The sequence below is a fragment of the Polypterus senegalus genome, chromosome 1 (assembly GCF_016835505.1).
Source record: "Polypterus senegalus isolate Bchr_013 chromosome 1, ASM1683550v1, whole genome shotgun sequence".
Taxonomy (NCBI): Eukaryota; Metazoa; Chordata; class Cladistia; order Polypteriformes; family Polypteridae; genus Polypterus; species Polypterus senegalus.
In genome coordinates, this window is record NC_053154.1 from 127,976,091 (window position 1) to 128,251,846 (window position 275,756).

General features: G+C 37.3%; 2 protein-coding genes across 3 annotated transcripts; one reads left to right on the forward strand and one right to left on the reverse strand.

Annotated features, from left to right (window-relative positions):
• Nucleotides 1-3,565: 3,565 nt before the first annotated feature.
• dhx36 (DEAH (Asp-Glu-Ala-His) box polypeptide 36) lies at nucleotides 3,566-111,603 on the forward strand. Of its 2 annotated transcripts, XM_039757508.1 has the most exons (25): nucleotides 3,567-4,074; nucleotides 5,252-5,382; nucleotides 7,561-7,726; nucleotides 8,432-8,470; nucleotides 20,168-20,338; nucleotides 20,669-20,748; nucleotides 41,451-41,525; nucleotides 42,104-42,270; nucleotides 43,485-43,566; nucleotides 43,671-43,811; nucleotides 54,655-54,760; nucleotides 59,950-60,037; nucleotides 62,433-62,488; nucleotides 62,627-62,691; nucleotides 77,110-77,253; nucleotides 78,201-78,318; nucleotides 78,772-78,870; nucleotides 81,487-81,660; nucleotides 89,988-90,074; nucleotides 91,428-91,511; nucleotides 92,878-92,977; nucleotides 93,094-93,184; nucleotides 96,103-96,223; nucleotides 106,701-106,853; nucleotides 110,309-111,603. In XM_039757508.1, the coding sequence occupies exons 1-25, from the start codon at nucleotides 3,820-3,822 to the stop codon at nucleotides 110,492-110,494; spliced, it is 2,979 nt and encodes a 992-aa protein (XP_039613442.1). In that variant the 5' UTR covers nucleotides 3,567-3,819; the 3' UTR covers nucleotides 110,495-111,603. The 2 variants fall into 2 exon arrangements, with proteins under 2 accessions (XP_039613452.1, XP_039613442.1); XM_039757518.1 differs by lacking the exons at nucleotides 91,428-91,511; nucleotides 92,878-92,977; nucleotides 93,094-93,184; ... (1 more) ...; nucleotides 106,701-106,853; nucleotides 110,309-111,603 and adding an exon at nucleotides 90,214-90,872 and having other exon boundaries at nucleotides 3,566-4,074.
• Nucleotides 111,604-112,825: 1,222 nt separating this feature from the next.
• LOC120531789 (rho guanine nucleotide exchange factor 26-like) lies at nucleotides 112,826-229,813 on the reverse strand. Its single transcript, XM_039757533.1, has 15 exons — nucleotides 229,449-229,813; nucleotides 225,576-226,748; nucleotides 213,672-213,711; nucleotides 211,491-211,636; nucleotides 201,649-201,705; nucleotides 199,901-200,061; nucleotides 172,291-172,443; nucleotides 171,210-171,339; nucleotides 167,545-167,619; nucleotides 166,224-166,313; nucleotides 162,630-162,784; nucleotides 143,335-143,544; nucleotides 120,103-120,173; nucleotides 119,849-119,953; nucleotides 112,826-115,033 (listed from the first exon to the last, which is right to left on the reverse strand). The coding sequence occupies exons 2-15, from the start codon at nucleotides 226,659-226,661 to the stop codon at nucleotides 114,891-114,893; spliced, it is 2,622 nt and encodes an 873-aa protein (XP_039613467.1). The 5' UTR covers nucleotides 226,662-226,748; nucleotides 229,449-229,813; the 3' UTR covers nucleotides 112,826-114,890.
• Nucleotides 229,814-275,756: the final 45,943 nt, after the last annotated feature.

Below are 275,756 nucleotides of genomic sequence, written 5' to 3' on the forward strand. Positions count from 1 at the left end.
TCATGCCAACAGTAAAGCATCCTGGGACCATTCAGGTGTGGGGTTGCTTATAAGCCAAGGGAATGGGCTTACTCACAATTTTGCCTAAGAACACAGCCATGAATAAAGATTGGTACCAAAACATTCTCCAAGATCAACTTCTCCAACCATTCAAGAACAGTTTGGTAATGAACAATGCCTTTTCCAGCATGATGGAGCACTATGCCATAAGGCAAAAGTGATAACTAAGTGGCTTGGGGAACAAAACATCGAAATTTTGGGTCCATGGCCAGGAAACTCCCCAGACCTTAATCCCATTGAGAACTTGTGGTCATTCCTCAAGAAGCAGGTGAATAAACAAAACCCCATAAATTCTGAGAAACTCCAAGCATTGTCTACGCAAGAATGGGCTGCCATCAGTCAGGATTTGGCCCAGAAGTTGACTGACATCATGCCAGGGCAAATTGCAGAGGTCTTGAAAAAGAAATATTGTAAATATCGACTCTTTGTATAAACTTAATTTAATTGCCAATAAAAGCCTTTGAAACTTATGAAATGCTTGCAATTATACTTATACCATAGAAACATCTGACAAAAAGATCTAAAAACAATGAAGCAGCAAATTTTGTGAAAACCATTATTTGTGGATTTCTCAAAACTTTTGGCCACAGCTGTAGTGGTAGTTAATGCTTTAGATTTTGTTTTATTCATATTGACATAAGTTGAGTTGTACATAAATGAATTGTAGTCAGTGGTAGATTCTGCTCCCTGTCGTTAGTGTTTTTTTTAACAGTGGTATCATGCAAGCTTTTCTCTTAAGCAATAAACCAAGGACATACTTGTGTAAAATTTAAATTTACCCACATTTAGTTTACAACTATAAATAATTTTTTGCTTTGAACCATTAAAGTGAGTTTTCATTCAAAAACTATCATCATAAATTTTGTCTTAATCAGCCATCATTAAAGGAATACTTTAGATCAAGAGTTCCCAAACTGTAAGTTAAAATGCCCCCAAAATATTGTATCATCTGTTCAGGGCACCCACTAATATAAAGCCAATAGTATGAAGTGGAGCATGACCTTGGACCTCTGTTACTGCTAACAACAGTCATACTGCATGATTTTGTAGAATGCAAGTAGTAAACCCCTCAATTAAAGCACATGCTTAATTGGAGCAGACTTTGACATATATGTGACTAGCTGTACCCCATGGCTACGCCCACAAAGTAATGAAACAGGACAAACTTTTAAAATCAATAAACATTGGCAGTATATCTAATCGTGTTCAACTCTGACTGGTTCATTGTCACTTCTATTTACAGATCCAATGCCTGCTTATAGATGACATCCAGCCAGAGTTCCGTTAGCAGTTATACAGTAAGTCTAAAATGAATGTCCATCTAGGCGCCATTTTGTCTAAAGGAGTCTCTGCAGAGGTGTCAACTCAACATTGATTTATACCTTTGCTTCCAGATAAAGAACAGAGTTGATCAAAGTGATGGTAAAGCTGCAGATTAGCCATTCACTGATTTTCAACATGTTTGTTAAATATGCTGTCTTAGCAGGACTTGTGTGCCACTAAAAACCTAGTAAAATGAGCAATGCCTACTTTGCCCTACACCTGACACTCTCTCTTTCACAGAAATCCATCAGTCTTGGCATGTGCTTTCTGAGCAGTCTCTACCCTGGCATGGATCAGATCAAAGAGGTATGGAAGCGAGAAGTAGCTGTTCCTTTGTAGCCAATTTAAGCACTGGAAGACTTTGAGTTAGAGGCGAACAAGGAAAAGAACGGGAATGAGTGAGACATTAGTGAAGCAGCAGAAGCAGGGTCAGGGTCGGCTGCTGGGTAATCAACAGTTCTTAAGTGTCAGTTTTTTTTTTTTGTTACCTCACACACCATCTGACATCTGTTTGTGTACTGCACAGGTTGAGGATTGCTGTTTTGTACATAACTATATTGATACATGACTACATTTATGTAACAATTGAAGAACGTTTCAGTTACCTATATGTTTATTTAAAAACTAGAACATTTAAATACAATCCTTAAAATTGGAATTGATTTTTTTTAATAATGTTAAACTTGCCGGGACTTTGGCCCCAATTTTGAAAAACATTGGCTTAGACAGCAATAGATGGTAAACAACACCTGTATTGATTTAACTTGCACAAGTAAGATCATTAAGAGATCAGAACTTCAAAAGTGCATAATCCCCTAAGGTACAGTTGTGTTTTTAGAGGGATTTGAAAAAAATGTTTAAAGATTTCACATTGCTAGAAAAGGATAACTAGACAGGAAACATACCCATACTCACACACACCAGGCCAATTTAAAATCTTTAATCCAGCAAACACTGCTCTAAAACATAAGAGCCATGCATGCCCAAGCCATCACACTCTTCACCATGGAAATGATTCTGCCATCATCCACCACTGTTGTCTTCCGTGGACGTCCACGTCTTTTTGCGTTGCTGAGTTCACTAGTGCTTGCTTTTTTTCTCAGGATGTACCAAACTGTAGATTCTGCCACTCGTAATATTGTAGCAATTTCTCGGATGGGTTTTTTCTGTTTTTGCAGCTTAAGGATGGCTTCTTTCACCTGCATGGAGAGCTCCTTTGACCACATGTTGTCTGTTCACAGCAAAATCTTCCACATGCAAGCACCACACCTCAAATCAACTCCAGGCCTTTTATCTGCTTAATTGATAATGACATAACGACGGACTTGCCCACATCTGCCCATGAAATAGCCTTTGAGTCAATTGTCCAATTACTTTTGAGCCCCTGAAATGAAGGGATTGTGTTAAGAAAATGCTTTAGTTGCCTCACATTTTTATGCAATCTTTTTGTTCAACCCACTGAATTAAAGCTGAAAGTCTGAACTTCAACTGCATCTCAGTTGTTTCATTTAAAATTCATTGTGGTAACGTACAGAACCAAAATTAGAAAAAAGTTGTCTCTGTCCAAATATTTATGGACCTAACTGTATCTTCGGCCTGATGACCGTGTATAAAATTAAGTGAATTTGAGAATATTGCATTGTTATTCAGAAAACCTTTTCAGAGTCGAACCAATCCACCAATACAAGTTAAATTAGACTTATTTAAAGTTCGACATTTTATTTATATACAATCATACCAATAAAAATTCATTTATTTCTTGAGTTCCAGCTTTTTACTAATTGTTCGTGCACTTTGCCTGTTTCTGGGAGATAATGCTTTTAAGGTTTAACAGAATTTATTTTACGGAATTCCGTGAAATAATTTTTGTATGGTGCGTAATCAGTCTTGTCCAGCTTATTGATACATAATTCCTACACGTTGTGTTACAGCTATAGCCGAAGTGGGTAATGTTGAAAGCGGCTTTGCTATGCATGTTAAAATAGGCACGGGAATGTTAATATTTAATTTTATAGAGGAAGACATCCGTTCAATATTAATCAAACACATCCACATTCAAGCAAATTTCCGTAAACAACATAACCTAGTGGAAATGCTCATGAAGGGAGCGAGAGAGAACACGAACTCGACGTGAATGACGTAGAGGGTGAAGCGCGGCACCGCTTGCTGACGCAGTTTTAACGCGACGCGCCTGCTTATTCTCGTCTTCAGGAGAGTTTTAACAGCTCTGCCGTACTACACACGATAACTCATAGTTAAATTATTGTTGATGTGGTACACTAGCAACAATGTCATGTTGTGATTTTTGTCATGTTAGCTACCATTAGTGTTCGGTTGTATTCATTATTTTGTAATTATTTGAGCAAAAAAAGCATATATATTTATATATGTAAAAACACATCAGAAGAGTATAGAGGATTGGTAGTCCTTTAGAATATGAGTTATGGGTACGGAAACAGACGAGGCCGAGGTGGCGGTCGAGGTGGCTTTAATGATGGCAACCGGTGGGACAGAGGAGGCAGTTCGAATACCAGTGACTCTTGGGATGAGCAAGCAAGTAGTGGAGGAGGAGGAGGAGGTGGTGGTGGTCGCGGACGCGGACGGCATCCCGCACATCTGAAAGGAAAAGAAATTGGTTTATGGTACGCTAAAAGAGGGGGAGCGAAAAGAAAAGAAGAAGAGAGAAAATCGGTAAGTTCAGATATTTTCTGTTGACAGTATCATCGCCAGGAGATGGACGTGCTACTTTATGATTCCGTTAATTGGATTAGCTCACAAACCCACCAATTATGTGGAATGTACAGTATATTGTGAATTTGCTGTCATCAGTCTACCCATTACACATCATACTTGGTCTGTTTCTCTGTGTCGCATGGGCCAGAACTTATCCTGGCATCACTGGTGAAAAAAGGTGCCAATCCATCATAGGACACATGCAATACACACCCACATTTGCTCATACAGTAACAGTGAGTGTTCACCAGCTAACATTCATAACATTATTATAATGGAGGATAATACCCAGTGAAAACACACATAGGCACAGGGAGAATATGTGTCTTATTTGAAGAATAACATTGGGGAATCAGCCTTACAGAGTTCTGAGTCCTAGGTGTGATTCCAGTGCCTGGTTGAAGTATATGTGGAGTATTCACATTCTTTTGGGGTTTTTCTGCTGGTACTCCAGTTTTCCTTCCACATTGCAAAGACACCTGTGTTAGGTTAATTTGCAAATGTAAATATGTACCGTGTGTGAGAGAGAGTGAGCAGGTGATGCAACAGACTGGCACACTGTCCATGGTTGTTTTTTTTCTTTTGTCCAGCTCTGTGTGCATAGAGTTGGATCCCCAAATGATTCTGAATTGAACTAAGAGAGTTTGAGCTTGAGAATGTTCACGTATTAAATGTAGTAAACAAATACGTGAACACTGACATGTTTAATACAGTTAAGGGTTGCAGGAAGCCAGGAGCATAAACTTGTCAGTATGAGGCATTGGCAAGGATCACAAGAAACATATCCATTTCAAAGTCACTAGTTATTTTGTTTTAACAACAGGAAAATTTATGGAAAAAAACAAAGTGAATATGGAGACATTACACAGAGTTTTTTGAAGCATTAGCAATAATTGGTGTTGTCTGCTTTAATGGAAGACAAGTTCCATTAATTGCAGTCATTTTAAAGTAATCACAATGTAAATCACTCAATGCAATAAAACTAAAACTCACTCAATGCAATAAAACTAAAACTGTTATTTTAATACCAATCCAAAATTATCATCTCGGCTGTACAAACAAAAGTTTGTGACTGTATCAGAAATGTATTATATGGACAGACTTGTATGTAAACACTTTTGTGTTTTTTAACTAGAGGGCTGTAGTGCAGATGGATGAATCCAGAGAACAGCATATTACAAACCTTCTTAGTTCCGTTCAATCAAAAAAAGTGGAGAAAGAGCTGCCTTGTTCATCCAGGCCTTCAGCTTCAACAGGAGGCCAAAGGTAAGAACCTTTTTTTAAAGTTGTTACTTTATATAAATAGTTTGTGAATTATGGTAATTAAGTAATATTTTACATTACAGTTTAGTTGGTTGATGTTTCTTTAAGGTGTTTTACTAGTTTTTTAGTCAGAATTGAAGCATGTTCTTTTGTGAATCTTTTAAATTTTTATTGGAGTTTCTGTTTTTTCCAAGAAGTATTTGAAGAATTGATGTCCTATTTGACTTTATTGAATTCTAAATAAAAATAGTAATAATACAGGGTTAATGAAAAGCACTTGGGAGATTTCAGTGTTAAACGTATCAAAGAATAATTTGCATTTTATTGAATTAAAAAATGCAGATTTTTATTCTTGCCTTTTGAGCCAGTGTTGCACTGGCAGATTATTGATTTGCTTCCATTGTTTTCGCAGTGGTGTTCAGATAACATCAACTCTTGGTGAGGTATGGTTTCATTAACAAAAAGCTGAATGTTTGATTTGGTGTCTTTGTGCTAAGAATTTTACAAAAAGTTTCCAAATTATTATATTGGAACAGTTAAACCAATATCAAACATTTTGTTTCATTAGCTAAACAGAGCATTTTGTAAAAATGTATACAGAGTGGCTTAGCTAAAGAATGTGAGTGCTTTTAAGCAAACAGTAAAAATGAAAAATAGATGATGGAAAAAACTCTTCTCTAAAATGATTTATGTCAATGGGAATGAGCAGACAATACAGATTCAAACTATTCTCCTCCAGCATATTGTGATATACAAAACAATTTATAATTATTAATTATAATTGTTATTGAAGGGAGTTAGATTCTCTCCTACCTATCCACTAATATTGTGATTTAATCCTACCTACTATGCTTGCAGAGTCAATAATCATGATGACAGTATGAAATTACAGTTTTTCCAAGAAGGACAAGTTATCGATAGTTTTAAATTCCATAAATATTTCTCAGTTACATGTTCAAAGTTGTTTATTGTGTAAAATTTTCACAAAGCTAAACAAAATCAGAATGAGTATTAACAAGAAAATATAGTTTCTTGTAGAATGCGGTGTTGCTAAATTTAAACTAGATCATAAATACACAAGAAATTAGTTTTACTATCAACAAATTTTACATTGCAATTTAGTTGGTTGGCTCTTCTTTGAGGGTGGTGCAGTGGTAGCGCTGCTGCCTCGCAGTAAGGAGACCTGGGTTCACTTCCCGGGTCCTCCCTGCGTGGAGTTTGCATGTTCACCCCACGTCTGTGTGGGTTTCCTCCAGGTGTTCCGGTTTCCGCCCACAGTCCAATGACATGCAGGTTAGGTGCATTGGTGAGCCTAAATTGTCCCTTGTGTGTGTGTGTGTGTGCTGGCACCCTGCCCAGGGTTTGTTCCTGCCTTGCGCCCTGTGTTGGCTGGGATTGGCTCCAACAGACCCCTGTGACCCTGTGTTAGGACATAGCGGGTTGGAAAATGACTAATGGACTGACTAACTGGTTCTTCTTTGAGATGTCAATCAGAATTGCATTCTTTTGTGTTTTTTTTATGGAATTTTATTTTTTGCCCAAAATAAAGAATATTACTGAAGCTGCATAAGAATTCATTTTTATTGTGTACATACAGTACAGGCCGAAAGTTTGGACACACCTCCTCATTCAATGTGTTTTATTTATTTTCATGACCATTTACATTGGTAGATTCTCACTGAAGGCATCAAAACTATGAATGAACACATGTGGAGTTATGTACTTAACAAAAAAAGGTGAAATAACTGAAAACATGTTTTATATTCTAGTTTCTTCAAAATAGCCACCCTTTGCTCTGATTACTCCTTTGCACACTCTTGGCATTCTCTCGATGAGCTTCAACAGGTAGTCACCTCAGGTGAATATAAAACATGTTTTCAGTTATTTCACCTTTTTTTGTTAAGTACATAACTCTACATGTGTTCATTCATAGTTTTGATGCCTTCAGTGAGAATCTACCAATGTAAATGGTCATGAAAATAAAGAAAACACATTGAAATGAGCAGGTGTGTCCAAACTTTTCGCCTGTACTGTATATAGGAAGCATTTTCAGTAGTAGGCAAATAAGCCAGTAATATTAATTATTAGCGTGGTTTCAATACAATATACCTTGTTCATATATGCACTGGTCTTTCATATGTTCTTTTTTATAAAGCAGTCATTTTTCCTTTCACAATATAGATTAATTCATTCTGCCAGTCCTGAGGTGAAGAACTGTACACAACAAGATGATAAGCAAGATTTAGAGTATTTGTTTCAAGATATTATTCAAAATTCAACTCTTGATCAAGAATTTAAAAATGATCTTCAGAAAAAAAAATCAGATTATCAGTATTTGGATATGAAGGTAAGGCTGTTCTGTAGTTTTCATTTAAACTGCAGTTTTAATTTATGGTAAGTTGCCAAGCAACTGTTTTTATTGTAACTATGATATGTTATGATTAATCTAATAATTTGGTAATTAAATACAACAGTTTCTGTTTTTCTTACCTGTATTTCTAAAAATGCAGTTAATACTAGATTTGTTTTTTAATGTAGAAAGTATTTCATATAAAAGCAAAAACTTGATGAATGACATAATGTGATTACTTTTTTAGGGTGCTGGTTTTGTTTATTTCATTTTGTTTTGAAATTTGCATTGTTTGTACATGTATAAGGACTTGCTTTAAACTTCTTAGAAAAATTGTTGAGTGTTCTCTCTTATTTACTGTTCAATAATTGTACTGTATAGTTTAGCTGTATTCTAGTAATAATTAAGAAAACATGACTACATATTTCAGTGATGCCTTTTTAACAAAGTAAAAATGTTTTTTCACTTTAGGTTTTAATAGGTTCCTGTAATGAATCTTTAGATGTAAACAGGTAATATTTTATCATATGAATAATTAGGTCAGATATTTAAAAAGTAAATTACTATAAAGTAATCAGTTGTCTGTCCCTTGAGTTTGATGTTTACAGATGTATACAGATAACTAATTTGTAATTGTTATGTCTTAACAATTTATTTATCATGAGGCTAGATGCTATTCAGAATTGTGTTATTCTCTTACAGAGATTCAGGGAGAAGCTACCATCTTATGAAATGAGAAAGGTAAAGTATTTGATATTTTTAAATTTGCAAACAGCTTGAAGCAATTATTTTTATATTTATTTTATTTATTTAGCCCAAAACTGACCCAGGGTCTACATGTCACAAGGTTTATGCACTACGCTGCCGTATTGCACTATGTAGAAATTTTTGATTAGTACACTTTAGTATAGTCACATTTTAGTCTAATTTTACATTTACTTCTTTGTTTATTGTGTTAGCATAGTTGAAAGAGCAATCAAGAAGACATTAAATTCTCCATGCAAGACCTGTTAATATACATTCTAAATGACCTGACTGGTGCAAATGGTGTGTTGTGGTGATTCTTGACAATTATTACCATAATATATCTTTATTACTATCCCTGTGTGATTTTGAATAGTAAATGGTAGAAAAGGATTATGATGAGTACAGAAAGTAACTAACATATGGTTTGTTTTGTTGTCATGTAAGATTGTGCACTTCATATTTGACATTCAACAACTGGGTTTTTTATGGCCAGTTATGATCACAATTTTATTTTTAAAGCAGATCAGCACTTCTGAATCAACTAAACAATTTCAGGACACGACCCATCATCAATTAATGTGAATAATTAATTTGTGAGCCTTTAAATCTTTCAAAAAATAATGTACAAAGTCTGACCAATATGTTGTGAAACTGTACAGTATATTTAAGTAAGATGATTTTGGCATTTGCAAAATTAATGAGTATTGCATACTTAAAACTGAACAATATAACACTGACTTTGAACGTTTGCAGTTTTCTGTTCAGTTTATGTATTTAAATTGGAATATCCAGTCATACATATACTAGATAAAGCTGAAATATGAATGAGACAGCTACTGTACAATTTGTAGTTTGTTGAAGACCTTAATTTTCATTTGGTAGTACCTGCATTATATGTTTTATTCCAAAAATTTTCTTTCCTGTAATATTTAAAAAATGAACAACCATAATTTATTAAAAATGTGGACAGAGCATTTTATGTCTCAATTTATGCAGCCATGCAGATATTAATGTTTGCCAGCACTCTTGTAATACAAATAATTAAAAATATGGTCTCAGACTTTTTTTTTTCTCTTAAGAGAGAGGAAAATGTTCCTTGCATCATCTGAAGGTTGTTAGAAGCTGTGCATTTTGTTGTACACATGTCAACATGTATAAAACTATACAAAATCTTAGGAAGAAGCACATAAGTATTAGTCCTCAGTGTAATTGTGATATGTTAAAATATTTTGTTGCTATATGGTATTGATTTTCATTCCTCCACCGCTAGTGTTGTCGTAATTTTGAGTCACAGTACAACAGCTGTTGATGGTAGGTATGCTTAACATGTGCCAAGTTCTTTAATTGCAATATGGGTGTTCCTTGGGAACATGGTATGAATTCAGGAGCAGGATGGCAGATATCTTATTTCTTGGCTGCAGCATGAGCACAGCCTCTTTTGTAGCCTGCTCTGACTGACTTTGCCTTTAGAGATAATTCTTGTTTTAGTTAAGGAACCAGCAGCATTATTATTTGATTTGTGATAATTATATTATGGACATCAAGTGATCATAATTATACTAAGTAAATAAATATTACATCTGTTGGAGGATTAGTAATAACATTTTTATTTGCTTTGGTAGAATTTTGTGCCAAAATAACTAAGTCTCTTGCTCTTTTATTAAAATATCTTAGATTTTTTTGGATGAGAAAAATTACATGTTCCTCGATTTAACCAGATTTAATCTGAAGTTAAAAATAGTATTGTTTTTTATAACAATCTGTACAGAATGTGAGAGTAAGGTTTTTGTTAGCAAAACATAAACTTTGCAAAGCCCAGTTAACTTCTTTTTGTGGCAGCAACTCAAGCGTGCAAATAATTAATACTAGCAAAATACCCGCACTTCGCAGTGGAGAAGTAGTGTATTAAAGAAGTTATGAAAAAGAAAAGGAAACATTTTAAAAATAACATAACATGATTGTCAAAATAATTGTTTTGTCATTGTTATGAGTGTTGCGGTCATCAAGGATTTAAGTTATCATTATTTCTTTCAATCAGGTTCGTATTTGGAGGACTTGTTGTGTTAAAGTTATATTCTGTGTTTGTCAACCATTGTAAAGGTAACAGGTTTCTTTAATCGAAGTTTTTACTGCCCAAACCGCTACTCGTGAATCTAAGATGTTTAACAGGCATTCCCGGTAATAACTTGTGGATTTGCCTGCGAATATTTAGCGGAAGCTTGTCTATGAACTTGTGGAATTGCCTGCGAGTATTTAGCGGCAGCGTCTCTATTAACTTGTGCATTTTTCTGCGAGTATTTAGCTGCAGCGTCACGAAGTTGTTTCCGTCTAGCTGTATCAGAAAATGTACCACGACGTCTGACGCCTCCTTTTTACTGGTTTGTCACAGCTTGAATTGCTGCTGTCATAATCGGTTTGAGTTTCATGGTTTGTTTCAATTATGTTAGTATTTGCAGGACTTGTGTTGAAGTGACATTCGGCATCTGTCAAGCGTTGTAAGCATTCAACCGGCTTCATCAATAACTTCACATCCAGCTTTTGAGAGTTTAAACATTCATAAACATCAAAATGTCCACTACTGAAATCGTCACCTGTGAATCTAAGATGTTTAAGAGGCATTGGCGGTTGTCCAAAGGTGTAAAATATTTGGCTATTTTGGTACACTTGAAAGCAACAACCGAACAATTCTGCAGCAGCCATCAACTCACATGCGGAACCATAGGTGAAGGGCTTAAGCATTTCACTCTTTTATAGTGCTCCTGTGTAGTATAATTATAATTATAATAATTATAATTATAATACCTGTACCGTCATCAGTCCACACCTTGAACCTGTCCCAGTCATTCAATACATAAGACACAATGTTCCTCTGGATATCAAGAGTGAGCCTGATCTGGCTGTGCAATATGTAACAAAGAGAATGGAAAAGGCAGGTGTCATCTATGTACATGGAAACCACTCGGTGAGTGACAGTTTGATCGATGGTGATCACCTCGATAGACATGTTAATAGGGGTATGGTTGGAATGATAAAGGAAATGGGTACCTGAACAATGTAAAGGAAGTGCAAAATACCTACACAATAACTATAATCGTAATAAACGAACAATAAAACAGCGGAGAAGCCGTGGACTAAATAAAAAGGCTGTAGTTATCAGCAGGGAGACGTGAATGCCATGGCGAAGCAAGGAAGGGAATGTAGAGACCGGAGCGAGGGACGGCCTTATATAGGCAGGTAGCCAACAACGTGGGAGGAGTTGGGATGGAGGACCCAACGCCGCCTCACACGGTGACCGAGCTGCAGGCTATAGACATATATATACTGTACGTAAGTAGGATTCAGTTAGCGCTGGGAACCTGCATACCAAATTTCTTGAAGATGGGCCCATAAGTAACAAAGACCATTGGAAAGTTCAATATGGTGGCCGACAGTGGCGTCATACCACCGAAATAAGTACATACATTGGTTTCGGTTAGCGCAGGGAAGCTGCCTACCAAATTTCATGAAGATGGGGTCAGCCTTCTACCTACACGGGAAGTTGGAGAATTAGTGACGCTGGAAAGTTCAGTATGGCGGCCGACAGTGGTGTCATACCACCAAAATAAGTACATACATCAGGGAAGCCGCCTACCAAATTTTGTGAAGATGGGGCCATAAATAAGAATGTTCAACATGGCGGACGTTGTCGACCGTTATGACCATTACGTGTAGAATTTCGAAATGAAACCTGCTTAATGTTTGTAAGTAAGCTGTAAGGAATAAGCCTGCCAAATTTCAGCCTTCTACCTACATGGGAAGTTGGAGAATTAGTGAGTGAGTCAGTCAGTCAGTTAGTCAGTGAGGGCTTTGCCTTTTATTAGTATAGATACACATATTATGAACAACATATGCATAATTATTTAATAATATGTTTTATTGCACTTCTTTGTAAAAGAAATCATGCATAAATTTTAATCTTCCTTTTTCAAAGCTGGATTATGATTTCACTTGTTAGATGTAAACTTGTCCTTGAAGGTAAAATATAAAGTTCTCCATGAGACATAAATGAAAAAAAATAATAAGATCTTACCCAACATATGCAAAGGCTTTCTTTGGTTTTGCAAAGGAAGGAATTGATGTGATTTATCTAATCTACAGAAGGAAATGTTGAACACTAAAGTAATGGTAGTCCAGGTGAGGCAGATTTTAGAGCAAGTTTCAAATACCTGTGCAGCTCAAATCCTAGACATATGTACCTGTTCCAGTGCTACCTTACGTAGACCTCAGTACTTCCAACCTCTCTTTTCCTTGCTGATGTTAGTTATCAAGTGTTTCTTTAGATATTTGCGACTTGTAGTCTCTGTGAAGGTTTGTTGTACCAATGGTTAGTTACTGAAGCATTGTGGAGCACAGTGTTTCTGGCTAAAGTTCAGCAGTGTAATTATACCGATACAGTTTTAGTACTTAATAAACATGCATTGTGGAAATTACATTTTTACTAATGGCAGTGGACTTAACATTCATTTTGTTTAATAGTGCAAGTTATTTCTGGAGACCAAAGGCAAAGAAAAGTGGGCTTTTTATGCATTGTATGATATGTTCATATTCTCTCCTTTTAAAATATTTTCTTTATTATTTTTATTATCTATACTAATAAAAGGCAAAGCCCTCACTCACTCACTCACTCACTCACTAACTCACTCACTGACTCATCACTAATTCTCCAACTTCCCGTGTGGGTGGAAGGCTGAAATTTTGCAGGTTGATTCCTTACAGCTTCCTTACAAAAGTTGGGCAGGTTTTATATCGAAATTCTACGCGTAATGGTCATAACTGGAAGCAGTTTTTCTCCATTTACTGTAATGGAGATGAGCTTCAACGCCGTGGGGGCGGAGTTTCGTGTGACATCATCACGCCTCCCACGTAATCACGCAGTACATAGAACACCGGGAAGACCTCAAAAGAGCGCTCAAGAAAACATGCATTATATAATTGAGAAGGCAGCGAAACCATAAGAAGTGAATTCTGCTACTTCGGAAACAAAGCACGATGTAAACCTACACTTTAAATTAAGTTCATAGACAGGCTGCCGCTGGCGTTTGTAATTTAGTGCCTGCCCATAGAAGGCCGTCCGTCAGCGGCAATCCAATAGCAAACTGCCACGGGTAAATATTCACGGGTGAAGGACTGTGCTTATGGAGAGGAAGATGAGATGGTCAGGGTGGTGTTTGACACAAACTCAGCGAAACTGCGAGAGAAAGTTTTAAGTGCCAGGACTAAGGTAACATTAAATAAAGCTATGGACATAGCACGAGATGGCACCAGCACAGCTGGGAACCTTCGATACAAGTACACCGAGCGGCTCACGTGAACTGGCGAGTGCACAGATAAAAGCAACAGTTCCAAAGAGCTGAACAAAACCGAATTACACAATTGAAAAAGCAGCAAAAAATATGAAGCGTCTGATAAGCATATTCATGAATGCAGCTACTGTGGAAACAAAGCACACGGTGGAAAAAGTCAATGTCCGCTAAAGGAAGACAATGTAAAAAAACCCGTGCATGCAGTGTGTCAGGTCTCAGATAAAGAAGAAGACGAGCTGTTTATTGATGCAGTAAGAAACGAATCTATGAATGAAACCTGTCATCTTTACAACGATTGACAAACACGGAATGTAACTTGAACACAACACATCCTACAAATACGAACCTGATTGAAAGAAATAATGATAATCAAATCCTTGATGACAGCAACACTCAGTAACACTCACAAAACAAATACTGTATATTGACAGTCATGTTACGTTATTTTTAAAATGTTCCCTTTTCTTTTCTAGCTTTTTAACACACTACTTCTCCTGCGATCGCGGGTATATATATATATGTATATATATATATATCCCGCTCTACATACTCGAATAATGGATACTTTATTCGCCATCAATGATTGTTTTGGTAAAGCCATACACAGTGTATTCATTAGATGAACGGTAAAAAGTAAAAGCGAGGGGAGGATGACTCATTGAGGCATGCAGGCTGTAGTCTTGCGTCAACTCTATCTTGCGCGATCACATTTGAAAAATATATCTTTTCAAGTTCTATTTAGTCCATATGTGTCAAACTCAAGGGCTGCGGGCCACATCCGGCCCGGCGTGTAATTATATCCGCCCCGAGATCATTTTATATACTGTATTATTGTTATTAAAGCCGGGTATATGGAGCGCTGGTAACACAATAAACTACAGATCCCATAATGCAGCGCTTCAGCTGCCTTGCCGAACACTTACTGCGTTAATCAAGTCTACCTTATGAAGCGGCAAGTTATTGCGAAGCTAGAGTTATTGCGCACTGAGTTTGCACGGCGCTTTGGTGACTTTGAAGAACAAAAAAAGTCCGTCTACATGCGGCTTGAACCTTGTGCATGTTTGGTAGCACATATCTGTGTGAGAAGCTCTTCTCAGTGATAAAGACTTAACAAAACAGCACACAGGAGTCGCCTTACTGATGAGCACCTGCAATCCATCCTGAGAATCTCCACAACACAGAACCTCACACCAAACAGAAACGAACTTGTGGCCAAAAAAAGATGCCAGGCGTCCAGCTCTAAAATGACATATGAGCAAAGACAACTGAATGATTTGATTTGTTATTGCACGTAAGAGCGGAGTCAACCGTTTTAACAAACAGCGTATTGCACTGATACGAAATAGCTGTGTGTGTATATATGTAGATATGTATGTATATGTATATATATGTTTATATATGTGTGTGGTTATGTATGTGTGTATATATATATATATATATATATATATATATATATATATATATATATATATATATATATATATATATATATATATATATATATATATATATATATATATATGTGTGTTTATGTGTGTGTGTATATATATATATATATATATATATATATATATATATGACAACAACACTCATCACTCACAACAGTGACAAAACAATTACATTGACAATCAGGTTACGTTATTTTCAAAATGTTTCCTTTTCTTTTCATTGCTTCTTTAACACACTACTTCTCCGCTGCGAAGCGGGTATTTTGCTAGTATATATATATATATATATATATATATATATACACACTGTGTGCACAATTATTAGACAAGTTGTATTTTTGAGGATTAATTTTAATATGGAACAAACACAGTGCTATCAGTCAATCCAAAATGTTAATAAACCTGAATGTTTCACAACGGAAATGTGAGTGTGAACATCATCAGGGGAATACATATGTGCACAATTATTAGGCAACTATTAGTGTGCAGATTTATTATGCAACTAAAGGAAAAATTAAAATTTTCCCATCTCACTTGTTTATTTTCATCTGTTATAGTGAGAATAATAAACAAACACCTCAAAATTTACAAATAAACATCTCTGACATTTAAAAAAAAATAAATCAATCAATCAATGACCAATATAGCCACCCTTCTTTCCAATAACAGTCATAAGCCTTTCCATTCATGGAGTCTTGTCAGTTTCTTGATCTGTTGACGATCAGCTTTTTGTGGAGCAGTGACTACAGCCTCCCAGACACTCTTCTGAGAGTTGTATTGTTTTTCTCCCCCGTAAATCTAGCGTTTAAGAAGTGCCCACAAGTTCTCGATAGGGTTTAGGTCAGATGAGGAAGGGGTTCCATGTCATTATTCCTTCATCTTTAAGGCCTTTACTGGCTGGCCACGCAGTGGAGAACTTCGATGCAAGTGATGGAGCATTGGCCTGCATAAAATCATGGTCTTTTTCCTGTATCACTGTTTGAAGAAAGTGTCTTCGAAAAACTGGCAGTAGGTTTGGGAGTTGATTTTGAGCTCATCTTCAATGCAAAAAGGTCCAATTAGCTCATCTTTAAAAATACCAGCTCATACCAGTACCCCACCTCCACGTTGGAGTGGAGCTCTGTGCCCATTACTGATCCACAGGTCCATCCATCTGGTCCATCAAGAGTCACTCTCATCTCATCGGTCCATAAAACCTTTGAAAAAATCTGTCTTCAGATATTTCTTGGCCCAGTTTTGACGTTTCAACTCATGTTTCTTGTTCAGTGGTGGTTGGGTTTCAGCCCTCCTTACCTTGGCCGTGTCTTTGAGCACTGAACACCTTGTACTTCTGGGCACTCCAGGTAGGTTGCAGCTCTGGAATATGAAAGTACTGGAGGATAATGGGTTCCTGGTAGCTTCACATTTGATTCTTCTCAAATCTTTGGCAGCTAATTTCGTCTTTTGTTCTCAACACGTTTCTTGCGACCCTGTTGACTATTTGCAACAAAATGTTTGATGGTTCTGTGATCACACACCAATATCTTAGCAATTCCAAAAGTGCTGCATCCCTCTGAAAGACTTTTTACAATTTTGACTTTTCAGAGTCAGTTAAATCTCGTTTTTGGCCCATTTTGCCTGAGGAAAACTAGCTGCCTAATAATTCTGCACACCTTGATATAGGGTGTTAATCTCCTTAGGCCGCACCCTCCCTCATTACACAAATACACATCACCTGACGTGCTTAAATCCAATAAGCATTCAAGTTAATACAGCTTGGAGTTGGAATATACGCATTAAAAATGATGATATGGTCAAAATACTCACTTGCCTAATAATTGTGCACACAGTATATATATATATATATATATATATATATATATATATATATATATATATATATATATATATATATATATATATATATATATATATATATATATATATATATATATAGAGTCTATGTAAGTCCACAATTCTTCTCTCCACAATACTCCTACCACCACACTGCCCTCCTCTCGTTGAGTTGCCTTCCTTCCTCCCAGCTCCAACTCACCTGGACAAGGGAGTGCAGTCCCTTTTATTGAGGACCCAGGATTATTTCCGGTGCCAGGGCGACTGCCTGATGGATGTACTTCCGGAACATATGGAAGTCCTATTGTAGAGAGCGCATCTCCCTGCAGCGCCCCCTTGTGGCACTCAAGGGATCCCAACAGGGCTGTATTAGTCGACTACACTTCCCAGCATGCCATGTTGGTTCCATACTGGGCAACGATATCCTAGGGGGGAATAAAGAGTCCCTAACGATGTGTTCTTCTGGTGGGCTGTTCGTCCATCTTCTCTGGCCATTACTTCTGGGTCTGGCTTCTTCCCCTCTCCTGGTTGTGATGCTCATCTGCCTCTTCAGAGCCTCCACTCCAGGAAAGGAACCATCCCCTCCTTTGGTGGGATGTCTATCCAACCCCTGTGGCATTTAAAGGTTGTATTGGATGTTTGAGACACAGCTGTATTTTTGAGGCATTCTTGGAAATCATGGGTCAAACAATTATCATGAAAACAGTTGAAAAATTTCAGGATCGAAATGCCATTAACTTGAATGTAAAACTTGAAGTGATAAGTATAGGTAAACAGATTTATAAAACAATATTTTTAAATTAAGAAAAAATATTTTGCTGTCCTATACATCTTGTTGTGTTACACTCATCACCTGCATGTCCTCTCTCACAACATCCGTATACCCAGCATCTCTCCTCTGCACTTATCCAAAAAAAACTGCAATCTTGCCTCTCTGACTTTGTCTCCAAACCATCCAACCTGAGCTGACCTTCTAATGTACTAATTTCTAATCATGTCCATCCTCGTCACACACAGTGCAAATGATGACCCAGTGACAACCCAATGATGACTAATGTTGTTAAACTATGCTCAATTTTCATGTTTTTTGGTGCTTTTTGAGCAGAAATGAGGGGCATCTTTTGGTGCTTTAGAACACTTACATTTGTTTCCATTTACATTCATTGTAATCATACAGTTGTATTTCAAATCATTCACATTACAACAAGGTCTTCAGAAGTAGATTAGCTTTGTAAAGCTGAAGCAGAAGCCTGTAGTTACTCATTTGTAATACAGAATTTTTCAAGATTAATTTGCTTAGAATTCTGATTATGTTCTTCTAAAAACACTTGTGAAAATAAAATCTTGGTACAGTATATTAAAACTTACATGTGGGTTTTAAAAGGCTATATTACTTTAGATTGCCAAGTCTTTTGTCATTGATGTCATAACTAACATTTAGTAAAAGTTATTTAGTAAAGTATACCTTTAAAAGAAAATGCTGACCCTGAGAACACTAAATAGTTATAATCGTGATGTTTACAAACTGATGCCAAGCTCCTGTAGTCACATTTTTGGGTACACCAGAGGATTAATGACTTTACTTTAACCGTAGCTTACGGAGAGTTTATTTTCTCTTATCATTTAGCAGAAGATTAATAAATACATTCTTTAATAATTTAAAAGCATTTTAGGAGTTTTAAATAATAACAACTTTTGCCTTTACATGGACATAGTGTGATAAATTTGCAGCATTGTTTTGAAAACGTATGAATAGGAAGATTGGGCAAATAAACACTGGTGCTTTGATAAATCCATGAGCAATAAAAAGGCAAGGCAAAAGTGTTTTTTAAAAGACACAGGAAAAGCTTAAGAATAGGAAAGGAACTAGATATTCAAAAAACAAGATACAAAGAATGTTACAATGAAATAATCGTCAAAGTATGTAGTTTACTTAAATGTACTGCTTAGTGATAATATGAACTTCTGATGAGCATTATTAAAAAAGATATCAGAAAGGGATTGACAATGTTTTTAATAGTTTCAACCAGTAAAGTGCATCCTTAAAGGATAGTACTGAATCGAAGGGAGAGATACGTCTTGCTTTTAATTAAAGTATCAATTTTACGACATGTTTTTGATTGTAGTCTTCTATTTTTAAGGTTGAGATGTAGGTTACAATTATCCCATATACCCTTGCCCATTCCTGAAACTGCACATTCAAATTAACAAAAGGTTTTGCAATAGTCACCTCAGTGCATCTGAGTATTGTCAAGTGTGGTGGGTGCTTTCGGTTCCTACTTTTGTTTAAATATATAGTTTTATTTAATCTAACGATGTTAAATTGCTTCTGTTTGGTACAGTATTTGATCTCTAAGGGAAGTTCATCTTTGTGAAAAGGTTGGTCATAGCTGTGGTGAGTACATATTTAAGAAGAAGGAGGAACACATGGTGATGTACAAGAGTGGAGGAAGATACACACAGATGGACTTTATCCTAAGCAGGAGGGTCAGTCTAAAGAAGTTTGGAGACTGCAAAGTGGGGGCAGGGGAAAGAGTAGTTAGGTAGCATACAATGGTGTTCAATAGGATGTCTTTGGAGATCAAGAAGAAGAGGAGGAGAGTGAGGGCAGAGCCAAGGATCAAATGGTGGAAATCAAAAAAGAAAGACTGTAAGTTGGAGTTCAGGAAGGATGCAAGACAGGAACTATGTGGCAATGAAGAGTTACCAGATAGCTGGAAGTTATGGAAACAGATGATACACTGTGGCGACGCCTAACTGAAGCAGCCAGAAGGAGAAGAAAATATACCTCCCATTATGTAATTTTCAAAAGCGTACAAATACTTGATAATATGTAATCTATTTTATGTTTTGTTTGTAATTTTTAATGTAATAATTTAAATTTTTGTATTGTCATAATTTTAACCTTAAATTTGTCAATATAGCTTACTATATAACTTATAAATTCTAAATATAGTTTCACTCATACAACTAGTTTGAAGCCTGTGATTTGGATCATTGTATACACTCTCAGAAACCTTGCCTAGTTTAATGATGGCTGTAATTTGTTTAATTTGCTTTTCTTGTAGGAAATTGTTCAGCTGATTAAGAACAATCAAGTTGTGGTAATTAGTGGAGAGACTGGGTGTGGGAAGACAACACAAGTTACTCAATTTATTCTTGATGACTACATTGAAAGAAATATGGGATCATTATGCAGAATAGTTTGCACACAGCCACGCAGAATAAGTGCTATTTCCGTAAGTCTTGCTTGAAGTTAAGTTTTACTATTTAGTAATATTTCATAGTTTTGCCTTATTTGTTGCAGAGGTAAGTTTCTGAATTAATCTTACTGTGGATATTGGTATGCTGCCTTCTTATCAGAATTTTTTTTGCTAGTTAACATTTTGATTAAAAGTTATATTTTCAGAGTAATTCAGTTAATTGTAATGTTTTCTTTTGTAAGATTAGATCATATTAAACCAAAAGAAAAATAAAAATGTATTTGAACTGAATAGTTCTGCATGATATTATAACTATAAAAACGTGCATTTTCTTTGTCAACAGGTTATTAATATTTTTCTTCTTAGGTTGCAGAAAGAGTAGCAGCAGAACGAGCAGAGTCATGTGGAGATGGGAATAGCTGTGGATATCAGATCCGACTTCAGTGGTGAGTCAATATATTAAAGTTAAGGCTATGGATAACAGTTTGAACCCTGTGCATACTTTGTTAAGGCATTTTCAAAGCTAAAATTTTACAAAGCTTTGAACAAAATTTCTTGGTTTAACTTTTTTGACTTCCCATTGATCTCCAAAAGGCCTTATAACTATGTTTACAAATGAAGTAACTATGTGAAACCAAGTGGCCTTTTATATGATTGTTGTATTAATGTAAAACTTTTTTTATTGATTTTAATTAAAAGCAAATAACAATTAATACTATTGAGTCAAACTTAACAAACCTAAATTCAACCCCCACTCGGAAGAAAGAGAAGAGAGATACTAGGGGTGGGCGGTATGACCAAAATTCTATATCACGGTATTTTTCTAAATTATCCAGGTTTCATGGTATTCAACAGTATTTTTTTTCCCCATGCATGAGTGGATGTTAACCACATTTTCCACTGCAATTACTGGCTAAGAATAACCTATTCCACTGTCAAGAGTATTGTACATTGTACAAAAAAAAAATTTTAATGTGCACACAAGTATTAATACAGTTTTGCATTGCCCCATAAAGTGATAGTTTTCAAGGGGGTGCCACTAATGAAGAAGGTATCACATTGCATGACAGATCCAGTCAAAACATAGAACCTTTTTATTGAACACATTTTGCAAAAACAAACTATAATTTTGACACATATTTTCAACCATACAAAGAGGCATTTAGACTTAGTAAAATATCCAGAAGTGCTTGTCAAAAATTGTATTGCACCGAATATGTCTTAGAAAAGGAAAAAATAGTAAATATTTTTTGTAAACCAACTACACTTTCTGTTAATGTTAACAATCTCTGTCCACTGACACGTTAAAGTGACTTTTTAAACAACTTCATCATCATTAAACTGCATAATATTTAAACTAATAAATAATAACAATAAAATAAATAATAGTATTATTACTGATAGTTGCACTATTACTTCAAGACTTCAAGCCCAGGTGCATTACACAGTATTTACCAAATTAAAATAAAATAAAACAAGTGCAACTTGGTGATGACATCTTTACCAACTGAACCATCATTTAGGCAAACTGCATTAATATGGACCTTGCTTCAAGCTAAGCTATACTGGGAAGAAAAAACAAACTATATGCGAGAACAAAGTCAACATTTCCACTTTATTCTCGTTTATGTTGAGATTAAAGTCGACATTTCCACTTTATTCTCATAGTTTACTTCATAATTAAAGTAGAATGTTGTAAACTAAACTTCTTCCTAAAATCAATGTTTAATCAATTACTTAATTTACCCTGTCATAAATTAATGCAGCACATTAAATGCTTTGTGTTACGTTCCCCGACCCAGTGGTTAATCACTACGCTTCTTAAACTGACTTCTTCTGCACTAAGAGAAGACAGCAATCATCATACAGAATCCATTCACTTCATGATATTCCTGCTTTCTGAAAATTTAGAATGCTAAGATAAATACTTGATATCATTTTCATGATGAAATGCATTAAAGCAGGTATTACACATGCACGGTAGTGAGGTGGTAGTGCTGCTCCCTCGCAGTAAGGGTTCCCCTGGTGTATGTTCAGTGTAGAGAACTTTATGGCAGGTGTGACGAGGGTCCAAAAAACTGGATGTATGAATAGCTATCGCACAGGTTTAACTTAAATATTGTGCAAATGTTGGGTTTCTGATCTGCTGGTCGGAGACACAAACACAGAATTCAATGCATGTTCTTCTGAGCGGGCTATCTTTATTGCATGCATGCTGTCTCTATCTGACGTACCAAAACCCCAGTTCCTTTTTCCTTCCTTCCTTCCTTCCTTTTTCTTTCACCACATAACCAATCACCACACGATAAACGTCTTTGTGAAATTAAAACTAGTTATAAACTTAGCCCACGGAGTGTTCAGAACTTTTAAAATATCTTCGTTATACATGTTTAATTATGCCATCCATTCAGAGTTGCGCCCATCTCTGAACGAGTCGCCAGCACATCGCAGGATGAATACAAGCAAAACATACACTAGCAGGGTCAATATAGCACAACAAAACCCCACAAAACCTACATGACTTTGAAAGGAAACTGAAGCACGCCTAGTAAACCCACCAGAAAAACATGCAAATGCAAGGCAGGCACGCCGCCGTGCCCCCATATGATTAATGCATGCTTTAATGCATTTCACCATGAAAATTATATTAAGTATTTATCTGAGCATTCTAAATGTTCAGAGAGCAGGAAGATCATGAAGTGAATGTATTCTGTGCGGCGATCGCTGTCGGCGCCTCCTCTTAGTGCAAGAAGAAGTCAGTTTAAGAATCACTTAACGCAAAGCATTTAATGTGCTATATAACTTATGACAGGGTCTGAGAAAATCTAGTAAATTAAATATTCATTTTACGATGAAGTTTAGTTTATGATGGTCTACTTTAATGACAAATTACGAGAATAAAGTCAACATGTCGTCACACTATTACACAGTACCCAGGTACATTACACTGTATTGAAAACAAGTACAACTTGGCTTGCAGTATTATCCAGTAGTATAGACACAGTATTTACACATCTGACCTTTTAAAACTAAAGTTATCTCCAGGCCACGGACGTGACTCCTTTTTTTCTGCAAAAGTTCTTCTGTTCATCATGTTCAACTTTACTTTTAGGTCAGTTTCGGAATGCTCTCTGTCCATTGTCACCGTGCGGTGCTACCGCCCACTATTTCGTGGTGTAGCAGTGAAAAAGAGCCCTAATGCAACAAATCAGTGTTTAGCGGTGTAGCAGTGAAAAAGGTCCCCACTTGAACAGTTTCCCGCTGCGCCACGTTCCGAACATCGTTTAGGCAATTTAAACCGATGTTGCGGTATAAGAAAAATCCATATCATAAAAAAAAAAAAATAAAAAACGGTTTTTGGTATGAACCGGTATATCACCCAGCACTAAGAGATACCCAATAAAGCAAATCTTTAAAAGCAGCAAGGAAGGAAGAGTATCCTTTTTCCCAATGGAGAAATGTATTCTGAAACTTTATTGATTATCTCCTGCTGTATTTTAAAAGTTTTGAACAGATCCTCTAAGTGAAAATTTGATTTTTTTTCCAATTTCAAATAGTACAGGACTTCAGTTACCCACTGACTTAAAAGTGGTGTGGTGGGATTCTTCCAGTTGAGCAAGATAAGCCTACATGCCAATACGTGAGGTAAAGGCAATTACAGTTTGTTTGTCCTTCTCCACTTTAAGCCCGTCTGGGAGTTCACCAAACACAGCTGTTAATGGGTTAGGAGTGATTGTGACACCAAGGCTCTCTGATAGGCATTCAATGATTTTTGTCCAAAATACATGTTCAAAATATGTGGTCCAGTGAGGCTGGAGCTGAATTGCAACATTAACAGGTTAAATCTTGCCCTGAAAAGTTTTTGGATAATGAGATAAATGTGCTCAGTAGAAGATTTTAAGTTGGATGAGTGCTTTGCACATATGGAGCTATAGTGTGCATGGCTGTTTTCCACTTCTTTTCTGAAATATTAAGTGAAAGATCCTTTCTCATTGTACCCTGGGGTCTTTGAAAGGAAGGGACTTTAAATGTTTATGTAAATTGTAGAGACGCTATCTGAATCTTCAAGACTGATCAGTATTTCTTCTGGAATAGAAATGAGTAGAAGTTGAGGAAAATTAGGCAGGTTCAGTTTTACAGTTTCTAGCCTGAAAGTTGTGGAGAAAATTTGTTGATGAGAACTTACATTTGAAGCTTAATTGCTCGTAGGATGCAACATTATCTACACTTACTTAAAGGATTACTAGGAACACCATACTAATACAGTGTTTGACCCCCTTTCGCCTTCAGAACTGCCTTAATTCTACGTGGCATTGATTCAACAAGGTGCTGAAAGCATTCTTTAGAAATGATGGCCCATATTGATAGGATAGCATCTTGCAGTTGATGGAGATTTGTGGGATGCACATCCAGGGCACGAAGCTCCCGTTCCACCACATCCCAAAGATGCTTTATTGGGTTGAGATCTGGTGACTGTGGGGGCCATTTTAGTACAGTGAACTCATTGTCATGTTCAAGAAACCAATTTGAAATGATTCGAGCTTTGTGACATGGTGCATTATCCTGCTGAAAGTAGCCATCAGAGGATGGGTACATAGTGGTCATGAAGGGATGGACATGGTCATAAACAATGCCCAGTTGGCACTAAGGGGCCTAAAGTGTGCCAAGAAAACATCCCCCACACCATTACACCACCACCACCAGCCTGCATAGTGGTAACATGGCATGATGGATCCATGTTCTCATTCTGTTTACGCCAAAGTCAACAGAAATCGAGACTTATCAGACCAGGCAACATTTTTCCAGTCTTCAACTGTCCAATTTTGGTGAGCTCGTGCAAATTGTAGCCTCTTTTTCCTATTTGTAGTGGAGATGAGAGGTACCCGGTGGGGTCTTCTGCTGTTGTAGCCCATCCGTCTCAAGGTTGTGCGTGTTGTGGCTTCACAAATGCTTTGCTGCATACCTCGGTTGTAAAGAGTGGTTATTTCAGTCAAAGTTGCTCTTCTATCAGCTTGAATCAGTCGGCCCATTCTCTTCTGACCTCTAGCATCAACAAGGCATTTTGTCCCACAGGACTGCCGCATACTGGATGTTTTTCCCTTTTCACACCATTCTTTGTAAACCCTAGAAATGGTTGTGCGTGAAAATCCCAGTAACTGAGCAGATTGTGAAATACTCAGACCGGCCCGTCTGGCACCAACAACCATGCCACACTCAAAATTGCTTAAATCACCTTTCTTTCCCATTCTGACATTCAGTTTGGAGTTCAGGAGATTGTCTTGACCAGGACCACACCCCTAAATGCATTGAAGCAACTGCCATGTGATTGGTTGATTAGATAATTGCATTAATGAGAAATTGAACAGGTGTTCCTAATAATCCTTTAGGTGAGTGTATATTCAAATATGTAAATGTTTTAAGACATTTTTCAAACATTAAATACTGTGTATATTTGAGAGGGTGGAAAAAAGTGGTTGTCATGTGCTTGAAGTGCTTTTTACATTGGTTCCATATTCTAAGTGAATGGAGGGCAATTGGATTATTAATATTTTGACATTAGTTTGTATTAACTGTAGCATAGAGCAGGGAATATAGAGAAGTACTGCAAGATTTTAATTCTGTTGCAGACCAGGCTTGTGTATGTTCATCGATTTGTGTCAGTGTCGATATCTATATGGCCTTTATATTTGTTGGCCAGTAATATATTTGAATGTTAAGTAGTGCCATGCCCTCTTCTGCTTTAGGTCGCTGTAGAGTTGCGCTTTGGATGCGTGGATGTTTTCAAATTCAAAATAAATGTGTGGTGTTATGGGTCCACAGCTCGTGGAGAAAAGGCCATTGATTTTAAATAAATAATCACCGCACCCGAGGCGGCTTCGTGAGGGGGGCGTTGTTGTAGCGAGCCGCGGGGCAGTCGTCGATGTGGGCGTTTCTCACCGTGTGCACAGGTGAGGAACTGCCCACATTCGTGATTGCTCCCGTGGCTAATGCTGCAGCTGTGATGGCCCCTCACGTTTTTAAAAGAAGCGCAAGTCGGTTGGGGAGAAAGAGGGAGAATCGATTGGAGAGAAAGGAAAGGAGAGGACGGAGGTTACAGGGAGCGTGGAAGCAAGCGGTGCAGGAGAGAGACGGACACGCTGAGCGTGTGGTGAGCGCGATCGAGCCGTGGGCAGCTGCGAGGAAGCTGGGTGTTAGGCCGACACCCAGGTGTTTGTGTAGATGTCGCCCGCTGAGCGATCTGGTAGCGGGAGTGACAAGGTGAAAGCGACGGGCGCAGAGAGGCCATGGAAAAGGCAGCGGAAGTCGGGAGACTTGGTGATGGAATCCCCAACGTGGGCGACCTGGCCGTTGAGGGTAATCAAGTCTCGGGGACTGGGATGAGTGCCAGACCGAAGCCAGGGATCGGGAGGTCTCCAGTCTCGAGCGTGTGATGTAGGAGGGCAGCTGCAGAGAGCGTCTTGCCTGCTGCTAAGCCCGTACGGGATAAGCAGGTGAGACGCATACAGAAAATAGGCACCGGATTGTGTTAGTGTTTTAAGATTGATTCTATAAGAAGATTTAACCTCCGATTTTAAGGATTGTTTTTTCTATTGAGTTTTAACCCCCACGTGTTCTTTTAATGGATTATTTATTTTATTGAAGATCTGCACTATTTATTGGAACACTGTTTTTGATTTGATGGACAATTATAAATAAAAGCACTTTTGCACTTTTTACCTTCCCCTTGCTCAGATGCTTAATTTGCCTCCATTGACTAGCTCACTCGGCAACATTATCGACGGTGTTGGGTTCATGTGCTTCCAATATCAAAGGGAGTGTGGAGCCTGAACCCACATCGTCACAAAATGATGTTATGATTTAGTCTAAATTTTTAAAAAAAGGTTTGTTAATGTATATGGGAAAAAGAAAAAGTGTTCTCCCAGCTAATGTGGACCTGTTTAACTTTTGCATTGCAGACAGCAAAATTTTGTTGAAAAAGAGCCTTATGTTGTGATATTTAAACTGATCTGCTAAGATAAATGGGAAGGTGTCCAGTCTAATATTGTGTGCTAGAGAGTTCATTAGAAAAAGCACACTTTTATTCAAATAGATTTTGGCTCCAGATATCTTTTGAAAATCTGCTAGTGCTTTTAGGACTGCTAGCATGAAATTTTGTCAGTCAGATATATACAGTACCATATCATCTGTATATAGTGATATTTTCTGTTCAAACCCTCCATGTTTCACAGATGGGGTAAAGTTCTTATGCTGGAATGCAGTGTTTTCCTTTCTCCAAACAAAACACTTTTCATTTAAACCAAAAGGTTCTATTTTGGTCTCATCCGTCCACAGAACATTCTTTCATTAACCTTCTGGTTTGTCCAAATGATCGTTAGCAAACTGCAGATGAGCAGCAATGTTTATTTTGGAGAGCAGTGGCTTTCTCCTTGCAACCTTGCCATGCACACCATTGTTGTTCAGTGTTCTCCTGATGGTGGACTCATGAACATGAACATTAGCCAATGTTACAGACGCCTTCCGTTGCTTAGAAGTTACCCTGGGGTCCTTTGTGACCTCACCGACTATTACATGCCTTGCTCTTGGAGTGATCTTTGTTGGTTTACCAATCCTGGGGAGGGTAACAATTGTCTTGAATTTCCTCCATTTGTACACAATCTGTCTGACTGTGGATTGGTGGAGTCCAAACTCTTTAGAGATGGTTTTGTAACCTTTTCCAGCCTGATGAGCATCAACAACTCTTTTTCTGAGGTTCTCAGAAATCTCCTTTGTTCGTGCCATGATACACTTCCACAAATATGTTGTGAAGAGCAGACTGTGATATATCCTTGTTCTTTAAATAATACAGGGTGCCCACTCACACCTGATTGTCATCTCATTGACTGAAAACACCTGACTCTAATTTCACCTTCAAACTAACTGCTAATCCTAGAGGTTCAAATACTTTTGCCACTTACAAATATGTAATATTCGATCATTTTCCTCAATAAGTAAATGACCAAGTATAATATTTTTGTCTCATTTGTTTAACTGGGTTCTCGTTATCTACTTTTAGGACTTTTTAGTGAAAATCTGATGATGTTTTAGGTCATATTTATGCAGAAATATAGAAAATTCTAAAGGGTTCACAAACTTTCAAGCACAACTGTAGCTGTTATTGCATTCTGGACTTCCTGCTTGTGGATTTGTTGAGCTAAAATCTTGTTGGTCTTCTCTCTGTGCTCGTAATAATAATGTCACAATTTAAAGATTCTTTATTAGTCAAGAGTTTAAATTCTGATTGCAAAACCTCTCTTTTCCTATAAAGTGCCTCATTTGGAAACCTGACATATTCTAGATCTATTCTGGTAATTTTGCTGATTAACTCAGACACCTTCTTGGTTTCCAATTTATTTTTGTGAGAAAAATATTAAAATATCTGCCCTCTTAAAAATGCCTTCAGAGTTTCCCAGAGTATTCCTGCATAGACCTCTGAGGATGTATTTGCTTTTCAGAAAATAATAAATTCTGTACAGTTCTCATCAGCTAATGACAGGAGGTTAAGACTCCAGCTACGAGATGAGTATGTACGGCATAGTGATTTAAGCTTCATGATCAGAGTGTTGTGGTCAGAGATAACAATATTGTTGTACTTACAAGATTTGATAATGGGCAAAAAATTATTGTCTATGAAGAAATTATCCATTCTTGAGAAACAAAGATGAACTTGTGAGAAGAAGGAATATGCTCTTAGGTTAGGATTTAAAAACCTCCATGGGTGTGATAAGTTCTGATCCTTTAAAGAATATGTAATTATTTTTATAGTATTCGATATTATCTCCGCTGCAGCTGAAGACCTGCCCAGGTCTGGATTTAAAACGCAATCAAAGTCTTTGGCCCTTATAATCTTTTGAGTGTTCTCATTAGGAATAGATGACATATCACCCTTCAAGATCAGATATTACAATTGATGCTACAAATGGAATAGTTCTGTGTAATAAGATTCCCCCACCCCTAGATTTCTTTGTGCCTTAAGACTGAAACTGGTCCTTACTTATTAAGTGAGTCTCCTGTAAAATTCTATCTTAGTATTTAAACCTATTAAGTGAGATAATACTTTTTCTCTTAATTCATTATTGAGACCTTTGACATTCCAGCTCACAAAGTTCAGTGTTTGATCATATAAACATTGCTTTTGAAATTTTTTTGGCATATTTTATTCTTAAGGTAGTACATTGTTACAAATGATAGCTTTGACCTAAATTTCATACTGTTGCCAGGTATTATGGCTATGACGCCTACTGTTGTGTTAGCACTTAGGTAATTGGGGTAGAAAGGATAAATAAATTACATTGCTCTCTTTCTCTACCCTCCAACCCCGCTCCTCCATTTGCTTCCCTGAGTGAGGCAGACCACACTTAACGATGTCCAGGTCCTCTGACATGCCAAGAGACAGAGCACGTTTAGAACAAAATGAACTGCCAGCAGCGGTGTAGAAATGTTAAAATTTAGATAATTTTTGAAAGTACCGTCCAATTACAATAAACCTAGGATATGATCTTCAATAGTCCCAATACAATAAACCTAGTTTTCAATATAGGCATGAGCAACACTTGAAAACCCCAAGGAAGTGTCCTGTCTACTTTCCTCTTGACCTTGTACACTTTCAAATATAAATTTAACACAAGGGGCCACTTGTAATAAACCTTGCTTAGATTCCATACTAAAATTATGCTTGCGCTCAAAAAGCAAAAACAGAACACACACAGAAGTCTCCTTTGTAAAACTGTACATTTGCCATGTGCCACACCATGTCTTCTTACAAATTTCAGATCAACTTAGACGAAATCTAGACGAGACAGGTCATTCAGCCCAACAAAGCTTGCGAGTCCTATCCACTTAATTTTTCTAAAAACATCAAGTCTAGTTTTAAAAGCCCCTAAAGTACTGCTGTCTACCACACTATTTGGTATCTTATTCAACATGTCTGTGGTTCTCTTTGTAAAGAAAAACTTACTAATGTTTGTGCTGAATTTACTCTTAACAAGTTTCCAATTTTGTCCCTGCATTCTTGAGGAACTCAGTTTAAAATAACAGTCTCAATCCATGGTACTAATTCCTTTCATAATGTTAAAACACTTCAATCATATCTCCTCTGAAACTTCTTTTGGTTAAACTGTAAAGGCTCAGCTCTTTTCATCTTTCCTTATAATTCATCCTGATCATTTCCTCATAATTCAAAGGATCATTGCACCATAACCATCTTCTTCATGTGTCTGAGCCAATTTTGCACCCTTCTTCAAACAACACCCTTAACTTCCATTTCTTTTAGTTTGATGCCCAACCTCATGTGGGACCTTATCCAATTCTTTCTGAAAGTCAAAATAAATAATATATGCTCCATGATCATAGCTTGTATGTTGCTTACTCATAGAATTAAAACAGGTTTATTAAAACATGACCTCCTTCTTCTGGACCCATGCTGACTGTTCTGTAAACTTCTATTCTTGCCATATGTTGCTCAATTTTATCCTTAACAATTCCTTCCATTCATTTATCTGTGATGCATGTTAAGCTTACTAGCCTCTAATTGCTTAGATGTGCCTGGTCACCCTTTTTATATAAAGGAATTATATGTGTCATTTTCTAGTCCTTCGGAATTTCGTCAGTATGCAGCCACTTCCTAAAAATACAGTGGTGTGAAAAACTATTTGCCCCCTTCCTGATTTCTTATTCTTTTGCATGTTTGTCACACAAAATGTTTCTGATCATCAAACACATTTAACCATTAGTCAAATATAACACAAGTAAACACAAAATGCAGTTTTTAAATGATGGTTTTTATTATTTAGGGAGAAAAAAAATCCAAACCTACATGGCCCTGTGTGAAAAAGTAATAATAATAATAATAAATTTTATTTATATTGCACTTCATATTTTAGAAATCTCAAAGTGCTACATAGTAAAAACAAAAAAAAATAAAACAAGAAAATCTATGTATGCTTTAACAAAATAGCTTTCTAAAAAGATGAGTTTTTAGATTCCGTTTAAAAACATTAGTCGACTGTGGGGCTCTCAGGTAGTCAGGGAGGGTGTTCCACAGTCTCGGCGCCACAGATGAAAAAGCCCTATCACCCATACTGCGAAGCTTGGTTCTAGGGACTTGGAGAGTGTTAGTGTGTACAGAGCGGAGAGTGCGTGAGGAGGTATGAGGGGTAAGGAGTTCCTGTAAGTAAAGGGGGGCATGTCCATAGATGCACTGATGGGTGAGGAGAACGACCTTGAACTCAATTCTGAGTGGAACAGGGAGCCAGTGAAGAGTTTTCAGGATTGGGGTTATATGGTCATGCTTTCGCACCCTCATCAGGATCCTGGCAGCGCAATTCTGAATATACTGGAGTCTCTGAATACTCTTGCCAGGAATCCCGATGAGGAGCACATTACAGTAATCCAACCTGGAGGAGACAAAGGCATGGACGAGCTTCTCTGCATCTTCCAGGGTGAGAGTTGGTCGGAGTTTAGCAATATTCTTGAGGTGGTAGAAGGAAGACTTACAGAGGTGTTTGATGTGGGCATCAAAGGTGAGTTGAGGGTCAATTTTAACACCCAGATTGGTGACAGATGTGGAAAGGGGAATGTTTTGGCCAGCGAAAGTTGGAATGACGGTGCTCTGATGACGCGTCAAACGTGCGACAGGTGACCAGAAAGATGGAATATTGGGAGCAGACCACTTTGGCAGGTTATGGAAAATGAACTTTCGACCGGAGCCTCTATGAGTGTATTGAGGACGGCGAAGGAGTCCAAGTTCTTTGATGATGGAGATGTTAATTTCAGGAGTGGTTGCGGGATTAAGTCGGCGGAGTTGTGAGCTGGAATAACTGAACGCCATTCTAACCGAGGAAGAAAGGAGAGATGCTATCCAGACAGCGCCGTAAAATCCAAAGCAGACAATAAAAACAGAAAATCCCGGCATCAGGGCATCCGGACATCCGGACATCAGGTGAGTAGACAGCAAAATTGATAAAATCCGTAAAATCCACGGCAGACGGTAAAACAGTATATCCGGGCAACAAGTGAGTAGTCAGCTAAAACTTAATAAAACTCGGTAAAATCCGTAAAAACCCACGGCAGACGATGAAACAGTACAAAAAAGTACGAAACTTTTTAACTAAAAACTAAAGTAAAAGTAAAATAATAAATTAGTAATATAAAACTCATAAAGCTCAAAGGGAGAAGCGGCGAACATTCAACGCCAGCGTCCTCTCCTCGAGACTTTCGTCAGGTAATTGCCCCCTGAACCTAATAACTGGTTGGGCCACCCTTAGCAGCAATAACTGCAATCAAGCGTTTGCGATAACTTGCAATGAGTCTTTTACAGCGCTCTGGAGGAATTTTGGCCCACTCATCTTTGCAGAATTGTTGTAATTCAGCTTTATTTGAGGGTTTTCTAGCATGAACCTCCTTTTTAAGGTCATGCCATAGCATCTCAATTGGATTCAGGTCAGGACTTTGACTAGGCCACTCCAAAGTCTTCATTTTGTTTTTCTTCAGCCATTCAGAGGTGGATTTGCTGGTGTGTTTTGGGTCATTGTCCTGTTGCAGCACCCAAGATCGCTTCAGCTTGAGTTGACGAACAGATGGCCGGACGTTCTCCTTCAGGATTTTTTGGTAGACAGTAGAATTTGTGGTTTAATCTATCACAGCAAGCCTTCCAGGTCCTGAAGCAGCAAAACAACCCCAGACCATCACACTACCACCACCATATTTTACTGTTGGTATGATGTTCTTTTTCTGAAATGCTGTGTTCCTTTTACGCCAGATGTAACGGGACATTTGCCTTCCAAAAAGTTCAACTTTTGTCTCATCAGTCCACAAGGTATTTTCCCAAAAGTCTTGGCAATCATTGAGACGAAGCCCTCAAAAATTGAGACGAGCCCTAATGTTCTTTTTTCTTAACAGTGGTTTGCGTCTTGGAAATCTGCCATACAAGCCGTTTTTGCCCAGTCTCTTTCTTATGGTGGAGTCGTGAACATTGACCTTAATTGAGGCAAGTGAGGCCTGCAGTTCTTTAGACATTGTCCTGGGGTCTTTTGTGACCTCTCGGATGAGTCGTCTCTGCGCTCTTGGGGTAATTTTGGTCGGCCGGCCACTCCTGGGAAGGTTCACCACTGTTCCATGTTTTTGCCATTTGTGGATAATGGCTCTCACTGTGGTTCGCTGGAGTCCCAAAGCTTTAGAAATGGCTTTATAACCTTTACCAGACTGATAGATCTCAATTACTTCTGTTCTCATTTGTTCCTGAATTTCTTTGGATCTTGGCATGATGTCTAGCTTTTGAGGTGCTTTTGGTCTACTTCTCTGTGTCAGGCAGCTCCTATTTAAGTGATTTCTTGATTGAAACAGGTGTGGCAGTAATCAGGCCTGGGGGTGGCTACGGAAATTGAACTCAGGTGTGATATACCACGGTTAGGTTATTTTTTTAACAAGGGGGCAATTACTTTTTCACACAGGGCCATGTAGGTTTGGATTTTTTTTCTCCCTAAATAATAAAAACCATCATTTAAAAACTGCATTTTGTATTTACTTGTGTTATATTTGACTAATGGTTAAATTTGTTTGATGAGCAGAAACATTTTGTGTGACAAACATGCAAAAGAATAAGAAATCAGGAAGGGGGCAAATAGTTTTTCACACCACCGTATGTATCATGAGTTTACTTAAGGGTAAATATTATCTGGTCCTGGTGATTTGTTTGATTTCAACCCTATTTAATCTGAGAAGTACTTTTCCCTCTACAATTTCCAAATCACTCAGTACCTCCTTAGTAGTCTCTTTTACTGCTGGGAGGTTATTTACTTATTTACATGTGAAGGCCTAATAAAAATGTGAGTTTAGAGCATTTGCTATTTCACGGACTGTATTTTTTTTTTTTTTAATTTTCGTTTGCTATTCCTGAAGCAATTCACCTCCTCTTTGACTGTTCTTTTACTACTAAAATACTAAAAGCATTCCTTTGGGTCATCTTTCATCTGCCTTATTCCTTTCTGACTACCTTTTAGCCTCCCTTAATATTCTTCTTAATCGTTGCCCTCATGTTCTCATATGCTCTATGATTCACGACGGAGTTATTAATGTTTTAAACCTTATACAGTTGTTTTTTCCTTTGCATCTTTTTTCATCTCTTTATTAACCCACTGCAGAGTTTTTTATAATTTCTTACTAATTCCAAACTTACACGTGTACCTGTCCTCCATTATATGTAAAACGTTTTTAAACAGGTTCCACTGCTCCCCAACTGTCTCCACACTTAAAAGCACATATCAGTATATTCTCCTTAGACTTTGCTACATCTGCTCAAAATTTGCCCAACCAAAGTTACATTTGACCCTAATGGTTCAATCACCTCTAAACCCTCAATTCTATCCTAAATATTACAAAATACTAAATACAGACAGACTTCTCCCTACAATGATGCTTTAACATACTATGTTAAGTAATGGTCATTGATTACTTCTAACAGCTTCTGCACTTGTGCCCCCCTCTTTGCAAGGTTATTCCAGTTAATATTCAGGTAATTATAGTCCCCAAGACTGTAGTAACCCTCTATAAACATGCCTTTTTAATACTACTAGAAAGATGTGCATTGAAATTACTGTCTGCATTGGGCAGTCAATAACACACTTCTAAAATAAGGCCTCTTTCCCAAATGCTTTCTCGACGACGCCACATGTCTTCACTAAGATGGGGTTCATTGTCCAACTGAAGAGGACTTGCGTTTAAATTCTCTTTGACATAAACAGCAGCCCCACCACCTTTTCCTTACTGTTTGTTCCTTGTAAAAAATCCGTTTCCCTCTATGTTATACTCATCCGTATCTTTGGTAGCCAGGTTTGTTATTGCTATAATATTATAGTAATGCTCCGCTACATACAACTGCAGTTCACTTGATTTATTAGTGAAACGTCTAGCATTAAAGCAAACTATTCACATTTGCATGCACTTTTATTCACTCTCCATCACCTCCTGTCAGTAACCATACAGTTGGCATAAAAATGCCTTTTTGAATATTAGTGATCTTATTAATCATCATAGATTAGTAAATCCACCACAGAGTGTCAGAGCTGCTAATAAAACGTAGAAGAAGATAAAGTGACTACTAACCATAGGAGAATACAGACAAAGAAACTTAAGTGAATGTGAACTTGTAGTATCAATGACTGAAGTGGAGTTTCGCAAAAACATTCTTGGTGGTGGTCTCTCAGTGTGAGTCACAAATAATGCAGAAAACCCAGAGTTGGGAGCAAGTGACAGCAGCTGATTGAAGAGAGCAGTAACAGTGTGCCGTCATGCAGTGCCCAAACCGCCGCCAGTACATAGCGTGAATTGAAGCAGGTGGTACACGCAGAACTGTGAGATATTTTGAACATTCTTAATAAACTTGTTATATGTGTCAATACTGCAATACTTAAGTCTCTTTACATTCTATCTACAACATCTAAATGAGCCGTCACAATGCTGCAAACCTTTGCAGGGTTGTACAGCAGTGTTGGTGCCCGGTGAGTCCAATTGCTGCCATTTACCTTTTAATGAACTAGTGTTCAATTCTGTCACTGACCTTGTTTCAGGAGTGCCTATCATTATATCGAGTCTCTTGTGATGTTCCCAGTTTCATCTGAAAGAAAGGTTATACAAGTTGTTTGTAATGTACCAAACATACAGGTGCTGGTCATAAAATTAGAATATCATGACAAAGTTGATTTATTTCAGTAACTCCATTCAAAAAATTAAACTTGTATATTAGATTCATTCATTACACACAGACTGATGTATTTCAAATGTTTATTTCTTTAAATTTTGATGATTATAACTGACAACTAATGAAAGACCCAAATTCAGTATCTCAGAAAATTAGAATTTTGTGAAAAGGGTCAATATTGAAGACACCTGGTGCCACACTCTAATCCGCTAATTAATTCAAAACACCTGCAAAAGCCTTTAAATGGTCTCTCAGTCTAGTTCTGTAGGCTACACAATCATGGAGAAGACTGCTGACTTGACAGTTGTCCAAAAGACGACCATTGACACCTTGCACAAGGAGGGCAAGACACGAAAGGTCATTGCTAAAGAGGCTGGCTGTTCACAGAGCTCTGTGTCCAAGCACATTACTAGAGAGCCGAAGGGAAGGACAAGATGTGGTAGAAAAAAGTGTACAAGCAATAGGGATAACCACACCCTAGAGAGGATTGTGAAACAAAACCCATTCAAAACTGTGAGGGAGATTCACAAAGAGTGAACTGCAGCTGGAGTCAGTGCTTCAAGAACCACCACGCACAGACGTATTCAAGACATGGGTTTCAGCTGTCGCATTCCTTGTGTCAAGCCACTCTTGAACAAGAGACAGTTTCAGAAGCGTCTCACCTGGGCTAAAGACAAAAAGGACTGGACTGCTGCTGAGTGGTCCAAAGTTATGTTCTCTGATGAAAGTAAATTTTGCATTTCCTTTGGAAATCAAGGTCCCAGAATCTGGAGGAAGAGAGGAGAGGAACAGAATCCATGTTGGTTGAGGTCCAGTGTAAAGTTTCCACAGTCGGTGATGGTTTGGGGTGCCATGTCCTCTGCTGGTGTTGGTCCATTGTATTTTCTGATGTCCAAGGTCAACGCAGCCGTCTACCAGGAAGTTTTAGAGCACTTTATGCTTCCTGCTGCTGACGAACTTTATGGAGATGCAGATTTCATTTTCCAACAGGACCTGGCACCTGCACACAGTGCCAAAGCTACCAGTACCTGGTTTAAGGACCATGGTAACCCTGTTCTTGATTGGCCAGCAAACTCGCCTGACCTTAACCCCACAGACAATCTATGGGGTATTGTGAAGAGGAAGATGCAATACACCAGACCCAACAGTTCAGAAGAGCTGAAGGCCACTATCAGAGCAACATGGGCTCTCATAACACCTGAGTAGTGCCACAGGCTGATTGACTCCATGCCAAGCCTCATTGCTGCAGTAATCCAGGCCAAAGGAGCACCAACTAAATATTGAGTGCTGTACATGCTCATACTTTTCATGTTCATATCTTTCAGTAGGCCAACATTTCTAAAAATCCTTTTTTTGCATTGGTCTTAATTGATTTTCTAATTTTCCGAGATACTGAATTTGGGACTTTCATTAGTTGTCAGTTATAATCATCAAAATTAAAAGAAATAAACATCTGAAATACACCAGTCTGTGTTTAATGAATGAATTTAATATACAAGTTTCACTTTTTGAATTGAATTACTGAAATAAATCAACTTTGTCATGATATTCTAATTTTATGACCAGCACCTTTACTTGCAATCTTAACAATTATGGTTACTTACCAAGAAGCTGACCATTAAACACAGCATGACCCTGTTTCCCACACTATTATTTAATAAAATAAAGGAATTGTGGATTAAACCCAGCCATTTTGCAACAACATTAGTTGAACACATTTGAGGATCACAAATAAATTTTATTTTGGTTGAATGAAAGTGTTTTCTGTTTACAAAAGAAAATTAATTCTCTGACAATGCCATTTTTGCAACATGTGTATAGTCAATTTCACCAAATTACATTAGGAGAATCAGCAGTTCCTGCAAATTACCTTTTAATCTCTGCCTGCTCACCCTAACCATAAGGAAATTGAATGTACCAGGGTAGCATCTTAATTATACCTGCCATAAAGGTATCATGACACTGTCCTAGGATGACTGCGTGATTCCTGACCTGTTAGCCAGCACATGTAGAAAAGCTCTTGTCGCCATATACCCAATGGTTGTTAAAACCCGTAATGAAATGGGTTGTGTGATTTCTGTGTGTCTTTTAAAAGACTAAATCGGCTTATGAGCCAGTCCTACTCATGAGCCAAAAAATACTTACAATCCCTGAAAATGTACTCTTTTGTTTGTCATTGGCGATATCCACCAAAAGAGCTAACACTGCCATTGCCAGTTATAGTGTCTTTTGAAAGTATTTATCACCCTCAGTGTCTGTTCTGTTTTGTTGTATTACAACCTGTAATTAAAATAGATTTTTGGGAGGGTTATCACCATTTGATTAACATAGCTTGCCCACCACTTTGAAGGTGTAAAATATTTTTTATTGTGACACAAACAATAATTAACACAAAAAAACAGAAATTATAAATGTGCATAGGTATTCACCCTCCAAAGGCAATACTTTTGTGAGAATGGTGTTCCTGGAGTGATGGGAAGTATTGGGTTTGTGCCACACATAGTGTTTTCCATAATGACCAAAAAGTTCATCTTTGGTCTCATCTGACCACAGAACATTCTTTGATTTGTCTGGGGAGTCTGCCACATGCTGTGTTGCAAACTCCAAGAGTGTTTTAATTTTTTTCTTTAAGCAGTTTTTTTTTTCTTTTTCTGGCCACTCTTCCATAAAGCTCTGTGAAGTGTAAGGCTTAAAGTGATCTTGTTGATCTCCCATTTCCTTGTGGATCTTTGTAGCTCCTTCAGTGTTATCCAATGTGTCTTTGTTGCATTAATACCTTCCTTCCCTGGTAGTGAGTTTTGGTGGGCTGCCTTCTCAGGTATGTAGTGGTGCCATAGCCTTCCCATTTTGTTATAGTTGGATATAATGGTGCTCCTTGGGATATTCAAAGTTTGGGGATTTTTTTTTGGTTTTTTTTTTATAAAATAACTCAACCCTGGTCTATACTTATCTACACTGTCTCGGATTTATTTATTTTTTAATAACCCAACACAGGTCTATGCTTCTCCACACTGTCTCAGACCTCTTTGGAGTGCTCTTTAGTCTTCATGTTGCTTAATTAGTGGCGTTGCAGAGTCATGGGTCTTTCAGGACAGGTCTCTTTATACAGATGACATGTGACAGATCATGTGACAGTTTAAATGCACACAGGTGGACCCTAATCAGCTAATTGTGTGACTTACGAAGTTAATTGGTTGGACCTGGTCTTATTACGGGTTTCTTAGTAAAGGGGATTAATATATATGCACTAACAACGTTTACATTTTTACTTGTTATATTTATGCACATAGGCAGCTATTTTAACAATTTGGACTACATGACATGCCGGTTAGGTGGATTGGCGATTCTAAATTGGCCCTAGTGTGTGCTTGGTGTGTGGGTGTGTTTGTGTGTGTCCTGCGGTGGGTTGGCACCCTGCCCAGGATTGGTTCCTGCCTTGTGCCCTGTGTTGGCTGGGATTGGCTCCGGCAGACCCCCGTGACCCTGTGTTCGGATTCAGCGGGTTAGAAAATGGATGGATGGATGTTAAGTCCATTACTGTACATGAAATCCAAATTAAAAATCATTTAAATTCCACTTTGTAATGTGACAGAACAGCACAAACCCCGAAAATACTTTTACAAGGCACTGTATGTCATGCAATGCACAGCACATTAAGCATATGCATTCGCTGTTATTACCAATTTTGACAAAGGCTGTATTGAAAGAACTTGTCAGTTAACTAATACAATTAATTTAAAACCATCAAAATGTAACTGACACATCACTGAAATGTGCAATGAAATGAATTTTTCTGTTCACTTGCTGCCTGAAGTTACTAAAATGCCAACCCCAAAATAATCTGTGTTGGAATTACAAATGGTCGAAACTTGCTGTAGCTCTATTAAGCCAATTTTTGTGTTATATAAATTTTCGAGTATGAAATGGCTTATACAGGTTCCTGAATCTAAGCACTTTTTATACATGAGGCCCCAGGTCATGTCACAAATTCTCAGGTGATTCTGCAGTAATGGGATGTATTAATGATGGGGATGAGACAGGGTATAGGAGGCAAATGAAGAACTTTATGTCTTTCTGGAGAAACAATTGCATGCAACTTCAGCAAAACCAAGGAACTGACTTTGCCAAACCAAAGAGCCTCTGTGTCTGGTCACTATTCAGGATAATTATTTAAGGGTCCACATCAGTGACAGACTTGAGTGGTCTTGTTTATGATTCTGGTGTGTATTTGTGTATTTAAGGGTTTTGTTGCTTTTTGTTATAATATTTATTTTTAAGCTTTTGTAAACAGCTAATTTTCCCCCCTCGGACAAATAAACTATCCATCTATCCACCCATCTTCAAATTTTCATAGTCCAGTTCCGGGTCATTGGGGCTATAGCTTTCTCTACCATGTAAGACTTCAAAAGAGAAACCAGTGCCAGACCGTGGTTCAGTCATTCACATGGCACATTCTCCCATATGTTGGGCCTGTTCAGAATTAGCATTAAACCTAACAAAGCCCCCAAGTATTATGTGGCAAAAAAACAAAACAAAAACACAGCAACAGCAGGGACATACAAATTCCACACAATGAAGGACTGGGTTGGGATTTAACCCTAGTCTAATTAAAAAAAAAAAAAATGTATAGCCTTCCAGTTACTCAGATATCTATATATTTTAATGGACACAGCCTAGTAGAAGAGAAAGAGAAAAATATCAATAAAAACCTGTCTGAAAGCAAGATATTCTTTGCACTGTCAGTACACTAAATACAGGAAGTGCAATATGAATTCCTAATAAATGAGCTGTGGCAGTTGTGTTGTGATTCAAATATTTTGCAGCAAATTACAACTATAGTTTCTACAAGCTTTGTAAAGTGTTTTATTGTCCCAGATAAGGACAGTAGTAAAAAGATTTTTTGTTAGACAAACAAACAAACAAACAAAATTAAATTCTCTGATTTTGCTATTATCTTTCAGTTTGCCCTAGTCTCATAATTTTGTTCCTTATTTTGCACAACAAACTTTCTGCTTTTCAGGACTAATTTCAGTCCTTGTGTTCATATATTCTGATTCCTGCTTAAAATAGAAAATGGCACATTGTTTTTGGGTATATAATTTGCTGATTACTTTTTCTTTTTGCATTCACTTCTTCTTAGCAGTTTCAATTTCAACCCAACACAAAATTCACATATTGATTTGTTAGCCTTGCAATAACACAAAATGTTTTATAATATGTGGCTGTTGCTTTCTATTCTGTAGAGAGGTTTCAATGTGCATGTAAACCTTACATAAATATTAATGAACAATAAACAGCTAAGTAACAGTAGTTGAGCTATGCCTAAATTATCATTCTATGTTATTCCTGACACATTGGATTTAACAGCATAGTTTTACATAACATTGTTCCTAAAATTATATATATTTTTTTTAGCCGCTTACCAAGAAAACAAGGTTCAATCTTGTACTGTACAACAGGTATCATCTTACAGTGGCTCCAGTCAGATCCGTAAGTATTTATTTATACATCTATTCTTTATTTAAGGAGCAAGATCCAGGTGATATGAATAAAAGCAGTGTATTCCTATTTAAATCTAATGTCCTCATCATAATCTGTATGAAAATATACTCATTTTAAACTACTGTATATATAGGGAACTTAAAAATGTTGAATTCTTCTTGTTTTTTGTTATTTAGATTACTTGGTGTTTTACAGTACATTTGCAGTTAGTCTATTGAAATAATACTCTATTTACATAAAATATTTTTGTATAGTCCTATAAACTAGTTAAATTCTTTGTTAGTTCTGAGACTATTGTCACTATGGTCTATGTTCCTTTTTTCTTCATGTAGAGTGAATAGTTTTTAAAGGGTCATCTTCCTGAGAATTCAGTTTGCTCCTACAGTCCAAAGACTTTAGTAAATCAATGTCTCATCAAGATGTAATGGCTGCCTTTTGCCTGTTGCTGTGTCCCCCCAACCTAATTTGGGGAAAAAACACATTTAGAAACTGGATACATGCATGTCTTGTACAAAAATGCAATGCAGTATTGAGTGAACAGTAATTTTTTTTTCTTCCCCAACCAGACACTTATCTTCCATCAGCCATATTGTACTAGATGAAATTCATGAGAGGAGTCTTCAGTCAGATGTACTAATAACAATAGTGAAAGATCTGCTGAAATTCCGAGATGACTTGAAAATTATCTTAATGAGTGCAACTTTAAATGCAAGCAAGTTTTCAAAATACTTTGGTAAGTAAACATATTGGTTTTATTTTAGTCACTTAAAGGGAGTGTTGAGTCAAAATTAGCAAAACTGAACACTGGTGCAATCTATGCTCTATAATCTAAAGAATGTTGTTTATTAGCTAAGTGTATAAACTTTAATAGAAGTTTGTTATGAATTAAGGAATGTTTTAATAAAAAAAATCATTTGCGTTATTAATATTGCTTTAATCCTACAAATTACAGCATGGATTTAGAGAGAAACTGAATAGAATACATTCTGACTGTCTTCCTTAATCTGTTAAAGTGGGTAATGATGTTCCTAGAGTAAATTCCTGCTTCTGAGAATCTAGTGTAATGAAAGTGTCATCCTAAAGTAGAACAAATTTAAAATATAAGAATTTTCTTGTTTGAACTTGCACAGAGAATAATCAAAAGAATGAGACAAATTAACACCATCTAAAATACAGTGCAACCAGCATGAAAATTGTCTCCTTTAATTTCTGAATTCGATTCTCTCTTTCCCTCCCTACTTTGGAAGACAACTGCAGTTACCTCTGGCTTAATTCTATGTTGTAATATGTACCAATGCTTTTCCTTGTAAAGACACTAGTTCTTGTGCACTATGAATCAATTTTTTCCTGATATTGAAATCACAGACTCCCAAAAGTGCCACAAAAAACAGGGCTTGTACAGAAATAAACAGTCAGGCCTAGTTTTCAGAAGTAAGAGAGAGCGTTTTGTACATGTGCTTCTGGTTACCCATCCTGATTCCACCCTCAGCAGTCACCTCTTGGATCTCCCCATCATTGACAAGCATAAACACTCAGCATTGAAATACTCCTTCTTTTGTGATTTACAGCTGCCATCACCTGCATAGTCTCTATAGTCTGCCTTTTGCAATGCAACACCTGCTGTGTTACCTATCTGCAAAGATTGTACATTTGTATGAGATAGTAGTAACATTAGTGCATTCAAGAGTTTAAATATGCACATTCAGTATTAGGCAGTGACAGACATAGCTGGGCTTTTTATATGTTTTATTTGGAGAGAGAGGTTTATTTTAGTTCAATTTTAGTGTTTTTAGACCTAGTATAGATGGTAGTGCACTCTGTGTTTTTTTTTGCCTTCTTATTTTAGGAAAGGGTATTATAGTAATAGTTAAAGTAATGTCAAATAAAAGTGCTAAAATGCATGGAAGCTGTTAAATTAGTGCTTTATTTGTTCTTTTTTTATCTTAGGTAACTGTCCAATGTTGCACATTCCTGGTTTTACTTTTCCTGTTAAGGAATATTTCCTTGAAGATGTCATTGACATTTTAAGGTGGGTTGTATGGTCTGAAGTTTCCTTTTTTGAGGGCATAATGTGACATATTTTTCAGTTTGCGTAGATTATTTAATTTTGAGGTAAAATCTCACTTTAAACAGGTACTATCCAGAAAACCATGATACACGGCCACGGTGGAAAAAACGTTTTATGCAAGGTCAAATGTCTCGTCCAGATAAAGAACAAAAAGAACAGGAATACAGAGAAAGCTGGCCTAGTTATGTGAGAAATCTACGTGACAGGTATATTTATTGAATGTATTTTTTGTACTTGTGTTATTTACATCCATAGATCTTCATCTTAAAAAAAAAAAAAGTTAGAGTAAACAAATTGCTTATGAATAGGTAATGATCTATCTATCTGAATGTCTACATGTTATTTCCTAGTTATTAATGTTGAATGATAACTTGGCAGTTAATAGAGAGAAAAATAGCAAAATTATAAAATTAGTAAATTATATTCATCTTAGAATGTTTAATGATAAAAATAAGCTCTGCCATGCACTAATATAAATTGGTTCCAAGCTTACATATAGAATCCCTCTTCTTTTTCTGGCTGCTCCCATTAGGGGTTGCCACAGTAGATCACTTTTTCCATATCTTCCTGTCCTGTGCATCTTACTTTGTTATGCCCACTACCTGCTTGTCCCCTCTCACCATATCCATAAACGTCCTCTCAGGCCATCCTCTTTTCCTTATACCTGGCAACTCCATCCTTAACACCCATCTCCCAATATACCCAGCATTTCTCCTCAGCACATTTCCAAACCAACGCATTCTTGCCTCTCTGACTTTGTCTCCCAACCATCCAACCTGAGCTGACCCTCTAATGTACTCCGTTCTAATTCTGCTTCTAGTACTGTTTCCCATAACTTCATGCTGTGGTTCATAAGGTTTACCCCTCTGTAGTTACTACAGCACTACACATCCCCCTTATTCTTAAAAATCAGAACTAGTACACTTCTTCACTTTGCAGGCATCCTCTCACTTTCCAAGATTGCATTAAACAATCCGGTAAAAATCTCCACTGCCATCTTTCCTAAACATTTCCATGCTTCCACAGGTATGTCATCAGGACCAACAGACTTCCCATTCTTCACCCTCTTTATAGCCATCCTTATTTCCTCCTTGCTAATTCATTGCGCTTTCTGATTTACTATCTCTGCATTATCCAACATTCACTCTCTCTCTCATTCTGTTCATTCATTAGCGTCTCAAAGTGCTCTTTCCATTTGCTCAGCACACTCTCCTTGCATGTGAGTACATGTCCATCTTTATCCTATATCACCCTAATCTGCTGCACATCTTTCCCAGCTTGGTCCCTCTGTCTAGCCAATAGATACAGGTAATTTTCCTCCCTTCTTAGTGTCCAACCTCTAATACAATTCCATATGCCTTTTCTTTAGCCTTCACCACCTCTCTCTTCACCTTACGCCTTATTTCCTTGTACTCTTGTCTACTTTCTGCATTTCTCCGACTATCCCACTTTTTCGCCAACCTCTTCTTCTGTATACTCTCCTGTACTTCCCAGTTCCACCACCAGGATTCATTTTCCTCCTTCCTCTGTACAGATGTTACACCAAACACCTTTATAGCCTACCTTACCACCTCTACTGTAGTTCCCCAGCTATCTGGTAACTAGTGCTGGGCGATATGACCAAAATTCTATATCACGGTATTTTTTTAAATTATACCGGTTTCATGGTATTCGGCAGTATTTTTTCCCATGCATGAGTGGATGTTAACCACATTTTCCACTGCAATTACTGCAGTAGACTGGCTAAGAATAACCTGTTCCTCTGTCATGAGAATTGTACATTGTACAAAAAAACATTTTAATGTGCACACAAGTATTAATACAGGTTTGCCTGGCCCCATAAAGTGATAGTTTTAAAAGGGATGGTACTAATGAAGAGAAGGAATCACATTGCATGACAGTTGTAGTCAAAATATAGAACCTTTTTATTGAACAAATTTTGCAAACAACTTAAACTAAAATTTTGACAACATATTTTCAACAATCCAAAGAGGTATTTAGACTTAGTAAAATATCCAGAGGTGTTTGTCAAAAGTTGTATTGCACTGAACATGTGTTAGAAAAGGAATAAATAGTAAATATTTTTTGTAATACTTTCTGTTAATGTTAACAATCTCTGTCCACTGACACGTTAAAGTGACTTTTTAAACAACTTTGCCATCATTAAACCGCATAATATTTAAACTAATAAATAATAACAATAAAATAAATAATAGTGCAACTTCCAGTAATAATACTATTATTTTAAGACTTCAAGCCCAGGTGCATTACACAGTATTAACCAAATAAAAATAAAATAAAACAAGTGCAACTTGGTGATGACATCTTTACAAACTGAACCATCATTTAGGAAAATTGCATTAATATGGACCTTGCTTCAAGCTTAGCTATATACATAAATAATAAAACTGCAACTTGCATTTATAATGCTATTTGCAGTGTAGCCCTACGGAATCGTATTAGGGCCACGGTGAAGAAAAAAAAAATATGGACACAGGGAAGAAAGAAAAAAACTATATGTCGAGAGTACAGTCGATATTTTTTGACTTTATTCTCGACATTTCAACTTTATTCTTGCCATTTATGTCGAGATTAAAGTCGACATTTCCACTTTATTCTCATAGTTTATTTTGTCAGTAAAGTAGAATGTCGTAAACTAAACATCATCCTAAAATCAATGTTGAATTTACTAGATTTTTTCAAACCCCGTCATAAGTTAATGTAGCACATTAAATGCTTTGTGTTTAGTGTTCCCCGACCCAGCTGTTAATCACTACGTGCTTCTTAAACTGACCTCCTCTACACTAAGAGGTGGTGCAGGCAGCGATCACCACACAGAATACATTCAATTCATGATATTCCTGTTCTCTGAAAATTTAGAATGCTAAGATATATGCTTGATATCATTTTCAGAATAAAATGCATTAAAGCAGGTGTTAAACATGCATGGTAGTGTGGCGGTAGTGCTGCTCCTTCGCATTAAGGGGTTCCCAGGTGTATGTTCAGTGTAGAGAACTTTATGGCAGCTGTGACAAGGCTCCAAAAAACTGGATGTATGAATTGGTATCGCACAGGTTTAACTTAAATATTGTGTAAATGTTGGGTTCGTGATCTGGTGGTTGGAGACACCCAACACAGAATTCAATGGTTGTTTTTCTTAGCAGGCTTTCTTTATTGCATGCGTGCTGTCTCTGTCTGACGTACCAAACCCTCAGTTCCTATCCTTCCTTTTTCTTTCTCCACATAACCAATCACCACACGATCAATGTCTTTGTGAAATTAAAACAAGTTATAATCTTAAAGACCACGGAGTGTTCAGAAATCTTTGTTATATATGTTTTAATTATGCCATCCATTCAGGGTTGCGCCCATCCCAGCAAGCATTGTGTGCGAGGCAGGAGCAAATCCTGAATGCCAGCACATCGCAGGGTCAATAAGAGCAATACATATGTTGCAGGGTCAATATAGCATAACAAAACCCCACATCCTACATGACTTTAAAAGCAAATTCAAGGCAGGGTGCACCCGAGACGCCCTTGCTGCAAAGCAGCAGTGCAACCTCCACGCCACCATGCCCCCATGTGTTTAATACATGCTTTAATGCATTTCATCATGAAAATTATAATTAAGTATTTATCTTCGCATTCTAAATGTTCAGGGAGCAGGAATATCATGAAATTAATGTATTCTGTGTGCTGCCTGCTCCTCCTCTTAGTGCAAGAGGAAGTCAGTTTAAGAAGCACGTAGCGATTAACATGGCTCGGGGATTACTTAACACAAAGCATTTAATGTGCTACATAACTTCTGATGGGGATTGAGAAAATCTAGTAAATTAAATATTATTTAAGATGAAGTTTAGTTCACGATGTTGTACTTTAGTGACAGATTACGAGATTAAAGTCAACATGTCATCACACTATTACACAGTACCCAGGTTCATTACACAGTATTGAAAAGAAATAAAACAAGTACAACTTGTAGTATAGAAACAGTATTCACAGATTTGAACATAATGGTCCACACATCCAACCTTTTAAAACCAAAGTATCTCCAGGCAATGGACGCGACCCCTTTTTTTCGGCAAACGTTCTTCTGTGTCATCATGTTCAACTTTATTGTCTGCTACAGCTTCAGATTCGGAATGTTCTCTATCCATTTTCCACATGCAATAACTCCACTACCACATGTACTCCGTTGCATACTTGTTTAGCGGTGTAGCAGTGAAAAAGGGTCCCTGTGCAATACCTCCACTCACGCACGTACCCCGTTGGATGCATGTTTAGTGGTGTAGCAGTGATAAAGGTCCCCCCTTAAACAGTGTCCCGCTGCGCCATGTTCCGAACGTTGTTTAGGCAATTTATACTGATGTTGCAGTATAAGAAAAACCCATATCATAAAAAAAATAAAAAAACTGTTTTCGGTATGAACCGGTATACCGCCCAGCACTACTGATAACTCTTAACTGCCACCCAGTGCCTTGTCTTTCCTCCTCCCTGAACTCAACATTGCAGTCTTCCTTTTCAACTTTAACTATTTGATCCTTGGCTCTGCCCTAACTCTCCATCAATTCTTGATAACCACTGTCATCCTACAGACTTCCATGCTATGTTGCATAACTACACTTTCCCCTGCCACCAGTTTGCCATCCTCAGTCTCCTTTAAACTGACCTTCCTGCATAGGATATAATCTACCTGTGTGCATCTTCCTCCACTCTTGTACATCACTCTGTATTCCTCCCTTTTCTTAAAATACGTATTCACCACAGCCATATCCATCTTTTTTGCAAAATCTGCTATCATCTAACCTTCTTCATTCCTCTCCTTGACACCATACCTACCCATCACCTTCACAGTCTCTCAATTCCCTTCACTAACATATCCACTGAAATACACTCCAATCACCATTCTCTCTCCCTTGGGTGCACTGTCCATCACTTCATCCAACTCACTCTGGAAATCTTCTTTCTCATCCATTGCACACCCAACTTGGGGCATATGAAGTAACAACATGCATCATCACACCTTTAATTCCAGCTTCATAATCACTACTCTGTCCGACACACTCTTCACCTTCAAAACACTCTTGACATACTGTTCCTTCAGGATAACCCCAACCCAATTTTTCCTCATATCCACACCATGTTAGAACAATTTTAACCCACCTCTGATACACCTGGCCTTACTCCCGATCCATCTGGTCTCTTGCACCCACAATATATCAGCTATCAGCTCTCCCCTTACCAGTAATACTGCCAACATTCAAAGTTCCTACCCTCACTTCCACTCTCTTTACCTTCTTCTCCCCCTGTTTCTGGACATGCCTTCCCCCTCTTCTTCTTCGGCCAGCAGTAGCCCAATTTCTGCCAGCACCCTGGTGGCTAACAGTATTGGTGGCGGTCGTTGTTAACCCAGGGCTCGACCGATCCGGTATGGAAATCTGTGTTATTGTTGTTCGCATATTGATCTGGCAAAATTTTACACAAGATGACCTTCCTGATGTAAATTTCCCCATTTATCCAGCTTTGGGACCGGCACAAACAAAACACACAGTTTTGTGCATCCCGTGTGGGTGGGTTCCAAGCTTAGATACAAAATCCATATGCAAGTAATTTTATGGACCTCAAATGAGGAAGATAAAAATATTATGCAGCAGTTCTTATGCTTTTGAAAATGGTCCATCTACAGTGGTGTGAAAAACTATTTGCCCCCTTCCTGATTTCTTATTCTTTTGCATGTTTGTCACACAAAATGTTTCTGATCATCAAACACATTTAACCATTATTCAAATATAACACAAGTAAACACAAAATGCAGTTTTTAAATGATGGTTTTATTATTTAGGAGACAAAATCCAAACCTACATGGCCCTGTGTGAAAAAGTAATTGCCCCCTTGTTAAAAAATAACCTAACTGTGGTGTATCACACCAGAGTTCAATTTCCGTAACCACCCCCAGGCCTGATTACTGCCACGCCTGTTTCAATCAAGAAATCACTTAAATAGGAGCTGCCTGACACAGAGAAGTAGACCAAAAGCACCTCAAAAGCTAGACATCATGCCAAGATCCAAAGAAATTCAGGAACAAATGAGAACAGAAGTAATTGAGATCTATCAGTCTGGTAAAGGTTATAAAGCCATTTCTAAAGCTTTGGGACTCCAGCGAACCACAGTGAGAGCCATTATCCACAAATGGCAAAAACATGGAACAGTGGTGAACCTTCCCAGGAGTGGCGGCCGACCAAAATTACCCCAAGAGCGCAGAGACGACTCATCCGAGAGGTCACAAAAGACCCCAGGACAACGTCTAAAGAACTGCAGGCCTCACTTGCCTCAATTAAGGTCAGTGTTCACAACTCCACCATAAGAAAGAGACTGGGCAAAAACGGCCTGCATGGCAGATTTCCAAGACGCAAACCATTGTTAAGCAAAAAGAACATTAGGGCTCGTCACAATTTTGCTAAGAAACATCTCAATGATTGCCAAGACTTTTGGGAAAATACTTTGTGGACTGATGAGACAAAAGTTGAACTTTTTGGAAGGCAAATGTCCCGTTACATCTGGCGTAAAAGGAACACAGCATTTCAGAAAAAGAACATCATACCAACAGTAAAATATGGTGGTGGTAGTGTGATGGTCTGGGGTTGTTTTGCTGCTTCAGGACCTGGAAGGCTTGCTGTGATAGATGGAACCATGAATTCTACTGTCTACCAAAAATCCTGAAGGAGAATGTCCGGCCATCTGTTCGTCAACTCAAGCTGAAGCGATCTTGGGTGCTGCAACAGGACAATGACCCAAAACACACCAGCAAATCCACCTCTGAATGGCTGAAGAAAAACAAAATGAAGACTTTGGAGTGGCCTAGTCAAAGTCCTGACCTGAATCCAATTGAGATGCTATGGCATGACCTTAAAAAGGCGGTTCATGCTAGAAAACCCTCAAATAAAGCTGAATTACAACAATTCTGCAAAGATGAGTGGGCCAAAATTCCTCCAGAGCGCTGTAAAAGACTCATTGCAAGTTATCGCAAACGCTTGATTGCAGTTATTGCTGCTAAGGGTGGCCCAACCAGTTATTAGGTTCAGGGGGCAATTACTTTTTCACACAGGGCCATGTAGGTTTGGATTCTTTTTTCTCCCTAAATAATAAAAAACATCATTTAAAAACTACATTTTGTGTTTACTTTTGTTATATTTGACTAATGGTTAAATGTGTTTGATGATCAGAAACATTTTGTGTGACAAACATGCAAAAGAATAAGAAATCAGGAAGGGGGCAAATAGGTTTTCACACCACTGTATCTCCATCATTCTGTTCTCTTTAAAATTTTTAACTTCTACATTTTGTTCTCAGATTTGATGGATGTGCTGCATTTTCTTATGCTTTCATCACATAATCAGTAATGGTGCTGTAACATTTTCTAATAGTAAGAATTATAAAACACACGGTTAGTTATTGTTTCTGCTTAAAGGTTTTATTGAAATGGTGTGTTTTATGCTTTTATTTTAGTGAAATGTATTGTACCAATCGTAATTGTACAACAAACAATGTAATGAGTTGCATATTTTTGGTATAAGAATTCTCACAGCTGCATGCTTTATAATTTGCAATTTATGTACAACTTTTTTGGAAATCCAGTATACTGAACAAAGCAGTAATCTATTTATCTATCTATTCAGACAGCATCAAAAACAATGTGAGATCCAACTACTTTAAAAACATGAAATTAAACAATACATCAGCTTATCAGCCCCTTTCAAAAAACATAGGTTTTAGGAGCCATGTTTTTCAAGTGAGAAAAGGCAAATATTGTTGTTCACATAGTTTAGTTTACATTAAAGAAACAAAAAGTTTCCAGTGTCATAGATAATGCCATTTTAGCAAGGTAATATCATAAAATGTTTGTTTTCCCTTACTGAAGACAGACTATGATCATGTGCCCTGATTTAAAAATGCAAACAATTAAAAAAAATACAAAAAAAACTAAATAACCATGAAAATTGTACAAATATGAGCACATATATTTAACTTAATTGTTATTGAGAGATCTTTAAATGTTAATGAACATGTAATAGAAATAAGATATACAGTTAGAGAAAATTTAATCACTGTCAAAGGAGGAGAGGAAAAGGAAACCTCCAATACCAAAATTTCTGGAGAAAATAAAACTTTTTTTACAATGCTTTGCAATAATCAAAATCAAATCTAGATTGATCTGAGGCCGTCTTTTCAGTCTTTTTTTGATTTTTCATCTTTATGTATAATACGCTACCGTGGCTGTCCGTTTGTCTGTCCAGGATTTTAAATCACCTGTAGCTCACAAACCATTTAAACTATTGACCTGAAATTTGGTCAATTGAAATTTGAAATTTACTATTCACTTTCAGGGTGATGATTGACCTCCAAGATTATTCCTCTTTTTGTTTTTATATTATTTTATTATAGAATCAACTCTCAGCAGCAGCCAGCAGGGCAGCTGTGCTGCGCATGCGTATGGGCACCATTCTCATTTCCAACCACCTTCGCTGTCACTTCCTCTAACTTTTCATATCTTAAATCATTCTTGTGGCAGATTGAAGACTTAAATGCCAGCTTAAGTGAAAAATTAAGGAAAATGTACTAAGTAATTGCAACACAAACACTGACTTAATCAGTTTTAATGTGAAAAGATGCAGACGAAAGAAGAGAAGAAGCGGGCCGCAAGGGTGGAGAAAAGAAGAGCTGCTCAGGAAGCATCAAGCACATCAACCTCTGAGCAAACGAAAGCTAAACGTACAAAGAAAGAGTACATAAGATTGTAGCAAAACCTGCATGTTAACTTCCATCACTGCTAAATTATCATGTGATGTTCTGGCATTTGTCACTGTTCCAATGGTTCAATGCCATCAATACAGTATGTCTTGTTAAGTGGCCCAGATTAGCAGCTTGGTCAAAGTAACTAACTAGTTGCTAATTGTTTCTTGGTTTATAAGTCAGAAATCTTTTTGTAGCTTATTCAGGGATAGTGTAAATACACTGGTGAAGACAAAATAAGTTGTGGCTCCTTTATAGAACTTTTTTCTCCCTTCTTATATTTTCACAAAATGTTGCAAAAGTGCTTTTAGAGCAGAGAGATGGAAACTATAATAAAGTTATTAAAGATTTAAGTGGTATAAGCATATATACTGTACAAAGTGAAGGGACACATTTAAAAATTTTTTTTTAAACTGAAAATCATGACGAATGAGACAAGAAGATATGCAGAGGTGATTTAACCTTTTGAGAAACTTTATTAGCATAAATTTTTTTTTGATGTCCAGATTATACAAATAATACTATGTAGTTACTGTGCTGTTGTCATTTCATTTTATGGCAGTCACCATTTGATGTGTTTGATCATATGAGTAGCTCCATTTTGTGTGTCTGGCTGCTGTCATGTGATGTATTTGCTAGGTATACAGTATAATGCAGATGTCACATGTTATCAATTCTGAATGTGGTGTTCCTTTAAATTAGGTGAATAACTAACATTGGCCATGTGATTTCGTAGTGTAGCTTCCTTAAAAAAAAATTTTGCTGCTCAATTTAAAATAAGGTCTACCTGGGCTCTTTATGAAAACTCTCAGCAGTAACAAAGCCTGTTTTATGCTGCTCACTTAGGTGTTTGCCTTATTTCTTAATTACTTCGACTATATTTTCTCTTAACCAAACGAAACTTTACAGGAATTAAAAGTTGATGATTTTTTTTAATTAAATAGCAAAGTTATTAGAACAAATAACCCACCTTTTGAAATATTCCATTTACTGTTGTCACCTTAGTGTTATATGAATAAATAGCTTATGATATAATTCAAGGATAGAATGAAAATTATAGCAAAGTAATTACTGGAATAATTGTAAAGTGTTCATATAAAAGGTATGGTATGAGTTACATTTTGAGACCTCTACAAATGAATCTCAAATTGTCATCTTTAATACATAGATCTATGGAAACTCCCTTGTTTAATATCTCAGGAATTTATTGGGAATTGCTCATTGACTTATGTTAGGGCTGAGTTCCTTTTCACATTAATAGCATCTGTCTTTCTACTATATAATAAAACAAAGGTCTGTGTGTCCAGTCCCTCAGAGCAAAGTCAGTTTGGCTTTGGTGAGATTGGTCAGTTTGGCCTTGGTGATATGACGAAAGACAAAGTGTTAGTGTGAGATGCACATGGAGTAAAAGCACACACTGAGAGAGTTGCCTTTAAAGATGAAAAGTCTCTATGAGAGTATGCATGAAAAGGGAGTGCCGGTGAAGAGAGGGTCAGACTCATGTGAATACAGAGGAAAGGTCCTGAAAGTACACATAGGGCAAGAGATAGCAGATATTTTTAAATTATTCTATTACCTGTCTTTTACAGGTACTGTAGCTAGTCCACATCTAAAACTCTCCAAAACAGGACTGGGGAGCCTAAAAGGTCCCTGATAATATGAGTAAAAAATGAAGTAAGAAAGATCCCAAGAAGTATGCTGCTTTTTATTGTTTTCATATGTTTCACAAGATTCAGATTTTCATATCCTCAGTTTTATGGCTATTTACTGCTGCCTAATATTTCATAATCTATGCAACTTTAAGAATTTTTTTCAAACTCTTTGAAATCATACACATTTCTAAGAAACACTCAAATTAGATAACAGATATTTGTTTATTTTTATCCAAATGTCTTATGATTGAGTCACATTTGTATGTTTTATGTGCAATCAATGCAAGGTTTTGCATGCTTGACCAGGTCATTTTGTCCACACATAAGCAAACCCAATAAATTCCCAGAAATTATACTAGCTCTTGACCATAAAGGCTAAGTTTCCCAGAATTTTAATGCACTTGCAATTTACCAGTACATTTTTTGGGTTAGGCTGCATGTGCAAAGGGGGCTATTGAGACATTATAAGGTATAATATCATTTTTTTAGGGTTTTCACTAATTTTCTAAAACCTGAATAAGCTTTGCTTAGTTGTTTGTGGTATGTAATTTGTAAATTGCAAATCCCCCCCCCTTTTAAGAGAAATACCTATGTCTGTATCCTAACAGTTATTCAGAGAGTACGATAGAAGCCTTAGAGGTGATGGACAACGATGACAAAATTGACCTTGCTTTGATCGTAGCTCTCATTAAACATATTGTTTTAAAAGAAGAGGTGAGTCATATTGTTTTATCTGATATTTGCTAATGAGTATAACATTACCTGACTCATATATTTTAATTGTGTTTCTCCATTGCCACATAACAGCTAAGTTTCATAAATAGAGTAATTTTTCTTACATTGTTAATTTTAGCTAGTTCTTAGCATGTTGTTGTTTGTTTTTCAAATTTTTTTTTTATCATATTCAACTTACATGGTGCTTTTTCTTAGTGGTCTTATGATTTGTATCATTAATAATAATAATACATTTTATTTATATAGCGCCTTTCCCATGCTCAAGGCACTTACAGAATATAAGAAAGAACGGCAGGGTATACAGTATATAGCATTGTACAAACCAAACAAATAAATAAAGAAGATTAAGACAGTAAATTCAGAGAAAGCCTAACAGATAACAGAATTGATGGTCTAGCACACACACAGGTTACATGAGCATCTTGACAGAGAGGTAAACTGAGAGAAGGGGAATGAAGTCAAATAGAGCTAAAAGCCTTCCTGAACAGATGAGTTTTAAGTTGTTTTTTAAAAGAATTCATGGAGTCAGCTGACCTGATTAATTTCGGTAGGTCATTCCAGAGTCTGGGCGCTATACAGCTGAAGGCCCTGTCACCCATGGAGTGTAGGTTAGTGTGGGGCACAACAAGATTGCCAGAATCAGAGGACCTTAGTGGACGGGCAGGCACATAGTGATGGAGAAGGTCACTGATGTAGTTTGGCGCGAGGTTATTTAAGGCTTTGTAGGTTATTAGTAGGATTTTATATTCGATTCTGTAAGACACAGGGAGCCAGTGAAGACGGAGCAGGATGGGTGTGATGTGCTCGCTGCTGCTGGTTCGAGTAAGGACTCTTGCAGCTGAGTTTTGAATAAGCTGGAGCTGTGATATAAGATTAGAAGGGGCACCTGCCAGCAGCGAGTTACAATAATCTATGCGGGATGTGATAAAAGCATGGACAAGTTTCTCAGCATTAGAAAAGGAAAGGAAGGAGCGTACACGGGATATGTTACGGAGGTGAAAGTAGGAAAGTTTCTTAATGTGATTTATGTGAGTGGAGTAAGAAAGGGAGGAATCAAAAATGACACCAAGATTCTTTGCAGTAGAGGCAGGTCTGATGAGATCACCACCAAGATGGACTGGGAAGGAGCTCATTTTATTAAGCTGCATTTTAGTCCCAATTTGCAGGAGTTCAGTTTTGTTGCAGTTTAATTTCAAAGAGTTCTGCTCCATCCAGGTTTTAATTTCACTAAGGCAGGTTGTGAGCTGAGAAAGCTCTGAGGAAGTTCCACTTTTAACATTGAAGTAGAGTTGAGTATCATCTGCATAAAAATGATAGCCCAGTCCATAGCTACGAATAATATGGCCAAGGGGGAGCATATAAATACAGAAGAGAAGAGGGCCAAGGACAGAGCCCTGAGGAACTCCTTGTGTGACTGGCGCCGAGCTGGACCTGCTGTTACCAAGACTAACAAACTCTTGCCTATCAGTCAGATAGGACTTGAACCACTGGAGGGCAGTGCCAGAGATACCCAGCATGTTCTCCATTCTAGACAGTAGAATTTCATGTCTGACAGTGTCAAATGCTGCACTGAGGTCTAACAGAATTAATATGCTGGTTTGTCCAGAGTCTGCTGCCATAAGCAGATCATTGGTTACCCGTAGGAGAGCAGTTTCACAGCTGTGCTGCACCCTGAAACCAGGCTGAAAGGGTTCCATCAAATTATTAGACGATAAGTAATTGGTGAGCTGGGAAGCTACAACCTCACCATCTAGGGTGGCATGACACTGTTAAACAGTTTTTAATTTTCTTCTTGTGCTGTTGCTTCACTCCACATTTTAAATACATTCTTGTTATATGCAATTTACGTGGCACAAATAATTTTTTTGGGTTGTGTGAATGTTCTCTTTGATTGCTATATAAAATAAATTTTAAATTGTTTCTCTAAGTACAGTTTTTGCAATGACTGGAGTTCTGGCAGTCCATTGTTTACTTATTATACACACACATACAAGTATAAGCATATATAACTGGAATGGGTGATATGGACTTATATTGATATTGCATATTTGATATTTCTCAATACATTCTCAAAACACATTAACGATTGTAGATCAGCAACAAATAGATGTGTGTAAGTACATTTTTTCTCACAATAATATAATATACTAGCCAACCCGCGGCGTACCATACGCCGCATAATCAGGCCGGTTTTTTAATCATTTTTAAGCACAGGGAGAAAATTTAACATTTGCAAAATCGGTAATGTAATAAATCAGCAAGAAAAGCAACATTGTAACAATGCACGGAACGAACCAACACACAATCGTCCGTGCGGCGTAGCGAGGTGGGAGGGGGGTGTGTACAAAGTGCAGGAGCATCTAAGAAGACGCATGTTTGTTGCGGATGCTATGCTGCTGTAGCGTCCTCGTCGAAACCGAAAACTCATTTTTTAAAGACTGCTCACTTCATTGTTTTTTAACCTCAGTTGTAAAGGAATGTTTTAATGATCCCATGGGATACCCCTCGAAAACAGTTTTACACGCTGCATATGGCGATTAAGCCTCCCAGAAACATGCCTCTATTAACAGTCAACGTGTGGGAGGGGGGTGTGTACAAAGGGTAGGGACGAAAACAGTGGGAGCGTATGAATCGCACTTAGTGGCAATTCCACGCTTTGCAGCCCGAATGGGGTTCAACGGCTTACCCACGCCTAGACACACGCTCAATCTCATGCATAATTATTTATTGAATGGTTAAAACAGGTTAGTGTGAGAATACAACAGTAAGTGAATGAAAAGATGGAACTCTGGAGAGAGCAAAATACAACACAATAGTGAACCCGCGACATAACTAACGCCGCATAATTATTTATTGATGGTTGAACACTCCTGGAAAGACACAGGGACACCCCTCGCAAACTGTTCTACACGCCACATACAGCGATTCACATCTGCGACAAACAAAATGTTTTACACACTGCATACAGCGAATCACATCCGCAACATGATTTTTCCTAGATGGTCCTGTCGCGTCCACCCTCGCACTCATAGCATACACACTGCCTGCTCATGTGCCCGGTCGCAAGCCACGTCCAGCATCGTTCTCGAAGCATACACATCGCCTGGTTATGTGTCTCGCAAGAGAAACTCATGGAGAGCCGCCCACCCGCTGCCTGTGTGTGTGCCTCTGTCTGTCTCTGGCGCGGCTTTCTCTTGCGCTGCCTCTGTGTGAACCGGTCAGACACAGAGAAGGTCAGCTGCTGACAGAGCGTCTCGACTCTTGCAGGGCCTGCATTGGTGAAGCAGGTGAGACGGTAATGAAACAGAGGCACAGGGCTTATTTGTTTTTAAAGACTGATTCCTTCATTGTGCTTTAACCACAGTTTTAAAGGATTGTTTTAAGGATCCCATGGGATACCCCTCGCAAACCGTTTCACACGCTGCATATGACGATTCACCTCCGCGAGAAACATGCCTCTATGAACAGTCAACGTAGCTCGGAGGTACATGACAAACACATGACATTAACCTGACCTGCACTGCATGTGGCCTCTACGACAGATGAACATAAATGACGCCATTTTTTCTGGGTCGTCGCGTCCGAGTTGGTGGGCGTGGCCCTGTGAGTTGTCGTCGTATCCAATGGTCTTGGAGTTGGTGGGCGTGGCTCCTTCCTGTGTGCGCCATAGGTGTCTCACTTGGCGGCTTAGTGAATCGCTTTTCATGGTTGTCTTGCCTTAGTGAATTATATATATAGATTATCAAAGGAAACTTTTTTCTTTTTAGAATGTAACAATTTTATGAATAACTATGCTTTAAAGAAACAGCTCAAATAACATGTTTTTTTTCCAATCATTTGTTTTTTATACCTCTACTTATTTTTAAGCTTCCATTGTATGTGTTGCCTGACTTACTGATGTCTATGATGGCTAGTCAGTAAGTAACAACTTTTTGAATCCTTCCTTCTCCACTATATAGTGGTAATTTACAGGTTTGGCTCCAATGAAGAATCTTTAAGGGAAGCTTAAAATTCTAAGTAGCCCGTAATATTTTGGTGAATATTTGGCCGATTTGACTAGCCAATGAAGCTTTACTTTTACTTTCAATCCAAATAAATGGTGATGTAACACCTCCATATTAAAATGTGGCATTTTCAAATCCCGCAGATTTTTATTTTATTAATTGATAGATGATTATCCTATGACTAACTTCTGCTCACAAAATAATATGGTTGTAAATTTGACTTTGAATAATCTTAAAAGAATCTGAGATCACCAGGATAACGTATTTATAATTGTTAATACAAAATGAGTTTGCTAAACTTTATTGTCAGTAGGAAGCTCAATTAACCTTCTAAACAAAAATACAAATTCAAACTGATAAAAAAAAATGGCCAGTGATGCAGTTTGACTCATACACGGACAGTGAATGATTCACACAAAAGAAGACAATGAAGATTGCTGTTTTATTCCTGCTTATGATGTTTCAGAAGTGAACACAGCATGAAATAAATAAATGAGGGCTTACACTACATGGACATCGGTCGTCTGGTGTATTGTAAATTAGTGATTAATATAGTGCAAGCATTTTTGAGCGCACGTTAAGAAGGCAAAATTGTGTTTTGCAATTCTGTAAGTCACTGCATCTGATCTGCTGATACAGTATACAGTGGAACAGCAAAGACTTTATAGAACTTGGGTTAGTAGGGACCTGTTTTGCTGGTGCAGTAGTAGGGAACATGCAGGCATCACACATGCCTGAGTGGCCTCTTTTTATGTAGTAATGTGTTTTATCTTTAGCGGTTGTACTGCTTGTCATATCAGGTAAAACCAAACAATTTGCAAACAGCAGTGCTAACCCGTTTATTGATCCTTGAACTGGATATAAACTCTCTTAGAGCACTGGGGATTTTTTTTTAACATTCAGAAGAAGCTGTAGAAAGTCAAATAAATGTTATTTATATAACAAAAGTATATAAAATATCAAACTGAATCACAAATTTGGTATATTGCAGAACCCTAATATATAAGAAATTTTTCTAAAGTTACTATTTGTTACACTGGTGATTATAATAAGCTGATTGATTATTTTAATTTCAAGCAACTATTTAAAGGCATATTTGAATGACATGTTCTGTATTTATTAATAAAGTAGTTATTGATTGTTATATATTGTATTGGATTGTAGGATGGAGCCATTCTGGTGTTTTTGCCTGGTTGGGACAATATTAGTGGACTTCATGAACTCTTAATGGCACAAACAATGTTCAAGTCAGGTAAGCTGCTGCTTTAGTGACATTTTTTAATGTCTGAATTAAATTTATTTTTTGAAAATTACATATCATTGTTTAGTCACTACACAAGTAACCCTTTCACTGTACTGTTTGCATAATGTTTAGGTTATGTCTACTTTTGAGTATTGATCTAAGAAAGCTTACACAGATTTGCAAGAATTCAGTAAAGTACCTAAACATACCTTATTTTCATATACATACCTATCAAATTAAATAAAAGGTAATAGAGGTCATGTTTTTTATTTGAAATCAAAGCCATAATTGGCAAAGTTCATGCTAGTAAAGTATACGTGTAATTAGCAGAAGGAGAAGAAAACAAAAAAATTCAGATAACAGCATTCCCGTGGGACAGAGTCCACAGTCCTCTGTAAAAAGGTCAGCTGGTCAACCTCTCGGTATTCTTCAGTATTACACACCTTAGTTGTTTCAAATTATCAACAGAACAGGAGATCCTTCCTTTGATTTCTAAGGTGAAACTGGCCACATCTCCCTTAAACCCATTGCCAAAAATCATCAATTTTTTTTTATTATTAACATGCTAAGTTCCTAAAGCATTAAAGAAGTCTACCATTGACCACATCCTGGCACTGAGGGTTCTCATAGAACAAAAATATGAACATTGGCAGTTTCTTTGCAGCCTTTGCCGATTTTCATAAAGTGTTAGACTCAGCTGATCAAGCTGCCCGGATATCATGGCCAGCCTGTACACTGTTGTGCAGAGTGGAGGCAGAACTTTATGCATTTTTCCCAGTTGATTCTGGGGTTCGTCAGGGGTGTGTTCTTGTTCTTACTCTGTTCAGTGCTTTCAAGGGCTGGGTGTTGGCAAAGTCGTGGAGTCCGGCGGCTGTGGGGCATCTGTTGGTGAAGAAAGATTCATTGATCGTGATTTTGCCAATGATGATGTGACCTTCACGGAGTCAATGGAAACTGTGATTGGGGCTGTTGGGAAACTGAGCAAGGAGTGTGAGTGTTTGGGCTTTGCGAGTGTCCTGGATAAAAACCAAGATCCAGGCCTTTAACGAATTCTTAGGCACAGCCATCAGCAGCATGTCTGTCTGCGGAGAAAGTGTTGACTTTGGTGAGAGGTTTACTTACCTCAGCAGTGATATTCCTGTCTCTGGTGACTCTTCCTATGAAGTCAGTAGACAGTTTGGGAGAACATGGGAAATCATGAGGTCACTGGAAAGGGGTGTGTGGAGTTCACAATATCTATGCAAAAGGATAAATGTCCAAGTCTTTACAGTAGTGGTGCTTCCTGTCTTGTGAGACATGGATGCTATCCAGTGTCCTGTGACAAAGACTAGACTCCTTTGGTACTGAATCTCTTCAGAGAATCCTTGGGTACCACTGGTTTGACTTTGTGTCGAATGAGTGGTTGCTCATGGAGTCCTGAGTGAGGCACATTACCTGCATTGTGAGGGAGTGTCAGTTACAGCACTATGGCCATGTGACACGATTTCCCAAGGGTGACCAGGCCAAGGGAATGCCTGTGTAAACATCTGGCTGCGGCAGATTGGACCGCTTGTCTGTCTTGGGGGGGTTGCCAACCAGGATCCCGAGTTGTTTTGTCGTGTAGTGGGTGTGGCAACACACTATACCAGTGCATGCTCCCTGACCTGACCTGACTTCCAATAATTCCAAATTAACTTCAAACATACATATTCTTTTCAAGATACATGAAAAATTTGTAATCTTAAAATATCAGTGTCATTTTAATCATTACAGCCTGGTTGCATCCTGGCTTTCGCCTCTGTCATGGTACAGTGTGTGCAAGAAATTAGACTCTGCAGTACTGAATTTTAGAGATATTTTGTCAATGTGTAGTTTTTTCCTCAGTAAATAACTACTACTGTTGGGAGAAATATTACATAGAGGTTCAGGTTTTATATTTGTTGAAATAGACACTGTTCTAAATTGTATGTGAAGTTTGTTGTTTGTTTTATTTTCATGTGTTTATTTGATACAGCATTCAGAGTATCCTATGATAGAGCTCAGTTACTTAAGACAAGTTTGTAAATAGTTAGAGCTTAGTCCTAGAATTAGTATTAGCTGTGAAAAAATTGTATCTGCATTTATAGTTGTCATTATGAGTGAAAAACTAGTTTTAAATCCATATGTGGCTGTTTGAAACATTGTGAGAACAACTCACTCTTTAGTCTTTTTAAATTTTAATAATTGTAAAACAGTTTTCAAGAAAAAGAAATCACTTTGATGTTATTAGTGAATCTTTATATCCAGTTTAAATGAGCTATTAAAGGCTTTTAAATATATTTGTTACTGGTCAGATTTAGTATAGGACTTCAAGTGACCATGTTTTTGAAGTACTCTGTCTTAAAACGCAGCCTGTGCTATCATCATCTTTTTTTTTTTCTTTTAGAAAAATTTATCATCATTCCTTTACACTCTTTGATGCCCACTGTTAATCAGACTCAAGTAAGACTTTTTTTTTCAGTATTCAGATATATCTTAATTAGCAGATCATTGTTTGAACATGCGTCTCACTTCTTGTACCATGGATTATTTATTTTAGTTAATGTAAAATAAAATATTTGTTTTATTTCTCAAACTTAGGTGTTCAAGAAACCACCTCCAGGTGTTCGTAAAATTGTGATTGCAACTAATATTGCAGAAACAAGGTAAAGTTATTTTGTGATGTTGATGAATTACACAGGCAGTATACTGGCATAGTTCTTAACCTTGTTGTAATACTAATCTTAGGTCCTGCAACAAACACCGCATATACCATAACACTTTGTAGATTTTATTGTTAGTTTCTGACTAGAATACTCTCTATGAATGTTTATCCTTCTGTTTTCTATAGTTCTGAAAAAACATTTTTATTAGATTGATTACTAATGCTAGATCCCACAATATGTATATTTTCAAGGATGGGTCAAGAGTCATTTATTTCAAAACTAGCAGAATACCCGCGCTTCGCAGCGGAGAAGTAGTGTGTTAAAGAAGTTATGAAAAAGAAAAGGAAACATTTTAAAAATAACGTAAGATGATTGTTAATGTAATTGTTTTGTCATTGATATGAGTGTTGTTGTCATATCTATCTACAAACCGGATTCCAAAAAAGTTGGAACACTATACAAATCGTGAATAAAAACTGAATGCAATGATGTGGAGGGTGCCAACTTCTAATATTTTATTCAGAATAGAACATAAATCACGGAACAAATGTTTAAACTGAGAAAATGTATCATTTTAAGGGAAAAATATGTTGATTCAGAATTCCAACAAATCCCAAAAAAGTTGGGACAAGGCCATTTTCACCACTGTATGGCATCTCCCCTTCTTCTTACAACACTCAACAGACGTCTGGGGACCGAGGAGACCAGTTTCTCAAGTTTAGAAATAGGAATGCTCTCCCATTCTTGTCTAATACAGGCCTCTAACTGTTCAGTCGTCTTGGGCCTTCTTTGTCGCACCTTCCTCTTTATGATGCGCCAAATGTTCTCTATAGGTGAAAGATCTGGACTGCAGACTGGCCATTTCAGTACCCGGATCCTTCTCCTACGCAGCCATGATGTTGTGATTGATGCAGAATGTGGTCTGGCATTATCTTGTTGAAAAATGCAGGGTCTTCCCTGAATGAGATGACGTCTGGATGGGAGCATATGTTGTTCTAGAACCTGAATATATTTTTCTGCATTGATGGTGCCTTTCCAGACATGCAAGCAGCCCATGCCACACGCACTCATGCAACCCCATACCATCAGAGATGCAGGCTTCTGAACTGAGCGTTGATAACAACTTGGGTTGTCCTTGTCCTCTTTGGTCCGGATGACATGGCGTTCCAGATTTCCAAAAAGAACTTCGAATCGTGACTCGTCTGACCACAGAACAGTCTTCCATTTTGCCACACTCCATTTTAAATGATCCCTGGACCAGTGACAACGCCTCAGCTTGTGGATCTTGCTTAGAAATGGCTTCTTCTTTGCACTGTAGAGTTTCAGCTGGCAACGGCGAATGGCACGGTGGATTGTGTTCACTGACAATGGTTTCTGGAAGTATTCCTGAGCCTATTCTGTAATTTCCTTTACAGTAGCATTCCTGTTTGTGGTGCAGTTGATGATGATAGATGCAAAGTCTTTGCAATTTTTCGCTGGGTAACACCTTTCTATAATTGCTCCACTATCTTTCTGCGCAACATTGTGGGAATTGGTGATCCTCTACCCATCTTGGCTTCTGAGAGACACTGCCACTCTGAGAAGCTCTTTTTATACCCAATCATGTTGCCAATTGACCTAATTAGTGTTTATTGGTCTTCCAGCTCTTCGTTATGCTCAAATTTACTTTTTCCAGCCTCTTATTGCTACTTGTCCCAACTTTTTTGGGATTTGTTGACACCGTGAAATTTTGAATCAACATATTTTTCCTTTAAAATGATACATTTACTCGGATTAAACGTTTGATCTGTCATCTACGTTCTATTACAAATAAAATATTGACATTTGCCATCTCCACATCATTGCATTCAGTTTTATTCACAATTTGTTTAGTGTCCCAACTTTTTGGAATCCGGTTTGTTTTATATATATATATATATATATATATATATATATATATATAGCAAAATACCCGTGCTTGGCAGAACAGAATTAAAAAGAAAAGGAAACATTTTAATAATAACGTAACATGATTGATAATGTAATTGTTTTGTCATTGTCATGAGTGTTGCTGGCATATATATATATATATATATACTAGCAGAATACCAGCCATGAGAGAAGTAGTGTGTTAAAGAAGTTATGAAAAAGAAAAGTAAACATTTTAAATATAACGTAAGATGATTGTTAATGTAATTGTTTTGTCATTGATATGAGTGTTGTTGTCATATCTATCTATATATATCTATATATATATATATCTATATATATATATATCTATCTATATATATATATATCTATATATATATATATCTATATATATATATATATCTATATCTATATATATATATATATATATATATATATATATATATATATATATATATACTAAAAAGGCAAAGCCCTCACTCACTCACTGACTCACTCACTGACTCATCACTAATTCTCCAACTTCCGTGTAGGTAGAAGGCTGAAATTTGGCAGGCTTATTCCTTACAGCTTACTTACAAAAGTTGGGCAGGTTTCATTCGAAATTCTACGCATAAGGGTCATAACTGGAAGCTATTTTTCCCCATATAATGTAATGGAGTCTTGAGTTGGAGATGGCGGGCGGAGTTTCGTGTGACATCATCACGCCTCCTACGTAAGTGCGTAGAGAACAAGGAAGAACTCCAGCGATGAGCACAAAGCGCCATTTCACAATTGAGAAGGCAGAAAAACATTATGAAGCAAATGATGCATATGCGGAAACAAAGCAGGGCGTGAACCGTAAGTTTATATTAAATTAAGTTCATAGACAGGCTGCCACTAGCGTTTGTAATTTAGTGCCTGCCCATATAAGGCCGTCCATCAGCGGCAATCCAATACAAACACTGCGGTAAATATTCACGTGTGAAGGACTGTGCTTATGCAGAGGAAGATGAGATGGTCAGGGTGGTGTTTGGCACAAACTCATTGAAACTGCGAGAGAAACTTTTAAGTGCGGGTCTTAGCTGACATTACGAGATGGCACCAGTACAGCTGGGAACCTTGATGCAAGAACACCAAGCGGCTCCGTGAACTGGCGCAGTGCACAGACAAAAGCAACAGTTCCAAAGAGTGCTGAACAAAACCGAATTACACAATTGAGAAGGCAGCAAAAAATATGAAGCGTCTTATACATACAATCATATTCATAAGTGCAGCTACTGCGGAAACAAAGCACACGGTGGAAAAAGTGAATGTCCTGCTAAAGGAAGACAGTGTAAAAAAACCGTGCATGCAGTTTGTCACATCACAGATAAAAGGAACGAGCTGTTTATTGATGCAGTAAGGAACTAATCGATGAATGAAACCTCTTATCTTTACAGCGATTGACAAACACGGAATGTAACTTGAACACATCCTACAAATACGAGCCTGATTGAAAGAAATAATGATAATCAAATCCTTGATGACAGCAACATTCAATAACACTCACAAAACAATTACTGTATATTGACAATCATGTTACGTTATTTTTAAAATGTTCCCTTTTCTTTTCATAACTTCTACTTCTCCACTGCGATACGGGTATATATATATAAATGTATATATATACCCGATCTACAATACATACTTTAGCATAGACAAGCCACTGCGCTGTGGCTAATTGTAGAGTCTTAAGCCTCTAGCGCCGACATTGAGGTTGATTCGAGAGGGTGTACTGACTATATGCAGCTACCGATTCATTTACCTTAGCATCTCCTTGGTTTGGGGCGTATGAAAAAATATTAGGTTAGCAGAATCATGTTACGTTATTTTTAAAATTTTCCCTTTCTTAGCACAAGCACAGCTGAGAAGCTTGATGCATGTACTCCATAGCGTTAAAAATAGCGCATTTAATCACACTTTCAATTCCAAACAAGCGGGAACTTTTGTCAATGCATGATTTCCTGGTACATCCATTACACTGATGCACACATCACAGCTACAAAAATGTTAGAGTCGGAATAAAGCGCGTTCCTACGACTGATCATTTCGACTACCAGCGAAGCCTTGATAAAAGCATGGTTTTGTGCACACTGAAAAGCAAGCAAAATTAGATGCATTACAGAAGCGGACTTTGTGGCTCTTACTGGGGATCATTGGACTTCCGTGACCGTTAGTAATTCTAAATACATCTAATTACAAAATGTTCAATGATCACACTGTTTTAGCCTAATGTACAAAATAATTTTGGCTAATGTTACTCAGAGTTTAAAAGTAAGCTGGTCAAATTACCTTTTATGTTTCTGACTTATTTTTTAAGAAGAAAAACTGCACTTTATGGTGAAATTTTGGTTATTATTATTTAAAGACAATACTATTCTGAAAATGTACTTAAAGTACTTAAACTACCACTTTATTTTTAAGTCTGCCCAATTTTAACCAGGGATGATATTTTTGTTTCTGTTTTGAATTCAAATGCAGTTTAAAGCTTTTTTCAGAAATTAAAACAGCTTCAGTTTACAATATTCATGTCCATGTCTATTATTTGATTCTGTAAGCCCACTAAAACCGTTTTAAATTAAAAAAAAATAATAAAAAAATTTGCGATTTGGGGCAAATTCGTGTCGATTACATCGATTAATCAAGATTAATTCTTACACAGCCTCTAATTAATTGGATTAATTTTTTAATCGAGTCCCACCTAATATATATATATGTAGATTTGTATATATATGTGTATATACAGTATATATGTAGATATGTATATACAGTATGTATATATGTGTGTGTGTATATATACAGTATGTGTATATATGTATATATATGTATGTGTGTATATGTATATATATATAACTATATATATGTGTATAATGTGTGTGTTGCTTTTCTTTTTCATAACTTCTTTAACACACTACTTCTCCGCTGCGAAGCGCGGGTATTCTGCTAGTATATATATATAGCAAAATACCTGCGATTGGCAGCGGAGAAGTAAAAAGAAAAGGAAACATTTTAATAATAACGTAACATGATTGACAATGTAATTGTTTTGTAATTGTCATGAGTGTTGCTGGCATATATATATATATATATATATATATATATATATATATATATATATATATATATATATATATATATACACACACACACAGACACATATATAAACATATATATACATAAAAACATATATATAAATATATATATATACACATCTATACACATATATATACAGTTTATATATATATATATATATATATAGATATACACACATACATATATATACATATACATGTATATACACATACTGTATATATACACACACACATATATACATACTGTATATACACATATACATATCTACATATATACTGTATATACACATATATATACAAATCTACATATATATATCTACATATATATATATATTAGGGGTGGGACTCGATTAAAAAATTAATCCAATTAATTAGAGGCTGTGTAAGAATTAATCTTGATTAATCGTATGTAATCGCACACGAATTTGCCCCAAATCGCAAATGTTTTTTTTTATTTAAAACGGTTTTAGTGGGCTTACAGAATCAAATAATAGACATGGACATGAATATTGTAAACTGAAGCTGTTTTAATTTCTGAAAAAAGCTTTAAACTGCATTTGAATTCAAAACAGAAACAAAAATATCATCCCTGGTTAAAATTGGGCAGACTTAAAAATAAAGTGGTAGTTTAAGTACTTTAAGTACATTTTCAGAATAGTATTGTCTTTAAATAATAATAACCAAAATTTCACCATAAAGTGCAGTTTTTCTTCTTAAAAAATAAGTCAGAAACATAAAAGGTAATTTGACCAGCTTACTCTTTAAACTCTGAGTAACATTAGCCAAAATTATTTTGTACATTAGGCTAAAACAGTGTGATCATTGAACATTTTGTAATTAGATGTATTTAGAATTACTAACGGTCACGGAAGTCCAATGATCCCCAGTAAGAGCCACAAAGTCCGCTCTGTAATGCATCTAATTTTGCTTGCTTTTCAGTGTGCACAAAACCATGCTTTTATCAAGGCTTCGGTAGTCGAAATGATCAGTCGAGGAACGCGCTTTATTCCGACTCTAACATTTTTGTAGCTGTGATGTGTGCATCAGTGTAATGGATGTACCAGGAAATCATGCATTGACAAAAGTTCCCGCTTGTTTGGAATTGAAAGTGTGATTAAATGCTATTTTTAACGCTGCTATGGAGTACATGCATCAAGCTTCTCAGCTGTGCTTGTGCTAAGAAAGGGAAAATTTTAAAAATAACGTAACATGATTCTGCTAACCTAATATTTTTTCATACGCCCCAAACCAAGGAGATGCTAAGGTAAATGAATCGGTAGCTGCATAGTCAGTACACCCTCTCGAATCAACCTCAATGTCGGCGTTAGAGGCTTAAGACTTACAATTAGCCACAGCGTGTGGCTTGTCTATGCTAAAGTATGTATTGTAGATCGGGTATATATATACATTTATATATATATACCCGTATCGCAGTGGAGAAGTAGAAGTTATGAAAAGAAAAGGGAACATTTTAAAAATAACGTAACATAATTGTCAATATACAGTAATTGTTTTGTGAGTGTTATTGAATGTTGCTGTCATCAAGGATTTGATTATCATTATTTCTTTCAATCAGGCTCGATTTGTAGGATGTGTTCAAGTTACATTCCGTTTGTCAATCGCTGTAAAGATAAGAGGTTTCATTCATCGATTAGTTCCTTACTGCATCAATAAACAGCTCGCCTTCCTTTTATCTGTGATGTGACAAACTGCATGCACGGTTTTTTTACACTGTCTTCCTTTAGCAGGACATTCACTTTTTCCACGCGGTGCTTTGTTTCCGCAGTAGCTGCACTTATGAATATGATTGTATGTATAAGACGCTCATATTTTTTGCTGCCTTCTCAATTGTGTAATTCGGTTTTGTTCAGCACTCTTTGGAACTGTTGCTTTTGTCTGTGCACGCGCCAGTTCACGGAGCCGCTTGGTGTTCTTGCATCAAGGTTCCCAGCTGTACTGGTGCCATCTCGTAATGTCAGCTAAGACCCGCACTTAAAAGTTTCTCTCGCAGTTTCAATGAGTTTGTGCCAAACACCACCCTGACCATCTCATCTTCCTCTGCATAAGCACAGTCCTTCACACGTGAATATTTACCGCAGTGTTTGTATTGGATTGCCGCTGATGGACGGCCTTATATGGGCAGGCACTAAATTACAAACGCTAGTGGCAGCCTGTCTATGAACTTAATTTAATATAAACTTACGGTTCACGCGCTTTGTTTCCGTGATATGCATCATTTGCTTCATAATGTTTTTCTGCCTTCTCAATTGTGAAATGGCGCTTTGTGCTCATCGCTGGAGTTCTTCCTTGTTCTCTACGCACTTACGTAGGAGGCGTGATGATGTCACACTAAACTCCCTCCCGCCATCTCCAACTCAAGACTCCATTACATTATATGGGGAAAAATAGCTTCCAGTTATGACCCTTATGTAGAATTTCGAAATGAAACCTGCCCAACTTTTGTAAGTAAGCTGTAAGGAATAAGCCTGCCAAATTTCAGCCTTCTACCTACACGGAAGTTGGAGAATTAGTGATGAGTCAGTGAGTGAGTGAGGGCTTTGCCTTTTATTAGTATATATATATATATATATATATATATATATATAGATAGATATATAGATATATATAGATAGATATATAGATATATATAGATATATAGATATATAGATATATATATATATATAGATAGATATATAGATATATATAGATATAGATATATATATATATAGATATATATATAGATATAGATATATATAGATAGATATGACAACAACACTCATATCAATGACAAAACAATTACATTAACAATCATCTTATGTTATATTTAAAATGTTTACTTTTCTTTTCATAACTTCTTTAACACTACTTCTCTAAGCTGGTATTCTGCACATATACAAATATAAACATATATATATATATATATATATATATATATATATACATATATGCACACACACACATATATATACATATCTACATATATACTGTATATACACATACAGTATATATATATAGAAATCTACATATATATATTTCTATATATATATATATATATATATTAGGGGTGGGACTCGATTAAAAAAAAATATCCAATTAATTAGAGGCTGTGTAAGAATTAATCTTGATTAATCGTATGTAATCGCACACGTAAATTTTCCCCAAATCGCAAATGTTTTTTTTTAATTTAAAAGGGTTTTAGTGGGCGACAGAATCAAATAATGATAATAACATGGACATGAATATTGTAAACTTAAGCTGTTTTAATTTCTGAAAAAAGAAATGCTTTTAAACTGCATTTGAATTCAAAATAGAAACAAAAATATCATCCCTGGCTAAAATTGGGCAGACTTAAAAATAAAGTGGTATTTTAAGTACTTTAAGTACATTTTCAGAATGGTATTGGCTTTAAATAATAATAACCAAAATTTCAACATAAAGTGCAGTTTTTCTTCTTAAAAAAATAAGTCAGAAACATAAAAAATAATTTGACCAACTTAATCTTTAAACTCTGAGTAACCTCAGCCAAAATTATTTTGTACATTAGGCTAAAACAGTGTGATCATTGAACATTTTGTAATTAGATGTAATTAGAATTACTAACGGTCACGGAAGTCCAATGATCCCCAGTAAGAGCCACACAGTCCGCTTTCTGTAATGCATCTAATTTTGCTTGCTTTTCAGTGTGCACAAAACCAAGGTAAAATGAAACGGGAAGCGCGCGTACATACTCAGTGCATCCCCTCTCGGGAATCGAACCTCCGATGTCGGCGCTAGAGGCGAAGCCTCTACAATTGCGCCATGGCGTGTGGCTTGTCTATTTGAGAGTACGTAGATCGAGGTATATATATATATTTGCAGTGAAGTAGTGTGTTAAAGAAGTTATGAAAAAGAAAAGGTAACATTTTAAAAATAACGTAACATGATTGTCAATATACAGTAATTGTTTTGTGAGTGTTATTGAGTGTTGCTGTCATCAAGGATTTGATTATCATTATTTCTTTCAATCAGTGTCGTATTTGTAGGATGTGTTGTGTTCAAGTTACATTCCGTGTTTGTCAAGCGTTGTAAAGATAAGAGGTTTCATTCATCGATTTGTCTCTTACTGCATCAATAAATAGCTTGTCTTCCTCTTTATCTGAGATGTGACACACTGCATGCACGGGTTTTTTTTTACACTGTCTTCGTTTAGCGGGACATTGACTTTTTCCACCGTGTGCTTTGTTTCTGCAGTAGCTGCACTTATGAATATGCTTGTATGTATCAGACGCTTCATATTTTTTTGCTGCCTTCTCAATTGTGTAATTCGGTTTTTGTTCAGCACTCTTTGGAACTGTTGCTTTTTGTCTGTGCACTGCGTCAGTTCACGTGAGCCACTTGGTGTTCTTGCATCGAAGGTTCCCAGCTGTGCTGGTGCCATTTCAAGTGATGTCCATGACTGTATGTAATGTTAGTTAAGACCCGACACTTAAAAGTTTCTCTCGAAGTTTTGCTGAGTTTGTGCCAAACACCACCCTGACCATCTCATCTTCCTCTGCATAAGCACAGTCCTTCACCAGTGAATATTTAGCGGCAGTGTTTCTATTGGATTGCCGCTGACGGACGGCCTTATATGGGCAGGCACTAAATTACAAACGCCAGCGGCAGCCTGTCTATGAACTTAATTTAAACTTTAGGGTTACACCGTGCTTTGTTTCCGAAGTAGCAGAACTCATGAATATGGTTGTATATGTCAGTCGCTCGCTTCTTATTGTTTCGCTGCCTTCTCAATTATATAATGCATGTTTTGTTCAGCACTTTTTTGAGCTCTTCCTGGTTTTCTACGTACTGCGTTGATAGTCAGTTCACGTGATTACGTGGTAGGCGTGATGATGTCACATCAAACTCCGCCCCCCATGGCCATCCAGCTCAACTCCATTGCAGTATATGGAGAAAAATAGCTTCCAGTTATGACCATTACGTGTAGAATTTCGAAATGAAACCTGCCCAACTTTTGTAAGTAAGCTGTAAGGAATGAGCCTGCCAAATTTCAGCCTTCTACCTACACGGGAACTTGGAGAATTAGTGATGAGTCAGTGAGTGAGTCAGTGAGTCAGTCAGTGAGGGCTTTGCCTTTTATTAGTATACAGTAGATTCAGTTTAACATCTTATTCTGAAGCATCTTCCTTGTGTCTACTATGGCTTTGTACTTTTTCTATTGCAGGTATTTTTTGTCAGCTATTTTTTTTTTCAATCAAAAGTGCCAGGATATTATCCTTTGGGATTTCCCTTTTTGAAATGTTGACTTTCAGAAACATTAATGTCAAGGAAAGAATCACATGCTCCGTTGTCTTACTTGTTAGAGGAGTTTGTTTCAGGTCAGCATCACATTACACAGCTTGTAGATGAACAGAATGTTAAATATAATGACTTCTGCTGCTGAGCACATCTCTTTAGGGTGTCAGATTACATAACCATAAATCACAGGGGATGACAAATTAGACAGAATTTAACATGTCCAATATATCTGGATTTTGTTCTTTTTTCCTTCTTCCATTCCATTCTCGTACATAAAACACAAGATATCAGACAGATGATCCTGTTTTCTGTTTGCAAAATCTAAAACATCATTGTCCCTTATTCCTTGTAGCTGTGTTATAAGCATTGTACTTCCAGGTTAGTGCTTATAGGTTGTCATCTCTCACATACTATACACATGAACCCGTGTATGAACTCTATGACAAAATCTGACTCTGTTGGGTTGAGTTGCAAACTGGTTGGATTTGGATCACTGGGGATGTAAAACTACACAAATGGTGGACCATGCCACAGCAACTTCCAACCCACTATGATTATATAAATGAAGTCTGCAACAGAAAATGACTGGAAAAACCAGATAATGTGACAGGGCTTTTTGTAAGTGATAAGATAATAGGTTATGAGAACATTCACTTTGTGAAGAATGATCTAAGTAGGTGTAGTAATTGTTACTTCCACAGCCAGTTTTAACATTTAAGTAGGAGATTGGAGTGTTTGTTACACATACGCACACACACCATCACAAAGCTGTCCTCGGCCTCAAAAGAAAAAAATCCTTTTCTACTTATATAAATTTTGAAAGGATACATTTCAGATTATGTTAAGTTGGTGTCATAGATGAAAAATTGCTGTTTCTTAAGAGATTAGTTTTCTGAGTTTTACAAGAAGACCTAAATATATCACATAGTTTTGGTGTTAATATACTTAGTTTGATAACCTCGTTCCTATTAAATGTTTTAAACATTTTAGTATTGGCTACAGTGCTTATCTATACTAATAAAAGACCTCACTCACTCACTCACTCACTCATTCATTCATTCATTCATTCATTCATTCATTCTCCAACTTCCCGTGTAGGTAGAAGGCTGAAATTTGGCAGGCTCATTCCTTACAGCTTACTTACAAAAGTTAAGCAGGTTTAATTTAGAAATTCTACGCGTAGCGGTCATGACAGTCGACAACGTCCGCCATGTTGAACTTTCTTATTTATGGCCCCATCTTCACGAAATTTGGTAGGCAGCTTCCCTGCGCTAACCGAAACCAATGTACGTACTTATTTCGGTGGTATGATGCCACTGTTGGCCGCCATTTTGAAATTTTCAACGGTCTTTGTTACTTATGGGCCCATCTTCAAGAAATTTGGCACGCGGGTTCCCAACGCTAACTGAATCCTACTTACGTACATATATACTGTACGTCCATAGCCTGCAGCTCGGTCACCGTGTGAGGCAGCGTTGGGTCCCCCATCCCAACGCCTCCCACGTTGTTGGCTGCCTGCCTATATAAGGCCGTCCATCGCTCCAGTCTCTACATTCCCTTCCTTGCTTCGCCACGGCATTCACGTCTCCCTGCTGATAACTACAGCCTTTTTATTTAATCCACGGCTTCTCTGCTGTTTTATTGTTCATTTATTACGATTATAGTTATTGTGTAGGTATTTTAGACTTACTTTGCTTTGATCAGGTACCCATTTCCTTTATCATTCCAACCGTACCCCCATTAACATGTCTATCGAGGTGATCACCATCGATCAAAGAACTGTCACTTACCGAGTGGTTTCCATGCCCGGAGATGGCACCTACCTTTTCCATTCTCTTTGTTACATATTGCACGGCCATATCAGGCTCACTCTTGATATCTGGAGGAACATTGTGTCTTATGTATTGAATGACTGGGACAGGTTCAAGGTGTGGACTGATGACGGTACAGGAGATAATTATATTACACAGGAGCACTATAAGAGTGAAATGCTTAAGCCCTTCATCTATGGATCTGCATGTGAGTGGATGGCTGCCGCTGAATTGTTCGGTTGTCGCTTTCAAGTGTACCGAAATGGGCAAATATTTCACACCTTTCGACAACTTCGCCTCTTAAACATATTAGTTTCACAGGTGACGATTTCAGTAGTGGATACTTTAATGTTTATGAATGTTTAAACTCTCAAAAGCTGAATGTGAAGTTATCGATGAAACTGGTTGTATACTTGCAACGCTTGACAGATGCAGAATGTCTCTTCAACACAAGTCCTACAAATACTGTCGTAATTGAAACAAACCATGAAACTCAAACCGATTATGACAGCAGCAATCCAAGCTGTGGGATTTGAAATAAGATTACTGTTCACATGGCCAACTGTACGTTGCATGCTCAAGAGTAAAAACTGCGCACAGCTTGGTCATATTACAACCTGAGGGCCGAACTCACAATGTGGTATACAAAGAGATCCTTAACAAATAATTATTGGTATATTTTACCTTAGTTTAAAAAGGTTTAATTTTCTTCTTAAAAAAAATTTTAAAGCAGTACTTCGCCACTGCGAAGCGTGGGTATTTTGCTAGTTGTATTTATAAAGAGCAGATTTTATTATTCTAGGAAGTAGGGGTGTGTGATATTGGTAAGAAAAAATATCTCGATATTTTCTGGGACTTTGACGATAACAATAATTCCATTATAATGTATTATTTGAAATTATATTGAATTGTATTTTTGTCATCTATAGCTTTACTTATCAGGTCTTTTTGTATTTTTAAACGTCATAATAAATAATATCAATTTAACCTAAACTGCATTTTATAGAGGAACCCCAAATTACTCACCAATCACAATATGAAGCCTATGCCCAAACAAGGTAGCCTCTTCCAGTTATTAATCCGTAGTGCACTGACAACATTAGCCCCGCTGTCTGTTGTCATGCAAACCATGCGGTCTTCTCGCAGTGACCATAATGCCAGCGCATTTTTCAGACCTTGCGCAATGATGTCACCAGTGTGATCTTGTGGGAAGTAGGATGTTTGCAAACAGAAGCTTTGCATTTGCCAGTTTTCTTCAATTAAATGCACCATCAGGGAAAGGTATGGCTCAGATGTTCGGCTTGACCATAAATCCGTTGTGGCAAAATGTGAAGCCTTTTGCAGTTTATGCATCAGAGTTTGGCAACACAAATCATACAACTTAGGCAGAGGTGGTTGACTGAAATATTTTAGGCCAGGCATTGTGTACCTTGGGTCTAAAGTATTCAAAAGTTGTTTAAAACCATCTCTCTCAACCACTTGAATTGGCACCTTATCTTTTGCGATGTAATTGGTGACGGCGTTTGTTGTGTCATGCCATCTGTTGCTTTTCTTGTCGTAAGGCACTTTTTCTCAGAATGAGTCTGCTAAGTTTGCTGAGTGTGTTTTTGTGCTTGTACCTTGGTTACTTTAGACTTGTGCTGGACAGTTGACTCCTTAAGCTTTTTGTATTCTTCGTGTTCTGTACAGTGGTTATTTCGCAAATGGTAAAACAAGTTAGTTGTCGAGCTGTCTTTAACGGCAGCCGAGTTACCACATAGTTTGCAGATTGCCGTCTTTTGAGCGACATCAGTCTTTTCAGAACCAAACCACTCCCATGCGAGCGAAAATGAACCACGTCTGGCAATTAACTCTAATGAAGTAGATGGCAAGGCTGTTTTATCATCTGGCGCTGTTTGTTCACTCATTTTGAGGCTTGGAGCGATGCCAACATGCGGCTTGCTGGACATTCTGGTGCGTGTTTAGACCAAAGTGTGTGTGTGTTTTTTTTTGTTTGTTTGTTTATTCATTTATTTTTTAAAGAGTGTTAATAAAAACCCAAATTTCCCCATAAGGACAAATAAAGTTCTGTCTGTCTGGTTTGTTTGTATGTTATTTTGAAACTGAAAGTGACAAACCACTTAGTATTTATCAAGCTGTTGATCCGGCAGGATGATTTCCTAGTTTTTCTTCCAGGTTACTCAGTGACAAAAACCAGTAATGTGTAAATGTTTCTCTGAAGCTGCATTAATTATGGCCAGATAGACTGATAAAGACACATTCACTTTCTGTTGTATTTAAAAAAAAAAAAAACTTCATTTCTTCTCTTTCAGTATAACCATAGAAGATATTGTTCATGTAATTGATGGTGGAAAGATAAAAGAGACTCATTTTGATACTCAAAACAATATCAGTACTATGACAGCAGAGTGGGTCAGTCTTGCCAATGCAAAACAGAGAAAAGGTCGTGCTGGAAGGTATTTCTGTTTTTATAATTGTATTTTTTTTAGCATATTTACAGTAGATTACCAGTTATCAGTTACAAAATGTGATCTTTATTTACCTTAGCTACTAACAGCAGTAATTATGCCATATGATATTTCTACATAGATAAAATAAAACATTTCTTTCAAAAACATTATACATTTAAGCCTTTTTTAAAAATAAGAACCTGTGTTAATGTGGGTTTTCATCTGGGATTGACTCCAGCCCCTCTTGCATTGGATTAAATTGTTTGAGAATGTTATGTTGTGAATTTACCAGAGATTTCTCTTCAGTTAGGCACTTAGTGCTGAGTGCAATATGTTAAGCAGGCTTATATTAATATCAAATTAAAATTTTTAAAATAATGAATATAGATTACATTCAGTGATGATAAATTGCCAAATAAATGATGACACCTCTGTATTTATATACTATCATTATCTAAGCAGAAAGTTAAAGAATACTTCCCAAAAACGATTTTATTCTCATCTGTTACTTAGCTTGTATTGAGTGTAATGATCGGAAAAAAATAAATTAATATTGTGTTTTTATGGAGGAAGGGCATCACAAAGTGTATGATACAATGAGCTTCAATTAGAGCCAGTGGGGCCCAATTAAACCAATACTAAACCACAATCTTGTTCTAACAAGATCAAGCTTCATGTTTATGCATTATTTAGATGTTTTGAAAATATATATTTAGCACAAAATGCATAAGTTTTAGACTTTGTAAGCATATGACTGGATGAACTGGATTATGAGACAAGTAACTTCAGATTTTTATCATGGATGTTTTAATATTGCTTAATGTTGTAGCAGTATTTTCCATTGCTGTCCCTGATTGAAGCCCATTGTATCATAAGCTTTGTGATCTTTGTAAATAGTTTTCTAATTTCAAATTTATATAAACACTTCCTTTCACTCTTTTTGTTTGTTGCAGAGTTAAACCTGGTAAATGTTATCATTTGTATAATAAGCTAAGAGCTACTCTACTTGATGATTATCAGTTACCAGAGATAATGAGAACACCACTGGAAGAACTCTGTTTACAAATAAAGGTATTTTGAACATATTACAATTTTTATTATTTTCACACTGATATCATCACTGATGTCTAAGATTCCAATTCTGCTTTTCTACTCTTTAAATTTTAATAATTGCTGGTTCAGTTTTCTTTATTTTATTTGGACATTTCCCAACAAACAATTTCTTACTTTTGTCAGAATTCAGCAAAATGTGCTAATAGTTTTTTTTATGTTTTTTCTCTTTTGTTTTGTTTTTTGTTGTTTTGTTTAATTTTTTCTCATTTCTTTACTTTTTTTTTTTACATTTTGAATTTTGTAAATAACAAAGTTTAAGTGTTTTTTGATTGTTATAACTAATTAAGATTTTACAGAAATTGAAGTGTGTTTAATATTTTTTAGTAGCTTGTAGTGTTCATTTTTCCTTTAATTTCCTGAAAAGAGACAATGTAAATGCAGTAATTATTCCATTATGTTTTGTAATTGCAGATATTGAAACTGGGCAGGATTGCTTTATTTCTGTGGAAAACCATGGACCCTCCATCTGAAGAAACAATAAACTTAGCAATAACTCATTTAATGGCTCTGGTAATACTCATATATGCTCCTTCTCTTTCACATAATATTTTCAACTTCATGATATCATTATGTGTGTGTGTGTTTTACTTCTATAGCACATCTTCATAAAAACAGTGTAACCTCAAAGTGCTTTACAAAGTGTCAAAGAAGTAGTTGACAGCACTGATAAAGTTCCTGTATATTTTACATCCATATTTTGCGCTGTGAAATTCCTGTTTCTTTGCATCATATAGGTGGTAGAGTGAATTGTGAACTGGAGAATTGTACAGGCCACTGGTTTAAGATGAAGCACTTGTCATGTTGTTGAAATTAGCTTGAAATAGTGTGTGCTTAATAACACATTAGTACAAACCCAAATTATATTATGTAATATCATCTACTGTTGAATTCTGCTCTGTACTTGTAATATTTCTATTGCACTATTATATTGTTTTGAGGATTACTTGCGTTCTGTTCTGTGTATTTACCCCATTTTTTGACACTATAGAGCAATTAGAAATGGGGAGAAATATTGCATTAGAGTTGTTGATTGCTTTGGTAGACCAAGGGATGTGTCACATGTATGACAATAAACCTGAGATAAGCTGATTACAGTGCATTTTATATGTCGGTGCCAAACTTTGTGTTTTTTAAAAAGCCAACACTGTTGTCCACATGTATATTGTTATTAAGTTTGCTATATCGATCAACGATCAGTGTTAAGTGCTTTTTGACATTTAAAAAAAGTAAAAAAAAAAAAATAGAAAACTCCATAAATTAACTGATGTAGCCAAACCACCACTGAATAGAATGACATGTGATTTTTTTATAGCCGATAGAGATGCTATTTTTTTCAGAATATGATAAGAAGAGAACAGGACAGTGCTTTTGAGTGAGTAAACGTAATTAGTTACTTTTGTTGGTAGATATTTATTCAAATCCACAGTATATTGAGGCAGTATGTCATCAAGTACTTCATTCAGTATGTTCAACAGTAAGCATCTCAAGTGAACTAAAAAAACAACAATAATAAATATTATACAGAAAAGTGGTTACTTAAATAGTACTTCTGATACATATGACTAACCAATAGCACAATAAATGAGGCACATAGACTTAGAAAATACCCTGGGCAAAGCTAAGTAACACCGCTAGTCTAATATATAAAGCTTAATAATGTGGATGTATGTGTTTTTTTTTCTTTTCCCACACACTTGGTCCAGTCTCAAAATTTTGCATGCACATTGCATTTTACCGAGAAGTGACACTAGTTTACTTCGGAACACTTTCTTTTAACCATGCAATAATTTTTCTTTTTTTGGATTTTGATGTGTTTCCACTAAAATGAGTTTTAAGGACAGTGCTTTTACCTGAATGTTGAGCACTGAAATAAATTAATTTCATTTGTACCTGGGAGGGTACTTGATAGGAAACACCGTTTATAGAAGATACAAAGTTCAGCCTTAAAATTACTTGCCCTGGCAATACCTGGTGCTGCTGGTAGTTTATTTTCTGTTCCATCTGTGAAGAAGCTGCATGTAATGAAAAGTAGTCAAGTGTATATCAGAGTCTGGATTCTTTCCACACTTTTAGTCAACTTACTCTTTAGTAGAATAGTGCAGTATAACTTGCATGTTAAGCAGATACTGGTAAAGAGGTTTATATTTTGTCATACAGTCTCAAATTTAGTGGCTGCAGATTTTCATTCCAGGCAAATCTTTATCCTGCTGCCAATTATCAACTGGTATGCACTCTTTTTAAAAGAACAAGTAAATGACTCATAAATACTGTTATCCTCTGTTTCACAAAATGTTCATAAAAAGTAACTCAACAATTTAAGTGATAGATTGAAGGGAAAACCAGCAGCCATTTCTGCCCACAAAAAAAACTAACTTTGAGATCCAACTGGATAGCCTGCTTGATACATGCTTTTATAGACCTTCTTATGGGGAGGATTTTGATTGGTTTAATGATCTGAAGTACTCAGTACCGTAGACACCTTTAACACATTAAAATTCTTATTCATTAATAATATATAATAACTAAAATAAATGCTTCACCAAATATTTACTGGTTAGTGCTGCTGTCCCGGCGCCTGTATCTGAATTTCATGCTTTCTTGCATATTACGTTACAAAGACATGCATATTAATTGGTTATTTTTAGTTGGTCCTGTATGTGTGTGACTGGATCTGTTGAAAGCATCTGCTTCAGACATGAGTCTGCCGTGAGTTGGACCAGGATTGACTTGCCCCCTGCAGCTCTAAATTGAGTTAAACATTTTTGAGATTGGTATGTAATGTTTTCAGGAGATACTTTGAAAAATAATTTATACAGGATTAACATGTTGTGGCTTCAAGAGCTAGTATTCAGACAAATGTTTATTAATGCAAGATGAAACTGCTACACAGTTACTAATGAAATTCAGAATTGTGCATACTCTTGAATTTACTCCAGACTTTACTCCGCAATATCCTTCTTTACTACATAGTGATTTTTTCGGGGTAAGAAGTAATTTGATTGCTTTGTGTTATCTTATGGTAAGACAAGTTACCTGTAAATAACTGTTGTTCAATAAATTATGGTTCATGGTGCATTATTCAAGAGGAGCGTTTTATAATAATATTTATTTTTGTTCATTTTTCAGAATGCACTGGACAAGAACGAAGAACTTACTCCTCTTGGTTTTCACTTGGCGCGATTACCAGTTGAGCCACACATTGGAAAAATGATACTGTTTGGTGCATTACTGGGTTGCTTGGATCCTGTGTTAATTATAGCAGCAAGCCTCAGCTTCAAAGATCCTTTTGTCATTCCATTGGTAAAGTATTATTATTTCTGCCTTGTTATTTCATACATACTTCTTATTTAAGAGCTATTTGTATGGTAGCAAACAACAAGTCCTTCATTCTTCTTTATTGTTTCTGTTTCATTTTGAAAATATTATGATGTAGTATATTGTTTAATCTATTTTCTGACCTGCTTATGCAGTTGGTGACCTGGTGGAGTTATTATCTATGCCAGCAGCCCTAGTAGAAGATAAGAATCAACCCTGGCTAAGGTGTCATGCTTATCGTAGAGTAGACTAACTCTCACACACACCTCACAATTGGTCAGTTTAGAGTCACTGTTTAACCTAATATGCACTGCTTTGAAATACCAGAGGAACACACAAATGCTAGAGAATTTGCACAGCTGGGAGATTTGATTCTAATTAACAGTGTGTCTATTTGTCAAAATACATTTGACCTATGTCAAAATTGTCCAGTGATACTTTAGCAATATTTGTATTTTTTACTTAGTTGCTGAATGCCACTGCTGCTAAGAATAAAAGTAAAACTATAATAATTGTGTTTTCTTTTGCTTAGCAAAAACATTTTTAAGCAGTTTTAAGTTTTCATTTTTTTAATATAGTTAAAGTTTCTGGTTTTATATTAGTTGCATCTATTCAGGTTTTCCAGTATCACAGATTTTTTATTTCATTTTGGATATTTCCTGAAGACATGTAAGGAATGTGCATCCAAATCCAGAATGCTGTTTCCTTGTTAGTACTTCATCTTTTTGACAAAATACACTTATACCAAAAAGATACTGTATATGTATATATCTCATTAAATTCAAATGTAAATGTACCCATATCAACTGAAATACATTTTGTCAAAACCCAAAATGACTGGCATTAGCTATTGAAGATCATTTGGGTGTAATACTCACAAAAATAATAGTAGATGGTTATTAAATAATGTTGCATTCTCTGATCTTTCTAATCTACACGCTGGCTGAGCAGTTTTAAGTGCTGTTCATTTTGTATGTCTTCAGTTATCTGATGCAGCTTTATATGAAAAGTGCTATGTAATGTAATAATGAATAATACTCTTTAGTATTTCAACTCAATTTTCAAATCATATTTACTTAAACAACCGGTATCTTAAGGGATCAGCTTCCTTTTCAATAAGGACATGAGTACAACACAGTATACACTACATAGTAATATTATGATATATTTTGGTGAGTTACATTTATTTGTATTTCACAGGGAGTTTACGAGAGATACAGTATTGTCCTGGTTTGATTCTTGCTTAAATCCCTGTGACCTTTTCCTTTGAAAAATACTCTTAGAAATCAGATAAAGTGATTCCATTTTTGTTTTTACTTAGTTTTTCATAATTTTGAAGAAGAAAAAAGTAAATTTGCCTAACTAGAGTAAAAATGCTAGCAAATAACAAAATTGATCCCATTTGAGATCTAAAAGATCTTTCAGTTTATACTGGAGATGGTGATATAGTGAAATAGACAGACATGGAAAGATATGGAATGACCCACAGTAGGCTCATGTTGACTATTTAGCAAATTGTTTTAAGTGCCTTATTGTGCATCATCAATGCTTTATTAGTAAGGGTAGACTGATCAGTTACATTATTATTATTTCCAGCTGGGTTTGGATTTATTGAAAAAAATAAAATACCTAACTCCACGTTAAGTTTGTTCCTTGAAACTGAACATAGTAGGAAAGTGTTATTTGATGTCTTAGTTGAAAGGGAGTTTTTTCTTTCTCTCTTAAAGTTTAGTGCCATAGTACAGATTTCTTCATACACTAACTCACTTAATTTAGTCCATAAGGGGCTTTGTTTCACTCACTCACACATGCACACACTGTATTATCCCTGATCATTGCTGACCACTTCTTTTACATAGTACAACTCTTGTATTAAAATGTTCATAGCTGCAACTCTCCTACATACTTTAGTTTTCCCGAAGCATGCAAACTTTTTTGTTTACATTCTGTACTTTTGGTACCAAAAAACATTAGTTATTGCTGTGCTTTCTGCTAGATCACTATGCCTGTTGTATTCTTGGCGATGCAGTGAAAATCTCTTATCTGTTGGAGGCTTAGGAAGAGTTAAGTATGCTGAGCCAAGTTACTATGTATAAAGCAATGCTGAAAGCTTAATTACTTTAATTTTATGGCTATTAAAAGATGGGTATTTGACTTAGATTTGAATGGGAAAAAGAAAGAAACAGTCAAAAATAAAGCACCCTGCACTCGTCTAATAATTTCTTTGTGTGTTCAAGAATGGCAAAAGACCTGCTTGTCAGCATTAATAGACATTGCCTATTTTGAAAGAAAAAAATACAAAGACAAATTATATTCAAAATTGTTGTTTAATTTTCGAACAGCAATCTTAATTTGTTTAATCATTTGGTCCATGCTGTTATTGATGTTTATTTTGATTCAGTTGTCCAGTCTTTGAAATCTCAGGGTGCTGAATTTTTTTGGAATTCACATGTCTTACAGAACCAATTCCACTATACACATGTTGTGAGTGTTTGTACCATTAACATGTAATTCGGTTCAAAAAAAGCATTTCAAAACAGTGATCCATTGACACTGGAATTGAGCAACTGTAACTTTCATTTAGGAGTCATTGATAATTTGATATAACACCTTTCACAATGTAAGCACTTGCATATGTTACCCTCTTTCACAAATGGAACATTCATGTTAGGTATTTGTTTGTTCTCAAGTATAAGGATATCTTTGTGATTTCCTTAAAACATTTTGGAATCACAAAAGTCACAATTCTTGCCTAAAATAAAACAGGCTGGTGATATACAGTGGGTCTCATGCTTTATTTATTTCTTTACTGATGTTTTCCTGACAAACTTTATTTATTTGTTTATTTATTTGCAAAGTATATTAATCACAATGATGTATTCAACTAAAATGCTACTATGGATAGGATTCTGAAAAAATATCAAGGTGATATACAAAGAATCAAGACGTCTAATAAAGGTGTTTGTGTTTCTGATTAAATGACAGGAAAGACTTTTTTCTGGCATGCCTTCCAAATAATCTATTGGCATGAAGGTGACATCTCTTGATAGTTTTGTAGAGTTGGTGACACCAAGATATTACTTTTGTCTTGCTTTCTCCAAACATGATATTTGCCATCCTGCTCACTGTGCATGTGGGCAGAATAAACTTGGGTCCTCATTTAGGCAAGTTGGCAAACGTTCCAGTTGATTTGAACATTTCAGTTGTTGCCCTAACTATATGCATGGGCATGTTCAAGTGAGTGGCAATTTTATAGCTATTTTCTGACTTCTGAAAGTCAACACTTTCTTTCTCCTGTTTGAATTGTATGTTCTCTTATCTTTCCCATGTTGATGGATGTATAAGTGATTTTGACATTTGTGCCACCTCTTGTTTATACCCACGTGAAACAGGAAGCCATGGATCACTGCTTGAAAATTTCTACACACTTTGATTAACTTAAACAGAAATAAATGGAACCGGAAAAGATTCTTCAGTTAAACTTTGTTTATAAAAATTTCAACGGAGGCCATGTGTTCATAAAAATGTCATGGGTTGCTAGTAATGTTGACACATGTGGTTTTGTTAAAAATAATAATTTATTGATGAGGGAATATGTTTTTCTTAGAATAAGTTTACCTCAACTAAAGTTTGGATTTCCAAAATTTTTTTCAGTGTGAAATTAAGGCAAATTATCAAATGGTGTTTTTTTTTCTTTTTACAGAGTTTTTTTTTTACTTCTTTTTACTAGTGTTGCCAATAATATGGAGGGGTCTTTATATGTATACAGCTATCCCTTGCCCCAAACCCCCACGAATGTGAAAATCCTGGGATATGTTTTTGACACCCCACATCACTTCCTGTATTGCTGATCAAAAACCTTACCAATAACATACATAACCAATAAAAATAAATAAATTCTAGACAGTACAATGCAGTTATAAATATAACACCAAAAGCAGGTGAAATGATATGTAATTACTGTACCATACTGTACTGTACTACAATAGAAACATATGGAATCTTTGTACCAGTTACTTCCTGGAAAGGCAGCATACATAGTAAACATGAAAGGTGACATTCCCACAATAACTGTATGTTTAATTTGAAAGACCCCCCCACCCCCGACACTTCACTGGTCAAGAGTCCTTACTTTAAGTCAGTTGCATAATATTGAGGGAATGGCATCTTTCCTATATACTACTTGAAAAATAATTTTTATTAATGACAAACCTGTGACAGGCAGATCTTCAAATTGTAAGCCCACGAATTACAAGAGCCTACTATATAACATGTATATTGCTGACATTTATCTCTACAAAGGTAGAGATACATGTGGCAATATACTGTATCAATTTAAGTTGAATTATGCCTCTATATCTAACAAATGTGTAAGGAGTTTGTTTTAGCAGTAGCTGATTTTCATTTACTGTTAGAAATTTTAATTGAAACCTCCCTTTTCACTGTTGCCTTAGATTATTTACGGATTAACTTTTTTTAAGGAAACTGATAAACTGGTAAGCTATGTCATTCTTGCAAGATAGTATAATCTCCATAGAAGGTATTGAAGGAAGATCAGAGAAGTTGGATAGGTTTCTTGTAGCAATGTCTCTTAACTTGTCTATAGTAAATGAAGTGTGTTATATTTGAGATACTGTTGTTCAAACAATGTAAATCAATTTTCAGTATAAAAATCTTTTTAAGTGATAATACCAAGCTCCTTCCATCAGTAATAATCTGTATGGTTTACAGTGGATGGGATTATTTTGTGAGTTTGTGGTTGACAGGAATAAGTCAGCCTGAAAGTTTGTCTTTTATTGGTATCATATTCTGAGTAAATGCTACACCGTTGAATGTATATTTAATTGACAGTAGTTAGTGGCTGTTGGTGTCCTGGGCAAAACGTGCACGTAACAACTAGGGTACAATTTCTTGTCTATGGCTATTCGAGTGTTGCACTTTTGATAGATATTAACTTTTTTTAACAAATGTTTTTTGATTTTGTGAAATTATAAGGAAAGCATTTTCTCTAGTCTTCGTTCGGGATTTTTGGCCACATCCTTAAAATTGTTGCTCAGTAAAAATATCTGACTTAAGAAGCACATTATAAACTGTTTTTATTTTTCTTGGTAGCGTTACAGGTAAAATTAGCTTGTCATGCTTTTGTGAATATGGCAACCATTAAGTGTCTAATGTAACAAAGAATTTTAAATAAAATACTTCTTGATAACCACCTTGGCCTGTGACCTTTCTGGTTTGTAGAGACTTGACAGCATCCTGAATCTTGGAGATTGTTAAAGGGCTAATCAAAGCCTTAAGAGTCATGTCTATGCATGATTCACAGAGATGTGATGTTTTTATTTTATCAATCAAATCCATAGATAGAACTTTGTTTCCTTGTAATATGTGTAGAGGTTCTTCTAGTGTTCTAATGTCCCGAGGTTCTGAATTATATGGGTTGAATTTTGCTTCTTAGTGTTCACACCTAAATAAATGGTTTGAGTTATACAGCTAATAGAATCAGCTTTGGCTTCCAAGTGATACAGTAAAACTGTAATGAACTTTTCATAGTAGACTCTTGCATATGCCTTTAGTTGCTAAGTTAGTTGAAAGCCCCCCAGAGTTTGCCTAGTAATTACCAGGAGTTCAAGTAGGATACAGTAGATAAATTAAAGAGAAGTAAGCCTGTAGAGCAGGGGTGCCCAATGCGTCGATCGCGATCGACCGGTAGATCGCAAAGGTAGTGCTGGTAGATCGCGTTGCATTCAAAACGTTAGTCTATCATATATCCTCCCTATGACATTTGCCACTTGATTGACATACAGGGCGGCCAGTCTAAGATCTCTTTTCTTCTAACACATTGTCATCCTGCACGCACGATCAAATACGCGAGCTACTGTAAAACTCCGGCTGTGATCTAGTTAGCCTTCCAATTTATATTGACTAAAGAAGGGATTAAAAAAAAATTGTTTGGGGAGGGTATGGGCTGGATGTGGAGTTGGAAGAGGTTTTTTTTTCTCACAATGTCACAGTCGGAGTGCGTTTGTCTGATCTGTCAATCTATCATTGCTATTCCAAAGAAGGAAAATGTGGAAAGGCACTTTCGAACTGTTCATAAAAACTACGAAACTGACTTCCTTCCAAAAACCGATCTGAGAAAGACAAAGGAGAGGGAACTAAAATCACAGTTTTAGACAGTCGTCATTTTTCAGTGCCTTGATTTGGGGAACATCCAAAACCTCGCATCAGAGTTGGAGACGCAATGGAAGGCGCGTACGCAACTTGACAGCATACGCTACACAGATCATGTCTCGTCTCCCTCCAAAGATTTTTGTTTATATTAGACAGACAGTTAGTAGCTGGTTACGTTCAATTCCCTTTCATAATTAAGATGTGATTTGAAGTGTAATGTTAATAATTCTCGCATAGTATTTGATTCCTGTCCTTGGGGTGGAGAGTGATTTGTCTGTTGTTCCTGGAAGGTGGATGACTATTAGGTTTATACAATGTTTTATTTTTAATATTTTGGAAAATCTATGCAGGAAACTCCTTATCAGCAGAACTGTCCTGCAAAAGTTAGAACTCCTTAAGTATTTTTCCAGTTATGGTAAGCATCATAGTTGGATGACAAAATCATTTACTATAGCAGTCTATAGTGAAGAATTCCCTTAGGATGGTTATGCAAGAAGTCATTATGACCTTGAAATGACAGCTTTCATTTGAGAACTATCACTTTAGTCCCCTGCCCTTTGAACAGCAATAAAGCAGACCACAGTCCTTCAACAGTTTGTGTGTGCATGTGCGTGTGCTGGTTTTATATATTAGAATAACAAAAAATGTATATTTACTGTATTTGAATTTCTTTGTTTCTTGAACTACATTCCTTGGAAATTATTGCAAGAGTGTAGTGTCTTTATTTTCTCCCATTTCTTTTTTTATTACATTTTTTATTTTATTGCTTGAAAGTAACAGTGTACAATCATGCAGATAAAATTTGCACAACATAAACAGCAAATAATTTCAAAACCAGTTTTGTGAAGAAGAAATCTCCAGAAAATGGGGAAAAAAAAAGAAAATAGAAAAAACAAAGTCTCACAGAACAAGAGTTAAAACCCCATTCATTTTCTAACTGCCACATTTCAACAAGGGGACACCCCTTCTCCCTGCTCATCTAATTGCACTTGATTAATAAAGGGGAGCCTTCCCCCCTTCCCCTTTAAATGCTGTCTGTGTGTCATCAAGGAAATTAAAAAGGTAAAACTGGGTGCCAAAGCCACAAAGGTTGAGAAACACTGCTTCATATAAACACTGTAATCCAGCGAGACAATTAAATTGTTATGCCAAAGTAGTTGAGGGGAAAAAAACTGTATTTTTTACCTTTGATGACTTGTCACATTTCTCAGTGCTCTTATTTAAACTTTGTGAATGTCAGGAGCAGTGAATTGTAGCCTCCATTTTGGCATTTGCACAGGTTTGCAGATAAGACAAAGGGGATTGGGGTAATATTTATATTATGTACCTTTCATACTGGATTAGTTGCATGATACGTTGACAACACTGACAGCCATAGCATCTGGCAAACGCTCACTAAACATGTCTTCTTTGAACTTCACTGAACTTTGTTCCTTTCAGTTCAGTTCTGCAGATGGCCTTCATTTGCATAAACAGGCACACCCAAATTTCTCTGTGAGATTGCTGTCAGTGCTGTGCCAAAATAGTGGGATGCAGTGTGTTCACTTGCAAGAACATTATTAATGACAAATACCAGTGTTTCTAGGAATGGTTACCTCTAAATATTGGCATATCACAATGGGTGACGCTGACTGTCCTAGATGTAACAACCTGCCAAATTTCAGTTTTTTAGCTAAACATGAAAGAGTGTTTTTGTTGATGAACGAGTCAGTGAATGAGTCTGTCAACTCTGCAATAAATATGTAGATACTTTATATATAAATGTTTTTTTGGATCAGACTTTAAGCATGGGAAAATTTTTTGAAGGCTTGTAGATTCTTCATGAAATTGCAAAATCTCTCCTGTTCTTGCTTGTTAAGAGTTTATCTTGTTTTTTCTTAATTATTTTGATTATTTCTGCTTTTGCTTACTAAGAATCACACATAATATTTTTACTGATGTAACTGCTCTTCTTTAATATTAATTTGGTTTTACATGTAATTAATGTGCTTCACATGCCTAATTGCTGCTGGCTTTTCAAATCTCCTCTTTTCATCCAACTTCCATCTCTCTTTTTTTTTAAAAAAGGATTTTATTTTAGGAACTAGAGTTAATTGCTTACTTTTAATGGAAAATGTAGTTACAACTATTTTCACTTGCAGGGAAAAGAAAAGCTGGCAGATACAAAGAGGAGAGAATTATCAAAAAACTCAAAAAGTGATCATCTAACAGTTGTTAATGCATTCTGGGTAAGATTTCCTGTAACTGCACATCTTGAGTTATTTAAAAATACAGAGATTTTCGTCATCCAATAATAACTTACAGTATCTTAGTATTTGCATATATTCATAATGTTTGTGTGTTTTTTGTTTTTTTTCCCTCCTGCAGGCGCAACTATCGTCATTACCCCAGTGGTGTTCAAATATATTATTGCATTGTTTAGGGAATCTATCTACTCATTCATTTCCTCATGTAGATTTTTCAGTTCAGTTTTTTGAATTTACATTTTATACCAACACCAGTAAATCCATTGCAGGAACCAATATTGTTATCATTTGCATATTTGCTGACACCTTTATTCAAGGCGACTTGAAGACGACAGTTTGTTAGATTTTTTTTTGATTTTCCAATTTGAGTATGGTATGATATGACTTGCTCATGGTTGCTTGATTAAAACCCACAACCTCAGAGTGTGAAATCCAAAGACTTAGCCACAATGCCACACTGCCTGTCTGTGAGAAGGACACTACATCATAGTAGGGCACATGCACACCTAATTTTTCTAAGGCCATTATTTAGTCATAACTTAAAACGCATCTCTTGGATGTTATAGAAAACTAGCACAAATGGGAAAAAAATGCAAACTACACCCAGATTGTGATGTCTCCAGAAAACTGAACTTGGCTTCTAGGAGCATTGTGGCAGCAGCACTAACTATTGTACTCTTGTATGCACTGTGAATATTTGTGTATTCATTTTTCTGATGATTTTTGAATGTTGAATTAAATAGGGAAAAGAAAATGAATCTGTAACTGATGTAATATTTTTTATAATATATTTTATCATTTGATTGTACTTTGTGTGTGTTTATGTTTCTTGAATAGATTTAGAGTGCCTGGGAATTCCTAATAGATTTCTGGAGAGTATTGGTACAGATAAGGTGCTCTAGTTGTTCAGACTTGGAGTTTTGTTAATTCACTTAATGGGACAAGTGAGCATAGAGTGAAATAGTATTGAATTGAAATGTTTTATGTTTTTTAAATGTATGTGGTCCTGTACTCTTACCTTACCCTATATAATATTGGTATACATTTTAAAAAGTAAAGCAATGGGACCGTGCATAACATAAACCCACATTTTTAAGTGTAACTTCTAAAAGTATAATTTAGACATTTAATTCATATTTTGGATATAAAACAAATTTTTCTTTGGTTAATTTTTTGTGTTTCAGATTATATTATCTTAATGTACCATAGTATAAATACATTATTAAGGCTTTCTAGATATGTAGCTTATAGTCAAAAATACATGCAACTTTCTATTTATTCCTGAGTTTTTGAATACATTTCTTATCAAAAACTAGCTTTGATGTATCAATACAGGGTTGGGAAGAAGCAAAGAGCTGCAGTTATAAAGCAGAGCGAGATTATTGCTGGGAGAACTTCCTGTCTTCAAATACCCTTCAGGTAATTTTTTTAATAACTTAAAAATTATATATATTATTTATGGTGTGTACGTATACTTGTAAATATATAAATTGCTTTATCAATAGGACATTGTATCACCAGCAGTTTCAAAATTGTTCTTACTCTTGGCATGAATTTTGCAAGCTTGTGAAACTGCTTCAATAGCCTCTACAAAGTCTGAAAAGTACTCAGTTCAGCTGAAGTTGCTAGAATTGTCATGGTATATACTATGGTTTGAAAAACATGATAGTATTGTAAACTGTTCATTGATGACTCTTGCGCTGTAAACAGAAGTATCTTCATGTTAGAAAAGTCTGCTTCCTTCAAAATAATAATAATAAAAAATCATCACCACAGAATTAATGTAATTGTTTTTTTATTGTTTGGAATTTATCTTTGCCTTAAAAAGAATCAAATAAACCAAAACTATAAGAAAAAAAAATTCTACATCATAACAGAGGCACCAGCACTCTTTTTTTATTAGAGACAAGCATTCAAGCCTTTGGACTTAATTTCATGTATGCTGAAAATTAAGTTTAGTTTAGTGTACTTTTATTAAGTGCAGTGCATTTATAATCCCACATTCTGAAGTGGATTGTGACACATGCAAACAGTGATGATATCGTAAAGTTTTGTAAATGGTTACATAATTTATAGTGGTATGTAATGAAAGACAGTGTTAACACAGGATATCAAGAAGATAAAGAAAATGGGAGAGACTTAATAAAAAAGATAAGTTTAAAAAAAATATATGTATATATACTTGTTCTCTAAGTTTTACTTTCATTTTTATTAATTATTTTATACAAAAAAGGTGGACATGTAGAGAAGGCATAGAGAGTAGGATAAAGAATGAAGAGAGGAGCACTTTTAATTTTATGTTCACTTTCTCTTTTTAAAAATAGTAGATTTTTCTTGTTTCATCCCCAGCATCGTTATATTGTGATGATAATTAGATTTTTTATGCAATATGGATGAAAAGAAGACAGTGTATGTCCTAGTAAAATGTGCTCCACTCATCACAGATTACAAGTAAAATCACAGCCCTAAAAACATTCAGGTAGGAAAATTGAGCCCCACTTTACTCCAGTGAGCATTAGGGGAAGATGATGGAATTTTGTCCTGTTTAACCAGTCATCATTAGAAGAATGGGGCAAATCACTCACTGTTTGGTCAAATGAGAGCTACCAAAAAAGTAAATATGAACTGGTTTTGTTAAAAAAATAACCACTTTAAGCATTTTAAAGTCAATGAACGTGAAATTTGACATCCTTAACATTTATATATACTGCACCTCTGACATTTAATCATTGTTAATAGTTCTAAGTACTTGACTAGTTTTGTCTAAAATTTTAATGTTTTTCAGATGCTACACAACATGAAAGGACAATTTACTGAGCACCTCCTGGCTGCTGGATTTGTCAGCAGTAAAAATCCTAAAGACCATAGGTCTAACATAAACTCTGGTGAATACACTTGATGCTGTTTCTTTTTTTTTGTTTATTTATTGTATATATTTATTTATTGTAGTCTTTTACATGTGTGTTATGATGTAATTTTACTTCTTTTCTTAACTCTACAGACAATGAGAAACTGATAAAGGCTGTCATATGTGCTGGTTTGTATCCCAAAGTTGCTAGGATCCAACCAGGTTTCAGCAAGAGGAGCAAAATGTATGTCAAAATCAAGTCAATTTTTTTTTCTTTTCGATATAAATATTTCAAAATTGTCACCATCTCTGAGTGATGCATTGCATGGATATAGACTGTATTTACATACAATTAATTAATAGAATTACCAAACAGGGCAAGGATAACGGTGACCATTTAAAGTGATGGTAGTAGTTTCAAAGAAAAGAAAAGTTTTGATATCTGCTTCAGTTTGGACACTGAGACAAAATGAGTAAATTGAGTGTAGCCATGGTGAATGAGCCATTGCCCAGAGGAAGTCAGTGAAAATTAGTCATTCTTAAAAATATGGCACTCATCATGTTATACATTATCACAATATGCTTATTAAACACAACTGGTCCTTACTGATGTCAGAAGAACATACCACATCTGCAAGACATTCACATATAATGTAAGACTATAAAATGTCATTCTTACTTAAATACCACTTTTTACATTTTGGAAGTTAGTGTTTATTTTGTTTATAGGTTTTTGTTTTTTTCTGATTATCATTATAACGTACATTACAGTGGTATATCCATCTCTTTTCTGGACCCATTTATCCCATGTTAGAGTAGAATCAGACAACAGAATTTCCATTTCAGAAACATTTGGGATTTGACTGAAAATTTAATTAATTTAATTTCTTCTACATTTTTTGTAGGCAATCCTGGCTATATAACGTAGAAAAAATATGTAATGTTAAAATATTAATCCGTCTAGTTCTGGTAGCCAAAATTGCTTGAATAATTGTGTCATAAATAAGAATTCACAGTGTACATCAATGTAGCAATTAGTCCATTTGCCTCATTTAGTTAGCTTGTAGCCATTTAATTGAAGCACCTCATTCAGTAATTTCTTTAAAGGTGCTGTTTATTTACTTGAACTGTGCAAGCAAGTAATATAAACAGTCATTAACCTAGAATTGCCTTCTGTTTACATTCATGAAATGATTTGCACTGAGCTTCTTTGGTTTTAAAAATACATTTATTGTATTTTGTATGATTATTTTATAGCTTTTTTCATAAGTGAACATGTCTTTGAATGCTTATATGTTTATTTAAATATAGAATTTTATTTTAATGTCTTGTTTTGCTATGTGTAAAACATGAATCTAGTTCCATGCAGCAATTACAGTATCTCATAAAAGTGAGTACACCCCTCACATTTTTGTAAATATTTTATTATAACTTTTCATGGGACAACACTGAAGATATGACACTTTGATATAATGTAAAGTAGTCAGTGTACAGCTTGTATAACAGTGTAAATTTTCTGTCCCCTCAAAATAAGTCAACACACGGCCGTTAATGTCTAAACCACTGGCAACAAAAGTGAGTACATCCCTAAATGAAAAATGTCCAAATTGTGCCCAAAGTGTCAATGTTTTGTGTGGCCACCATTATTTTCCAGCACTGTCTTAACTCTTTTGGGAATGGAGTTCACTAGAGTTTCACAGGTTGTCACTGGAATTCTCTTCCACTCCTCCATGACGACATCACGGAGCTGGTGGATGACCTTGTGCTCCTCCACCTTCCGTGTGAGGATGCTCCACAGATGCTCAATAGGGTTTAGGTCCCTTGGCCAGTCCAGCACCTCTACCCTCAGTTTCTTTAGCAAGGCAGTGGTCGTCTTTGAGGTGTGTTTGGGGTCATTATCATGTTGGAATACTGCCATGTGGCCTAGTTTCTGAAGGGATGGGCTCATGTTCTGCTTCAGTATGTTACAGTACATGTTGGCATTCATGGTTCTCTCAACGAACTATAGCTTCTCAGTGCCAGCAGCACTCATGCAGCCCCAAACCATGACACTCCTGCCACCATGCTTGACTGTAGGCATGACACACTTGTCTTTGTATTCACCTGGTTGCCACCACACATGCTTGACAACATCTGAAACAAATAAATTTATCTTGGTCTCATCAGACTACAGGACATGGTTCCAGTAATCCATGTCCTTAGTCTGGTTGTCTTCAGCAAACTGTTTGCTGTTTTTCTTGTGCATCATCTTTAGAAGAGGCTTCCTTCTGTGATGACAGCTATGCAGACCAATTTGATGCCGTGTGCGGCGTATGATCTGAGCACCGACAGGCTGATCCCCACCCCTTTAACCTATGCAGCACTCGTACGTCTGTTTTCAAAAGACAACCTCTGGATATGATGCTGAGCACGTGCACTCAACTTCTTTGGTCGAACATGGCGAGGCCTGTTCTGAGTGGAATCTGTCCTGTTAAACCGCTGTATGGTCTTGGCCACCGTGCTGCAGCTCAGTTTCAGGGTGTTGGCAATCTTCTTATAGCCTAGACCATCTTTATGTAGAGCAACAGTTCTTTTTTTCAGATCCTCAGAGAATTCTTTGCCATGAGGTGCCATGTTGAACTTCCAGTGACCAGTATAAGAGAGATAACAACAAATTTAACACACCTGCTCCCCCATTCACACCTGAGACCTTGTAACACTAATGAGTCACATGACACTGGGGAGGAAAAATGGCTAACTGGGCACAATTTGGACATTTTTCACTTTGGGGTGTACTGTCTTTTGTTGCCAGTGGTTTAAACATTAATGGCCATGTGTTGAGTTATTTTGAGGAGACAGCAAATTTACACTGTTATACAAGCTGTACACTGACCATTTTATATTGTATCGAAGTGTCATATCTTCTGTGCTGTCCCATGAAATGATATAATAAAATTTTTACAAAAATGTGAGGGGTGTACTCACTTTTGTGAGATACTAGTCATACAAAAGTCATGTTAAATGTCCTCCTATAAATGTATACACAGAATTTTCAGCCAAAGATTTTTTCTTCTTCTAATTAAAGTATCATGTAGTTATGGAAAAGAAAATTGAAAACTAAAATAAAACTAATCCATGGAAGAATTTGCAGTTTCAAACCTGTAAATAAATTATTCTTTCTAGGGTGAAAGTTTATACAAAACCTGATGGCAAAGTCAGCATCCATCCAAAATCTGTGAATGCAGAAGAAAGAGAATTCAATTACTCTTGGCTTATCTACCATTTGAAAATGAAAACAAGTAGTGTAAGTTAAAATTATTTATGCAAATTTTCTGAATGATGGCCCTCTACAATCTGTGTTTATAAATATTTGTAATCTTAATTTTTATTATTTTTTTATAATTTTCTTTAATTTTAATTTGAAGAGATCAATACATTAATTAGTGAAACTTACGAAACATGACATGATTTTCAGTATTTTAATATTTGCTAGTAAGAACAGGTACTGGATTGTTTTATGAAAATATATTTCACAATGTACTGTATATATATATATATATATATATATATATATATATATTTACACACACACACACACACACTTAAACATATATATATATATATATACATATCTATACATATACACATAAATATACACACACACATATATATACATACATATATATATATATATATCTACATATATACACACAAATACATATATATATATACTAGCAAAATACCCGCGCTTCGCAGCGGAGAAGTAGTGTGTTGAAGAAGAATGCTATATGACAGCAACACTCATCACTCACAACAGTGACAAAACAATTACGTTGACAATCATGTTACGTTATTTTCAAAATGTTTCCTTTTCTTTTTCATTGCTTCTTCAACACACTACTTCTCCGCTGCGAAGCGCGGGTATTTTGCTAGTAGTAGTTAATAAATGACACCTGGGGTCTCATGTATAACGCCGTGCGTAGAACTCGCACTATAACATGGCGTAAGCACAGAAAAATCCAGATGCAGGAATCTGTGCGTACTCCAACTTCCACGTTCTTCCGTTACATAAATCCCGATCAGCGTGAAAACTAACGCTCGTGCACGCACATTATGTAACGCCCCATATCCTCCCAGAGTTATGCCTATTTGAATATGCAAATCAATATAAATCGCAGCCTTCTGTGAAAAGACAATGGGAAAAGCACGGGGAAAATATAAGAATTTCAGCGAATACCAAGTGGAGGCAAAGGAAAAACATACTATTTGTTCAAATAAACCGTGGTATAATCAACAAAAGGAAGTTGATCGAGTGACATAGCGTGTTGGAGAAACTTGAAAGCTCACATTCACAAAATCGCACAGTGCCGGAAATAAAAAAGAAGCCACATATCAATGTCGCCGTGAAAAGAAGAGTTGTAAGCCCACTGTCTGAGTGTCATATGAAAGTTTATTAGGGTACAGAGAAAAAAGGCACACGGTGGGGGAAAAGCACGAAATGTCAACTTCAATCTCGACATTTCCACTTTAATCACGTTGTTTATTTTGTCATTTAGTAGAACATTATAAACTTCATCTTAAAATCGTTTAATTAACCAGTTTCTCAAATCACATCGTAATTAAACTAGCACGTTAAATGCTTTGTTTTGTATTTGATCTTCTACTCGTATGTGCTCTATGTGTGTGAATCACTACTTGCTTCTTAAACTGGCTCTCTTCCTCCAACTGGACACAGAGTCCATTACATTTGTGATATTACAGCTCTCTGAATAACTAAAATACTGAGATGTATACGTGATGTCATTTTCATGAGGATAGGAGCTAAAGCACATTATTAACATGTGTTTCACTTCGATGAAATAATTTATTGCAGCAGTACTCAGGGGCGGCACTAGGCTTGTGGTGGCACTGGGCAGAAGAAGAATCGGTGGCTCCTTCGCCGCCAATGTCAGTAAGGTAGCTTATCACGGTGGATGGCCACGTCCGTTGCGGACACTGCACAGCAGCCTCGTGCTCATGACAAGCATTTATCTTTTGTCGAAATTTGTCGCTGCGTTTTTAGCTGTGTTGTTATTTTCTCTTTCTGTTTTATATTCAATATATATTGCCGTAGCCGTCACTGCAGTCAGTGCTTTTCTTTCCCCAAGTAACCGATCGCCATACAATCAGCTCTGTAATAGACGTTAAGCCATCTGTAAGCTTAGCGCCGATTCTTCGAAACGTTTAAAGAACATTGAAATATCTTCGTAGTACATGTTTAATTATTCTATCCTTCACGACACTCCCAGTGAAGAATATAGATTATTTAAATGAAGTTAATGTTTTACGTGTATAATTTAACAAACATATTTTGCTGCATTTCACCTTAAAAATGATATCGTCATCATATGTAAATATGCGCTTTATAAAGTGGATCAGGTTGTGCGATATTATAACTGTAGTGCAAGTTTACAGTGGGGGTGATTGTACTTATAACTACAAACCGTTCTACAAGGAGCAGTTGATAGAGTGCATTTAAAGTTCTTGGGATTAAACTGTTTCTGAACCGCGAGGTCTGTACAGAAGAGGCTTTAAAACGTTTTGCAGTGGCTGAGACAGCGTGTCCTTAAAGCTGTATACCGATAATTCTCTTTCCGATCAGCTGCTGCTGTGATTCACACTCAGATACAGTGATATCAATACTCCAAGTCGTGCAGTGAGAGTAATAAGGAAAAAGATGATCCGCTGTGGCAACTCCTAACGGGAGGAGCTGAAAGAAGAAGAAGAAGAAGAAGGAGAAGTGAGAGTAACAACGCTAAAGCAGTTATGGTATTTGGAATACTATGGCTGTTCCCTGGACCATTATATTTTTACGAGTTAATTACAATCAGATGCATTACACTAATAAACAATATGCGGTTAGTTTCTGTGTATTTATAAAGCCGCGTCATGAAAATAATGAGTAATCACACAAGAACAGTACCATTGCTTTGACGCTGGGTGCCGCCAGTTTGCAAAACCGAAGCGGAGAACATGCGTCGACAAGGCATGAGGTACCGTGGAAAAGTCGCGTGGCTTTACGCCAAGTGTAGATTTTATACATCGCGATTTGAACGTGGAAAAGTTCTTACGCAACATTTCTGTGCGTACGCACCGTTTATACATGAGGCCCCTGGTGAATAAGTAACCTTGTTCTTCAAAAGAAGGCACAAAAGAAATCTGATACTGCAAATTTATCCAACTCTATCTTTACTAATAAGACAATTGTCTTCTGAAGAAAAAAAAATCTATTTTTGATTCTTCTTAACATTATTAAATTGTTATCTTTTTAGCAGAGAGTAAGATACGCAAGTATGCATGCCCTGAGGAAACATGCCAACTTCTGTTTTATCAACCAATATCAATATTTTACAAATACAAATCTTTATCAGTTTTACACAATGATCACTAAAAATCATGTTGGAAATACAGATTTTGACTTTGCGTAATAAAAGGACAGTTTACTTTATGAATTATTAACAATTCATGCACAAACACCTTGTCAAGAAAACACCACTTAACCTCAGTCAGACAGCACAATAAATTAAGTGCTTTACCTTCTCATTGCAGGAATAGAAAATGACATTGCAGTCTGTGTATTTAAAATAAAAGTATTGAAAGTCTGACTTTTAATTGTCATGCTGCTGGATGCAAGTGAGACTGTGCCATGTATTTGCATGACTTCCCATCCAAGATTGGTCCTCCCTTTCTTCCCCACGATCATAAACACTGATATTAAGCAGGTCAATAAATGGATGGACATATGTAATCATTTACAATACAAACTACAATTAACAACAACAATACAAGCAAACACATACTGTATACACACACAGCTATTTCGTATCAGTGCAATACGCTGCTTGTTAAAACGGATAACTCCCGCTCTTACGTGCAAGTCTGCGTGGATATTATGAACTATCGTATTTGTTCAAGTTCTATTTAAATTTTAAATAGAAGGAATTTTTATTTAGTCGACAGAAATATCTTTGGTAGGAATGGTAAAAACAGACAGGAATATTATTCGTGAATAAATCAACTCAAACCTTAAATAACTTAAAAGAACAAACATTCAAATTTCTTTACTCATATAAATTTATATAAAAATAAACTTAGATTTTAAATATCCCAAAAGATTTTGCTCTCCATAAAAATATATCCTTTCAAAATTATACAAATTCAAATATGAACATGCTGCATAACAAAACCTGGAAATATAAATAAAATGTGTTCCTTTCAGCAATAACAAATCAAATCATTAAGTTGTCTTTGCTCATATGTCATTTTAGAGCTGGACGCCTGGCATCTATTTTTGGCAACAGGTTCGTTTCTGTTTGGTGTGAGGTTCTGTGTTGTGGAGATTCTCAGGATGGATTGCAGGTGCTCATCAGTGAGGCGACTCCTGTGTGCTGTTTTGTTATTCTTTATCACTGAGAAGAGCTTCTCACACAGATATGTGCTACCAAACATGCACAAGGTTCGAGCCGCATGTAGACGGACTTTTTTTGTTCTTCAAAGTCACCAAAGCGCCGTGCAAACTCAGTGCGCTCAGTTTATCAGCAAAGTGCGGATTTGGGAACACCGTAGTGACGACTTGGTTTAACATTACTTGGCAACAGGGAAAGTTGCACTGGTGCATTTGTGTCTCCCATAAAAGCAACTTCACTTGAAATCACTTTGTGATTGTGCACGGGTAAAGCGTCCGCTGAAGTGTCAGATTCTTATTTAATTCTTCTGCTTTCTGTATCTTCTGCATTGCATTCAGGTCTTTCAGCCTCACTGATGAGCACCTGCAATCCATCCTGAGAATCTCCACAACACAGAACTCCCTGATGTTTTGTCTCATAGTGCCGTCTTAGATTAAATTCTGTAATTACAGCCACATTAGCTCCACAAATGAGACACACGGGTTCAGTAAACATATACTCAGCCTCCCATCGGTTTTTAAAGGCTCTATTTTCAGAATCAACTTTTCTCTTCAGCATCGTGTGAGCTAGCTTCGCAATAACTTGCAGCATCATAAGCTAGACTTGATTACGCGGTAAGTGTTCGGCAAGGCAGCTGAAGCGCTGCATTATGGGATCTGTAGTTTATTGTGTTACCAGCGCTTCATATACCGGGCCATTAATAACAATAATACAGTATATAAAATGATCTCGCGGGCTGGATATAATTACACGCCGGGCCGGATGTGGCCCCCGGCCCTTGAGTTTGACACATATGGACTAAATAGAACTTGAAAAGATATATTTTTCAAATGTGATCGCGCAATTCAGATAGAGTTGGCGCACTACAGCCTGCATGCCTCAATAAGTCATCCTCCCTCGCTCTTACTTTTTACCGTTCATCTAATGAATACACTGAGTATGGCTTTACCAAAACAATCATTGATGGCGAATAAAGTATCCATTATTCGAGTATGTAGATCGGGATATATATATACATATATATATACCCGCGTATCAGCGAGAAGTAGTGTGTTAAAAAGCTAGAAAAGAAAAGGGAACATTTTAAAAATAACGTAACATGACTGTCAATATACAGTATTTGTTTTGTGAGTGTTACTGAGTGTTGCTGTCATCAAGGATTTGATTATCATTATTTCTTTCAATCAGGTTCGTATTTGTAGGATGTGTTGTGTTCAAGTTACATTCCGTGTTTGTCAATCGTTGTAAAGATGACAGGTTTCATTCATCGATTCGTTTCTTACTGCATCAATAAACAGCTCGTCTTCTTCTTTATCCGAGACCTGACACACTGCATGCACGGGTTTTTTTACACTGTCTTCCTTTAGCGGGACATTGACTTTTCCACCGTGTGCTTTGTTTCCACAGTAGCTGCATTTATGAATATGCTTGTATGTATCAGGCGCTTCATATTTTTGCTGCCTTTTCAATTGTGTAATTGGTTTTGTTCAGCTCTTTGGAACTGTTGCTTTTTATCTGTGCACTGCGTCAGTTCACGTGAGCCGCTCGGTGTACATGCATCGAAGTTCCCCAGTTGTGCTGGTGCCATCTCGTGCTATGTCCATGGCTGTATTTAATGTTACCTTAGTCCTGGCACTTAAAACTTTCTCTCGCAGTTTCGCTGAGTTTGTGTCAAACACCACCCTGACCATCTCATCTTCCTCTCCATAAGCACAGTCCTTCACCCGTGAATATTTACCCGTGGCAGTTTGCTATTGGATTGCCGCTGACGGACGGCCTTATATGGGCAGGCACTAAATTACAAACGCCAGCGCAGCCTGTCTATGAACTTAATTTAAAGTGTAGGTTTACATCGTGCTTTGTTTCAGTAGCAGAACTCATGAATATGGTTGTATATGTCACTCGCCGCTTCTTATTGTTTGGCTGCCTTCTCAATTATATAATGCATGTTTTCTTGAGCGCTTTTTTGAGGTCTTCCGGGTTTTCTATGTACTGCGTGATTACGTGGGAGGCGTGATGATGTCACACGAAACTCCGCTCCCACGGCGTTGAAGCTCATCTCCATTACAGTAAATGGAGAAAAACTGCTTCCAGTTATGACCATTACGCGTAGAATTTCGATATAAAACCTGCCCAACTTTTGTAAGGAAGCTGTAAGGAATGAACCTGCCAAATTTCAGCCTTCCACCCACACGGGAAGTTGGAGAATTAGTGATGAGTCAGTGAGTGAGTGAGGGCTTTGCCTTTTATTAGTATAGATAACATTTTGGCTTAAAGCCTGAAACCATCAGCATAAACACTTACTGACAAAGGAAATCAGAGAAGGAGCAAATACTTTTTATGACATCATACACTGATTCATCATTCATTTAAACATATATTCTTTTGAATATACAGACAAAGTGTAAATTTTAAATTTAAATCAGTTTGGTCATTTCTCACTGTTTTGTGTTCATGATTCCTTTCGCACCACCTGCTAAGTTGTTGTTCTTTCTGGAATCACCATTCTGACATACGGTTTTCTATCAGTGAAAATTTACTCCTGCAAATAAAAATCTTAATTGAGGTATTTTGAGTATTGTGTGGTTAATGTTCATTATCCTAAGTGCATTTTTACACCTCTTGTGTTTAGGACCAGGGTCACCATATTGAAAGCTATCAACTGTCTTGTATATCCTGATTTAAATTGTCTTTCAGCATATTACCTTTTATTAGTACTTTGATTTAAATTCTGATTGGTAACTGTATGAATTTTAGTTTGAGTGCATGTTCCCTAGCTAAAACTGGAGCTCTCTTCAGAGTTGTCTGCTTCCTTATACTTATTTTTGGTGAGATAGCTCACAGCATCCACAATCCACATGTAATATTACCATAGGTGACTTTTTCATTTCCCACAGTGTTATTTTAAGGCAGTCATAGAAGTCTCCCTAGATGATCACAAACACCTAAGTCATTATCTAGGCAAAGTGATAAAAGTAGTGTACACAAATGTAGAATTTTTTTCAAAAACTTGATTTTCTCTAAACATACTTTTTATTTTATTTACTATTCACACATGTTGATTCTTTCAATGACCCATGCCATGACTTTGGAACACAACCCGTCTTCCTAGAATTTACTTTTTTTAAAACCAGAAGCTAAAAAACAACTCATTAGGATAAGAAGCATTTGACTATCTATCTCTTCAAATATGAAAACCAAATAGAAACAAAGCAATTAAAAACTAACAGAAAAAAAAATATTTCAACAAAATCTTCCACAGTACAAGTTTATGCACATCGATTAAAGCTAAATTCATTTAATTTGGGGGAAAAAAGAAAATAAAATTCTAACAATTTTAATAAATTACTCGGATTCATCTCTCTATTATAAAAAAATCTTGGAAGGCTTGGAAGGAGACGATACGTGATTTTCTCTGAGACAAGGCAGTGAGACAAAAGGACAGCTACTGTATAGTATCTTAAATGATTGACACGCAGTGCGACAAGCAGAACATGCAGCTTGGCAGCAGCAAGCCAGTAGCTGATCCGACCACATCTCCTTAGCGTCCATTCAGTCCCCCCCCTCTCCTCACGAGGCAAGTGGCAGAGACACAAAGTGGCTGGCGCATAGTGTCCCCCGTTGGGCAAGCGAAGCAGGTAGGGGGCAAAGCCCCCTAGTTTTCCCATATAAAAAATTAAGAATCTCAAAATATTAAACACAACATTTTCTGCACTTCCATTATAAATAAAGAAGAATCACTGCTGGTGTTCCATTTGCCACCTAGTGACTTGGTCAATTCCAGGTAAATACAGTAATCCATATTTAATCATAACACCATGACAATGAGTGTGTCTGTAGGGTGTAAATGTGCTTTTGTCAATGCAAGACTGTGAAAGATTGTACTTGAAATTGCTGACACCTAAGCTTGATTGTTGAAAGTCACACTGCCTCTGTTTGCCAGTCATATTATCATTGGGTTTTATTTGGCAGATTTCTTATTTTTGAATTTATGAGCAACTAAGAGATTTGCTTTTATGGCAAAATACTTCATTCTTTGTTTACAATTTGAAACTTTTTATCAGCATGAATAAAATGGTACTGTTTTGGAGAGGCTAGTACATCTTTGGATAAACAAGTGCTTGATGAACAGGTATCAGTGGTCAAAACAGTACTTCCTGATTATCAGCATTTGTTGACATTGATATTTATATATCAAAATAAAATATTTGACCCTGAATGCTGTGTTGCTGATGAAGTTTTGCAACACATTTAAATAGATTTTTTTGGATATGGCCAACATAACATATGGATGGAATATAATCACTTTTACTATAAGAAAAGTGAATATAATACAGTAATCCCTCATCGATCGCAGGGGTTGCGTTCCAGATCAACTGCGATAGGTGAAAATCCGCGAAGTAGAAACCATATGTTTGTATGGTTATTTTTATATATTTTAAGCCCTTATAAACTCTCCCACACTGTTTATAAATATACCCCGCGCAGTTATACAGCATAATCCCTTTGTATTCTCTTAGATATTAGGTAAGATTCATTGAAATTATGTATTTAAACACACTGTTTATATACAGTAAAACCTAAATATTATTTTAAAGATATCGAGTATCTCCGATATCACATATGTTACAGCCATTACGACAGACAGGCCACCAGCAATAAATACGTACAATGCAAGACAAATAGTATACAGTAAATGTGTGTACAGTGACACTAAACGTATGTACATGTACTAAGTACTGTAAGTAGAAAATTAATTATGGTTACTCACCAACAGTGACATGATGACTTGTCCAATAACAATGAGTTTAATTTTACTGCACAACAAAGGAGAGTGTTACAGCCCTTCTAAAGGAGCCACTTCAGGTGATTGTGTAGCACTGCCGCTGTTCTTCTTCTGTGCAGTCTTCAATCCAAATCCCTAAAGCAGATTCCATCCGGACTACTGCCTTATTACATCCACTTACAACTCGTTTTGCACCCTGGTTAAAAGGACACTGCGGCTGTAGACCTTATATTCCTTTCCTACTTTTTAAATAAAAAAATTGTAGCCTCATTGATGCCGTAATGGCGTCCTACAGCGGTGTAGATTGTCCCTTCCTTCAGCATATCCAAAACGTTTACCTTTTCGGCAATCGTTAACATCTTCTGTTGGCGCTTGGGCACGGCCCCTGAAGCAGCAGCAGGAGCAGATTGTTTTGGAGCCATAATGAAGGGCTTGACTATGCACAAAGATAAACACAAAAGAGCACAAAAGTTAACTCTTTACACAGCAAAACACGTTGGTGCTGAATGAGCGAGACGAGACTTCCTGGTTAACACTGCATTCAGCACACAGGAACTTAACTGCGTGCACTGATTGGTTAGCTTCTCAGTCAGGAGAACTTAACTGCGTGCTCTGATTGGTTAGCTTCTCAGTCATCCGCCAATAGCTTCCCTTGTATGACATCAACTGGGCAAACCAACTGAGGAAGCATGTACAGGAAGTAAAAAGACACATTGTCCACAGAACCCGCGAAGCAGCGAAAAATCCGCGTTATATATTTAGTTATGCTTACATATAAAATCCGCGATAGAGTGAAGCAGCGAAAGATTACTGTATACAAAACTAAAAAATACAGTTTGCACTTTCCATTTTAAACTCTTTTCCGCATTCTTTCAAAGACAGCTATATCCAAGATGGTCTTCACCTCAGCCTTTTCTAACATGGCCTCCACACCACTCAGACAGCTCAATTGGTGGAGTATCTGAGCTAGATAGTTGACTCACACAACCTCCAGTCTAGTCTTGCTTGTGACATGCTGAGGCTATGCTTTTAAGGGATGAATACTTTACAGAACTACATTTTTCAGCTTTATATTATTATTTACTTTTCTTTCATAACAAATGTAAATAATGTAAAGTATGTTTTATTAATTTTACAAATGGTTTATTTATTTTTACCACATTTTACAAAATAATCCCATTTTAGGTGTGTTATAAGTTTAACACAGACATTAAGGGTAGCAGTGTGGGTAATAACAGTTCCTATACTGACGGTATGTTTGTGCAAATATTTTTTGTTGTTTATTTTTCTTCATTTGTTTCTCCATGCATAAAAATAGTGCTGAAAGCTGGCTTGACTTCAAAGTAACTTGAACAATGCCGTTCAGAGTTATTAAGCTTAATATATGAAAATGGTAAACAGAAAGCTGGCAAAATTACCAGCAAGAAAAAAGAATTGAAGTATTTGAATATAATTGAATGAAAAACTATTGAAAAGCATCAATATACAGTACATTGCTTATGATACTGTGTCCTGCAATAAACTAACCAACAATGTATGTCTTTAAACAGATATTTCTTTATGACTGCACAGAAGTGACTCCATATTCCCTACTCTTCTTTGGAGGTGACATTTCTATTCAGAAAGATAAGGACCAAGACACCATCGCCGTGGATGAATGGATCGTCTTCCAGTCTCCAGCCAGGATTGCCCATTTAGTAAAGGTCAGATTAAAATCCAAAACAAATGAAATGCATGCTGGGTATTTTATCAATCCAGTTCCTGATAGGTCACAGGAATGTGTAAGTTTGTTACTTAATTTATCTCTAATGTAAAAATAAATAACATTAGAACTAGGAGCTACACTGTGGAGCTTGTGTAGTGGCACCATTAATTTAACTGAAGATTTGAAAAATAAATCCTAAAAATATATTGTGACAGATTGGGGGCACTATCGCTCCCTTGAACCCTTGTCCAAGACGCCAGACACCAGATAAAAGTCCAAAAGTAGACTATATTTTTTCTGCACAGTGCACAAAGCACCCTCTCCTCCACAATTCTCATTAAACAATACAATAGCAATAACAAGAAACTCTCCACCACTCCCAGATGTTGCCACCCTTCCACCCAGCTCAGTTCGCCGTCTGGGAGCTCCCACAATCCTTTTATTATCCCTGACCTGGGTCAGATCAAAAGTCCTTTTCTTCACCCTGGAGGCACGTCATTCCCCTTGTTCATGTGACTCCGACATACTTCCGGGGCGTAGGGCCAATATTCTTTGTTCCTCCCTGCAGCATCCTCTAGCGGCCCCCATGGTATCCAGCAGGGTTGTGGATAAAAACTCCATTGTCCAGGATTGCCTGCTGGTCTTCGGGGCACCTCCATGCTGCAGGGAGAGCTCCATCTGGTGGCCTGGGGGTATTGGCCGGGATAAACGACCGGCCATATGCCACAATATATATATGCATACTTTTTACACAAATGTTTTTAAGTACTTTTTCATTCTAAGGGTTGTTCATTTTTCTTTTTACTCCAAAAGCATTACAGAGACACGGTAATTATCAGTTCCTTTTTTTTACACTTTACACTCTTTTAGTCGGCTTTGATTCGAATAGCGTAACACAGAGAGTAAGACAGAGAGGCAGTACTGAGTACATATTTGAAGACAAGGACCGTCAAGCTTGTGTGATATGTGAACAGCTGTAGCAAACTGCAAATGCTTTTTTGAAAGTTTAAGTTGTTTCTTTATAAGGTCTTCCTTTCTTTGATGTTTAAATATGGTTGGCATTTCCAACTTTTATAGCTATGAATCTCAATTTTTCAATATCATTTCTATATTGAATTTGTTGATTGCTGTACTGTTCAGTTATTAAATGATCAGCAAACCCACTTCGAACTGCACCCCCACAACAGTCTGTAATAGCACACAGTGTGTCTCCTCGCCTTCCAATAATTGCGTACACTTGCCTGCACACTGTCATCACAGAGTCCACTCACACATATACCAAGCGTGGGTCCATTTTTCTAACATGCACGTCTTTGGAATGGAGTAGTAGCAGTGAAAGCCACATTAAGATGTATGGAGCATGAAAACTGCACACTGACATCGACTGGACACAGAAGCAAAGTCCATAACATCGAACCCATGAGGCAGTGGTGCTAAATTCCATTGTGCCTCCCACAAAAACACATGGTGTGATCTGAAATTAAGGCAGTAAACTTTAACTTAGTGGAGCTGTTTGTCATCTTTTTATTTTAAATTTTAACCAGTCCATTTCAGGGCATGGAGAGAACATGCAAATACATGCAGACATTGATTGGGCTGAGATTTGAACCCAACCTTTTGTTCTTTTGTTCTTAGAGTTATATTTACAGACTAATGTATTATATTTATATCCATTTTATGGAACGAATATTTAGGTATATCTCTCTATTATATAAAAAAAATCTTGAGACAAAACATTTTCAGAGAGATAATATCATGTTCTGGGAGACGAGACTTTGTGCCAAGAGATGAATTGAAAACCAAACGGGTCCAAGTGAAGGTGGAAATAAAAGACAAACAGTAGAAGAAGAAAAGAGAAAGAGTAGAAGACAAAGTAAAACATTGTAAAGAGGTTCAAAAACATTGGTGCGATACACATGTAGAGCAGGTTGGAGATTATGAAAGTACTAAAATTCGAAAGTCTCAAAAAACTGATAGTAAAGATGGCATTGGAAATTATTACTCAGTGAAATAATGGAACAGCGAAAAGAGATTGAATATATGGACAGAGGTAATATGAAAAAAGTACTACAAGTTTAATGTCAAAGATACCACATTTCAGTCAGGTTTATATCTTTGATTACAGAGAAATGATGCAACATAGAATCGAAAGAGTTAAACGATTGGGACATATTAGAAATTCTACAGCCAATAATGGATACAAATCTATACGTCCAAAAGTATCACACTTTACACAAAATTTATCTGAAAAACACGGACAAAGAAGTTTTCTTGCATTTCTATATGAATACGAAATATCATGCTTGCATATATAAAATAAAAAAACATGTGACGTATTGTCAACGACAATAGTTTCGAAAGATGTAGATATCAAAGACAAATTTGATAGTTGTGTTTATCCAAAAGCACAGCTCGATTCATCGCAAGTGGCAGATCCAGGAAATGACAAGCACGTAGGGCCCACATGGGGTTTTGGTGAGCGAAGTGAGCAGGGGGCAGAGCCCCCTAGTTATTGTATAATAGCTTTAGTTATCTAATGATACTGACAATCTTCCAGCTGCCCTTCCTTTGACACTTTTGCTGCTCATTTTTTTTTAAGTAGACTTTATGACTGTAGTCACTTCATCAATCATAAACAGAAGCTTGCTGACTATTGGAACAGGTTAAGAAGAGCACCGTTGATCTTGGCAGTTCTATATCACAACCCCTACTTTGAGCGCCACCATCATGAGGCACTGGATTCACTTAGAAATGTGACACTTAGTGAGCTGTATAATTGTACTCTCTCAGTTTTAAGCACAATTCATTCAGGGTTGTCTCCAGACATATACTGTATATTATACTTTTGGCTTTAGCGAGACAACCCAAATGGCAGAAATAAATCTCCGTGCAAACACACTCCTTGTTCAGTGCCAGCATCTACAACATGGAGCCCAGTGTTGGTATCAGACCTGGAAGGTGCACCAGTAGCCAAAGTCAATTTATGGACACTAACTCCCATTAACCAACCCATAGAAATGCAAGCCATTTGACCAAGCAGAAATGATTATGTCCCCATACCAATATTATCCATCAAAGTAAGCTGGAGAGTGGCAGCATATGCACAGTGCTTGGACATGCAGGTAAGACTCTGCCTGGACCCTGGACACTTGATAATGCTACTGCGAGTACTCTGTATAAGCTCTTCAGTTTAGAACGCAGTGACACAGTTGGAAACTTACTAAGGATAGATTTTGTATAAACATTAGAAAGTTTTTCTTCACAGAAAGAACCATAGACTTGGAATAAGTTACCAAATGGTGTGGTAGAAAGTAGAACTTTATTGACTTTTATTTTGCAGCTGTTGGTAGCTAGGATGTGTGACTTTTGTTGGCCTGAATGGCCTGTGTGCTAATGTTCTGTTACTACAACCAGCCTTTTAAATATGTACTCTTTTCTTTTGTACTTCAACAGGATTTAAGGAAAGAACTTGATGCTCTTCTTCAGGAGAAAATCAAAAACCCAAAGCCTGTGGACTGGTATGACACAAAATCCAAGGACTGTGCTGTTATTTCAGCAATCATTGATTTAATTACTACACAAGAGACAAGTGCTTCCAAAAACTGTGCAGCACGATTTGCTGGTGATTATTATGATTAACGCTTCCCATCGGGCATTACTGTGAAAAATGACAGATATTTGACAACTGCCAGACACAACCTAAGTCGAGTTTTGGTCAAATCTTAGCAATGTCACATAACTATTAAGACATACTTTTTCCCATTCTGAATTAAGAAATTGCATAGAAATTGACAGCAAAAACAATATTATATTTATATAGTAGGGGGTTTATCACAATTGTAAACCATCAGAATGACATAATTTGTACATTAGAATCTTTTGATACAAGGAGCTTGCATGGTATAAATGTTCTCTTCAGTCGTGGCTTAACATGCGTAGTTTGGAATTACATTTAATGAGTGTGGCACACAGGCCTGCTATTATGTTACACTATTGTGTCTACTTATGTCCTTGGTACTGTATGCAACAAAATCATAAAATCGCTTTTGTACTGCTGCTGAGTAACAAAGGATATATCAGTTCCATGCATTTTTACCCCGAAACAATCCTTGAATTGTTCCTTTCTCATGTATGCTGTATTATTTTGTGTCTGAGTGCTGTGAATTTTGTTTGTCCTTTTTCTACATTCCTCGCACCGTACTTTAACACTGAAGTGCTTTCTGATGAGCACTTAATGTATTCATGACTGGTCCAACTCTACCCATGTAAATGGGCATATAAAGATAGTTACAGCAAAGCCCTGGGTGTCCGACTGCAGTTGTAAACGTCCCAACTGAGGTGTCCTCTCACTTCCTACAAGTAAGTACACTAAAGGCTGACACTCATATGGTACTTGGCTGCTCCCTGGATTGTTCTCTGCCTGTTTCAAATTCTTTACCAAAATGTTACATGGAATTCCACTTATGATATCTCGGCAGATTGAGTTTGTGTTCTGGTACCCAGTGTAACTACCAGCTGATAGAAGTTATGAAGCCAAAAACATTTAAATGGTTTCAGGTGTTTTGTGTTCAAGCTGTTAATTGTATTTTTATGATAATTACAAAATGATGTCAATTTCAGGACACTTTTGTATAACAATGGCTAATATTTGTTTCTTTTGGTCTAGAACATGTTTGCTTATTTTACTATCTTCAGATGCTGAAATATTTCTGTTTCTAAAGTAAAATAAATCTGCGCAACAAAGTCTACAAATATCTTCATACTGGAGCTGCTTAAACCAAGACTTGTGTCAATATAAGTTTCAGGCGGCATTTTGATATGCTGTAATCCGCCATGTTTGATTAAATGCAGAGTGTAGAGGCTCTGTATTTTTAAAATATCCTCAGAGATCACTTCATTTACATTTTAGCCAAATGTAGCGTATTGTAGAAGAATATTCATATCTTGTTGAGCTGCCACGTGTCCAAACCAGCTTAGGCTGTTTCTTCTTAGCACAACACCTACCACCTTCACACACAGTTTTTCCTAAAACACATTCATGTTCCACTAACATCATGACACTCCACACATCCACCTAATTACTCTCATCTCTGCTCTTTCCAGATTTGCGTCATGCTCTGCTTTCACTGGCCATGTCTCACTCACATACTCCACTCCTCACACAGCTTTCATGAACTTTGCCACTGAATGCCAAGGAGGCTACCTTAGAAGTGAGAATGGGGTGACATCCATCCATTTTCCAACCCGCTGAATCCAAACACAGGGTCACGGGGGTCTGCTGGAGCCAATCCCAGCCAACACAGGGCATGAACCAATCCTGGGCAGGGTGCCAACCCACCGCAGGACACACACAAACACACCCACACAACAAGCACACACTAGGGCCAATTTAGAATCGGCAGTGCACCTGACCTGCATGTCTTTGGACTGTGGGAGGAAACCCACGCAGACACAGGGAGAACATGCAAACTCCACACAGGGAGGACCCAGTAAGCAAACCCAGGTCTCCTAACTGCACCATCGTGCCGCCCGAATGGTGTGACAGCTAACTGAATTACTCCCATACCCCCCATCATCTGCACTTCAAATTATGAGACAATTCCTGTAACACATACACTGCATGGCCAGGCTCCCACCTCTTCCAGGACTCCTGACCCCACAACTGTTTCCTGCAATTACATTGAGGATTTTTACTTCCAAACTGTTTTTCCATTTCTGTGTTGTCTTCTTCAGTTGTGCTTTATTTTTGCACCGTGTTTCCTTTGCTCAGAGGAAGGCCAAAGAGCATGTGATTGAAGATGACGTGAAGAGAATGGCTCTCGCCTGAAAGGATATTGAGGACTGCAGCGAGTGGAGGAAGAAGCTTTGGAGCCAATTAGCTAACCTGCATAAACCCCAAAAATGGCTGTAAAATGGGGGATGAAGCTGCCTAGTTTAGCTGTACTGCACTGAAAATAAAGTACACATGAACATAAGAAAAAAATGTGCATTTATTGGAAAAATCCTAAATACAAAATCATTACAACATTGTCATTTAGTAAACTAATCCTGTACAATGTAGACGTCTTTTTTAAATAAAATTAATTCATCTTTGTACTTGTACATCATAAACTACAAGATTTGTACATAAAAGAACTCTACAAATGTTACCTTTACTTACAATGGGAAATTGATATTTAAAAGCATTCATTAGAATCCAGGTTAATTGTGCTACTGTACATTTGAAACCACTGATTAGTAGCAGAGTGTCAAGTGATCCCAGTCTTTGAAAATGCAGACTTCTATTAGTAAATGAAAAGAAACATAAAGTGCTATGAACAGGGTAAACAATGTAAATGTTTGCAAGGAAATGAGATTTTAGCCATCTTAACTGAAAAAGTTTTTCACCATCAAGCATTGTTGAAGTCAGACAATAACAATGTATCTTGAAACCAGCCATCTTTTAAATTTGACATAGTTGGTTTAAAGAGAAGGATGACATCTATAAATCAATACTTAAAACTTGGGACATAAAAAACCTCGACAGTGTCAGAGCCAAAACTAAACCATTTTAGAACCAAATATACCAGGAGGGCTTTATTGAGATGATTGATATACTCAAACTGAAGCTGTTTTTTTATTTTTTTTATTTTCAGTTTTAAAACTAAAATAGTGTTTCATTTCTTCCCTGCATTAATCAGTTTATGGGTGATTAAAAAATTGTTTATGTAATCTTTTTTTTCTAACATTCTGACTACTCTCAAGGCTCTGCGTCTGATCTGTCATCAAAGTTGCCATGCTTGACAATGTCTGGACACATACATGATTACCAGGTGAGCGTATTGCACATTACATCATATAAATCGGGTGTACACGACAGAACACACAAATATTTACACAGGTTGAGAAAGGTAAACCCTTTTAAATTTGTAAACATGTTATAACTAACATTAAGTAGCAAAAGAGTTCTAAAATTATATTAAGAACAACAATAACTGATTTGTATAGGTTTATGATCAAAATGATAATAACCCTGAATGCTAACAAAGTGGAGTACATCCTTTATGTTGCTGACGGGTTGCTCTTGATGCTTTATGTTTAGGAACGATCTGTTTCAAAAATTCTACTGCCAGTGGCGTCCATCTGAGCTCATCTGCGGCAGGATGGCAGTGCTGATTTGAAATATTGTGCAGATCTCGTCTCCATGTAAGAATGTCAAGCAACATTTCTAACTGGGGTAAGCATTTTACATCCGCTTGAATAAATTCTTGATGTTGGTTAAACAGCATTCTGCTCAACGTTTAATTTCAGTTCAACTTTGAATATAAATAGCATTAAAATATCAATAAGTGAAGGTTGTTCTGCTTTTCGGTCTTACTGCAAGCAAATTACATGTAGACAGAGGAAGCTAAAATAAGTTTTGGCAATTAAAAAAAGCCAGCTATTTCAAAATGATATATGTGAAGTAAAAGAGGTGCATAAGAATTTATTTTACAAATGGAGGCAAAATCATCTGCACAGACTTTGTGCCGTAGATCCCTGAAGGTGTGAGCCGCAAGTTCTTTGTGGAAATGAAGTATTACATTTGTTGCAGACTTTTAAAAAACACAGTACAGTATTGGCAACAGATCCCTGAGTTGAAAAACAAGTTTAAATGTGTAAAACAGCATAGAAAAACTGTGTGGTGTTTAAGAACAAAGTTCTGTTTAAAGAAAATTAGAAACTTTAACAGGGACAGTTTTAATACATCATCAGTTAGAAATGAGATTATCATGTGACTGCACAGTAAGACATGCTTAAAATATACAAATAAAAATTAGTTTTTATATATAAACATTATTTACAGAAATCATTTTTAATAATATGAACACCACATCCTTAATGTGACAGATGCCAGTCCAAGAAATATGGTGTGCCTGAAAATCGTAGTCCACTTTGCTTTCAGCAGAATTTGCTCAAAGAAAAAAGCTGAGATATTAAAAGAATTGTGTCTAAGGCGCTTGAAGTGCAAGTGACTCAAGGATGACAGATGACCAAGAGAGCTTGAGAAATCTTTTTAAACGTTAGTTTCCAATCCCAGCAATCGGCCCATCCTTTGCATGTTTTTCTCAATTGTTGCCTGGCATGTGATCTCTTTTGCACACTCGGCTAGAAACCAGCCTCTCTCGCCGTCTCGCAGGCGCTCTCCGTTGTACCACCCTACACCAAGGACACAAAAAGTGCAGCAACATTAAATGCCTTTAGAACAATTACTTCTTTTTACATCATTAAAATTTTTGTAAATCCTGGATGTTTGTCTCCAGAGTAGACAGTGGGTCAGTCAACATGTATATATGGGTGTGTGTGTATATATACTGTGTATATATATATAGATATACACATACACAGTGCTCAAGTAAATTACAGGAACAGTTTTTAATTAGAGTATAGCATCAAACATCTGGGATATTGTCCTAGTCACTTAAGTAGCAGAGGGGGTTGTTAATCAGTTTCAGCTGCTTTGGTGTTCATGAAATTAACAACAGGTGCACTAGAGGGGCAACAATGAGACAACCCTCAAAACATGAATGGTTTAACAGGTGGAGGCCACTGATATTTTTCCTTTCTCATTCTGACTGTTTTTTCACTCATTTTTTAATTTGGCTATGGTCAGTGTCACTACTGGTAGCACGAGGTGATACCTGGACCCTACAGAGGTTGCACAGGTAGACCAACTTCTCCAGGATGGCACATCAATATACGTGCCATTGCCTTAAGGTTTCCTGTGTATCCCAGCACAGTGTCAAGGGCATGGAGGAGATTCCAGGAGACAGACAGTTGCTCTACGAGAGCTGGACAGGGCCGTAGAAAGTCCTTACCCATCAGCATGGGTAATCGGTATCTGCTCCTTTGGGTAAGGAGGAACAGGATGAGCACTGCCAGAGCCCTATGGAATGACCTCCAGCAGGCCACTGGTGTGGATGTCTCTGGCCAAACAATCAGAAACAGACTTCATGAGGGTGGCCTGAGGCCCCAATGTCCTCTAGTGAACCCTGTGCTCACTGCCCAGCACTGTGGAGCTTGATTGGCATTTTCCATAGAATACCAGAATTGGCAGGTCCACCACTGGCACCCTGTGCTTTTCACAGATGAGAACAGGTTGACCCTGAGCACATGTGACAGACATTAAAGGGTCTGGAGAAGCCGTGGAGAATGTTATGCTGCCTGTAACATCGTTCAGCATGACCGGTTTGGTGGTGGGTGAGTGATCGTCTGGGGAGGCATATCCATGGAGGGACGCACAGACCTCTACAGGCTAGACAACGGCGCCTTGAATGCCATTAGGTATTGGGATGAAATCCTTGAACCCATTGTCAGACCCTATGCAGGTGGAGTGGGTTCTGGGTTCCTCCTGGTGCACGACAATGTCCGGCCTCATGTTGTGAGAGTATGCAGGCAGTTCCTGGAGGATGAAGGAATACCATTCATTGGCCCACACACCCGCCTGACCTAAAACCAATAAAAGACCTCTGGGACATTATGTTTCGGTCCATCTGACGTGGCCAGGTTGCACCTCGGACTGTCCAGGAGCTCAGTGATGCCTTGGTCCGTTGTCTCATTAGGAGCAAGCCTCGACGCTGTCAGGCATGCATACAAGCATGTGGGGGCCACACAAACTACTGAGTACGATTTGGAGTTGCTGCAATGAAATTTCGGCAAAATGGACTAGCCTGCCACATCATTTTTTCACTTTGATTTTCAGGGTGTCTTTGAATTCAGCCCTCTGTAGGTTGATAATTTTCATTCCCATCAAAGGATATGACATCATTTTGTTCCTAACACATTACCCAGTCCATATATATATATAGGCATTCATGAGGCCTTATGCTTCTTCTTGCCAACTCGGGTCTGCAAGTGAACAATGTCTGGAGATGCCACCTCAGCATGGTATCAAATCTCACTCCAGACTCTCTTCATTTGCAGCTCCTGGCTGGTAGAACATGCTGCCCACCACCTTTGAAACTGCTGACTCCCTCTGTGTCTGTTCTGTGAATTTCTGTCTAATTGATAATGGCTTTGATAGGTTTTAGTAATCTAAGAATTATAACTCCGCTTGCATTTTGTTCGAAGCTTTTCATTTGTGGCCATTGGTTTGTAACCGTGTCCTGTAATACTTGTTCTCAAACAGTCCCCCAGACAGATGTTTGCTTGATTTTGTTGACCTCTTTTGTGAATAAATATAAATGTAAAGCTGATTTACGTTTATATCAAGAGGCAGACATTAAATGCACCAGGGCATGGGGAAATGGGACATCACTGCTGACTGAAGGGGCTCTTTACAGTACAGAAGCAGACAGCTGCCATATAACCTTTCTGTTCAAAGTGACTTTTTTTGCTTTTTCATCTAACTGAAGTGTAAATGTGAAGGTTCAGTATTCCTTTTATTCGAAAGGTTACCAGCAGGGTGCTGGAGCAGCATGTGAATTCCATACTACAGTATAATGTTACATCCTTGACCCTTGTCTCTAAATAGTAATTGGGATTTTTGTTGTTGTTTTATCCCTTAACTATGCTGTACGGTTTTTCAGTATTAACCCCAGTCACCCATGATAGGCACATTTTCCCCCCACCAATTGCAGTCTTAATCTTGGCAAGTAAGTAATAATTGTGAATAACTTCCATCATAGGCCAACAGAGGCTGCTTGCTCATTTTGGTCAGAGCTCAGGGGTGGGGGGTTGACTTGTTTTTCAATCTCAATCCTATTTTTTGTAAAAATAGATCGATTTGTATGGAATGATTACAATAAAATTATTTAAAAAAAAAAAAGAGTTGGACAGACCACTAAAGCAGATGCTCAGTGTACTTTTACAATTCAGACTGTCGGCAGGTTTTTTACTCGGCAAGCATCACAAAGCCTGTGCACTCTTATTTGCAAGAATGATTTTTTACTTTTAGTTTCTACAAATCAAGCAGTTGTTTTCACCCATTAGAGTTACTGATTTAGAGATCAGAAAGGGGATAGCCAAGTGAGTGTTGTATAACATAAGAAAAATAGGAAAATTATTTATTTTGGAAAATTTTGTTCAATACTAACTATTAATTAAAATGCACATGATACACAGACAGCTGCACCTGCTGCTTCCTTAGGTATTCTGGGAGTAGTGATGAGCTACACGTGAAAATTGGATTTGGCAGCAATGGCTTTGCATGCAGTGACAATTTGCTCTGGAGAAACACACTAATATGCATGATGGTGCGTTTTACTGCGTCTTCGGGTGAAAAATACGCAGCATGTCACATTTTTAGAAACTGTATTGCGCTCCTCTATGGTGATGTGAACGAGGGGTATAAATAGAATTAATTTTACTTTTGTAGTATGTATTACATGTGTTGCACAGCTGCAGATAAACACACAGGTAAAAAACAGAAGTGTGAACAAGGCTCCTCTGGGGGGGAAAAAAAAACCAAAGACCCTAAAAAACTCTTGTGAAAGTAGATTTAGTGTCAAATCTGTATGGAAATTGAAACTTGCCTCTGCTTGCCTACAGAATATTCAGTGGGTCAGAACATATATATATATAAGGAGACACTTCTGAGGTCCTTTGCTCCTTCTCGACCACTCACGTCTTTGAAGAAGGGGGTCTGGTGCTCTCCCCCATGTGTGGAAGCAAATCTCAGTCCCGACTTTTCATGTGGAATGAGGTGCCCACCTCCGTTTGAAATTCAAACTCCCTCAAGGTGTGTAAGAGGTGTTTGAAGAGTCTTTTTTTGAATTTCTGTGTAACTGAAGTTAGTTAAGGTCTTGTAACTTAGCAATCATAACTTTGTTTGTATTTTGTTGTGAGCTTTTTCACTTGGCCTCTAACACTTGTTCCCAAATAGTCTCCCAGACTGATGCGTACTCGATTATGTTGACGTCTTTTGTAAGTCGTTTTGGATAAAAGCATCTGCTAAGCAAATAAAGATAAGTGTAAAATATTTTGATATGGGAACAAGCATTTTAAAAAAGTGAAAAAGCAGACAAGTAGAAAGATGTTTTGTACGCATTTCTTTTTTTATATATCTAAGTTATTTTTACACTATGAAAACAAATTATCTAAAATGTATAGAGCAGGAGTGAAATGTGTAAGAAATTTTTTTCAGAAAGACCAAAATTATTGAATTATTTTTAAAAGTATACAGACAACAGCCCAGCATTTCAGCTTTATTATGATCCTGCATGCACACAGCAGCTAAGAAAGCCCACCGCTCTGCAGTCGCTGTTAAATACATGTTCTTCTTACCATTCCATATCATAAGGTGGCTGTTAAAACCGCACATGTCGATTGTCATAGGATGCAAATCCACTACAGAAGAGCACCCTTCTGCTGAAGGATTTACTTGGCTTACAGCTTTGTGGTGTTTGTTGCTGCATTCCTTTGGCCTAAATAATCCAAAGATTTTACAAGTAGTTATAATTTTCTAGTGCGTAAACTTCATACACCCCCAATCCCCACCCACTGGGTAAACAGCTCGCTGGGCCTGCACAAATTTGACAGGAGTGGCCGCAGAACAAACATGCCTGGCCAGCAGAATGTGTACTGGCTGCAGTGTCGCTCCATCTGCTCAGGTTTGCCAATGCTTCTCCCACGCTGCTGCTCACATTTGTTGCAGTTTCACAAAAAACAACCCTCCTCCCTGGATGTTGTGATGCATATCAAGTGATCAAGCCTATTTAGAACAATGTGTCCGTTTCAGGTTACTGGTTGACTCTGACAAGGCGGAAATAGAAAACAAGAATTGTATTGAGGCCTTAAAGTTCAGGAGAATGTGAGTTTTATTGTGTGCTTTGTGCTTAGTAAAGTGGAGATGAGCCTTGTCACAGGTGCCATTTGCAATAAAGACTGAGCGATGCAAGCATTACTGTCTGATTACTCCCCAGGATGCAATGAGCACCTGCCAGCATCAGAATTATTCACATCTCAGAAGATGTTATCTCTGGTAAAACGACGCAACAACTGTAATAGTAGTAATAAAAAAATGCCGACTCTCACCATCATTAACTTTCTGGTAAACCAGTACAACATCTGCAACCTGCAGTGAAAGTTCATCTGGCTGTTTTGCAGTATATGTCCTTGTAATCTCCACCTGAGTAAGTGCTGTAGAAAATTGCAAGGTGAGAAATGGTCATTAAAGTAAATAATCAGTGTAACTGGATCACACAAATTCAAAAAGCCAAAAATGACAAGGTATGACTTTGTCCACAAGATGGCAGTCAATGCACATTGAAAACTTGGCAACCACCTACTTGTTCTGTCTGTGATTTGTTTGTCGGCAGAATTCTGTCCCAATGCCGTCACCCAGCGGGCTCTTTCATTCCTAGAAATTGGAAAAAATGTGCCTTAATAAGATTTTTGAAAAAACAGAATAATGAAGAGCATACAAAGATACAGTTCCACCTCACTGTAAGAAATAAGACAGTCAATATACTCCATTCGGACTTCACTGACACCAGTGCTCAGGGCTAAAATTCAAAATAATCCAAATTCAGGGGCAGTGGGGAGCCAGAGCCAATCCCATCAGCACTGGGCGTCTATCACAGGGCCCGGCCAATATGAAGTGTTGATGGTTTTGTAAAGATTCTGAAGAGTAAATGAGAAGTTGTCATGTTTGATGATATATGTCTGTTCTAAGGCTTCACCCTTCTCATTTCCAATATGCTCCTCTAGACGTTTTTTTTTTATTTTTACCAGCAGATACAGTGTGACTATTTTTCACCCGCACACTGACCCCAAGGTATCGGGTGACACCTAAACACGGATTCAAAAAATCTGTGCTATGCCTGTGCACCTTTACTCCTTTTTCACATGTGCATTCACATTTGCTTAAGTTATTCACTCATGCATGACTACATGTCTTTAACAAACATTATATAAAATACTTAATTTCTACTGCATGCCATTTTATTCAGAACACTTAAAAACAACTGTTTATAATTTAATCCCAGTCCCCAAGTTGTAGCAATAGCTAGTGGTTGAGACTGAACCGGCCACGTTGGGCGTTACAGCCATGCTGCCTGTCTTAACTTACATGACAGTATTAAACGAAACCATTACTTACACATACATTTTGAGATCCATCCATCCATTATCCCAACCGCTATATCTTAACTACAGGGTCATGGGGTCTGCTGGAGCCAATCCCAGCCAACACAGGGCACAAGGCAAGAATAAACCCTGGGCAGGGTGCCAGCCCACCCACCAGGGACAATTTAAAATCGCCAATGCATCTAACCTGTATTTCTTTGGACTGTGGGAGGAAACCAGAGCACCTGGAGGAAACCCACGCAAACACGGGGAGCACATGCAAGCTCCAAGCAGGGAGGACCCGGGAAGAGAACCCGGGTTCCCTAACTGCAAGGCAGCAGTGCTACCCACTGCGCCACCGTGCCGCCCCACATTTTGAGATGATACTAGGATATTATAACGCAAGAGTAGAGTAGGTGTTCATATTTTAATATAATGCTCACATTAATTCAGCTGGTGTCTCCATCAGAGTTTTTGTGCTCAGCTGCTGGTGCCAGAAGAACATCAGAGCTGACTAGAGAAAAGAGAAGCCCAAACTACAGCAGGCAAAAATGCGTATAAGCAAGAACCAGCAAAACACTGGATGCCAGCCTGAACTTAGTGCTGAAACTCTTATCAAAAACAGTATGTCTGACACAATGAAAACCACAGCCAGGAATCAAACAAGTGCCACTCTAGAGGTAAATTGTACCCGTACCCTTTTTTGTTGCAGAGAGATAAATATGATTAAATTATAGCAAATAAAAACATTCTGTTCAGGGACTGCTGGTTATTAAGCAGTGCTGTCCAGTTTCATCATTTCATTCATCAGGATTTGTCGTTTTTGTTAGTCCAATATAATAACCCAATAATAAGTACATTCACTTTGTCTGCAGCAGGGGTCGCTATTATTATTATTATTATTAGGGAGAGTTTTAGGGTCATGAATGCAAAGTACAGTGGTGCCTTGGTTTGCAAGTATAATTCGTTCTGGAAACACGCTTGTAATCCAAAGCATTCATATATCAAAGCGAGTTTCCCCAATAAGAAATAATGGAAATTTGGATGATTTGTTCAACAACCCAAACATACTCATATAAAAATGATTGATACAAAATATAAAGAAATAATACATAAAAGAAATTAACCTGCACTTTACCCTTGAAAAGAATCGTGGCTGGTGTGAGGGCGACAAGAAAGGAAAGGAGAGGAGGAAGGGGGGTTATTGTGTAGGACGACTTTCACTATAACTAACGGAATCACTGCTATCTGTTGGCTTACTGGAAGCTTTTTCTTTTTTTGCGACTTTAACAAGGAACCTATCCAATGACAGTTGCTTTTGCCTCCTTTTGAGAATATCGCGGAAATATGACATCGCATTGTCGTTAAACAGATTCATCGTTCGCACAGTTACAGCCTTATAGGACACAAAATAAAAAAAAATGCTCTACACACACACACACGTGATCAGAATGCTATGGTAAACAGTATACGCTTGTATGGGTGTTGACTATACGAGTGAGGCACACTGACTGAGACCGAGCATGGGAGATGATTACCCACAATCCCGCAGCATGAAAGAGGGAGAGAAGAACCATCGGCTCAGTTGTGATCACGTGATGCTCCTCAGAAAAAGCGTTTTCGTACTACTCGTATTGCAAGACCTATTAACAATTTTTGCTCATCTTGCAGTAGGCTGTACTGTATAGGCTTTTCTGTACAGCCTTCAAAATTACACATCCAGTACAAAACTTTAAACACAGGTGTACTGCTGCAGTTTTGTTACTTGTTCACTTTTCAGGATTTATTTCAGTGAGATTTCTGTTTTTTCTCCTGCACCTTCCCTTCTGTGAAAAATGACCATTAGCATTAATTTAATTTAAGAAAAGCAATAGCCTGCATGCCATTTCACAGGTTATTACATCGCCACAGCATTGAAATCTCAAAGGTGAGTATGCTGGCAATGATAAGAAATTGAGATGACTTTTTTATTCCTGGTCACATATTTTGTTGGTTAATTATTCACTGTTTTATCTTGCACAATTAATAGTTTGCAGTTTTACAAAGTACTGAGTGTACAAGATTAGAATCAAGTATAATATTGACAAACTTGGGAGTAGAATAAAACTTTTCACACAAGAAGGAGTAAGACGCTGTTTACACTCAGCAGAAGGATGTTTAAGTATTAAGAATGATACTTGGGGGAAGCAGAAAAACTAAGGCGGAGAAGCTGTCACACAGTAAGGCAGGACAGCCTTCATTTTACAGAGGTAATGGAGGAAGAAGAGGATGGTTTTCAGCTTTGATCTATAGTAAACGGCTCTCCTCTTGTTTTATTGCAACATTACTAGTTAATGTTTGCATGGATTTAAGATTATTATCCCTCTGGGAAATTCTAAAGTAACTGACTTAAAATGTTAACAGTTGATAGAGCCTCTTGAAAGGATCTGGGTTGAGTGCCCCATAAAGTAGGAGTCACAGGGATAAACAAACACCCCTAAGAGTTGGCCTTGGGGCATAAAAGTGTGCAGCATCAGACAGGCTGACCTGTCCAACAGGATGAAATAGGGCAATGAGCACAGACTGGTCTTCTGGGGAAACAGCAGCCTTTTACAGATGATGGTGCATCTCTCGTCACAACTCAATTTCAAGGTGTCTTTTTTACACTACTTCCTGTCGCTGTCTGTTACAGGAGCTCACATGCTTACTGGATATTCCTCTCACACTGATTGCCTGTCCATGCTTAGAGATTAAGGTCCATAAAGACAACAAAACTGCTACATGGATTGAAAATGCATAACTGTTCACTCAAAGCAATGCCCCGTCCTGTGAGCAACAAGTTTATGGAAGTAATTCAGACCTGGGAGAAATGCCAGTGCATAGCGTGACACACTCAAACTGGGCCAATTTATAACTACTGAAAACCAAATCAAAACAAGTCAAACAAACATCAAATTGGAAAACTACAAGCATACAGTTTATGCCAAAGGCTTACTGAAGTAAAAATTTAATGTTGGCATCTTCTCCAGTGGAACTATGGTGTTTGGGGGTGTAGGTTGATCTTGCATACACACACACACACTTTGGTCTGAACAAAGAAGAAAATCAAAAATAAAGAAAACTTTTGACTTGGCAGTGCCAGTCTCAGTGAGGCATTTTGCAGACATATTGCAATTGGTATATAGGATCCCCAGTAGTATTTCTGGACAAAATTCGGCTGAATGTACTCAGAGTTAGGATGTCAGAGAGAGGGTGTGTGGTATTGTTCATAATGGCACTCGGTTTTGTTTTACCTCTCTCCTTCGCTGCTACCTCCAGTGTGTCCACAGTGTGTCCTATAACTAAGCCTGCCCTTTTAGTCCGTTTACTGATTCGGTGGGCCTCTCTTGAAGTGTTGTTCCCAGCCAAGCACACCACAGTGCAGAAAATCAGACTGGCCATCACAAAGTTATAGAAGATGTGAAGGAGGTCACTTCCTACATTAATTGAGCCCAGGACTCATAAGGATAACAGCCTGCTCCCTTTCTTACTGTATATAGTCTCTCTGTGTTTTAAGACCAGTCCATTCTGTCAATAATGTGAACCCCCAAGTATCAGAGCAAGTGCCTCAAACTGATGAAGTGGCAACACTGGAGCAGCTCCAAAACTCCTCATAATAACAATAAACGTTTTTGGAAATGGAGATACTATTCAGTCTGATCGAGCTTGTTTGGTAAGATAATGGCCATGTTATCTAATATGTCTGTATGTTTGTTGTCTTTTCTTTTTATACTAGTGTATCCTGTTAAACCACATGACTGGATAGTTTGTTTCCCAACCTTCAAACTAGTAACACTTTGCATAAAGGTGTTCTTCTATAATTCCATATTGAATGCACTTCCCTTTAATTTTCACCACTATTCTGAACCTTACTGATACTTTTTTATATGCCGTTAAAAAGATTTAATTTCATGGAATGTTTCTAGTAGGACTTTAACACCTGAGATGGCCATGTTTGCTTTTCTCTGCTGGACTTCAGCTATGCCTTTTTTTTAAGGTGGTGAGCAGAACTGCACACAATACTCCAGATGTGGGGTCAGTGGTAAAATACAGACCCCCAGAATAACATTTGTTTTAACACTTTCAACTACCTAGACTAACATTTAACTTGTCTTTTTAACTTGTTCTGTAGTAATAGGGTGTTTTGTACCGTGTTAGCCATTATGAATGTAGTGAGAAGTCAAGCAAAATGACACCTAAAAACATTACAGTATGCAAGCTTTGTGCGCAGGCAGAGAAAGTTGCGTCTCCCATTTGCTGTTGGGTCCACGTGCCCGGGTTAGAACATTCTAGCCCAAAGAATAAAATGCAGTGCCACCTAGATGAGCAGTATATTGCAAGAAACTGTGAATGTAGATCATGCAGCTTGATAAAATGTACACATGTGAATATCTGCAGAGCTCTTATTTTTAAAAGGTATAGAATGAATGTAAAATGTGCAGCTGAACACAACTATTCATAATTGTATTAACAGTATTTGTACATGTATTGTGCTCCAACTGCAAAAAAATCTAATTGTTTTATAGACTAAATATAGTTATGTACACTGTAAAGCAGTTTTAGACATTTTGCATTACTGTAACATTGTTATAAAACATACACATATAAAAGGGGTTGAAGCTCAACCTGAAATGGACATTCTATAAACAGCCAAAAAATTAGCTCCTGTGTATTTAAATATATGAATGGCAAGTTTCTAGCACTTGTGGTTTATAATGAAAGTTTCTTGTTTCACACCCTGGTTAACGTGGTTTCTGAAAACATAAAACCCAGCATTGTGTCATCACTGAATTTCAGTTCACCTTTGTAAGAGTACACCTTTAGTGATTCACTCTCACCTAGTCAACTATACCTCATATGGCATATTCTGGGATAGCAACTGAAACTGATACAGTTGCAGTTGCAAGAAAAGAATTACCTGGAATATCTGCAGTAACATCTCATACAAATTTGGTCAAATCTTTAGGTAAGTAGCAATAATGAACAAGCAAAATCTTCTTAAACTAATAACACAAAAACGATTCTACTCCTTTTTGTAAATACCAAATTCATTGTTTCAGCAGCCACCCTCCAGACTGGAAATTGTTTGTGAACCTCTAGGCTAATGACTTCTTAGAGTTGGTCAATGAGATGAGATTGGTGGTTTAGGTCCCTATAAAGACACAACAACAACACAGACTGAGTCTGGTCAAGAGGGATCTGTTCATGTGGACTACCCAATAAAAAGAAATATCAGTGAACCTTAGAAGAACAACTGCTGAGATGTAGTAAGCTGGAAAATGCTACAAAAGTATTTCTAAAAACCTGGATTTTTAATTCCCTCTATTTTCAACAAATGGAAGGAATTTAAAATTGTTACTACTCTCACTAAGATTTCACGCAAAGATCAAGGCAAAAATCACAGCAACAATTTCTGTACTATATTGGAAATATTCAATAAATAATTGAACACAAAAAAGAATGTAAAAGAACACTACAAAGAATCTGCAGAAATCTCTTGAACTTTCCTAGGTCTCCATTCATGTGTCCACTATAAGGAAAGCACTGAACAAGAAAAGCATTCATGGAAAGATTCTTAGAAGGCTGTCCAAAATAACGACTGCTGCATGTCTGTGGTTTCCAGAAGACAACCCTAATGTTCCACAACATTTCTGTGATGGTGGACTGTGAATGGATGAGATAAAAGTTAAAAACTCCTTTAACAGAACTATGCAACAATATGTTTGGAGGCAAAAAAAAATTACTGTACGCCAACACTAAAACCTGCTTTGCTATCTCAGAGTCTGGATAATTTAAGAGTATAGCGGGAGTAATTGAGTTCAGAATTGTAAGGGTATACATGTCCACCACCCAAGGCTTAGCAGAAATTTGGTGGTACAACAAAGCAATAACTTGAAACACAACAGTCAGTCAACAACAGAATGGTTTTAACCAAAGAAAATGTGTGTTCTGGAATGAGCACATTGTAGTCCAAGCCTTACCCCAACTAAGATACTGTGGGAAGACCAATGGAGAGCTTTTCACGCATATAGTTTTTTATACCTAAGAATTTGACATCCTACCAGAGGGAAATGATTATAGACAGAGAAAAACCAAAGGCAATATAAAGCAAATGAGGAGGTTGGGTGGATCAATATGATGAGTTCAGAGGGTGTTGGTCATAAAGTCTTTTTTTATTAAAGTGTTCTTTTTTAAGCCTGCATATACTGGCTTCATGTCCAAATGTCTGTTATCCCAGTTACATGTTTGTCCAGTTAAACATGCATTTGCTTATATTAGAGACTGTGAGTCCTTCCTCCTGGCCGCACAGCAATGTTCTTGTATGTGTGTTGCAAGTGTTCTAGATGTTTGTCCCACATATATACCTGGGCACACACTGCATGGTATACTGTGTACTGTGTACCGTGTATCTGATGCTGATTTCTTGCTTTTGCCATTAAAAAGAACATTCTACAGAGTGTTTGCAGGTTTACGTGCTACTTTGATGCCTGATTTGGAGAGGATGCACGCTGTACTTTCTGATACACCACTGTGATAGGAAAGGTGTGCCAAGTTGGATATGCGATCAGGTTAGAGTCAATTGTTTGCTGAGGTCTGTGGCACCTCCTATGTAAGCGTTGTTCGATAAACACCTGAATGAAGAAGTTTTGTCATAAAGAGTAGCCCGGCTAAACGCAGCACCCACACTGAGCTGAGAAATGAAATGAACCATTTTTGACATCTGGTACAATAAGCAGCAAAAGAAGATAATAAGAGAGATAGGCAGGGGTGGACTGGGTACCTTAGCTGTGCACACATTTCACACAGCAATTTCCTAACCAACTATGCGATCCTGCCAGATCAGGGGTCCTCAATCACGGTCCTGGAGAGCCGCAGTGGTTGCAGTTTTTGCTGCAGTTTTGCTTAACCCAGTTGGTTAATAAAAAGCACTTTTTGCTAAAGTAAAACTTCTGCTTCACTTTAGTGATTTTGAGCCCATATTGCTTAATTTTGTCTTAAACAGCTATTTTAATTGCTCCTTATTATCAATAACATGCAAATGACAAGAGAGAGCAGCATTTCTCCATTTAGCTTATTTACATTTACACCTGTGTGTATTTATCTGCACTACTGGGTTTAATTAAATACTTGGAAGAAAAATGAAGAGAAAAAAGTGAAGGACTGAGAATTACTCGTCCATTTTAGCCTTCAAATCATTTGCATGATAGAAAGGAAAAGAAAATCTAGGATATGAGAATGACCTGACATAGCAGAGTTAATTTAATTTCATAGCTTGATAGTGCTTTATTGGCAAGAATTGCTTTCTAATTAAGCAACCAGGTCAGAACAAAAACCTGCAGCCACTGCGGCTCTCCAGGACTGGGATTGAGGACCCCGTGCCAGATTGATATACCGTTGTAAAAGTTGTCTTATGCAACCATGTGTACAACCTTTTTTCCAAAAAACAAGGTTCTTGCATCAAAATAAGGAACAGTTCACTATTTCATAAAATGTAAATTGAAAAGAAAAACAGAGAGAAGAACTGTCCTAGTATTTATTATAAAACTCTCATGATAGCAGTCGAAAAGTCTTCTAAATCAGGCCTACACTCTAAACTCTGGTAAACCTTCATACTTTTGGATAAAACACAGATGTGAGCTTCATCTGAACCACCTTTGCTGAAGGGCACCTCTGGCCATCACGGACTATTCAGGAAAACAGATGCTCATATGTGCCTTTCTTTCCACCAGTGTCTCTAATTACTTCAACTGAAATCAATTCATAAAATGAACCTTGCAGAGAAAGTGACAAAAACCTTTGGCGCAGAGCAAAATTTGGCCAGTGTTTAGAGTCGTCTCTTGCTGACTACACTGTTATGGAAGCATTGAATCACTTTTATTTTATCTTAAGGGAACCAAATGTAGCCGTTCTTTATTTCTAAGAATCATTTTTATAAACAAGTTGAGTAATACACAATGATGGATGAATAGCTGAGTTCAGCTTCCTGTTTTTTTGTGTTTGGATTTGGGATACAATCTTTGAATCAGATCACATGAAATCATCCCTAAACCTGGTAACAGGGACAAAAACATTGAGCAACAAATCAAGTGTTTGGACTTCTGTACTTGCATCTCTTTTGGCTGCCTGGATTGTAATGGCTTCTCCGAAAGCTTAAGTCCCTTCTGACAGTAGCTAGCTAGATGCATGGAACAAAACATGTTTTGTCATTGCTGCTCAGGCACTTAAGGAGGGCATTTAGAATGTCTCTGGCACAGGAATTTGGCAGTTTTGTGTGTTGAAGCCATTTAGAGCCTGTACTCTTTCAGTTACTACAAGAGTATATTAGACCAAAAAAAAAAAATACAACTCTTCTGCCAGGGCTGATTTCAGCTTCATTTATTATTTTATCTTGTAGCAAAATTCCATTTTGTATAACTCTGAACATAAAAACACTACTAAACCTCTCTTAAAAGCAGATTTCGAAATGAAGAAAGTCAGGTGTCGACTTTATAGACGGACGTTAAATGAATCCAGATGGTGCTGCATTCTTTCTAGAGACCAATCCCGGTAGGGGGAAAGTTGAGCCATGAAAACAAATGAATGAGAGGAAAAAAAAAACCCTTTTAATATTTGCAATATATAAGGGGTGATGAGGCGAGAAAGGCTGTATGGCTTAGCCTGTTAAATATTTACATTTTGCTCTTCAGTATTATCCTCCCATCCAACTATTCATTTTCTATGGACACGTCTCCTGATCATGAAATTCAGCCTATTGTAGCAGTAACAGGAGCTATGCAGGATATGCAGGAGCTATAACACCTCTCATTTAATTGCAAAGCACATGATGTGGGGTATAATGTACAGTGTAATCTAAATCTGGATTTGACAGAAGGATTTGAAATAGTATAATAAATATACTGTAACACCTTCAGCTGCATTATGGCACCACTTGCATATTAAAATGAAGCACTAGGAAATCATTTTTTTGCAGCAACCAATTACATGCTATGTATAGGGTTGTATATCCTACTTCAAAACTTAGTTCCGAGGGACAAGTGTCAGTTGCCAATACCATCATCAATCGATTGGTGTATTTTACATATACCAGTAACGGTGGACTGCACGATAACGTGCAGTGAATACACTTGACGTAACAGTTTTCATTCTCTTTCTCTTTAAGTTTAGCATTTGCTCAGAGGTTGATACTCTTGCTACTTCCTGAGTAGCTCCTCTTTTCTCCACCCTAGCGGCCCGCTTCTTCTCTTCTTTCATTGGCATCTTTTCACAATAAAACTAATTAAGTCAGTTTTTCTGTTGCAATTACTTAGTATGTTTTTCTTAATTTTTCACTTAAGTCTTCAATCAGTCTCAAGAATGGTTTAGCCATATGCATGTGCCGCACGGCATCCATGCTGCAGAAAGTTGATTCTACAATAAAATAAAAATAAAAAGAGTAATAAAGATCATCACCCCAAAAGCAGACAGTAGACGTCACGTAGTATATGTGTACCAAATTTCAGGTTAATAGCTCAAACGGTTCCAGCAGACCCCCGTGACCCTGTATTCGGATTCAGCGGGTTAGAAAATGGATGGATGGATGGTTTGTGAGCTACAGGTGATTTAAAATTCTTGACAGACAAACGGACAGCCACGGTAGCGTATTATATAAGAAGATAGGCTCCAGCCCCCCATGTCCCTGAAGTGGATTAGATGAGTGGGATAATGGGTATAATAGGCTACAAAACTGTATTCTACAGTAAAGCCCATCACTGTAATATCTCCACATGCAACAGTGACACTAGTTTACTTGGTTACAGAAGACCTTCTTTACCTCAACAGGTTAGGTTGTTCATGGCTCAGTTATGAACCTGACCTTACAAAATGACAGCCTGAAAGCCTGAGTTTGATCCTTATGGGGGCCAGGCCACAGAAAGTGCTAACAGCAAATGAATCTACACATTCTTGTCTGAAAGCATCACAAATTAACAGTTAAGGGTAAAATTATTTGAAAATACTCATCTATTCCCATTATTGTAGTGCAACAAAAAAAGTTTTAAACAGTAGTAGTTGCATTTAAAAAGTTAAAAATGATGTGGTATTGCTCTCCTTGAAAAAATAGCCACATAAATGATCAGGCTATGTAAGGGTTGTTTGGTTTCCAAACTTTATTACGTTTATTTATTACATCTTGCTTGAAGAAGGGGCCTGAGTTGCCTTGAAAGCCTGCATATTGTAATCTTTCTAGTTAGCCAATAAAAGGTGTCATTTTGCTTAACTTCTTACTTATATCCATAATGACTAACACGGTACAACACCCTGGTGCTACAAACTGTATAACCAAATTCACTAAATTTCTTATATTCACCTTTGTTTTTGAGTATTGCCAGCCCGTTTAAGACCCAGATCAGTTCTGAGACGGAGGCCTTCGATAGTGTGCCAAGGTGTTTTGTTTTCTTTACACTTATATAAAACTGACTCTTGGGGGTTTTTTAGTTAAGGTAGTTCTTTTAGGTAAGGAAGACAGGAAGTTTCAATGGAATAAAGTTATGCTTACTAATCATGGCTTCGGAGAATGTTGACATGTTGATTAGCACAGGCAAGTAAGAATTTCACTGTACTCTGTGTATGTGACAATGATGACCCTATAATACATACATTTATCTGCAAAACATTCTGATTTATAGTTCACGTCAAAAATGGAAATGCTTTGTTTAAAGGAATACTCCACCAAAAAAATACTACATTCACACACTGATTCATTGGTCAGGAGTCCTGTCTTCAATTCAGTGGCACAGAATTATCTTTCATGTTTATATTTTGAGAGAATAAGTATTAATAATACCTTAGCAAAATATGCACATTTTTTGCACATTTTGAGCATTCAACTGGATATGTGGATTATGCCATCCCATCTTCCATGTCATTTGTTCCGCATGAAACAGATAAAAAAATTATCTCGGACATTACTATAAACTACATAGGGAAATTAATATATAAAAATATAAACTTTTTTGGGTGGAATATTCCTTTACAACATTCTAAAAACGCGTTATGAGGCACAGGAGCCTCTTACATATCTTTCCCTTTCATTCTCTGTATCTTTGTTACAAAAGTTTTCATCATATGTCGCCAATTGTGTAATTTCTATGTTATAAAACAAAGAAAAAAGAAAGAATTTTGCTTTGTAAGGTTCTTTTAATAAAAGACCATTTGATTACGTAACACTTCTCATTTCACACTTCATAAAAGACTTAAACAAAAGATAGGTGTAGGCCCACACTTATTAGACTTAATGAAGTGGGAAAAAAAAAGTAAAAAAATATACAGGTACTAATGAATAAGTAAGACTGATACAGCGAGATCAAAGATGAAATGGCCTACAGCAAAGTCAGAAGTTTCCCTTGGACAAACATGTTGAGACTGCAGGAGCTCCAGGAGCTGACAAAGATAGAGAATTCCAGAGAGTAGGTGTTAGTGTAATGTGCTAAGGCTGTTTTGAGATCTCCACTGTTGCAAATGCTTGTGTGGGAAAAGAAACAATCTGGGATGAAACTTTTTTTCCCAGGCTTTTATATAAGCAGCAGTATTGTAAGAACAGCCTGCCGGGGGGGGGGTTTGTGCTCATTACACTTGTTGCACTTCTGGTCTTGCTGTTTGACAAAACACACACACACACACATTAGCATGACATACAATATGCTGCCAAACACGTCTTAACATTTTACTGACTCCCTCACAACAGGTAAGAATTATAGGGTAGCAGTCCGTTCATTGGAATATGTACAACCTTTCTAAAAACACTTTTAGAAATGTTGGGAACATAATATATGCTTTGTTTCTAGACATTTTCAAACCATTTACTATTAGGTTGGTTTGCCTAAAATAGTGGCCACTTGTTATAAATGTAAGAATAATTTGTACAAAAACAAATATATAAAAAATGTCTTGCAGTGTATTTTGCACCTTTATTTAACAATCAACTATTCATTACTGAAACTGAATGTACAAGATTTTCATTTATATTATTTACTTTGTTGAATTCTGCCTTAGTTTCGGTAAATATTGTTTTATGTAGTCATGTTCACTGAATAATGGAATTTTTCAAATTCAAATTCATATTTTTCGTTATCCAGTTTATTGATATATAGCTAAATTATCATGTAAAACATTTCAGCAGTTATTATTTAATTTAAACTGCTAATGGATGTGCTTGAAAGTTTTGTCCAAGATTACATGGGATGCCAGATAACTGCAGGGCACACTCATACACTTGAGAGTCGCCAGTTAACCTAACCCAATCCTGTTTAGGGAACCCTACAAGAAAACAGAGAGAATTTAAAATCTCCACAGTAGGTCACCACCTAATGCACCACTTCTCTGTATGGCACACATAAGCACTTTTTCCTATACCGGATCTGTTTACAGACACAAATCAGTCTGATACATTATTAAGATACCAGTAATGGAGCACTGCACAATAACGTGCAGCCAATACACTTGACTTGACCATTCCTAGTTTTCACCCTCTTTCTCTGTACGTTTAGCATTTGTTTGCTCAGAGGATGATGTGCTTGCTGCTTCCGGAGCAGCTCTTCTGTTCTCCACTCTAGTGGCCCGCTTCTTCTTTTCTTCTTCCGGCATCTTTTCACATTAAAACTTGTTTGTGTTGCAATTACTTAGTACATTTTCTTTAATTTTTCACTTAAGCTGGCACTTAAGTCTTCAATCTGCCTCAAGAATGATTTAAGATATGAGGTTGTAGGGGAAGTGATGGCGAAGATGGTAGGGAATGAAAAAGGCGCCCATACACACGCACCACCGAGAGTTGATTCTACAATAAAATACAATAAAATAAAAAGAGGAATAAAAATCATTACCCCGAAAGCGGACAGTAGAGGTCACAGAGTATATGTGTACCAAATTTCAGGTCAATAGGTCAAAGTTTGCAAGCTACAGGTGATTTTAAAATCCTGGACAGACAAACGGACAGCCACGGTAGCGTATTATATAAGAGATGGGAATAAAATCAAAATGCCAAGAAGAAGAAAAAATGAATAAGGGTTGGAAAACCAATGTGCCTCTGGGGTGAATGTGAATGAAGTGGGATTCAAACCTCTTCATGCACTGGCGAGGAAGCCACTGCATCACTGTGACATGAATTTCTGACATTACAATTTAAACTTACCCAAAATGGAAATGGTCTTGAGACAAGAGTCAACAGCAAAACTTGTCAGCTTAACCTGGTACATTTGTTGCAATTAATAGTAGCGGAATGATGGTGTCTTTTAGAATCTCAAGTAGAAGTTGTGTTCTTATTAATTGCTTGGACAAGTAGAAAGAGAGCCATACTAAGCAGAGGAGGTAATTTAAAGTCAGCCTTATAGTTAATTTAAGAAACTGTTCCGCACAAAAGCCTGTAGACACAGTGACCCTTTAGTAAATGGGTTCCGCCTCCTGTGTTAAAGAACACGAAACAAAATAAGTTCATCTGGCCTACACTTGTGGGCATAAATTGTTTTGTGATTAGTCTTAAGTAATTGTCAAATCAGATTGCACTGCATTTCACTGGAGTTGATGTTCCTTTTTGTGAATCACAGCACAGGCTACACATGGCTATAATTAGATCAAAAGGAGATAATCTGTTCTGGACACGATTTAAGGAAAACAAACAAGACTGGCTGAAAAAAAAAATTGTGATAAGGAAAAAAATACTGTATCATTAGATTGAATAAGTGATTCCTGTTAGCACCATCAAATCAACACAGAAAGCTTTTCTTTATCAATTTGATTTCACAGCAAAGAGCAGTCAAAATCAATTCATCACAAGCAGACATAAATCACTAATGCATACATGTGGCTAGTTTTACTGACCCGATAAAATCATGTCAAGGTAAATTAAACTTATAGAGACCATCAAAGGCAACTCTGAAGACTGCCTGTACACTGTATGGTGCTTTCATTTATTTAGTGTGGCATTTCACATCTGCTTACTCTGGAAAATTAACCAGTTAATGGAAAGAAATCTTAATAGAACTCCTTCCATGGTGTACAGCTTTCCAAAATACTTAAAGCATATACTGTAAAACAGCCTTCATTCATCCATTTGCTGTACTCCTTTGTTCTTGTTAAGAGTTGATGCAGTCTATATCATCAGGAAAAGGCACAAAGCTGACAAAAGTCCACTGCAAATAAGAGTACTGTGTACCTGGTTTTACATTTGAAGAACCTGAAGATGAAATAAAAGTGTGTGTCCATTACTTTCATATTTTATATCTGGAAAGGGGGAAGTTTTACAATGTGGGCACCAAAGCAAAATGCTATCAGCATTTGTATTTCTTTTAACTCCACTGGACCTTTCTAGGCTGCAGGCTTTTACATTTTCCACTGGCCATACATCTTTAAGCACGTTATCTTTTAGTAACTTGACACACACATGCACCACGAAAACTAGGTGATGAATTCCATACTAAAATCCCAAGAGCATATTAGTACATTATATAAGCATTTCAGCAAACAGGTGGATCTAAATGTGGGGGTAGGGGACAAAAAGAAAAGAATCGTGGGAATGGAACGTTCAAACAATACGGCTGCTTAGCAACGACACCGGCAGCGTGCAATTAGCATGCCAAAAGCAGGAAAGAAAACTCTCAGCTCGATTTCAGCTCCACATCTAACAACATTAAAAAAAAAAAAGAGGCCAGTACTCTTGCAGACCCCCAAACTGTCTATGAAGGATGGGCATATCAACTGGAATGTCTTTAAATAGCTTGTTACTTTTTTAGTCATGTTCTCCTCCATAAAAGCCTTGCTTAATTTCATGTAAGTTGCTCTCAGGTTACAAAACACACAAGAATATACGGTTGTTACTTTTATATGCTGTCACTATTTAAAAATGGCACCATTAGGTAAATGGGGGGAAAAAAATCACATTAATAAAACTATAAAGTGAAAACCACAATTATAATAATCGAGTCATGAAATCCAAAATAAAAAAAACTGAAAATTCCAAGCTGTTAGAATTAATCCATAAAAAAGGCTCCAGTAAATACTGTGTGACAAAAATGCTGGCATATTTTGGTGCTGTATTAAACAATTAATACATTCAACTTTATAATGTATTTTAGATAGATAAATAGATAGATAGATAGATACTTTATTAATCCCAAGGGGAAATTCACATACTCCAGCAGCAGCATACTGATAAAAAACAATATTAAATTAAAGAGTGATAAAAATGCAGGTAAAACAGACAATAACTTTATATAATGTTTTTACCTAGGGTGGAATTGAAGAGTCGCATAGTGTGGGGGAGGAACGACCTCCTCAGTCTGTCAGTGGAGCAGGACAGTGACAGCAGTCTGTCGCTGAAGCTGCTCCTCTGCCTGGAGATGACACTGTTCAGTGGATGCAGTGGATTATTCATGATTGACAGGAGCCTGCTCAGTGCCCTTCGCTCTGCCACGGATGTCAAACTGTCCAGCTCCATGCCTACAATAGAGCCTGCCTTTCTCACCAGTTTGTCCAGGTGTGAGGCATCCCTCTTCTTTATGCTGCCTCCTCAGCACAGCACCGCATAGAAGAGGGCGCTCACCACAACCATCTGATAGAACATCTGCAGCATGTTGAAGGACGCCAGCCTTCTAAGGAAGTATAGTCGGCTCTGCCCTCTCCTGCAGAGAGCATCAGTATTGGCAGTCCAGTCCAATTTATCATCCAGCTGCACTCCCAGGTATTTATAGGTCTAAATTTATAGGTTTAAATTATTTGTCACGAACTCAATGTCAGCCACCAGCACATAAACTACCTGGTGAAGTGGAAACACCAAACAAGCATGCCAAGTAATAGCTGAAAATCTACCAGAGGAACAGAGGAAAAATTGCAGAGCAAGTTACACTACTGCGGCATAGGTGTGGCTACATTTTATCTAAAGTTTGCTATTATGAGAAATCTAAGCTATTTATAAGCTTTATTTCTTTCATTTTCAACAGATAAATAAGTGAGTCACATTCTAAGTGAAACTCGACACACTCTACTGCCAGTATTTATGCATCATCAATCGCTACACGCAGCCAAGGCATGGGCACAATGGTGGTTCCTGTTTTTTGTGCCAACTAATTTCCTAATCAGCTTTATTGCCTTTAAATTCTTGTTTCATTTTTGTTTCATATTAAAGAGAGAATGAGAAAGATGTGTTCACCTGTCAGTTTATAAAATGCACAGTGTCTGTTTGTGCTTGTTATTTTTTTTGCTTACAGCATCAATATTGATAATGAGGCATATTTTACAGCAGTTCTCTGCAAGCCATTTTGTGTATGAATGTATTTATTTATGTTTATTAGTTCCTTTTTGTTTATCTGATACCACACTTTGTATTGTGATATATTATGTGCAACACTAACAGCAAAATAAATTTGACTATGCATGACCAGAAAAACGTATTAGTTTAAAGAAGGTAATTAAAGATATTCTGTTATCGGAGCACTGAGTGGTCTTTTACATATTTAAAACTGTCAATATTACACTGTATGCTTGTTTGTGGAAGCTAAAGTTAAGATCTCTTACTGCCATTATTTGCTTTCCTACTTCACTTCTATACTGCCATCCTGGCAATACTGATTGCCAATCTTGTATGGTACAAAGTGTCTCAGTGGATTGAAATTCAAATAATTGGATATATATAGATACAGACACACACATACCTACCTGTCTATCTATGTATCAACTGGCCAACAGGAAGATACCAAGTGCACAACAAGAATTATTCCAAGTGTGACCTCAAGGTTTTTGGCATTAGCACCAGCACCAACAGTCAATCACCTCAGACAGGAGTTCCTGGAAGCAGGAGGTGATGAGGGGCCTCTCAAGGTATGAGACCAAAGTGACGTAGATGGTTGAAGCCCACATTACAGGAAGTCTTGAATTCCACGGCCACAAAAGATGCTGCTAAAAAGGTGGTCTACTATTATATATATATATATATATATAAATATATACTGTAATGGATGGTAGCTGACACCATCACCCAGCTGGGATGCCTCTGAGGCGGAAGGACAGGTGGAGAGGACTTCTGGGGGATGCTCTCATCCCCAAACTGTTATTTGGCAGCTCCCCTGGGTTGTGATGCAGTCTCAGATTCCTGGAGGGCTGTGTGGGAATTACTATTTGCCAGCACAGCTCTGTTGGGTTTTTGTGGATGCTGCAAGGGGGAGCTGTGGGAGCCTCAGTTGCACCCGGGAGCAATTCCACACCTTCTTAATGGAGCACCTGGAGTGCTCCTGGGTGTGGCTTAAAAAAGGAGCCGGTCGCCTCCCAAGGGGAACCAAAGTTGGAGGATAATGCTGATGAGGCTCGTCTGTGAAGGAGAAAGGGACGGAGTAGCACTGTATTGGTGACTGGTTGGTATCAGTCCTTGGAAACTGCCTTGGGTCTGGCTGCCTTTCTATAAATAAAGGCTCTTGTTGGACTGAGCTGGTGGTAGTTGCCTATTTGTGTCAGGTCGGGCGGCAGCCTCACCCCTAGTCTTCACAATATACACACATGCATATTTATATATGTAAATGTATGCACTTAACAGCAGATTAGCAAGAGCTGATGCTTCCTAACTCCAGGAGGCTGGGTTTGAATCCTGATGTGTGAAGAGTATGCATGTTTTATTATTATTATTATTATTACTAGGGGTTTCTACCCCTGCTCGCTTCGCCCGCCAACCACTTTGTGTCTCTGCTGCTCGCGTTGTGAAGAGGGGGGCTGAACGCACCCCAGGGAGATGCAGTCACTCCTCAGAAACCCCCTCTTAAACGGTGATACAATGGGAAACAAATACAGTTTTATTTTTTACCTCCTCTTTGCTCGATCAGCTGCTGGATTGCTGTTGCTGCCGTGCCGTGTGATCTGCATCTCGCACAGTGCTTCGAACATTTAAAAGCCTGTACAGCAGCTGTCCTATTCTTTGTCTTTTATTTCCGGCCCCAGGCGTGGTTAAATCTTTTGGCACAAAGTCTCATCTTGTGGGATGTGAGTTCTTGATATTTTTTACTTTATAATCTGAAAATCTAACAACATCACATTAAAGTTTGATAAATTCTGAAAAGAATGATACCAAACATATTTATGTAGGGTTTAAAATAAGCCTGATTTAAAGCGTGACAAAAAAGTGACATAAAAATGTCAAATAAAATCTTTGCACTTTTAGGCTTAGGATTTTATATATATAGAGAGTAGATTATTATTACTATTATTATTATTATTATTATTACTTACCTACACATAATTACAAAGGATGGATTTGTAAGTTTTAGCATGCAGAGTATGAAATGCTGGAAACAAGCTTTGCATCTTGCAAAAAAACCTATGCTTACAATTTTTCTGTACTCTTAAGTCAAGTAAAGTATCCATTGATTTGTGTTTTCAGAGAAATGAGTAGTACAATATGGGTCAACTGTCTCACTGAGAAACTCCTTGGAATACAAAAACATTAACAAAATTAGCAGACAGACATATAGAGGTTCAGGATCACCTGTCTAAATGCTAGTGAGTAAAAATCATTTAATTAAATGCTGTTAAATATTAATAAACATAAATTGCCATGGAAGTCGTGAGCACAGCACAAACATACTAAAGTGCTAGAAAAGATATATATTCAGAATACAAAAATTTCCAACCTGCAAGAATGAATTTATAAAAGGGCTCCAAAAATATATTTTTGACAAAAAGGCCGGAATATTTTGATCCAATCAGAGCAAACCAAAGAATCACTTGTATGTATTTTTTTTAAAACTTGCACTCATAAATTTATGTATGATTATATGTGTCTAATAAAATACTACACTAAATATGATTGCTGTATGAAATCACAATCATTAAAGTCACACTTGCACACCTGGCAATTAATCTTAACACCATGAACACGTGCGAAGTCGGCTATCAATCCAGGGTCACAGAAACTGCTGAATTCATACGGCAGAATAACTACTTTGTGGCTGAACCCTTCAGTTCTCCGATTTATACTGTATGTCTGTATATTTTTAAACAGAAGGAATTTAACAAGCACAAGTAACCATTTGGATCTGGCGGAAAACCTATCTACTTATTAGACTTACTAGACATTCACTTATGTATTTTTGGTGACAAAAAAGAGTCCATCTCCTATCTCATCTGCTGAGAACCACTGTGGTAGGGCTTTGATTCACAAGTATTTGACTCTGAAAAAGAATTCCAATAAATTGAATCCAATTGGGCAAACTGTACACCTCATTCACAAGCCTTACATATTCTTGACAGTTCACAGTAGTCTGAAATTGAACCTTATATGTACACATGTATAGACATATGGCCCTTATTCTTTACGTTCTATAATCTATAACAAACAATGCTACATTTAAAATCCTGGAGACAACATTAACATAAATTTCTTTAGATTTTCATAGACACTGCATGTGTGTACATAATATTTAGTTTTTAATTTTGTTTCTCCTGTTACTGTAAACTTAAAACATTTCACTCCAATATACTGATGTATTCTTATCTGTTTTCTTCAGTCAAATGGATAACCCAGTTAAAAACAAAATTGACTGCAAAGGTTTTATAAAATGTATGCACTGGAGTACAGTTACATATATCTGTATTCCAGTCTTTATTACATATTATAAAAAATATGGTCTACTTGTAATAATATTATCAAAAGAGCAAAAAAGACTGAACAGTGCAATATCTATAGGTTACCTCAAAGAAAAAAAAGTTAGTATTTGGCAGGTCATTCTTTTCCAAAGACTGTATGGTGCAAACTCCCTTGGTGCTGATTACTGCAGCCGTTAAATATCTTACTCAATTGCTCTGACAGTTGCAAAAATGCCATAATAATTTTCCCATCAGCTTTCTCCACCTCACACAATGTAAAACACACTGCAGCCGGCTCTCCAGAGTAAAGCACTTTTCATTTACCATTTTTATAGTGACCTTCTGAACCCAAACACTACATGAGAAAAATAACACGTTTCTTATTGCTTTCTTTCAACAGGGATATTTTGGCTTACATTCACAGTAATATAGGGCAAAAGCTCATGCTTTATGTACAGTGGGCATATTTGTCAATACACACACACACACATTTTACATATACTGTATCTCAATATGTGTGCAGGGCTGCCTTTCGTGGCTGGAAGTTTTCTGTGAGAACTAACCTAGCTCTGTTTCATCCCTGCAGTGACCTCACCACTGCAACCTCCTGTCTGTTCTAGGCATTATATTTTTAAAAAAGGACACACCCAGGAGACAGGATAGCATTTTAAGTGTCAGTTTAAAGGAGCTACCAGGGCTTGGTATTCTTTATTGTTTGTATTTGTTTAAGTGGTGTGCCATCAGTAAATATCAGTGGATGCCAGAAGGAGAGATGGGTCACGAAAGACTTGCAGGGTCACGAAAGACTTGCACAAATCAAGAAGGGCTTCCCTAGACTGATAAGGGCAGTAAATTGTTTCCTTATGGAGCAAGTAGAATCCTACTGTCGAATTTCGTGCACAAATCTAATGCTTTTCATTTGCTAACATATTTCAGAATGAAAAAATAAAATGTCTAGGTTAAACAATATTAATTCCTCTTACAACAATATCAGTTCAGAATAATTGTGTTCATAAAATCTGTTTTATTCAATGAACTGTCCTTAGATTTCTGACTCTTGTTTCACTGGCCACATTTACTGACTAGGCCAGTTATTATGTCTTTTTTAAATCACCAGGTTATGCAATTAAAGTAAGAACTAAATATACTACCATCTTCCTGAGTGTCAAACATTTATTTCAGTTTGATTACATTGTTCAGCTTCTTATGAAGCTAGTATAAAAGGAGAGGTTCAGGAAAATAATGATGGTTTGATCTTAAGATAACAGGTTTATGGAACTTTCATTGACACCTCAGGATCATGTAATCCAAAAGTGAATGGTTTCAAGCCTGGAGAAAATTATCCTGGCTCACCAAGACTCTTCTTGCAAACTACCCGTTTTCAATTTTTTTCATTTGTTTTATTTTAAGAAAGTAACAAAGCATACAGTCAAGCAGATAAAATTTGCAAAACTTGTACAACAAACTACTTCAAAATGAATCTAGAAAGAACTCGGAGAAATATAAAAGAAGAAAAAACAAAACCTAACAAAACAAGCATTTAATCCACAGCTGAGAGAAATAAGAGAGGAGAGCCGAGCCAAAGGCAGATCAAAAGCCCATCTTTCTCCCTGTATATAAATGCTTAATCTATTTTGAATTATGCCTTTGGTCAGATCCTCTAAATGACAATTTGACTCTTCCAGTTTCAAATAATATAGCATATTAGTTATCCACTGAATTAGAAAAGGTGGGTTGGGATTCTTCCAGTTAAGCAAAATAAGTCTACATGCTAGTAGTGTGCTATAGGCTATTACAATCAATTTGTCCAATTGAACTCCATCCCAGTACTCCAAATAGTAGTAGTTAATGGGTTAGGAGTGATTGTGACACCAAATCTCTCTAATAAATAACTGAAAACATTTTTGTCCAAAATTATGTTAATTTGGTGCATTCCATAAACCTATGGCCTAGTGATTCTGGAGTTAGACGGCAATGCTCATAAGTTGGATCTTGCCCTGGTATATTTTTAATAAGTTTAAACAAGGTAGGTGTGCTCGATGAAAAATTTTAAATTGAATTATTGCGTGCTCAGTACATATACTGTAGAGCTAGAGTGTATTCTATTTATCGCTGACTTCGACTGCTTATTCTGAGATGTTATCTAAAACATTTTCCTACTGTACCCTAGGATCGTTGAAGGGAAGACTCTTTGAAATGTTTTTATATATTATTGAGATGCTGTCTCAGTCTTTAAGGATGACCTGTATTGTTTCTGGGATAGAAATGGGTGGGATGTGTGAAAAACAGGGTAGGTTTCTGTCAATAAATTTTTAACTTGAAAAATATTGTTACTGGAAAGGTAAATTTGTACCATAATTGTTCATCACACTGACCATTTTCAAACTCCAGTTTTCCTGTTTAGATCACTGGGATAGGCTCCAGCCTCTCCACAACCCTGCCCTAGATAAGTAGTTTACTTGAAGTTGGATGAAATATATAAAACTCTGAATCCTATCCTAATACTGTTTTATTAGAGAGCATGCTCTGTTATGTATACTCACACAAAGCCATTTTAGAGCTGTGAGAGGAAAGCGGGCACACTTAGGTAACTAACACAAAACAGAAAGATCAAGCATCATCTCTCGTTAAAAACAGAGCCCAAGGACTAAGCCTTTTGTGTTGGCAAAACACTTTATAAGTACATTTAAGTGTACAGTTCAAAATGATTCTGAAGGAAAGTGCACATAAATGGTAGGAATTTCATATGGCAAGTCATTGGTGGTATCATAATTAAACCAACCTTCACATTCAATTCACTTCTGAGCAAAAGGGAAAAGAGAGTCTTGCACTATACTTACAGCAACTCTGCTCCAAGAATCATTTCCACCTTCTCACTCGAATGGTTACTTAGAAAAGCAAGTCGAAAGACATGGTTTGCTGATCCCTGGCGTGAGTACAGCATCCCTGATGTTGTCTTTACTGGGGAGAGATTGAGCTCCTCACCATCACAATGACCCACAGTTAGGTGATCCCTTAATGCATAGTCAATCACATTGTAACTCTCCTCACTGCAATAAAGAAGAGTTATTATTAAGTTTTATTTCTGATTGTAATAAATATGCAAGCAGCAAACTGCAATATTTTAAGTCCAATAGAGTCCAATTTAACTATAGTATACATTAGCCGTTGTTACTGATGGGTCCTAAAATTAGTAGTAAATTTTCACAGATGATAATAGCATACACATATTATTGAACAATGTTTCATTTAAACAACCACAACAAAACTACAGAAAAGCTATGGAGTAATATACATGTCTGAGTACAATCAAAAGACAAAAGGGTGTCTTGCTATTTGAAAGTAATTAGAGAAAAACATTTGGAATATATGCCAGTATTAATAGTATATCACTTAATAAAACCTTTTATTAATCTATTAATTTTAATGCTCTTGCACAAATCAAGAAGGGCTTCCCTAGACTGATAAGGGCAGTAAATTGTTTCCTTATGGAACAAGTAGAATCCTACTGTCGAATTTCGTGCACAAATCTAATGCTTTTCATTTGCTAACATATTTCAGAATGAAAAAATAAAATGTCTAGGTTAAACAATATTAATTCCTCTTACAACAATATCAGTTCAGAATAATTGTGTTCATAAAATCTGTTTTATTCAATGAACTGTCCTTAGATTTCTGACTCTTGTTTCACTGGCCACATTTACTGACTAGGCCAGTTATTATGTCTTTTTTAAATCACCAGGTTATGCAATTAAAGTAAGAACTAAATATACTACCATCTTCCTGAGTGTCAAACATTTATTTCAGTTCAGTTGGTCTCGTCCGATGCGGGAGATGGACGTCTGAAGTGGAGCTCCGCTAGCAGTGGTGCTATTTTTCATATTATTTGCTTATTATTCTGAGATATCCTGTATTTATTCGACCCGAGAGGGACCGCTACAGTATATGTAAACACATATAAACATGGCCAACAAGAAGGAAAGAACGAAAGAATCGAAGACTAAAGCTACATCCAAGCTGCGATCAGCAAGCCCTAGCTCGAGATACGGCCTGTCAGAGACAGACCTGGATCAGATGGGCGAAAGTACAGACTCCTCGGGACCACGGTCCGCTACATCGTCGCCGGCTGAGAGCGAAAAGGGGAGCGAAGGTGCGATCGTGAGTGCAGATGTGGATAGCTCGCCGATTGGAGAGGATTACCTGAAACTGGAAAAGGCCGGGAGGTCCGCGGCTTCAGTTACGCAATTACGCGGGACTGGAGCAGCGGGGACACCGGCTTCAGCAGAGTCTGCTGCTTCATCTACGGCACAAGAAGGCACATTTGAGCTATCTGAACTGAAAGTGTTGCTCGCTGAGCTCACGCAAGATATAAAGGAAAGCGAGAAGGCTAATGAGAAAGCAACGGCAAAGGCACTTGAGAGACTGAAACAGGAATTAAAACAGGAGATGAAACAGGCCAATGAATGTCTGCGACAGGAAATCCAACAGGCAAATGAAAGGCTGCGACAGGAATTCCAACAGGCAAATGAAAGGCTGCGTCAAGAGGTCCAACTTGAACTTCGACAGGTGCTGGGCAAAATTGAAGAGCGCATTGAGAAAAACTCGGCTAAACTGAGCACGCTTGCTGATCAATTGGAGCATCTTAGTGAGACATTCACGAATCGGATCGAAATAGCCGAACATCTAGCTTCCAGTGCCGAGGAAAGAGCAGTAAATGCCAGTTCGGAATGTAAAAAACTCGGAGAAAAACTTGGAGACAGACTGGCTGCTTTAGAAGATGGCAGTAGAAGGTATAATGTCAGAATTGAAGGCCTGCCGGAGAATCGAGAAAGTTTAAACCCTGTGAAATTCGAACTGAACTTTTTCTAAAATAATCGGGGCGACTTTAAAGCAGAATCTGAGATAGCAGCGGCTTACAGCGCGGATCAAACACCGTCAGACCCGACCAAGATCTTTTATAGTTCGTTTTGAACGATTATCATTTAAGTTAGAGGTGATGGAACTCCTCAGAAAAAAGGAAAATATTATATATGAAGATTGCCACATTCGCGTCTTCCCTGACTTCTCTCCAGCAACAGCTATTAAACGCAGCCTTCTATAATATTAAACAGCTGCTACGGCAAGCCAATGTCAAATACGGCCTCCTGTATCCGGCAAAACTGAAAGTGGAATGGCAGGGTCATTTCTATGTTTTCGCTAGCAAGGAGGAGGCAGAAAATGAGTTAAGAAAGCTGATCCCGGGACTATTCTGATACATAATTGTGAGTCATGGCGGTAAATGATAAAGCTAGGATTAATAATCTACTGTCTGATCTATTTGTTTTAAAATACGGGTTTTTTTATCAGCATATATTCTCATATTCTTATTATTACTTACTTATTATTATTATTACTTACTTATTACTTATTATTACTTAGTATTACTAGGGCTAAATGTTTATGTTTTATTGTGCTTAATTACGTTTTCCTCCTCTTTTTTCTTTTCTAATTATTTCATGTGTACCCTAAATGAGACTGTTCAATATCATACCCTTGGTTTACTGTTATTGCTATTACTGCATTAAGACTTGTTATGCTTGTTTTGGACACATCTTTAACACCATCACCTGGGTTTATTATCTGGGGATATCATCTTAATGCACTAAAATTGCTGAAGATTATATGTATGTGTATGTATATATATGTATATATGTGTATGTATATGTATGTATATATATATATATATATATATATATATATATATATATATATATATATATATATATATATATATATATATGTATATATTAAGTGCAAAATTCTTTTTCTTTTTTTCTTTTTCCTCTTTTAAAGACTATATTGGTAACAGATATCTCTATCTTTTAACCTTAAAGCCACTGCATGGGGGCTTGATGTGCTTTGGACGTGCTCTGTCTCTGGGTATGTCAGAGGACTGGGACTGCATGAAGTGGGTTTTAGCCTCACCTGGGGAGGCAAAAAGGGAGGGTGGGGGTTAAGGGGAAGAGAAAGAGAGCAGGCTTGATCTATATCTAATCTATCATCTCAATCTTTATAATTATAACTATCAACGTAATAATAAGCTGCATGGCAACAACTCTTGGGGAATAGGAAATTAAGACCTAAACTATTTCACTTCCAGTTAAGACTATAAATGACATCAAAAACTCAGAATCAGTGTCTCCATGATGGGACAGTTAACTTCGTAAGCTGGAATGTTAAAGGCCTGAATCACGAATTAAAGAGAAAGAAAGTACTTTCTCACCTAACAGGTCTAAATGCTAAAATAGTATTTTTACAGGAAACCCACTTACTAAGTAAGGATCAGTTCCGCTGCAAAAGACTGGACTGGTCAAATGTTCCATTATAGTTTTACAAAGAAAACTAGAGGGGCGGGAATTCTATACATAGAACAGTACCATTTGTAGCATCAGATGTAGTATTGGATCCTGAAGGGAGATATGTGATGGTCATGGGAGACTTATCTAACTGTAAAATGATTTTGATAAATGTTTATGCACCTAATGTTGATGATAAGGAATTTATACAAAATTTATTTGCATCCATTCCCAATCTGAACACTCATAAACTTATAATGGCTGGGGACTTTAATTGTGTTCTAAATCCACTTTTAGATAAGACTTCCTCCACAGGGGAACGCAACTAACACCGCAAAGATAATTACAAAGTTTATAACTGATCACAACTTATCAGATCCCTGGAGGTTTTTAAACCCAAATTCAAGAACATATTCTTTCTACTCACCAGTACATCATTGCTACTCAAGGATTGATTACTTCTTTATAGATAATAACTTCTTGCCTAAGATTAAATCTTGTAAATACGATGCTATTGTTATTTCAGACCATGCTCCGATGATCTTGGAGCTGAAATTACTAAGCCCCATACACTCACCCGCAGATGGCCTCAATCCGCTTCTATTAGCTGACAGAATTGTACTGAATTTATATCCAAACAAATCGAATTCTTTCTAGAGACAAATACATCCCCTGAGATCTCTGCAGGAATACTCTGGGAAACTCTTAAGGCCTTCTTAAGAGGACAGATTATCTCATATCTTTCCCACAGAAATAAATCCGAAGCGAAGAAAGTAGCAGAGATAAAAAGTGAAATTACTAAAATAGATGAAGAACATGCCAGACTACCAAGCGAGACTCTACATAAGAGGAGGCAGGCTCTACATTCAGAATTAAACCTCTTGACAACTAAAGAAACCGAACAACTAATTTACAAATCCAGACATCATTATTATGAACATGGAGAGAAAGCTAATAAGCTTTTAGCGCAACAAATTCACAAGCAAGATGTACGCAACGCAATCTCGTAATCACTAACACGAATGGAGATAAAATCATCGAACACAAAAATAATAATGTACACTTTTAGAGACTACTATAAATCCCTATATACTACTGAGTTTAAAGAAGACAATATACAATCTAATGCATTTCTGGATAAATTACAGATACCACAAATTGACGCTTTTAGTGTGGAGGAACTCGATAAACCTCTGTCATTATCAGAATTACTGGATGCTATAAAGTCACTCCAAGGTGGAAAAGCAGCAGGCCCTGACGGCTACCCTGCAGAGTTTTACAAGAAATTCTCCGCTCAGCTAGCTCCCTCCTATTAGCAACATTTACAGAAGCCAGAGATAACCAATCTCTTCCACAAACCTTTCGCCAAGCACTAATCACTGTCTTTCCAAAACAAAATAAGGACTTATTACAATGTGCATCATACAGACCAATTTCACTTCTGAATAACGACGTTAAAATACTCTCTAAAATCATAGCTAGAAGGATGGAGAAAGTGCTCCCTCGTAATATCACAAGACCAAACTGGATTTATTAGGGGCCGACACTTATCTTCAAATCTTCGACGCCTGTTTAATGTAATATACTCACCAACTAAATCAAACACCCCAGAAATATTATTATCATTGGATGCAGAAAAAGCATTCGACATGATTGAATGGAAATACCTTTTTACTATTTTGGAGAAGTTTGGGTTTGGCCCAACATTTGTGCATGGATTAAATTACTGTATACTAACCCAGAAGCTTCAGTTTGCATCAATAACATTTGCTCAGACTACTTTAAACTAGAACGTGGCACAAGACAAGGATGCCCTTTGTCACCACTGCTGTTTGCAATTGCCATTGAACCACTGGCAATACATTGTCGAAATACTGATCAGATAAAGGGGATTAGCAGAGAAGGACTGGAACAGAAAATCTCATTATATGCAGATGACATGGTACTGTATATATCGGACCCAGAAAATTCTGTGCCTGCAGTCTTAGCAGCACTCACAGAATTTCAAAAGCTCTCTGGTCTCAGAATTAATCTGAATAAAAGTGTACTCTTTCCGTGAATTCGCAAGCATATAATATTAGATTAGACACCCTTCCTTTTATCATTGCAGAACAGTTTAAATACCTCGGGTAAACATCACAAGTAAACATAAAGCTCTTATCAACAAAATTTCGTCGCCTGCATGGAAAAAATTAAACAAGACTTGCATAGATGGTCAACCCTTCATCTCACACTAGCTGGAAGAATTAACACTGTTAAGATGAATATTCTTCCTAAGCTCCTTTTTATTTCAAAACATACCAATATACATTAATAAATCGTTCTTTAAGCAATTAGATTCAACAATAACCTCATTTATTTGGAATTCTAAACATCCACGCATCAAAAGAGCGACCCTACAAAGACAAAAGGCAGAAGGTGGCATGGCTCTACCTAACTTCCAGTTTTATTACTGGGCAAATATACAGCGATAAGAACCTGGACACAAATAGAAGAACATACACAGGCATGGACCGCAATAGAAGTAAAATCCTGCAGTACTTCTTTGTATTCCCTGCTCTGTGCTCCAATAAACACACGTTATCGGCAATACACTAATAACCCAATTGTGCTCCACTCACTTAGAATCTGGAACCAATGTAGAAAGCATTTTAAGACGGAGAAGCTTCTTTCTGTGGCACCCTGCAAAAGAACCACCTCTTTCAACCCTCACAAACATATGCAGTTTTAATATCTGGAAAAATTTGGAATTAACTTGCTTAGAGATCTTTATATAGACAACGTCTTTGCATCCTATGAACAATTACATTCCAAATTTAACATTCCAGCTACAAATTTCTTTCACTATCTTCAAATCAGGAACTTTGTTAAACAGAACCTTCCAGATTTTCCTCATCTTGCACCCTCATCCACGCTGGAAAAATTATTGCTCAATTTCAAGGAGTTAGACTCCATCTCTACAATATATAAAATCCTTTTACAATCCCTTCCTTTCAAAGATCCAAGAGGACACTGGGAAAATGACCTCTCAATTAATATATCAGAAAAGGAGTGGAAAGTAGCAATGCAGAGAATTCACTCAAGCTCCATATGCAAAGCATACAATTATACAACTCAAAATTATATATCGAGCACATCTGTCTCGACTAAAACTCTCCAAAATGTTTCCAGGGCATGATCCAACCTGCGAACGTTGCAACCAAGCCCCAGCCTCACTAGGTCACATGTTCTGGGCCTGCACCAAATTAACATTATTCTGGACAAAAATTTTAATTACCTCTCAGACAGTCTTGGACTCACAATCCCTCCTAACCCATTAACAGCTGTGTTTGGGGTTCTTCCAGAGGGTCTTAAAGTGGAGAAAGACAAACAAATTGTGATTGCATTCACTACACTGTTGGCACGCAGACTTATTCTGATAAACTGGAAGAACCCAAACTCTCCTCTTTAAGTCAGTGGGAAACTGATGTGTTATATTATTTAAAATTGGAAAAATCAAATACTCAGTTAGAGGATCTGTGCAGACTTTTTCAAAACATGGCAGGATCTAATCAGTAATATTTTGAAATGAGTTTATAAAGCACAGAGAATTTGTTGATTTAGGTATTTTTACAAGCCTTAAATTTTACACCATTTGGCTTGCTCTCTCTCTCAAGGGTGGGGATCGATCTGTGCTTAGCATAATTCTTTTTTTTGTAAAACTTGATTACTATGTATTGATTATAATAAAATTAATAAATAAAAAAAATAAATAAAAAAAAAAATAAAAAATTTTAATGCTCTGTAAGACTTGCACTATTTTATTATCTGTTTTCTTAAATATAAGAAATCTGTTCCATAATATATAACACATCTAATACATAAGCAAGCGCTCTTTTTAAGAACTTGTTTCAGAAAAAATTCAGTGATTCTGTAATAAACAACACAATATATGCGTATGTATAAAAACTTATTTCTGTTTACCAGTCAGTTTAGATAGATAGATAGATAGATAGATAGATAGATAGATAGATAGATACTTTATTAATCCCAAGGGGAAATTCACATAATCCAGCAACAGTATACTGATACAAAGAAACAATATTAAATTAAATAGTAATAAAATGAAAAAAATTAAAATAAAATTAATGTTTAGATTTACTCCCCCGGGTGGAATTGAAGAGTCGCATAGTGTGGGGGAGGAACGATCTCCTCAGTCTGTCAGTGGAACAGGACAGTGACAAAAGTCTGTCACTGAAGCTGCTCTTCTGTCTGGAGATGACACTGTTATTAGCATTAGGTACAACAGTAAACAAAATTCATCCATTAATTGTCTGATTCAGTTATTCATTATCAAACTCACTTAAGAGGCAACACCGGATGCAAGGCTGAAATCATCTTTGGATGCGATACCAGCCCATCAAGGGCAATTAGCACCCAAAACAAATACGACAATTTCATTACAACTCTACTATACACTTTATAGCTAGTCACTACTTGAAAGCTGTGGAAAAAATAAAGATGTGCAGACATCTAGATTGGAGCATCTTATTTGCGCCGGAATCTGCTTTGTAAATATTATTTTTTGAAACAGCCTAGTTGTAAACCAAAATAGTATAAAAACAGACAGAAAATAACATTTTAAAATACATATTAAAAGACTTTTTTATGCTGTTTTTTCATAGCTTTCCCATCCTGTCTGCCTACTTTACCGGAACTGAAAATAAGTTATTAAATAATAAGTACTTTTAGTCCACCAATCCTTTTTAAAACTATTATAATTAACCAATTAATACTTTTGCAGACTTTCCTGACATGAGTAATCGGCAGATTGCTAACAAGAGGATGGGGTGAATATTTTCTTTTAGCCACACAGGAATGAAGCATGTCACGTGTTGCGCAGTTGAAATATTTGTCAAACAGCTGCACAAGCGGCACTTAAATTACAGGGAAGTGGAATGTGAGGAATCTCACCTGTCCCCATGATGACATAAACACACAACACAAAACGCCCCCGTACTCCAAAGAAAACAACCAAATGGTCCTCTTTCTGTCAAGTTGAATTATGTCTTACAATTCACAGTTGCCCAGAGACCCACCATCAGATTTGGAATTTCAGCTAAGTAAGATGTATAAAACTGTGGTGTAATAAATTAGAGGATACAGTCTTTACTTATTTGTAACAATTAGTTTACTTTAACATAATTAATTCATTTATAAACTAAATGTAAACTTAATGTTGCTTTCATGATAAGTTGTGCCTGAAATGGATATTTACCTATAACCTTTCTAATCATGTTTTCTATTATTTAATTCTTTTAAAAATGTTTTGCTTTTAGTGTGAAAAGCCAGGTGATTTTCCTACGTACTGTAACTGATGTTACAGAAATCTTCAACTTTGGCCTAAATTCAATATTGTATAGAAATGATTGGTAATCAGTATTATAAAAAGCTATATAAAAATATTAGCATAATTGGAGGTTCAAACAAGAAAACAGAAGAAGACAATCCCCACTTTTTTTTGTAAGCTGGTTGTAATTTTTATGGTTTAAGCTCTTTGATCTAAAACCACACATTAGTACAATTATCCCTAACAGCAGGAATGTTGTTCAAATGATTTATTTTCTGTATGTTTTAAAGTTACTGCAACTAAAGCAATGTGTGGGTTTTTCTTGACACAATACAACTTAGTAAGCATTTTGCTGCATGCCACTCTTAGATGCAGGTGCAGATCTGGAATAAATCAGCTTTTCAGTGGTGATCATTCAATTTTAAAACATACTATTTGATGACTACAAACAACATGAAACAAGCATCTTTCACATTATCACATTTCACAAATTTGTTGAAGTTACAGAAAATTAGCTGACTTTTTTTTAATTTCTTGATATTTCTCAATAATAAAGCTTTAGAGTATCATCTTTTTTTTTTGTTTGCGTCAGCGGTGATCACTCAGAGTAATAGGAAAACAGTTTATTCAGATGAACACCATAAGCATAACAGTGCTACTTTACATGCTAAGGTGCTGAGTACAAGTTAAATGTGCAGAGAAATTGGGTTGGCGGCGAGTGAAGAAGATCAGCTACCCTGCACAGGAATAAGGCACGAGGTGGCAGGCTGCATGGAAAACAGTGAAGTTTGGTTGAAGAAAATGTGCTTAGCAAGCGGCCTCGTGGGGTACACTCAGTGTTCTCTTTTTTGCATGATGCAGTAAAATACAGATTTAAGTTGGATTGGATTGATGCACACTCTTATATACATAAACTTCAGACTATGAATTGCCACTACACTCCAGTTCACATGGACAGTTACATTTGTGGTGTAATTGTTCATAAAACTACCCATTGGTAGAATAGGCTCCAGACTCCCCGCAACCCTGCCCTGAATAAGTGAGTTACAAAGTTGGATGGATGGATAAAGTATAAAAAAAATCTGAATCCTACCTAGTACGAGGATGCTATTCTATTAGAGAACATACTTTAATGTATACTCATACTAGCCATTTTAGATTTAATCCAAAAAAAAAATTTGGGGGGCTGTGTTAAGGAAACTGGGCACACTGAGGTAACTAACACAGAAAGAACATCCTTCAACATCTCTAGGTAAAAACAGCTAAGTTCTAAGCCTTTTAAGTTGGCAAAGCTGCTTGTAAATTTAGTGTATAGGTCTGTCAGACAAAGCAGAATCATAGAATGGCCAGTACAGCATACAGGCCTACTTCAAGCCCTATGTACATCATAATCCAAAAGTGAGGGCATACCTTGGTCTGTTTAAGCCGCTGTCCCCCACAGACAGAATGTAAAGGAGGTGGACAAAGTTCACATTATTATTTGTTTTCACCTGTTCTTATTTGTACAGTGCTTAAAACATTGAGCTAATTCCATGGGACACATAAATGTGCGGCCTGTAAACATCAGTATGTAATATGTTAAAGTGCTATTTCTCAATTTATTTGGTGCCCCCACTGAGGAAGGATTCCCCTTTATGAATTGAACAGGACTGTTTGAGCAGTACCTGTGACCCACTACCATTATAAACAAATGCAACTCAAGACCTAGGGCTGTTCGATATAACGATATATATCGGATGACAATATGAAAACGTCTATCGCTGCACATTACGCTATCGTTTGTTTCGTGGTGTCGCAAAATAAACTGTTTACGGCAATATTTTTTTCATTGTTTTGATGGCCACCACGTGGATGCAGACACACTAGCATGGCTGATGAAGACGAGGCAACACCAGGTAGCTCTACACAGAAGGACCTTGTTCCTAAACAAGGGGCTACCTCTGTAGTATGGAGATGGTTTGGATTTGAAGAGTCTGACATGAACCAGAAAACGGTACTGTGCAAATTATGCTGCAAACCGATCGCTACCACAGACTCCAACACGACAAACCTCTTCTACCACCTCCGCAAAAGCACGTGAGCGAGCATGCAGAGAGTTTACAACTGAGAGGCAGGCCACGTAGGATATTACAGTTGTAAAGGTACTATTTAAACGAGCATGTTAAAAGCTTGGAAGATTAATTGCTACCAAAACAATTTGCTTAAGGCATAATTTTCCCTGCAGCGTTTGCTGTCAGCGTTAATCTTGTTAAAATTACGTTTACGCCACAACTGCATTAACACGGCAAATCTCCGTTAACGAATTACCGCGAATCGCCCCGTGCTTGGGGCTGAACGGCATCAACACGTTAGCGCCGTCCAGTCCCACGCACGGGGCGATCAGCTGTAACTCATTAACGGAGATTTGCCACACTAAGATGTGCAAATTAACATTTTACTAGAATGTAGCCTAAAAAACTTATATTTAATATTATATATTTAATATATTTTTGTCGTAAGCCTTATTGCTGCTACAGTTTGAAGTACAATGTTTACATTTGGTTTTGACAGTTAATGTTAGACTTGTATTTATTTTGTTTAAAGGGTTTATTGGCCTGATATAGTTTAGTTGTTAGTGCTTTGATCCTTTTATATTTAATATATGTTGTGAGAGTTATTGCTGCTACAGTTCACATTTTGTTAATGTCAGGCATTTTATATAGCAGTATTTTATATTGGGCCTTTAGTAATTTGTTTTTGAAAAGTGTTTTATATTTGATACATTAACATTTTATGTTTACATTCTAAGTCAAACATTTGTTAAAATGTTCTAAATAAAAGAACAGAAATAATTATAAGTTGAGTACTTCTCATTTTTGATTTTTTTAATTTAAATGAAAAAAAAGGAGTGGTGATTATATAAACTATTCACTGAATACAAAGAAAATGTACTATATCGTGATATTGGGATATGAAATGAAATATCGGGATATAAGATTTTGGTCATATCGCACAGCCCTATCAAGACCAGCCAGTGGCAGCCCACAAGCCATTTTTGAGACACATTGAAACAGAGATAGCATAAGTCAGTCTATTTAAATACATAAATAATTAACATAAAACCAAAAAGACATAGGTGCCATTTAATGATGACAATTGGGGAATCCATATATTCTTGCTACCTATCTAGCATCACATCTGGTACCTGAACTTTGTCTTCAGGATGGCGAACCAACACAGACACTCCATATTGCTTCTTTTACCTGAGCTTAACCAGGATATGCAACTCATCTGGTTACGAGATACTCCCTATATGCCATTTCTAGGTAAGGCTTCTTTTTGTTTTATTGCAATCATTACTGGGTTATCAAATGTTGGGCATTTCATTATCTGACCTCTTCCTATACAAATTTGACAGAGATAATCCTCCAAGGAGAATAAAGCTCTAATCAGCCCATTAGTGCAAAGAGAACATGGTTGGATGAGACCAACCAAACTGCTGAAAGCAATGGATGATGTGGAACTGTCTTGGTTAATGCGCAATTTCGATACTACATGGAGGGAAACAACAGTACCTTATGGACTGGCAGATTGGGGTGATTGTCCCAGTCTGTAATAAGGGTGAACAAGAGTTTGTTTTCAAGTAATTAGGTGATCATACCTGTAGGTGTCCAATGAAAGCCTATGCCAGGGTATTGGAAAAAAATCATTTTTGCTCTAGTCAAAGCACAAGTTCAAAAGTAGCATGTGAATTTCAACCTGGGAATAGTGACATAACTCTATCTATGCACAGATGTTTTTGGGTGCTGTAGAAATTTATCAAACCTGGCTACATGTAATTTGTACAACTGGACAATGCTAATGCCCTTTAACCCACGGTACTCTATAGAAAGTTTTTCCGGAGTATAGAGTTCTGGAGCCACTGAAGCTTTACTATACTAGCCTTTTAGTCTTTATGAATTGAACACTGGAATCCACCAAAAATACGTTGCGTCTCCTCTCCCTGTTCATAAATTTATTGAGCTGGGTATAAAGGTTTAGTCAAAGCTTGGATACTGTGAAGTGAGGGTTACATTGTTCTTTGCTCTTCATGATTTCCTATTGGCATCATTTATTAGACCGGGACCTCTGTCATGTATTAAAATGGTTTGCAGTGGATTTTTGACATAGATGAGGTACAGTTCTGCACCACAAATCTTGGGTCAAGTTTTTCTCCCATAGAATATTAGCTCGCTATTTGGAAGTTTGGGGGGCCCACCTGCTATTAGTGAAGGAAGTGAAGTTCCCATGAGGTTTTGTTAATGGGCAATGGTTGATACAATTTTGAGGCTTCAGTTTGTATAAGTACTGTGCGGTGTTAAAAAAAAAGCCATGTAGTTCACAGAAGCTTTTTGTGTACTGGTCAATTTAAATCCTCTCACCTAACATTATAAGTTCAGAGTAATGATGAAAAGAATGCTATCATGGATGTACGTGGCCAAAATAAAGTTCCTGTGCAGGATAACCAGGACCATTTTCCATGACCGGGTAAGAATAGCTGAGGAGAGCCTATTAAAGTAGGATGGACATGCAAAGAACAACACTTGTAGAAGGTGTAATGACTCATTTGAAGATGAACATGGGTAGACCACAAAACATGCTAAAGAATTATATTTCTTAGTTAGAGATCACCTGTTAATTTCCCACAAGTACCAGGAGACTTGCTAGAGATAGCCTAATTTATCAAACTCATCAGGGTTAGCTGAATAGGCGTGAGTGTGCAGAGCAGGGGAACATATTAAGTTTGACAAAGAAGTGCAAGTCATTCGGTTCAGTATGCTTGTCTGGAAAGCATCTTATTACTCCAAATATTTCATCATACTTTTTAAAAGTTGTCAAAGGTTCCACCTCAACTCAATGACACAGTAGTTTGATCTAGATTCCTTTCTATTAAAAATACTTCTGGATTCCACCTTGGATATGCCTAATTTCTACTGGCCATATTCATGTGATTCACTATTTAACTGAAATAATACTTATGGGCCAACTTTATCAATGGTTCTTAAAATTCTAAAGACCTGGATTTAGTCCCCTGTAAGCCCATTTCTACTCAAATTTGATAAGATTTAATTATTTCACCAAGTCAGAGTAGAACATACCCTTTAGACAAGAAAAGCACTTGGTTGGGAGCATAGGAAACCAAAAACTTTAGTATAATGTGAACTTAAACAAATCAATTAATCGACAATTTAGCCTTGGAGGAAAAAACATTCAAAGTGGAGCAGGGTTACGCAATATGGTAACTGTCCCAACACAATCTCAAACCAACTTCTTTTGAGGGTGTTTCACACTCTAGTCAATGTGGACATTGAAAAGCTTTTGTGTTGACCTCCTAACATGCTGACTTCACTGTCCCTGGATGAAGTAGTTGCTTTCATCACTGAAAAGGGACTTTTCTTCAGTCTTCTTGAGTCCAGTTCTTGTATTTAAACCCCCATGTGTAATGTTTTGCTTTCATAACTTTGGCTAGGTATTGTTTTTTCACTGGTCAGTAGGCTTTCTGGCCTGCTTCCAAGAGGCGCATACTAAGTAAGCATTATCTCTTGGTGTGATTTTCCTCTTCCAACCACATTTAGCTTTGAGTTTTAAAGTAACAGACCCTTTTTCCTACTTCATTTTGATAGCATGGCTCACAGATGCAAGACTGACACCTACAGTTCCTGCTGACTCCTTGTAGATCTTCCCTTGGTATTCATGTAACCAACCTGCAAACTTTCTAGGTATCACATCCATCTCGTCCAACAACTGTATTAGAACTGACAAGTCATAACAACACTGGCTAGTATTTATGATGATGTAATACAAGGTCAATATTGCATCATCCGCTGATTATTGCATCAGAAAAAGTGAACAAACTAATACAGTATATATTTTTCCTGCATAAAACCATGACTATACATGAAAAAGAGAGAAATGTTAAGTTGTTTCAATTAATTTGCTCAAAGGTGTAGGTAGACGTATAAAAATTGAGTGTTTTCTATTATCCATCAAGAAATTAATCCTATAAACACGGTCTATTTTCTGAATCTCCTTATTCAAATTCAGGAACTCAGAAACTATCTAAGCAGCATTAGATACAAGAAAGGAATGATCCCATATTTCATACCATGATATCTCTGGGCACACTCATTCATATCTGCCCACACAAGAGCTACCAATTAATTTTGTATGCACGCCTTTGAAAAGAAAACCAAATACAAAGAAAATAATCCCAACAGAACTGCACGGAACATGAAAACACAGACATTAAATGGGTGAGGATTAGAATGTTGATACTTATTAAATTAAAGAGAACAAAAACAAATGTTTACTGGATATCCTGCTCATCATCTATCAACTTTTTCTTTTTGAGAACTGACAAAGGAAAAAATGAAAACATTCAGTGATTAACATTTCTTCAGGGATGCCATAAATGGAAAACTTTCAAAAAAGTAGTTTATTTAAGATAAAAAAATTAAGTACTGTATAAAGTCAAGTATATTCAGAATTTTGAATAACGGCAGCTTTAATAATTTTACTACCAATAAACCATTCCTAAAGGATGGTTTTAATGGCAATGGAATTTCTCATCAAAATATACATTTCTGCCAGAATGTTAAAAATAATAATAATGAAACCGAAATAAGCATTATCAAAGGCAAAGAGTTCAGGAAGACTTACAAGATACAGCTGCTGTTAGCTTATACAGAACAACTTCCAAGTAAAGATTTAAATGATATAAATCCATTCTCTTCAAATGTTTAACGGGTTTAACTATCATTATTGCTTAAGAAACTACTAACACTAAAAATACATTTGTAAAAAAATTTTAAAAAGTGAAAATAATCAGTCATAATAAAATAATGAAACTCAGAAAATAGCAAGAAAAAGAAGGGAATCCAGCTGAAACTAAACGTGGTTATATAACTGTTCCATTCCAAAACAGATGGCAAGAAAACAATGATTAACATATGTTTCTTGTTAAAAACTCATAAATGAATGGCTGTTGCTTCATATAAACAATAGGCTATCAGGGGATATTATAAGGCCGAGATGTGCAGACTGGAATTACTGTGGATGAATGTATATAATAGCATAAGTAACCAGACTTAAACTATGTTAATGGAAACAAAACAGTTTTTACTGGAAATACAGCAACTGGTCTTGTCTGATTTGTGTGCATATAGTACATGAAAACCATATATGAAACCTTATATTTTGCATTTCCTTCACAAATTTCAAATAAAGTAGGTTACGGTATGGAAGCTTTTGATGTTCAGAATATACTAATACTCGTATACAGAAGGAAGAGTTTGGCTTACTTAAGAGCATAAGGTGCTACATATTTTGGATTCCAAAAAACAATTAGCTCCAAAACTACTTATAAAGAAAAACTGAGGTACTTCTTAAAATAATATTGCACAAAATGAAAACAATTTACAGATCTTTAAATGGCTACATTAATGACAGCAGATAAGGATTGAGACTTTTAATAAAAATAAAAAATTACCATCAATAATAAATATAAAATATACTCCCAAAGCACTCAAATATTAGGAAATGCATGTCCACGTGTTAAGAATTCAGGTACTCTGTGTTACCTGCCTAAAATCACATAAAGGACCAAAGCTCTGGTTCTGAAATGTCTATATTGTGTTTTAAGTCCAGTCCTTTTAAGTAGTGGAATGTACTGCTTTCCAAATCAAACTAGCTACACAATCGGAAATGATAAAAACTGTAACATTGCTATTTCTCGTGACTTTAAATAAAGCATATTAAGGCATGGCTGTTACATTTATTTTTAACAACATCTTATAAATGCTTTTCCTTTGATTATTTGTTTCTTATTATGTACCAAGGGATTATTGAGTGAGTTTCAACTTTTCCTGTTGTGTGTTTGTGATAGCATATTGACTTTAAAATGTCAACTAGCCACCTGGAATACCACATCCCCACTTGTCTTTCATTCAAATTTTGATACAGATTCAACTAGAACCTGTAAGCACGTGAGCAGGGGCCATGCAGTTTATAATCTCAGGAAGCATTACGGTAGTTTTCTTAGCAGAACAAATCTAGGAGAGCCTTGACTGGACTCTTAAAGAAGGCACAAGTATAAAGGACAAAATAAGTCTGTGCTCTCAGCTACACTATCTGCTCTCCAGTAATAAATTCTGGGAAAAATAAACTTTGATCAATACAATTAAACCTTACTCAAACTTCAACAGTTGCTGATTGAAACAAATGTGCACTCCATGTCCCAGCATACACAGAATCAATAAACAATTTGTTTATGCCTTTTATTATACACTGGCAGCAATGTATAAACATGCATATCTAAAATCAGTACAGAAAATATTTCTATTCCAATGGTCTATTAAAGTACAGACTGAGCCTTCTGAGTAAAACGTACATGAGCACTGGGATACTGATGTGAATAATACTTGTTTTTTATTTAAGCAATATGGAAAGAGATGAAAGAATAATAAGAAATAAAAGAACAAAATACCACATTTTATTTGTAGATATTTCTAGTCGAAATTGCTTTTATCTTAAAGCTGTAAAGAAAATACAAAACTACCAAAGCTGTGAAAAAATAACAGAACCGTTTAAAGTGCAGAAGTGTAGATGTTCTATCATAATTTGTCCACAAAAGACTTGGAGAGCAAAGTAAAGATCCCATTAGAAACTGACAACTCTCAACTGAATCAAACGGAAAGACCAAATCAAAATTGATACAAAACGTACAGTGATCATGAAGCAGAGTTTTGAAAAGAAGTGTTAAGGATACCCTGTAGATAAGAACAATAACAACATTTATTTATATAGCACATTTTCATACAAAAAAGTAGCTCAAAGTAGCTTTACATAATGAAGAAAAATAAAAGACAAAATAAGAAACTAAAATAAGACAACATTAGTTAACATAGAAAAAGAGTAAATTTCGATGGCCAGGGAGGACAGAAAAAAAAAAAAACCTCCAGAAGGCTGGAGAAAAAAATAAAATCTTCAGGGGTTCCAGGCCACAAGACCGCCCAATATGAAGAAAAGACCAAACTGCAGATGATATACCATGAAGATAGGGGAATATGTGGCCATGTCAGTACTGATTCACTCATCCTATGGCTGATGTAAGTAATCAATATTTGCAGACTCGCCACAAAGTGTGTACTGTATAAAAACTTGCAATATTAATATGTACAGGAAAATGCTAACTTAGCCAGCACTTCATTTTCCAGTGAAGGCAATGATTTGAAAAAATGCTGCCAATGAATCTAAGAAGTGTATATGGGGGAAAGCTAAGTCTTAGACTGGTTTATTAATTTGCCTAAAAGATGACGGAGGTCTGAGACCCCCCTGAAACATATATCAAGTGTAAATGGCAACAGTAAAGGCTAGGCAATCATTATAAAAGAGCAAACCAAGAGTTTACGAACGTCAATGAGTCATGTGCTTCATGTAGTTACAGCACAGTTTGTCCCACTAGATACTGTATGCTTATCTGAAAAGGAGGGATAGAAAGCAAAAATACATTTGCTTTTTTTATTTATCAATCCAGACTGTTTGAATACAGCAAAAAGCAATGCTGACAGAGAATTTTCAGATGGCAAGTAAATTTTAAGCTTTTTTAAGAGACTAGCTGTGTTACCTGGGAAATTTTTTAAGTGGGCTTTGATTATCATGGTTTCAGTTAATCAACTGTATCAGATGAACTATGTAAATAACTGAGTACTTTTCTGTACACTATATTAGTGAGTTTTTTTTTTTAACCAGGGGTAAAATTATCTACTTCACAGCAACATGCCACTTTCTCTTGAAAATGCCACATACAATATTGCCCATGACTAAAACATTCCTACCAATGGTCAGTTTTTGCTTTTCCTAGTGACTGACTATAGTAGTACCATAGTATGTATTTATTTGTATTATTATGGCTTTATCCTAAATCCCATAGCCAAAGAAGTTCTAATGCTGCATTGTGGTTGATTTTAACTTATTAGACATGGTATTGGCCTTTACAGCCATGACACTTACTTAGTACATGCAATGAATTGAATGTTTTAAGCACCGCACAGAAGGAACAGGTCAAAAGAAAACAACAAATAGCAAATAATGTCTGCTAAGCTTTCTCTAAATAAATTGCTTGATTCTCTCCACCCCCACCCCACTCTCTCTCTCTCTCTTTTTCACTCTTGAAATGAAAATCTGATATCTGGTTATAACTCAGAAGGAAAAGGAATTAAAAATGGGATAAATTGAAGATTTAAATGAAAAAAAAATGCTATCTAGTGATTTGCAGTTTCTTTTTATAAGTAATCAGAGTTTAGCTGTGATGGAGAATAAAGACCTTCAATAATCACATATGTTTTTGGCTTAACATAGTGACATTTAATAAAGCACAAACAATAGTAAACATGGAGGTCAGTTATTTTAGGTCTTTTCAAAAAACTCAGCAAGCAGCCAGTGAAATTCATACCTCTTCTTTCTTGTGACAATGAGAACATCATTGAACAGGAAAAAGTAGACTTGCTGCCTAGATGTGCGCTTTAAAAAAATCCCATTTTCCTCTACAAATGCTGTCAGCTCACCACGTTTGACCAGCCACCGGGAGGAAGAGACCAGAGGGAACGGCTGTTGCACAAGAAAAAAGAAAAATGCATACACTAAGACGTTAGATATTCATATCAATACAGCTAGTAACAAAAATCAATTTTGCTGATAAAACAACACTCATTAGTTTATAATTAAAACAGCACAAAAGTATATAGCCCGATTTATATTTTTTGTGTACTATTAACAATCATGTTGCCAAAAAAAAAAAAAAAAACTATGTTATGTTTGGAATACTAGTTATGTTAGATGTTTGCAGCGCCATATCTAATCAGTATATTACTGCACCACTAAAAAATGTTTCTGGTTTACAATATGATAATAATAATACTGAATTTAATATAAAGCTATAAAAACATATTTATACATCACAAAGAAAGATATTTTATACTTTTGTTTCAATTTAAAAATTGTACTATTTATTCTTCAAAACTAATCTGGCACTAAAAAATAATCTTGAAGCTTAGTATAGGAGAATTGGTGAATTCTCATCTGTGTGTTTGTCACTGAATCACAGCCATGTGTGCCTTTAAGTGATCAGCAGAAGGACAGACCTTCCCACGTCATTTACATTTCTAACTGTGCTACTTTAGCACCTCCCCACAGTTCCTTGGGACCCAGCTGGGAAGGATCCTGTCTTTCACGCTACAGGCTGCTTCTATACTGCCTTTCCCTATTATTGACCTGCTGGGAGGGTTATTAGCGGGTGGAACAACATGTTCGTTGTTTCCCCTTAGGAACAGGGGCAGGAAGGGGGGATTTGTCCTTTTTCTCATGAGCAGGATTCATTCCAGTTCTGAGATGTGCGCATTGTACGTTACTAGCATGTGTGTATGAGTAACTGTCTTTTTATTAAAATGTGCTATTAAGCTATTTACTGTAAATCATGAAAATTACTAAAAAGAAAAATGACAACAAAAAAGAACATTTACAAAACTTATAAATTACTGGCTTTTGTAGATGTCTGTAATTAAAAAATGTGTGACCAACTGCCTCTCCATTAAAACCAGGTATTTATTTCACATAAGCCATTAAAAATGCGGAAACTGTTAAAAAAGCAAAAATAAAATAATAAAGGGCAATGCAAAACTGATAATAAAGTTGGTTTTGGTAGATCGTTGTTTTTTAATCAAAAAGCAACTTTATTAATGATCAAAACCTTAACATTATAAACTATGTGAGTGGAATTCACTGAACAATTAATACTGTAGTAGTAGATGCATTGTCATGTGTACAGAGTACACAAAATTCTTACTTGCATGTCTGACCTACATGCAAACGTCATCACTCTATGTCACCTAATTCAGAGAAAAAACAGCTGCAGTGAAAAAGCTCCTCCTTTTTAGTTTTTTTGGCAGGGCTTTGTTTGACCCTATGTGAATCTTAATGCTTTTATACTTGGTTTTCTCCAAGTAGACAACGTTAATTCTAATCTTAAAAGTGTTCCCAGAAAAAAAAAAAAATTAATGCTTTAAGCGTTTCCTGTCTGTATAATTCCATTGAGAACAGCTGAAGAACAGTGTTGCTTTTTTTAAACTTAAGGTTTAAAATCCTAAAAGTAGAAAAAAAACATATATTATACATATTCATTACAAAGCTTATTTACTGGTTTCATACGTAAATATAAATGGATGATTACCAATATTTTATACATATATAAATTAAGGCAGATATGCACTTGCATGCATTTACAAATGGAAGAGGTAAAATTTCATGAACAAAAAAAGAGAAAGTTGGAAATACTATTTGCACTAATGAACCCACATTATATACATCCATCAAATCTACTTAAGGACTGCAAAGTGCTACAGCATATCCTAAAAGCATCAGGCATAAGGCAGCTGTTAACCCTTGATGGGGCTCTAGTCTATGACAAAACACTCTTGTGCTCAAATTCAAAGTCACTTAACCAGACAACCATGTTTAAAAAATGTGGGAGATAATTGCACTACCCAGAGGAAAAAGAAGCATACAGATACAGGGATAGAATGCACAATTCAAACAGGCCTCAAAGTGACTGCACCACATTGCTACTTACATGAATAGCCAAACTGGTTCCTAACACAGCAGGAACGGCATGAAAAAGGACACCAGTCTCTCTTTGTTTTAAATGTGTATGGGGGATTCTAACAATGCTGTTTTAACACTGAGTTGTCTTAAAATAAAACCTGTGCTTACTTGTATAAAGGTGTATACGTTTATAACAGACTGAGCACTCAGTTGTTTAGTCTAAAATGTAATTTATCAGTTGAAAAAAAAAAAAAAGACAGAGACATTACATTTTTCATGCTACCCTTTGTATGCCTCTAAACTCTTATCGGAAAACAAGTTGCAGGGCACATTTTGTGTTCCTTTTCCAAGTGCACCCATGTGTATTCCTGGTCTAAATCCAATATGTTAAGTATGGCTGCACGAACAGATAGGTAGACACAAGCACTGCTCACCTGCCACAGGGAAAGACAACCCATAGCACAGAAATATCCAGCTCATCAATGGAAATCCTCTAGCCCACGGGCAAAATGAAACCTCACCCTACCTTCAATCAGCCAAAACTCCACTGCACAAGTCTACTAAATCACAGAGCCAGGCATATCCTATTATATTTTCCTACCTGCCAATTTTTTCCATTGGAACCCTGCCTCTCAAAGAATACATAACATAACATTTAAAGAAGGTTATCCACAGCATTTGAAAGGCAGAAACCTAGAAAAATATTAAACAGGCAAACTGCACAACTAAACACCCATCCATCTTTTTACACATTTTAAGTGAACATCAATTATATCATAATTCCAAATATAATTTAATAAATTCTGTACTGTACTGTCTTTATGATGCTTTTCTCTTCCAAAAAAGGTAGTAGTAGGATGTTATACCATGTTTGCCATAATGGATGCAATGAGAAGTCAGACAAAATGACATGTTTTTTCACAAGTTGCCTGAACAAAGCTTGCGTATTGTAATCTATTCAGTTAGCCAATAAAATGTGTCATTTTGCCTGACTTCTCATTGCAAAAAAGTAAGTGTCAAGTTACTGTATTACATTTCTATAATCTGTGCATCTTGTTTAGAATTTGGTGTGGATGTGGAGGAGCAAAGTAAAATAATATAAACCAAGCTACCATTGCTGGTATATCTGTAGAAGCATGACAAGATCACATGACATCAGGACCTTTAAGGTGCTTATTATTCAAGGTTAAAAGGCTAACATAAGGGATGTGTTTAAACTGCCTTTCTTTAACATCCTGATCATTTTTTATTCAGACATGAAAACAAAGCAATACAGGGAGGCCATGTAACACTCATTAAGCAGATCAGACAATAAAGCGCTGACACATGCACATTATTTACATTTACCACTTTGGGCTTTAACCATGGGAATGTGTTGTTTGTTGCCATGTGGACTGAAGGGGTGGAAAAGAAATTTCAAGTGAGACTGTCAAAGAAAAGTTAATGATACCTTAATTTTGAATTCCAGTTGAGAATTTATGGTGTACATCATTTCTGTCCTCTCCATTCTTCTTGCTCCCTCATTGCAAAGTCGCACCAGCTAACAAAGCAGAATGAAAAAAAAAACCCCACACATATCAGACATTGATTCTGTGCCACTTCAGTCATTAAATCAACTGAACCCAGTCTCCACAGATCTGTTAGGAATTCTAAGCACACATACTCTGGCATTTCCATCCCACTTACTGACATAAATAATTATTTGGTAACTATGGCCATTCATAAAAATATAAACATATTCTGCTTTACATAATCATGTATGATATATAGAATTTGGTATTTCAAGAGTAGTTTATATATTTCTAAAACTTAACATTCTCAAACCTGTCGAATCTAATTACAGTAATGGTTGCCGGTGGCCAAACCTATCTCTAAACTATCAAGCAGAAGGCAGGAAACAACCCTGGACACTACCACAAGCCATCACAGTGCCCGTTCAGACATGTACTGGGACAATTTATAATCACCAAATTCATCTGTCTTTGGGGATGTGACAAAATGCCTGCATAATGCCTCTCTGTGACTGGGATTGGCAAGTCAGAAGTTATATACAGTATACAGTATACAAATGTAAATATGTGACACCATTGAGCAGATCTGGCAACAGTCTAATCCAACTTACTCCTATCCACAAGCCTATTTTTAGATTTCAACCTGTTGCCTCCAATGGAATAATGAATGAAGTGGATCCTGGAGGCTTAAATAGCTCTGAATGACTGAATGAATGTTTCCAAAGGGCCGACTGGGAAATGATGTGCAAGTCAAATGGGGACGATATCAAGGGACTCAGTCACTGCATTACATAATATGATAACTTCATTTAACACTAATTGTTTTTATTATATTTACAGTTCACATTACACAGAGAGAGAGAAAAAAAGCACTGTATTTATTTTGATTATTACCTAATGTCTATAAACAATTATTTACTATTGTATACATTTAATATATTTTGCTTTATAAAATATTATACTCTTTAAAATAAAAATACATATATATATATTACACACAAATAGTGTACCTCAGTATACATGATATACGCATATACAGTATGAATCTGTTGTAAATGTAAATACAATTACTGCAGCTTCAGTGTACATAATACATGAACAAAGTAAAGAAAATGATGGTAGTAATGCACATCCCACACAGCCAACAGACATAATAGTAAACTGCTATAACAACAAGCTAGCCCCTGGACAATTTAAACTTACACACTGTGCTTTATTGCGGTCAGCTTAAAAAAAAATTCAACAAATCTGATTCCACACCTTGCTTACAGCTTGAAGTGCCTTCTTACAGCTCTCATAGCTCTGGGAGTCCTTTGCAGTTTTCTGGCAGATGGTCTAGCAGATAAAATAAAAACATAAAAATAACAAAAAATGAAGCAGGTAAACACAGGTTTTTAAATGTACTTGGGAGCAATCATAAAAATTAAGGTTAAACAAACAGACTGGCCACAGTACAGTACAGTATTGACTACAGTACTCTAGGGCCAATTGCCCACCCCCAATGGTTTTATTTAATGCACTCTGACTCAGGAATAACAAGAGTTCTCTAGTGTTTGTTCAGCACTAACTGCCTTATCTCATTTGTTTATACTTCAATAGCTTTGCAAACATGCTATTAAAAGAAAGGAAATACAAAGTTAAAAATTTGATTTTCCATCTCATATCTTTTTCTTAATACTTTCCATATGCTGCAACAAAACCTACTCTTTGCTTTTCCCATTTTAACATTTGTTTTTTCCATTTTTCAATACTAATAACTGCAGTAATTTATAAATTTGAAACCTTAATCTGTGGACAATTTTTTAATTTAAGAACAATTAGATTCACATATACAAAATACATACATTTTTTAACCCATTTAGTTAAATATACACATAGCAAGTTTCCTGGATGCTAGGCAGGAAATAACCCAGGACGAGACACTACTTCATCTCATACTCATTCCCACGGAGTTAGTTTATAGTTGATAATCATTCTAATAAAGATGTGTTTGGATTTTGAGAGGAAACCAGAGTACCCATAGAAAACTCACAAAGACACACACCAAATGAGCAAATGCTACACGGATAATGGCCTGGCCACAACACAGGTTCCTATAGTTGTGAGACAGTTAACTATATTACTGCTTTGAAATATGTTACTTTCATACTCCAAACTGAAAACTAATCATATACTATAGATACAATAATTTTTTAAACTGTTTTTTTGTGTTATGGCTGAAGAAAACAATTATAGTGATATGAAGGCTATAAAACTGCTGAAATTGCGCCAAAAATGTTCTGTTGGGCTCAGTCTCTTAGATTTAAAAGCATATTTAAAGAGCCTGGAAAGGAAAAATCATGAAATGGTTATTAATTTTCATGTCCACAAAATAATCACAGTCACAAATACATTCTTAACGCCTAAACAAATTCTTCTACCCGGAGGCCATACAGTCTTTGAAACATTGTGTCTCTTTCTTTATTTCCTTTTCAGCATGGAAAAAATGTTTTAAGTTTTTTTTTTCATATAACCATCCGTCTTCCTAGCCAGCTTATCCAAGGAAGAATTATAGATCAGCTGGAGCCTATCTCAACAATCACTGGTTCAAGACAGGAATAACACCAGGACAGGGCACCAGTCCATAACAGGATGAACACACACACCTATACCTGTACTCCTACACACACGTGGGGGACAACTTACCATCACCAATCCATCAAACCTGCACATCTTTGGACTGTGGGAGAAATCCAGAATACCCAGAAGAGGCCCACATTGACAAAGGGAGAACATGCAAACTCCATGCAGTGGGCATCCAGGATGTGAACCCCTGTCTCTTTATTGTGAAGCAGGAGCACTACCACTGTCCCAGTATATATATATATATATATATATTTATATATATATATATATATATATATATATATATATATATATATATATATATACACAACTCATATACTGTACATACACCTAAACAATCAAACTGAACTATATATACCTTCATACATATCTCTTTTGCATATGTACCATTAATACATATACTATACAATCACATACTATATACCACAAATGGCATCAGATTTATAATCATCTGCATTCTGTAATGCTAAGACATTAAAAATACAGTATGACCACATTGATTTTCATCAGTACAACACAGGTAAGAAACAGTGAAAATGGCACCATTCTTTTATGTTAACCACTAGCTACAGAACAGCTAATACCATGGACTGACTAACAGGATAAATAGGAATGGAATCAAATAATTTAGTTAGTGATTTTCATTTCACTTTAAAAAGCTTAAAGTAGAATAGTGTGTAAAATACAGATGGAAATGCTAATAGCATTGGATTTTATGGATTTTATGGATCTGTCGTGCTGGACAGCCTTATACAATGTTTTGTAAAAAGGTGGAGACAGAACGTCAAGACTTACCAACTGGGGTCCATGCTACCAGGTCCTTCTGGTAAAAAAGCTAACTGGTGATTCCAAACTGGCCCTGTATAAGTTATGATGGGTGTATGAATGTGCCCTGCAATAGTCTCATGGCTGGTAGGGATACCGACAGCAATATATTTAAATAAGCAGATTGGAAAAATGAACAAGTCTGTGTGTGTTATTTGTGTTTATAAGTATGTATATCATGGATTCATTTTTAAGACGTTTTGCTGAAAATGGAAAAAGGGAATGAGTGTCACTGAAGCATCCATCCATCCATCCATTTTCTAACCCGCTGAATCCGAATAGGGTCACGGGGGTCACTGAAGCAATATTCTGAAATTTAAGTAATTGCACTGTATATACTAAAAACAAAGTGAAACAAACACATAAAAGGCTAAATCTCATTGTTTTTGCACTTCAAAATTAATTAACCCTTAACTAGTCGCACTATTTCTCGCCTCTAAGTACTCACGCAGTGTACTTTATGCACCCGTGTTAAAATGGGTATTTATATGCACGCTGTGAGGTTGTAATATAAAATATATTTAAATTCTACATGTTTTCAATGTAATCTAATACCATATTACGGAATAGTATGACACAGTCTAAGACTATCTAAAAATAAACCTGATTCACTTCTCCAGTGCTCATTTGTCACCGGTCACACTTTCATTCACTGCAGGATTTGTTCATGTATCACATTTCACTGCAGTTGTTGAATGTTCTTTGCAGACAAAGTCTTTGCAAGTAAAACATCTCATCATTGTCATACATACATAAGTAGCCACAATCAGTGTACGAAATGCACCACATAGACCTTGCAACTGTGTATCCACTCATAAAACCGGATGGGGGGACACTGGAGGGAAGCCATTGCAACATTGTACTTTTAGTAAATCAAGCTGAGGACAGATGGCAGATGCTGCCAGTAGTATCAAGTAAAAGGACGTTTGACAAAAATAACTGAGATTGGTATACAAAATAGTCCAGTGCGAGTAGTTAAGGGTTAAGTACCACCTTGAACTTGTAGAAAAACAAGACTATGACTTTCTTAGGACTCATAATCCCCTTTATGCATTTTTCTCTTATCGGGCAAAGTGAGGAAAATGCAACAATTGATCTAAAACATGCTTCATATAATTTGTATTGTAATTCAATACTTTTGAATGCATGTTGCAGAAGCTATGATACCCAGTTCACAAATTAATTAATTTTAAATTTTCAGATTTCAAAATTATTTGACACAATTTTAATCACCCATACTACTAACCACATAACACTGAGCACATTTACACTAAATAATTTCTTGTGAAAAATCAGATAAGAGACTCAAAGTCTGATTTCAAAAATCAATGTAATCCCTAGATATTCATAGTGCATAGGAAAAAGGGAAACCATTAATGCAAATGTATTTTGTTTCTCATTTATAATATTTCTCAGAATAACAAACATGAAAAAAATAAAAAGTAAGACAGGTTTTTAAAGAAATGTAGTCTTACATCCATAAGAAGGGGCAAGCGAGTTACCCTCTGCATTGGAAGGATGAGAAAAGAAATCATTGGCAAATTCCTGCATTCTGGGTTGCTTTCAATTCCAGAAAGAACTTCTTTAAAGGAAGGGTTGTTCGTTCTGAAAAAAAGAAAAAAAATGTTTTTACATGGCATGTTTCTAACAATTTAATCAATGTAAAGGTATAAATCTACAGTGTTATTTGGGTATGTTACAAGATACGCCTACCACCCAGAGGGTCAAAAATAGTTGTGGCTGAGTGGTGAAGGTGATATACTTGAAATCCACCAGGGTTCCTCATGCATGTTTGACTCTGGCTACAGATTTGTTAACTTATGTAGGCAGCATGGTGTAGTGGCCTATGCAATGGATTTTAAACCAACATCCTGCTGGTTCAATTTCCTGTCTTTACATCACTGTGTGATCCTGAGCAAGTCACCTAACCTGTTAGTGCCACAACTGTAAAAATATCAATAAACACTTGTACGTAGTTTTTTTCTTTTAAGCTGCCTTCGATAAAAGCAAAATATAATATTATAGTAGAAATGTTTAACACCTACATTATATTTACCCCCCAGAGCTGTGCAGTTTTCAGTACATTAATGAGGCAACCAGAGATAGTGAGTGGCAACACTTCACAAGGTGAACTGAGGAATTTTCTGCACTAATGTTGCCACTCCCTAGAGCAAAAATGAATCAACAGCAGTGGTTCAATTGTAGGAAAAAAAAAAAGTAAACTATATGAAGGAGTGAAGAAAAGAACATGAGAACATTTTATGGCTCACTGGAAATTTATTAATTTAGCATTAAATGGAAAAGCAGCATATCTTTATAAAAAAAAAAACTATTAAGCTTCTTTTGTTTAATAATGCAGGAATTTTATTAAATAAAATGAGCTCTGTTTTGCCTTTATGTTTTCTCTCATTTTGTGCTTTCTCTTCCCTAGTGTGTATGTACATTATGTAGCAAGTTAAAAAGCTCTTAACATCTGTTCTTGACTTGGCTATGCAAAAAAAAAGAAAATGATGCTAGTAAAATATAGCATATTTTTTTTAATATGGCAGTACTTACAGAAGCTTCTGTAGGGTCCTCTGCTGATAAACTTCATTTGAGCAGTACTTCACATAGGGATCAAAGGTTGTCATAGAGTGCTTTTCCACAATGTCACTGATGTCATCAATTACGATGCTTTGTTGATGCCTTTCTTCCAGCTCTTTAAAGAATCTAATAGGAAAGGTGAAAATGTAATGAGTATGAAAATACTAGAACTAGAATATGATCAGTTAATTTTCTCTTAAAGACTTTTAATAATGCCAGTCAACAAGTCTTTACCTTTCACAGAAAATATAGTTCCCTTTAAAAAATAATTATCTGAAGCTTTTTCATTGATTGTTTTAAAGAGAACATCAGTCTCAGCCAAGAAGAAACAGCATCATGAAATTATTGTGTCACCACCATTGCATCACAGAAGGTGTTGTGTTCTTTGGCTGACAAGACTTGATGACTTTGCACCAAATATGTCTGTTGCAATTGTGGCCAAAAAAGGTTCTACCTGTCCATAAGACATTTTTCATCATATGGCTTTTAGTGGAATGTGTCTTATTTATAAGAAATGGCTCACATGGAAAATATACAAAGTAGATGCAGACAGTGGCCAATTACTGTGACTAATTCCTGCATACCCTTTAAGGTTGCCTTTCACTTTTTGGTAGCATTTCTGTTCAGCTGTTTCCATGCCCATTCATCAGTTCTAGAGGGATGGTCATGATCATTATAATGTGCAGCTGCTGCCATACTTTTTACTGATGGTCTTTCACCAGTGTCCCATGATATAAGTAATCCCTCTCAAAATTAGTCCTTTCAACAGAAAGTTCCCACTGATTCTTTTTAGCTCATTGAATATCATGGTTATTTAAAACCTACAGAGAAATTCTGCTGAAACAGCTGATCTTATTAAGGGGTAACCAGAATCACTTAAGTTGAGGTTACTTGAAATTTAAATTTCCATACGAAACATTTTTCAGTACCTTGAGCCTTCAATTGCTCTTAAACAACACTGGGTCTAGAAGACAGTTTCCCAGCTTCCGGCTTAGTTACAGACAACACAGTATATGCAGTGTAGTTTCAGCTAACAACATCAGAAATACAACACGAAAGGGCAACTCATTATGCTACATAGGCAAGTATCTAGTACTGACTGCCAGTTAGGAACTCATTCAGTAGATACAATACAATTATAGAGGAACTCATGGTAAATACTGTATCAGCAAAAAGTATCAGTGCCACATTAAACGTGTTTGATTTATGAAATCACCATTTGTCTTTTTACACTGTGCAGAATAAAGTTCTGTTTTGAAAATAATGTGAGTTTTACTGGTATTGTAAGTCATCATTTTATGAGTTTGTTTTTTATTGTGTGCTGGGGGTATACAGCAGTGTCCTGTTCTTTTTGCCTACACTGCATATGCGCCATCAGTAAGTAAATAAACTTGAGTACAGGGCTGCAAGAAAGTCAAAATAAGACAAGACAGTAGCTAGAAAAACACAGCAGTATCATGCACTGCATTTAAAAGACTCACGCTAAGGCCTCCTGCTTGAATATGCATATTTTGAGCCTAGAAGTAGTTTATGGTCTTCCTGCAGATTAAAAATGTTGCTTGTTATAGATAAATTTCCTTCTTTTTCCTGAGGGTCCTAACAGAAATAGTGCTCCACTATGGGAGGCACAGAGGGAAGCAGGGTATGAAGAGGTAATGGCGGCTGGGGGTGAAAGACATGGTTATGATTGTGATTAAGATATAAATTATTAACCTTGCAATAAGGTAAAATAGGTTGGAAAAGTATTAGACAAAGAAAAATGCTAGTTCACTAATGGCATTTTTAGTTCTTTACTGGGTTGTGTGGTTTCTCATAGAACTATTACCTAATAAAGCATCATTTCACTCTGGGATGGGTTCTCTGCATATGAAGTTGGTTCTTTGTGATTTGAAAAACTTTCTAATATTTAGAAAACAAAATCTTTAAAGTATGATAGGCTACAAAACAATAACAGATTAAGAAAACCTGGACTTAGCCTTAGTGTTATTGTATGCAGAAAATGGTCTTTTTAAAATCATGACTTATTGTTTAATTCACAGGTCCATTAACATGTAGTCATGGTTATTTACTGTACGGAGCCTGTTACAGATCCAAATAAATAAATGCTTCTTTCCGGAACCTTTATGTGGATGGGTCTTTTGGGAATCAAAAATGGTTCTCGTATGGCACTGCTCTGAAGAACCACTCTGGCACCTTTATTTTTAAGAGTGTACAAGAATAAACAGACATACCCAACCACATATTGCTGCCTCAGCTACCACAAGCCTTAACACTAATGAAAAAGTGGAGTTTAGGGAGTAAAGTAATCCTTCTGAGCATTTTTAACAGGAATATTTTCCCAGCAGCTTCCTTCATAAATTACAAGGGAGCATCTAAAAAAACCTTCAAAGGATTTTAACAACAAAATGTATGTCAATGAACAAAAAAGAAAGCTGAAGAAGCCCAATAATAGTGTATTTCTTTACTGTTTGATAAAAGGCAATTCTTTAATTTAGCAGTTAACAGGAGTTATCAGTTTCTCTTTCTTACTGTGAACCTTGCTGCTTATATAACACAAATCACTCTACAGTTATTACATTCAAAAACGGTAACAGGTTTGTACGTATCTGACGATGTGCAATGCTGCTTTTTTTCATATTAGCATTTTTTTTTTTTTTTGCTGCTGCTGCTGCTTTTATTTCTGTCTGGTTTCATCGCCTGAAAGCCTACAGTTCAGGGTTAAGCACTTGTTTTTATTGGAAAACACCTCAGATCAGCTTACCAGTAAAGGAAATTTAAGACCTGAAAAAATAAATCTCTTTTTGCATCTTATGATTCATAGTGATTAATATGGTATGTTTTTAAAATGCTAGCTAAAAATCTCAACGAGCATGATCAGGCTCACCTTTAATGGCAGGTAACAGACTTGACAATAACTTTAAATCAATAAGAATAAGTTAAAATATCTCTCCAATGTAGGGTCCTGAGATCTCTTCACCTTAAACTCTCAATTAGAAGAATGGGCTGTTTCTCTTTGTTCCTTGCTTATAAAAAGAAAGGATTGTGTCAAAACATCTGAATTTAGCAGTCCAGGATACAATAAAATAATTGAAAAAAATAACACAGAACACAATGCAAATGCCAATACTGCTTCACAAAGGAAAATGGTCATGTTACAATGCTATAGTTACTCCAATAGCGCTGCTAAAAATATGTCCTAATTTTTTATACGTACAGTATATATGTGCATTGACCAATATACAGGCTCAGCAAAACCTTTACTAGATTAAAGTATAATATTACTTCGGTGAAAGGGTCAGAAATGAAAGGCATCCCATCCAGAGAGTAGTACATAATTTATGGCATCTTTTGTTAAACATATTATACTGATTCCATTCAAGCCTTCAAGTAAAACATTCATCTACAGCAATTATTTCAAGAAAAATCACTTGTGATCTTAGAACTATTAAAGTGCAGAAGTCATTCTTGAGTAGTATTAAGTATTGTTACAGAATTATGACAAAGCACAAAGTTAAAGGCAATAACAAAGCACTACTCTATATAGTTTTAATATTTCACCCACCCATTAAGAAAATAATATACAGAGGTGCAGCTCCTGGGGACTCTATCATCCTGCTGGGAGACTTAAACGCTCATGTCGGCAACGACAGTGAAACCTGGAGAGGCGTGATTGGGAGGAATGGCCTCCCTGATCTAAACTCGAGTGGTGTTCAGTTGTTGGACTTCTGTGCTGGTCATGAATTGTCCATAATGAACACCATGTTCGAGCATAAGAGTGTCCATAAGTGTACTTGGCGCCAGGATGCCCAAGGTCGCAGCTCGATGATCGACTTTGTAATCGTGTCATCAGATCTGCGACCTGTCTTGGACACTCGGGTAAAGAGAGGGGCTGAGCTGAGCTGTCAACTGATCACCACCTGGTGGTAAGTTAGATCAGATGGCGGGAGAGGCTGCCGGACAGACCAGACAGACCTAAACGAATAATGAGGGTCTGCTGGGAACATCTGGCGGAGGAACCGGTCTGAAAGATCTTTACCTGCCAAATCCGGCAGAACTTCAACCTCATTCCAAGGGAGGCGAAGGACATTGAGTCTGAATGGGCCATGTTCCGAGCCTCCATTGTTTTGGGAGGAGGGGGGCGCGTCCATAACAGGGGCTGAGGTCGCCGAGTTAGTTAAAAAGCTCCAAGGTGGCGGGGCCCCTGGAGTGGACGAGGTTCACCCTGGGTTCCTCAAGGCTCTGGATGTTGTGGGGCTGTCCTGGTTAACACGTCACTGCAACATTGCATGAACATTGGGGGCAGTACCTCTGGATTGGCAAACCGAGGTGGTGGTTCCCCTTTTTAAAAAGGTGACCAAAGGATGTGCTCCAACTATAGGGGGATCACACTCCTCAGCCTCCCCAGTAAGGTCTATTCAGGGGTGCTGGAGAAGAGAGTTCGGTCGATGGTTGAATCTCGGATTCAAGAGGTACAATGCGGATTCCGTCCCGGCCGTTGAACACTGGACCAGCTCTAGACCCTGGCCAGGATCCTGGAGGGGGCATGAGAGTTAGCCCAACCAGTCCACATGTGCTTTATGGATTTGGAGAAGGCATTTGACTGTGTCCCTCAAAGCATCCTATGGGATATGCTCCCAGAGTATGGAATACAAGGCTCGTTGTTATGAGCAGGAGGAGCAGGAGCTTGGTCCGCATTGCCGGTAATAAGTTGGACTCGTTTCCTGTTGAGGTTGGACTCCGCCAGGGCTGCCCTATGTCACCAATTCTGTTCATAAGTTATATGGACAGAATTTCTAGGCGCAGCCAAGGAGGGGAGGGGGTCTTGTTCAGTGACCTCAGAATCTCGTCTCTGCTATTTGCGTATGACGTGGTTCTTTTGACTTCAACGGACAGTGACCTCCAGCTCTCACTGGAGCAGTTCACAGCCTACTGCGAAGCAGCGGGAATGAGAGTCAGCACCTCTAAATCCGAGGCCATGGTTCTCAGCCGGAAAAGGGTCCAATGCTCTCTCTGGGTTGCGAGCACAGTACTGCCTTAAGTGGAGGAGTTCAAGTATCTTGGGGTCTTGTTCACGAGTGAGGGAAGAATGGAGCGGGAGGGCATCCGCAGTAATGCGGGCTCTGCAACGGTCCATCGTGGTGAAGAGAGAGCTGAGCCAAAAGGTGAGGCTGTCGATTTACCAGTCGATCTACGTTCCTACCCTCACCTATGGCCATGAACTTTGGGTAGTGACCGAAAGAGCAGGATCGCGGATACAAGCGGCCGAAATGAGTTTTCTCCGCAGGGTGGCTGGACTTTCCCTTAGAGATAGAATGAGGAGTTCAGTTATCCGGGTGAGACTTGGAGTAGAGTCGCTGCTCCTCCGCATTGAGAGGAGTCAGTTGAGGTGGTTCGGGCATCTGGTTAGGATGCCCCCTGGACGCCTCCCTGGGGGGGTGTTCCGGGCATGCCCCACTGGGAGAAGGCCACGGGGCAGTCCCAGGACATGCTGGAGGAATTATATCTCCAGGCTGGCCCTGAATTGCCTCGAGGTCCTCCCAGAGGAGCTGGAGGAGGTGGCCAGGGAGAGGGATGTCTGGGCTTCCCTGTTTAGGCTGCTGCCCCCGCAACCTGACCTCGTATAAGCTTTGGATAATGGATGGATATACAGAAATGCTTGACATGTGCAAAGTACATAAATGTCCACCTCTCTATCTATTTCTAAATATCTAACACAATTAATGGTTGCCAAATGTCAAAGCCTAGCTACCCAGCACAGAGTGTAAACCAGAAACCAAAGGTGGATGGGACAAGTGCACAGCACATTCACTCACACAATCACCCCTAACATGCACATCGTCAGAAAGAAAAGCGCAACGCCTAAAGCAAACTCCACACCATGTTCAGTCCAGGATTTGATCTCAGCTATGAGGCAGAAATGTAAACTGTGCCACCAGATAATATAGTATGTACATGGTATAACATGGTGTGCAGTGGCTAAGACAGGTATTATTGCAGATTAGCTTGTTGGTAGATTTGTTTCATGTTGTTTTCAATTATTGGTGATTCCTTTAGTGCATTATCTGTCTATCCTCACTTTTTTCACCTTTGACATTATAAGACTGTACCCTTGCTTAGCATTTTTACTTAAGTTAACCCACAAACGCTTCATGTAGTAGTACAGTTACTTGTCAGTCTCCTTAGCAACCATTTTTGCCATTGATCTCTGATACTGTCATCATTTATTGAGGTGTACCTGTTATCACTGTTCACTCTTCTTACCCATGAGGGCTTAGTCAGAACCAACTGGAAAATCAAGAGCAGGCATGTCAAACTCACTACCATTGGTGGGCCGCTTCGACTGCCATACGTGCGTCAGCAGGCTGCACTGTAACAAATACTATTATACTATTATACAAAGTTACTGTAGCTTTCTTTCCAATACTGAAACTTTAAAAAAGGTAACACTTAAAGTTTAAAGAAAAGCAATTTATTTCCATACACTCTCCATAAAAGGCGTACAATTAGAGTCTTAGCTTCTTAGCTAGGTCCTTATATTATTATATTATATTCATTGCTTATATAGGAGTCTTACAGTGTGAGATCTATTTCTTTTGTCCCGACACTTGGCATCTCTTGTCAGTAACCAGTTCGTCAATATCAGGCTTGAAATCTTGTGCAGCTGCAACTTTTATGAGGGATGAAAGGTGCTCGACAGTAAGTCTTGAGCGATGTGGGGTTTTGGTAGCTTTCATTAACAAAAACAATTGCTCACAAAGGTAAGTGCTTCCGAACACAGACAGTACTCTCGATGCCAACCTACGGATCTGCACATACGAGGGTGGCAGGTAAGCGTACAAGCCTGGCAAACCAACTTCGCTGTATTTTGCCTTCAGAATAGAATCTGACTGCAGTTCAATCAATTCCATTTGGATATTCTCAGGCATATTCTCAACGTTGTAAGAGAACAGCGCAAAGTCCTGTTCGTGTGAACTGAAATCACGAAAACGCTCACAGGATTCATTGCTCAGTAATTAAAGTTAGAAAACAAATCCTCCAAAAATCAGATTTTACTTAACTAAGTTTACTTCAAAGTTTATATTGTAAAATAAGCCGATATGCAAAAAGCCACCTGACCTACACTCATTTTACAAACTCAAAATCACAAAAATATGTTAATAAACAACTCACCAACTTCTTGCGTCCACTTCAGATCTTCAGCTGCAGTCTGCACTAACTGTTCGTTATAATACTAGCACAAAATTACATAAAACTAGAGCAATAAAACATGAAAATATGCGAGCTATTATTACTCATGGGTCAGTTCTGCCCAGTGGCCAGTCTCAGCAGCCCAGCCAGTAGTGTAACCTAGCAGGGGAGGCTCTAGGCTCGTGGCGGCCCTGTTCAGAGAAAGAATTGGTGGCCCCTTCGCCCGCCAATGTCAATATGGTATCTTATGCATGGCGGATGACTACGTCAGTTGCGGACACTGCATAGCCACCTCGTGCTCATGACATGCTTCTATATGCGTGTGTCTGTAACTTGAAAACCAAGTGCCGGACCATGATATTCTCATTACGGCAGAACGTTATAATACTACATATAGCTTACTGCTCCGACTCTAGCAACATTAGTAAATACAGCGTACTAATTAACAAGAAACACAATGTTTTTCGGCTACATTGCCGTCAGCTGTGTCGTTATTTTCTCTTTCTGTTTTATAATCAATATATACTGGCGTGGCGGCCCTGTGCAGGTGCACAGTCTGCACATGCTTAAGGCCGCCCCTGCTGCCCACTGCTGCAGTCTAGCACTTCAGTTGTGACATTGCAGCTCATTAACTTTGGTCAAGGCTTGTGGCTATACTAGCAGATGACGTTTCCGGTACCGTAATGCCATGGGAAAATGCGCTTTTGTCAGAAGGCAGAAGTAACAAAAGTCAATAAGTATCGCCGAAGATGCAGAATGATTCAATAAAAAATGATAGTAATCATTTTGTACAAGTTCAGTGCTAACTAGGATCTGTCATGCGGGTCGCACAGATTTCTGTTTGACATGCCTGATCAAGAGGAAAAAGCCCAGGACCTTTCAGTACCTTAAACTAAATTCCTGTCCTTTCCTTTAGAGGCCTGGAAGTGTCCAGTTGGCAAACTCTAGAAGTAAACTAAGTTACAGGTGGTCTGCCAATCCCACAGACATCAAGACCAAGAATTAGAGTACTGCTCCTTTTCAGTCACATGACCAGGAGTCAGTATGAAGAAAGGACAGGAACAGAGATGACCCTGGTTGTTCGGGATATAAGGATTAAATACGTACGAGGGCATAGACTGGGCAGGTTTAAAAGCAACAAACTGACACAGTCATTACAAATCAGTAGGCTGCCTACTCATCCTTAGCTACGGTTCTTTGTCACCTCTGTGTGCACTGTACAGAGAACTCTTGCAGTGTTGTCTGCGAGACACACATTGCTAAGGAGAGTAACAACAGTATTGAATTTCTTTCAATTGTGCACTGCCTGCTGAACTGTATACTGATCGAGGCCCAGGTCATTAGAACTGCTTTGGCAACTTTACATTGTTTTATGGTTTTGTTTAACAAAGCCAGGGCTGGCACCTCAAATCCAGACTTGAATCCCACCTCACTGATTGACTGAAACACCAAACTCTATATACCATAATTCCATCACAGACTTTTTCTATCCTTGACCATGAATATTAAAACAATATGTTTAATAAAGTTATTTACAATATTGTTTATTTGTTTCCTCATCCTTTGTTTATTGATTATCATGGCTTAAAAGAAGATCAACTTACAATTTTGAAGAGATTATTGCAGGAATCTAGAAAATGTCCAAATGGTTCGCAAGCATTTTCCTCACAATTCAAATTAGCAGTACATAATAAGAAACACTGAATCCAGGAACTAAATTAGGAAGGTTCTGTATGTTTACACTGTAATTAATGACATTTTTAATAATTTTACTGATCTGAATTGGTAAAGCTTCCATTTATGCCTAATATTCACTTCTGCTTAAATTAAAAAACAAGCTTAAACTGCCAAGAGTTACAAAACAAATCTTAAAAAAACAAGACAAATCAGTTAGATAACCTCAACTACTAATTTCATATAGAACCTTTTATATGTAAATGGCCGCCATCATAATACAATATGAGAGTCCATTCTGGATTAAAAACTACTGAAGGTGTAAAGGAGGAGAAGGAAATTCCACAAAATGTAGAAACTTAGAAAGCGGGGGGAAAATGAGAAAAACTGTCAGTTACAACAAACAGCTGTTTGATAAGTGAGTGGGAGCAGAAGGTGAATCTCTGTGCCCTGCCAAATTCATTTCATAAAAACTAATCCCTGTCATAAAACTCCACTTTAAAAACATTCTCACACATTCATATTTGAACATACGCACATACAAATAACATCTATAATTTTCACTTTGATGAAAGCCTACTTCTATTGTAAAAGAAAGTTGTAAATATAGAAATTTTATGAAAATAGTAAATGTAAAGATGCAAATATATATATACTAAGTTTAAATGCACAAGAAAAAGGGGAAGCAGGCTAATGGCATGTTGTTAAACTATGCCAGAAAATAACTTGGCTTTGTTCCACTCTGCCATCCCTGAAGTATTTAAAACGAGCATATCACAAAAAATAAAGGTCAGCACACCTCTGATCATTCAAGCAATGACTATATTCCTGAGCCCTCCTGTCTTACACTTAAATTAAAAGAAAGTAAATTTGTTGTTATTTAGTTTTGGGACTGCAGAAGAAGAATCTAGGAATGTGTGGGCCAGAATGACCTTTGTTTGCTTTACTTATTCGTATTTTATCACATGTGGAACTGCAAGCCCCATTTTATATCTCAACAAAACAGATGATTAAAGTCAGTAGAAAGAAAAGCAATTTTACAAAAAAAATACAGTAAATTAAATATTATCAAACTTTTCTTTGTATGAACTATTATACAGTACATATTACAGGTAAGAACAGATGAGAATTGATCAAACAGTACACTGCAAAGCTAATCACGGCTCAATCCATCATGAAAACAAACCCAGGTTAACAGCTAAAAATGCTTGAATGACCATCTTGCCCAGAGCCAAAGCTCCTATTTAAGCCGGCAGCAAAGGCAGCAGGAGGCTGAATGGCTTTTCACAAGCCCCAGCATGGCTGAAACATTACCACATTAATACTTGGAGACAAAATGCCAGTAGGCTTCAATGCTCAAGCAAAGAAGGAGTGAAGCATGACATCATGCACCAGAGGGGGAAATTTAGGATGGTCACAGATGTAAGAGATCAAGCTTTACTTCTTAACTGTTCCACCTGCTCTCTTTGGATTGTGATCAGTATAACAAACTGAAAGAGAGTTTGCACTGGATTTGCTATGATTCCATTAGAAATTAAATGCTACTCAAACGTTTGACATGGCATGGCAAAAAAAAGTTCCCATGAGTCTCAAACTGCTGCATAGGTAAATGGGGTCTGATAAATCATAAGCTGCAGGTTACCTCTTAGTTACACACTGACAGTCTAATAGCAGTCCCATGATCTGGAGCCACCATTCCAATCCAGACAAAAAATAATAATAAACAACTAAAAAACGCAAAATAGTTTCACAGCCTGGACCAAAAGCAAAACTGAAACAAACTGCCATATACTGTATTTAAAAAGTCAACTCTAAACCAAAAAGATACAGTATTTCTTTTTGTTTATAATGACACCCCAGGACAATCAGCATCAGCTATACCAGACTCTCCTGATAAAAAATGGACCCCTCCCAACTTAGGGTGGGGTCTCAAATATATGTGGACATCACCCTCCCTTCAGGGTTTTCATGTACTGCATTCTCAGCAAGATTCACTGTAATGATTAACTGCAAGCTGTGACTGGCTGATGTCCAAACGTTATGACTCAAGGGAGAAACCAATAATTACAGCTGTCACTGTGCTCATTAATGTTAATTTGACACAAAGAAAAAAGGAAAGAAAGAAAAAAACATGCAAGATAATTAGAAAGTAACTATTTTTAACCAGTTATGATAAAGTCATCTGTATCTTTTATGCAACAGTGGATGGGTTTTATATTATTTTTGTAAGCGACACTAAATAATCAGAATCTCTTGTTTACATGTTCCTGTGGAAAATCAACTTGGTGCCAGGCTAACAAGATGATACAAAGTGGACCAATTGCTAAGCCAAAGAGGGTGCTTTGCTATGTTAGCCTATCTGAAGTATCAGTAAAAAGATGTTTAAAGACTCATTCATCACCACTTTTTTGTAAGCATCCTAAAAGTAGCATAATCATGTTAAAGTTAGTTCAGATTTAATAAGCATGAGTTAATCTGTCCAATTTAGCAGGGCTTTTACTCAATTTAATATACTGCATATTCCAAATAAAGTTTAACCTTAAATGATGAACATTTAATAAAAATTTGAAAGAAAAATGCAAAATGTACTAAATGGGAAATATTTCACAGATTTATTGCTGTCATTTTCCAAGGCCAATTAGCTTCTGGATTTATTTTCACTGCTACTGCTAAGTTTGATCTTGTCAAGGGTAGATTTCATATGAATAATTATTTCAACAAAAAGTAAAAGAGTGCAATATTTTTTAACATTTTCAGATTATCAAAAGTGAGTGAAAATGGCCTTTAATATCAAAATCTGCTACATAATTTGGGGCAGCACGGTGGCACAGTGGTAGCGCTGCTGCCTCACAGTTAGGAGACCCAGGTTTGCTTCCTGGGTCCTCCCTGTGTGGAGTTTGCATGTTCTCCCCATGTCTGCGTGGGTTTCCTCCGGGTGCTCCGGTTTCCTCTCACAGTCCAAAGACATGCAGGTTAGGTGGATTGGCGATTCTAAAAATTGTCCCTAGTGTGTGCTTGGTGTGTGGGTGTGGGTGTGTGTGTCCTGTGGTGAGTTGGCGCCCTGCCCGGGATTGGTTCCTGCCTTGCGCCCTGTGTTCGCTGGGATTGGCTCCAGCAGACCCCCGTGACCCTGTGTTCAGATTCAACGGGTTGGAAAATGGATAGATGGATGTTAAATAATTTCATACATAAATGTTTGATTACAAGTACTATTTAAAAATAGTATTCTAAAAATTAACAGAAATAAAAATAGAACAGTGGGATAACAACATGGAAATACTTTGCGCAAATGCATCACTATCTGGAGGTGTTTTTTTCCCTTCAAATAAAATAAAAAAATACAACAAGGACATTTGGAAACTATAGTACTTTTACAAAGGCTTATTTTCTCTGTTATTTCATATAAACACATAACACAGTAAGAGATGGAGATAAAATGTTATTTTATGAAAAGCCTTCCTTCTGTCTGTACAATAGATATGTAAATACACTTTAATTTTGAACAGCACCTTTTAAAATAACTAATACAAGCTTAATGAGTATATTCCATCTTTCCAGACTTATTATATATATTGTTTAAACACATTTAACTGAGATCAGTGAAGGGATGTTTAGATGTATGAAAGGCAGACAACAAAACAATAAATTCAAAAATAAACAGTAGACAAAAATGAAGAGATCTGACCACCATTCTGCAATGAAAGAAGAGATGGCTCATAAACAGTTTAAGAGAAGAAAGACTGGTGAGTGCAGTCCCTGAACAATTATATTAAAAGAAATAAAAAAGAAAGGTGCTTAAACATGAGCATTGAAAAAATAATTATAAATACTGTATACAAAACTCAAGAAATGGAATACTTCAGACTTGTCTTTAGTAAGAACACTAAAGAAGATGCAGACAGTTAACACTGTTCAGTAAACACAAGGTGGAAACACTCTACAATTTTTGTAGTGCTTTTCACGGTCATCATAAATACAAATGCTTTATGGATTTATTGTATTAGTTATACTTAGTGAATTTTACAGTATTTCACTAGATGGACTTCATTATCAAAGACATTACTTATTAATTAATAAATTATTTGAATAGAACAAACCCAGTTGAGGGATTACACGAAAAGAACAAACAGGTTGAGTGTTCAAAAACTTGCTCACTTTTCAACCTGTCACTGAATTTCTGCCAAAGTAGTATAAATTACAAAGATTTTCCTATAATCTTTTCATGGTTTTTACAGAGTTGGCAACCTCTTTCAACTTAAAACTACCCAGGGCTGCAGTGAATCTGTAAACTCAACCTAGAATGTCTAAAATCCAGATCTCTTCTGGAGCTGGATGCAGACGTCTTCCAGTTCAATGCAGAATGTTATATTTAACACAGAGAATGCATTCCTCCCACCAATGGGGTTAACATTTAAAACATTCATTGGCAAAAATCTCCTCTCATACAATTACCCTGCACACCTAACCAGTCTTACTTGTTACAAAAGAGAGATCCTGTAGACATAAATAGGTAAGAAATGTATGACAAGTACATATTATTCTCTTTTGAACACACCCTTGACATTTTCAAAGAGAAATCTATTAAAGACTATGTTTGACTTTTGCCATGACATGGCTTCTTCTAGTAAGTCATTAAAATATGTTTTTAAACACATCTAATTGTAGCAATAAATAATGCATTACATGTTCAACTTCTGTATCCTATGTATCGGTTGTAAACCAATCACTTCAATCATAATACTGTGGGCTACATTAATGTCATGCAGCCTATCAAGTACTTTCATTCTATATCTGAATTTATCTTGTGTTTAATGTATTGTTTAACTTTGTTCTTTATGTTACTGCAAACAATTTGGTTTTAAACCATACACTGTATATTATAAATCATCTTTCACAAACATACTTTTTATAGTACTGGAGTAAAATATTTTAAATTTATGTAATGTACTAATAAAGTCCCTGTGATCAAGTGCATTTATTCAGTATCAAACATGGTCAAAATAAAAACAATTTGCATGATGTTCTTTGAAAAATTGTTAGAATATATCAAAACAATCACTATTTTAAAATCAATTTTAAAGAAGGAAAGACCACTACTCTTAGAATGTGAAGAACAATATCACAAAATGTCATCTTTAAGGGACAGTAGACTAATGAGCAGAATCAAAGAGTTGACAGATCTTGTAATTGTGACAAGAAAACAAGCGTTAACAAGACCTTAAGTGACACCTCATTCGAAAATCTTTTTTTCAGAAGTACTGAAATAAGGTTCCCTCACCATTTTATACTTTTTACATACTAGTAGTGATTGATGCATATGTACATCCTTAAATAACTTGCACCTCTCAGCACACTTTAATATTCTAGTGGTTACAACTGCTGTCTGGTAATGCATTATGTTCTTTCTTGTTCACTAGGCATTTCAGATTTATCCAGAACTGAAATGCATGCCGATATAACCTTTATTAAGGCTTTGTTAATGCTATAACCTTGAAATGCAACTGCCTAAATAGACATTTACAGCATTACAGTACATTGTAAACAGCACTTAACATCCTGTGTGTATTTTGTTTCGCCATATATTATGGCAAAAGAAATTACAATATTACGCACCTATATTAGGTATACTTTCTTGTTATTGTCAGCTACGAACATGACGATAAGGCTAAAGTGGACATCTTACCAACAAAAGTTGACAACTGAAAAATAATAAATGTGTTGCCTGGTATGACAAACCCCAATTTCTACTGTGACATGAATGCAGTAGAGTTACACTTTATTCATAAACAGCACGAATCCTTAGATACATCCTGCTGTGTGTAAAGGTGTAGGGAATGTTTTCTTGGCACTCTTTATGCCTTTTAATAAACAGCTTGAGTGGGGTTTCAATACTACTGCATAGTTAAGCACGGTTGCTGACTATGTGCATCTCTTATGGCCACAGTTTGCCATTTTTTAAATAGATATTTCCTCAATATGACATGGAAGGCAGAACGGAGCACAAGTCTCTATCTTTAAAACTGGGGAAAGGGTAATGTGTTCCAGTTTCCAAGGGCTCATAGACTGCTGACTCCCAGTGAAAAGCAACATGGCATACTTGAATAGAGACTCCATTCTGGAGCTGAACCTACGAACTAGAAGAATAATGAAGATTCCATTCTGGACAGGGAAGAGTGAATCCAATTGTTTACAGTTGCTCAGATATTTGAAGCTTCATGGGAATTTTTCAATCCCATCCATATGTGCTTTGTGGATTTTCAAAAAACTTATGACTGTGTAGCATGTAGTATTTTGTAGAATGTGCTTCTAGGGTGTATGGTTCTTGGGCAGCTGCTACATTACATTTGATCTCTGGATTCACAAAGCAAGAGTGGTGTTTGGGTACTTGGTGTTAAATCAAGTCTGTTCAATGCAGGTCAAAGGGCATCATACCTTATCTCCTCAGGCTGTTTGCAAATGATATTTTGCCCTTGACTTCTTTACACTGTGATCTTTGGCCCACACTAGGAAGATTTGCAGCAGGACATGTTGAAAGATTGCTGAGGATAGGTTGGTGTGGTCAGGTCAGCTCAATATACTGCTAGTGTAGCACTTACCAGGATTAATGGAGTGAACATAATTATAAAAGATAATAATATCCAGCAGGATAATGCATGATGTCACAAAGCATGTATCATCTCAAAGTGGTCCTATGAATTGTGACTCCAGTTTACTCCAGTGGTCTGCACAGTTCCCCAAACATAATTCAAAAGAACACCTTTAGGATGAAGTCGAACAGGAGAGTTGTAGCACATATGTTTGACTAAAAATCTACAGTAACTCTACAAGTCAGCATGGGCCAAAATTTCTAAGGAATGTTTCCAGCAACTTTTAAATCTAGGCCTGAAAGAAGTCATGCATTTTGGAGGGTAAATGGGGTCCTATCTGGCACTAGACAGGTGTATTAAACTAGCCACTACGTGTAACTGGAAAATATTTATGCTTTAGGGTTCAAAACACAATAGCAAGCTAGAAAAAAACAGCCATGTATCTAAAAACATTATTCCATTATTTTGGAGAATACTGGATGAGATACTCAAAAAATGAGCTGTCAGCTAAGTAAATGAGCCAAATGGATCAAATTAAATACAATCACTTATGAAATGTTTTACATACAGTTGTTCAGTGTATTTGGTATAGCATATATTTATTCAATGCGTATTTTGCATGGGATTGAGTGGCAATTTAAAAATGACTATTTATAGTGAATAAAAATGCTTTATGTATGCATTTTTCTAACATTGCACCTGTCATTGTGAGCGGCTCAATATTCTTCAATTAGCAATTAACAAATGCTTGTCACAGGTATACAAATACATTCTTAAGTTAAAGTGTCTTTAACTATATCTATACATTTTTTTTGTATTTATCCTGCCATTTATATATCAGAATCTGCCGAAGTCTTTTCCAGTAAAATAGGGTGAGGTTCTGCCATGATACTAGGATTACAGCAAAGCCAATTTCTGAAAGGGGAAAGTGAATTAACAAAAAAACACTTCAAAACTGAAATCTGGCTCCTATTACACAGTTTCTGCTGTCCTTTAAGGTCATGTCTCATTTTATGGTTTGTACCAGTGCACTCTCTTTTCAGCTAAACAATAATGCTATACAGCCAGGGGGAAATGCAACAGAGAAAGAGAGGGTCAGACTGTTTTTTTTTTTTCTTTGGTGCTTCACAACAGCTATTTGTGATGAGCTCTGAATGAGCAGCTGGAATGTTGCTGACTGTCACAGTGCCAATAAGTTGGGCTCTTGCATATACTAAAGCTCTCAAGACATCTTACAATAAAAATTCACCACTGCACTGACGGTTTCATAATAAACTGAGGCAATTTTATTCAAATCGTAAATATGTTTTCCCTAATTTATTTATCCAACTTTTGTTGGCACCACTACTCACCACTTGGCAATAAAGCCCAGTGTTTGGTACAGTTAGTCTGGTGTTCAATGAAGTGATCAGCTACCAGGTTCTACTCATCAAGTCACTTCTACTTAATAAAGAGACAAAAATAACATTGTGTTATATCCTCTTGCAGTAAATAGTCCACCCTACACTATTAGCAAAACATAAGAGTGAGAGAACAGATTTATCAGTTCTACATCCATCTTTCTATTGGCAGATGCTCAATTTCAGACAGTGTTACAGGAATTTCTGATATAAAGGCAATAATAAATGTTGATCAGTAGTTTAAGCTGATCCATTTTACTTTTAAGGTGGCAAGATATAACCATAATTCCATAATTTAGGTGCTATATGTTAAAAGCAAAAGACAAAACAACAGTATACCATACTGGTAAGTGCCAGTCTTTCTTCTGCATACTGAGATGCAGCAGTGACACTAACAAAATGCTGGGAAAAGTTTAGACAGCCTAAAATCTTGACTTGGTATTTTGTCAAAATTATTTTAACAGAGATCGATGACTGGACAGTATGACTTGTTTACATCTATTTTTTCCTCATGTCTTCTTATATTACTTCAAGTTTGGATCACAGTAATTTCACAGCATTTTGCCTTTTATTTGGCTCATAGGCCTATACTACGTGGATATTTCATTTCCTTGGAAATCATAAAAAGATACTTTTTCCTGTATATATCTAGTGGTCTGTAAGACCTGGGATGTAGTGGTTAGAACCTGAAAAAGTGGATATAGTAGGACACCACAGGTGTGACTGGTAAAATATTTTTATATGCAAGGGAAATGTCAGAGATGACTTGGGGCATGGTTAGATTATTTACTGGACAGATATGCAAAAATATGGGAAGTTTGATATGGCATAACTAAAAATCATCTAGTGCTCACTTATTCCTAAATCTAGCCTTGGGTGGCAAACAAAACATAGATCTTTATCTGTCAAATGTAAAAAATAAATTAACAAATAAAAACAAAGCAACATATAAAGGGGGTTGATACCACTTCATATGAAAATCTTTGGAAGTTTGGTCTGGAGCCTTCAGATACCGCTATGCCAAACACAAACAACATCTGCAATAATGTCACAGAAGCTACTGTCACTGCTTATCTGTTTGAAAACTGTGATATAGTCATATGCAAACAATCCAAAACACATAACACACAATGAGCTGCATTATTAACAAAAGGAAAACACCAAAGACAGTTGCTTATCTTCCCATGACCATATAGCCCAGCAAATTCTCCAAAAGATGAGAACATATGATGCACAGGGAATTTACAGAGAATGCAAAATCTGTATAAATGTATTAATAGGGCTCTGACAGTATAGTAAATACTACAGTATACGACTCATCAGAAGAAAGTAAATAAATAAAAGTTTTATGGAAGGGTAATAAGAAGACAGCCATTTCTCCTCCAGAACAAACATAGTAACATAGCTTAATTTTGCAATGTTTAATCTAAATTAACCACAAAACCTCTTGAACAATTTCTTCTCAACCAAACTGGATTTGTCTATTCACTAGCAAAAAAATATGAAGCATGGGTTATCACCATAACTACATAATAACTATTTTAGCACACTGGTTGAAAGGTATCTGAGTTGGTTTGCAGCCACAGGACCTGTGCAGCTCACATGAAAGCAACTTTTACCTAGAATATTCTACAGGAAAATGTGAAGCCATTTGTCTGACATCTGCAATTTGGCTGAAGTCAGTTCATGCAGGGTGACAGTTCCACAGCAACTCTACAGCTGAATGACAATAAAATAATGGAATCAATGTTTTAGAATCAAATGCTGCAGCAGGAGCTTTGCCTAAAGAACAGTAAGGTGGCAAAGAGTAGTTGAAAATGTCAGCAATAGGTATACATGAAAGAAACTTTATATAAACAAACAACAATTGGTATATCCTGGAAATATAACAAATCCTCTGGAAAATGATTCTCTGGGATACCACTGAGAGACAAAGATTACTAAAAAAAAAAACAGCTGGTTTTCCCCACTTTAAAAATTGCAGAAGAGGAATCCAAAAGGAAATATATGGGATTCTGATGTTCATTAGAAAAGGTGGGAGCAAAAAACAATAAGGTAATCAAATACCAGGTTGTCAACTTCAATACTCTGCCCGAGATACAGGCCATGGTTCATTATTAAAGGCCCCTCGCTCCCTGCCAGAGCCACATTGAGCTTGTGGAGCCACAGTGAAAGCAGGGGTACAGCAAAGGTTTGACTGACAGGGATATATTGTTGTCACAAAGAGAGAGAGAGAGAAAGAGAGAAAGAGAAGCACCTTGGAAACTGATTTAATATTAAGACTGGTAACTAGCAGATGCTGTACACTAGGCACGCAGTGACAAGAATTTGTAAAGCAAAGCCTAATGGGTCAACAGACAGTGTTGTTCTGTTGTTTGCATAACTCTCATATTTTGTCCTCCCTTTGATCATCACTACTTACATTTTTGGGGGTTTAAATGTATTATTTTTGTTACATCCTGCAGGTTTTTTTTTTAATTTTTCTGGATTAAGTTGGCATTTAAAGGTGGACCCCCCACCTTTCTCTCTTGCACATATTTACTGTATGTTGTGGTGTATGGCCGGCTGTTTATCCCGGCCAATACCCCTCCCTGCAGTATGGAGGTCCCCCGAAGACTAGCAGGGCATCATGGACATTGTAGTTTTTATACGCAGCCCTGCTGGATACCGTGGGGGCCACTAGGAGACGCTGCAGGGAGGAACAACGGATATTTTCCCTACGCCCCGGAAGCACACATGGACAAGGGGAATGTCGTGCTTCCGGGGTGAAGAAAAGAACATTTTACTTGACCCAGACGTGATACAGGATCACATGGACTGGGGATTGGGAACACTTCCGGGTCAGGATATATAAAAGGACTGTGGGAGCTCCCAGACGGAGAGCTGAGCTGAGCTGGGTGGAAGGGTGGCATCGCGTCTGGGAGTGGAGGATTGATTTATTGTATTGGTTAGTGATTGTGTATGAGGATAGTGGAGGAAAGGGTGCTTTGTGCACTGTGGCATTTAAATAAAGTCAACTGTTGGACTTTTACCTGGTGTCTGGAGTCATGGACAGGGGTTCAAGGGAGCGATAGCTCCCGCTATCTGTCACAATGTATATACACACATATATATATTCTAGCTATATATATATATGTATGTATATATATTGTGGAAGACTGCCGGCTTCCCAGGCCGGTCCGCACCCCCAGGCCGACAGGAGGAGCTCTCCGACAGCAGGATCGTGCCCGAGGTCCAGCAGGGCCTTATGGACTCTGTAGTGTTTATACACAGCCCTGCTGGATACCTTGGGGACCACCAGGAGTCGCTGTGGGGGGACTTGTGGGATCTGTTGTGCCCTATGACCCGGGAGTATGTCACAGTCACGTGACGGGAAGGAATGGCGTGCTCCCGGGGTGAAGTAAAAGACTGATTGCCCTGACCCGGAAGGAATAAGGAACTGTGGACTGCTGGGACAGGAACACCTCCGGGTCAGGGGCTATAAAAGGACGGTGCCTCAGTCGAGACACTGAGCTGTGCTGGGTGGGAGAGGAGCAAAGTGTCTGGGCGAGGAGGAGAGGTTATTGTGTTTATTTGTAGAGATTTGTGAGTAGTGTGGAAGGTGCTTGGTGCACTGGAAAATAATAAAGAGTCTTGGACTGTTACCTGGTCTCCGGAGTTGTACCTGAGGGTTCAAGGGTGCACTACTGCCCCCTACTGCCACTATATATATATATATATATATATATATATATATATATACACACATATACATACACACACTTACACACAGCATATACTACAACATATATATAAATATTCACACACCTTTAGTGTTATACACTTGCACATACTTTACATGCACAAACAGTATGAAACTGTGCATGAATGTCAATGAAAACAGCACATTTTTGCATCCTTGTACATATTTTAAAAGAAAAAAAACAAAGAAAATATACCAATGGACTCATTCTTTACCCATTAGGTCAGGTCATGTTGGGGAGCATGCTGAACCCACCACACCACACGATGAAACAGCTCTGGATAATGGATAGCACGTGGTCCAGTCCCACCCTCCGGAAATGACCATCTATCTACTGCAGCCAGGTGTTATGTGGCCATCACCTTGACCTGGTCCAGCCAATTGGGTCTTCAGCAATGTGGATACTGCAAGCCAAATCTCCCTCTGGGAGTTGTGCCACATGGCCATAGTGCTGTACCTGACCCTCCCTGACAATGCTGGCAATGTTCCTCATTCGGGACTCCATGAGCAACCTCTTGTTCGACAAAAAGTCAGAGCAGCGGTACCCAAGGATTCTCTGAAAAGACCCAGTACCAAAGGACTCCAGTCTTCGTCTCACGTTACTGGACAGCGTCCATGTCTCACAACCATATAGCAAGACAGGAAGCACCAGGACTCTAAAGACTTGGACCTTCATCTTTTTGGAGAGGTATCAAGAGTGCCACACTCCCCTTTCCAGCGACCTCATGACTTCCTGTGCTCTCCCAATCCGTCCACTGATTTCATAGGAAGTGTCACCCATACATATCTTTACACGTATGTATGGAAAATGGTATTGTGCTTATTTGCAATATCTATTTATCAGAGGATTATTATGCTTTGCCAAGCCATGACACACACAATGCAATCCATTATTTTGGTGCACAGTTCGCAGTGACCTTGAAATTTGGCTTTGATTCCTCATCTAATGAAGATGCAGCACTGTACATTTCCACATAGGAAATACATGGCTGAATGTAAACAGAATGGGGAAACATGCCAGGAAAGCCCAGCACCATGCACCTTGACACAAGTATGGCTGAACGATCACACTGCTGGTCTGACATCAACACAACTCATGAAATTAAGTTGTGGGCCACAAATTAAGTCTTCAGCAGAATTTGAAAGGCCACCGGTGCATAACTTGCCACAAAGGCCATGGTTGACTGACTGATCAACTATGGCTGAATGATCACACTACTGCTCTGACACTAAAACAACCTCAACAATAGACGTGCCCAAGAGTGTTGACTTTCATGAGAGGTGTACCACTTAGTCCAACTCCCTTTAAAGCAAAATAACTGACAGGAGAAGAAACACATAGGACAGGTGTTGATGGCGACCTATGTTACACAGGCCAGCTGCTCCTCTTCATTGCTCACTAAGTCTGACATTTCCACATCCTAACAAAGTTCTTATCACCTTCCGCTCATGAACAAGATGACAGCCACCTCTACAGCGCTGTGTTCCTGTACCTCCTGACATCCACATTCACAAACACTCCCTGTGAAATGCAGTGCACAACTACATCTTTTTGTCTCATGGTGGGTAGTATTTAGCCAAACTGCACTTACAAAAGATACTTTTGCCACCTTAATTTTCATCTGTACCATATTCTGAGAAATGTATGAGCCCAAAAGTGGCTTATAAAGTGCTGCCAACCACTAACAATCATTTAACATCATCTATGCATGGACATTTGGCCCACCACCATCTACAGTTAGGTCCATAAATATTTGGACAGAGACAACTTTTTTCTAATTTTTGTTCTGTACATTACCACAATGAATTTCAAAAGAAACAACTCAGATGCAGCTGAAGTGCAGACTTTCAGCTTTAATTCAGTGGGTTGAACAAAAAGATTGCATAAAAATGTGAGGCAACTAAAGCATTTTAACACAATCCCTTCATTTCAGGGGCTCAAAACTAATTGGACAAATTAAATTAACTGGAAATAAAATGTTCATTTCTAATACCTGGTTGAAAACCCTTTGCTGGCAATGACAGCCTGAAGTCTTGAACTCATGGACATCACCAGATGCTGGGTTTCCCCCTTTTTAATGCTCTGCCAGGCCTTTACTGCAGCAGCTTTCAGTTGCTGTTTGTTTGTGGGCCTTTCTGTCCGAAGTTTAGTCTTCAACAAGTGAAATGCATTTTCAATTGGGTTAAGAACAGGTGACTGACTTGACCATTAAAGAATTTTCCACTTCTTTGCTTTTTAATAAACTCCTGGGTTGCTTTGGCTGTATGTTTTGGGTCATTGTCCATTTGTATCATGAAACGCCGCCCAACCAATTTGAAGCATTTAGCTGGATTTGAGCAGACAGTATGTCTCTGAACACCTCAGAATTCATTCGACTGCTTCTGTCCTGTGTCACATCATCAATAAACACTAGTGTCCCAGTGCCACTGGCAGCCATGCACGCCCAAGCCATCACACTGCCTCCACCGTGTTTTACAGATGATGTGGTATGCTTTGGATAATGAGCTGTTCTACGCCTTCTCCATACTTTTTTCTTGCCATCATTCTGGTAGAGGTTGATTTTGGTTTCATCTGTCCAAAGAATGTTTTTCCAGAACTGTGCTGGCTTTTTTAGATGTTCTTTAGCAAAGTCCAATCTAGCCTTTCTATTTTTGAGGCTTATGAGTGACTTGCACCTTGCAGTGCACCCTCTGTATTTACTTTCATGCAGTCTTCTCTTTATGGTAGACTTAGATATCAATATGCTTACCCCCTGGAGAGTGTTGTTCACTTGGTTGGCTGTTGTGAAGGGGTTTCTTTTCACCATGGAAATGATTTTACAATCATCCACCACTGTTGTCTTCCATGGACGTCCAGGTATTTTTGAGTTGCTGAGTTTACCAGTGCTTGCTTTCTTTCTCAGGATGTACCAAACTGTAGATTTTGCCACTCATAATATTGTAGCAATTTCTCGGATGGGTTTTTTCTGTTTTTGCAGCTTAAGGATGGCTTCTTTCACCTGCATGGAGAGCTCCTTTGACCGCATGTTGTCTGTTCACAGCAAAATCTTCCACATGCAAGCACCATACCTCAAATCAACTCCAGGCCTTTTATCTGCTTAATTGATAATGACATAACGACAGACTTGCCCACACCTGCCCATGAAATAGCCTTTGAGTCAATTGTCCAATTACTTTTGAGCCCCTGAAATAAAGAGATTGTGTTAAAAATGCTTTAGTTGCCTCACATTTTTATGCAATCTTTTTGTTCAACCCACTGAATTAAAGCTGAAAGTCTGCACTTCAACTGCATCTGAGTTGTTTCATTTAAAATTCATTGTGGTAATGTACAGAACCAAAATTAGAAAAAAGTTGTCTCTGTCCAAATATTTATGGACCTAACTGTACTTGGTTAAGCATGCAGTTCATTTTACTGTGTACACCACATGTGACAATAAATGTGAAATGAACAGCCTTCTGCTTTAGAAAAAGCCTACACTGTTGCCAATTTGCATATTGGCATTCACTTTGCAGCACAACTCAACAATCGGTGTTTACTGCTTTTTTGAAATATGAAAAACACAAACAAAATTTACAAAGAGATATGATGGAACAGAAATGACCTCAACTTGTTTATTCAAACTCACTGTATAATAAGTCAGTAGTACATTTAGGCTTTGCTGCCAAGATTTTTACCACTTTTTTGCATTGAATGAATCAACTTTAAATCACCTTTATAATGTTTCTGAACACTGCTATTGTGTATGTCCTATACTACCCTCCTACTGTAGATGTTTTTCTTGGCCTATGTACCCCTCCGTTTACTAATACAACACAAGTTAAACAAGAATACAAACTACAGGTAAAGATAGATGTCATACAGCTTCCATAAATCAAAAAGTATTTCCTTGACGCTTTTATGCAAGACCAGTTTATAAAATTAATATACATATGCTGAAGCAAACTGCCACCAAAAGGCATGCTCTAAGCACGTCCATGTTATAAGGTAGTATGGCACACCCTTCATCAAAGGCTTATCAAGGGGGTGCATCATGTTCATAATATCAACATTTATTTTTACAGCTACAAAATTAGCCCATTTATTTTTAAAAATAACAAGTTAATGTTCTGTGATTTGTGAGGATACCTGGATTGATAACCCACCCTTAGTATGAGGAGTTCTAAATTAAAGCCCTTAAACTTATGCATTCTACGCCTCAGGCTTCACTCATTGTTTGCGGTCTGCCCTACACCTCTCCCAGGTGTTGAACATTTGAATCCCCTAATCAGTCAAAATAAGTCACTAATTGCCAGAATGTTTGTAGCTATTCTCATAATGACTAGGGAGACACAAACATTAAAAAGAAAGATATTGAATGGTCATTCACCCTGAACTGCTAAACAACACTTTTGAAAGAAAACAAAAATGGGTCGCCATTTTCCACAAATAAAGAGACTTCATACAAATTTAAAATTTTTGGTTTGGCCATTATAGATTTTAGTCTGCGTGGGCAACAAGAACATGTACTGAAACTCCTACAAAAACCTAGGTTCTACAAAATGTTTACTGAGGATAAAAACTGGTTCCTTTTCTCAAGTTTTTGGATGTCAACAATGAACCATCCTGTGTAATACTATAAACACATTAAATTATGTTCACTACAGGAAGCTTTAAAATGGCATAATAAGAAAAAGAGTAAAATGCTTCATTATTAGCCATTTATGACAGGATGTGAGGGTCAGGAAGCTTCTTCCAGGAATCACTTTTTTAAAAAGATGCAGTACAAAAGGACAATTGGCTTGAGAGTATAAAATTACCATCTGAGTTTTTAGCTGACAAATACACTTTATGATAATAAAACTCATACTGAAATTTGAAACGCATCATATAATAAAATGTCTCTCTATCCATGGGATTTTCCACTAAACTCCTCAGCAGTGGGCTTCCTGGCTCCGAGTAAGTGTTTAAAAAAGACTATGCTAAAAAAACTAGATAAAACCCACTCTGAAACTGTATCTTTCCATGCATCATGCATTCTCAATTTCATGCGTCTATTACAGATATAAAAGTCTCTGCCTAAAGCCAACAGAGTCAAGATTTTTCATTGCAAAGGAGAGAGTGGCTCATTTATCAATAGTTAATATTTTACATTTGGCAGTTTTTATATGTCTCTTTTTGCTTTAATGCCCAAGGCAAAAATTACACATGTACAAATATCACAGATGTTTTAGACACATAAAAATGCAGACCCACTTACTCTACAAAATACTGCCTTGCTGGTTATCTTATTAGTTACCCTGAAGTTCTAACCATTCCTTAACACTAATGTTGTTAAGTGAAGAATAAGAGAATACCAGTCGTTTAATTGTCATTATGAATGAGTCCCTATAACATGATAAAAAAATCTTGAAAAATATTAAAAGAGATAGTCAAGAGAGAAGTATTCACCTTGTTCTGCACAAAGAAAGCCCAACAACTGGTATAAATGGGCCATAAAATATGGAATAGAATGGCAAGAACAAGAAATACATAGGATGGACAAAAAGAGAAACTGGATATATGTTTTGACTACTGCATCTCACTAAGGTTTCTTCCTGCTGTAAGTGGTTTTCTAAATAACATACACATGAACAGCATAACTCAAAATAAACAATTTGGTTATGTTTTTTCATCTTTAAATTTGAAAGGAATATTTCAAATGAATGCAATTCCCATAGCACATAAAATGTTAACTGCATTAATTTTATTACCACATTTAGGTCAAATAAAGTATCATTAGTGAATATAAATACAGAGATAACAGTGCCAGTCAAGACACATCCGTTCTCTAATTGTTTCTTACTTGCCAAAAAATGTTAACAACCATCTCAGGAAATTTCAGACTGTTTGCCTTAAGCAACATACCTTTTGCGTCCCTCATGAAGTCTTAAAATGATGGTACATGATATACAAGGTCAATTATACAGATGTTATTCATTCTGGTCACACTGTCAACTTGTTAATTTAAAACAGTGGGTAGTAAAAATGTGCAAAACACAAATAAAAAATCTATACACCCTTACTAAATATTTCACCTTTTCTTGACGTCATATCAAAACATGTTAGACCCTTTTCATTGTTTAATGAGATATTATAACCAAGAGTATATAAGAGACAAATTAAAGGATAATTTTAATGGAAAATAATTAAATGACAAAAAAACAACTTTTGACATTCATTGCATACTCTCTCCCTCTCTCTTTACACTGGCGTCACAGGCCTATAGTGTTTTCCACAGCTCATCTTTCACCTGGGATTGAACCACAGTGATGAGACAACATCTGAGACAAAGCCAACTTACCATTTAACTATTGGGCACATGCACGCAATGCACTGTGAAAAGCTGACATGTTGTAGAGCACTGCATTTTTGCCTCTTTTTAACTCACTGTCCTTGTAAAAAGCAATTCCCATTGTAAACAGCTTTTTAACTTGAATGAATTTGCCCTTATCACCTGCAGTGGCTTACCACCCTAGTCTCATGTCACACTCCATTGTAACCAGGGCACACAAGTGACAAAAATGTCCAAGTTAAAAAAAGCCATTCTTTAGTCTAGACAGCTAAAAAAAAAACTTGTCCATGTAATCAATGACATTAACACACAACAGCAGGCTTGCATGCCAAACAACCTTGCAGCGTGCACAAATGTGTATATATCACAATATAATTAAACACATGTATATTGCTGTATTAAAAAAACAATCCACTCATGAACTCAAACCTATGACTTTGCTCTGACCAGATGATTTGTTAAATCTATAGAACACCGACTGCAAACACAAAAGCCCCTATGTAATACTAAATCAATCACTGTTCACTTATGACATCAGTGTTAACAAGTTCATTCTACACCCTAATTCAAAACTTTGAATTATTCACTCATTGATATGAGAAAGGTATGTAAACCTGCATACTCTGTACCAGTATAAAAAAACAAATACAAATACTGAAAAATAAGGGAAATAAAACTTACTTTTTGCTTGCTTCATAAACATCAGTTATGTTAGAAAAGAGGTGATGATTCTCAGTTTTTGTCATTGTATCACTTAGGTCACTGGAGTTCTTAAACATCCGGATTAAAATCTCCAGACTATGCAGGTAGGAGTACTCCGAAGAAATAACTTCAAAAATTGCCTGAAATAAGGGTAAAATGCGTATTCTTAAAAGAAAAGTAAAATTCCAACTATGGTCAATAAGGAATGCAAACTATTTTTTGTTACAAGGTTATATGCACACAAGGCAATAAAACAACAGCAAATGGCTAGGTCACATCTTTTGGTGTTCCCCCACCTTCCAAAATCCTATAATTGATCAACATGCCCTGGACCCTGAGCCCAACTGACACCTCAGGTATCAATTGATTTCCCACAGAATCATGGCTGGGGCTTTTGTCAGACACATATGACAACTTAACAAATCAACTGAAAACTATACTGTCTTTGTAATTTTTTTTTTTTACACAAAGTACTGTATTAAAAAAAAAAACTAATAAACACACTGTCTTTTTAAGAAATGTCAAGTTTCTAAGAACCTTATGGACATGTTACCATTTAAATTCTAAAGGTAAAATAAGATACTACAGAATATACAGTATTTCTATAAGCTTAAGGGTAATTTCAGCATGTATTTTTAAAGAATTATGTGATCATTATTGACTACCTGATAATATTTTAACATATAACATAAGATAACATTCTAAAAACCTACTTAATCCAATTCGGGATTGTTGGTCAGTCAGGGTACATCATGACACGTTGGGATGCTTGGCAGAAAAACACAAAAGAGCCACATACAAGCTATCAATCCATCACAATGCCCATTTATTTGCATGCCCAAACTCTCAACGGGTCAATTTAAATTAACTTATTAACATGAATTAATTTGGGAACACTGAAAGAAAACCAGAGTATATGGAGGAAGCCCCTTGTAGATATTAAATGAACATGTAAACTACACATGAACAATGAACCTAGGGCACTGGATCCATGAAACAACAGCACTAAGCACTGATGCACTGTATTGTTAATCGTAACATACTGTATGTACTTCATAAATTTATTCACCAACATTTTCTGTGTAGTAACTGAAAAATAATCAAATGCCAGTATTTTTGTCAGTATATCAGACCCACATTAAATTGTAGATATTTTAAATAAGCAATGATATGTTTGTTATGGCTTAAACCTGGAGGCCCATCCCAAATTAGCTATAGAACAAGACTGCAATAGTGCAGTTATAATTGAAGGCTACGTTCCAGTAGATTCCATACCATACAAATATGTGCATTGTGCATGCTTTTAATAAGTATGTCATATTTTTTAATTGTAGTAATGGCCATTCATTGACTTCAGAATCCCTAAGAAGAACCATAAAGTTACTGTTTAGAAAAATAATTTTTACCAATGAAGAGCATTATGAAGTACATCATTTTGGCAGCGCTTCTAACAGCATCTCCTGTGGTTCAAATTAGATATTGTATTGCTACAACAGTATGCCTTACCCTACAAAGCAGTATTGTGGCACAAGACACATGAATGTCTGGCTAGAAGTAGAATTTCCATTGCTTTCTTAAGTTAAATAATGCAGGATTTTTAAATAAAATATATCACTCCTACAATCCCATCCTGTAGTTTAAGCTCTAGAATACAAAGTTAACTTGTCCAGTATAAATTTAGAGAATTCCACTAATTAAAGTGATAGAAGGATATCAATATTGTCTACCTCTTGTCTTTTTCTTTCTTCCTGGCTTAATTTCTCAGCGATGCCACTCTTCTTCACCTAAAAAAGCAAAACCAAAATCAATCACTGTTTTTTGCTTAACAGTTAAGAAATGAATGCTCATATAAACTACAGATAACAGAATATCTGCAAAACATTGTTAAAGTGTCATTTCAGGAATAATAAACCGAGGTGTCTTCACATTTCAAAAAATATTTTAATATTCTTTGTCTATCAAACAGACTATATTTTACATTGCAGTTTTCATAGACTGAAACGTCAAAAAGAGTTTCACAGACAAGAATACATAATACAAACCATCATCACACTCAAAAATGTTTTATGACAGTTTGAACCAAGAAAGATGACATGAAAATATTATGAGTAATGGTCTTCCCATATTCTCACACAAACAGAACAAAATTACACACACACACAAACACAAGTAACATAAATGAAGCAGATTAACTGTAAATCTTCATAGACAGCACAGTAGAATCAGCAAAACCACAGTATTTAATGATTTATGAAGTAAAAATACACAAAATGCAGGTGTAAAATACAGCAAATAAAAAGAATTTTATAGATGCAGGTTGTAACCTAACACAGCAACACACACAGACCTAAGAAGAAAGTCACATAGTGTTTGAGTCAGACATTAAGTGCCTTTTGACAGGAGCTGCAAAGCAGGGCTTTAAACTTACTAAGAGGCTAATTTCAGAATAATGCCAAGGACTTCACAGGGTTAAACATTGTAAGTATTCTGTGTGACTATCAGAAAAATAAGACAAAGTCAAGCAAACAGACAAGTGATGAGATTTTTAATTTAATTTGAACTATTTTTAACCTGTCATATTCTCATGAAACTTTTTTAAGGCAAAAAACAAAACAATTCGACCAAATGGTGTCAGAGGAGAGGCATAGTATTTCTCTATCAAAGACACAGAAGTCTGATTGCACAGTGACAATAATTATTTGGCAAATGGCAATATTAGCTTTCTTTGCAGCAGAAATGTGAAATGAACTCATTCTGCATTTTACATGCAGAAAAGGACTATGTTCTCTTAATTTTAAGCAGTTATTTCATGTTGACATTGTTAAATAAAATGTACAGGCTGAACACATATACAGTATGTCAGGGTGTATTTTGTGGACAACTAGGAGAACACCAGAACCTATTAAAATCATGAAATCAAGGAAAACGTGAGAAGTTTAAGAGCAAATTGAAACAGGTTTGAATAAAGACAAAAATGCAATTTGCCTTTATTACTTTTGATTTAATTATGAGTTGACAAGGTTAAAAAACATACCCATCACCAGCTTAAATCTGCTGCAATAGAGAAATATGAACCAATATGGAAACAAAGTATTTGATACTGGATAGTGACATAATTAAAGCTCCACTGAGGCACTGCAAGTAAATGATAGAAGGTTTACTATTATGCTTTGTCTGTGTTCGACATCAAAAAATCAGCAACATGTTATTATAGACTCTGTATAATTACACAATTATTTTGCACGCATTTATGGGTCATTTTTTACATGTCAATGTCTCATTAATTAAAAATAATAGCATTAATAAAATATGCCTGGGAAAGGTAACAACACAACAAAAATCTGTTATATAATGTGACATAACATTCTCATAATCCAGTTCATGGTCATGGGGGCCACAGCCTGTCTCAACAGTACTGGGCACAAGGTAGGTAACACACCCTGAACAGGACGTTCGTCCATGCACACATTCATTTAGAATAGACAATCAACCTAACATGCATGTTTTTTGGGATGTGGTAGAAAAATCCTAAGAAACATATAAAGAAAATGCAAAGTTCACAAAGAAAACAACTGGGTGTAGGATTTGAACCAACCCAGGAGAGTGAATCTGGGAGGTACCAATGCAAATCAACATATCACTGTGTTGCCCAGCTCAGTCATGCATTAGATAAAATTTCATGTCCTTTTCAGCACTAGGAAACTATTTAACAAAATATTAAAGAATACTATAAAGATATATTGTTCATTTATGCATTGCATCCATTAATCTTCACTAAGGCACAATCAAGAATACCTGTAAGTTTGATTAATTGGGCATTTTGTATATGGGATAAAACCAGAGCACTGTGAGAAAACAAATAGACACAATACGCACAGCATTCGAACCCTGGTGCTGGAGCTATAAGTCAAATTGTGCCACCCAGTAATTCCTAGATTTCATTCAGTACCTAAAAATCAAGCCATCTTAATATATAAGTTAAACGTGCTCAACTGATATGACACCACGTTAAAAAAAAAACAATTTTGAGTTAAAAGTCAAATATATTTACTTGAAAAGCACATTTTAGTGCTGAAGCATGTGAAATAGTCTGTAAGGAAACTACCAAATAAATAAGTACAAAATGAATGTATAAAAGCAATCAGTCCTCTAAAATATTTCCAGAAACTCTGCTGGAATCCACTCACTGGCAGTACTAAGCAAGCACTACATGTACGTGTTATATCTCACTACTTCTTTTGCTTTTCTTAAGCTGTTATGTTCACAACAGCTGGTCCCTCTCTTCTTCACTCAGGCTGTACTCTGTCTAAATAAATGAAATTCCTCTAAGGGATAAAGGACAGCAACATAAGTCGTGACAGCAAAGAGAAGAACACAAACTCCAACAAGTAAAGAAAAGAAACATATAAAATATGATTATATTAATGAAAAAAATTCAACAAAGTAGGACTAGTCTGTGAAGGTTTTTATAGCTCTATTGTAACTGCTAAATGCATTAGGATACATACTCAAAAATTATATTATACTATAATGATAAAAATAAAAACTCCTAGCAGAAACTTTAAATGTATGTCCATTCCAGTATAAAACACCAGTACTAGTGGACCAGAAAAATGAAGTCCCAGATTTAAGCTATTCATAACTGAGATTAATTGATGAAGGAGAAATAAAAAAAAAAGTGCATTGAATAAGAACATTGCAAAAGATTCATTTCTTTAGGCACATAGTGCACAGTACTAGTGTTTGATATGTCTTTGGGTTTTACTGTGTTACACTGCAGTATACAGCAAGGCATTTCGTAGAAACAAACTGGTTAACACCAGTATTGAGTGACTCAGCTTTACCTTTCAGATATATTTAATAACTTCGATAGCAAGAGAAATAATATTAACCAATGTGTGTTTTTAAAGGATTTCAGTTTTAATTTGCAAAACAAGTGCAAACAGATTTGACAGGTTCTGAATGCCTATTTATTTATCTTTATCATTATTGTCACTGTGCAATCTGAAAGTTTTAGTGGGAGAGGAGGAGGAGGAGGAGGTGGTTGGGAACATGCGCTGATTACAGCATGTTGCCTCACCCACCACACAAAGAACCACCTGGATCTGGACCCAAGTACAGCCATACAACAGAAGAGACACACAAAATGATTTGGAGACCTCATTCATGACAAAATACAGTTTTAAATTGACAATTTAATCTAAAACCTAAGAAGAAAGGTTCCTTACCAGCTCACCATAATGCAATACTTCACACATCAGCACTGGCCACTAACCATCCAATGCATTCAATATTTGCTTCACTAGTCGGATGGCTGACTGACTTCTTCTCGAAATGAGAGGAAACCAGCAAGAATTTCATCATTTGCTGAACCCCACCCTAATCTCAGCCTTTCACCCACACAATGGAAAACTGGATGAGTGTGTGGGTGATCAGCAACAGTGTCAGAAGAATTGTTCTCATAAACGAGAATAATACACTCAATAGGTTTACACAGAATAATTGAATAAATACAAAGGAGAAGCAACTTTTTATTTAAGATAAGCAGGAGAATGTTATTTAGAGCAACAGTGAAAACCTTTGTATTCAAAAAATAAATAAAAATAAGATTTTTCTATGGAACCATCTCTATGAAACATCATCTCCTACATGCAATGCAGGACTGCAAACAATTATGCAAAGTGTGTACAGCTTTGTGAGCTGACATCATTGGCCTGCATGTTGAAGAGGCATTCCACAAATACCAAATTCTTGTCTAAACAGGCCCACATGTGCAACAGAAGAAGTACAAAAATGCACTGACTCAATGAAGTATGTAAAAAATGATTTAAACCATATTAGAACACCATATCATCCAATATTATGGTCACATGCTGGTTTCACATAAACTTTCATATTATATAATATTTCTCACATATAAACATATACCCAAATTGTATCTAAACTTATTTATTGAATCTATATTTTTTTAGTATGGTTTCACAAGCACCCACAGTCCAAATTGGTGGCAATAAGTACAAGGATGGTAGGAAAAGAGAAGATTCAAGTTCCACATAGAAGGCAGCCCAGCTGGAACTAAACTACCTTGCCAGCAATACACTATTATAAATCTTACATTGATGGCTGGTAAAAAAGGGGTGTGCAGGCAGGAAACAGTGGCACAGGGTAGGGGCAGTGTTCAACTAATAGAATACGATAGAGACAGAGGGGAAAGCATGCACTTGTAGGGATTATTACCTTATGTTCCTCACTGTCTTTAGTGTATTAGTATCTTAAAAGAAATGTGAACTGTAATAAGTGAGACTACCCCTTTAAGAATATTACCCAGAGTGATGTGCAGATGAACCTAACTGGCGAATTTATGCTGGCTCCGAACCCCCATAACTCTGCATTAGAATAAAGTGGGGTTGACAATGTGTGAACTGTATGTTTAAAGTCACCAAACTAAAACAAAGAGAAAAGACATAAAAAAGCAGCGCCTTGTCCTGTGTTTGCTTGGAGGTGAATACCTGATATTGAGTAGAAGGCCATTAACAAGCATTCTGATGGATAAAGAGGTATACCTGTGACCATAATTAATCATTAATAAATGTTTTATTTGTCCTAAAAGTATATAATAATCCTTCTTGAAATTTACTTGTTTATCTCCACTTAAATGGACAATACATTGAAAAAAGATCTTAGCTGAAGGCTATACTAGTTTTGCCCTAGGCATTTGATTCTACCCACTTTTCATTCAAGTTGTCCATCAAAAGGATTTTCTAGGCTTGGGACCCAAACCCTCTTTTAGTTTTACCTGGTGTTCTTTTACACTATGTGATATCTAAAGATGCCTAGAGCAGGAGTTCCCAAACTGTGTTCCACTGAACCCATGGGTTCCATAACAGCATCGTAGGAGTTCCAGAAAAAAAAAATCTCAAAAATCAAATTTAAAACAGATTTTAAAATAAAACCACATAAAACCAATAAGACCAAGTAATCGATTGTTATTTGTTGCCCGAGCAGCAAACAAAGAAATGCTTCACATCATTTGGCTCATAGAACTCTAATGCAAAGGTAGGGGGAGAATGGGTTACCTCCAAACACCCACTCGCCAATAGAAGTCGTTTTATTACAGCCCAGCGTCATCTCTTGAGGGAAAGCGCATTGAAGTTCAGAGTAAGATACTCAAATGCATGCTAGACCGCTCTTGGCTTTTCCAGCAACATCCAAAAGGTTTTCTCTTAAATACGCCTTGGATAACTGGTTCAAGACAAGTAGGCTTTCAGGTGCCAAAAATATAGCATATGCAACTTCTAGTTCTAGCTCTAGTAAGACACTGCTATCTGGACCTGATGAGATACAAGAAGATGCTCTTCATTGCAGTTTGGTAAGTAAAAATACAAGGATATTAGAATTATTTTTTTTTTTTGTGAACAAATTGAGTCAGCCTGGAGTGTGACCACTCTGTTTTAAAATTGTATTCATTTTAGGGAACAGCTGCAATGAAAGATGACCCTCATATTAATGGTCAAGAACTGAATATACCGACTAGTGACAGGATCGAAAGTGGAGGTTTAAAATCTTCTAAAAAAAGGAAATATGATGAATCTCATCTATCTTTAAGTTTTATTCCTATTAGAAGTGCAGAACACCTGCTAAGCTGAAACGACACCTGGAAACAAACTACCTGCACCTAAAGGGAAAGGATGTTAGTTTTTTTTAAAAACCACAAGGAAGTCCAACGTGCTGCTGTGGTTTGCTTATAGAAATATGTAAAGACCAATAATGATAATGCTGGGAAGCCACTTACAATTACAGAAGATTTCATCAAACCATGTGTGAAAGAATAGACAGTTCCATGTTTGGAGAGGAAAGAAAGGCAGGAAAAAAAGGTTTGGCAGTCCAATGTTGTAACAACACTGTGTTTACTAACTGTATTCATAAAATCTCAGACTATATCGAAGGTGAATTAATTAAGAGACTGAAAATTTGTAAAGTGTTTTCAATGCAACTGGAGGAGAGTACAGATGTTGCCAGACTTGTGATATTGCTTGTTTTCGTGACGTATCTATTTGAAGAATCTATTGAAGAAGATTTGTTTCTATGCACATCTTTGGAGACTAATGCAACCAGGGAAGAAATTTTTCAAATCATCAATTATTACATGCATAAATATGATCTTGATTGGGATAAGTGTGTTAATGTATGCAGCGATGGTGGGAAAATTGAAAGGGACGGTATCAAGAATACAAAAAATGTAGCGCCAAATTGTACCCGTAGTCATTGCATCTTGCATCGGTATGCCCTTGTGGTGAAGAACCATTCATCTGACTTAAAGGAAATTCTTAATGAGGTTGTAAAAATTGTCAGTTATGTAAAGTCTCATCCACTCCAGTCAAGACTTTTTGCGAAGGCTTGTGAAGAAATGATGTCTACATCAATCACATCTAATTCACACAGAAGTTAGATGGCTTTCAAGATGCAAAGTCCTGGCCAGGCTTTTTGAGCTGTGCAACAAGCTTCTGGTTTTCTTCTTAGACAAGGACCTTTCAAACACACCAAACTGCTATGCAACGAGATGTGTCTCATGTGATATGGTTACCTCGCCAACATATTTGAGAAACTTAATGAAGTTCCTACATCTTTGCAATGGAAAGATACAACCATGTTCCCCGTGAAAGACAAAATAACAACATTGAAAACCAGACTTACGTTTTGAATTGAATGTGTAAATGAGAAAAGCTTCGAATGCTTTCCTCTGCTGGCCCAATTTCTGAGCGAAAACAAATTTGAAATTAAAGCTGATGTGAACAAAAACATTTAAGAGCATTTAATTAACTTCATGAAATCTCTGTCAGAGTACTTTCCAGACACCAAATAGGACACTGAGTGGGTGCAAAACCCATTTGTCAACCAAAATAAACCTCACATGTTGTCCGTGCCAGAGTATGAAGATCTTATTGCAATTCAATGTACCTCTACTTTAAAAACAATAACTGAATTTTTGCCACTGAACGACTTTTAGGTAGGACTGATAGACGTATATACCCGTGTCCTCCTATCGATGTGAAGCAGGCTTTTCAGCTTAAGCTTACGCCAAAAACAAATTTAGAAGGAAGTTGGATGTCACCCCGGATTCATGTATCTGCTGTCAGACATAGGGACCAATTTCAAAACTATTTTAAGTACAAAAATTAAAAAACTAAATTAAGTCCGAAATTTCCTAGTACCAAAATAAAGGTTTGTAGTTATATTTAAAATGTTATCTCTTTATTTCCAAACATACTATGGCTATGTTATGCAAAACACTCAGGCAATGTTAGTTCGCAATACTTAGTAAAAATCAGTGATAGAGATAGTTTTCTGTGGAAACAAAATATCTTCTGAAGGGTTCCATGAACGAAAAAGTTTGGGAACAGCTGGTCTAGAGCTACACATCATAATATAACCATGGATAAAAGACACCCCCATATGATAATTATGCCATTTGTTGGTTCCAACCACAATATGTATATATGTATTTAATTACACAGATAAATATGTATGCATTGAGTATCACCAAGTATATACTGTATAATTTAAATGCTGTATGTAAGAATGTTTATTGCCAAAAATATTAGATACAAATAAATTATACTTCACTTTATTGTGACTTGCAAAGGACCTCTTAGTTTAACATAAATTGCCAAAACTCACTCAGAGGCTTTTCTGTTTGAGCCTGGTGTCAAGTTTTGGCAGAACTGTGAGTTGGGATGGATGACCATTTAAAAAGAAAAAAAGTATTATTCTTCATACCCAACTAGAAGCAGATTCTATGTCTATTTAATTATAAGAAAAGTTCACACACTAGCCTACAATGACACAAGCTTTGCCTACATATAAAGGCTGGAATTTACCAGTATGTCTTCAAGTTCAAAGCATATATTATCAAATCTGGAATAAGAATCCCAAATTGTCAGTTGATTGAGATCTAGGATAATTCTCATAAATCTGTCAGAGTGGCATATGCAGAAATAAAGGCAGAAAATTACTAGGTAATTCAAGCAAAAAATCATGCCACTATCATGTACAGTATTTACAGTATGCTGATGTTTATGCTACTGATCCAATAACAAAGACTTTAAAGAGGCTTAATTATTTTAAAAGGTTAATGATTTGTAAATTGATAGACTGAGATATGCCCGTTTGAGACTACATGCAATCGTGTGTGGCCAGCATCACAACCACTGCCCTCCATGGCATCAATAAAACAGCAGTGAATTTAAGGACAGCTAGGCCTGTGGCACAAAGCAAATGTCTCATCTACAGTTAACCAAAAGAGTAATATGAAGCAGCATATATTTTTGGATCCTTTTTGCTGTGTGTTCTGCTCTGCTGCTTACCAAACACACAACCATTGAAATGTTTATATGTCAAGAGTATTACTATGATTCAAGCATATTGTACAACATACTAATTAAAATACATAAACACATTGATATATTTTAATTAGATGACAAAAAAATTTGCAACTTTCTGATTACCAACCCCTTTATCCAGGATGGGTCACTCTGGTATCGTGAAAGGACAGACCCCTGTAAATTCCTAGATGATTAGCACATGAATTCCCCAGGTAGCTTGAGTGAAAGTTTTTCTTTCATCACTCATTCCTTCTCCCGTCTTTTAAAATGATGCAGAGGTATACAGATTCTTAAATGCATCAGGAAGGTTACTGGAGTCTCCTGGACAAATATGCCTCAATAGAAATATCTGATTAAGACAATGCAATTATACATGTAAGCAGTAATGGAAAGTCTTTTCAGACCACAATTTACTATAGTTGCATTGATTAGGCAACTAAATATATGCAGCCTATGCTAAAAAGCCTTGCTGTTAAGTCTAAACACTCAATGTAAAAACAAGTCACCCTTTAACTGACTGTACGCTAAGAGTTTCTATGGAGAAGTGCCAAAACCTTAGCAAAAAGGATAAAAGGGATGGAAGGTGTTAATTTGTGATCCAAAACACCAAATCAGACCAAGATGTGAAGATGTTGTTCTAGTAAACAGCAACACACAAAACTGTGAAGGTGTTAAAACAAGCAACATGGCAGCAAAGTTCCCGCATGCCTATGTGACTATGTGAACTAAGGAATTCATAAAAGTTTCACGCACTCTTTAGCATAGATAAATAGCCCCTGATTGATTACCCCGAATGAATCAGTTCACATTCAGAACAAATGGCTTTCAATGCATGCTCTTAAGTAGCCACTGTTTCTGTATTGATATGCAAATGTGCTACAGTGGCTTAGCAATGCTTTCAGTAGTTTATACCTTCAAGAGGAGAGCCGTCACTGGGAGTCTTTTCTTATTATACAAATCACTATGCCAAGAGTTCACTCAAATCGATTATGTGCTGGAAATGTCCAGTAGAAACATGTGGAAGCATGCAAACATAATAAAGAAGGCCGCAAAATAAGAACTGTAACTATGGCAACCTAATGTAGATAACTGCACAAGGGCTGAACCATGAAATGTGACCAGACAGGGTTCAGCAACAAGAAGCACTACCCTGACAGAGGGAGGACACAGGCAGGCCACTCACTCACCACACTGAGTTGACTCCAGGTAGAACGTAGAGGCCTATATTGCACTATGATCCTGTCTTCGGACTTGGGCTCTTTCATCTCCAAATCCTCATCAGAGTCGTTCTCCAGCGCTTTTTCCTTGTAGTTTTGGTACAACACTGCATCCTCTGTAACAGATTAAATAATGTATAAATATAATAAGTATCAATGATGAAAAAAAGGAGAAAACAGTGGTCTACAGTGGGTTACATCTAGTTTTGAGCAAACTTCTGCTTAGACAGAAAGACATAAAAATGTTATTTCTGAGGGAAAAAAACGCCAATATCTGAACTCCCTTCAATGTTACATCAATTTACTTTCAATTATTTAGCTCACAGTAGTATTAGAATATAAGCATAATATAAACCTAATGTTAAATGTTAATTGAAGGCAAAAGGGAATTTGCTTTTAAAAAATAAATACACACACAAGCATTCATTTGGCAAACCATTTGTTCCAATATAATCCACTTATTTCAGAGCAATCCACTGAAGGCAGAAACAAACACCAGACAGGACTCACTGTGCACGCACACACACACACACACACACACACACACAAACATGTCATATTTATATTTCCTAGCCAACCTAACATATACATTCTTATGTGGTATGTGGGGGGAAACCTGTGCACCCAGAGGATACACACATAATTTTAAATTAGGCCAGGAGAGGAACACAAGTTATCAGAGCTATGAGACAGGCAGCTAACAAGCTAAAATTTAATATATGAAAATATCTTGGCGTGTCTGTCTTATGGAGTAGAAAATCTATGAGTTCTTTTGATTTCATTGCCGCTACTCCCCTTAGATCATTCTGTGAAGCTATAAATTGTTTCTGCCTGGATTTCAGAATAGCCATTTTTGCCAAACTGATAAAGAGCATTATAACTCTTAATGGCATTACAGAGTCTAACTTTCAATCTACTGTCATGTACTTATGCAAATGTTTCACTTAAACTCACTTTCTACATTTTACTTCCCTATGATTGTATATGTATTTGATTTATCCTTATTATTTTGTTATTGCTTTCAACTGTTTCTTTGTGTGACTTGTAAAGCAGACTGTGTTTAACTGAATGCTAAATTAACGTATAATTTGAATAAACATACAAATATTTATGATAAATATAATGCATTCAGAAGTTTATATATTTTGTTATATATGCACAGTATGTTTTTATTTTGTAATATATATTCATTTTGTATATATATAACTGTCCCAACAGTTCTTTGGGCTTAACACTGTAAAAGCGGATTGTTACTATCACCCTAAGAATGACTCAGGTATAACCAAAATTACAAAAAATTTCAAACCAAAATCACATTCATGGTTAATGCAAAAGTGGTTAAAATGTGGCACTGACATGCTGGGATATGTTCACTTCAACACATCTCATAGTTGTTGCAAATTACATTGAATAGCTTGCATCTTTACTTTCCAGTTATGCCTGAACAGGGGTGTGGTGATCAAGAAGACCACTTCATTAAGATGAACTAATAGCCGTCACTGGACCCAGGGCAGGTTTTTCCCTCCCTAGTAAGTTACACCATTGTCTGGTTAAAAATCTCATTCATGGATGGGTATACTGCTACCATTAAGGTAACAATTTCCAGGTATTCTGGGAATTATAATATTTCTCTACTTATACTAATTAAACTGTCATCACCATCTTGTACAGTACATAGGACAACAGTCATAATGTAACCATTCTCCCACCACTCATTATGCCATATATCAGACCAGACTTTATTATTTTCTAGAGCCCAATATTTGTGTTCCTCCATTCACTGCCACCACACATTCCTGATTTCTTTTGCTTTTTTTTTTTTTGGTTGTTATGAGTTGTGCATAAAATATTCCTCTTTCTGCATGATAGTTGTACTCAGCTATTAGATGACTGACAGTGGCCTTGCTGCCACTCCATAAAAGCCATGCCAGCCTTCATTTTCCACTTTTATAAATGATTTGTGTACAGAGATCCTTTTGCACAATACAGTCTATGACAGTTCCCGTTCCTGATATACTGATATTGACATGCCTGGCACCCACTAGTCCATAACTTAAATCTTAAATCTATGTGACAGAACACTGCTAAAAGGAGAAGCAAATATAGCTGTACTAAACAACATGCTTAAATTTGAGGAACTGTTGTACTTACCATCATCATCAAATGTCCCTTGGGTTGTTAATCCTTTTTTCTGTGAAGTTAAGAAAGAGAAATTAGACAGCTTTAGAAACAAAAAACAAAAGGTAGACTTACTGTAATAAATAAAGAGTACTATGACATAAAACCCAGGAAAGCTCAATAAGTCCATAAACTAGACAAAGAGCAATCATTCAGATTAATTTGATTGTCTGAACTTTTTTTTTATATTTTATTGATTTCATTAAAATCAAATAGCATTCCATACAAATAACTCAGCTTTTACAAAAAAAGGTAGAAACAGATCAACCCCCACGCCTGAGAAAGAGAGCTAGGCCAGCAGAGTAAAACTTATAGCTAGTAAATATAAGTAAATAGATAAATTAATAAATGAATAAAGATAAATGGAGTAAAAGAGGAGAGAGAACCTGCTTCATCAATTTAAATGCTTATTATAAAATGTTATTAATTAGATTCTGGTTTTGAAAAAGTTTTGTACAGATCTTGTAAGTGCAAATTTGATTTTCTCCCATTTCAAATAATATATAACATGAGTTACCAGTGACTTAGGATAGGAGAGTTAGATTTATCTTGGTCAACTGGAAGAATCCCATGTGCCAATAGCGTAGTAAAGGAAATTACAATTAGTTTGTCCTTCTACACTTTAAGACCATCTGGGAATACCCCAAACATAGCTGTTAGTGGATTAGGAGGAATTATGACACAAAGGCTGTCTGAAAGGCATTTAAAGATTTTGGTCCAGAATGATGTTAATTTGGTGCAGGCTCAAAACATGTGGCACAGTGAGGCCGGAACTTGATTGCAGCATTCGCAGTTTGGATCTTGCCTGGAAACATTTTGGACAATTTTAAACAAGAGAGAGGCGCTCGACATATAATTTTGAGTTGAATAATTCTATGCTTTGCACATATGGTGCTCAAGTGAATTCTGTGCTTTGTTACTTTCCACTCCTTTTCTGAGATGTTGAGTGAGAGATCCTTTTCCCACTGTACTCTTGGATCTTTGAAAGGGAGGGACTGTAAAATGCAAAATATATTACAGAAATGCTGTCTGAGTTCTCAAGACTGATCAATATTTTTTCCGGCACAGAGGTAGGTGGGAGGTGAGGAAAATTGGGCAGGTTTTGTTTAACAAAGTTTCCAATTTGGAAGTAGTGAAAGAAATGGGTTGCTGGAAAGTTAAATTTGGAATACAATCATTCATAGGATGCAAAGACGTTGAGGTTATGGTTAAATCTAATTTCTTAAAAGAAGATCTATTGATGTATATTGGAATGTTTTGAAATAAAAAGAGAAGCTTAGGAAGGATATTCATCTTAACAATGTTAATTCTTCCAGTTAAAGTGAAATGAAGGGTTGACCATCTATACAAGTGTTGCTTAATTTTTTCCATCCAGACGACACAATTTTGTTAAAAAAGAGCTTTAAGTTTACTTGTGATGTTTACCCCTAGGTATTTAAACTGATCTGCAATGATAAAAGGGAAGGTATCCAATCTAATATTGTAAGTGCTGTTAGGACTGCAGGCACAGTATTTTGTGGATCTGATATATACAGTACCATATCATCTGCATACAGAGAAACTTTCTGTTCCAGTCCTTCTCTGATAATCCCCTTTATCTGATAAGCATTTTGACAGTGAATTGCCAGTGGCTCAATGGAAATTGCAAAAAGCAGTGGTGACAAGTGGCATCCTTGTCTGGTACCACATTTTAGTCTGCATCACAGCTATTCTCGAAAGTGGATCTGCAGAGTTCATCACATTTTAGTTGTTTTTATTGTAGCTACCACAACCCAACGAGCGCTACAAACTCCATTTCCGCTGATTTGTTCCAAACAGTGAAGCAGGTAGTTTCATGTGTTTCATCATCCTTACTTAACTCATGTCTCTGAAATTCTTTGCTTTGGCAACCATGTTACACACTGAATCATCAGAGCGGCCTGCCTCATATTTAAAGTTTCATCATAATCTGAGCCACATGAATGCCTTACAAATGTGAATGTTTTCAATCCCTGATGCACAACATAATTTTATTAAAAAATACAAGGGGCAGCTTGTTTATTCTACCATTGTTACAGATTGAACAACTTGGTTTGAAACTTGTCTTGATTTTTAAATGTAACAACTATAACCATCACTTACTATTTGGAGTGTTCACAGCTGGATCTCATTTTAGTGGGTTTCCCTCACATATTACCAAGAGATGCAAATTAGTTTGATTGACAACTATAAAGTATCCTCAATATGAGTAAATATGGATATGTGGCATGAATGTGCCCTGCAATGAAGACTAATTTCTGCTGTTCCCTGCAATGGAGGGGCAGCCTTGCCAAAGTTTGGTTCCCTCTTTCATCCAAAGTGCTGCCCAGACAGTTACTCAGCTCCTTATGACCCTCAAATAAATAAGTCATTTAAAAAAAGTATGAATGAATGGATGAATGAATAGATTGGCAACTGTAGTCGTCTCCACTACATTCAGAGAATGACTGTGAAGACTCTCTTCCCTTATCTGGGCTATGTGTAGTGCTTAAAAAAATCAGCATATCATTACTAATTCCGTCATTCACTTCAAGTACAAGGTGAGCTTATGATTCTGCAGCAAGGAGATTCTACATTCAAATGCCAGACACTCCCAGTAGTAGCTGGTCACATAATTGCACCCTCGAACAATGCAATGCAATTTTTCTTTTGCTATTTTTATTGTCTTGAAAGAGCAGTCAGACTTTCACTCTTAAGTTAAAATGTACAGAATTTTTAAATAATAGGTACGATAACTAGGGTTGCTCCAATCAGGTTTTTTAAGGCCGACACCAATCACCAGTTTCATGTTACTTGATCGGCTGATTCTGATACTGATTAATTTTTTTTCTATCCCTTTAAAAACAGAAAACTCACTTAGCCACTAAGAACACAAGCAAGGCCAGCACGTCAGCAAAACGAAACCTCAGAAGAAAGACAAAGTCATCCATCCATCCAATATCCAACCCGCTATATCCCAACTAAAGGGTCAAAGGGGTCTGCTGGAGCCAATCCCAGCCAACTTAGGGCACAATGTAGGAAACAAGCCCCGGGCAGGGCGCCAGCCCACCATAGAAGACAATGTCACTTAGCCGCTAATATCGGCAAAACAGTATCCCTTTTACTTTTCCTCCTGCTGCCAATACACAAGTGAGGCGAGCACATCGGCAAAACAAAACCTCCGAAAAAAGACAAAGTCACTTAGCCGCTAACATCAGCAAAGCAGTCTCCCTTTTACCTTTCCTCCCACCACCAATAAACAAGCAAGACGAGCACGTTGGCAAAAGGAAATCTCCGAAGAAAGACAAAATTGCTTGGCTGCTAACATCGGCAAAACGGTATCCCTTTAACTTTTCCTCCCAACGCTAATGCACAAACGATGCAAGCACATCAGCAAAACAAATCCTCCTAGGAGAGAGATGCCCAGAATAGTTCATTTCAATTACCTGACACCTCTACCTTTCAATTTTTTTTTCTGACGATTTCACTAGTTTCTAGGACCCCGGCTTTTTACAGCACAGGCTTACATAGCTAGTACTTTTATAATTAAACTATATAGAAGAGGTGTTAACTGTTCAATTTTTATTAACCAAATTAAATTGTATACAATTATTGTTCAGTGACCATAAAATACTAAAACAATTCCTTAAAGTACATACTTTTACTAATAAAAACTACGCACAAAAATATTTATTCATAATACAAATGGCATAAAAGAAAATAAAATGCTTCTCATAATTACAAGCTGTCATACTGTTTATTATATTCTGTAATGTACCTATTTGAAACAAAGATAAATTAAAAACAGTAGCTTTCACCATTATTCTAACAACAAATATACAGTATATATATATATATATATATATATATATATATATATATTAGGCCTGGGAAATTTAACACGTTAATTTTTGCAAATAACATGCTAAAAAATATTGTCGCATCTAGGGCCAGCAACAAAGCAAACACCTCTGGCAGTGCTTTGCTCAGGGTGGCATTTTCACTTTTTTTTTTTAAACATTTCAATAATACTGTAATGATCAGATTGGAGATGCACAAGGCCATGTAGCTGGACAGCTACTGAGAACTGTGTTTTCAGAAGGCATAGTGCATTATACAAATGAAACATCTCAGCGAAAAGCGGAAGTCCCGGGAAAAAGAGTGGAAGGAGCACGAGAGACAAGTTTGAGTGTAGAAGGTCCTGGAATAGAAGCTCTTTTACTCTGCGTTGGTGACGGAGTGCAGGAGGGCAGCTGCAGAATGGGTGTGGACGAGAAGTAGCAGCATAGTGTGCATGGACAGCACAGAGTGAAAGAGTGAGTAGAGTGACAGTGAAATAGTGGTGTGCTTCTAGGCCATAACACTGAAGCAAAAGACAGTATAGAGGGGTTAAACAAGTCTGAGTGCGATTAAAGTTAAGGCAATCACAGAACTGCTTTTATGTTGGCTTCTCCTGGTAGTCCCATCCTCCTCAGACAGGTCTTGAGTACTTGAGGAGCGTGTCTCTCTCTTTGGTCAGGACCCAGTGGCAATACATTGTTATTTCCATGGCACACCAGTTGAATAACACTTGTGTAGTATAATTATCAAGTTGTTGATGGTGATGAACAATTGAAAATAATATTTGTGAAGTTTTAACACAAGTTTTAATTAATTTATGCCCATTTAAGAGATGCTTATTCTTTTAATTAAATCAGTCTTCAGCAGTGCATTCAAACTCAACTGCCATTTTGATCGTTTAATTTTTATTTTGACATGTCTGTGTCTCATGCTATGCCAATTTGACAAATAATACATTGGCCTCATTTTCTCACTGCCTTTTTTCAACTGGCCTTTTAGGAAGGCATTCAGGTTGTACTTGCTCAAGTAGTATTTTGTTAAAAGATCAGGTTTAAGGACATTGATTAAGTTTAAATTTTGGCATTCATTTTTTAAAAATTCCTTTATGTTGATTCTACATTAAATTTGTGATTCAGTGTATATTTACTTCTTGATTTCTGTATTAATTTTATGATTACATGTTTTAATGTTAGATGTGATTAATCATGATTAATTACATACATTTATATGATTAGGTATTTTTTAATTGATTCCAAACCCTATATTCTCACATAATCACTTAATTGATATTGGCAATTAAATGCTGCGTAAATTTAAATATATATGCACTTATATTTTTTAAGCGTTTTAAATCATTAACTCCACTACAGCTTATTGCTTTTAAAATATACATTTGCTATATTTATACAGGTGTGTTTCTTTTTCTTCAGCGTATCAACTAGACTCTCATAATTCTTGAGGTGTAATTATAAAATATGCATTACCATTAAAATTATGTAGTACGGGTTTCTTAACAAAACCAATGCTGTATGACACACAGCAACAAATAATAAACACAGTACAAATCTTTAAAAAAAAGCCCTATTGTTTACTAAGCAGCAATTTCAAATTTATCTTTATGTTTCTTTTTCCAATTGAAAGTGTAAGCTGCTGCATTTTAAACAAGTACACTGTCCATTTTAATTTAAATGACAAAATAAAGGTAAATTCATTACAGTAGCTTTTATTGCAGTTTGTCTAACTGCACAACGACTTCTCCATTTATTTTTTGTTTTCTTTATTACTCCGCAATTTTTATGGCTTTTATCATGACAATACCAGACCCCCGTGACCCTGTATTTGGATTCAGCGGGTTAGAAAATGGATGGATGGATGGATGGATCATGACAATACTGCACTGTAGAGAGAACAGGAAGCAACTGTAGTGGAAAACGCGGCTTGGGATGGTGAAAGTAACCAATAGAATTTGAAACTGCAATCACAGCAGTCCCTGCAGTGGCTCTGATTGGTCTTCTGCTGAGTGTGCTGGGGTTGTTGGGGTCAAAGGATGTCAGCGTGGCTTTTAAAAAAGGGGCTGGTGACCAAAACCAAAAAAAAAACTTTTTGTAATTTGTGTTAAAAGTTCCTGTCTGTCTGCCTTCTGTTGGGTTACCTGTACTTATTCATTTTGTCCTGGATCGTTTCGTGCGACTGGATTGTCTGCCGTCTGCCTGTGTACATGAGGACTGTAAGTGGATTCATGGCCATCCTGCAAAGAAAGGAGCACTCCTGAACCCGTCCACCCATCTTTATCATTTTAGGAACTAGCGGTAGGACTATCTTTACAATCCCATTCAACATGCGGATCTCTGGACTATCTATTTTCATCATTACATTTCATCTGTTGCTGTTTTTCATGATTTACAGTGTGTGTTTTGTTTGTGCTTTGTTGTATTTAATGTGTAATCGCCGTAAGGGGAACAGGGTGGTATCGTTGTTTTCATTTATTTAATTTGTTTTCATTACATTCTTTATTTGCTGTTTGATTACCGGTTTGCTTTGTTTTTGTCTCTGTTTGTGAGTGTGTGCGGGTCGGGCAAAGGCTGGGTGTATCCCTGGAATCCCCACCATAAAAATAAATAAATCACCATCTTCTCAACAGTGTGAATCTTAGTGGCACCAGACCGCTACAGCGTTATTCATTTTTCCTTGCTGCTGATTGACTGTGATGTATCCCCAGCTGAGTGTTCTTGTGTTTTCTGTTTTGTTCCTCTTAATCCTTAAACCACCACACCCGGCTATATAGTAGTTGTTTCCCAGTGCCACTTGTGAGCGCGCAGGAGCTGATCAGTCAGTGCTGTACATTCGTTGAGCAACCAGTGCATGACCACTGCCAGCCCCTTGTAAGCAGGGGGGCTGAACGCTCCCCTAGAATACACGGACGCTCCTCACAAAATGCTGATTGACTACTTTCACATTGCTCCTTTACTCCTTTGCTGGGCTTACTTGCGGCTGCTCTGTCACGTGATATGCTTCTCGTGAGGTGCAACACTAAGCATACTTATGAGCCTGAACAGCACCTGTCCTTTTTGGCTGATTGCTTTGTTTCTCTCTCCTCCCCCAGACATCCTCTGCTCCTGTTGGGGGTCCCGCTCCCATTGTGCTCCCCTATGATGTCTGTCTATTCTTTAATCAAGAACTAACTGCATACTGAGCTCATTTTACTTCTGAAAGAAACATGCTTGTTTAAAGTATTTAAATAAAGTTCCTGTCTCTACAATCCCCTGTGTTTCTGTGTAATTATGTGACCCAAGTGTGACACCCTGCAGCCTTACTGTCTCTGGGATTGAGCCACTGCTGTAGACTAGCCTGCCAGCATCAGCGATTACCTCTCTGTGCTTGTGTGCAGCCAGTTCAAGCGCAGTCGGCTCAGTGATTTACATCCATGGTGTCAGTTGCACTTTGTACATATTGTTCCAGTAGTTTTTTAAATAGTTTTTACAGTTCATTAGCAGTGTGTAAAATGATTAGTGTTGCTGTAATTGGGATGCTGTTTGCATGAAAAAAGTGTTCCAATAAAATTTCACTTTTTCTTTGTGAATTGTGACAGTTACTTAAAGTGTAGCAAAAAAGTATTTGGCGCCCGGGGATGCATTAATCCCATGTATGAAACGCCGAAACGCCCTGCACTTTCTAAGGCTTCTTGCAATGAAAACGAGCTTGCATAAATTACAGTACATATAGCGGTAACATCGGTATTTTACATTCTAGCACTGCAGGTGACATATCAGTACTGTACAGTACAGTATGCAGGTTTAACTTTACATTCTTTTTTAAGGTAATATATTAAGTTGAGTTTGAAATTAAATTAAAGTGTTTTGAGGCATATTTAGGGTTTAAACTATAAAAATCTGCATTTTTTTAACCACATCCAAAATTCACGGTTTTTCACAATTCACGGGTGTTCTAGGAACGTAACCCCAGCGAACTTTGGGGGTGTACTGTATACCAATTGCCACCTCTTCACTGATAAAACAAGCTTACACTTGTTGCTCTTTGTTTACACTGCAGGAAGTTTGCTGTAAATGAAAAAAAGACATGCTGGCTCAACTACCATAATACCTTGCAAAAAGGAGCACTACGACTAATTTACCATAAACCTCAAAAAAGCAGGGGCTGAAAATACCGGCTTTTGTGATTGATCAAATCTTTTCTTTAGTGAAAATCATTTGATTTTAATTGCCGGCTGATCGATGAAATTCAAACCCTACTTTCAAAACTGACCTTGGATGGATAACATCAAAGGCTACATATGCAGTAGTATTCTACTAATCAAACAGTCAAAAAATATTTTAGATAAGGCTCTTTGAATCAACTGTGTCAAACCAGCTAAAATACCAAATGAAAATGATGCTTTGCAGTCATATCAATGAAAAGCTCACTGAGTTTTTTTTCTCTTTTGTGTGTCAGTTTCCTTATTTAACAAAGAATACAACCACATCTATGATGTACGCTACTACTGTTTGGTTCCACTAAATAAAACTTCTAGAAAAATGCTAACGCCCATGCATCCAATGTTAACACACCTCAGCACAAATTCTTTTGTTCCTAACCCCCAGCCTTATTTTAACTCAGTATGGTTACTACCTTAAAACAATCTTTCAGAATGCGAGTCACAGGGCATTATATTAGTAATGCATATACTGGGGTAGGTATCTGCTTTTAAACAGAATGTCACATTGTAACACATACTGTATACACTATACATATTACATACTGTACACAAATACTATATACAGTATTCATACTGTATGTATACTGTATAATGTGGTGTTTGCATGCATGGAGATTTTTGTCTAACATGAAATATGCTCTGTCAAGAAAAAAATGACTGTTTTTTATTAAATACATTTCTTACTGAATATCACAAAATTACTTCACTTTCATCATTCAAACAGGTCAGTACTTCTCAAAAATGGACAGGATAAACCCTCTGGTTTATGGTTTTCAGTGGAACACGCTCCAAGTTAATATCACTGCTCAAGAGAATAGTATTTAATTTTGTAGTTTAGCATACAATTCTTGCTGGTCTGTTCCAAACTCCTGTAATGTTTATTATGTTTTAAAAAAATTAGCACATCATAATCGGGAGATTTTTAATTCAGTACCAGCAAACACAGAAGGACGTTTTTGTACCCAGTAAAGCAAAACAAACAAATTATTTTGCATAGGACCTTGATTTACATTTTTAATGTAACATAACATTCTCAAATCTATGTAATCCAACTCAAAACACATTCTGATTTGTTTGTGCTTATGTCATAGCCCTTCCTTGATTGGAACCTGCTAATTGCAATGTCTCATTTCCTGATCTGTCACCCTTCACGGAAGAACCATACTGGACCATAGCAGACATAAAATAGTTTTTTTTCAATGATATTGTTGTGCTGCTTAGCTGTATGCATCTAAACTGCATATTGTACAGTCTTAATGGAGCATACATGCAGAAAAGGCAATACTTTACTGGTTTCTAGAGTTTTGTGATAAATCCCATGACCGGTAGCATTACCATCCCTTCAAGGATTTTTTGACCAATGTGCCCATACCCAATGTTGTCAAACATATATGTCATGTACAGTTTTGGTGGTTTACAGTAAGTGTGGATGGAAATACTGTACTTGTGTAAATGATGTAAAATTGATCATGTTGATGGAGAATATTTTTGCTCAAAAACACCATCTTTAAAGAAAATATGGTAGTATGAACGTAGCCAGAGTGAAAATATCTAAACTTCATGCAGACAATGTCTGGACATGTATTGAAACTCACAACACTGGATTTGTGAAGTAGTAGTGCTACTAAATAAGTGACACTTCATTTTCTGCATATCCTTACCTCTTTAATGATTTTTTATAATGGATGCACAGTAGGGGCGTGCAGTATACCACTACCGGAAATGTACAGAAAAACCCCAATTTTAAAATGGTATAGTAACAGGTTGTTTTTATTTTCAGTACTGGAAGTAAACTTCAGCTTTTCACTTATTTCCCGAACCCGTCCCTTAATACTCACTATTGCAGTTGTGGCAAACCTTCCATTTTCATAGACATCATGAAATGAACTACTCACTTTAACATAATTGGGACTTCACAACTAGCAACGCAATTTGGATTTCACGGGGGAATTAATGCTTAGACATGATTGGGACTTCATGAATAGCAAGAGGGAAGCGATGCATTGTGTGCCTCAATAGCACAGCACAACATGGAGGGAGCCACTTTTGCAACACACCAGGGAGACTGTTGTAAATCAGTGGGTTTTGGAGTTATCTTCTTCTGGACTGTTTTGGTACCAATACCGAGAGTCTACAAGCTGGTATTTATATCAGTGTCAAAATTGTAGCACTGCTCCAACGCCAGTATACAGTGTGCAATACTATGAAAAGGTAACAGAAGTTATTTTGCTGTAATTACTATGAAAAGCATTGTCTAACTCTGGTTACTTTGTAAAACACTTTGTCATACCATGTTTACTTTAAAAAGGTATTTTGTAAGGCACTCAGTAACAGAGTTCACAGTATAAAAGACTGACTGTTAGTTTTATACTGTAAACAGGTTGACTGTATATCCTACATTATCTATGACAGTCAAGTATATCAGCCTTCAATTAGATGTCTCAACTTATTCTTAAAAAAAAAAAAAAACTTTATCTTTCCCATACTTAAAAAGTCCCTATTTTCTAATTGCTGTATCTTTCACAGACATTGCACTCTGCATACTGCACCTAGCTAAACTGAATATTAGGACAGTAAATTAAATCACCAATCACATGACTTCTCTTCAAAACAGAGCTGATCTGACCGATTATTGTCTAGTGACTGCAAAGCTCACACCAATATCAAGGCACTTGTTAGTGTATCACAGCTTACTTTAATCGTATACACAATCTAGCATTGCTTCAAGTGAACAAGAAGGCTACCACTTCCAGCTGCATTGTTGGGTTGATGTGTGTAACACATTGTCTGCAGTATACTAATAATGTAGCCTGTATGATTAGAGTTACTGTGTAGGACCTCTGTGAAATTATCACACTAGTATGTGTTCTGTTGACACTGAAGAAAGAAAAGCACTGTGTGTTCTAGCACCAGCATTAAAGGAGTGAATTTGAAAAAAATAATAATAATTACATGTATGACTCATTATAAACCACTAAAGTGAGAATGAATTCACCAGACATTTAGGCACCCCATTCACCACCAAGCCTCTTATACAGATTTCAGAAAAATCAATTTAACCTATTTATTAAACACTTTTCAATATCATTCATTTGGAAAGCCACTACATGGGGACTAACGGCTTGTTTTGTAAGGCACTTTGTGACTGTTCTGTTTAAAAATTACTACATAGTAAGATTAAATATCCAATTTACAGCATAGTGTGCATTAGTTCTTACTAAGAAAAGTCAACGTAACTTCTAATCACAAGTTTATATAGTACTCATTCCTAACAAGTCTGTAAAACAAAGGCTGGCAGAATACTGGTACTAAGTAAATGAAAAAATAAAAGCAAATCCCACAGAAGCTGACCTGGAGCTTCTTGGATACATTAAGAAGTAATGCTGATAAAGATCATCACACCATGAGCACATCTGTCGTTTAGTTATTTTCGATTTTAAAAGTATTGTACATGTTGCTTGTTTCTCCTAAGTACAAATGCTTGGCTTATCTTATTATGGTACCTTGCCTTTTTGCAGATCGTTTACTGGGAAAGCTGCCAACTTTCTCCAACACACCTGTCAAGAAGAATCGGCTTCTAGTCTCTCATAACCGGACAAAGGTCAGGTTCTACCCACCTTTATATCCTGCTCTGCTGTGTAAAGACACAACTTTTCAGATGGCTAATCAATAAAATGCATGTTATAAAGTCACACTTTTAGCAAGTGCCAAGTTCATAAATTCAAAACAGGGAGCAGCCAATTAAACCAGTCAGCATGCATACCAAAATGTCTGTTTCTTTATATAGATTACAACTTGAAAACAACAATACAGAAATGTTTGCTTACTTTGGCCCTTCCCAAACTTGAATATTTCTCCTTGTCTTCTTCAACGATTCTCAACACAGGCTGTGACAATCTGTTGTCCTTCTTTGTCACTGAAGTACTGTCAATCCCACTCACTACCGCCCTCCTATAAGATGTAGACCTCAGACCTCGTTTAAGTGTCCCAGGACTCTCCACCTCTGGGTCTGTGTCTCCATCAGTATCTCCAACAAGCTGAAGATAGTTCCCTGTGGTCTCTACCATGCTCCGAGACCGAAGAGCTCTCTGGCCTGGATCAAGAAAGTTCTGGTGGCTTTGGTTGTTTTTGCTAGCTTTAATTTCAGATGCCAGTTCCTTGGGAATTATCTGTTGTGTCCCATTTTTAAAGGCAGCTGTGCTGTTAGTGCTTAAGATAATAGATGGAACTTTATCAGAACTTTGGGAAGCATTGGAAAGTTGTCTTTCAAGAGTCTGCTTTTCGATTGAAGACCCAGACACTGACTCTGAAGCCACAGTGTTTCCTTGGTCTTCTGCAGTCTGAGACAATGGACAAATTAATGCAATGTGATTATTGTTGCACAGTGAACCATCTTTCTTTGTAGGTATCATTTCAGGGCTAGAAGTGAAAATAATCTGATCTCTTTCTGAAGTCAGTGTTAAAGGGCTAGAAATCCTTCTCTGCAAACTCTTTCTTTTGTCAAGTGAAGGACTTGACTCCTTAGTGGCTCGACTGCTATTCGATATCTCCAGATTATCCACTGATCTCTGTGGCTGCATTTTATTCTTCACAAAAGAAAGCTTTCCATTCGATAAATGGCCAATACTTATGCTCCGAACAACCCGCGTTACACGCATAGGTTTATTCATGACATGTTTTAGGAACACTGTGCCCCTTGGGGAAGAAATCTTTTCTGCAGGCTGAGTCAAGGTCATGTTACATTTATCTTCTACTGGGAAATCCGTCATCATAACACCATTGATTTGATAACTAAGAGGCCGCGGCTTTGGATGGTTAGAATCCCGCGATCCACACTGGCTCCCTGATCTCTTCTTCCAGAGAGGTGTTATATTATTATTGGATAAATCCACCTCATTGCCGCCTTCCATCATGGCTATCTTTAACAATCCACTTGTAAAGTACCAGAAAAATGAATGATGATGAAGTCATTAAATAGTTCAGTGGATGACTGCAATGGCCTTTGGCAGAAATATTAAATAAAATGTTAGTAAAGAAGGCAATGAGAAGAAAATTCTAAAAACACATTTTAGAGTTATTGGTAGATTTACTTAAAGTTTTTACCAATGACATTTTTCTTCTTAAAAAATATTGAAATAATATCACTCTAAAATGCAGTACTTTAATGGCATGCACATGGACAGATAAAATGTAGTTAATGATTGGAACTTAATAGACTACTTAATGAAAATGTAACTAATAAAATGTATGTAAGATGCATAGTTAATTAGCTTTAAAATGTGATGGAATGATGCTCCAGAGTTGGTCTTACCCTTTTCTGCCAGATTAACACACTCCTTTCCACTTACTGTAGCTGTAAAAGAACTTTGTTGGCTTACAAATAAAATGACTCCACCTTGCATTTCATTAATAGAGTAAACGTCAAATCTAGCAGTTCATTAACTACAGTAACTGAAAATAAGGAAATGTTAATAAATTAGGGAAAGATCATTAAAAAAGAAAAGAATGTCAAAGAAATGAAGTTTAAATAAGGCTGCATATTAGATGCATTAAGTCAAATTGAATAAAATGGCCATTCACCTATCCATTTTAAGAATGCTCTGTCTAATAGAAGGTTGCAGAGAACTATAGGCCTACCTAGCATCAATGGGCACAAGGCAGGAACCAAACCAATACCAATCCACTGCATGGTGCTCTCACTCAAACACTGAAGAGTTATTCACACAGGACCAAGTTATACCTAATAATCAGCTCGCAATTTTTACATTTGACTGGAGTACTGGGAGAAACTACAAACTCCATGTTGACAGGAGCCAAGCCGGGAATAAAACTTGATCACCAGAACTTTGACAGAGCTGTCATACTGACAATGATAATGCGTTAAAATAAATTATGCAGAAGTTAAAATCAAACAGAATTTTTTTACCGACAACATAATTGCTATAAGTAACATTAAATTAATGGCTGTAACTTGAACTGCACTAGTCATCTTAGCAAGGTTTTTAACACATGGGATCACTAACAAACAATATAAATACATCCACCCATCCATTTTAGTGCACATGTCCAGTTCAGGGATACTGGTGCTTAAACAAACACCACTGGGTGTAAAGCAAAAATCATCTCTGGACAGGGTGCCAGTGGAATATCCATCCATCCATCCATTATCCAACCCGCTATATCCTACAGTAACTACAGGGTCACGGAGGTTTGCTGGAGCCAATCCCAGCCAACACAAGGGGCAAGGCAGGAAACAAACCCCAGGCAGGGTGCCAGCCCACCGCAAAAACAGTTACGAGTATACAATTGCAATGAGCAGAAGAAATTAAATTCTAGCAACAGGCTGGTTTCGTAATCCTAAATTTTGTCTCTGGCACTGTTTTCCATATTAACCATCTTCCTTCCCTATTCATACAAGCTTTCATATGGATTTACTGTACTGGTATTCTGCCTGTTTAAGTATCAGTACGCTCAAAATGGTGTAACATAATGCTGAAATCCAGACAATAACCATCTATCACATAATATGTGGTTTCTGTCTCAACTAGCATCCTAAAACTAGCATTTGGCAATTTTTAATCATTGATAGATCCTAGCCAGTTTAAGAAACAGATGCTGCCACAGTCTTGACACACCCCAAACTACTCAGCAGGCTTTACCACTCTGCTTTGCTGTTCAATACAGAATCATTCTGACACCTCTGCATGCATATGCAAAGTCACCCTGGGAACACCTATTCCTTGGCATGTTGTTTTGTTTTGCCTCTGAAATACACTCTCCTACAGCTGTTGGTGTAGTTCACTGGCTCCCAGCCTCTTTCTTCATACTTCAGCCTTTAGTGTTTCATTAATCAGTGACACTATAGCTGCTTGTCTTATCTCTTCATATTGTCTTTTTCATGTATCTCCCCAGAATTACCTAATCACTGTAAACTATCGTGCGCATGCAATCAGTTTCAATCAGTTGATCATACTTTTTACGGGGAATTTTTAAATAGTAAAACATACTGTATTACCGTTAAACTAGGTAACTACACGGAAATTGATCATGATGTATACTTTACTAGCATAAAGGAATTCTAATAAAAAAAAATGTAAGTGAGAGTCGCCAGCATTAAAGTGCCCATAAAGGACGCTTCAGATAATTGCTGATAACGCTGCCGTCCAATAAAGCACAAACCAGTGGGCTTGCACGCTGTTATTATTAATATTTGTCCATCTTCTAGCGAACCCTATTTAATTCTGATTATAGCTCATCAAACTAAAATGTGCCCTAAAGAATAGAAAGACTATACACGCTTCGCACGCTACATTGCAGCTTTCCCATACGGGTTGCCGCGACCGAACTTCCAAGACACAGCAAAGGCAGCGCGGGAGGGGTGGGGGGTTAGATAGTTTTGGCTGGGGCTGCCGCTCTAGCCAGGAGACAAAAGGGGTGCTGCTTCTTGTAAACTTTTTTTTCTTCTTTGCCAAGAGGAGCAATTGGAAACGTCATTTCTTTCTGAATCACACCTCTCCGCTGAGCATCTTCAACTAAATTCTCTGCAGGTAAAACAATATACGCTTCACAGTCTCGGTACTCTAGCGCGTCTTGGAGGAAATGTGAGACCCTCCCAACACACCGCGGATAAAACTTAAGTTACTTAGCGCACACTGCCTCCGTTCTAAGCATAAAGAATAATAAAATAAAAAAGCACTCACCTTATGTCGTATCACGTCATGCCGTTAAATGTATTGCAGTGTAACGAGACACTGGAAATGAGGTGCTTTACAATCGGGTGCACCAAAAGGATTCGCGTTAGTCAGCTTGTGTCCCTTCTCAAGCGCGTACAGTCCGCCCGTGCAGTAGCCCGCTCTCTGTCACCTTGTGAGCTCAGCGGCGGAGAGAAGGAGGAGGAGGAGGAGCGGGAGCAACAAGAGGAGGTGGACCTGGGGACTCCAGCCTGCCAAGTCTAAGTGACGCACTGAGTATTCTCTCTGTGTGTATCTCGGTCTTTCCCTTTCTCTATCTACATAGCAAGGTAGGTTGAAATAAAAGTGATTTAAAAAATGAGACACGCAAAGCAGGTTAAACCGCAACTTAGAATAACAGAATAGTGAAAACAAAACTTTTGCCTTAGTTGTCCTTCTAAGTGACTACCTGGCGCCACCAAGTGGTTGTTCATTAACTTCTCACGCTAAGAAAGGTTGAAGTGCTTTAAAACCGACACAAGTGAAAACTCTCCAGTATTACGTAGCCAGTGTAATGGAGAACATACACACTTTTTGCAAATGAATAAAGACCATTCACTCCGTCAAGGTTGTTTGTGTTGCATCATTTCCTTAGTACTGTATCTCATTCTCATACTTTTTAAAAAGATGTGAAGGTTTCTGCATAAGCATAACCCCGGTAGTTTCATGCAGGCTGCAGGTTTTGTGAGTGAAATAAATAAGATGACAAATCAAATCTCATACAGTACTTTGTTCATATGAGAAGCGTTTGTGTATTTTAATCAAAAGGACAGTAAACAGTCCACTATTATGAACTTAGTGTAATGGAGAACATACAAACCTTTACATCCATTTCCAAACCCGCTTATCCTGAGCTGGATTGCAGGAAAGCTGGAGCCCAATCCAGTAATCATTGGGTACACAGCAGGAGCAATCCCTAGATAGGATGAACACACACACAAACATTCACTAAGGCCAATTTAGCAACACTGCTTCACATAATCTGCATGTCTTTATACTATGTCAATACCCGAGAACATGTAAACTCCACACAAGGAGCATCCGTGACACGTATCACGGTCTCTCCTTATGAGGCAGTAGTGCTACCATTGGGCTGACACCATAGAAACATTTTTTTTGCTAATGAAAAGAGACTATTATTTTCATCAGCGTTATATAGTTAGAAAAGTTGTCTTAATATCTCATCCTCTTATTTATAGAGGCCATCAAGGTTTGAGAGCATGTGCATGTGTGCAAGTGCATCCTTTGATGAACTGGCATGATGTCTAAAATTGACTCCTGTCTTGTGCCCTGTGCACCTGGGATTAGTTTAAACTATTACTCCCAAGAGGAAATTTAGATGCATACAGCAGCAGAAACATACAAAACAAGGATACAGACTTACAGGACAAATAATACAATCAATCAGTTAATAATATATATTGTGCAGAAACTGCAAAATTAACTAAAGAGTATCAGTATTAAGTTTGAAGTGTCAGGAGAAAGCATTGAATTGACTAGTAGCAGTGAGCAGAAAAGTCTCCCACAGGCACAACTTAGCACACCATGGTGGAATAAACCTGTGCTCCAAGACAGTGCCTCTCTGCATCCAATTTTGCCACCATCCTCATTTCATAACAGCTTCCAGTGTGTCCAGAGTTTGCCCTGTGATGGAGCAGGTTTCCCTATAAGTTTGTTCAGGCATTGTGCATATTTTGAGGTTAAGTTGCTTCCCCAGGAGACTGCAGTGTAGAACAACAGGCTACTACTGACTGATAGAACATTTCCAGCAACTTGCTGCATACATTAAAAGTCCTGAGTCTCCTCCGGGCCTTCTTGTACAGCACCACTGTGTTGTCAGAGTAGTCCAGTTTGCTGTTGATATGAACCCAAAGGTACTTGTAGCAACGGTAGGCACTGGTTCTTCATCACAAAATTGATAGATGGACATGTACATATGAGTGCATGATAAATACTGTCCATGGTAGCTGGTTCACACTCTATGCCTGGATCTGTCATAAATTTGAATCTAACAGATTCTAATCAGCCAACATGTAGCATGAAAAAATGGTTTCTTTATTTTACCAAATTTAAGATACACTTCTGTAGTCTTTGAAGCTACAATCATTTTTCAGCATGTGTGCAAGTGATGTCACTGCAACATTCAGGACACCAGGTTTACTCCTTGTCTCTGTTAAACTCTTCCCTGCTTAATGTTGTAAAGGATTGTCCCATTTTGGCTCAGTCTTTTCTGTTAGAATATTTTACTATACTACACTTCTAAATGTATAAGCATTATATTCACTACATATTTTATTGGTCTTTCTAATGGACATTTATACTGTACATATGACATATCTTCTCTTAATACTGGAACCATTTCCAAGCAGGATATTCAATGTTGGGGAGATTTCTTGAACTCTGGACATGTAACAGGATACAACATCTCACTGTTCTTTATAAAAAAAATCATGGTCTAAAATCCCACTCTACATCCTTAGTGTAAGAAGTTTGCTGTCAGTTTTTTTTAGGTGAGGATATTATTGATGTGTGGCAAAGTACCACAGCAGTCAGTGCTAGCATTATATTCTTTTGGTGCAGTTTTGTGCCTGGTCAATATTTGTGTAGAGTATGCATGTTCTCTTCTCTCCATTGCTTTTCCTCCCACTTCCCACACAAATGTTGGTGAGTTAATTGGTCAGTCAACTGGGTATGCGAATGAGTGATCCAATGTTACAGACTGGTTGACTGCCTACCTTCCATTTAGTACTTTCGATATGGGCTCTGGACCACATTCCGTCATTACCACTGAAATGGATTAGGAAGGTTTTAGAATGTTATATTATTCTTTTTTGGTATGGAATGTGGTGAAGAGAGAGCCTTGATGGATGACAAGTATCTGACAGTATCAGCATCTTTCAGAATCTTATCAACTGGCACTTTATGCTAATAAGCACACTCTACATTTACATTGAGTCTCCTTCACTGAGATTAACTCCTTGCTTTATTTTCACATCAGCCCCTCAGCAACCAAACATGAAAGATCAGAATGTCTCCCACAATATATCATGATGTCTTCAAATATCTGTATGGCAACTGAGTGTAATGGTTTTCTTACTCAATCCTTAATTTTAATTAAGTATCCACTTCTTACATTTAATTGGACATCTTATATAATCTGTCAGCTTTCTTCTATTTCCATTTAGTAGAAACTAGACATCTGTTTATGTGCTCTCTGTATACACTACAGTATGTCCAATTTAGGGAAAAAGTAGGGTGGAGCCTATCCAAGCAGCATGAGTTACAAGGTACATGTCATTCATTGATGTTGTGAGTTTCCGGGACACATTGATGCACACATTTACAGTACTCTCAGATATACTGTGCTAGTTCCCAAATGACTTTGCACAGACACACATACACACAATGTTGATCTGTATAAGAGAATCTGAGGAAAGATGCAAGCAGGCTGGCAAGGGAAATGTGCAGACTCGATGCTGGCAGTGCCTAAACCAGCGTTGTAAATACCCCTTTCCATCCATTTTCGTAACCCACTTATCCAGGGCAGGGTCACAAGGAAGTCGGAGCCTATCTCAGGCTCCTTACGCATGAGAAAGGCGCAATATAAATGCAATATATTATTATTATTGTTATCATCAGAAGCAAGGCAGAAAACAACACCTGGACAGAGTGACAGTCCATTGCAGGGTGAACACTCACACACACGGGCTAGTTTAGCATTAACAATACACCAAATTTGCATGTATTTGGTCTGTGGAAAGGAACCTTCCCGTGTAAGTAACCAATGTTGACCTCAGTATTAGCGTTTGCAGCACACCATTGATTGGAATATATTTCATAATTCACGAAGTAATAAAGTGCATTGCATTTGTCATTATAACAAGCATTACAAATGTTTATGATATGTTGCCTGTTGGAATGGTAAATGCATTGAAAATGTCTCTGTTAATTGCCATTTGGTAGATGATTTGTTAAAGTGATGTTAATCTTTGTGATGCACCACCTATTGAAATGATAGAGACATAGCTAATGGAGGGACACACAGACAGACACACAAAAATTTACACTTTGATGAACAAAAACTCAAAATGAAAGCCACTTTCATAAGAATATGCAATGTATACAGATAACTGTGTATCAACTGGATCTGCTGCATTCTGAAATGAATTACAGTACAGACTGTAACATATAGAGTGGCATCCCAGCCAAAATGGATTACCTTCCCTTGCCTAGCCATGATTCCAAGATAATGAGATAGGAAGAGTAACAAGACTGGCATCCCAGCAGCCATGGATTGGAATCAAATGCCCAGCTTGGTTGCCACTATACAGGAAGGACAAAATGTATGGAACATCCTGACCAGGATAAGTAATGGACTCTTTTCTGGTTGAGAGACCACATATATGGCACAATGGAACACTGAGTCCCACATCCAAGTTATTTCCTTCATAGACTAGGGTAGCATGGGAGTTGTGGTCCCATAAGACTGCCCTGTTGGGTTCCATGGGGGATGCCACATGAACCTTTCAGGAAGTGAAGGCTTATTCCACCACACTTGGAAGTGCTTTCTGGAGACAAGCAGTTAGCATCTTAAGTACTTCTGGATTGGGGCTTAAAAGGAAGTCCTCCACTCCACATGGGGAGTCAGAGTCGGGAGTGGAGGTGGAACATTCTTGTCTGGGAGAGGTAGAAGAGAAAAGAGTGAGGAAGCTAGTATTTATTGAAATAAAAATGCTACTTTTGAACCCAAGACATGTGTGAAGTTGTGTCCAGGGATTGGGGTGCTGCAGCACCCCCTAGTGGCCACCGGACAAACAACAGCAATTAAAACAAAATAGCAAGCATGTCTGAAAATTGATGTATCATTGGAAATAACACATCCACTACAAAGCAGACCAACTGAAAAAAGAATAATATAAAGGTAATGATTTATTAGGCGGCACGGTGGCGCAGTGGTAGCGCTGCTGCCTCGCAGTTAGGAGACCCGGGTTCGCTTCCCGGGTCCTCCCTGCGTGGAGTTTGCATGTTCTCCCCGTGTCTGCGTGGGTTTCCTCCGGGCACTCTGGTTTCCTCCCACAATCCAAAGATATGCGGGTTAGGTGGATTGGCGATTCTAAATTGGCCCTATTGTGTGTGTGTGGGTGTGTTTGTGTATTTCCTGCGGTGGGTTGGCACCCTGCCCAGGATTGGTTCCTGCCTTGTGCCCTATGTTGGCTGGGATTGGCTCCGGCAGACCCCCGTGACCCTGTATTCGGATTCAGCGGGTTAGAAAATGGATGGATGGATGATTTATTAATAACCTATTAACACATTTAAAACAATTATTAAAAAAATATGATCAATCTCAGCTGAAGAACTGACAAGAGTAATCTACTGTATACTAAAATAAGAATATTTTAGCCGCCATTTTAATGCTGACAGGACCATGACCCCCCTAATACTGATTGGTAGATAATTTCATTATTTGGATGCCCTATGCCTAAAGTGTCTGCCTCCTACATAAGTTTTATTAAAACTTGCTTCTGAAGATTGTTTTGTATGCCCTAAATTATAAGAATTGATTCATGGTGTTAATTAGACTTCCGGCTGAATTAATTACATATTTGTATAAAAGGATGAAAATTTTAAGATCTGGTCAAAGTGTAATTGACAGTCTACCATTTATAGAGGTAGGGTTGCATAGTTGTATTTCTAATTCCTTGTTACTGTATTTTGAAGTAATAGACAAACAATTTGAATTGCCTGGCAATAAATCATCACAATAGTCAATTCTGCTTTATAAATGAACAATGTAGCTCTTTAAGCTACAGCAAAATAAGAAATCACCTTAATTCCGCAATAATAATAAGTGGAGAAAGCAGGTTTTTGAAAGTGATCACCAAAGGTTAAATTCATGCCAAAGATAACACCTGAATTTCAGGTACATTTAACCAAAATAAAACTCAAGTCATTTCAGATTTCAGCATCTACATAACACTTAATGTTGTGTTTCAGACATACATCTCCTAATGGCAACATGTAACGAGAAAAAAAATCTTCCCAAAACCAGACTCTGAGGGACACCATTAGTAATGTGGACAGGCATGAGGAAGTAAAATAATCTGATAAATATAAAGCACACTAGCTAAGAACAGTTTTTAACTGAATTCTGACATTGTATGCAGCAGATGTTGTATGAAGCACCAATAACCATGGTGAAATTTCAAAGCATAATAATGGTAGCATTTCCTCCATTGTAGAAAGTTAAAGTGTCATTTATAATACAGTTAATGCTCTTTTGGTGTTATGACCTGAGCAAGTCAGGGAGACATTTCTTGCAAAGATTGTGTTTTTAAAATAATATGTGTTATGAATAAACAATTGTATCAGAAAAATGAAAGAAGAGGTACATTTTTAAATTGATTTATAATTTGGATTAAAATATAATCTCTAATAAATTTCTAAATTAATTCTTTAGAGAAATCAAGAAATGTGCTTTTTAAAGGGCCATTTATTATTTCCAGTATTGGCTGTGCAGGTGCTACAAGTGAATTATTCAAGAATCTGGTTGGAATTGGCTCTGTTGGACAGGTAGTGGTTGTCATCTTAAAAAAATAAATCCCATTCTGTCATAATTTAAATTTACTAATGTGTTTAGTAAAGAAGATGTATGTTAAGAATAATGTTAAATGATTTGTAAACTTATTGTTCAGATTGCAAATTCTTAGCTTTGTTTTCTTAAGCAAATTTTCCTTAATTTTTAACCAGATAGATAGATAGATAGATAGATAGATAGATAGATAGATAGATAGATAGATAGATAGATAGATAGATAGATCTGCATGTTGATTTTTTTCAGCCACTGAAGTTAAACTTGAAAGGGCCATGAATAAAGCCTATGTATATTCCTTTAATTTTATGGAAAAGAAGCCAATAGAACAGTGCTGCTCGTTCAAAGAAGCACAGAATCCTGCTGCAAAATGAACATTAATATACTGTATTTAGAAATTAATTTTTTCAAGTATACACTGGGCTGCATAGTAGTTAGCTCTGTTACCACATGTGTAGTGTGCACTTCAAGTTGTCCAGTGTGTGTATCTGCATATTCTTCCCTGTTATTGTGTCTTGCCTTTTGCCAACTTGAAGCTATTTTGATACTGACTAGAATTTACTGTTTAATATTTTCAGTCCATGAAAACTGATGTTTTCAATTACAGTATGTGAAGTCAGGCCATTAAATGTACACTCTCCTACATATCCATGTTTACGTATACAAGACCAATTTTGAGTCACCAACCTAATATGCACATCTTTCTGGTATGAAATGACACCAGTGGAAAGTGACTTGAACATCAATGTACTCAGATTCTAGAGCTGTGAGTCAGTAGAGGTAACCACTGTGCTATCCAATGTGTTACCAAACAAAAAAGAGAGAAGTGTAGCACTGTCATTTTTAATATATAAGAAATCAAAATCTTTTACCTGGTTATATTCTAATGTGTAACAGCAAATCAGTGAAGTGCAGCCCACCAAATGGTTATATCCGCAATATGTTTTCTACATGTTATTCTTCTGGTAACAGAATTTTATGATCTGTGCTAAAACATTTCTTGTGACAGTAAAGACAGTGGCAACAGTTATTCAAATTACAGTTAATGAGCTGAGAGGAATATATTTTTCCAACTGACTGAAGAGGTTATAGCAAGGAGTGGAATGTCTGGTCATATTCAAGGAAACAGTTTATCAGACAGTGAAAAATAAAGAGGACAGACATTTTTCAGATGATTTTTGGCAATTGCTTGCTCTCTGTATCTCTCCCCCAATGTCTGTCAGCCTTCCAGACAGATGCAGCCAAAAGAAGGGTGTTATTGTTTTGTTGAAAAAGGACCTGTTTGGTATATCAAATTATAGCTGACAGTGGTTCTCAGCCATGATACTGTCTAAACCACAGTGGTTAGTAGTTTTGCATAAGCTGATTTTTTTTGTTAAGTAAACCGCTTTTTATTTTTGAAGTGCACTCCTAGTTGGTTAAATTGCTTATCTGGTCTAGATGTCATCTGTTTTAACATATAATAGGCAAACAGATAAGCACATACATTCAAAATATTTCTGTTTTGTTCACTGTTTAGAATAAAAATTGCCAAATTTCCCCCAAATAAATCTATCTATCTATCTATCTATCTATCTATCTATCTATCTATCTATCTATCTATCTATCTATCTATCTATCTATCTATCTATCTATCTATCTGTTAGCAGGCAACTATTCTGATCTATAGCACCTTATCTGTTTGCATTTTATAAAGCATGAGAATCAAGTCTATTTTTTCTTATTGTCCAAACTCTTTCACCTTAATAAAATGATGTCTGTGAGTTTATGTGTCTGTCTAGTTGATATGTCTCTGTTATTCCAAAAGATGGCACATCTGAAACATTTTTAGTAATAAAAAACATTACATTTATCATTCAGTAGATGGTGCATCACAATTATTAACAATGCTCTTACGATTCCTATACCAAATGGCATATAATAGAGACATTTGCATTGCTTGATGCACTACAAACGTTAACACTGACATCTATGTTGATTACATATATTTCAATCCATCTTAGGTGGGTAGCACAGCTAGTTTATTCAAAAATGGGATGTACAAAGCCAGATACTATCTAGTAGCACTGAGCACAAAGTAGGAACAAATCATAGATGGAACATTAACTCCATGTAGGGTACAATCAGCTATATACCTACACATATTCATATTGATTTAGAATAACTATTCAGCCTAATCAGCACATTTTTATGTGGAAGGACACCAGAGTTTCCAAGGAAAATCCATATGGACACAATACAAATGTGGAACATGCTATAGTTGTTGACACTAAGAATCAAGTCCAGGTCCTTAGAAATGTAAGGCAGCAGTAACAGCCATGTATCCAACAGAACAACTATCAAAAAATACAAGTAACTGAGGTGGGAATGATTAGTGCAAACTAACTGTTATTGTAGAAGCTTACATAACTGAGCCTTGATCACAGATGAAACAGATGTTTGCTAATTGTCGATAAGTAAAATCAATAATGATTATATGATTGCAGAGGAACAAACAGTTTATTGCTTTATTGTGTGGAGGGAGAGTACTTTATTCAGGCTTCTTTTGACATAGATCATTTCTAAAGATATGAGTTGGGCTCTACTGTTTAACTGGGCCATTTTAACCACCCTCTGCAGGGTCTTGCAGTGTGACAAAGTAAAGTTTTCATACCAGATTGTGATGCATTTGGTAGACATCAGTGACTAATTCATGTTTGTAAATGAACTTCTTTACTAATATGCTCCTGTATTTAGTCATTTCTATTCTGAGTACATGATGGTGTGAAATTTCCCTTTTAAAGTGTATTACCACCCATCTATTTTGTTTGTGTAAAATTTTAAATTACCTGGTTGTAGTCAGGCTCTTGATTTTGAAGATGCTAACTTCTTTCTTACAAAAATCTGTAGTCATCCTATACTGAGGTTTCTGGTACCTGTTTAGTGAGCAAGAATATTCTGAAAATCAAAACCAACAAACTCAAGGAAGCACCAGAAACAGAGCTGGGAAATGCTGCCTAATGGTAGGTGGTCTGCATTCCATAAGCTTTCATTTCCTATGCAGCTGTAACCTGTGGAAAAGAACATTGTGGTGTTTGCCCTACTTGTGGTTTTGAGAAGCATTGCGAGCTCAGTGGCATGACTTTGCTAGTGCTTTCCAAAGGGAGACTTTCATGTTATAGCACTCCTGTTCTGCCAGGGATTGATGAAAAGAATGCAACCCATTCATCTATCCCAGTGGGAATCCATTTTTAGTACTACCTTCAGTTTCTGACCTACTGGGGCTCTTTAGTAGCACCGGTAAATATTAATTAAACCATTGTGTGTGGTCCAACATAAAACATATGGTAGAATCTCAAAGGTTCTTATTAATAACATTTGAGGTAACTACCTTATCAACAATATACAGTAAGCTATTGGGATTTTGACCATGGTCCCATACGAATACCTGCATGTACAGTAGTTCCCATCTATTTATTTATGATAACTCTTATACTGAACTTAACTAACTTAATAACTGAGCTTTCCTCCTGATGATAGATCATCTACAAAATATGTATCACATTATAAAGGCCCATCTATAAATTAGCAGTCAACAGAGCAAAAATAGGGTAATATCTTTAATGAATTTTCTTTAACCACCTATTAATATTTATGTATAGGGTTGTCCAGATCTAATTATGTAATTTTCATTACGCTATAACTTATTAAGTTTATTACATAGAAAATCACCCGAAAAATCCCGGACCATCGAGAAGTGTGCAAACTGATGACATGAAGAATCATCTTTGCACAGAAATGGAATTGTTCCCACGTAAATCAAAGTCATCCAGATGATCTGGATCTGAATAATTAGATCTGGACCACCCTGTATTAAACCTCTAGGGGTAGGGATTTTGGATTTCTTGGTTCTAATTATCCATTTGGCACATTCTGGTTTCAATCACAATTGGATTCAGAGGATAGAGCTTATCAAACAATTAGGATCTAGTGATTATGATACATTTAACAATGTTTTGGAAATATATACACATTCAAAAACTAAAAATGTTTAATTTAAGGAAGGTTGATTTTGAGCAAATGAAACAAAGCCTTTAAGGGCTAAGGGCCATATTCTGGATCTTGTATGTTCCACTGGTCTGCAGAATGTCTGTACATCTGGTAATGTTATTGGTATCTCTAATCACAAGCCGATTGAATTTAGCTTCACTTATCCTCTCCCTAAAATAAGTCTAAAATCTAAAATAACCTATCGTAATATCAAGAATATTCTGTATATGTCTGTTGTTGCTTCCTGTCTCCATGATGTTTCTGGGTTGTCTTGCCCTATGCAGATTTTATCTCTATATAATTCCACATTGTCACAAATTTTGGATCATTATGCACCTATTAAATCCTTGGTTGTTCCTACTACCTGGACATCTCCATGGTTTACAGCAGAATTGCATACCATGAAACAAACTGGCTGCCACTTGGAAAGGCTATGGAAGAAGACTGATCTGGCTGTTCACACCCTGGCTTACACCGAACACCTGAAGGAATACAGAAACACCTTATCGGCTGCACATTCAAAGTACTATTCCACCCTTGTTGACTTTGGTATTTGACGCCCTAGATCTCTTTTTAATACAGTTAACAGGCTTTGTCAACCTGCTGTTAAAAATCCTCATTTCTCTGTTGAGCACTGTAATCTATTTTTGAACTATTTTTAGTCCAAAATTATGACCATATATGAAAGTTTCTCTACTAATCATTCCTCATCTCTGTCGACTGATTATACTTCTAAATCTACAGTTTTTTTATTTCCTGTAAATTTAACCCCACTACACCAACTTCTATTGCTGAAGTAATATCTAAATTAAATCAATCTACCTGCCACCTAGATCCTGCCCCTACTTTACTGATTAAGGCTTGCACTGACAAACTGCCTGCCCCCATTTCTCACTTTATCAAATGTAGTTTCCGCACCTGTATTGTTCCAAGTGATTTAAAAACTGCTGCTGTAATCCGTTACAGCTAAAACTTTATCGCCCAATTTCTAATCTTACATTTATGACTAAGATCTTAGAAAAGGTTGTTGCTGCTCAACTCAATGGTTATTTAAATTTGCGTAACCTGCTTGAGCCTTTTCAATCAGGATTCAGAGCCCTACATAGCACTGAAACTGCTTTACTTAAGGTAGCCAATGACTTACTTTTAACCGCAGATTCTGGGATGGCCACTATTCTAGTTCTTTTTGACTTAAGCACTGCATTTGATGCAGTTAACCATAACAGTTTACTGTCCCAACTTTCAGCTATTGGTATCTCTGGTGCTGCTCTTTCTTGGTTCACATCATACCTCAGTGATCGCCAGTACTACGTCTTCATTAGGGAATACAAATCTTCCACTACTTCTCTCACACAAGGTATCCCTCAAGGGTCAGTTCTAAATCCAATCCTCTTTAACTTTAGGTGAGATTATTTGTCGGTATGGTTTAAGCTTCTACTGCTATGCCAATGACACACAACTTTATGTAAGTGTTGATGCAACTGCAACATCTTCACCTGTTGCACTGACTGACTGCATTTTGGAAATCAATCATTGAATGACAGATATTTTTTTACAACTCAATCCTGATAAAACAGAAATCTTATTAGTTGGTACGAAATCTGTCCTCTCTACCCTTAAAAAAAAAGACATTGATGGGATCCTGGTTGAACCCTCAGCATAAGTCTGTAATTTGGGTGTCATCTTTGATCAACTTCTCACTTTTCAATCACACATTAACTCATTAGTACAGACAGCCTTTTTTCATCTTCACCACATTGCTCATCTGCATTCTTTCCTCAGTGTGAAAGATACTGAAAAACTCATTCATGCTTTCATCACTACCCATCTGGACTATTTCAATGCTTTGTTTTATGGCCTCCCGACTAAATATATCAATAGATTACAGTATGTTCAGAATTATGCTGCTTGTTTATTTACACACACTAAAAAATCTGCTCACATCACTCCTGTCCTCTGTGATTTTCATTGGTTACCAGTTTCTTCAAGAAACAAATTTAAAATTATTCTTCTCACCTTTAAAGCCCATCATGGGTTAGCCCCTCGTTATCTGTCTGAACTGTTGCTTCCTTACACTCCTGCTTGTGCATTACGATCATCAGACGCTAACTTACTCACTGTACCTAAACACAGGTTAGTAACTATGGGGGTCAGCGGTTTCAGTGTGATAGCCCCTAAAAATTGGAATTCTCTTCTTTACCGCCTTCATGAGGAAAAATCTATAATTAATTTCTGTTAAAAACACATCTTTTCAATGAGTACTATTCTTTTTCTTGTATGTAATTTCTACTGTCTTGTTAATGTGTTTATTGAATTGTAAAGTGTCCTTGAGTGTATGAAAGGCACTACATAAATAAAAAGTATTATTATTATTATTATTATTATTATTATTATTAATATTATTATTATTAAGGGAAAAACTGGGGTAAACTTTTAGGTGGAGCTGGTTTAAAAGCAGTTTAGATGCAATGTAGGACAAGTTAATCCTAAAATTGAAAAGCATTAAGAAATTAGAGTGGACTCCACACTGGGTAAATAAGGAGCTAAAAAAGCATCCTCTGAAATGAATTCTTCATCAAGTACACAGGGACACAAGTTAAAGCTAGTTAAGATTTTCACACAGAAAATCGTAGACACACAGAATAATTTGCCTAATAATATGGTACACAGTAGTACTTTGGGGATGCTCAAAAATCAACATGATTTTTTTTTTCCAGGAGTTAGGTGAAAAGAGGCAGGCAAGGTACAATGGAATGAGTAGGAGGTGCTCACTGTAATTGTACTAATGTTCTATTTTTTCTTGTTGAATTGCAGCTGTACAGCAGCTTGTTATATTGTTCTGTAAGTATATATATATATATATATATAATTTAAAATGGCATAATACAACATTGAAAATTAAAAAAGAAAGGTTCAGAACTATTAACAAAATTTTTTTATTCTGTTTAAATGGATGTTCAACAATAATAGCTTTTTCATCCACTTTGCAGCTGGACACAGGAGTGGATTTAGTGCGAAGGGAGAGGCAGCGGGCCAGCTGCTATAACAGCTTAGGAGCAGCCCATTTAATCTGAGTTCAGAAACCCAGTGCAAGTAAGAGACAAAAAATGATCATGTAGTCGTGCGGGTACTGGTATTTTTAGGATTAACATTGATGTGGGTATAAATTGATAGGCATCCCTTAGAACTTGCTAATATGTCTGCAGATTATAAATATGTTCTTCTCAGAATGGTTTAAATGTTTATGACTTTTATTGCTCTACTTTTTTTATTTATTTATTTTTTTTTTGTAATATGTATTAGTTGACAGTTTAATTCAGCCTGGGGTGCTGGTTCCAAGCCCAGATAAATAGAAAGAATTAGTATCAGGGAGGGCATTCAGATGTAAAACTTTACCCAAAACCTAATGATTAAATCAATCCAATCCATCAACATCACAAAAAAGTGGAAAGAGATGAAGAGGAAGAAAACTAGTGTTTAGTTGACAGTTTATAGATCTGCTTTAGCCAGTAACACAAGTGACTATTCATAATAGTTTATATTACCTGGCTTCCCAAGGAGGAGAAAAGGGGAACCCTTGCTGAATGGGGAAGGCAGAATGGAAAGACAATAGTGGACTGGCATCCCGTCCAAGATGGATATGGGATATGCTCGGCCAGGAGGACAAAACAAAGGAGCAGCGGGGAAAGGGCCCTATTTTGTAAAAAGTTTATTCCCCCATCCGCTAGATGGCAGCATCCCAGGACCTCCTCAACCTCGTGGACACTTGCAGGGAATGATTGGAGTTGTACTGCTGTGAGTCGGCCCTGCTGGGTCCCATGGATGCCGCTGGGGAGTGCTATGGGGATTCATGATCCCTGTTTTTCAGGCTTCCATCAGATATGCACTGGCACCGAAAGTACTCCTGGGTCCAACATAAAAGGAAGCCTCCAGCCTCCTCCAGTGGAGTCAGTGTCAGGATGAAGGAATACAAGACTCACTGGAGGGATGTAATCATGCTTGTGCAACCTTGGAGAAATCTTTATGAGGTTTTTTATAATAAAAACCTCTATTTTGAACCCATGACTAAGCTTGTATTGGTTGTATCCAGAGTTTGGTGCTCAGTTACACCCACTATCTGTCACAATACTTATTATAAGATGCTGTCATATTTCAGTTTTTTTTTATTTCTAACAAATTTGCAAAAAATTCTAAAATTCCATTTTTTGCTTTGTCATTCTGGGATATTGAATGTTGCTTGATGAAGAAAAAATAAATTTAAATGACTTTATCATAATTCTGCAACATAAAAAATGAAGAGAAGAGGTGTTCTATATAACATCCCACTATTGCCATAGGGCTACCTCCATGAACTTATTTGTTTCTGTAATGCTGATCTAAGAACCAATTTAGTCTTTCTCACTTGTAATCCTCCTATCATCTGCTCCATCTTACACCTTCCCCAAGGTGATGATATTAAAGGTAGAAGTACACACACCTGGGCCTAAAAATATGCCTAATTGCTCCTTAATTTCCCCTGTGCTTCTTCGTTTATCCATAAATTTCAACATCTAATTAAATAAAATAGACACACACTGAAGCAGGGAATAGCAGATAGCATCCTCCACAGTCCCTTGTGGCATTCTGTATGTATTATCTATTTTTAATAGTATGCTTTAGATAGTTTAATACTTTTTCATAGTTCTCACTGTCATCGTGCATTAATGCTACAATTTACTTTTTAAATAACTGACAACACATTATAGTACATTATACAAAATAATAAGATATTTCTTTCACTGCATAACAATATATTGGCTATTCGCCTGATTCCCAGGTTAAGAGAAGATACTGTCTTATGACTGAATTTCCCTATAGTTCTCTTCATATTTTTGTAAAAATAACTAAAATGTTTTTAATGCTTGTGTATCTTATTCACTTATTATATGAATGGGTGGCTATTAATTGAATATGCTTCTTTCATAACTTACAGTTTATTCTGGAAGCACTGGCCACAAGACCATTTCATTAAAGGTCACTCTTACAGAACTCCTAGACATATTTCCATGGGTTGTAGGTATAAACCAGAGAACCTACAGGAACTCCATTCAAATAAATTGTTAAGAATATAAAATTCAAAAATGTGACCAGATAAATACAGTTGTGCTTGAAAGTTTGTGAACCCTTTAGAATTTTCTATATTTCTGCATAAATATGACCTAAAACATCATCAGATTTTCACTCAAGCCCTAAACGTAGATAAAGAGAAACCAGTTAAACAAATGAGACAAAAATATTATACTTTTTCATTTATTTATTAAGGAAAATGATCAAATATTACATATTTGTGAGTGGCAAAAGTATGTGAACCTCTAGGATTAGCAGTTAGTTAGAAGGTGAAATTAGAGTCAGGTGTTTTCAATCAATGGGATGACAATCAGGTGTGAGTGGGCACCCTGTGTTATTTAAAGAACAGGGATCTATCAAAGTCTGCTCTTCACAACATATGTTTGTGGAAGTGTATCATGGCACAAACAAAGGAGATTTCTGATGACCTCAGAAAAAGAGGTGTTGCTCATCAGGCTGGAAAAGGTTACAAAAATATCTCTAAAGAGTTTGGACTCCACCAATCCACAGTTAGACAGATTGTGTACAAATGGAGGAAATTCAAGGCCATTGTTACCCTCCCCAGGAGTGGTCGACCAATAAAGATCACTCCAAGAGCAAGGCATGTAATAGTCGGCGAGGTCACAAAGGACCCCAGGGTAACTTCTAAGCAAGTGAAGGCCTCTCTCACATTGGCTAACGTTCATGTTCATGACTCCACCATCAGGAGAACACTGAACAACAATGGTATGCATGGCAGGGTTGCAAGGAGAAAGCCACTGCTCTCCAAAAAAACATTGCTGCTCATCTGCAGTTTGCTGAAGATCACGTGGACAAACCAGAAGGCTATTGGAAGAATGTTTTATGCATGGATGAGACCAAAATAGAACTTTTTGGTTTAAATAAAAAGCGATATGTTTGCAGAAAGGAAAACACTGCATTCCAGTATAAGAACCTTATCCCATCTGTGAAAAATGGTGGTGTTAGTATCATGGTTTGGGCCTGTTTTGCTGCATCTGAGCCAGGATGGCTTGCCTTCATTGATGGAACAATGAATTCTGAATTATATCAGAGAATTCTGAATTCTGATAGAACTGAATCTCAAGAGAAGGTGGGTCATGCAGCAAGACAACAATCCTAAGCACACAAGTCGTTCTACCAAAGAATGGTTAAAGAAGAATAAAGTTAATGTTTTGGAATGGCCAAGTCAAAGTTCTGACCTTAATCCAATTGAAATGTTGTGGAAGGACCACCAACATCCCAGAGTTGAAGCTGTTCTGTACGGAGGAATGGGCTAAAATTCCCCCAAGCCGGTGTGCAAGAATGATCAAAAGTTACCGGAAACAAAAGTTACCCGGAAGTTGCAGTTATTGCTGAAAAGGGGGGTCACACCAGATAGTGAAAGCAAAGGTTCACATACTTTTGTCACTCACAAATATATAATATTCAATAATTTTCCTTAATAAATGACCAAGTATAATATTTTTGTCTCATTTCTTTAACTGGTTTCTCTTTATCTACTTTTAGGACTTGAGTGAAAATCTGATGATGTTTTAGGTCACATTTATGCAGAAATATAGAAAATTCTAAAGGTTTCACAAACTTTCAAGCACAACTGTAAGTAACCATTTTTTATATCCACTTATCCAGAGCAGGGTCATGGGAAAGCTGAAGCCCATCAGATCAAGCACCAGAAAAGAACAATCCCAGTCCTTGGACAAGGCACCAGCCCATCACAGGATGATCACAAAAACACAGGGCCAATTTACCATCACCTGCATGACTCTGGACTGTGGGAGGAAACCCACATTAACACAGGGAGGAGATGCAAACTCCTCGCAGGGAGCCCTCAGGACCAATCCCCTTGTTGTAAGGTAGCAGCACTAACTCTGTGTCACCTATCCCAGATAAATAATCAGACCTAAATACATATAATAGTGGATTTTGGAGCCACCATGAACAGTAATGATAATTAATTGAATATACAGAGCATCAGGATTAAACTAAAATGAAGTTATGAGAAAGCCATGTTAAAGTAATGTGTTTTTAGCAGTTTTTTAAAGTGCTCCACTGTATTAGCCTGGCGAATTCCTATTGGCAGGCTATTGCAGATTTTAGGTGCATAACAGCAGAAGGCTGCCTCACTGCTTCTTTTAAGTTTAGCTCTTGGAATTCTAAGCAGACACTCATCTGAAGATCTAAGGTTACGATTTGGAATATAAGTTTTCAGACATTCCGATATATAAGATGGAGCGAGTTTATTTAAGGCTTTGTAAACATTAAGCAGAATTTTAAAGTCAATTCTGAATGACACAGGTAGCCAGTGTAGTGACATCAAAACTGGAGAAATGTGCTCAGATTTTCTTTTCCTATAGGATTCTAGCAGCTGCATTCTGCACTAGTTGCAAACGATGTATGTCTTTTTTGGGTAGTCCTGAGAGGAGTGTGTTACAGTAATCTAGCCGACTGAAAACAAAAGTGTGAACTAATTTCTTAGCATCTTTCAGCGATATACAGTAAGAGGTCTAACTTTTGCTATATTTCTTAAATGAAAAAATGTTGTTCTAGTGATCTGATTAATATGCAATTTAAAATTCAGGTCACAGTCAAGAGTTACCCCTAAATTCTTTACCTCCGTCTTGACTTTTAATCCTAATGCATCATGTTTATTTCTAATAATCTCATTAGATACATTATTGCCAATCACTAAAATTTCTGTTTTCTCTTTATTTAACTTGAGAAAATTACTGTTCATCCATTTAGAAACACATGTAAGACATTGTGTTAGTGAAACAACAGAGTCAATGTCATCAGGGCTATTCACAAATACAGCTGTGTGTCATCAACATAGCTGTGGTAGCTCACGTTGTGCCCTGAGATAATCCGACCTAACGAAAGCATGTAAATTGAAAAGAGCAGCGGACCCAGGATAGAGCCTTGTGGAACACCATATAGAATATCATGTGTCTTTGAGTTATAATTACCACAACTAACAAAGAATTTTCTACCTGCCAGGTAGGATTCAAACCAATTTAAGACACTACCAGAGAGGCCCACCCATTGACTAAGGTGATTTCTAAGAATACAGTATTGTGATCAATGTTATCAAATGTGGCACTCAGATCTAAGAGGATGAGAACAGATAAATGGGCTCTATTTGCATACTTATCAAGAATAGCATGTTTATTGAGGTGGTCATTTAGCTGCATAATGACTGCCTTCTCTAGAATTTTACTTAAGAAAGGCAGTTTAGAAATGGGTCTAAATTTTTCAAAAGCAGAGGGGTTTCAATATTATTTTTCTTGAGTAAATAAAGCAAAGAATGTAAAATTTATATTAATATTAAATTAATTTATGCATAGTTTAAGCAACTACACCATCAAACTTAATTAGCTTGAAGATAGAAGGGAAAGGAAAATGTTATATAGAAAGGGAGGAGGCTGGCCCTAGACTGGAGGCAATAGAGAAGAGTAAGTGTTTTGAAAGATTGTATGAAAGAGGAAAGAATTGGTAATATAAAGAAATGAGAGACACTTTCCCCACTCAGAGTGGAAGAGGTTCTACTCCTGCATAGCTCATATAAGGCTATAAGGTAATCTTGTTGTTTATTGCATATCTGCTTTTGTCCTCCAGAGGGTGAGGTACCAGAATTTACAGCATATCTTCTGGCTAGATTATTTTTTCATAACACTCTATTCTTCATTCACACAGTTTTTATAGTTGTCTTAGAATCAAGTCTATATTGTTTATGACTACCCTAATGATTGCCAGTTACGTGACTGCAGACTTTGTAATATATGACATCATCCCACTATGTCTGTTTAAGATGGGGACAAAGAGTGGCTTTTATCCTAGCTTTGGAAGAAAATCTCTAGAACTATTTTGTGATATTAGGTCATTTACTGAAAAGTTCAACCTTTCAAATGAAGTTCTGCCTTTGAATTTTGTTTTCCGTTTTAAACTTTGACTAGGAGTTTATTGAAGTTTCTCAATAGTTCTGACATCTGCCTGGGTACTCTCTTGTCTTGCCCAATAAGAAACCACTTTGTTTCTCCAGTCCATACTAATTAAAAAGCCTTGCTGCTTGCTGTCACCATAATTGCCATAACAACATTCTTTAACTAGCAGCAAACATCAAACTGTCCAAATCCTGACTATAGGTGCATTGGAAGGCTGATTTATTCTAAATTTAGAATTCATAAACTACTGCACAAGTTTTGCCCAACAATTTTGCAAGACAGGAAATGTCTGACACTTATGCTGTCGTTAATTTGAAATTTCCTGCTTACCTTAGGTCAGGCTCCTCAATTTCATCCTGGAAGTTTTGCAAATTTTTGCTTTAACCAATCTCTTAATTACAATACATAATACAATAAAGCTTATTTTTTGTATAGCGCTTTTTTTTTCACTGAGTGTAGGTGCAAAGCTCCGTGAACAATTCTAAGTTAAAATACAAGTCTAGACTACACTAATTACTAAATAAAGAACTGGTACACATATAAATACAGATTTCTTAAAACACACAAAGAAAAAGATGGAAACTGATTAAGCATAAATGGAAAACAACAATATCTGTCCATTTATTAACTGATGAACTATGGCCAGTTGACAATGGTGGAGATTAAAACTGTAAAAGAGAAAGTCAAATATAAAGCCACAGTCCTGGGGCCTCATGTATAACGCCGTGCGTAGAACTCGCACTATAACATGGCGTAAGCACAAAAGCCGAAATGTGCTTATGCACAGAAAAATCCAGATGCAGGAATCTGTGCATACTCCAACTTCCACGTTCTACCGCTACATAAATCCTGATTAGCGTGAAAAGTAACGCTTGTGCACGCGCTTTATGTAACACCCCAACTCCTCCCAGAATTACGCCTCTTTGAATATGCAAATGAATATAAATCGCCCTTAAACTCAGCCTTCTGTGAAAAGACAATGGGAAAAGCACAGGGGAAAATATAAGAATTTCAATGAATACCAAGTGGAGGCAAAGGAAAAACATATTATTTGTTTAAATAAACCGTGGTATAATCAACAAAAGGAAGTTGATCGAGTGACATAGCGTGTTGGAGAAACTTGAAAGCTCACGTTCACAAAATCGCACAGTGCCGGAAATAAAAAAGAAGTCACATATCAAAGTCGCCGTGAAAAGGCGAGTTCTAGCCCACTGTCTGAGTGTCATATGAAAGCTTATTAGGGTACAGAGAACAAAAGGCACACAGTGGGGACTTCAATCAACTTCAATCTCGACATTTTCACTTTAATCACTTAGTTTATTTTGTCATTAAAGTAGAACATCATAAACTTCATCTTAAAATCATTTAATTAACCAGTATCTCAAATCACATTGTAATTAAAGTAGCACGTTAAATGCTTTGTTTTGTATTTGATCTTCTATGTGCTCTATGTGTGTGAATCACTACTTGCTTCTTAAACTGGCTCTCTTCCTGCAACTGGACACATAATCCATTACATTCGTGATATTACAGCTCTCTGAATAACTAAAATACTGAGATGTATACGTGATATAATTTTTATGATGATAGGAGTTAAAGCACGTTATTAAACATGGGTTTCACTTCGATGAAATAATTTATTGCAGCAGTAATCAGGGGCGGGTCTAGGCTTGTGGTGGCACTGGGCAGCAGAAGAATCGGTGGCTCCTACGTCCATCAATGTCAGTAAGGTAGCTTATGCACGGTGCATGGCCATGTCTGTTGCAGACACTCCATAGCCGCCTCGTGCTCATGACACAAGCATTTAACTTTTGCCGAAATTTGTCGCTGCGTTTTTAGCTGTGTTGTTATTTTCTCTTTCTGTTTTATATTCAATATATATTGGCGTAGCCGCCACTGCAGTCCTTGCTTTTCTTTCCCCAAATACCAAACCAAATCGCCACACAATCAGCTCTGTAATAGAAGTTAAGCCATCTGTAAGCTTAGCGCCGATTCTTCAAAACGTTTAAGGAACATTGAAATATCTTCGTAGTACATGTTTAATTATTCTATCCTTCACGACACTCCCTGTGAAGAATATAGATTATTTAAATGAAGTTAAAGCTTTATCTGTATAATTTAATAAGCATATTTTGCTGCATTTCACCTTAAAAATGATATCGTCATCATATGTAAATATGCACTTTATAAAGTGGCTCAGGTTGTGTGATATTATAACTATAGTGCAAGTTTACAGTGGGGTGATTGTACTTATAAGTACAAACAGTTCTACAAGGAGCAATTGATTGAGTGCATTTAAAGTTCTTGGGATTAAACTGTTTCTGAACCGCGAGGTCCATACAGGAAAGGCTTTAAAAAGTTTTGCAGTGGCTAAGACAGCGTGTCCTTGAAGCTGTATACCGATAATTCTCTTTCCGATCAGCTGCTGCTGTGATTCACACTCAGATACAGTGATATAAATACTCTGAGTGGTGCAGTGAGAGTAATATGGAAAAAGATGATCCGCTGTGGCAACTCCTAACAGAAGGAGCTGAAAGAAGAAGAAGAAGAAGAAGAAGGAGAAGTGAGAGTAACAATGCTAAAGCAGTCATGGTATTTGGAATACTATGGCTATTCTCTGGACCATTATATTGTTACAAGTTAATTACAATCAGATGCATTACACTAATAAACAATATGCGGTTAGTTTCAGTGTATTTATAAAGCCACGTCAGGAAAATAAAGAGTAACCACACAGGAACAGTAGCACTGCTTTGACGCTGGGTGCCGCCAGTCTGCAAAACCGAGCGGAGAACTTGCGTACGACAAGGTATGAGGTACCGTGGAAAAGTGTAGGTTTTATACATCGCGATTTGAACGTAGAAACATTCTTACGCAACATTTCTGTGCATACGCACCGTTTATACATGAGGCCCCTGAAGACTTGGGCCAACTGAGTTTTTTATAGTGAAGTCTGCAGTGGCCATCGTGATGCGAGAAATTTTCCATTTGATGATATTAATGCTTCTTTATCTGAGATGACTTTTCCATACATAGGAAAGCAGCCTGGTAGTAGAACAGTGGCACCAAGTGCCACATCCAGGTATATAGAAGAGAAACAGAATAGAAAAGGGTTAGTAAAGGTTAAAAAATATTGTGATACTGATATCTCTGTAGAAATGACTAACAAACAGAAATGCAATATGCACAGTTAATCAGCAGTTTTAGTCAGGGAATGCTAAACTGAAGTGCTGAGTCTTCAGCATAGATTTAAACGCTGAGACTGAAGGTCACCTCTTATATTAGCAGGCAGATCATTCCCCAGTTTCGGGGACCTGTAAGTAAAAGCTTGACCTCCCACTTTATTTTATTTATTCTTGGAATCATAAGAAAGCATACTGAGATCTTATAGTGTGTTCAGGTATGTAAGTAATGATAAGTTGAGATAAGTAAGAAGAGCCTTAGCCATTTAAAGCTTTATAAGTTAAAAGGAGGATTTTGAAACCAGCCCTAAGCTTAACTGGGAGCCATTGTAAGGACTTGAGAACTGGAGTTATATGTTCATTTGTTCTATTCTGTGTAATAATTCTTCCAGCAGCATTTTAAATTAACTGAAAGCTGCATAAATAACAATTTGAACAGTCAAAGAATAATGCATTGCAGTAGTCAGGCTTACTAGAAATAAATGCTTGAATTAATTTACCACTATCCTGCTGAGATGAGTAGTCTGTGGTTCAGGGAGTCATTTTAAATAAATAATTGTTGCCGGGTAGCATGCATACTCAGAAATGGGTGATTAATTGGAATACCTGGCTAATGAGGCAGAAGCGGGTGGATCGGTTGGGCACCTCAGTTGCAGCTGCACTCAATCAAACAGACAGATAAAGAGGATCCTACACGGCAGGAGAGAGATCAAAAAAGGAAAACAGAGGAAAGATCGGCAGAAGAGAAATAATGCAGGAGCAAGAGAGAGCTGGAACAAGACAGGAGGAAGCAGGCAGACAGAAATGTGAACACCGGGAGAGGAGTGTGTGGCCAGCGCGGGGGGCCTGAGGGTTGCTCCTGCTGAGCTCAGGAGCAGAAGCAATGAGATTACTCTGGAGGGACTTCCCCCTAAAGCCAGGGATTGGAAGCAGGAGTCTGATGTAGTGGAGGCTCGGGCACCCAATGGAACACCATGGGATAGGCGGCAGGAAAATGAGCAAGAACTGAGGGCCGTCTGTGAACTTCCCCTTGGGATTAATAAAGTATCTATCTATCTATCTATCTATCTATCTATCTATCTATCTATCTATCTATCTATCTATCTATCTATCTTTTAATGGATGTATTTATTTGGAACTTTTAACCTCCACAGTTCACTATTTTTGGAATATTTATTTAATGAACTTTTGCACTGCACTGTTTGAACACTGTTTATTTGGTTTGGATTTTAAATAAAAGCACTAATCATTTTATGCATCTTCCCCTTGGCTGGATGCCAAGTTGGGTGCCAAGTTCAAGAGGCTCCCAACATAGATAGTTTTGTAACATGTGTTTTAAATGACCAGCTAAGAGTCAAAAATAACACCAGTATTCAGTAAAACTAATTGTGATTCCAACTGAGCTAAAGTGTGACAGAATGTTATTGTGGTCAGCGTCATTCCTTCTAACTCCAATTAAAACTCATTTACTTGTTACTAAAGTAATGTTGTTTACGTTTAGTTTAGTTAAAACATTTGTTATGATTCAGAACCCTTAATTCCCTATTTTAGTTTTAAAAAGCTGCAATAAGATTTTCATTGTTACCTGTTTTCTTTAACCAACCAATAAGCTAATAATAAGGTGCAAATGATAAAGGAACCACCAGCTATCCAGCTACCATGCTTCCATTTAAACCAGTATATATGCACCATGAAGTATTTGTGTTAATAAAATGGTTTGAATTAAATGAGATAGCAGGCCCAAGAGGTACAAGTCTGTTCTGGACCTCAAAACATAGGGATAATATTCTCAGAGAATGAAAGATCTACAATGTGATAAAGATTTGTTTTGGAAGACTGAAAGCACTAACAAGCCATATAATTAAATACCACGTTTCACTATCTGCTAGGCCCGGCTTTTAATTGCCAAACTGGTTTAAATGAAAACCTGCAAACTCGAAAACCCTCCAGAACTGTAATTGAGAATTCCTGTATTAGGTTATTGAAAAGCATGTGTGCGCTGGGTTCCAGAAAGTTCAGTCATTGATTATTAATTTGCTCTTCTGGCTATGGGTCAAGCCTTTTGTCACAAATCATTATTGGAGATACAAGACAGATCCAAAACTTTGAAGCAATACCAAATGTCAGTCAACAGACTTTCCTCATTTAGCATCTTAATGAAGTTGAAGGTTTCTTCTTCATGTCATTACTCTGATTTCTGGTGATGTAAAGGGGGTGATTTTGTATGCCCCATAGTGAAAACTATTAACCAATACATTCAAGCCCCCAAAATAATTGCATAACATAAATTTTGGCTCAAATGTTTTAATCCTCCTCCTCTAACAACAATGTATGACCACACAAAAGGTCAGAAATACAGTGAAATCACAAAACCATCCACCTTAAAAATGAAATCTTTCTTCTGCGGACTTCTGCTTCTTTGGATCTCTCAAAGATGCCTTCAAAGAGAGAACACTTATAATTATTCAAGAAGTGAAGAATTGGCTGGAAATCCAGAATTCAGAATGGCTGAAGAAAAGGATATGTGTTATTGTTTCTCACTGGATCCTGATGAGTCAAAGTTTATATTCATTTAAGCTGCAATGAGCCTTTGTGAGTAAAAGAAAAGGGTGCTAATGTTTGAAAACAAAAACGAAAATAATGCTACAACTCACAAGATGTTTTGGCCCCTATCTGGTTAGCTAACATGGGCCTTTAATCCATTCAATAGTTGAGAAACTAATACAATTTAACACATTTTGCTTGTATATGAAATTTGTACTGTAAACAAAAGGGGTGAAAATGAGTATGCTTATATTTGCTTTAATAACCATATTGTACACAGAACCCCAGTTTTAAAAATGCCTTGTAAATCCTTATTCTGGTAAAAGAAATGGGGTTAACACACACATATTTCTTATGAGTAGCCTAGTTAGTTATTTGCCCATGCGAACCCTTAATCAGGTTACACTTAAGGATTTCTTAGTCTATGCATGTCTGTTGCATGTTGTAGCCTGCGTATGTGATAGTCTCACTCATTCATCCAGCAGCCAAGGGTAGAAATACTCACTGAGCATCCACAAAGATTAATATTCTGAGGCAAATGCTTGGGGCGACTGCATTATTTCTTTATTAATCTGTGTCAATATTTCAGAAATTGCTAAATTTATGTTGATGAGATGAAAATGCAGTCTAAAACTCAGCACACCCAGTGTTATATTTAGATGTTGTATTGATGTTCATGCCATGTCAAGATACCCAAAATCAATTTCTATAATTTAAAAAAATAATTGTAAATTGAATCAAAGGGTATTCTTATGACGTGTAATTGGCTGACACATTTTTGCAATTAAAGGATATGGTTTTGACGTTAATTTTGTTCTAGCAAAATTCACTGCAATATATTGCAGAATTGAATTACAATACTTAATTTGAAACATAAAGAATTAAAACGCTTAAGTATTGAGATAGCAGTGGATGATACATTCCCTGTTAATCTCCATTCCTACTATCTATTCATTGTTTTGATTTATTTCCCAAAAATGGAAATCCAAACTGAGCAAACATCTAGCCCACACAATACTTTATTTAAATTATTAAATTAAATCAAGAATCCAAAAAATATTTTCTAAAGAAATCCAGGATAAAAACAATATAAAAGCTACAACAAAAACTCAGAACTAAAAAAATTAAAAATGTCAAACAATTCACTTATATTCAAGAAATAAATAATAATAAAAGGATCAATTAACTAAAGCCAGATAATTATTTAACAAAAGCTAAATTATTATCAAATCAAAAGTCCACTAATAAAAGCATGATAATCCTTATAATGAAAGCAAAGTCTGAATCAGAAGGACACAAGGCATATTAAAATGATCTAAAGACCAAAAACCTTAAAAGTTAGGAGCAAGGTGTATTTTTAAAAAATGTGTGATGCTACACATTTTCTGGGCTTATGGAAGTGGCATTTTAAAATTAATGTGGCTTTGAAAAATGCACAGATGGTATTTTTTCAGCAGAAACCACTCAGCACAGGAAATCTAGTCGTCACCATTCTCTAACACTCATCATTTCCTATAGATCAGTCCAAGTCCAATACTGTGTTCTCTGTGTCTGTGTTGCCTGCTGAGCCCAGACCTCAATTCCTTTTCTTGAATGAGTATGTTAATTAACCTTCATATACAAACAATAAAAAAATAATTTCCATGTTCAATATATGTGCACATTCTCTGATAATGAAATGTCATAATTTTGTGTCACTGATAGGTGTCACAGCACTGCTCTTGTAGGGATATATGTGATTGTACTGCTAAGCAGCCTCCAGTGGAGTCATATATGAGGAATCAAAACTAAAGCTCTAAAACTAAAAACGGAATTTTCATAGCAGAACCCTAACACTACAACATACTTCACATGGCTCAACAATGTCTTCAGAAAACTTAGGGAACATACTAATAACACAAATTGCATGAAAAAAAAAGAATTATAAAGCAAATTAAAATGTCTAAACTTGTTTGTGTTCATGTGGGTTAATAATTGTATGCAAATGTACAAAAAAGATGGAGACAAACAATATAAGTATATGTACAGCATACCAATAATGAAGCTGTAAGGAGGGGGCAGTGATTAGCTCTGAAGCCTCCTCATGTCTACTGATGATTGATATATCAGTTTAATTTTGCATATAGTTTTGGAAAAATATCCCTAAAAACTCATTTAGTGAATCATAAAACTCAATAAAATTAGATTTATTGGGGGATGCAAAGCAGGGAATATTCCTTCCTAAAGACTCTTTCCTCAGCCAAAACCATGGTCTCTTTCCTTGGCCGCCCTCTAGTGCTCCATGTGCTCTCATGCACTGCCAGCTATTGACATTCATGCTGCCAGTTCCACCTCGCACCGCTCATTTTTGGTGAGATGTAACACCATCTGCATTCATTTTCCCAAACTGGATCCCTCTGGAGACTCACAGGCAACCACATACCCAGGCCAATTGATGTTAGTAAAGAAGAAGCACCCCAGACATGTGTGTAGATATGTGCTCTCTCCAGTATCTCTGGCCCCTTTCCACCCTCTGCACCAGAAGAATACATTTCTTTAAATTTATACACATGGATAAAAAGGTTGCACGTGAAATGAAAATATACAGTATGTGCTAATGACAAGGAAGTAGTGTGTTAAAGAAGTAATGAAAAAGAAAAGGAAACATTTTGAAAATAACGCAATATGATTGTCAATGTAATTGTTTTGTCACTGTTGTGAGTGATGAGTGTTGCTGTCATATATATATATATATATATATATATATATATATATATATATATATATACACACACACATATAAACATATATATATATACATATCCATACATATATACATTATACACATATACACATATATATATATACACACACATATATACTGTGACGTCCCGTCGAATAAACACACTCAGGAGCCGCTTGTCCGGGGAAGTCTTCCAAATGCCGACTGGCTTTTTATTCAATATGCATGATATAAGCGGTGCCCTACAACCGCCCGTTGTCTGGGTCACGGGGACACCTCCAAAATAACAAAGACTAATCACCTTTGTCCTTAAAAACAGTTACTTCCCTTCTTTACACCTTATGCTGTTCTCCTCACTTTCTCCAGTCTCTGCAACTCACCCTTCCGGCGCCACCACCCCTTTTTATCACGCCCCATTAATTAACCCGGATCCCTGTCACTCATCTCTCTCTAGGGAGGTGCCCCAAGCCCTTACAAACAGGGTTCCCCCAAGACTCCACCCCAACACTGCTTCCCTTCCCTTCCCTATAGCCCATGCAATGGCAAGACACGTCACACTGCCCCCTCCTCAGCTCCTCGTCCCCGAGGAAGCACATAATCATGCAGATGTCTTGGCAGCTGTCTTCGCCGGAGTGGGCGTCTGTTAGTGGAGTCAGGCCGAGCAAGTGGTGTAACATCTGAGCCAGGACTTGTAGAAGGTGTTGTGGCAGTCATGGGTGCAGGTTGTGAAGGAGCACAACCTCTGTAACTGGCCAGACGGTCCTGATGCAAAAACACTCTCCTGCCCGGAGGTGGTAACTGGACCCAGTAAACAACCTCCCCACCCGTTCCAATACTTGACAGGGTCCCACCCAAGGACTATCCAGCTTTGGAGAGCGTCCCTTCTGTCTTTTTGGGCCATACACCCAAACTTGATCACCTGCTTGAAAAGGCTGCCCCCAAACCCGAATGTCATAGTGGCGCTTCTGTTTTTCTGCTGCTACTCTTATCCGGCACCTTGCAAAGTTATGTGCCACCTCCAATCGATCCTGCAACCTGCGAGCATAGTCAGGACCTGGAGGTTCAGCTGGGGTGTCAGGGGGAACACCATATACAAGTGCAGACGGTGTTCACAGCTCTCGTCCTAGCATTAATAAAGCAGGGGTGCATCCAGAGGATTCCTGCACAGCAGATCGGCAGGCCATCAGAACCAGAGCCAGCTGTTGGTCCCAGTTCTTTTGATCTTTAGAGGTGGTAAGAGCCAGCTGTGTGGTCAGAGTCTGGATAAACCGCTCGGCTAGCCCATCACTCTGGGGTGTAGGGGGTGGTTCGGGTTTTCTGGATGCCAAGTCTCTCACATACTTTTTGAAAGACCTGGCTTTCAAAGTTTCTCCCTTGGTCTGAATGCAGTTCGACAGGCATCCCAAACCGACTAAAGAATCCTGTAATGAGAGCTTCAGCAACAGTCTCAGCTTCTTGATTAGGTAGTGCATAGGCCTCGGGCCACTTGGTAAAATAGTCCACTGCGACTAAAACAAACCGATTCCCCATAGCTGAGCAGGGAAATGGCCCAAGAATGTCAATTGCCACCCGTTCCATTGAGCCCCTACCTGATACTGTTGTAGTGGGGCAGTAGACCTTCCTTGGGGTCCTTTCCTGGCTGTGCAAAAATCACACTTGCGGCAGTAGTCCTCTACATCGCGCCTGCACTGTCCCCAATAAAACGCCTGCCTCACCCACCTTAAGGTCTTGGTGACTCCAAAATGACCAACTCCAAGCGTTCCATGCATGTTCTTCAGGATCTCTTCACGCAGCTGTTGTGGTACAACGATCTGCCACCTCCCTTCTTCAGTTGCAGGGTCCTTCCATTGTCGCTTCAATACCCCCTCGTCCACAACCAAGCTGTCCCACTGGGACCAAAGACCCTTAACTGCAGGTGATTCCAGTGCCACTTCCTCCCAGCAGGGACGATGCTGTTCCTCTTTCCAGTGGAGAACCTTCTTGACCTCAGGGTCACATTCCTGACTAACTCGCCATTCTTGGGTACAACCTGGCACTGAAAGAGCTTGGCACTGAACCTTATCAGGATCCTCACAGCTTTGATCTTGACGCTCCCTTTTCTCACAATAGGCACATCCCTGATCTGCGGGGTCGTCGAGACAGAGCATCTGCATTTTTGTGTTTCTCACCAGGTCGATGCTCTACTTGAAAGTGGTAAGTCTGAAGCTCCTCCAACCAACGAGCAATCTGACCCTCAGGTTCTCGAAAAGACAGTAACCACTGGAGAGCAGCATGATCAGTGCGGACCACCAAAGAGAGACCACACAGGTAGTGCTTGAAGTGACGAACAGATTCTACCAGGGCGAGGAGCTCCCTCCGAGTTACACAATAATTCCTCTCAGCTTTTCTGAGAGCACGGCTATAGTAAGCCACCACACGCTTTCCCTCGGGGTGCCGCTGTGACAGCACAGCCCCTAAGCCCACATCACTGGCATCGGTGTCAAGGAGGAATGGCAGGTCAATATTGGGTGGAGCCAAGATCGGTGCACCGCAAAGGGCTTCTTTCAATTTACAAAAGGCGGCTTGTTGGTCCTCCCCCCACTGGAATGCTTCATCTGGGCTCAATAAACGATGCAGGGGTCTAGCAATAGTGGCAAATTCAGGTACAAACCGCCTATAGTAAGAGGCCAGTCCAAGAAATTCACGAATCTGCCTTGATCCTGTGGCTCTGGCCACTCTTGCACAACAGACACCTTATCTTTCTCTGTGGTGACACCTCTTTGACTCACACGGTGACCCAGAAATGACACTTCTCTCCGGAGAAGGTGGCACTTATCAGGATGAAGTTTAAGGTTGGCCACACGAAGCTTCTGCAGAACCTCCCTCAAGGACTCCAGAGCCTCCTGGAATGTCTTGCCATGAACCAGTAAATCATCCAAGTAGACAAGGCATTGAGTACCAGACATACCTGCCAATACTTTATCCATTAACCGTTCAAAGGTAGCTGGAGCATTGCAAAGACCAAAAGGCATAACTCGGAACTGCCAGAGTCCCTTTCCTGTGGAGAATGCAGTCTTAGGTCGAGCTTCAGGTGTTAGCGGCACCTGCCAGTAGCCACTGCGCAGGTCTAGTGATGAAAACCAGGCTGATCCTGCCACCAAATCCAGGGACTCATCAATGCGAGGCAACGGATAGGAGTCCTTGATGGTTACAGCATTTACCGCCGATAATCAACACAAAATCGCCACTTGCCATCCTTCTTGGGAACAAGGACCACAGGAGAGACCCAGGGAGACTCAGAGGGTTCGATAATCCCGGCCTGTCTCATTTCCTGCAGAATGTTCTCAGCTGCTGTCTGTTTAGCTAGTGGCATACGGCGGGGGCGCTGTTTGATAGGGAAAGCACTCCCAGTATTGATGTCATGCTGCACAAGAGAAGTCTGGCCAACATCATCTGCAGAGGTAGCAAAACGGTCCCTAAAGTCATGTAATAACTGCCAGAGCTGGCGCTGTTGCTTGTGTGTTAACCCTTTCCTGTTGGCATTCCAAACAGTGCTGACAACCTTCATTACTGGTACGGGTTGAGTGATGTTAGTAAAATAGGCACATGTTCTTCTTGGGAGCCACCACTGGTGGTTCCCTTCTGCCTGCTGGTGCCCTAACAAGGGAGTGTCCCAATGCCTTGAAGATACAGAGTCCCCATCTGAAGATCTATTCGCTCCAACTGCTTGTAAGAAATCAAGTCCCAAGATACAGGAGTTGTTGATATTAGCCACCCAGACATCCTGCACCCACTGCTTCTCAGCAATACAAATGTCTACTTGTGCTCTTAGTAGAATTGGCTGCACATAGGACCGCCACATCCAACATGTCAGGATGGATAATAGATGCAGTTGACCCTGTATCTACCAGTGCCTTGCATACATGGCCGCCAATCAAAACTGAAAGGTGACAGTAATCTCCCTCACCCAGCTGACCAACAGGGACTGTTCTTGGGGCCAGCGTTGTCCCTCCTACACTGGTCCCATTTCGTTTCCCGGTACAATGCTTACTTGGGAGTCCTCTTGTTTAGCCCTACTGGGGCAGTCACGTTGCAAGTGTCCATGTTGTCCACAGTACCAGCAGCGGGGTGGGCGCATTAGGCGTGAAGGATTCCTGAACTTCTGTACGGTAGTCACTGGAGCCACTGCCTCATACTCTGGTTCTACATCTATGGCCTTAGTTTGGTGGATAGCTTCTGGTCTCCTCACCTTGGTCGACTCTGCTGATGGAAGAGGTACTTGGCTGTAACCCTCTTTAAGTATTTGTTCTGCCTCCTGGGCGCAGACAAAGCTTGTTCCAAGGTCTCAGGCTTAGCAAAACGGACCTGCTGTCGGAGATATGGTGGGCTCAAAACCCGCAGAAATGCCTCCTTAGCCAACTCTGCCCGCACGGATCTGTCAAAAGGGGGATAACCCGTCGCACCAGAGACTGTACATCTGCTGCAAATGCCCCCAGGGCCTCAGTTGTCCTGCGAACCCTCTGCTCCAGCTGTTGTCTTATTGTAGTCACAGCTTCTATATGGCCAAACCGTCGCTCCAATGCAATTTCCAAAGCATGGGCATTTAACAGCTCATCTTCTGGCACATCCGTCAGAACCACCAATGCATCACCATCCAATGCTGCAGCCAGCTGCACAGCTTGGTCCTCCAAACTCCAGCCATTTGCCCTGGCAATCATGCGAAAACGGGTGTTGTATGCTTCCCAAGACCCAGTTCCATCAAATCTGCCAATCTTTAATACAGTCCCACCCATCCGTTGTGTCTTTATTTCATCACTCACATGCACCGCCTCCCTAGCCGCCCTCAGCCACGTGTTGTCCATGCAGCGTAACAGTTCTGTGTAGCCACGGCGCCCTTCGCGCAATCCTTCAGCCAACACGTTTATTGCCTCTCCATCTACGTGTGCCAATAACTGCCCTGCTCCATAATCCTCCGTCCATCCGTACGTATTTGCTAAATAAAGGAAGCGCTGTTTGAATTCGGTCCACGCCAACACACTCGGGAAGCGCTGCAATTCTTTCGTTTCTATCGCTCCGTCCGGCCTCGCATTAAATTGAGCGTCTTCCATAAAATGGGGTCGCTCTGCAGGCTCAACAGCATTCAGCCTCATAAATGCAAACTGTTCCGAAGGAGGCTCTAAGTCGCCCTCTTGCTTCACGCGGGCTGAAAACCTGCCCTCCTCCATTAGTGCTAACTGCCTAGGCGAACTTATATGCAGCGTGAACGCTTCTTTAAATACACTCTCACCCGGACTTTGACTGCTGCTTCGTTTCATTTCCACACTGTCGCGACTCCGTTTGTCTAATAACCAAATCCCACTTCTGACACCAATGTGACGTCCCGTCGAATAAACACACTCAGGAGCCGCTTGTCCGGGGAAGTCTTCCAAATGCCGACTGGCTTTTTATTCAATATGCAGCGATATAAGCGGTGCCCTACAACCGCCCGTTGTCTGGGTCACGGGGACACCTCCAAAATAACAAAGACTAATCACCTTTGTCCTTAAAAACAGTTACTTCCCTTCTTTACACCTTATGCTGTTCTCCTCACTTTCTCCAGTCTCTGCAACTCCCCCTTCCGGCCACACCACCCCTTTTTATCACGCCCCATTAATTAACCCGGATCCCTGTCACTCATCTCTCTCTAGGGAGGTGCCCCAAGCCCTTACAAACAGGGTTCCCCCAAGACTCCACCCCAACACTGCTTCCCTTCCCTTCCCTATAGCCCATGCAATGGCAAGACACGTCACAATACATACATATATATATATACATATATACACATACATCCACATATATATACATATCTACATATACACACATACATACATACACACACATAAATACACACAAGTACATATATATATACATACACACACATATATAAACATATATATACATATACATAAATATCTACATATATACACATATATCCACATATAAATACATATATACATATATATATATACATATCTACATATCTACATATCTACATATACACACATACATATACATATACAGTGGTGTGAAAAACTATTTGCCCCCTTTCTGATTTCTTATTCTTTTGCATGTTTGTCACACAAAATGTTTCTGACCATCAAACACATTTAACCATTAGTCAAATATAACACAAGTAAACACAAAATGCACTTTTTAAACGATGGTTTTTATTATTTAGGGAGAAAAAAAATCCAAACCTACATGGCCCTGTGTGAAAAAGTAATTGCCCCCTTGTTAAAAATAACCTAACTGTGGTGTATCACACCTGAGTTCAACTTTCGTAGCCACCCCCAGGCCTGATTACTGCCACACCTATTTCAATCAAGAAATCACTTAAATTGGAGCTGCCTGACACAGAGAAGTAGACCAAAAGCACCTCAAAAGCTAGACATCATGCCAAGATCCAAAGAAATTCAGGAACAAATGAGAACAGAAGTAATTTAGATCTATCAGTCTGGTAAAGGTTATAAAGCCATTTCTAAAGCTTTGGGACACCAGCGAACCACAGTGAGAGCCATTATCCACAAATGGCAAAAACATGGAACAGTGGTGAACCTTCCCAGGAGTGGCTGGCCAACCAAAATTACCACAAGAGCGCAGAGACGACTCATCCGAGAGGTCACAAAAGACTCCAGGACAACGTCTAAAGAACTGCAGGCCTCACTTGCCTCAATTAAGGTCAGTGTTCACAAATCCACCATAAGAAAGAGACTGGGCAAAAACGGCCTGCATGGCAGATTTCCAAGACGCAAACCACCAGAAAAAGAACATCATACCAACAGTAAAATATGGTGGTGGTAGTGTGATGGTCTGGGGTTGTTTTGCTGCTTCAGGACCTGGAAGGCTTGCTGTGATAGATGAAACCATGAATTCTACTGTCTACCAAAAAATCCTGAAGGAGAATGTCCGGCCATCTGTTCGTCAACTCAAGCTAAAGCGATCTTGGGTGCTGCAACAGGACAATGACCCAAAACACACCAGCAAATCCACCTCTGAATGGCTGAAGAAAAACAAAATGAAGACTTTGGAGTGGCCTAGTCAAAGTCCTGACCTGAATCAACAACAACAACAACAACATTTATTTATATAGCACATTTTCATACAAACAGTAGCTCAAAGTGCTTTACATATTAAAGAATAGAAAAATGAAAGACACAATTATAAAACAAAATAAATCAACATTAACATCGAATAAGAGTAAGGTTCAATGGCCAGGGGGGACAGAAAATTGAATCCAATTGAGATGCTATGGCATGACCTTAAAACGGCGGTTCATGCTAGAAAACCCTCAAATAAAGCTGAATTACAACAATTCTGCAAAGATGAGTGGGCCAAAATTCCTCCAGACTGTAAAGACTCATTGCAAGTTATCGCAAACGCTTGATTGCAGTTATTGCTGCTAAGGGTGGCCCAACCAGTTATTAGGTTCAGGGGGCAATTACTTTTTCACAAAGGGCCACGTAGGTTTGGATTTTTTTTCTCCCTAAATAATAAAAACCATCATTTAAAAACTGCATTTTGTGTTTACTTGTGTTATATTTGACTAATGGTTAAATGTGTTTGATGATCAGAAACATTTTGTGTGACAAACATGCAAAAGAATAAGAAATCAGGAAGGGGGCAAATAGTTTTTCACACTGTATGTATATATATATTAAAATAGTTTTACTGTGAAATAATGCAAAGAGTACAGCGACACGTGTTTAAGCCTAATTTTGGGTCATCAGTACATACTCAGTGCACCCCCTCTCGGGAATCGAACCTCGGACGTCGGCGCTAGAGGCGAAGCCTCTTCCATTGCGCCACGGCATGTAGTTTGACTATTTGAGAGTATGTAGATCAGGGTATATATATATACAGTATATATATATACCCGCGCTTCGCAGCGGAGAAGTAGTGTGTTAAAGAAGTTATGAAAAAGAAAAGGGAACATTTTAAAAATAACGTAATATGATTGTCAATATACAGTAATTGTTTTGTGAGTGTTATGAGTGTTGCTGTCATCAAGGATTTGATTATCATTATTTCTTTCAATCAGGTTCGTATTTGTAGGATATGTTGTGTTCAAGTTACATTCAGTGTTTGTCAATCGTTGTATAGATAACAGGTTTCATTCATCGATTCGTTTCTTACTGCATCAATAAACAGCTCGTCTTCCTCTTTATCTGAGACGTGACACACTGCATGCACAGGTTTTTTTTTACACTGTCTTCCTTTAGCGGGACATTGACTTTTTCCACCGTGTGCTTTGTTTCCACAGTAGCTGCAGTTATGAATATGCTTGTATGTGTCACATGCTTCATATTTTTTTGCTGCCTTCTCAATTGTGTAATTCGGTTTTTGTTCAGCACTCTTTAGAACTGTTGCTTTTTATCTGTGCACTGCGTCAGTTCACGTGCTGGTGCTATCTCGTGCGATGTCCATGGCTGAAGCAATGAAAAAGAAAAGGAAACATTTTAATAATAACGCAACATGATTGACATTGTCATGAATGTTGCTGTCATATATATGCCTGCCTAAATAAGTCACCCTCACTTCGCTCTTACTTTTTTACCGTTCATTTAATCATGGCTAGTGGCGGAGAAAATATAAAATGGAAGGAGGATTACACTGAGTATGGCTTTACCAAAACAATAATTGATGGCGAATCGATTATTCATAAAGCTTGAATTGGTGTGATCTGTTTTTCTGTGTTAACCTCGTATTTTTTCATACTTCTTCTCAAACCAAGGTGGTGTGAGGGTAAAATGAATAGGGATGCACTGATTAAAGTAATCGGTGTACCAGGAAATCATGCATTGACAAAAGTTCCCCTTTGCTTGTAATGCAGTGTGATTAAATGCATTATTTTTTAACGCGTTATGGAGCGCATGCATCGAAGTTTCTCAGCTGTGCTTGTGCTAAGAAAAGGAAAGATTTTAAAAATAACGTAACACGATTGTCAATGTAACCTTTTGTAAGTAGTGCCTGGAGGATTCAGTGTGGAGAAACTCTAGAGACAGCATGTGTATTAACTTGTGGATTTTTCTGTGAGTATTTTGTGGCAGTCTGACGAAGTTGGCCGCGGAGCTCAGCTCAGAGCGAAATTAGGTAAATGGGAGGGGAGATGATGCGTGACTCCCCCACCCGCCTTAACTGTCAATCCCCCACAAACACAGTCTCTCGGAATTTGCATAAGCACACCCCTTCACCTGCAATTTTAACTTAGTTACAAAGTGATCAAAACTCTCGTTTATATCCTGCGTCCTCTCATTAAACTTGTATCCCGCATTACTCGTGGGCATGAGAAACGCCAGCGGCAGCCTGTCTATGAACTTAATTTAAAGTTTAGGTTTACACCTTGCTTTTTTTCCGAAGTAGCAGCACTCATGAATATGGTAGTATATGTCACTCACTCGCTTCTTATTGTTTCGCTGCCTTCTCAATTATATATTGCATGTTTTCTTCAGTGCTTTTTGGAGGTCTTCCTGATTTTCTACGCACTGCGTTGACAGTCACTTCACGTGATTACGTGGGAGGTGTGATCATGTCACACGAAACTCCGCCCCCACGGCTTTCGAGCTCAACTCCATTACAGTAAATGGAGAAAAATACCTTCCAGTTATGACCATTACGCGTAGAATTTCGAAATTAAACCTGCCCAACTTTTGTAAGTAAGCTGTAAGGAATGAGCCTGCCAAATTTCAGCCTTCTACCCACATGGGAACTTGGAGAATTAGTGATGGCAGGCTTAATCCTTACAGCTTACTTACAAAAGTTAAGCAGGTTTCATTTCGAAATTCTACACGTAACGGTCATAACGGTCGATAACGGTCGACAACATCCGCCATGTTGATCTTTCTTATTTAAGGCCCCATCTTCACGAAATTTGGTAGGCGGCTTCCCTGCGCTAACCGAAACCGATGTACAGTACTTATTTCGGTGGTATGACGCCACTGTCGGCCACCATATTGAACTTTCCAATGTCACTAATTCTCCAACTTCCCATGTAGGTAGAAGGCTGATATTTGGCATGCTCATTCCTTACAGCTTACTTACAAAAGTTAAGTAGGTTTCATTTCGAAAATCTACACATAACGGTCATAACAGTCGACAACGTCCGCCATGTTGAACTTTCTTATTTATGGCCCCATCTGCACGAAATTTGGTAGGCGGCTTCCCTGCGCTAACCGAAACCAATGTACATACTTATTTCGGTTGTATGATGCCACTGTTGGCCGCAATATTGAACTTTTCCACGGTCTTTGTTACTTATGGGCCCATCTTCAAGAAATTTTGTACGCGGGTTCCCAATGCTAACTGAATCCTACTTATCTATACTAATAAAAGGCAAAGCCCTCACTCACTCACTCACTCACTCACTCACTGACTCATCACTAATTCTCCAACTTCCCGTGTAAGTAGAAGGCTGAAATTTGGCAGGCTCATTCCTTACAGCTTACTTACAAAAGTTGGGCAGGTTTCATTTCGAAATTCTACGCCTAATGGTCATAACTGGAAGGTATTTTTCTCCATTAACTGTAATAGAATTGAGCTGGAAAGACGTGGGGGGGCGGAGTTTCGTGTGACATGATCACGCCTCCCACGTAATCACGTGAACTGAATGTCAACGCAGTGCGTAGAAAACCAGGAAGACCTCCAAAAGCGCTTAAGAAAACATGCATTATATAATTGAGAAGGCAGCGAAACAATAAGAAGCGAGCGAGTGACATATACTACCATATTCATGAGTGCTGCTACCTCGGAAAGAAAGCAAGGTGTAAACCTAAACTTTAAATTAAGTTCATAGACAGGCTACCGCTGGCGTTTCACATGCCCACAGGTAATGCGGGATACAAGTTTAATGAGAGGACGCGGGATATAAGCGAGTTTTGATCACTTTGTAACTAAGTTAAAATTGTAGGTGAAGGGGTGTGCTTATGCAAATTCCGAGACTGTGTTTGTGGGGATTGACAGTTAAAGGCGGGTGGGGAGTCACGTCATCATCTCCCTCCCATTCATCTCATTTGCTCTGAGCTGAGCTCTGCTAGCGCCGTCTTCCGAAGCAACTTCGTCAGACTGCCACCAAATACTCACAGAAAAATCCACAAGTTAATACACACGCTGTCTCTAGAGTTTCTACACACTGAATCCTCCAGGCACTACTTACAAAAGGTCACATTGACAATGTGTTACGTTATTTTTAAAATCTTTCCTTTTCTTAGCACAAGCACAGCTGAGAAGCTTGATGCATGTGCTCCATAGCGTTAAAAATAATGCATTTAATCACACTTTGCATTACAAGCAAAGGGAGCTTTTGTCAATGCATGATTTCCTGGTACACGATTACATTGATCAGCATCCCGATTCATTTTACCCTCGCACCACCTTAGTTTGAGAAGAAGTATGAAAAATATGAGGTTAACACAGAAAAACAGATCACCAATTCAAGCTTTATGAATAATCGATTCGCCATCAATAATTGTTTTGGTAAAGCCATCCTCCTTCCATTTTATAATTTTTCCGCCACTAGCCATGATTAAATGAGCGGTAAAAAGTAAGAGCAAAGCGAGGGTGACTTATTTAGGCAGGCATATATATGACAGCAACACTCATGACAATGTCAATCATGTTACGTTATTATTAAAATGTTTCCTTTTCTTTTCATTACTTCTTTAACACACTACTTCTCCGCTGTAGGCGGGTATTTTGCTATATATATATATGAATGACCTCCAAAGAGCGCTGAGACTTTTGATATCATGAGCGTGTCTGCAAAACTGGGGTCTCCTGCCCAGCAAAGTCGAGCAGCCAGCGCGTGCATAGCTGTGCCGGCCTTTGAGACGCTGACTGCGCTTCTGCCTTAAGTCAAAGTGAGCACTTTTAATTTTTTTCATCCTCCCCCTGCGCTATAGCCCAGACAAGTGCAAACACGGGACCCCTTTTCTACACCACGCAAAATAATATTAAGGCGATTCACACTTTCTTTTGCACGTATACGATTATGAGGTCCTCAGCTCGGATTATGAAGACACGCACAGGAGTGGAGGACTGACAGTGCCATCACAGCCGATTAATGGCGGGGCGTCTCACCAGTCTACACAAGACCCACCGCGACTGTCCCCAAAAGGCGATCATAGCGTCAGCGAACACATCTCTCTATACTATATAAAAGAAAAGGCAACTTTCCTTTCTTTACACCTTTTTCCTTTTATCCCAAACCAAAGCCTTTCTCTCTTAACACTGCAGAGGACACAAAACTAATTTTCATTAAATGCCAGTAAGGCACATTACCAGAGGCACAAATTTGAGCGTTCACATAGAAAATGTAATTTCAATGTACCTGTACTTCTTAAAACGTTAATGTTTTACTGTTTAATAACTTATAGACTATAATTTATTATTTTTCCCTTGCACTCAGTGACCAAACCTATACACACACATATAGACACATACAAACATACACACAAGTATATGTATGTGTATATATATATACACACACACACACACATACATACATACATACATACACACATATATATAATTTGTGTGTGTATGTATGTATGTGTGTGTATATATGATGTAGATAGGTATGTATGTATATATATATATATATGTATATGTAGATATGTATATAGATATGTAGATATGAAGATATGTATGTGTATATATGTATATATATGTATGTATGTATGTATGTATGTGTGTGTGTGTGTGTGTGTATATATATGATAGCAGCAATCCAAGCTGTGAGAAAACAGTAAAAAGGAGGCGTGTCAGACGTCGTGGTACATTTTCTGATGCAGCTACGAAAACAACTTTGTGACGCTGCCAAATACACAAAACAATTACTTTGACAATCATGTTACATTATTTTTAAAATGTTTCCTTTTCTTTTTCATAACTTCTTTAACACATGACATCACTGCGAAGCGCGGGTATTTTGCTATATATATATATATATATATCACAGCGACACTCATAACAGTGACAAAACAATTACATTGACAATCATGTTACATTATTTTCAAAATGTTTCCTTTTCTTTCTCTTTCCTTCTTTAACACACTACTTCTCCGCTGCCAAGCGCGGGTATATATAGATAGATAGATAGATAGATAGATAGATAGATAGATAGATAGATAGATAGATAGATATGAGAACAACACTCATATCAATGACAAAACAATTACATTAACAACCACGTTACGTTATTTTTAAAATTTTTCCTTTTCTTTTTCGTACCTTCTTTAACACACTACTTCTCCGCTGCGAAGCGCGGGTATTCTGCTAGTGTACATATATACGTCCAAAGCCTGCAGCTCGGTCACTGTGTGAGGTGCCATTGGGTCCCCCATCCCAACCCCTCCCACATTGTTGGCTGCCTGCCTATATAAGGCCGTCCGTCACTCCAGTCTCTACATTCCCTTCTTTGCTTTGCCACAGGATTCACGTCTCCCTTCTGATAACTACAGCCTTTTAATTTAATCCATGGCTTCTCCGCTGTTTTATTGTTCGTTTATTACGATTATAGTTATTGTGTAGGTATTTTAGACTTACTTTACATTGTTCAGGTACCCATTTCTTTTATCATTCTAACCGTACCCCCATTAACATGTCTATCGAGGTGATCACCATCGATCAAAGAACTGTCACTTACCGAGTGGTTTCCATACCCGGAGATGGCACCTACCTTTTCCATTCTCTTTGTTACATATTGCAGGCTCACTCTTGATATCCGGAGGAACATTGTGTCTTATGTATTGAATGACTGGGACAGATTCAAGGTGTGGACTGATGACGGTACAGGAGATAATTATACTACACAGGTGCACTACAAGAGTGAAATGCTTAAGCCCTTCACCTATGATTCTTCAGGTGAGTTGATGGCTGCCGCTGAATTGTTCGGTTGTTGCTTTCAAGTGTACCGAAATGGCCAAATATTTTACACCTTTCGACAACCGCCAATGCCTCTTAAACATCTTAGATTCACAGGTGACGATTTCAGTAGTGGACACTTTGATGATTGAATGTTTAAACTCTCAAAAGCTGGATGTGAAGTTATCGATGAAACCGGTTGTATGTTTACAACTCTTGACAGATGCCGAATGTCACTTCAACACAAGTCCTACAAATACTCTCGTAATTGAAACAAACCATGAAACTCAAACCGATTATGACAGCAGCAATCCAAGCTGTGAGATTTCAGACAAGATTACTTTTCACATGGCCAACTGTATGTTGCATGCTCAAGAGTAAGCTCAGCACAAAGCTTGGTCATATTACAACCGGACGGCCGAACTAAAAATGTGGTATACAAAGAGATCCTTAACAAATAATTATTGGTATATTTTCCCTCAGTTTAAATACATTTAATTTTCTTCTTAATAAAAATTTTAAGGCAGTACTTCACCACTGCGAAGCGCGGGTATTTTGCTAGTCTATACTAATAAAAGGCAAAGCCCTCACTGACTCACTGATTTACTGACTCACTGATCACTAATTCTCCAACTTCCTGTGTAGGTAGAAGGCTGAAATTTGGCAGGCTCATTCCTTACAGGTAACTTAGAAAAGTTAAGCAGGTTTAATTTCGAAATTCTACGCGTAATGGTCATAACTGAATCCTACTTACGTACATATATACATCCATCGCCTGCAGCTCAGTCGCCGTGTGAGGAAGCGTTGCGTCCCCCATCTTCACGCCTCCCACGTAGTTGGCTGCCTGCCTATATTGTGTCCACCATCCCCACACCTCCCACGTAATTGGCTGCCTGCCCATATAAGGCCGTCTGTTGCTCCGGTCTCTTCATTCCCTTCCTTGCTTCAACATGGTATTCATGTCTCCCTGCTGATAACTGCAGCCTTTTTATTTAATCCACGGCTTCTCCACTGTTTTATTGTTCATTTATTACAATTATAGTTATTGTGTAGGTATTTTAGACTTACTTTACTGTTCATGTACCCATTTCCTTTACCGTTCCAATCGTACCCCGATTAACATGTCTATCGAGGTGATCACCATCGATCAAAGAACTCTCACTTACCGATTGGTTTCCATGCCCGGAGATGCCGCCTGCCTTTTCCATTATCTGTGTTACATATTGCATGACCATATCAGGCTCACTCTTGATATCGGGAGGAACATTGTGTCTTATGTATTGAATGACTAGGACAGGTTCAAGGTGTGGACTGATGACGGTACAGGAGATAATTATACTACACAGGAGCACTATAAGAGTGAAATGCTTAAGCCCTTCATCTATGGTTCTGCATGTGAGTTGATGGCTCCCGCTGAATTATTCGGTTGTCGCTTTCAAGTGTACCGAAATGGCCAAATATTTTACACCTTTGGAGAACCGCCAATGCCTCTTAAACATCTTATATTTGAGTAGTTGACACTTTGATGTTTATGAATGTTTAAACTCTCAAAAGCTGGATGCGAAGTTATTGATGAAACCGGTTGTATGCTTACAACGCTTGACAGATGCCAAATATCACTCCAACACAACACGTCCTGCAAATACTAACGTAATTGAAACAAACCATGAAACTCAAACCGATTATGACAGCAGCAATCCAATCTGTGAGAAAACAGTAAAAAGGAGGCGAGTCAGACGTCGTGGTACATTTTCTGATGCAGCTAGACGGAAACAACTTCGTGATGCTGCCGCCAAATACTCGCAGAAAAATCCACAAGTTAATAGACATGCTGTTGCTAAATACTCGCAGGCAAATCCACAAGTTCATAGGGACACTGCCGCTAAATACTCACAGGCAAATCCACAAGTTCATAGAGACGCTACCGCTAAACACTCGCAGGTAATTCCACAAGTTCATAGACACGCTGCCACTAAATATTCGCAGGCAAATCCACAAGTTAATACCGGGAATGCGTGTTAAACATCTTAGATTCACGAGTACCGATTTGGGTAGTGAACACTTCGATGAATGAAACCTGTTATCTTGACAAACACGGAATGTAACTTGAACACAACACAGCCTCCAGATACAAACCTGATTGAAAGAAATAATGATAATCAAATCCTTGATGACAGCAACACTCATAACAGTGACAAAACAATTACATTGACAATCATGTTACGTTATTTTTAAAATGTTTCCTTTTCTTTTTCATTACTTCTTTAACACACTACTTCTCTGCTGTGAAGTGTAGGTATTTTGCTAGTTACAAATACAGGGTGGCCCACGAAAAAGTAGCCCGCCTTCCTGCCAGAGTGTTGCTCCGATTGACTACCCTCATCACGAAAGCTGTGTAGACGTAGTGCAAACGTGTGAGTACGAGCTGAGCTATATGTATTGACTCATAAGGAGATCATTTTCAGCACTTTCTGTAAAGAGTGAGTAAAGATTTTTGCATTTCAAGTTCTTTCTTTCTTAATGGAAGGGCGCCTTTTTTCGCCAGGGAGGCGGGCTACTTTTTCGTGGGCCACCCTGTATAAAACACAAAATAACTGATCCCTTAAGTATTCACCCCCTGTAATATGACACACCTAAATCATCAGTGGTCCACTCTGTTGGTTTTAGAAGTCACATGTAGATCACCTGTCTGTAGTCAGGGGGAATCCATTGATTGTAGAAAAAATTCATCTTACCTGGAAGTACCAGTGCGTGGTGACTCAGTACTGTGACTTAATCTATGCAATGAAAATAAATGAACACTCCAAACTACTGGTTGAAAAGCACAAGTCACGAGATGGATACAAGAAAATATTCAAGTCACTGTATATCCCTTGGAGTCCAGTTAGCCAATCATTAAAAAAAGAAAAGTCATTAGACAGCAGTAAATCTGCCAAGAACAGGCCATTCCCATCTAAAACTGAATAATGGTTCAAGAAGAAGACTAGTGAGGAAGTCCACCAAGAGACTTCTGATAACTCTGAAGGAGTTTCAAGCTATAGTAGCTGAGATTAGAGAGACTGTGCAGACAACCACTGTTGCCCAAGTGCTTCACATGTCACAGCCAAAAAAAGAAAGCCACTGCTAAAAAAAAAAAAAGAAAAGAAAAGAAAAGAAAGTCTCAGCTGGAATTGGCCAGAAGGCACATGTGAGACTCTTAAATCAGCAGGATAAAGGTTCTGTGGTGTGATGAGACCATAATTCAGTTTTTTGGCCATCAAACTAAAGCCAAGGCTACACAGCAATGGCTTTAAGAAGGCCATGTTAATGTGGCCAAGCCAGAGTCTAGATCTCAGTTCAATTGAGAAGTGTCCCAGTATGCATAACTGATAGAGATTTGTGCACACAGATACAAGTATGTCATGACTGGCAAAGGGGCACCTACTTAATACTGATGTGAAAGGAGTAAATACTTAAACGATCAATTATTTTGTGTTATGAACTTGTAATTAATTTGCAGAGATCTAAAGCATTTTTCTGTTAATCAGTGTCAAAAATGCAAAATTAAATCCACTGTGGTTGAATGTTTTATAACAATAAAGTAAAATCTTCCAAAAATATTGGTCTCGTCCATTACGGGAGATGGACATCTGAAGCGGAGCTCCGTTTGCGGCAGCTTTATTTTTTTACTTATTTCTTATTATTTTGAGTATCTTTTATTTACTCGACCCGAGAAGTTTCCACTACAGTATATAATCATGAGTAACAATAAAAAGGGGGCAGAAAGAACCGGAAAGGAAACTTAATCTTACATCCAAGTCTAGACAGACATCAAGCCCAAGTGCAAGATATGGCCTTTCAGAGACTGACCTGGAACAGGCAGGCAAATGCACAGACTTCCCAGGACCCTGCTCCACTGCATCATCTCCAGTCGAGAGCAAAAATGGGAGTGAAGGTGCTAGTGATGCAGGTCATGATAGCTCACTGATTCCAGATGCAGAAAGGATGCAGAAAGAATAATATTAGAATCGACAGTCTACCTGAGAATCGTGAAAGTCCAAACCCAGTGAAACTCACAGTTGAACTATTCTCAAGAATAATTGGAGAGGACTTTAAATCAGATACCGAGATAGCAGCAGCTTATTGAATACATGGATCAAATACCTTTAAACCTAGGTCTTTTATTGTCTTCTTCGAGAGATTACTATGTAAGCTGGATGTGATGGCATTTCTCAGACACAAGCAAGAGATTATATTTGAAAATAACCACATTCGTATTTTCCCTGATTTCTCACCATCACCAGCTGCTAAACG

What these genes read in the sequence shown, in the direction of transcription:
- dhx36 (XM_039757508.1), top strand. Translation starts at nt 3,820, where the DNA reads ATGAGTTATGGGTACGGAAACAGACGAGGCCGAGGTGGCGGTCGAGGT. An exon ending in CAGTTGTTAATGCATTCTGG is followed by an intron (nt 90,075 to 91,427) that starts GTAAGATTTCCT and finishes GTATCAATACAG; the next exon opens with GGTTGGGAAGAAGCAAAGAG. An exon ending in TAGGTCTAACATAAACTCTG is followed by an intron (nt 92,978 to 93,093) that starts GTGAATACACTT and finishes TTAACTCTACAG; the next exon opens with ACAATGAGAAACTGATAAAG.
- LOC120531789 (XM_039757533.1), bottom strand. Translation starts at nt 226,661, where the DNA reads ATGATGGAAGGCGGCAATGAGGTGGATTTATCCAATAATAATATAACA. An exon ending in GCTTGCCCCTTCTTATGGAT is followed by an intron (nt 167,620 to 171,209) that starts GTAAGACTACAT and finishes TTTATCTGCTAG; the next exon opens with ACCATCTGCCAGAAAACTGC. An exon ending in CACTTCAAGCTGTAAGCAAG is followed by an intron (nt 166,314 to 167,544) that starts GTGTGGAATCAG and finishes CTGCTTTGTTAG; the next exon opens with CTGGTGCGACTTTGCAATGA.